The sequence below is a fragment of the Heloderma suspectum genome, chromosome 2 (assembly GCF_057233095.1).
Source record: "Heloderma suspectum isolate Gila_16-S chromosome 2, 16-S_ref, whole genome shotgun sequence".
NCBI lineage: Eukaryota > Metazoa > Chordata > Lepidosauria > Squamata > Helodermatidae > Heloderma > Heloderma suspectum.
In genome coordinates, this window is record NC_139459.1 from 182745248 (window position 1) to 182971206 (window position 225959).

At 46.8% G+C, this 225959-nt stretch overlaps 5 protein-coding genes across 20 annotated transcripts; 2 read left to right on the forward strand and 3 right to left on the reverse strand.

Moving 5' to 3' along the window:
- Window positions 1–1602: 1602 nt before the first annotated feature.
- ARHGAP9 (Rho GTPase activating protein 9) lies at window positions 1603–53163 on the reverse strand. Of its 5 annotated transcripts, XM_084836613.1 has the most exons (19): window positions 53084–53126; window positions 52670–52910; window positions 39915–40310; window positions 36819–37057; window positions 26759–26995; window positions 24042–24227; window positions 23700–23810; window positions 22496–22557; window positions 21290–21371; window positions 20639–20734; window positions 19494–19592; window positions 17412–17538; window positions 17178–17288; window positions 16359–16457; window positions 16140–16217; window positions 15132–15185; window positions 12161–12295; window positions 6214–6319; window positions 1603–4996 (listed from the first exon to the last, which is right to left on the reverse strand). In XM_084836613.1, exons 3-19 carry the CDS (start codon window positions 40243–40245, stop codon window positions 4810–4812), a joined length of 2340 nt encoding a protein of 779 aa, XP_084692739.1. In that variant the 5' UTR covers window positions 40246–40310; window positions 52670–52910; window positions 53084–53126; the 3' UTR covers window positions 1603–4809. The 5 variants fall into 5 exon arrangements, with proteins under 5 accessions (XP_084692739.1, XP_084692738.1, XP_084692740.1 ...); XM_084836612.1 differs by lacking the exons at window positions 52670–52910; window positions 53084–53126 and adding an exon at window positions 49126–49254; XM_084836614.1 differs by lacking the exon at window positions 26759–26995 and having other exon boundaries at window positions 52739–53163.
- An 86-nt stretch (window positions 53164–53249) lies between these two features.
- On the forward strand, window positions 53250–92009 carry MARS1 (methionyl-tRNA synthetase 1). Of its 4 annotated transcripts, XM_084836610.1 has the most exons (22): window positions 53250–53482; window positions 54451–54541; window positions 59547–59646; window positions 60878–61012; window positions 61793–61868; window positions 63154–63326; window positions 75776–75888; window positions 76697–76813; window positions 77838–78041; window positions 79170–79371; window positions 80274–80348; window positions 80705–80875; window positions 81973–82068; window positions 82362–82479; window positions 82692–82905; window positions 83949–84080; window positions 85175–85279; window positions 85577–85760; window positions 86624–86695; window positions 88196–88222; window positions 90027–90095; window positions 91668–92008. In XM_084836610.1, the coding sequence occupies exons 1-22, from the start codon at window positions 53380–53382 to the stop codon at window positions 91794–91796; spliced, it is 2706 nt and encodes a 901-aa protein (XP_084692736.1). In that variant the 5' UTR covers window positions 53250–53379; the 3' UTR covers window positions 91797–92008. The 4 variants fall into 4 exon arrangements, with proteins under 4 accessions (XP_084692736.1, XP_084692737.1, XP_084692734.1 ...); XM_084836611.1 differs by lacking the exon at window positions 88196–88222 and having other exon boundaries at window positions 91668–92009; XM_084836608.1 differs by lacking the exon at window positions 91668–92008 and having other exon boundaries at window positions 90027–90337.
- Window positions 91965–104287, reverse strand: DDIT3 (DNA damage inducible transcript 3). Of its 4 annotated transcripts, XM_084836620.1 has the most exons (4): window positions 104160–104287; window positions 100941–100988; window positions 95868–96032; window positions 91965–92924 (listed from the first exon to the last, which is right to left on the reverse strand). In XM_084836620.1, exons 3-4 carry the CDS (start codon window positions 96006–96008, stop codon window positions 92496–92498), a joined length of 570 nt encoding a protein of 189 aa, XP_084692746.1. In that variant the 5' UTR covers window positions 96009–96032; window positions 100941–100988; window positions 104160–104287; the 3' UTR covers window positions 91965–92495. The 4 variants fall into 4 exon arrangements, with proteins under 4 accessions (XP_084692746.1, XP_084692747.1, XP_084692744.1 ...); XM_084836621.1 differs by lacking the exons at window positions 100941–100988; window positions 104160–104287 and adding an exon at window positions 96277–96399 and having other exon boundaries at window positions 91973–92924; XM_084836618.1 differs by lacking the exon at window positions 104160–104287 and having other exon boundaries at window positions 92496–92924; window positions 100941–101018.
- Window positions 104288–108752: 4465 nt separating this feature from the next.
- On the forward strand, window positions 108753–141997 carry MBD6 (methyl-CpG binding domain protein 6). 2 transcript variants are annotated; one of them, XM_084836606.1, is made up of 13 exons: window positions 108753–109088; window positions 113353–113506; window positions 114730–114866; window positions 114960–115062; window positions 119972–120137; window positions 120669–121922; window positions 125220–125758; window positions 127993–128134; window positions 132178–132359; window positions 134128–134619; window positions 136666–136715; window positions 136868–136943; window positions 140389–141997. In XM_084836606.1, the coding sequence occupies exons 3-13, from the start codon at window positions 114754–114756 to the stop codon at window positions 140461–140463; spliced, it is 3192 nt and encodes a 1063-aa protein (XP_084692732.1). In that variant the 5' UTR covers window positions 108753–109088; window positions 113353–113506; window positions 114730–114753; the 3' UTR covers window positions 140464–141997. The 2 variants fall into 2 exon arrangements, with proteins under 2 accessions (XP_084692732.1, XP_084692731.1); XM_084836605.1 differs by lacking the exon at window positions 140389–141997 and having other exon boundaries at window positions 136868–137215.
- Window positions 141998–147495: 5498 nt separating this feature from the next.
- DCTN2 (dynactin subunit 2) lies at window positions 147496–212723 on the reverse strand. 5 transcript variants are annotated; one of them, XM_084836624.1, is made up of 15 exons: window positions 212605–212723; window positions 208555–208623; window positions 184026–184110; window positions 161078–161174; window positions 159843–159904; window positions 158708–158806; window positions 158130–158290; window positions 155212–155365; window positions 154373–154438; window positions 153053–153091; window positions 151886–151963; window positions 151693–151764; window positions 150685–150787; window positions 150412–150503; window positions 147496–148476 (listed from the first exon to the last, which is right to left on the reverse strand). In XM_084836624.1, exons 1-15 carry the CDS (start codon window positions 212622–212624, stop codon window positions 148390–148392), a joined length of 1284 nt encoding a protein of 427 aa, XP_084692750.1. In that variant the 5' UTR covers window positions 212625–212723; the 3' UTR covers window positions 147496–148389. The 5 variants fall into 5 exon arrangements, with proteins under 5 accessions (XP_084692750.1, XP_084692751.1, XP_084692752.1 ...); XM_084836625.1 differs by lacking the exon at window positions 212605–212723 and adding an exon at window positions 212106–212193; XM_084836626.1 differs by lacking the exon at window positions 184026–184110.
- Window positions 212724–225959: the final 13236 nt, after the last annotated feature.

Sequence of the window (225959 nt, forward strand, 5' to 3'; positions counted from 1 at the left end):
GAAACAGCCCAGCAACTTTTTTTTTTTTAAAGTGCAAAAGCCTTCTGGCTGGGCATTGCAGATGCAAATTTGAGGCACTTAAAAGAGCTTACCCTGCGCATAAACATACAGTTATATATGAACGTATGACGTTATCTTACATCAGGGAAGACCGTTGGTCTATCTAGCCCAGCTTTTCCCGAACGGGTGTCCTCCAGATGTGTTGAACTACAACTCCCAGCATTCCTAACCATTTGCCCTGCTGGCAGAGGCTGATGTGTGTTGAAGTCCACGATATTTGGAGAGCACCCAGTTGGGGAAGGCTGACCTAGCCCAGTCTTGCTTGCTCTGATGGGCAGCGGCTGTCTACCGTCTCTGTCCGAGTTCTGTCCCAAGCTCTGTGAGATCTCCCAAACGAGATGTTCCAAGGATTGGCATTAGTCCTTATATATATTTAAAGCAGGGGTGGGCAACTTGTGGCCCTCCTGATGTTTTGGCCTACAACTCCCATCATCCTTCGCCATTGTCAATGCTGGCTAGGGCTGATGGGACTTGTAGGCCAGTACCACCTGGAGGGCCACAAGTTACCCACTCCTGATTTGAAGCACGTGCTGTACCAGCAAGCTATAAATTCCCTGCTCCTGCCCTCCTGGTTTCTATCCATACTAGTTTCCAAAATAGTTCAGGGACTAGATTTTTCAAGTCCAAAATCACACATCAAGACTGCATGCTTTGCTCGCAGCATAAAAGTGTATACTGATGGGGAGAGGTGTTGGGGTAGTTTTCAAACAAACTCAAAGCAGACTAGACAAAATGAGCACAGTGAGAGCTTTGGAGGTTTCAAGGTGGAGGCAGACAACCGGGGAGAGGGGGTTAGGATCTCAGAAGTGGGAGACGACACTGCCTGTGGGGTGTGCACTCACCCTCCTGTCACCTCTGCTGAACAGGCTTCGGTAGTGTTTCAGAAACCTGTTTGAGCAAAGATGACAGTGAGACAACGACAACAAAGGAGTGAGCACGCGCCAAAGTCAGTCATGCTTCTGCCGAGCCACTTTCGGCTCTCCAGCATCTTTGTCTGTCTCCAGCTGTACATTTCTGGACCGTCGTCTTTTTCTGCAACGTGAGAAAAGGAACTCCCTGACTCAAGGCAGAAAATGCTCCCAGAGGAACATAAGAAGCTACTTTACACCAACCCAGACCTCTAGTCCCTCTAGCTCAGTACTGCCCATACTGACTGGCAGCAGTTCTGCAGGGTTTCAGACAGGAGTCTTTTTTCCAGATCCACCTTGAGATGCTGAGATTGAACCTTCAACCTTCTGAACACAAAGCAGGTGCTGTAGCACAGAAGCAATGGCCTCTACCACTGAGCTAGCACCTTCTCCCCCTCCCATCTCTTTCAGATACTTACCCCAAAGCCCTGCGCCCAAGCACCCTCTTCCGAGCAAAAACTTAAGTTAAACCTAAGAAACCAAAGAATAGACCTTTCATCCGTTTTAGCTCTCGTTTTGTATCTTTCTTTTATATTTTAGCCTGGAAGCCAAACCTATCCCCTCCGGATGATTTTCATCTATGGGAAGGGGAAAGAAAGCATGACTGCAAAGGAAAACAAACAAAAAAATAATTCTAGGCATACCATGGTGACATGTATTTTGATGGTTTGTATATAGTATATATGTGTGCAAGTATTTTTTACCTGTAAATCTCTTTTTTTTTTTTAGAGAAAGAACACCAATAAAATGATAATTAAAAATATTTCCTCAGGGGAAAAAAAGCTGAACTCTTGCTTTAATATCTATTATAAGAGGCTCATGCAGTTGATGTACTCCATCTAGAAGTCATCTAGTCCACTCTTTTAGCAGATAAGATATCCTTGTCCCAAAATATTTTTCCTTTCTCTAAATGTGGGGTTGGAGGGGGGCAACCAGTGGCCCTCGGCCTTAAATCATGCGGGTGGGAGGAGCGCAGAAGAAGAGAAGGAAGGTGGGAGGGAAAAGCCCAAAATGGATGGAGCAACCAGAGGAGGAAGGGAAAGTCCCCTGCAAGCCCTCTGGCAAGAGCAATCTGTTGTTCCTCTGGGGGTGGGGGCGGGGGGAGAAGTGCCAGGAAGGAAGGAAAGTTGGCAGAGAGAAAAGGGGGTGGTTTTTTGTCTCTGATCCTACCCACTGACAGCATGTGGCGTCCTACAGTTTATTCTTGATGGACATAAAATGGTTCCCCACCTCCGGTCTAACATAAGCCCAGTTCTTATAGTGCAGTTTAGGGTTCATGGCCAGATTATTATTTTATGACAACCTGTTGCTTAACTGGAAACTGATTAGATTTCATTTCATCAGTGTTTTTTTCCTATAGGTAGCTTTGTGACTGACACAAGGGCCAGCCAGTTAGCATTGTGCACAGCTATACATGTTGGCCACAAGGGCCAGCCAATCGGCATTTTGCAAATTTGGCTAAATTCTGGTGAAAACCAAATGAAGTGTTCCCCCTGATCCCGATCCAGGTAAAAAGATGGGATGTGTGCATCAAGTGAGCTTCCAGAGTGGGGGTCACTGCTAAAATAATGTACTTCTGTATGTACTCTTCTACTGATTTACCTATGCTTATTCCTGAGTAGATCTGTGGATGGAGAGGGTTCCAGCGAGCTGCTTGAAACACAGTCCTTCCAAGCTAGCTGATGTACTGTACCAGATAGAAAGCTGCAGCTGATTGGAAAGCTGAGAAAAGCTTCCTTTCAGTTGTCTGGCTGGATCCCCACTCATCCCCGTCTATAGATTTACTAAGGAGAAAGCAACCGGTGCTGCTTCCTGATCATGTACAATCAAATTATCTTTGGCTTTCTCTTCGTCTTCATCAGCATTTACATGAGACACAGACAGCACACTAAGAAGCCATGGTGTGTTTTTAAGCGTCGTATGTGAAAACACTTGTCATCTAAAGCCAGGGATGCCCCCATTTGATTGGTTTTTAATCACAGGACTATTTCGCATGCATTGTTTCAAAAACCTATTCTGCTTAGAAGATTCAAGTTTCCAAAGGAATTTTTTTAGGAGGTGGAAATGAGGCAACACAAAAGAATGGAAGGAAGGAAGGATGGATGGGCATGGAATTTCAGGCACACAGTGAAGAGTTAGGAGAACAAATTGTATAATCTTTAACAGTCCCATCTCCTGACTATAAGGGCGCAATCTTTACTTCTGGCAGGGTACCCACACCATTAACAGCTATAGGGCTGGCAGAACTTCAGAATGTTAAAAGTTTGTGTATGGATGAGAGAGACTAGCATCGCTTACATTTTTTACTCTTTATGCAGTTGTTAAAAGGCAAAGAACCCTGCCAGAAAAAAAAAAAATGTCAACTCTCCCTTACCCTGGGAAGCCTATCCCATTCCTTTCCTGTTTTGAAACCTTAACTAGCCATGACCTATTTGAAGCCAAGCTTTTCACTGCAACCAGGAACACTAGGAACTTGCTTCTCCCCTCCACCTAGAGAACAAGTGAGTTTCAGGATCCCAGATCCTGCCCCAGACAATAGAGCAGGAATGGATTATCCGGAAATACTTCTTTTATTGTAGGCTTCCCTTCGGCAACTACTACTTACTGAGAAAGTCAAAACAGGATATAGGAATTGCATACCAGAATCAGCTGTGAATCAAGGGTTCAGAGAGCCACTGCAACGGAACAGATGCTCCATATTTAAACCAGTTTTCAAACCAGTTCTAATGTCATGGCTCTGAACCAAGAAACTCTGGGAACTGTAATTCTTTGAAGGGACTGAGGATCACTAACACAGAACTATTCAGTCAGCGCCCTCATGAAATTATAGTTCCCAGGGTCCTTTGCAGGAAAGCATGGCAATTTCAAACTGGTTTTACTTTTTTCTTTTTCTTATAGATGTGCCCTAAAAGAAAGAGGGCACTCCTAGCATAGGGGTGGGCAACCTTTTTCCTGTTGAGGGTTGCATTCCCTCATGCATAATCTTTCAGGGGGCCACTTGTCGATGCGGCCAAAGCTAGTGGTGGGCGGGGCCAAAGCCAGAAGTGGGTGGGTCACCCCTTTTCTCTTTCTGCCACTACCTGTTTTTCCTTTCCCTTTTCCTTCCCACACAGGGGGCTGTGAGGTGGCTCTTGCCAGAGGTCACACTGATCGCATGCAGAGGGTTTTTGGAATTAGGCTGAGGGCTCCATGAAATCAGGCTGAGGCCCACAGGTTGCCCACCCTTTGTTTTGAAGGATGGCCACTTTGCTATACGGTTTCAAGGCCACAATGATGAGCTGGTTCATTGGTGTAGAAGGGAGTAAAGACAGATCAAAGGAGCATGGCACATTAAGGACACCACGCCACATGGAGAGAACAAAACAGCCACCTCAAGGGGATGGGGAATGGGATGCAGAATGACTGATGGCTGATTGATGGTCTTGGAAGAATAGGCTTACGGGGCAGCTTCTTATTTCTCACAGACTTCTCTTCGCTTGAATCCATACCTAAGCAGTCAGATCAGATTCCGTGGCCCTAGGCCCAAGTGCTGCTGGTTATGTCATTTCTCTTCATTTTGCCTCAGCTATGCTTGAGGAGACTCAGAAAGGCTTCATTTCACTTGTGTGTATGGCAACGTTCGAGAAACCGCTTCACTAGGGTGCACCAGTTTCTACGTTTGACTCAGCCTAAAAATCCTGGAGGATGATCCTACAGAGGCCCAAACCAGCTGTTAAACCGGAGCCTGAGAAGCTGATGCCAAGCTACGCTGGTCCAATAGCAACAGCCAGGTGAATGGTGCACGGAGCTACACAGCTTGCTTGCTTCAGGATAAGATTATCAGGGATCAGCACCAGCAAAGTCACTCAGCACCTGGGGCCACAAAGATGCTAGGAAATTCGGTGAGAAGCAGCTCCACCACCTGGTTCTGGTACACCATGCCCTCCACCAGGCTGGCTACATCGCGTTCGTGTCGCAGCAGAGTTGGTCCAAAGACAATGCCGATGTTCTGTGTCGTCATCCGGTTGACGTCTGAGAGCTCCATCACCCTGAAGGGAGAGAGAGAACGGATGAGGAGAACCACTGCAATGCACAGGCCTCTGTGGCTAAAGCAGACAAATGGAGATATTAAGGGTTTGATTTCTAAAACGAGAAATGGTGGAAGTCATATCCACTGACCTGGAACCTTTTCTCCCTAATTCCATTGTGGCCTTTTTGTAGTTACCCAGGTGCGGGGAAAGCATTTTACACATGTTTTTCCTTCTTTATCTTTACAGATCATCCTAAAGAGTTTTTAAAAATCTGAACCCCAGCATTCCTTCTTTCTACAACTTAGAAAATGCATCTTTCTACATTCTGTCCCCAATAACCTGAATGTGTATTTTTCTTTCTCCTGAAATGTGTCATGCAGTTCTAGCTCCCAACAGTGTCATGTCCAGATTTTCCAAACTAAGTATATACTTGCAAAGTAGGTTTGATAGCAAAACCAAGACAGCTGAAATTCTGCTATGGTGCTTCCGCATTATATCTTTTTCTCTGAAATTGCCACTCTGCCTTTAATTAAAATCTTTCTCCTTGCAGGTTCTACTCATTTTATTCCTTTCTTTTCAATGCAGCTCTAGGATTTGCTCTTTAATTAGTTAGCTTCTGTTCCAAGTACTGTGATGGAGAGCTTTAATTACTAGTTTCCTTTAGTTATTTTTCTCCCCCCCACCATAGTGATTATCTTCTCTTCCTTTGATTTTCTAGAGGCTATTTTGTTATAAAATAAAGGGGGAATAAAAAACAAAATGAAATCAGTAATTAAAACTGCCCTGATTATACTGGGAACAGAAGTTGATTAATTTTAAGGGCCAATTAAGAGGCTGTGCATCACTAATCCCCCAGCTACACTGAACAGGAAGCAATAAAATGGGCAAAACCAGCAAGGACAAGGAAACTACTAGTTAATGTTGCTGGGGATCTTTCCTGGTCAAAACCTATTTGTGAGAAACAGAAAGCTTTTGGCCACAGGGCAGGGCATTGCTAGATAATATAGCACCAAATTAAGTACCATGTGGAGCCTCCATTCTAATTCTGTTTCTAGCTGACTGCAGAAACGTAATGCCTTAGAAGCACTAAAAGACTCTAGTACGGAAGCAACCTTAGTCAGATAAGAACATTGATAGGTAAAGTCTAGTATTAGTAACAACTGCATGTACCAGCACCAGGTAGCAAAGCAAGAACATGGGTAGAGTTGGACTGTACAGGAATCCTGTTCCCTTACTTGCGGAGATGCTTCAGGATGTAATGCAGCGTGTCCCGATTCGGTTGAGGGAGGCTCTGGATCAACCCCACCAGCTTGGATACTCTCTCCTTTGGGTCAGCCAGCTCTGTTAGGGAAAAGCAACAGGTGACTCTCAATTGCGGCGGGGAGAGTTTACGTATCTGCTTATAGGGACATGTCCAGCTCCCAAGGAACAGCATCAGCAGCCACAGGAGACCTAAGGTTCTTATTTCAATCTGGAGTTCAGAGCTCATCTTGTGGAACGAATGGGAACTGTAATCCCAGCAGTGGAATGCAACTGTCTCTAGGGTGACACAGCTCTTGATATAGCCATCTCCTAGGCCCAGGCCCTAGTCTGTGAAGACCAAGGTGCCGGGGCTCAACTGGAAGCAACTATGGTGAATGATTAGTGCTAAGGAAAGCGCGGCAAGCATGTGTTCTAAGCCACTTTTCACCTCCACCCCCAGCTGAAGAGGAAACCATTTGCAGGTAACGTTTGGGGCCTGCTTAACAGGCCTTTCACCCACATTATAATCTTGGCTTCACAACCTCCCTTTGACCCCAGCTACATGTTATGGGAAGATGCATGGCTGCCAGCAACCCATGCTTCCCCAGTAATGTGCAGCTGAGAAAAAAAGCCTCCCATGTGATGTGATGTCATCACATTAGTGTTTTCTTGCTCCTCTTCAGTGGCTGCCACTTGCTGGGGGCAGGGAAACACTATGGCAATTACATCACACTCTGTTCTGCTACTGGGAAGATGCAGAGGAAAATGCCGCAAGATGAATGCTCCTTCTGCCACCAGTCTTTTCTCCCCTGGTGCTTTAAGTGGGCTTTTTGCCTCGGTTAAAATGCGTATTTTAAGTGGCCAGCATTCATTTTTACATATATACATTCATCTTCCACCTTCTTATAAATTTGCAATCATTTTAAAAACAGTTGCAAAGCTGCTTTGAAGACTGGTGCATGCGTGCGTGAAAGAGAGAGATGATCTCAGTCATCAGGGTTGGTCATCAGGCACTAGCCAATAAGAGGACCTTCACAAACAGCTTTTCCATGGTTCAAACTGAACCATGATGAAAAGTTACAGGCACAGTTTTTCAGAGATGCCCTGAGTGAGAAAAAAGTGCAATTGTTTGTACTGATCACTGTGATAGCACTCAAATGCCCCAACTGCTCTTAACATGTTATATCTGTCTTCACCTTAAAATTAGGCAGATCCTCTGCATTCATGTGGTTGGATCCAGATTTAAACTGGATCAACTGCACTTGTGGAAGTGGACTTCCCTGCCCCCTTCTTCCCACAGCAGCCCCTCCAGGCCTCTCAAAATGCTACACGGAGAGTCAGGAGAACCTTCTGAATGGGTGAGCAGAAGGTCCCTTCTTCTCATAGAAGGCAGATCTGGATCCAACCCAAGATCTGCCAATGCCGAAGCCACTTAGCAAGAGAATCTGCTATGTTCTCTTGGAGCAGTGAATGATCTGTGCAGGATAGACAATTATTCTATACACCTGTTTTTGGACCTCATAAAATGGGAGAACAGTGCCTCAAAGGGCGCAAGGAGAAGTCATTCTTTTTCTGCTGGAGATACCAAGGCAAATGAATTCATTTCACATTGCACATGTCCTAGAGATGAGCCACAGTACTGAAGAAAACATTGTGAGGCTTTAACCTCCAGCAGCACCAGACATGCTTCATGGATCACTGCCTTGCTGTGGCGAAGGGGCTTGCGTAACTCAGTGAAGCCATAAGCTATGCTGTGCAGGGCCACCCAAGACGGACAGGTCATGGCAGAGAGTTCTGACAAAATGTGGTCCACTGGAGAAGGAAACGGCAACCCACTCCAGTATTCTTGCCAAGAAAACCCCATGGAACGTATCACAAGGCTAAAAGATATGACGCCGGAAGATGAGCCTCTCAGGTCGGAAGGTGTCCAATATGCTACTGGGGAAAAGCAGAGGGAATTTCCAAGTAGCGCCAGAAAGAGTGAAGCGGCTGGGCCAAACCCGAAAGGACACTCAGCTGTGGATGTGTCTGGTGGTGAAAAGAAAATCTGATGCTGTAAAGAACAATATTGTTTAGGAACCTGGAATGTCAGATCAATGAATCAAGGTAAGCTGGAGGTGGTCAAACATGAGATGGCAAGATTGAACATCGACATCTTGGGAATCAGCGAACTAAAATGGACAGGCATGGGCGAATTTAATTCAGGTGACCATCATATCTACTATTGTGGGCAAGAATCCCTTAGAAGAAATGGAGTAGCACTCATAGTCAACAAAAGGGTGGGAAAAGCAGTATTGGGGTACAATCTTAAAAATGATAGAATGATCTCAGTACGAATCCAAGGCAAACCATTCAACATCACAGTAATTCAAGTCTATGCCCCAACCACTGAGGCCGAAGAAGCTGAGGTTGATCGGTTCTATGAAGACCTACAACACCTTCTAGAACTAACACCAAAAAAAGATGTCCTCTTCATCATAGGGGATTGGAATGCTAAAGTAGGAAGTCAAGAAATCACCGGGATAACAGGCAGGCATGGCCTTGGTGTACAAAATGAAGCAGGACAAAAGCTAATAGAGTTTTGCCAAGAGAACAAGCTGATCATAGCAAACACTCTTTTCCAACAGCACAAGAGGCGACTCTACACATGGACGTCACCAGATGGTCAATATCGAAATCAGATTGATTATGTCCTTTGCAGCCAAAGATGGAGACGCTCCATACAGTCAGTCAAAACAAGACCTGGAGCTGATGGGGCTCAGATCATGAGCTGCTTCTTGCAAAATTTCAGCTTAAATTGAAGAAAGTCGGGAAAACCACTAAACCGTTCAGGTATGACCTAAATCATATCCCTTCTGAATATACAGTGGAGGTGAGGAATAGATTTCAGGGATTAGACCTGATAGACAGAGTGCCTGAGGAACTATGGACGGAGGAGCGTAACATTGTTCAGGAGGCAGCAACGAAATCCGTCCCAAAGAAAAAGAAATGCAAGAAAGCCAAGTGGCTGTCTGATGAGGCTTTACAAGTAGCTCACGAAAGAAGGGAAGCGAAAAGCAAGGGAGAAAGGGGAAGATATACCCAACTGAATGCGGAGTTCCAGAGAATAGCAAGGAGAGACAAGAAGGCCTTCTTAAATGAACAATGCAAAGAAATCGAGGAAAACAACAGAATGGGAAAGACTAGAGATCTCTTCAAGAAAATCGGAGATCTCAAGGGAACGTTTTGTGCAAAGACGGGCATGATAAAGGACAAAGAAGGCAGGGACCTAACAGAAGCAGATGGGATTAAGAAGAGGTGGCAAGAATACACAGAAGAACTACACAGGAAAGATCTGAATGTCCCTGATAGCCATGATAGTGCGGTCACTGAACTTGAGCCGGACATCCTAGAGAGTGAAGTCAAGTGGGCCTTAGGAAGCATTAGTAACAACAAAGCTAGCGGAGATGACAGTATTCCAGCCGAGCTATTTAAAATCCTAAAAGATGATGCTGTTAAAGTGCTGCATTCAATATGCCAACAAATCTGGAACACTCAACAGTGGCCACAAGACTGGAAAAGGTCAGTTTACATTCCAATTCCAAAGAAGGGCAACGCCAAAGAGTGTTCAAACTACCGCACAATTGCGCTCATTTCACATGCCAGCAAGGCGATGCTCAAAATCCTACAAGCTAGGCTTCAGCAGTATGCGAACCGAGAACTACCGGAAGTACAAGCTGGGTTTAGAAGAGGCAGAGGAACTAGAGATCAAATCGCCAACATTCGCTGCATCATGGAGAAAGCAAGAGAATTCCAGAAAAACGTCTATTTCTGCTTCATTGACTACGCTAAAGCCTTTGATTGTGTGGATCACAACAAACTGTGGCAAATTCTTAAAGTGATGGGAGTACCAGACCACCTTACCTGTCTCCTGAGAAACCTGTACGAGGGTCAAGAAGCAACAGTCAGAACCAGAGATGGAACAACCGAGTGGTTCAAAACTGGGAAAGGAGTACGACAAGGCTGCATATTGTCACCCTGCTTATTTAACTTATATGCAGAGTACATCATGAGAAATGCCGGGTTGGATGAATCAGAGGTCGGAATTAAGATTGCTGGGAGAATTATCAACAACCTCCGATATGCAGACGATACCACCCTAATGGCAGAAAGCGAAGAGGATCTCAAGAGCCTCTTGTTGAGGGTGAAAGAGGAGAGTGCAAAAGCTGGTTTGAAACTCAACATTAAAAAAACTAAGATCATGGCATCTGGCCCCATCACTTCCTGGCATATAGAAGGGGAAGAAATGGAAGCAGTGACAGATTTTACTTTCTTGGGCTCCAAGATCACCGCAGACGGTGACTGTAGCCCTGAAATTAAAAGACGCTTGCTCCTTGGGAGGAAAGCTATGGCCAACCTAGACAGCATAGTAAGAAGCAGAGACATCACCTTGCCGACAAAGGTCCGTCTAATCAAAGCTATGGTTTTCCCAGTAGTAATGTATGGCTGTGAGAGCTGGACTATAAGGAAGGCTGAGCGCCGAAGAATTGATGCTTTCGAACTGTGGTGCTGGAGAAGACTCTTACGAGTCCCCTGGACTGCAAGGAGGTCAAATCAGTCCATCCTAAAGGAAATCAACCCTCAATCAATCAAATCAAGAGCAGGTCCGTTCATTCCTCAGATTAGAGAGCAGGCCTCCTGTCTGAAAGCTTTTATACGGATCAGCTCTACAGCCAGCCTGACGAGCCAAATTGGCCCAAAGGCTGGAGGTTTCCCATCCAAGTTTTATTTTATGCAAGCCACTCTGAGAGTCTTTTTGGCTGAAGGGTGGGATAAAATGCTTTAAAGAAATAATTATGATTGATTGATTGATATATACCTTTTTCTTTTCTTTTTTACTATAGTAGACAATGATTAGTTTCAGTTGCATATAGAGCACAGTGCCTAAGTTACATTTTTATCTTGAGTCATAATCATCGTGTGCTGATAGATTCCGGCGAATATGGGCGTTACTAAACAGTTTGTGAAGGCCTTAAAGTTCAAAAGTATAGCTAGGGAGGGGCTGAATTCAGCTGCCATCCTTGAGAGAGAGCTTTGATGATTTCTGCTCAGGAGGGGTGACGCTCAGAGCAGACAGTGTTTCTCTGTTAACTTGTAGCCAATTGAGGAGGATGAGTCATAGCCACAATCTTGAGGTCTGAGGTCAAATCAGTCCATCCTAAAGGAAATCAACCCTGAGTGCTCATTGGAAGGACAGATAATGAAGCTGAAGCTCCAATATTTTGGCCACCTAATGCGAAGAGAAAACTCCCTGGAAAAGACCCTGATGCTGGGAAAGACTGAAGGCAAAAGGAGAAGGGGACGGCAGAGGATGAGATGGCTAGATAGCATCACAGATGCAATGAATATGAACTTGAGCACACTCCGGGAGAGAGCGCAGGACAGGAAGGCCTGGCGTGCTATGGTCCATGGGGTCACGAAGAGTCGGACACGACTGAACGACTGAACAACAACAAGCACCAGACAGGCCGCTTAACAAGATCAGCCTCGGATGGCCTTCTCTCTGTCCCATCAGCCAGGACAGCTAGACTGGTGGGGATGAGGGAGAGGGCCTTTTCTGTGGTGGCCCCCACTCTGTGGAACTCCCTCCCTAGGGAACTCCGCCATGCCCCCTCTTTAATGAGCTTCCGTCGTGCATTAAAAATGTGGTTGTTCAGGCAGGCATTTGGGGTGGGTTAGGGTATTTTAGAAAATGTTTTTATTGTAGAATTTTATTGTTTTAAACTGTTTTATTGTATGCTGTACATCGCCCAGAGTGGCTGGGTGACCAGCCAGATGGGCGATTAATAAATTTAATAAAAAATAAATAAATAAAATAAAACCCTAGCTTGAAATTGAGGTCTGCGTCACCCACTTCAGCAATGCCAAAGCTAAAGGGAACGGAACTGGAAGAGCACTTACTGACAGAAGCTATGAATTCATCAAAAAGGCTGTATGGCACCAGTGGCTCCGGTAACTCCCGGAAGAAAAGCTTGAGGGCTCCTGTTATCACATGTACGTCATCCCATTGAGGGTCAGTCAGGTGCAGCTTCTCCTCTGGGAAGTGAGGAAGAGGCAGAAGAGTCAATGTGGGGGGCAGAGGTCAATTAGGGGGTCACAGCAGTCCCCTGAGCTCAGAACCTATGCCACATAGAACAGAACACATTCCTTGATAGTGGATTAATGACTTGGGTCGTATTTATTTACAAGTAGGACCTAAAACAAAACATCGCCATGTGGAATACTCTTGGTCAGGGTTCTAGTGAGGCAGCCATGCCATCTTCCAGAATATTCCATTCCATTCCTGCTCCCTTCTGGTTTTCCATTTCTGCTACAACAGGCAGGAAAGAGAGAGTATGACAGGACTGGAAAGGAATGGAAGGGGAAAGCTCTAAACACTTCATTTCCTGCTTCATTGGGAATTTTCAAAGTACAGAGTGAATCCCCAGGTTGTGACCTGGTAATCCTCACTGATCCTGTGGGAGGTGCTGTTGCTACATAAATACCAATGGCACACACACACAGACTAGGGGATGTATGAGAACTTCGTTTCTGTTTGCAAATCATGCTAACGTGTCAAATTCGCAATCATGAACAGAAATACTTTTTTTTGAGAAATGTTCTCAAATTCCTGAATTTGCAATCCCGTTCAAAAAATGTGCACTCTGAAATGTGCATTTTCCAAAAAAAACCCAAACCCATGCAGTTTCATGCTTTAGTTAATGGAGGAAAGGGCACGCCTTTGAAAAATATGCACAGAAATGTGCGCTTTTCTCGTTCTAAATGCACACTTCACCCGTTCAAATGAGCTGAAAAACAGGTTGAAAATGAAACTGTGAATGAGGTGGAACAAGCTTCAAAGTGATTTTTGTAGAATTTAGGTAAGCTTGAAAATCCCTGGTTCTCGCATCCCTGATCCAGGCTATGGATGTGTATGACTTTCAGTTCAGTTCAGTTTTTTGTTTTTTTTTAAAGAATTGACCCAAATTCACACATTTCTTCGTATCCAGGATGGAAAGAACTTGAGCTTTAAAAAAAAAAATTGAAATGGAAACTGATGTATTTCTCCATCCCTACTCCAGACACAAGGTGTACAGATGCAAAAGAGGACATGGGGCTCCTGCACCTTTCGTAGTTGGGTAGAGGGGGAATTTCAGCAGGTGTGGCTGGAGTGATGAGCTATTCCTGCTGAGATTCCCTCTGGTGCACAACTCTACAGAAGGTGCAGGAGCCCTGTGTCCTTTTCTGCATCTGGACACCCTAGACACAATTAGGCACTTGTAAGCCCCACTGGTTTCCATGGAAGACATTCAGGCTGGCTGAAGGACCTTTGGAATGAGCAGAAGAAGGGCTGCTCCGCTGGCAGAGAGGAGCTCCACTGTTGGGACCACACTTATGCCTTAGATGAGCCCCCAGTCTGCCCATGGAAATCTCTGCAGGTGGAGATGTACCGCTGAGCAGCCTCGGATCTTCAGGATCCAACGCCCCCTTGTCCCCGATACCCCCCTCCAAAGACCAAGATCTACACTAACCTGCCCATTGGTATCAATGGGAGGAAAATGTGGCAGGGGGGCGGTTTACGCAGAGAACAAAAAGGAAGAAAAAGCCCACCACCTGGCAGGATATAGGAAGTGGTGTTTGCTACGTCACTGATTCTGCCCTCTCACCTAATAGCTTTGCTCTGTCACACACATACTTCACTCCCGTATTGGCTTTAAAGTTCTTAATTGTGGCTGGATTGTGCCCCAAAGGTTCCCTTGATGTCACACAAAGCCTGAGGCTGCTGTGCCCCCAACCACCCCCTGTCCTGCGCACAGAAAGGAGGATCCATGAGGTCCAAGTAATGGTGCAGATGCAGAAGATGTGCTTTAATCTGCCAGTTTTTATGTTTCCCAAGGAAATATGGATTTTTCATGTACTCCTTTGTTCCAGGGCGTCCTGGATACAACCTGAAACCTTACACAACATGGGCCATTTATATTCCAGTTAAATGTCTGTTCCAATTTTCTCCCATCTGAGGACTGAAAAGCTAACTGGCATGGGATTGGTATCTGATTTTTCTTTTTTTTTGTTTTCATAGAATTATACAGTTGGAAAAGACCTCAAAGTTCATCTAGACCAACCCCCCACCAATGCGGGAAATCCACTACTACAGCATCATCAATAGGTGGCTGTGTAGCGTCTGCTTATAAACCTCTAACAAAAGAGACTCCATCACCCTCCGAGGCAGTCTGTTCCACTTCTGAACAGCTCATACCCTCTGGAAGTTTTTCTTAACGTTTAACACGACTGAACGACTCAACAACAACAACCACAACAAATCCTTTTTCTTGAAATTTGAACCGATCAGTTCGAGTCCTTACCCTCTGGAACAACAGAAAACAAATCAGCTCCATTTGTTTTTGTTCTGAACATCCAGCCAGGAATAAGAGTCTTGTATGACTCCAAACACAAGCTGGACCAATCAGAGGAGTAGTGGGCAACTTCCAGGCATCAGGGGGCCACACTGCCCCCACCCACCCACTGGACACCCCTCTGCAGCCACTGAAATTGCTGCCGCTGAAATTGCTATCAGAGGCAAACTCCCTGGCAATTTTGCAGGGAATTTTGCAAGGCTTTGGGAAGTGTGATTCTGCTTCCAACCAAGGGCATGCTCTCCCCACACACCTTGTTTTCTTGCAAAATTGCTTTCTTTTGCCACTGAGGCAAATTTGGCAATGGGGACATGGGGGGGGCAAAAATGTCAATGGGGGGGCCACATGCAGCCCATGTATTGCCCATCCCTGAGTAAGAGGCTATTGCTAGTCTCACTTGCTTTTTGTTTCTTGTTCTGCATGACCAGTGTAGTTACACAGGCCTTGATCTTACAGAGACAATGGCACAGAAACAGTACCTTGGCAACGTTGCTCCGGGAAGACATAGCGCCCATCTGATGTCACTGCCCGCTCTGCAAGGTAACATAATGGTTATTGAGAACACCAAAAGAACAGAGCCTTGTGGCAAAGGAGGAAGACAGCTGTAACATTTTAACGATGGAATGAGCAGGTCCACCCACAAGCGTCATCCTGGTTTTAAAACTTGTCTTGTACATTATAGATAGCAGCAATCAGTCTTGCCCCTCACCTCATGCTTCAGGCCTATAGTTTATATTTTTATTTTATCTTATTTATTATTACAAGTTATATCCTGCCTTTTTTGCTCCTGCAAGGAACCTCCTCTCCATTTGATTCTCACTACAATCCTGCAAGGTAGGTTAGGCTGAGAGTTGGTAACTGGCCTACAGTCACCCAATGAGCTTTATGGCCAAGTGGGGACTAGAACCCAGATCTCCCAAGTCCATGTCCAACACTCTAACCACTACACCACACCACACCACACGGGCTCTCATGTATAAGAACACACACACACACACACACACATATGTGTGTGTGTGTGTGTATAAATTTATACAATATAAATTATACAATTTATAATTTATACATACATTAAAGCAGAATGTGTACATTTATGTTCATCTTTCACCTCTCTCTCTCTCTCTCTCTCTCTTTTACAAAAACAGTTGCAAAATTGCTATGGTGATATGGTGGCAGCGATGTCATGGATGTTAGCCATGGATGTTAGCCAATAGGTGGCTTCCTCCCTGCTCTGGCTGTTCCCCAGTTCAAACTGAACCATGCTGAAAAAAAAGGCAGACCTGGTTTTTTAGACCTCACTTCAGGATCGGGGGGGGGGGGAGTACATTGGTACTGAATGTTGTGAGAGTCCTTCCAAGCTGGCAGTGCTGCCCTTCAAATGCTAAGTATGCTTTCACCGAAAGAAAAGCACCAAGGCGATGGATGAGATTGCTTTGAGGCTGAGCATTCTCCCACATCCCACTCCCTGTACCATTGTAAGTACTCACCACGATCAACTATGAATCTCAGCTTCTGGATAATGGCCAAGTTCCCACTGACCCTGTAGATTCCGTCCACATCCAGACCTAAAAGGGAGGGGAGAGACCCTGCTGTGAATCCCATTAAACCTATGGGATTGGCAAAGCGGGCACAGACGTCTAGATCTGTCTGCAGCCCAGGTTACAGTTTAGGCAGAATGAACTTTGAGCACAGCTAGACACACCAACCTTTCTGTTCCACAGCTTCCACGCACTGCTGGACAAAACGTGGTACAGTGCCCCCTTCCCTTTGGCACAGGGCTTCTAGTCGGCAGCCAAAGACCTGGTCTGGGGATAACATGCACATGTTTCAAAAACCATAAATCCGCAATCTTGCCCAACAAAAATCGGAGCAATCAGTTGCAAAGCACTTCATTTCAGATCATCCCAGCCTCTCTGGTTTGTCCATTGTTGCAATGGAGTTGCCATCTGATCCAAGGACAATGGAAACAAGAGCAAATGTCTAGATATATAGGCTTGATGCCTTAACACCACGTGACCACAGGCAAGAGGATAATCACTCATCAATAGCAAATGCCACACTTTGGAATATGTTAGTGTTCTTTAACTGCCACCTTGGCTATAGTACTCTTTGATGGAAATATCCAATATAAGGTGGAAGCAGAAATATTTTACTTTAAGACTTTAATATTTCTGTGATGTTAGTCACTGTCATATATAGATATGTAAACTTTAAAACTGGTTCTAACATAGCTCTGAGCACTGGGGTGGAGAGTATATAACTTGCCGTGGGCACTACCCACTGGGTGTTCACAACAGTCGCACCAAAATGTACACATCTATTGCAGCAGTCCTGGTCACAATGTTGGGAGCACATTCTGACTTTTCCAGGGTTCCACTGGAAGCATTATGAAAACCAGCCAGAGACCCTAGCCGGACATACAAAATGAGCATATGCGCCATGGGCAATGCCAGCTCTACAATGCCTCCAAAACGCCATCAACTGTACCCGACCTATGATCACACTACAGGGGTTTGGGGAGTCACCTCGGATCAGTCCTTTTTCCTGTAAACTCCGCAGTGGTGGCCGCTTGGCAATGAACCGTCTCAGCTTGCTCTTGACCCGTTTCTTGTAGGCTCTGTCAGGACTAGCAGATGCTAGGAGAGGGAAGGGGAGAAGATGAGAGAAGGAGTTACACTTGCATCAAGACAACCATCCTTTGGGCAACTTTCTAGCATGCTCCCCCTGCTCCCCACTCCCCTGATCTGCTTGGCACATACCTGCCCACGTCTCGCCCTTTGGGAGCCCCAGCTCCTCTTCCTCATCAGCGCTGAGATCCACAAGGTCAGCACTGTTGGACCGGTAGAGCGGATACAGAAGTGGCTCATCTAGAGGGTTCTCTTCATCCTGCAGTGGGGAAGGGCAGTGAGTTAAGCCAGAGGATGAGGGGTGGGAAGGGATGGGCCAAAACAGGCAAATGCTCTTCATTTCCATAACGTATTCTGACTGCAAAATGTGCTTTGGTACAGGGCCCTCGGCTGGGATGGTGTGGGTTTGCCACTGTGATAGATCCCTGACCCACAGTTTTCCTGTTGCTCTTTCGGTATATCCAGCAGTACAAAATTATCCTTGGCACTCGCCTTTAATTCCGGTCCTTGTCATGACCCTGGAGTCCAGTGGGGACCTGGACACGGACACGGAGGTTTAGGAACCAGTGGTGACAAGAGAGGAGGCACCGGGCCCGAGCATCACTGAGGAATCAGAGAGCCTCAAGCCTGAGGTGACGGAGACCCCCCAGTCAGAGCAGCTTGAGCCTGGAACAACAGCTGCAGTCCCCGAGCCTGGCTCCAGCACTGGGCCAGCACACCCATCTCCAAGAGCGTACAGCCCATTAAGCCGGCAGGGGAATGCCAGTGGCATGCCCAGCATGAGAAATGGAGGGGTGGTAGGGCCCAGGCCAGCGGCATGTCCCTTTTAGGCAGGGGTGCAGAACCTCGGGCCTGGGGTCCCAATCCATGCGCCCTTCCCCTGGCCCCACCCCTGGCCCTCCAACAACTAGTCGTTGAGTGGTTTCCCAGTTTTCACAAGTTTTCCCCCTGTTCTAAAAAGTTAAAATGCCTCTCCTAAGGCTTAGTTACTGGCAGGAAGAACCTTAAGATAAAATATGGTGGCGTTATTTTGGCCCCGCCCCTTTTGCCTTTGGCCCCGCCCACCACTGGGATGCGGCCCCCAAGAACTTCTCCCAAATGGAATTTGGTCCTCAGGCTGAAAGAGGTTCGACAGCCCTGCTTTAAGGCTTTCCATATTGCACGAAAGGGTGGAGGCTGTACAGAAGCGTAAAAGGCTTCAGTCTGGTTTCAGACCTTGTCACAGCAAGTTGCTCGCCAAGAGCTGAGCTCCTGCTTCAGACCGGGTCACGGCCCTCTTGCTCAGCCCCACTTTCAGCTTTGCAGCTGACCCTTAAAGTTCTGGGTTTGGATACCAGAACAACACAGAAAGAGCACTGGTGCCTAAGAGGAATTGAGATGCCAGTAGCCTTTCCTGGGTCTCTGTTTGCGTGCATGGGTGCTTCTGGGCAGACAGCTCCTCATGCTACCAAATCAGAACCCTCCAGCAAAGAACAAAAATCTCCAGCTGAGCCACCTCCTGTGCCTCTCGCCTCGTTCCTTTGTAAGCTCCAGCCGTGCTGGAGAGCTCTAAGCCAGGGGGCTGCCCCTTTAATTCTTGCCAATTCTTAGCTGAGGGCTGAGGCTTGAGCAGTCAACAGGTCAGCACCACTGTTTAAGTCAGGGGTGGCCAACCTCTGGTCCATGAGGCCTCCTCATTTGGCCTGAAGCATCCCTTCCTCAGCCCTACCCCAGCAGTTAGGCTTTTTAAAAAGAGAAGGGGAAAAAGAGAGAGTGAGCAAGAAGGGACAGAAAGAACAAGAGAGAGAGGGAAAAAAGGGATAAAAGGGAAAGAGTGAAGTGTGTGTGTGTGTGTGTGTGTGAGAGAGAGAGAAAGAGAGAGAGAGAGAGAGGGTTCTTGCTCCGCCCACTTTGGGCCTCAGCCCCACCCATCACTAGCATGTGACCTCCAGTGAGAATGTGGATCTTGCAGGGAGAACGATGTTCCCCACCCTTACTTAAGAGCTCAGTTGAGCCCTGGATCTTGTGAAAGGCATCTCTGCCATGCATTCCCTGTGTGCCTCACTAAGTCCTGTAGAGGCTGCCACTTGAGCGAGTCCGGCTGGACAGCCCCCTCCAGGTCTTATTCTGTGCCCTGTGTGCTCACAGCCTGACGAGAATCATAAAGTTTCTTCCCACCAGCAATGTTTCAAGGAGGAGGAGAAAATGGGGGTGCGCTTGATGCACCTCACTCACCAGTCTGCGAATGACCCCTTTGATAGCTTGGTACCAGTCTTGGCTGACAGCATCACTATCTGATTGCAAGAGATACTCATTGCCAGTCACAGTGCGGAACTAGGAAGAACAGAAGGAAACAGGAGAGACCTGACTGGGTTAGTCAACAGTTCCATGTAACACAGCATCCTGTTTTTCTGTTAGACATTGGCTGTGCTTATACATAACCCTGGAGAAGATGCTGATGCTAGGGGAAGTGGAAGGCCAAAGGAAGAGGGGCTGACCAAGGGCAAGGTGGATGGATGATATTCTGGAGGCGACTTGACCTTGGGGGAGCTGGGGGTGGCGATGGCCAGCAGGAAGCTCTGGCATGGGCTGGTCCATCAAGCCACGAAGAGTCAGAATTTCACATTGTGAAGAAGCAGTGTGCTGGTGCACACAGACTGTTTGTTCCTGCTTCACTCCTCCTTTCCTGCAAGTGAGCAAGCAAAGCAGGAAAAAAGAGCTTTGCATTACATCTAAACCTGAGATTATGGTTAATGTGTCCAAACAAGCCACGATTTGTAAGTCTTAGTTTGAAGTTGGCTTATGATCCTGGCTTGTTTGGGCACAATTAACCATAAAGCTGGATTCGGACACAACACAAAGCTATCTCTTTCTGGTCTGTTTGCTCGCTCATGTGAAGGAAGGAGCAAAGCAGGAGTAAACAGACTACATGCACTAGCATGCTGCTCATTCACATTGTGGTTTATTAAATCAGGATTCTGGGCTTATGTACAAACATGGCCATTATCTCACAATTCAAGGAGAACATGTGTGGGAAGCCACAGGACAATTATGGAGCTAACATTCACCCTCAAGAATATGGCACCTCAAGCTACTTGACTAGAGTCTAGTGGAAGGGGGCAGAAATTCCCAGCATCCACTTCCCAAGAAAGTCAGTCCAGCTGTTGTGAAACTTCTGCCTCCTTTCCCTACTCAGAGCACACACAATGGCCACTTTAGGTCCCTCCCCATCTTAAGCCCAAAACAGGACCGCTAAAGGAATAGCAAGCCATCCCATAGTGGGGTGCAAAGGGTTCAGTTCCCAACAGTGTGACATTTGACCCCATGTGCCCCCGGTCAAAGTGGGCTGGATTCTGTTCTTTGAGCTCTGACATGCTTACATGGATGACATTCCGCTTGCTGGACAGGTCCCTGGCCCAATCAATGCGGGCCCCACGCAAATCCACACTGCTTTCAGGTCGGGTACCAGACGGAGTCTGCAGGAAGAAAGAGGGAGTTTGGAGGTACCCCACAACTGCACTGTATACCATGTGTCAATACTGCTCTGCTCCAGTGTCCAGTGGGAAAGGACAAGGCTGGCCCCTGGGGCCGTGCGCACTCTGTGCTTCCTTCCTCATTCAGCTACCACAGGGGTAGGGGCTTTTTTCTCTCACATTCCCAATCTGTCAGAGTCCACATGCTGGCACTGGAGAGGGCCAAAGCCTGTGGTGAGCAAGGCCAGAGCCAAAAGTGTATGGGGCCACCTCTTTTTTCTCTCTCTCTTTCCACTATCACTCCGCCCTCTGCTATGCCCTTCTCTCTTTTTTTGCCACACCCTTCTCTCTCTGCCACACACTCTCTCTCTCTTTGTGCCACCCTTTCTCTCTCTCTCTTCCTCCCCACTGAAGAAGCTGCCAGGGAGGGACAGATTGCTTTTGCCCAAGTTCTGAGCAGAAGGGTTTTGAAATTAGGCTGATGGCTGCATGAAACTAGGCCAAGGAACGCATATGGGTTGCCCACTGCTAACCTACCATACTATCCTCTCCACTCACCCATGCAGTTGCCACCTTAGGTTCCTTGTAGAACATGAGGCTGTTCCCAGCCAACACCAGCCATGAAGGTGCCCAGCACTTTCTGAGGGAGGGGAGTAATGAGAGAAGCAGTGTGAGAAGCCATGGAGAGTAATATTGCCAACACACATACTCCGTGCATGTAAAAAAACACTCACACACAACTGTTGAAATACATGCTCCCACACTCAGCCATGCTGCATGGGTAGCATTGATTTGTTGGAATAAGCACTGAAGTGATATGAATTACTCCACCAGAGACAAAACACAAGAGGTGCCCGCAGTGAGCAGCCTCTGAGGGAATGGCACCTGGGGGTGAACGGGAGAGTTTTCTGCCTTTGCAGTTTGCATGTGGAGGACGCTGTGTCGTTTTGCTCTGACGGAGCCATTCCCAGAACCTATTTTATCCCTTCAGGTCGTGCCTCTGTGGATGGATCTAAAATGATAGGCTGGTGGCAGTGAAATACCCAGGGATTAGGGATCAGGTGAGACCCAGTATCCTGCTTCTGTAAACAACCCATAATCCCAAAGACTGAGCCTGAGGGAAGGAGAGTTAATTCCCCTAGATCAGGTGTTGGAAACCTGGTCCCCTTCAAATGCTTTGGACTACAATTCCCAGAATCCCTGACTATTAGCCATGTTGGCTGGAGCTTATGGGCATTGCAGTCCAAAATACTGGGAGGGTACCAGGTTGCTTATCCCTGTCCCAGATCAACCCTACTCTGCTTTTTTGAAGACATTGAGATGCTGTTCAGAGGCATGTTGTACCAATCACATCCATACATTCAGTTGTCATTGTAAGCGTCTGTCATTGTAAGAGTCTATCCATCGTAAGACACACCAGTCTTATTTAGCAATGCCTAAACTCTGCCAGGAGTTTGCTTCCACTCTCCTACCAAGTGTCTCTCCCTTGTGGAGAGAACCCAGGCTCATTGCCATTTTATTGCCCCTGATCTGTGATGCTAGTTGAAAAAGGCCCATTATTCACTAACGGGCTCTCCTAGCCCCTTTGTCCATTCATTGCCAGGACATTGCTTGTCAAAATCCCTTCAGCTGTGAAAAGCTATACAGCTGAAGCTGAGGAACCAGCCAGGTTAGAAGGAGGGCTGGAGGAACAGCCAGGGACGGAGGCCCAGACACCCCTTTTCCATGAGTTCTGCCCTGCCACTGGGACCCAAGCTGGGGTACCTGAGTTTCCGGCCTCCTTCTGCAATCTTGGTTTTGTTCAGCTGTCCAGATTTCTCCACCACCTGCAGTGAAGCAGCAGCATCAGCAAGCAATCTTGGGCAAGTCCTCCATCTTTCCTGATGAGCGCTACACTCCCCACAGTCCTTGCTCTCTACGGACCTTTTACTGGCCACAAACTCTGGATCACCAAGGCAGTGTCCATCCCCACATGGATGGATGTGCCGCCTGGAAAGAGGATGCAGAGCAGCCTTCGCCAACCTGGTGCTCTCCGGATGTCTTAGACTCCAACTCCCACCATTCCCAGCCAGCATGGGACAAGCAGCTAGTGGTAGTTTGGGGAGATTGGAAGGGGTATCAGCTCTTGGACGAGCTGGGGAAGAAAGAGGACGCACCATACAGATTGGGAGGTGGCAGATGCTAGGAATAGGCCAGGAGCATCCTGGGATGCACACCCTCAAAGGAGGGTGCATAAACTCCAGTCCTTGCCCAAGGCATTCAAATGCCTATGGATCTCCCCCCACAACACCCTTCCTCTCCCCAAAGCCAGTGTTCTGCTCCCTGTTAACCTCCTGGTTTCATTCACTCTCCAGCCCCATCATGGGCAGCATGCTGTCCTCTCCATTTTTCTTTGCCCTGCATTTCTTTTCTTTTCCTCCTCAGCCCTCTACCTGGGCAGCCTTCTGGACTTCAATCAAACGAGGCAAGGAGAGCACAGGGAAGTCCCACTCCCAAACTGAGCGAACTGCCTGCTTGGCATGGCAGACCTGGGCGTGGGGTGCTGTGCAGGGGCACAAGAGCTCCTTGCACTAGGTCTTGTCCAGGAATGGAGAATGGAGGGCCCATCATGGGATGGGAGGAGGAGGGATATTATTTACTTAACTGCATTTCTATCCAGCCTTTCCTCCAAGCTCAAGGTGACGTACATGGCTCGCCCCTGCAACCCACCCTTTTATCCTCACAACAACCCTGTGAAGTAGGCAAAGCTGACTGGTCCACAAGGGTACACACTGAGTGGCAGTTTCCCTGGTCCAGGTCCAGCACTCTAACCCGGCTTTCTCCAACCTGGCAGCCTCCAGATGCGTTGGCCTATGACTCCCATCATGCTAGGTGGGCGTGACGGGCATCTCGGTACAACGCGTCTGTCGGCCACCGGGTTGGGGGAGGCTGCTGTAACCATCACGCCTCTCAGTAGGCTGAAACTTACATGCAGCAGGTCAGGGCAGTGTGCGGGGGAACCATTGGCAGGTGCTGAGGCAGAGTATTCCCCTACCCAGGCCTCACAGCTGTGTTGGGAAAGGTTCCTGCGATGACTTCCCTGTAAGGGGAGAGACAGCGAGAGAGGATTTCCCAACCGCTTCGTGTGTGTCCGATGACTTCCCAGACCCCTTGTCCCCCCCAACTCCCCACCCCCACGCACGCCTCCTCCTCCTCATGCTCCGGACGCAGAGCCACAACCTGTCCTCCCAGCAATGCATCCAGCAAATGCCTCTCCTTCTCCCCCAAGGCCCCTGCGATGCCCCCCCACTCTGCTGCCCCCGTGACGCACCTTGGGCACCCGGGTCTCTGGCAGCACCATGGATTTGGTGTAGCCCAGCTTCCTGTCCCTGGTCCTGAGACCCTGACAAGCAGGGTGCTCGCTCCTCACGCCGTCTTCTTCCGCTTTGTCCAAGGGCTCAGCCAGAGCAGGCTCTGCTGGGGCTGAGGGGCCGCGTCCCCCTGGCTGTACCAAGCTCTGACGAAAGAGACACACAGGAATGGAGTGGGGGAACAGAGAAAGGGGAGAAAAAGAGGAGCGTCTATGTAGAGAGCAGGACAAGAGGCAGGCAAGAGGAAGGCTGCCGTTCCTCCCCTCCACCCCCCACAGCTCTTAAGGATTCCCAGAGTCTTAATCCACACCGCCCCCCTGCTCTTTCTTTCAACCCTCGGCTCCCATCGCCAAGGGCCTTGGCAGCCCACAGCTTTCCTGTGGCCTGACCCCTCGCTACTGACACTGCCAATGACACCTTCAGGCACAGGCCCTCCGGGTAGGGGGCACATGGCTGTGGGGAAGGGGGGAGAATGGGCTTGGAGATTAGCTGGCAAGCTTGCTCCTTCCCCTTTGCCAGGACACAGGGTTCATTGGAGTAATTATTGCAGAATTTCCCCAGCACCTGGCCGGCAGCCCAAACATTCAGGTGCCAGGGAGTGATGGGGTTTCGAGGCAGCCTCGGGGAAGGAAGAGAGCAGCTGGTGTCTGTCAGCAAGAACCCTCAGTAGCTGAGTAGCCTCCTCAGTACTGGATTGGGAGGGTGGGAAACCTCAGGAAGTAAACCCATGTTTCTGAGCTGTCTCGCATACTCGCCAAAATGAGGTGCAGGCCTTTCTCCACACACTGATAGGCATGTGTATACATGCCTGCATACACCAGACGGTGTGCATAGCTTTCCCCTCCTTTTACTCTCACAAAAACCCTGCATGGTAGGTTAGGCTGACAGGGAGAGCAACTGGCCCAAGGTCACATACAGTGCCATCCTATACCTATCTCCTCAGAAATAAGCCCCACTGAGTTCAAGGGGGCTTACTTCCAAGTAAGTGGGCATAAGACTGCAGCCTTAAGGCACAGTCCTATGCAGGTTTAGACAGAAAAAAGTCCTACAACTCCCAGAGGAGTGCTGGCTGGGGAATGCTGGGAGTTGTAGGACTTTTGTTCTGCCTAAACATGCCTAGGGTTGTGAGCTTAAAGGCTGAGTAGAGATTTCTGGAAACCAAGGCCAACACTCCAGCCACCGCATTACACTGGCTCTCTGTGAATCCTCTTGCACTCTCAGAAACATGCGCCTGCCATTTCTGAGGCCTGCAAGAAAAGAGCCCAGCTGGCAGCAATGGCCAGTGAAGTGGTGCGCAATGTAAAACCTAGATGCCACTGCAGCTGGGGTGGGGTGTGTGTGGAGGTAATCAGGCCCTTCTGGATCAGGCCAAGTGCCAGCATTCTGTTTCCAACAAACAGCGCCCAACAAGGAGGGACATGGCAAAGGTGCTGTGCCTGCATTGGAGCCAGTGCCTGTTGCTGTATAAGCCACGGCTACCAACTGCCCTGTTGCTCTGTGCCCCCACCCCGCCCCAGGCAGTCAAGCACTGCTGGTAATGTGCATCCTGAAGTTGCATCTGTTCCCAGGAACAGGAAGAAAATAAAAATGTGCACTCAGCAAATTATTTCTGTTTAAATAAGGGGTGCAGAATCTCTTTCATACCGTGGGCCAGACTACATTCTGGAGAAACTCTCAGGGGCTGCATTTCAGAGGTGGGCAAGGCTGGAAGCAAAGGGGGCACGGCCAAACACCAGCACAGTTTAGCTTATAGCTCTTCCTGTCAGTCATGGAGTCTTAGGAGAGGTATCTCAACCTTTTAGAAGGTGGGGGCGGGGGGAGAAAAAAAACATAAAACCGGGAAACCATCAAATGACTGGTGGTTGGGGGAAAGGGGGTGCGGCCAGAGGAGGGGGTATGGCCATCTCATGAATCCTGGGAGGCTTGATGGAAACCATTGGAGGGATGGATTTGGCCCCCGGGCCTGAGGTTCTACACCTGTGGTTTTAATGACCACATTCCCAGGAAGTCTCACCTGCTTTAAAAATGATCATTTCCCACATTACATTCTATATTAACAACATTCACCAGCTCACCCATTCCATACATACCCAATGCTGCATTAGGGATGACAATGTATTCCTTTACTTGTGAAAGTGCTCTGATTCTCTGGCCAATAGACAACCCTGATCTACCTTACTATCCTAGATAGTAACAGCGATCTCATTCTCCGAGCATGGAGCCTTGTGTAGCCAAAGTAGCATCATCCACACACAAGAGGGAGGTATCATCAGGATAGGGGGACCTCAAGGTTTGCAGAAGTATAAGAAAAGCTTTAGGGATAAGAACTGAGAAACGATCCAGTGGGGACTGACCATGTTCAGTGGCTATGGAATGCTGAATGCTGGGGTAGGGCGGAAAAATGGGTGGAGAGGGAGAATGGAATGAAATATAATGGAAAAGTCTGGCTAGAACCCTGAAGCAAAACAATGTACACATTGCAAAATTTATCATTCGTTATCTGCCTCCTCACACCTTCACTTTAATTGACACCAATGAGGGATTACCAGACAGTGATAGGCTTATCTGTTTGCCAGCAACTGCAGGGTAAATGCTTGAAGTGATCAGAGGTAAGGCTCTGCACTAGCCGTTGCACACCCTGATTAGCACAGGTGCACTAAAATGCTGCTAGCCTCACCATCTCTAGGACCCTCCGTGGTGGCTTCCAGGACTTCTCGCCCGTCGCTGGCTTGTAGAAGTAACTGCGCAGGGAACTGGAATCTATGTGATGTTCCCAGGTTTCAAGCACCTGCAGCGGGGGACTGCGAGGGCTGGGAGGCATTGTGGCTGGTTGTTTCATCTCCTCCAGATTGCAATAAATTGGGGGCTTAACCCCAGTGGGATCAGGAGGAGGCAGGTGAGTATCATCCAGCATCTGTCAGCAGAAAACAAGTATGCTTGTTTTTACATAATAAAAAAACAGCCTCCACTCATCCTGGGTATGGAACTTGCAGTAAGGATCTCCATCGGATTTCACAGTGGACCTAGAAAAGAACTTAAAATATCTGAAATTCAAAATAAACATTTCCCAGTTGCCCAGATCATTACTGATGGCCTGACCTAAGGTGGATCACGTCTGCAGCACCAGAACTTTTGTGCGTGTATGTGTGTGTGTGTGTGTGTGTGTATATATATATATATAAATAAAAAGGAGAGAGAGTGTGTCGCCAGCATTCTCCGAACATTGTGCCGCCACCCATCTCATGCCTGATTTCTGTTTGCGATCACTGCTCGCTCTGCATGAACAGGAAACTTGCACAAATTGAGCAGGAATTGAATGGGAGATTCGCACAAGTTTCCTCCATAGAGTAAAGCAGGGTGATTCGGTCTACAGAGGTAATCTCTGCAAATTAAGAAAATTGCACAAATCGAACTGGGAATTGGGAACAAGACGAACATGAGCACGTATCCAACAATTTACGAATATTTTTAGTGGACACGTGCTCACACTCAGTGTTTCAAATAGGGCATGCTTGCACGTTTTGTGAACAAACATGAAATTCTCATACACCCCTAGTCAAGACTAGATCTTCAAGAGGTTCAGGTACTCATTCTACTTGGAATTCTACTTCTACACATGGAAAAGGCAGAGACAATTGTTGTTAAAGATGGGTGGGGAATCTGTGGCCCTCCAGATGTTGGACAACAACTTCCATCAGCCAAGGCCAATGGTCTGGGATGATTGGAGTTGTGGACCCACAACATCTGGAGGGCCAGACTCCCCACCCCTGTAAAAACAAGAACAATAACTTCTCAATAAACAAAGAGATGAGAGGGTGTTTGAGTTAAACAATAACTGCTATTAAATACATTTATTCTTTTAGGGCACAGTCCTAAGCCTGTTTAGACAGAAAAACATCCTACAACTCCCATACTTCCCCCGCAAGCCATGCTGGCTGGGGATTGCGCCCTTAATGGTTTTTGTTAGTGGTCCTGAAACCTATGTGAATAGGGTGGGATATACCTATTTACATGAATAAATAAAGGGCTCCACATTGCTCTTTAGGGAGAAAAGCAGGTCCTGACTCAGGAAAGGTTATAGACCAGTCACAGTTTACATGGCCAGCCTGTTCCTATGATCTAGGCAGGATGGCTGCCCCACCCCGTCGGGAACTGCACTATCACAGCAAGTTAGCTGCACTGCCACAACCCAGCATTTCACTGAGCCAAAGGAGCTTAACTGTAGAAGCCCTGTCCCATCCGCAGGTGTTCCTGGAAGGTAGCACCATGCTGTTATCAAGCTCCCACAGTTACATTTTGCAGAATTTCTGAAATCAATATACATGGCAAAGTTGTATCAACTGACTCACTGATTTTAGATGCAGAACCAGCCCTAACTTGAAGGCTGGGGGCAGGTAAGAAAAGCACATGCACACAGCAAAACATTTAGTCAAATTCACTGAAAATACCCCACCTCTTTCCCAATTTAGGCCTGAATCCAAAAGGCCAACCCAAACGGGTAGGTTTTATGAAGTTGTGAGAGGTGCTCAGGTTTGGACTTTGCCAAGCCTCCAGTGGGAAGGAGTTTCATAGTGGGGGTGGGGCAACCACCGAGAACAGCTGTGCCTGTACAGTTTGGAACCGAGTATCATTACAACCCTCAGTGGATTTTAAAGACCATAACAGGGCGCAGAGGAGGAGGCAGTCTGTATGATAGGCTGGGTTGAAACCAACTAAGACTTGAGAGGTCACAATAGTCAGCACCTTGAGTTGTGTCTGGAAAAGAAGGGGGTAGTGCAGATGTTGGAGCATTGGCATCATGTGCTCTTACAACCTACCCTACTGTGGAGTAAGCAAAGCAAAATAACATTAATATTATTATTATTATTATTATTCCATAATACCAAGAGAGGTATAGACTGAAGGTTGTTGTTGTTGTTGTTGTTCAGTCGTGTCCGACTCTTCGTGACCCCATGGACCATAGCACGCCAGGCCTTCCTGTCCTGCGCTCTCTCCCGGAGCGTGCTCAAGTTCATATTCATTGCATCGGTGATGCTATCTAGCCATCTCATCCTCTGCCGTCCCCTTCTCCTTTTGCCTTCAGTCTTTCCCAGCATCAGGGTCTTTTCCAGGGAGTTTTCTCTTCGCATTAGGTGGCCAAAATATTGGAGCTTCAGCTTCATTATCTGTCCTTCCAATGAGCACTCAGGGTTGATTTCCTTTAGGATGGACTGATTTGACCTCCTTGCAGTCCAGGGGACTCGTAAGAGTCTTCTCCAGCACCACAGTTCGAAAGCATCAATTCTTCGGCGCTCAGCCTTCCTTATAGTCCAGCTCTCACAGCCATACATTACTACTGGGAAAACCATAGCTTTGATTAGACGGACCTTTGTCGGCAAGGTGATGTCTCTGCTTCTTACTATGCTGTCTAGGTTTGCCATAGCTTTCCTCCCAAGGAGCAAGCGTCTTTTAATTTCATGGCTACAGTCACCGTCTGTGGTGATCTTGGAGCCCAAGAAAGTAAAATCTGTCACTGCTTCCATTTCTTCCCCTTCTATATGCCAGGAAGTGATAGGGCCAGATGCCATGATCTTAGTTTTTTTAATGTTGAGTTTCAAACCAGCTTTTGCACTCTCCTCTTTCACCCTCAACAAGAGGCTCTTGAGATCCTCTTCGCTTTCTGCCATTAGGGTGGTATCGTCTGCATATCGGAGGTTGTTGATAATTCTCCCGGCAATCTTAATTCCGACCTCTGATTCATCCAACCCGGCATTTCTCATGATGTACTCTGCATATAAGTTAAATAAGCAGGGTGACAATATGCAGCCTTGTCGTACTCCTTTCCCAATTTTGAACCAATCGGTTGTTCCATGTCTGGTTCTTACTGTTGCTTCTTGACCCTCGTACAGGTTTCTCAGGAGACAGGTAAGGTGGTCTGGTACTCCCATCACTTTAAGAATTTGCCACAGTTTGTTGTGATCCACACAATCAAAGGCTTTAGCGTAGTCAATGAAGCAGAAATAGACGTTTTTCTGGAATTCTCTTGCTTTCTCCATGATGCAGCGAATGTTGGCGATTTGATCTCTAGTTCCTCTGCCTCTTCTAAACCCAGCTTGTACTTCCGGTAGTTCTCGGTTCGCATACTGCTGAAGCCTAGCTTGTAGGATTTTGAGCATCACCTTGCTGGCATGTGAAATGAGTGCAATTGTGCGGTAGTTTGAACACTCTTTGGCGTTGCCCTTCTTTGGAATTGGAATGTAAACTGACCTTTTCCAGTCTTGTGGCCACTGTTGAGTGTTCCAGATTTGTTGGCATATTGAATGCAGCACTTTAACAGCATCATCTTTTAGGATTTTAAATAGCTCGGCTGGAATACTGTCATCTCCGCTAGCTTTGTTGTTACTAATGCTTCCTAAGGCCCACTTGACTTCACTCTCTAGGATGTCCGACTCAAGTTCAGTGACCGCACTATCATGGCTATCAGGGACATTCAGATCTTTCCTGTATAGTTCTTCTGTGTATTCTTGCCACCTCTTCTTAATCTCATCTGCTTCTGTTAGGTCCCTGCCTTCTTTGTCCTTTATCATGCCCGTCTTTGCACAAAACATTCCCTTGAGATCTCCGATTTTCTTGAAGAGATCTCTAGTCTTTCCCATTCTGTTGTTTTCCTCGATTTCTTTGCATTGTTCATTTAAGAAGGCCTTCTTGTCTCTCCTTGCTATTCTCTGGAACTCTGCATTCAGTTGGGTATATCTTCCCCTTTCTCCCTTGCTTTTCGCTTCCCTTCTTTCGTGAGCTACTTGTAAAGCCTCATCAGACAGCCACTTGGCTTTCTTGCATTTCTTTTTCTTTGGGACGGAGAAGGAAAATGGAGAAGGAAATGGCAACCCACTCCAGTATTCTTGCCAAGAAAACCCCATGGAACGTATCACAAGGCTAAAAGACTGAAGGTACGTTTTAATTAAATACAGATGCACACACTGGGTAGAAAAGAGATATTGTGCTCAGTAGGTACAGGTGGAGAATGTAGGCTTGTGGAAACTGTCAGGTGAGCATCTGACTTCAGAGAACTATAAATAATGTCTCTCTGCAATGGGAAGATCAAACCATGTGAATAAGAGTGGGGTGACTGGAAAAGACAAACCAACTCTACTAGGAGTGTAATGGTTTGGACATTCTGGAGAGATCTGGGTTCAAACCTCCATTCTGCTATGGAGCGTGGCCTTGAGTAAGGCCTATTTCTCAACCTAATCAACCTTGCAGGGTCCTTGTGAGGATACAATGGGATAACCCTGTTGTCCCTAACCCTATATGTTGTCACATATATAACCCTATATGTTGTCACATATAGGATATGTGTACATATCCTAAGAGGGCTCTGGCCCTTGCACAGAGTAGATGGGGAGCTGGGAATCAAAGAACGGAGAGGCCAAGGTATTGGCTAGAGTGCTGGACTTCAACCGGGGAGACACAGGGTTGAATCCCCACTAAGGGTGACATTCTCTCTCCAAACATTCTCTCTCCAGTCTACACACAGAGTTATTTCGAGGACAAAATGAGGCCACTCTTCAATTATTAGGTGGGGTGTGTATGTATGTATGTATGTATATGCAAAAATACATAATGACAGAGGGTATTTCTAGCTGTCGCAGAGCTCTGTTTGGAATACCACAGACCAGTGACAAGATGTTGCTCATAGTTACTCACAGCTGTCCTACTGCCCCCTTAACCCAACAGAACACCCCATAGACACACATCAACAACAAACCCCATCCATGGACCATCTCAGGCTCTGCCCGGTTCCACACAGGTTCCATGTTGTTTTCCTAGCCTTGGCCTCTGGTTTGCTTCCCATCAGCTTTTGCTAGTGGAGCTTCTCAATAAAACGCAGGGCCTAGCGTCCGTCAGTAGGCGCGCCCACATTAATTGCTCAAGCTCCAGAGGAAGTTGAAAACTCTTGTGTCATTGCTTGGGGTTGTAAAGATTTCTCCAGCAGTTCAGACGGCCTCCCATTCCTCAAGCACAGTGTCTGTTTCCCCCAACCCAACCTTCTCTCGATCATGTTTTGCCCCCTTAAGTCTACCCAAAGGCTTCAGAAGTTTGCCAAGGTGGAGCCCCCCAGCACCCCGCTTGGTACAGTACTTACTGCTGTCAGTGCCCGGGTCAGCGGAGTAGTCCAGAGGCACACCCTGAGGAGCAGGCCCTCCCACCGGCTTCCCCACATCCTGTGTGGGTGTGAGCATGGCCTCCCACCCCCTTCCAATCAGAGACCGGGCAAAAGGGGAAGTGGTGCAAGGCGTAGAGGCAGATGTTAAGATATGCTGTGAACGACCAGGAGTCTAACATGATCTTAAAAGGAAAAACACATATAAACCACACACACCATCCTTGTTTTATGTCAGCCCACAAGGTGGGCTATGAAGGGGACATGAGATGCATCGGTACCTAAGCAAGGCCACACAACTCAAGCGTAGTGAAAGTTTTCAGTTTAGAGATGTGTCCTTATTTCCAACAAGAGGCAACCCTTCCTTAGAAATTAGTCATTTGTGGACATGCCCTAAGGTTACATGGAGTGCTGTGTAAACTGTTGCTTGACTCTGCAGTTTAGAAGTTTGTTTTATGACAGTCTTCATCCTATGAGCTATGCTCACAGGCCTCCAAAATCATTACATCTAGCTCATCCTCCCTATATGGGTCTTGTTAGGGAAGTTTGGATTACCATCCCCACAGGACGAAAGAACACATGAGGTGGGGGCTTCTAACATACACACACCCCCTTTGAGTCCTTCTTTTACAGTTTCCAGCATGGTAGCTGTGGCCGTGTCTTGCAACAAAAACAACAAAGAGCATTGTGGCAACTCTTAAAGACTAAGGGAACAATCCTACCGGGATAGGCGGTTGCCTCCGAACTCAAAGGCGACTGCCTATCCAATGCAGGGCAGGAGAAGCGTAGAGGGGATCGTCCCTTCTGTGCTTCAGCCGCCCTGCATTTGTGGCTAGACAGCCAATTTCAGCTGTCTAGCTGTGGGAAGGCGGAGGGTGGGAAGCGGCAGCTGGATGACACGGATGAGTCATACTGGATTTCTGACTTCCCCGCCCCAGCACGCCCCCAGGAATGCCCTGTTTTTACCACTCCATGCTCCTCTTCCAAGTGTGGAGCACGGGACCATTCTGCGCTGCCTACGAGGCAGGGTGGGAGGGGGCGGAGGTCAGTTCTCAGGGAACCAACCTCGGAGCACGGGCTCCAACATCGGTTCCCAGGAACTGACCTATCCTATGGCCATCTAGCCGCTGACTAGTGGCCATAGGATTGCGCCCTAAGAAATCTTAATATGGCATAAGCTTTCATAGACAAGAGCCCACTTTATCAGACGCAACAGTCAGTGAACGAAAGCTTATGCCATAACAAGATTTCTTAGTCTTTAAGAGGTGCCACAAGACTCTTTGTTGTTTCTTCTTTTGCAGGTTTCTTTTCATATTTTTCTTACTTTTTAATAAATTAGACAGGGTGTCTGTGTGACACCCTTTAAATGTAAAAAGTAGGAAATACCAAAGCCACATCTCATCACCATCACTACCCTAGAATACCCTGACCATTTAATGAACCATTTTCTTTCTCCTCCGCCCTTTTTTTCTCTTTAGTCAGGAGTTACCACCACTGTCCACCAGGCCACGTGGGGCTTCCAAACTCCGCCTCTAGCCACACCCACATATAAACAGGAATGCACCTGTTTCCATCTATGAAATATTGGGAGGGTATATGTTTGGCGGCCCCCTTTAAATTAAAAAAGGAACAACAAGGCCACTCTTTGCCCTCACAGGAATATCCTCGACATTTAACAACCCTTTCTCTATGTTTCTGCAGGTTGTCCGATTGCCCTCTCTGGAACTGACACAAGACACTGGTACTGTGTTTGCTTGTTTTATACAGGGGGAGAATGCATATCTCCCACAGCAAGTCGATACTGCACTACAGCAAGTAATTTACCCCTAAATCCATTACTTGGAGACAGGATACAATTCTATGGATAGTAGATTACAGCTAGGGAAACCAAGCTCATCTGGAAAGGCCCTATGAGAATGTGCTGTTAGGAGTGTATGACTATATCATAACTTTGCAATGGAAAGCAAGCTAGGAGCCTGTATGGGTTTGCTTACTTTGCTATCACTTAAGAGCTTGTGCACTTAGCTAGTGAGAAGGCCCCAGAAAACAAGACCAACCCACCACCCATCACCTTTAGCCTAGAGACAAAAGAAAACATTCAGCAGTATACATTATACAATCAGTTTGGACTCCAGATAGTAGACAGAGATCAGCTTGTGTCCCCCTCTTATAATATTAGAACCTGGAAGTGAGAAGAAAGGAAGCTATAGAGGAGGAAGCAGAGGAAGATGAGGCTAGTGTTGTTTTGGCACACCTGTGCTCACCAGCACGTGCAAATGCTAGCGTAGACTTTTGCCTCTGATTGCTTCAAGCATTTACCCAACAATGGGTGGCAAACAGTGAGGTGATAAGCTGGCTATCCCCCATGGGGTCATTTAATCTGAATGTGTGAGGAGGCAGATTCCAATTAAATCATGATAAGAAGATACATCAAGCTTATCCATGGCGGAGAGAAACAGAGCCCTTTCAAAGACAATTTGCAATACATTCAGGACAAAGCAACGTGCACAATTAATGGAACTGATTAATGCACAATTAATCGAATTGTTGTTATTAGCTAATTTATTGTGTCATAATACATTTGTGGAAATAATTAGTACAAAATGTAGTGGTGACAGCCAATTGCTTTTTTTTAAAGGATTAGACAAATTCATGGAGGAGAGGTTTCTCAATGGCTATTAACCACGATGATAGCTAAATGAACGTTTCGTGTTCAGAGAGATGGGGTGCTTCCAGGTGAGGCTTTTATTGTGTGATCACCCAGCCTAATTCTCAGAATTTTATGGGGGTCCAGACAACAACGTCTTCTGCCTGTAACCCTCGCATATTTTCTCAGTGCTGCTTTTGTCTTTCTGCTTCCCACAAAATAAATCCGTTAAGAAGGAAAAGACAGAGTAGCTGTGCAACACCTTCTGACTGCTAGCACTAGGAACCCTCCGTCTGGAAGCATGCATGCACAGTATACTTCTGAGTACCAGATACTGGGCTCAGATGACAGGGAAGGGCTGTGAGCTTCATACATGGTTTGTGAACTCCCAGAAGTTTCTGGCTGGATACTATTGAAAACAGAATCCAAAAGGCATGTTATTCCCCATACCTCACACTACACCAGGTGTGGGCAGAAGTTAGATCAGGATCTACTGATAGATCTTGGGGCGATATGCAGTAGATTAGCAGGAGTTTCTGAAAAGCAACAACCAAAAGGCTCCCCTACCCCCACCCCAATGAAGTTGCTGAAATGAAGAAAGCTTGTGGGAGGAGAAAGCAGGAGTGGATTAATGTGTGAAAGAGCTGTGAGGTCAGTTCTAGTCGGGAAAACAAATTCTTGGGCTGAACATGTGCTCAGAGGCACCCTGGTCCTTAATGCTTTTAGGGAACAATCCTATGGGGATAGGCGGCCGCCTCCAAACTCAGAGGCAACCGCCTATTCAATGCAAGGCAGGAGAAACACGGAGGGGATCGTTCCGTCCGCACTTCTCCTGCCCTGCATTTGCGGCTATACAGCTGATTTCGGCTGTCTAGCCACAGGAAGGCAGAGTGGGGGAGGAGGCTGCTGGACGACACGCTGGATGTGTCGTTCTGGCATGTCCACCTTCCCCGCCCCGGAACACCCATTTTGGCTGCTCCATGCTTCTCTTCCAAGTGTGGGGCCGTTCCACGCTGCCCGTGAGGCAGCACGGAAGCGGGGAGAAGGTCAGTTCTCTGGGAACCAACCTTGGAGCCCTCGCTCTGAGGTCGGTTCCTGGAAACCCACATATCCTATGGCCCTCTAGCCGCTGACTAACGGCCATAGAATTGCTCCCTCTGATAGGGTTTACTCTAAAAGGCGGTCGAAAAACCTTTGAAATAAACAAACAAACAAATGTACAGAAGCCCCTCCCCTCCACCCCACCCCAGTTCTGTCATTCTGAATTTGACTCTGGTTGGTGGATCTTTAGGTTTACGTCTATAATAATAAAACAGGATATGTGTCTGTCTGTATGTCCATACATCAGCGCCATAACGCCAAAACCACAATACCTAGACACCTGAAACCTGGCATGCATACCAAGAGTACTGGAGAGGTGTACACCGTGGGGTTATTTTGCTTTTAAAGTGCATTAATTAATGTTAATTAATTTAAATGTGTCCATGTGGTTGAAGCCTGCAGTAACATCTTCAGCCACTAGGAACAGACTTCCTTAACAAGCACATAGCTTTGCCGTCTATACAGTTTGAAGCCACAGGAGATTAGGAGGCCGAGGGACAGAATTACACACCTGACCCCTTTCCCCTACTGTAGGGAATGAAGTGGACAGACCCCTCCTTTAGAGGGTGCTGGGATGCACCATGGCAGGGGAGGTACCTAGAGGTGCTAGCGGCATGCCTTCACTCAGATGGAGAGAGTACAGTGTGTCCAGCTCTGACAGCTAAATACATTTGCTTGAAGACTTTGCTATATCAAATTAGGGGCTATTCTAACTCATGCAAAGCCAGGTCCATTTGCTAGTAAAAGAAATAAAATAGATCCATCAAGCCTGAAGCCTGCCCACCCCTGCACTGCACATATCGAATGACTAAAACGTTCTGAGAAAAGGAAGACAAGTGATCTCACCCCTGGGTAGCTCCCCTTCATCATCGTCAGCTCCTCCTTTGAACTTTGCTTTTGCTTTCTGCCCGTCCTGCCAGTCTGGGAGAAGCCGCTCATGCTATGGCTCCTGCCAAGGGAGAGGTGACGGGATCTCGTCACGGGAAGAAGGAGGCTGTGGCAGGATGGGAACCCCACGTGGAGAGATGGTGGGTGGGATTGTGAATACAGGTCCTCCAGAGAGCACGTCAGCATTTCCAAGTCTGCTAGAAGGACAAATAGCCGGGTCAGCAGTAGCCACGGGATCACCTGGTGAAGGGTGTGCTGTGATGCAGCTGCTCTGGAGCCCGTGACTAGAGGCTCTCTGCACACAGCCGGGGAATGGTGGCCGCTGCTGAATACCCCACCCAACTTCCTCAGGCACAACTCCACCTAAAATGGTGGCATAGACTAGCTAACCCTGTAAACTAGGGGTGTAGAACCTTGGACTGACGGACCAAATCTGGCCCTCCTGGGGTACCTATCTGGCCCCCCAGGGTTCCCCACATGGCCACACCTCTTCCTTCCGCCCCACCCCTTTCCTCCTGCAAATCATTTTGTGGTTTCCCAGCTATTGCATGGTATTTCTGTCAGGAATGAATCTGAACATGTGGAGATGTCTGGCAGCTCAGATTCGGAATCAGAATGGGAACAGCAAGAACAGAGGGAGTTCCTTGGAGGAAAAAAGGCGGGATATAAACGCAGTAAATAAATGAATAGTGAGCCCTGATACGGTGAGGCTTTCTTCCCAAGACCTTGACACACAGATGGCCCAGCCTGAACGGTTCCTCTATTCCTCCACCGTAGGAACTCAAGTTTCGTAGGAGGAGGAGGGTGAGGGGCATGACTTGAGGGATGCTAGGATCCATCACAGAGTGAAGTGGGAAACGTTAGGGGCAGGGCTCATGTACTCCACCAGGTTGGCCACTCGTGGAAGCCAACGTAGGGGGGAGCCACCCGAAGGGAGGGGCATCCATGCAAAGCAAGTCTGGCAGAGAAGGTCATGCCCAGACTGCTGGCAACTTCTCTTACTTCTACGTTGTCTCCTCTATTGATATTCATAAATGTGTGGATTATCTGGTTCTCTGCAGTCTGAGAGTTTCCTAGAATCTGCATTTGTAAAGAAGCTAGTCCTTAACTAATAAAGTAGAGTTAGCCTGAAGCCTTGTTTCTTGGGGTGTGTTGCTTGCGAAGGAGGAGGACAAAGGAACAGTGACATTTTCCCCATTCTCAAAGGCTGAAATGTCTCTCCTAAGGCTTAGAGACTGGCAGGAAGAGCTCTATGCTGAAATAGGCTGGTATTTTGGTCCCACCCCTTTGCCTTTGGCCCCGCCCACCACTGGGACACAGTCCTTTTTCCAAAATTGAACTTGGCCCTTGGGCTGAAAGAGATTCAGCCCTGCTCTAAACAGGGGTCACTCTATGTATCCCATGAACCTGCTGCTCTCTGTGGCTACCAGATCAGCAGTCCTGGCTACAAAGGTTCCTTATGAAATTGCATAGTATCTTAGGGAAACATACACTGCTGTGGCTGGGACACTGGTGTCCATGTGGAGCAACTGAATAGCCAGGGAGAGGCTGAGTAAGCCCAATGTGTCCCACTGGCCACCTATTGGAGGACAGAGCCCTATATAGCCATAGAGAAGTTAGCAGTCTTTCAGCTGGGACTTAAACTGGGAGCCTCCTGGGCTGCTCATTGTTGCCACTTGTGGTGGTCCACTTGAGGCGGCGGAGACGAGGAGTGTTCTCCTCTCAGGTCCCGGCATGGCTCCACCCCACCTCCTCCTGGCATCTCATTGGTTCCTTATGACCTGAACTGGTTATAAATGCTTCTGGGTCAGGCCTGGATCTTTGCTGGGGCAACAATCAGATTCTGGCCTTGCTCGTGTGCCATGCTACTCTGTGCTGCAGCTCATCTGCTCCCCACACCATCTGCCAGCTTCCCCATCCTCTTGCCTGCCCTTCTACTTGTTCTTGCCTGCACCCACCTACATGAACTGTCCATACACTAAGGCAGGGGTGGAGAACCACTTTCAACTGAAGGGACAAATTCAATTTCAGAGAAGTTCTTGGGGGCTGCGTTCCAGTGGTGGGTGGAGCCAAAGGCAAAAGTGTTCGGGCCAAAATGTAAAAAATGCCACCATACTGTAGTTTCAAGCTCCCACTGCTAGTAACTAAGCCTTAGGAGAGGCATGTCAATCTTTTAAAATGGGGAAAATTCTGCACAAAAGCTGGGAAGCCATCCAGCTATCAGTGGTCCAGGGAAAGGGATGTGGCCATCTGGGGAACCCAAGAGGGCCAGATTTGGCTCCTGGGCCTGAGGTTCCCCACCCCTGCTTTAAGGTTTGCCTCGCACAGAGGCCCTTCTCCATGTCTGTTGTCCCTTCAGCACCAGGTGAAAACGTACTTATTCTCCTGGGCCTTTCAGATGTGTGTTCTAAACTCTGCTTTTATCTGGTCTTGTTGCTGTAAGAGTTTGTTAATTTGTTTTGTTTTTAATCCTGTTAATGATCGTTTGGATTTTATATTGGGAACTGCTCTGAGAATTTTTGCATCGAAGAGCCAGACATTGGGGCTGTTCACACAATGTGTTAACCCACACTTGGAGGTTGAGTGTGGTTGTTTGGAACCATGGGTTGTTTGTTGAACCGTAGGTTAGCATGATGCCTGAACGCAGCCAGGGTGGCTTGTTAACCATGCAGTGTGGCTTATTTTCTCAAACAAGCCACCTTGAGAACCCATGGTTTGTTGTTGGGTTGTTCCGGGTGGTTAACAAGCCACATTGCATGGTTAACAAGCCACCCTGGCTGCATTCAGACAACACGCTAACCCACAGTTCAACAAACAACCCACAGCTCAAAACAACCCACACTCAACCACTGAGTGTAGGTTAGTGTAAATCCCTGTTCCACCCCATTTCAGGCAGCCTTCTTGTGATGCCCTCTATTCCTCACCTACTGAATGCCCAGGCCCCAGCCCTGTCTACATGGGTTTGCTGATTCTGAGGGCAGTCCTACTACCTTGGGCACCCACCCCATTCCCCTGTTTGGCCCTTTGCTAGCTGTTCCCCCCTGAAAAACTCACCATCCTGCTCTGTACTGGTGCCAGGATGCAACGCAGTATTTTGCCGTGGGGCTGCCCTTGTGCCAGAGGGCACTTCAACCACGTATGTGGAAGGCACAAAGATGGGTCGCTTCTGCTTGGGCTGCCCAAGCTGTCGCACCTGCCACCAGTCCTCATTGGCCTTGTGCATAAGCTGGAAGATTTCACCTTCTGCAATGCTCACTCGCCTCCCATCCTCAGACTTATACTGGTAGTTGTAGAGGGCCTGTAGCTTCACCACGCCTGGGGAATCCAGAGATGCCTCACCCTGGGGGCTGCTGAGCCCTTCCAGCAACCGCCGGCCTGACAGCATCTCATCAAGATGGGATCAGGAAAGGATTAGGAACCCCAATGCCAGAGAGAGCACCGAGCTACCACCTGTACAGGGAACACAACGGGGCACAACGTTCAGATGCTGAACACACAAACCTCAAGATACCTCTTAGGGCAGAGAAGCCAACCCTCTTAGATACGTCTACTGTAATCAGCTGGTTGAGCCCAAGTGTATTATTCATGCTATTATATTTATGATATTGTTGATCATTGAACACAGGGGTGTCGAGTCTCTTTCAGACAGAGGGCCAAATTCCATTTTGGAGACGCAATCAGGGACCACATTCCAGTAGTGGGTGGGGATGAAAGCAAAAGGGGTGGGGGCAAACCCCCCAAAATACCAACATATTTTAGCTTAAAGCTCTTACTGCCAGCAACGAAGCCCCAGGAGAGGCACTTCAGCCTTTTAGCATGTGGGAGGACACTGCACAAAGGCCAGGAAAGCACCAAACAATTGGTGGTTGGGGGAAAGGGGGTGGGGCCAGGTGAAGGGGCATGGCTATCTGGGCAACCCCAGAGCTCAGGATTTGGGCCTCCCAGGCCTGAGGTCTTGCAGCTCTGATTTGATATATGAAATCCCAAGGTAATACGGATTTCTGTCATCTTATTCTATATAAAACAGGCAGTGTGCAAAAAGAAAAGGAATTATCCTCTGTAGTCCATCCAAGAGCTCCAAAACAGTCACTGCCCTTTGGCAGTAACTTAGACAGTAGCCGGCAATTGTGATCTGGTTTTGCTGGAAAAAGCAGGATATGAACTCCTCCTAGCAGCTGTTGGACCTCTAGCTGATAAGCCCGGCTGATTTTCTCATTGCTACAAAGCCATTTGTATCCGGTAGCAATAAATTCCATAGAATAATTATGCTTTGAATAGGAGTCCTTTCTCTCTTTCTTTTGGAATGCTGGTTCTAGTTAGTCCTCTTGACTCTATCACGAAACATGTTTTCATTTATTACATTTGTAGCCCATTCTTCCTCCCAGGAGCTCATGATCTTCTCCCCTCCTCCACCCATTTTATTCGCAATAGATGAGTGAAATAGGTTAGGCTGAAAGATAGTGATCAGCCCTACATCACCCTGTGAGCTTCGTAGCTGAATGGGTATTTGAACTCAGGTTTTTCTAACCCAGCATTTCTCAGACTTATGGGCTAGGACCCAACACAGGGTCTCAACCCACTTTCAGGTGGGTTTCACTACATTCATGCTGGAATGCTGGGATGTGTAGGAGTTTTGTCTGTTTAAACATGTGTAGGATTGCACCCTTAATTAGCTTTATAGGGGTACAGCACTATAACCCTATAATGCTGTAATACTTTTTATTTAAAGTAGCATTATAGGGGTATAGCTAATTTTAATAGAAGTATAATGCTGTTGTGTTTTTTTAATCATTTAAAAAATACTATTATGGTCCCCATTAATCACTTTGCTAAAATGGCAATCGCTGGAAAGTCTTCCCACTGCCATATCATTTTAAATATATATATATTGCATTATAGGGGTATAGCGCTCTAACACTCTTTCATTTAAGTGGCATTTTGCTATCTTAATATTATTTTTAATAGCAAGCAAAGTTACTTAAAAGATTGATAAAAATAAATAAACAGGTGACAAAAACGGTGCCTGCTGCAAAAGGGTATAATGAATATGCGCTGAGCTCCAATAGGTTCAGCTGCCTAAAAGTCATTATCCATGTTAAAAGACAGAAGAGCAGGGCTAAGGGCAGTGGTGTGGATGGAACATACTGAAATGTCCACATAGACAATGCACAATATCCCCCAATAATGCGGAAAGTCAACTGCAATTTCACATGTAGCTACAGTGGAAGAGCAATGATTTATTAGTGCTAGGAGCCATAGCAGCCTGGCTTTCAGGATCTTTCCACCTGTGCAGGAAACCCTAGTCCATAGGCAGAAATACTACTCAGAGGCCTGGTTCGCATGTAACGCTGGCAATCCCAGGAATTGGGTAATGAGCGGAGCGTGGGACCCGTGCACAAGCCATTTCCAATTTCAGTTTCCAACCCACGAGCATGCACTCCGCTTGTTACCACAATTCTTGGGTTAAGCAACCAAGGAATTGCCAGTATTACTTGAGAACTGGGTCACAGAGAAAGAACTGGGGCAAGGGAAAGATAGTAGTGCAACAATGAGGAAAATGAGCATCCCATCTTTGTCCTCAGCTGCAAAGGGGCTCCAACTAACTAACTGCCTTCTCAGACATGCCACTACATGCACCCCATGGCTGGGGTTCTGTAACTCCATCAGGAGCCAGCAAGGGGTCAGAGTATGCATGGCTTTCAGCAGCTTTCCTCAACCACTGGTGTCCTCCAGATAGGTTGGACTACAACCCCCACCATCCTCAGCCAGCATGGCCATTGGCAATGGGAGCTGTAGTCCAATCCATCTGGAAGGCACCAGGCTGGGGAAAGCTGGCTTTCAGAAAGCCTGTCAGATTGAGGAAGTGATCAGATGTTATTGTTTTTTCCCCCCAGAAGTGCGGCCCTTGGCCTCTCCAGCCGCCTGGCCCTGGAAAAGCCAAAGTCACAAGAAGCATCCACATAGCTGTTGCAACAGGAAGCAACACTGCTATTGCAGCTCATTGCAGAGAGTGAACACACAGCCATAAAGAGTGGAAAGTGTTCCCAGTGGAATTTGCTCCTCTCGAACAGAACCGGCTCAGGGAGACCGTTTCTAGAAACTCTCAGACAAACAAAACCAACCTGCCTTCGCTCAGCCCCCTGGGACTCCCCAACATTCTTCTTGTCAGCATCTCTCACAGAGTGCTGGAAGCGACGTAACCCCATCCAGCCAGTCATCGAGCAGCCTTCCATGGTTCATCCTACTTATATAACATCTTGTAGACTGGGGGTTGGCTAACTTCTGTATTTTTGAGGGCCACTCTATGCTCCAGCTTCCCATTCTCTATTCCAGGGGCCAGAATGCTCCACCCCACTTGTGAACTCTCAGGCGTTATAATAAAGGTGGCATTATTTGAGAGTGCGCCTTCTCAGCCTGCCTAGTCACTGAGGCCACTGGATGATGCACTCCTGGTGGTTCCATGTAGGCCTGAAAGTCTTTTTAGGGTCCACTCGGTGTAGAGCTTTTAGTGCATTGTAGTGTATTCCTTCTCTATGGAATTCCCTGCCAGTTGTTGTCAGGCTGGTGCCAACGTTGCTTTGTTTTTGGCATCTGCTGACATTTTTATTTGAACAAGCCTTTCCGGAATGACCAGTCACAGTTTTATTGTATAACCTGATTTTAAATGTTTTTATTCTTTTGTAGTTTGATTCTTTTTGGCTTTATTGTTCATCGCTTGGGAACAATATAGAGCAATTTATAAATTCTGTAAATAAAGTAGGGGAAAGGGTTTCACAATTATCGAGCACATGTACTCAGATGGTATGTGGGAGGGGGGTGGAGAAGCTGAGGAACGAGAGTGCTTCCTGAAAGGTTTCCTGGAGAGGCTGATCACCACTGTAGGTGTTTGCTTTTTGCAGGGCTGGTATCAGCACCTAGCATCTGTGTCCAGCTGCCAGGGCCCCAGTGGTCTGGCATGGCCTATTACTGACTTTTTTCCTGGCCTGGCACTCTGAGCAGCACCCAATGGCTGGTTCTAACTGCCATTTTAATTTCTCACCACGTCCCCAATGTAGTGTCACTCTGGGGCACTGTGGGAATTTGAAATAGTGGTTCCCCCCAGCCCACCAACACTGCTCCAAGTATCGCTGCCACTTGGCACTGCTCCTAGGTACGCCTGCCCTCCAACAGAGGAGGGGGCCCCACCAGAGGACACTTTGCCCAGGGCCCCCTTGTACCTGAAGCCGCTTCTGTTCGCAGCTGGGGTTTTGTTTTAGTTTTGCTGTTCCCAAATGTGCACAAGATAATAATGCTAAAAAATGAATAAGAAATGTACACTAAGACGTGTTGCTTCTGTTTCTTACAAGTTAGACCTTTCCCCTCCACACACACCTTGATTAAAATTGGATAAAGCCCGTGTGGAGTTGGATAAAGATTATTTGGTAGCCCACAGACCACCAGATAGCCATCTCTGATTTAGACCACAAAATGTCAAATGCCAAGAGCAGTTGCTCTGTACAACAAATAAGCCTAGGCTGATTCAAGCTTGTGATCCAGACTCCTATCCCCTCCCCTCCTGTTCCCATTTCAGGATAGAAGGAAAAGATAAGAGAACAGCCTTCAAATATGCAACAGCCTTCATTGTTACATCAGCCACTGCCATGTCTTAGACATCATTGTTGTCCTTTTCCTCAGCTGCCCTGCCCTAAAGCTGGGGTGGGGTGCATTTGGGGGTTTGGGCGGAGAAACCTCCAAAACCCAAAAGAAAACCAAATATATAATTTCCAAGGCCACTGGTGCATGAATCTTACTGCAGGAATCACTGCAGTAAGATGCATAAGTAATCAGTGTCACAGGACTCTAAAAATCATGTAATTTCAGTGCACAATCCACAACTATAAGTTGCAATGTATAACAATAAAATGCCAGTACATAATCAAGTCACAATGTCCTCAGTATACAAACAGAAAACTTACACTTATCACTGAGAGCCTCCATTCAGCCACATTATGTGGGGCTCTTTTAGTGCTTGACATGAGAGTTGAATGAAAGTGCATCTTATTTCTTTGGTAAAATCCAAAGCTGCAACCTCCACTGTGTCCAAATATATCAAGGTGGAAGCAACGTCTCATAAGAAGTCTATGACCTAGTTCATGGTGGCAAAGCATAGGTTAATTAACCCACAATTTGCAGGACGTGCACAACATGCGAGCCACGTTTGGTTTGAATAAACAACCTACGAATGCCCCATTTACAGGTTGTTAGTATGACAACCCAGAGTTAACTCAACAACAAATTGTGGGTTAAGTCTGGGTTGTTTAACCCCTAAACAACCCAGAGTGTCCAGTTTCAGGCATCATACTGACAACCAATGAACGGGGCATTTGTAGGTTGTGTATTCAAAGTGGAAGCGGCTCACAAGCTCCACACATCCCCACAAATCATGCATAAATTAACCCATGATTTGTCACCATGATGTGCAAATCGCCACGGCCTCCCTTCCTCCACTATTGTGCTGAGGGTGCTGCAGTTTGGCAGGCCCAGCCTTTTAAAACTGGGATGGGCAATATATGCAGTCCCCATTTCTCCCAAATTTCCAAGGAATTGCTGCTAAATTTTGGCAGCAGCAATGAGAAAAAAGCAGGAAAGTTTAAATGGTGGCTCTTTCATGTCTCACCTTAGGGCATCCAATATTCTGCATGCACACACCCAGCCCGCAGCATGTGGTTACTTCTGACAGAAGTAGGAATGGACCCTTGTACAGAGCCCTGGGCCAGAGTAGGCTGCTGGATATTTTAACCCGAGGCTCACATTAGAGCAGGGGTCCCCAGCTCCCGGGCCGCGGACCAGTACTGGTCCGTGGCCTGTTGGGAACTGGTCCGTGGGGGGCGATCCGTCCCTCCCCCCCGGAATCCTCACTGGCCCTGGCTGGCTCCACTCCGTGGCGAGTCCACAGAGCTGCTGGCCGGCTCCAGTCGCTGGTGGACTTCCGGCCACTGGGACGCAAATGGCATCCGAGTAGCGGACGCCATTTGAGTCCCTGTTCTTCAAGTAATAGTGGGCACCATTTGCATCTGTGTTCTTTGCAGTAATGGGCTACGTAAAGATTTACGTAGCCTATTACTCGAAGAACAGGGATGCAAATGGCATCGGCTATGCCAGCCGCCATTTGTGTCTGCAGTCCGGGCGGAGCTACCCACCCCCACCCCCTGAAATCCCCCCAGGACAGACCCAGACCAGCCGCCACCAGGTAGGTTCCATCCCGGGAGGATTTCAGGGGGTGGCAGGGGGGTAGTCCACGAAACTGGTCCCTGGTGCCAAAAAAGTTGGGGACTGCTGCATTAGAGGACTAGATCTGCTGGGATGTGCCGAGTTTAGCCCTATAGTAGCACACTGAGCACAAAGTTATCATGAACAGGAGAGGCATCACTTGTGTCAGACTGGCTCCTGTGCAGACACCAAGAGCAGGTCCGTTCATTCCTCAGATTAGAGAGCAGGCCTCCTGTCTGAAAGCTTTTATACGGATCAGCAATACAGCCAGCCTGACGAGCCAAATTGGCCCAAAGGCTGGAGGTTTCCCATCCAAGTTTTATTTTATGCAAGCCACTCTGAGAGTCTTTTTGGCTGAAGGGTGGGATAAAATGCTTTAAAGAAATAATTATGATTGATTGATTGATATATACCTTTTTCTTTTCTTTTTTACTATAGTAGACAATGATTAGTTTTAGTTGCATATAGAGCACAGTGCCTAAGTTACATTTTTATCTTGAGTCATAATCATCGTGTGCTGATAGATTCCGGCGAATATGGGCGTTACTAAACAGTTTGTGAAGGCCTTAAAGTTCAAAAGTATAGCTAGGGAGGGGCTGAATTCAGCTGCCATCCTTGAGAGAGAGCTTTGATGATTTCTGCTCAGGAGGGGTGACGCTCGGAGCAGACAGTGTTTCTCTGTTAACTTGTAGCCAATTGAGGAGGATGAGTCATAGCCACAATCTTGAGAGACAAGTAGCTATGCCTTCCAAGATGGAGTCTGGGTTTCAAAATGGAACCTAAGATAGTTGGGCTAAGCAGGCTAATAAGCAGGGCGTGCTCCAGGTTTGGGGAGGCCCTCATACATCGGTGGATCCATGGCTGTAAGTTTACCTGGCAACAATGGCAGGCTGCTATATGCCACCATTTTAAATTTCCCACAATGCCCCAGAGCAATACTACATTGAGGGCACTGTGGGAAATGGCAGCTCATAGATCCAGCCACCCAGCATGAGTGGGGCGTGTGTGAGTGGAGAGTCAAGGGAACCACATCAACATTGGTGGGCCCTGGGCCACAGATTAGGAGCCCTGCCCCCCAGCCTACGAACTCTCTCTTCACAAGGAAACTGATTAAGAACACCTAATTACTTTGAATGAATTCAAATCTCCAGGGCCAGACGAACTGATTCCTAGAGTAAAAGGAACTGGCAGAAGAACTCTCAGAACCACTGTCTATTATCTTTGAGAAATCATGGAGGACGGGGGAAGTGCCAGATGACTGGAGGAGGGCTAATGTTGTCCCTGTCTTCAAAAAGGGCAAAAAGGAGGAACCTGGGAACTACAGACCAGTCAGTCTGGCATCAATCCCTGGGAGAATACTAGAGCAGATTATAAAGCAATCCATCTGTAAGCACCTTGAAAACAATGCAGTGATTACTCAAAGCCAACACGGATTTGTCAAGAACAAATCCTGCCAGACGAATCTCATCTCATTTTTTGATCAGGAAACCCCACCTGTGGACTGTGGGAATGCTGTGGACATAATATACCTTGATTTCAGCAAAGCTTTCGACAAAGTGCCCCATGATATCCTGATTAGCAAACTAGCTCAAAGTGGGCTAGATGAAACAACCATCAAGTGGATCCACAGTTGGCTACAGGATTGGACTCAAAGAGTGCTTATCAATGGGACCTTCTCAAACTGGGGAGAGGTAACGAGTGGGGTACCGCAGGGCTCAGTCCTGGGCCCAGTGCTCTTCGACATTTTTATTAATGACTTGGATGAGAAGGTGCAGGGAATGCTGATCAAATTTGCAGATGACACAATATGGGGTGGGATAGCTAATACTTTGGAAGACAGAAACAAAATTCAAAGTGATCTTGATAGGTTGGAGTGCTGAGCAGAAAACAACAGAATGAAATTTAATAGGGATAAATGCCAAGCTCTGCACCTAGGAGAAAGAAACCAAATGTACAGTTACAAGATGGGCGATACTTGGCTCAACAATACTACAAGTGAGAAGGATCTTGGAATTGTTGTCGATCACAAGCTGAATATGAGCCAACAATGTGATGTGGCTGAAAAAAAGGCAAATGCTCTTTTGGGCTGCATTCATAGAAGCATCGCTTCCAAATCCCGGGAAGTACTAGTTCCCCTCTACTCAGCACTGGTTAGGCCTCATCTGGAGTACTGTGTCCAGTTCTGGGCACCACACTTCAAGAAGGATGCAGACAAACTGGAGAGGGTTCAGAGGAGGGCAACAAAGATGATCAGGGGACTGGAAACAAAGACTTATGAGGAGAGACTGAAAGAACTGGGCATGTTTAGCCTTGAGAAGAGAAGACTGAGGGGAGATAGGATAGTGCTCTTCAAGTACTTGAAAGGCTGCCACAGAGAAAAAGGCCAGGATCTCTTCTCAATCATCCCAGAGTGCAGGACACGGAATAATGGGCTCAAGTTACAGGAAGCCAGATTCTGGCTGAACATCAGGAAAAACTTCCTTTTAGAGCAATACAACAATGGAACCAATTACCTAGGGAGGTGGTGGGCTCTCCCACACTGGAGGCATTCAAGATGAGGCTGGACAGCCACCTGTCAGGGATGCTTTGACTTAGATTCCTGCATTGAACAGGGGGTTGGACTCGATGGTCTTATAGGCCCCTTCCAACCCTACTATTCTATGATTCTATGTCATAAAAGTCTGCCCCAGTGAAACTTCCTGCTGTTTGGGGAAGTGGGGAATGTGAAAGAATATTCAGTTGGGGCTAAGAGAGAGCACAGGATCCCACCCAGACAGTCCCATCTCTTCTGCATTTCTTCCTAGACTGAAGGGTCCATTTCATAGATCCTGGCTTTCAGTCACCTTTCCACCAACCCTGCCTGTGAAACCCCATTCTGTACCCAGAGATGAGGACAGAAATTGAACCCAGGAATCTCCCCTGCCAATCCCCCGAAGGGAACCTCAAGATCATGGCGCCAGATCACGCTGACTCACAACCACCGCAGAAAGGGGACAGCTGTAAGAGTTATGTTTACCTGAGCCCACATCACAGCGAGCGATGCCGCTCCTGGAGCAGCTGTCTGTTTTGCTTCCCGATCCGCTCTATTGTCCTTCTTTCCGTCTCCCATGAAGGTGGGGGGGAAAGATGAAGCATTTCACTTGTTTAAATGAATTCGGTGCATGGAGCACAAAGCACAGGTATCACACATCCGCTTTCACGGAGGTTAATGGTTTCCTGTAGGCTGCAGCTTGAGCTACTTTGTTCACACGCCCCACAATGCAGGAAGGAGCCACTGTCTCTGACCCACATCCCCACTGTGTAAACATATATGGATTTTTCAAAAAAATTAATTTATTGTAGGTGCATATATAAAGATATCCCTACAGCAAGTGAGATCCCATTGAAATCAGTGGGACAAGGGTTGCCATCCCATGCATGCTTACTTAGCAGTAAGCCCCACTGGAGTCTGCAGGGGGTACTTCTGAGTAAACATGCTTAGGATTGCTGCACAGTTGCAGTCCTATGCATGCTGACTTGGGAGCACACCCCACTGAACTCAGACTTACTTCAGAGTGAATATGCTTAGGATCAGGCTGATCACAGACAATTCTAAACGCTGGTTTGTAAATCACACAGCTCAGCAGTTTCCACCTTGGCATTAATACAGAATACAGCAGGGGTGGGGAACCTCAGGCGTGGGAGCCAAAACTGGCACTCTCGGGGTCCTAATCTAGCCTTCTGCAGGTTCCACAGACAGTGACATCCCATCCCCCTGCGCCCCCTTTTCCCTAACCACCAATTGTTTGGTGGTTTCCTGTCTTTGGTGCAGCTTTCCCCTCACCCTAAAAGGTTGAAATGCCTCTCCTAACACTCACTTACAGGTAGTAAGAGCTTTAAGTCACAACTTGATGGCATTTTTGTATTTTGTAAGGTAGTAAGAGCTTTAAGTCACAGCTTGATGGCATTTTTGTATTTTGGCCCCACCTCTTTAGCTCTTGGCCCCACCCCCTTTGCCTTTGGCCCTGCTCAGCACTGGAACACAGCCCCCCCCCCCCCCCCGAGAGCTTCTCTGACATTGAATTCAGCCCTGGGGCTAAATATAGCCTCTATGAAAGGCCATCTATAACAATGTTTATTCCCTTGCATCCTTCCCCCGCCCCTCCAACACCTAAAACTCCCTTCTTGAGAAATCTGGACTGGATGCAGTATGGCTACTATCACCTATTATTATTTCCCAACTTTCTATAAAATATATTTAAAAAAAAGAAATTGAAAAATGTTACTTTTCAAGGAAGATAACTCTATACAGGCTCAGAGGAATTCACAGCTTACACTAATTTATTTGAAAAGTGACTCCCTGTATGAATACTGTCCCCGTAGAATACTCTCTACATATGCTCAGACACACCGTATCCTTGCTCATTAAAAGAAAAAAGAAGCTGGATTCATTATGATCAATAAACTGCCTAAGGGTGCAATGCTATGGAGGCTGATGACTAGCCAATGCAGGGCAGCTAGAGCATGGAGGCAACCCTGCATTTTTGGCTAGGTAGGTGATTTTACCTGTCTAGCCGGGGAGCTCCAGAGCAGGGTGGGGGAGGCCACATAGCATGGTCCCCTCCCTGTCCCCAGGACCACCCCCTTTTCCCCATCTCCACCCTCCGTTTCCGAGTGTGGAGACATAGCCAGTGCGGAGAGAACTGGCCAGCTACAAGGGGGCAGGGAGCGTTGTTTTGGGCTCCGAGGTCGGGGCCCTGGTTCTGACGTTGGAGCCCAGAAACCAAAAAACCCTATTTCCCCCAGACACTGTCTAGGTGACATAGGATTACTCCCTAGGGACACAATTCTATGCATGTTTAGACAGAAGAAAGTCCTACAACTCCCAGCATTCTGCAGTCGGAATGGCTGACTAGGGAATACTCAGGTGCAGGACTTTTTTTCAGTATAACATGCATAGGATTACACCCTAAAGTGACAAGACCTAGAATGCATACTTATGATCTTACACTAACACGATAAAATAATATAAAAATGAGAGGAGTGGCTAGGGGAAAGAAAACTGGAGAACTGCACATGTCATTCACTTCACAAAATTTGCAGGCACCCTGCAAATGCTCTGAGACACTATGCCCTTTATCACCCAAAGAGGGGCAGTTTGTACATGCTCAAGGACATCAGCTAAAATGTTTAAAAACAAGAGTTCGAAAAAGAGAGACCTATATGGACGTCTAAAGCACTTGGTTATCTGTATCATCTTAGTAAGAAGAATTTGTTTACCAAATACAAACTGCTAATGTGTGGTAAAATGGCCATCTGTGTGGGGTCATAATGTGCATCTTGTATCATGGCAATTCTTCACCCCAGCAACCTTGATTAAAAAACAAGAATTCCTCACGGCCCTGACTTCCACCTAGAATCCTCCATATACAGTGCAGGAGTGAAAGAAATACTTAGAGATCATCATAAGCATGTAAATCAAACAGGGCAGGGATACATGCTCTGTGTTATTGCAGTATCTTGAAACAGTGGTGCCTTCTCCTCCAAAAACATTCTCCCGCTCACTTGGATGAAGCTGCTCCTTCATTGGCTGTGGGAACAGAATTTCTGTTTTGTGTGTTCTTTAAAAAGAAAAAGAAAAGGTCATCCAGCATTTGGCGAAGAAGGCAGGCCACAGAGAAGCTGGCATTCAGCATGTGAGTTTTGTTTATAGTTTTGAAAAATGAGCATTTTGGAAACTCCTCTCAATCCAAGCAATGCCAGATTTTGTCATCTTATTCTATATAAAATATGAAGTGTGCAAAAACTAGGACTTTCCGCCTTTCGACAACTCACAGGCAGTTCCGAAATAGTCAGTTCCACTTGTTATTATGGAATTGTCAAATGTGCCCAGGGCCCCAAAAGATTGCCTCCCCTGGTTTAAATACTGTGGGTTGATTCCAGATGTTGTCATGCTTACAGTAGACCCATGGAAATCCTTGGGACTTAAGTCAGTGGTGCAGCTAGGTAATTTAAAACCCTGAACTTGATAGTCTTGAGTGGGAGGGGGCTTAGATGGCCGATGTTCCTCTTAACATTTAACTCGTTGGCTAGCCCTATAGTAACCTATGGCTGCGAGAGCTAGACCGTAAGGAAGGCTGAGCGAAGGAAGGTAGATACTTTTGAACTGTGGTGCCGGAGGAAAATTCTGAGAGTGCCTTGGACTGCAAGAAGATCAAACCAGTCCATACTCCAGGAAAGAAAGCCAGACTGCTCACTTGAGGGAATGATATTAAAGGCAAACTGAAGTACTTTGGCCACATCATGAGAAGACAGGATGCCCTGGAGAAGGTGCTGATGCTAGGGAAAGTGGAGGGCAAAAGCGGCCGACCAAGGGCAAGGTGGATGGATGATATTCTGGAGGTGACGGGCTCGACCTTGGGGGAGCTGGGGGTGGCGGCGGCCGATAGGAAGCTCTGGCGTGCGCTGGTCCATGAGGTCACGAAGAGTCGGAAGCGACTGACCGAGTAAACAACACCAACAAAGCCCTAATGAAGAAAATATATACCCTGAGCATGTGCCGTTTCCCATTTTAAACTCACTTAAACTCACATCATGACGACAAGAACACAGCGGAGTTTGCCAGCCCGCGCAGGTGCCGCCGACCTTACCATTTCCTGCTGCTCTCTGGGTGGTCATTTGAGTGGGGGGGAGCGGGCTAGAGGGCCCCGGACTTTGGCCCCAAGGTCCAGCCCTGGCTGCCCCACCGATTTAAGTTAGTCTGGACCCAGCCCGGTCGGTCGCTTCGGACAGTGGAGGCCGGTGGCTCCGATCCCGGTGGGGCTGTGCGTCCATGCTGGGTTTCAGTCAGAACCAGCCAGAACGCTGAAGGCGCTGAACCTTATCCCCCAACCCGCTTCAGCGCCTTGGAGAGCTGCCTTAGAGCTCCGGCTGGTTCTGACTGGAGCCCAGAACGGGATCGCAGCCCCGCCGAGATCGGAGCCGCCAGCCTCCGCCGGCTTTGGAGGCTTTCAGGAATAATTTAAATAACTTCTCCCTGCCCGTCCCCTCCCCTCCCGGTTTTTTTTTCTTCGTCACAACTTCCCGTTTCGTGCGCCGTGCATGCCGGGATTTGTAGTCCAACGTGGGGGGAGCGCCGCGCGCATGTGCAGGCCCCCGAGTGGGCGTGCGAGGGAGGGGCCGGCCGGCTTCCCGGCGGACGTGGGGCGGGAGGCGACGGCCGATCTTGGCGAGCGGGGCCCGGGCTGGTTGCATCAGCGGAACGTGGTGGGAAGCGAGCGGAGGACGAGGCATGAAGCTGTCCCTCAGCAAAGGCAGCCCCGGCGGGCTGAAGGTGCTGGCGGCCGCCCACGCCGCCGGCGCCCCCGTGGAGCTGCGGTGGCTCCCGCAAGATGGTGAGTGCCTGAGAGGGCAAGGACGAGTGGAGTGTCAGCGGGTCCTGCCGCCCTTTATCCCTGGAGGGACCCCAGTTTTGTCCTTTGAAAGATCCCTTCCCTGCCTTTTTCGCCTCCCAGGTGGCTGGCGTGAGAATTTTGCGATATAACACTAGAAACAAGCTAAACGTGGAAGCAAAAAACCCCATCAGCGCAACAGCAGAATTAAAGAGGTTTTCCAGTGTAGGGTCTCTCCCCACCCACCCCACAATCTATCCCCTGGCTTTCTGCACGCATATCTCTTTGCATTCCTTTTTTAAGGACTCCGCACTTCGCTGTCTTGCAATTTCAGCGTTGCTAAACCTGGGTTAGTGAAGGAGTTCTGCTATCTTCTGGTGATGCTGCTTACATATGGCAGGTGGAGTGGGCTGGAAATTGGAGAATCCTAACCCACTAGAATCAGGGTGTGGTGGTTCTTCTGGATTAAGTGAATTTGATATTAAAAGGTGTGATCCTCCATATTGTATTGCCTGTATATCAGACGGCCTTTTATTTATTTATTTGCCAGGGGACCCCCCCCCCCATTCCCTGTGAGAGTTATTCATTTTTTCTGCCAGGTCTTCTGTGTTTGAACAGTTGCATGGCAAATAGAAATTTGACAGATGATGCTTTCCCCATTGTCTAGCGATAGGGAAAGCTTTGCCTGCTGAATTTTGGCTTTCTGTGCGGCTTCCAAAAACACAGGAGCTCTTCCAGAAAAAAGTTGGCAATCTTTGCAAGGAAGGGAAAAGGATTTTCAGGCTGTAGGACCCTCAGGATGCTCTATAATCTCTCCCCAGCACATGCAAACATGCCCAATCCATGGGTTGCTCCCTATCATTGTCTCCCTGATTAGAGTAGTGTTCAAAGGTTGTGTTGTATTGAATAGTACGGTTCTCTTTTGTGTGTGTGGAATAAACTCCTAATTTGTCTGTGTTCTTCCTTGACAGCTCATGTGGTCCCATTCCTCACCCGCCCACAGCTGCCAGCTCTGCAGTTGGAAAAAGGGTCCTTCCTCTTCTCCACAAATACAATTTGTCAGTAAGTATGGGGTACTGGGCACTCGGTATGTGTTCCCAAAGTCATGTTATTTGAACTGTATGTATGTTGTGTCCAACACCAAGCGCAAAAAGTGGTAGTAAGAACAGGAACAGCTGCCTGGAGCCTTGAGTTAAAAGAAACAAAAACTTGTGGATTCTGAGAATCCAGAGAACTTGACATTTCTGTGTTGATAATCATTTGTGTGAGTCAGCGGTGGGCAACTTGTGACCCTCCAGATGTTTTGGCCTACAACTCCCATCATCCCTCACCATTGGCTATGCTGACTACTCATGAAGCTGTTCCTCAGGGAATTATAGGCCAAAATATCTGGAGGGCCACAAGAATGATTTGTTAATTGAGCAACAGCCAGCTTCAGGACTCACACTTTCTATCTGAGGCTTCTGAACATGGATGTGTTCTTCTGGGTTGAAATACATACACTGATTTTTAATCCAAACAGCTGCTGTACCCCTAATACCTTCATTGGGATCACCTAAATGTTGAAAAGTAGCTGGCTAGATTTCAAGTTTTACAAAACTTTTCTTCAAGCTAGATATTAAAAAATAAGTGGGTTGGTGGGAGAAGAGGAAAAAGACGTTGCTGGTAAATTACATGGTAGGAGCCCTGTCTGCAGTAAGCAAAAATTTTAAGGGTGTGATTCAGAAAGCTATTTACAGACTAATTAAGAATTAGGAGTGAGCAGTGAGGTGGCCAAGTTTGTTTATGACACCAAATTATTTAGGTTGGTTAAAACAAAAAGGGACTGCGAAGAGCTCCAAAAGGATCTCTCCAAACTGGGAGAATGGGCACCAAAATAGCAAATGCGGTTCAGTGTAAGCAAGTGTAAAGTGATGCACTTTGGGGCGAGGTATCCCAATTTCACGTATGTGCTGATGGGATCTGAGCTAGCAGTGACTGACCAAGAAAGAGATCTGAGCTTTGTGCTGGATGGCTCGATGAAAATGTCAATACAGTATGCAGCCGCTGTAAAAAAGGCAAACTCCGTGTTAGGCATAATTAAGAAGGGAATTGAGAATAAAACTGCCAATATCATACTGCCCTCATACAAATCTGTGGTGCGACCACACTTGGAATACTGTGTACAGTTCTGGTCACTGCACCCAAAAAAAGAATATCGTAGAGTTGGAAAACATGCAGAAAAGGGCAACTAAAATGAACAAGGGGCTCGAGCATCTCCCCTATGAGGGAAGGTTACAACATTTGGGACTGTTCAGCTTGGAAAAGAGGCAAATGAGGGGCAACATGATAGAGGTGTACAAAACTTTTGCCTGGTGTGGAGAACATGGAAAGGGAGACGTTTTTCTCCCTCTCTCATAATACTAGAGCCTGGGGTCATCCCATGAAGCCGATGCTTGGAGCTTCAGGACAGATAAAAGGAAGGACTTCTTGACATACTGCATAGTTAAACTATGGAATTCACTACCAGAAGATGTAGTGATGGCCACCAATTTGGATGGCTTTAAAAGGGGATTGGACAAATTCCTGTAGCAGAAGGTTATCAATAGCTACTCGTCCTGATGGCTATCTGCTACCTCCAGTATCAGAGGCAGTATGCCTATGTACACCAGTTCCTGGGGAACATGGGTGGGAGGGTACTGTTGCACTCATGTCCTGCTTGTAGGTTTCCCACAGGCAGCTTGGTTGGCCACTCTGTGAACAGAATGCTGGACTAGATGGACCTTGGACTGATCCAGCAGGGCTCTTATTATTTTCTTAAAAGTCTGTTATCCTGCAGGATTCCTGTCAATGAGAGCTGGGCCTTCCACTTTCAGGAATAGAGGTACTGGCTTCGTTGCCATGTTGTGCCTCAGTGCAACGCTTTTTTCCATAGGAATTTGCTTACATGGGTGAAAGTAAAAGCGGGCACAATTGGGCTGGATGCTAAAGCTCCTCCCTGCCTGCGGTGACCCCAGGCATTGAGAATCAAGCTTGTTTCTAGCTGCCTAGCACCATTGTGTGTTCTGTTTCTTGGTCATGCTAAAGTGTGATGGAATATTGGGAGTAGGATGGGGGTGTCTCCTTCCATCTCCACTCTTCAGAAGGGGAGGAGGGACCCTGGGGCATGAGGAGCAATGTCTTTGTGATTGGGCCACTCTATATCAGGAACATTATTATTGTTACACATTTCTAAACTGCTCTTAAACCAGATGTAAAACAATGGATTCCAGTGTGGCATGCAATACATAAAGATGCATAATTATGAATACAATACTATAAAAACAAGAAAAATAACCATCATATGCAGAACGGTGGGAGAGCAGGATGAAATACTGGGAACCAACCTTCATAATTTGAAGGTTATTGTACCACCAGGCATTGTACGTAAATCAAAATAAAGACACAAGCCCAGCCCTCAGTTAATATAAAACAAGTGTAACTATTTTCTGCTATGTAACTATTTTCTTATCTACTTACTACACTTATATGCCACCATTCTGCCAACGTATTCAAGGTTGTTTAACAATTTTAAAATAGTGGCTCACAGTCTATTAGGTGTGCTACAAAAGGAAGAGGAAAATAAGTAGAGTTCTGGTACCAGTTCTTACATGATGTTACAATGAGCAGGTGGAATGGCTCCTAAAGGAGACCCTTCTGGGAGGTGAGGGGCCAAATGGCTGTGGGTTCCATCCAAACTTATGGAATCAGCGGGCCTTGCTGTGTCACCTCTCCCTCAGATGCAGTCGGGTTGAATGATCATATCTGAAACGTAAAGCAGAGGCTCTGATTTTTGGAATTTCAGTAGGGTGTTGTCTGTGTTTGTTGAACTTGAATTCTGAGGATATGACGTTTATCCATTGGGGAAAAAGCAAAAGCTTTGAAAAGGGGTGGGCAAGTTGTGGCCCTCCAGATGTTTTGGCCTTAAACTCCAATCAGTCCTCATCGTTGGCTATGCTGGCCAAATAATGTCTGCCTGTGCTAGGTTCTATAGTGTGTGTGTGTGTGACTGATACAGTAAGACATGAATTAAAATAATTTGTCTTAGCACTATGTCAGTCCCTTGGCACTAGAAACAGACACACGCTTCACCCCCGAAAGAGATCCCTGCAACATGGAGGCCCTCCCTCCATGCACCCTTCCCACATCATGATGATGGGCATCTTAGTAGTACAGCAAGCTGAGTCAGAGCCTTATCAAAGGGAGCCTGTGAATGTCATCACACAACACAAAGCAGTCACCATGCCCTCCCTGCATCCCACAAACAATCCCATCTCTCTCCCCCATCGCATGAACAACTACAAACATGTGCCTAGAATTTGGGTCGGAGGGGGGGGCACATGGGCAAGGTAACTTCAGTGGCTCTTCCTAAGCTACAAGAGGTTGGGGTGAGAACTCTCTCTCACAGCCTCCCACCTTCTAGGGTGCTCTGTGTAAAGTGAGAATGGCAGCATTGCTGGAGCATTGAATCCTTGGTTGGTCATGGGGACCTGGCAATTGCCCAGCCTTGCCACCGTCTGGAGCCTAGCCAGCCATGAGCGCAACTGTGACATCAGCATGTGCAATTGTGCATTTCAGCAGAGCAGGTTTAAAAAACAAAAAACAGTGATCGGAGGAGAAGTCTAAGAAGGAGATGGGAATCCAATTTCATACATGTATCCAATGGGACCATCCAGTATTAGCCACATTATGTTTCCTGCCCTTTTGCCAAGGAGGAAACTTGCAACAATCCTGTGTGAAAAGTTAGGCTGGGAGATGACCGGCTCCATGAGCTTGAAGGTTAGATCAGATTTTGGATCCAGGTCTCCTGCATTCTAATTGCTACACCGCACTGGCTCAGTAGCGGCCTTGGTGTATGCCAACATAAATCACAGATGTAAGATGCACATCTAATACGGGAGTGCTAAAGCAGACCATGAGAAACAAGCAATGCAAAGCATCTTGCACCAAAAGTAAGAATACATGCAAGGCAGTCATCAGCGATGTGGGTTTTCTGGAAAATCGTGAGCTGGAAAATTTTCCAGTGCAAATTAGGCTAATTTACATAGGGTCATTTGCATCGTAAAATTTTCACTTTGCATTGGAAAATCGCTAGAAAGTGATTTAATTTAGCATGCGTTCTAAATACAAGTAAAATAAACAATAAAACTAAAAATGTATCCATGTTAATGTTTTTGTCCTAATACACCACAAGTATTTGGCCTGAAATATTTGAGGGGGGAAATTAAAGCACACCCAGTGTGACTTAAATGCTGTATTATGTAGACATTTTTATTGGAATACTGGTAAAATTTTAAAGACAAATAGCATGCACTTTCCTTACATTGTTTAATTGTAAGAAAGAAACAAAGGTACTGAAAATTGTTGACACCCTAATTCAGCCTTCCCCATCCTGGTGCCCTCCAGATGTTTTAGATTACAACTTCCAGCATTCTTCAGTCAGTATAGCTGGCTGGAGATGCTGGGGGTTGTCCAAAACATCTGTGGGGCACCAGGTTGGGCAAGGCTGCACTAATTAATTTTAGCAACCTAAAGAACTGTGCATGTTATGCTGACAACCACTCATCTATTTCAATAGAGTTTGACTCTCTTCCGCTGAGGTTGTTGGGCACCTTCAGTTTAACTATGACTGCTTATTAGTTCCATTTCACACTAAGACATATATGTATTTCAATATATGTATTGTCTCACATACGTGCTGGGGATAATTGCCCAAAAAACATTAATTACTGCTTTGAAACAGCCAAGCTTGCTTAATACTGTATGTGCAATTGCCACCCATTCATTTTTACTGAAGAATTTACGAAATGGAAAATTTCCCACAGGAAAATAAAGCACTGGGAAATTTTCCAGACTTCCACATCGCTGGCAGTCATGCTTAGAATTCTGGGATGGAAGGTGCCACCGCTGGTCTCTTGGCACACTTCAAGAGGGCCCCTTCTAACAGAGCAAAAGCTCTTCTATATCTTTATTTCCCAGCTGTCTTTTAGACGCATGTGAAGTGTGTGTGTGTGAAAGTGCTCAGCTTCGTCCTCTGTTTGTCTTCTAGGTACTTTTTCCGTTTATCTGGAAAAGAAATGAGTGATTTTGGCCAGGAGCAGGATGATTTTTCCAATCAGTTGTTTGAGTGGGATGCAACTGAGCTGGAGGTGGGTAAAATGGCAGGATGTGTCTTGTGTGTGTGTGTTGGGGGGCATATCTGGGTGGCCACCATTGTTCATGGAGGGGAGATGGCATTGAGCAGGGGATGAAAGGACTGCTTTGTGTTGTGTGGTTATACACACCAGGGGCTAGGGAAGCTGTGGCTCTCCAGATGATGATTAACTCCAATTCCCATCAGCCCCGACCAACCTGGCTAATGAGGGATGATGGATTTTGTAGTTCAGGTTTCCTACACCTGACATACAGAGACTCTTTTTAAAAGAGGCTCTGACTTAGTTTATTGTACTGCCAAAATGCTCAGTTGTGATGATAGGGTGCGTGAAGGGCTTCTGTTTTGCAGGGACCCCTGTGAGGGCTGCAGTCTGTCTCTTTATGTTTCCTGTCCATGAAGGACAGGCCACCTAGTGTGGAGGAATAGGTTCTCCCCACAAACACCCAGCAGGTTACCCCAGTGCAGCACTTCCCCCATTGGTGTGAACGACAGCCTTTCACTTACAGGAAAGAAGATAAAGGGGTCTGCTTGAGGATGCCGTTGAGCTGGAGGCCAAAATTGCCTAGCGCCCCCAGTGTCTGGTGTGTGTGGTTGTCCCTCTTGCATCCTACAAAACTCAAGAAACCCCCCATTTCTTTTCTTAGCTCTGCCCTAACTTCCATTTCTTCATTATACTCCTCACAAGTGTGATGGAGATGGAACACAGGGTGTGTGCGTGTGTGTGTGTGCGTGTGCGTGCGCGTGTGTGTGCGTCTAGCTTCAGCAAGGTGGCTGCCTCATGTGTCTTCAGACCATGCCCGGGTTGGTCCATGTTGGGGATGGAGGGCTTGTATATTTATTGTGAGAGCTGCTGGAGGGCTCAGTGTGTCTGTTCAGCATATCTGGAACTAAAGGGGTGCCCTTCAGGAACTCCAGTGTGTGTGTGTGTTGAGATCAGCTATTGAGAATCAAGCCTGCTTCTGTTTGCCCACCCTTGCCATCACCTCTTCATAGCTCCATTCTGCCACCTGTTTCTTGGTCACTGTGGAGTGTGGGGTATGTTGGGGACTGGCTTTTATATGTAGAGATATGCAGTGCTACCAATACCCACCATTCTTTTCTCAGTAAAACAAGATACAAGTTCTAATCCTAGGAGACAGCAATCTAAATGTTGAGCAAGGGTAAAAGACAACAAAGGGAGAAAAAAGATAAACTAACATGCCTCTGTTCTTTGGCGTTGTTCTTAGCCTGCTTTGTCTGCAGCCTTGTATCTTCATGTGGTGCAAGGAAAGAAGGGAGAGGAGGTTTTGGGGGTCATCTGGAAACCACTGAACTACATTGACCAGACCCTTACCAAAAAGGGCACTCCTTACCTTACTGGGGTAAGTAAGTAAACCTCTGTGTAGCAGATTGGGCAATACTGGTTCACATCCCAGCTAAGGTTTGGCCAAGTAGGATGGACATCAAGTAATCATGAATCCTTGGTCTTTGGCAAAATTGGTTTCAAAACCAGGCCTGACCATTCACAACATCTTGTTTTATGAGGATCTTGTCCCAAGGAAGATGAGGGAGAGAACTATAATTGCTTACAAATTCCATTTGGGCCTCACCTCTGATTTCTGAGACTTTAGGGAGCTTTGCGTGTGCATCTTTATAATCTTAATGACTAGAAACTTGTTCTTTAAAAAACATTAATGAAAGCTGAAATTCTGTGGATGCTGAATTTTGTAGCCAGCATAATTCTTGTGCCTGAACAGTCTAATGACAGAATAAACACAGCCCCAGGTATAGGGTATCCTGTTTTGGGCAGGGATTGGGCTGGAGTGTTTGTTCTTTTTGTCTGTTTAATTGGGTTTCTCAGAGACCGTTCTTAAAAAGAAGCTATCATCGTACATAAAACTTATTTCAAAATACATGCATTAAATTTACAATGTGGTGTATACGATATAATAAACAGAAGTTGCCACTGCTGTGCTCACTTCTCCTCCTGTCACTGTTAATCCTGGAGGAGAGAGTTTTAGATTAATATTACATTTCTTTCAGTGAAAGAGTGTATTTTGTTATAACTTTTTGAGAAGTGCCTTGCAACTGTAGGATAAAGATTCAAGCTGCCTCTCCCATTCACACATGCTGAGCCCACTTTCCCTGACCTTTTAATCCAGGATGCTGAGTCCGCTGCTGATGTTGTCTTGTGGGGATCGCTGTTCCCTCTGTTAAGGGATGAATCCTTCTTGTCAGGTGAGAGGTGCTGCCAAAGACTTTAGGGTATTGTTTTGTGGCAATGCTTTAATACAACAGATGGCGACTCTTATTTGCCAATTGGATGCTGGTTCGGATGAACCTCTCTTTGTGGTTCTGGCTCCCCACCCCAACCGCTTTCACTTACATTTGTGGGGAAACCCTTTCTCTCACATTCTCCCTGCTCTCAGTAACGGAGGCACAAGGGTGATTGCCTAGAACAGGCGTGGGCAACTTGTGGCCCTCCAGCTGTTTTGCCCTACAGCTCCATCAGTCCTCATGTTTGGCTGTGTTGCCTAGGGCTGGTGGGAGTTGTAGGCCAAAACAGCTGGAGGGGCCACAAGCTGCCCACTCCTGGCCTAGAACAATATTCCTTTTTCCCACCCACCCCAGTCAACCTCCTTTTCTGCATCAAGCCATCTTCTGAGGAACGCTTGTGTCTTGTAGAGGATTCTGGGGCACCATCAGCTCACATGAAGCACTGGTCAGGCCTATTCAGCCTCGTTGTTGCTTCTGAGAGTACACCGTAGGAGACACCTAACATACTCCTGTGGCTGCACATTGCAGGGGAAGGTTAGTAGTGGCAGGCACGCTCCTTATTTTAGGGAAAGATTGTCTGCCATTATTGATCTTATTGAGGACCCCCCTGATAAGTTTCCAAAGAGTCCAGGAAACCACAGTTTGGGAACCACAGGGGTAAATATATACTTACTGGGTGTTTTGAGGCTATTTTGATTCTTGTGTAGGTTTGAATACCAATGGCATAGAAACTATTCAGGATTTTTGTATTATTAGTATTACATTTGTGTCCCACCTTTTTTCCTCTTGCAAAGAGCCCAAGGCAGCTTACATGGTCCTCCTCCGCTCCATTTGGTCCCTGATGAGGTAGGTCAGGCTGAGAGTCAGTGACAGGCCCAAAGGCACCTAGTGAGCTTCATGGCCGAGTGGGGACTAGAACCCAGATCTCCCGAGTCCCAGTACTCTAACCACTACACGACACTGGCTCTAACTACTTCATCTCCCTAGAATGATTTCTGCAGTGCCTGCCTTGGTCAGAGTAGGTCTCCTGCTGGCTGGGCTATTCTTCCAACTAGTTTGAGCCAGCAGCAGGGGGCATTGGTAAATCCTGGCAGGTCGGTTTACTGGTTCTTGTCTTGCAGGCATGATTGAATTCTGTTAGTGAATGTGACCTTACAATGTTCCTGTTTGGGCTGAGCATAGCATCTTTTAACTATGTGAGGTTTTTTCCCCTTTGGAAATGAATGCCAGTCTTCTTATTTTAAAGATGAGTTGAAAGCCCTGAGAAGATGGTTCCAGAACATGAACCTGAAGGAGCACTGCAAGAAGGCTGTTGAATCTATATGGACACCCAAAGGATTGCTGGAACTTAAGGCATATCTGCAGAAACATCCTGCTCCCAACCTGGCCTTTGAGAAGCCAGCAACTAATGAGCCAAAGGTATTGTTGCTGCTGCTGCTGTGTGAACCGGGCCTCAGGCTCTCAATCAGTGCTAAAACTGTTTTTGATCTGTATGACTTTGGACTTCAGGTGGGGGAAGTACACGACTGAATGCTTATCCATTTACAGACGTTTCCGGCACATACAAAACTAGCTGTCAAGGAGAAGGCTAGGCTAGAACTCTTCCCCCAGTATCTAATTTACATGCAAGAAATGTGTTCTATAGAGGAGTGTTCAACCTTGCCACTTTCCCCCTCCAACAGGCTGATATACAGTTCAAGCACAATGTTGCCACCTCATCTGCTGTTAATGTGAAATATTAATGAAGACAATATTGGGCGCCTATGTCTGTGTTTTAGAGGAAGTGCTTAATTCCTGTGTTAATAGATCTGAAGTATATATACATTACACTGATGCTTGTTTGAACATTGCTTAAGCTTGTATTCGCTTCCCCTCCCTTTGCTTCTGAAGCAATATACTGCTTTTCGTAAAGAAGCAAAGCAGTTGAAAATGGGTTAAGATCATGGATTTGGTGTTTGCACTGTAAGAGTGTTCTGGTTCATGAACTGGGCCTCAATATACTTGCAACTCCCCATGATTAATTACAAAAAATTAATCTTGGCTCGAGAGCATTTCCATTTGGAAATACAAGGCTGTAACGTACCGATGAGAAGTGAGATCTTATGGAAGTTAAGAAAAAGGCCAGAGATAACATTGTTCTTGTCAAATGTACATTTCTGTCAGGAACTCTTCCGCCCAACCCCCATCCAACCTTTTGTATTTTGAGTGGCAGTAACTGTCTGCATGCCTGACATTTATATGAATTTGATGATGTGGACAGTGTCCATGAAAGCTTAAGTCAGAATAAATTCATTAGTGTTTAAGGTGCCACAAGACCCTTTGTTATTTTTGCTGCAACAGACTAACACGGCGATCCCTATTTATAGCTTTGATTTTATCCCATACCTTCAGCACATCTGTGTAAATGGTAAAGTACTCTGATATCGGACCACTCACTTTGTTTAAAGGAATCTTACTTTGTTTCACTCTTTTAAAAGCAGTCAGAATTCAGAGCAATGTTTAGTTACACTCCTCTTGGATGTGATAACAAAGTAAAACTTCTGCCGCACAGATTTTAAGAGACAAGCTTGGCACAGGTACACAGCTCGCTCTTCTATTTTTTGCATTGAGGTGTAGAATTCTGCACAAGATTTGGGACTTGGAATATGCTCTTCTCCTACTGCCACTCTGCTGCTTGCAAAATATGCAAATACTTAGGGGTATTGGTTTTCTTATATTGTATTAGGTTTTAAAATGTATAAGAACGTATGAAGAGCCCTGTTGGATGATGCAAAAGTCTAGTCTAGCGTTCTGTTCTCAACAGTTGTCAGTCAACAAGCAGGACATATCGTCTTGCTCACATTCCCCTTCATATAGAGATAATGCCATAGCCATCATGACCAGTAGCCATTGATAGCTTCATCCCCCATGAATTTGTCTAATCCCCTTTTAAAGCCATCCACGTTGGTGGCCATCTCTACATCTTGTGGTAGCAAATTCCATAGTTCTATCTGTCCTGAACCTCCCGTCATTCAACTTCATTGGTTGATCCCAGGTTCTAGTATTATGCATAATTTTATACACCTCTCTCACATCCTCCCTCCCTTCCTTACTTCTAAGTTTAAGAAGCCCAAACATTGGAACCTTTCCTCGTAGGGGAATTGTTCCAACTTCTTGATCATTTTCATTGGGACCTTCTGCATGCAGAGCAGGGGCTCTACCACTAAGCTTTGTTGTTGTTCAGTCGTTAAGTCATGTCCAACTCTTCATGACCCCATGGACCATAGCACGCCAGGCCTTCCTGTCCTCCGCTCTCTCCCGGAGCGTGCTCAAGTCCATATTCATTGCATCGGTGATGCTATCTAGCCATCTCATCCTCTGCCATCCCCTTCTCCTTTTGCCTTCAATCTTTCCCAGCATCAGGGTCTTTTCCAGGGAGTTTTCTCTTCGCATTAGGTGGCCAAAATATTGGAGCTTCAGCTTCATTATCTGTCCTTCCAATGAGCAGTCAGGGTTGATTTCCTTTAGGATGGACTGATTGGACCTCCTTGCAGTCCAGGGGACTCGTAAGAGTCTTCTCTAGTTCGAAGGTATCAATTCTTCGGCGCTCAGCCATCCTTATAGATGGCTCTCACAGCCATATGTTGCTACTGGGAAAACCATAGCTTTGATTATATGAATCTTTGTCAGCAAGGTGATGTCTCTGCTTCTTACTATGCTGTCTAGGTTTGCCATAGCTTTCCTCCCAAGGAGCAAGGGTCTTTTAATTTCATGGCTACAGTCACAGTCCAAGAAAGTAAAATCTGTTACTGCTTCCATTTCTCCCCTTCTATATGCCAGGAAGTGATGGGGCCAGATGCCATGATCTTAGGTTTTTTAATGTTCAGTTTCAAACCAGCTTTTGTACTCTCCACTTTCACCCTCAACAAGAGGCTCTTGAGATCCTCTTCGCTTTCTGCCATTAGGGTGGTATCATCTGCTTATCTGAGGTTGTTGATAATTCTCCTGGCAATCTTAATTCCAACCTGTGATTCATCCAACCCGGCGTTTCCCATGATGTACTCTGCATATAAATTACATAAGCAGGGCAACAATGTACAGCCTTGTCGTACTCCTTTCCCAATTTTGAACCAATTGGTTGTTCCATGTCCGGTTTTTACTGTTGCGTCTTGTCCCTCGTACAAGTTTCTCAGGATACAGGTAAGGTGGTCTGGTACTCCCGTCTCTTTAAGAATTTGCCACAGTTTGTTGTGATCCACACAATCAAAGGCTTTAGCGTAGTCAATGAAGCAGAAATAGATGTTTTTCTGGAATTCTCTTGCTTTCTCCATGATCCAGCGAATGTTGGTGATTTGATCTCTAGTTCCTCTGCCTCTTCTAAACCCAGCTTGTACTTCTGGTAGTTCTCGGTTCACATGCTGCTGAAGCTTAGTTTGTAGGATTTTGAGCATAGCCTTGCTGGCATGTGAAATGAGCACAATTGTACGGTAGTTTGAACACTCTTTGGCATTGCCCTTCTTTGGAACTGGAATGTAAACTGACCTTTTCCAGTCTTGTGGCCAGTGCTGAGTGTTCCAAATGTGTTGGCATATTGAGTGCAGCACTTTAACAGCATCATCTTTTAGGATTTTAAATAGCTCAGCTGGAAGACTGTCATCTCCGCAAACTTTGTTGTTAGTAATGCTTCCTAAGGCCCACTTGACTTCACTCTCGAGGATGTCCGGCTGAAGTTCAGTGACCGCACTATCATGGCTATCAGGGACATTCAGATCTTTCCTGTATAGTTCTGTGTATTCTTTCCACCTCTTCTTAATCTCATCTGCTTCTGTTAGGTCCCTGCCTTCTTTGTCCTTTATCATGCCTGTCTTTGCACAAAACGTTCCCTTGGTATCTCCGATTTTCTTGAAAAGATCTCTAGTCAGTCCCATTCTGTTGTTTTCCTCGATTTCTTTGCATTGTTCATTTAAGAAGGCCTTCTTGTCTCTCCTTGCTATTCTCTGGAACTCTGCAATCAGATGGATATATCTTCCCCTTTCTCCCTTGCTTTTCACTTCCCTTCTTTCCTCAGCTACTTGTAAAGCCTCATCAGACAGCCACTTTGCTTTCTTGCATTTCTTTTTCTTTGGGATGGATTGAGTTGCTGCCTCCTGAACAATGTTACGGACCTCCGTCCATAGTTCCTCAGGCACTCTGTCTATCAGGGCTAATCCCTGAAATCTATTCCTCACCTCCACTGTATAGTCATAAGGGATATGATTTAGGTCATACCTGAACGGTTTAGTGGTTTTCCCGACGTTCTTCAATTTAAGCCGAAATTTTGCAAGAAGCAGCTCATGATCTGAGCCACAGTCAGCTCCAGGTCTTGTTTTTACTGACTGTATAGAGCTTCTCCATCTTTGGCTGCAAAGGACATAATCTGATTTCGATATTGACCATCTGGTGATGTCCATGTGTAGAGTCGCCTCTTGTGCTGTTGGAAAAGAGTGTTTGCTATGATCAGCATGTTCTCTTGGCAAAAGTCTATTAGCCTTTGTCCTGCTTCATTTTGTACACCAAGGCCATGCTTGCCTGTTATCCCGGTGATTTCTTGACTTCCTACTTTAGCATTCCAATCCCCTATGGTGAACTAACACTTTTTTTGGTGTTAGTTCTAGAAGGTGTTGTAGGTCTTCATACAACTGATCAACCTCAGCTTCTTCAGCCTCAGTGGTTGGGGCATAGACTTGAATTACTGTGATGCTGAATGGTTTGTCTTGGATTTGTACTGAGATCATTCCATCATTTTTGAGATTTTACCCCAGTACTGCTTTTCCCACCCTTTTGTTGGCTGTGAGTGCTACTCCATTTCTTCTAAGGGATTCTTGCCCACAGTAGTAGATATAATGGTCGCCTGAATTAAATTCGCCCATGCCTGTCCATTTTAGTTCGCTGATTCCCAAGGTGTCGATGTTCAATCTTGCCATCTCATGTTTGACCACCTCCAGCTTACTTTGATTCATTGATCTTACATTCCAGGTTCCTAAACAATATTGTTCTTTACAGCATCGGACTCTCTTTTCACCACCAGACACATCCACAGCTGAGTGTCCTTTCAGCTTTGGCCCAGCCGCATCACTCTTTCTGGCGCTACTTGGAAATTCCCTCTGCTCTTCCCCAGTAGTATATTGGACACCTCCCGACCTGAGAGGCTCATCTTCTGGCGTCATATCTTTTAGCCTTGTGATACGTTCCATGGGGTTTTCTTGTCAAGAATACTGGAGTGGGTTGCCATTTCCTTCTCCAGTGGACCACATTTTGTCAGAACTCTCCACCATGACCTGTCCGTCTTGGGTGGCCCTGCACGGCATAGCTTATGGCTTCACTGAGTTACGCAAGCCCCTTCGCCACAACAAGGCAGTGATCCATGAAGGGGACCACTAAGCTACAGCCCCTCATATGTACAAGTAGAAAGGGGTACAAAAGCACTGAAACTCCACTTCTTCAACAGTGCTGTTTTTTCTAAAGATTTCATCCATGTTGGGTGGGAGGAGCCCCTCATTTGCATGCAGAAGGTCCCAGGTTCGATCCCCGGCATCTCCAGGTAGGGCTGGGAAGAACTGCCTAAAACTCTGGAGAGCTGCTGCCAGTCAGTGTCAACAATACTGGGGTAGATGGACTCGAGAATCTCAGTCTGAGATTCTTGAGTCTTCAGGCTAGTTCTTAGATCTTGCAAACAGCAGATGAGGTGGCAAACCTTCAGATTGAAAAAGGAGGGCTCTTGATGAAATGCAATGCTTTTTCCCATGCAAAAGAGTCCACTGCTCATAGAAACCTAGTGTATGACAGAGGAGGACATGCCAGAACCTTTCCCCCTGTGTTTTCACTGTGCAGGGATCTCTCTTACATAAAAGAGGATTTGGTTGAGTGCAGTGCCCTCCTCGCCCTGCCCCGGCAGCCTGAAATGGTATTGTTGCAGAACCCAGAGTCAGAGAGACCACGGAGTGAAGGAAAAAGAGATTCTTTATTTAACGCGCGGGCTTAAGGCTGGAATCGTTTCCAAAGAGCCAGAAGCCCCGATTTACATTAGCACATTGGTTTTATAGACATTGTGACACATATGAAACGGCTCCTCCTCCCCCTCCCGCATGGGGTTGCAATCCTTAACATTTCTTCTCTTAGCACTATTGTTTATAATACAAGAACTGGGTTATAGGGTAGCCATGATAAGGAGAGAACAGAAGAGAACAGCAGAGAACAAGATATACAACTGTATGACCTTTGACAAGATAAGGAATTCCTGTGTCTCGTCAGCTTACAACAATATATTCAAGGGAGAAAGAGCTCAGCAAGAACATGAAGCATGAGACTGCATGAGGCTACTTAGTCTGACCCCTGATATGGCTGCTACATTCCCCCCTTAAATGCATAATTTCATTACAATTATAGCATTTTTGATAACCATACAAAGCTTTTTGTGACATACATATTACTTAGCCTCTTGTTGGGCTATTAGAGCATAGAGGGCAGCAGTTTTATTAGCTGAGACATAAAACAGATTGGTTAAACAGCGCATAAGACAAGGAACGCAGAGACATAACAGAACTTTTATGAACAATACTGGTAGAATTAGGATGAACAATGCTTTCAAGCTAGCTAAGATCTGGAAGCCAAGGGGTTAACTAATTGAGCTAATTGTTTTGTTTTATTGTTTTGTAAGCTACTATATTGTGCAGCTTGTTGATTTGTTTATTTACAGCATTGCCATTATCAGTTAAGTTAAAACAACAGAGCTTTTGGTGTGTCTCACAACTTAAATGATGAAGAAGGAAGAGGTAATCTATACCAGCTCTATTTTCTAGAACTGCACCTCTTAGATCACGCAGCTTTTTATTTAACAATGACAATGCTTGTGAGGTGGCATTTATGCTTTTGGCTAAGCTGCAAGCTAACGGGTTGATTTCCAGACCATCAGCCACGGCTAAACCTGGAACCTTAACCAGTGACATTGCTAAGGCCAATTTTTCTGAGTCAAAATATAACTGCACATGACTATTACAATTTTTAGTTAGTTGGAGTGCTCGAGGCTGCCGTTGACGGATTTTCTCGGGCTACAGGGGAAGAATTGGCACCAGTTTAATTGGCGGCTGAGGCAACATGGGTGGTTATCAGACAAGTTGGCAGGAATCAATGACCAAGTGCGGGAATTACATGTCTAAAACTATCCATGAGGCAAAAGTATGTGGGCATCATTAAAAGATATGTTTTGAATTTTATTACAGTGGAAGGGGGCCAGGGATAGCTTTATATTTTCTGGAAAATTTTTGACAATTAAGCATTCGTGCACACGTAGCATTTGTTTCAGCAATGATGGGGGTGCGTAGAGTGAACTCTGTAGGGGGTAGGATCTTTGCAACCACGCCCCAATTAGCATTTTGGGAATAAGTTAAACTTACACCATAAACTCTTAACATGGTATCTTTTTGAATTTTCCCAGGATGTCTACAGACAGGTATTAGACAAGAGCTAATAAGCCTGTTTGCAGGTATACCTCTTGGCAAACAAAAATGTTTTACTCTTGTGATGTTAGCCAGGTGAAGCCAGTAATTATCAGCAAATCACTGGGACAAACTTCTTTTTCCAAGGGCAGACCCCCCTTTTTGCACCTTATTAAGGAAACACAATGCAACACTACTAACACTACAACACGCATGTTTGATCTTCTTTGGGATCTGACCGTACGCTGGGCAGCTATTCACCTGGCAAGCTGCAGTAGGGTCTAGTCCCCTTCTTCAATTCTCCAGTTGCAGGTCTGACCATACGCAGGGGGACAGTTTCCCGGTGTGTCCACAGTAAGGTCTAGCCTGAGTCTTCTTACTGCTTTTTCAGAATGATTTTTAAAGGATTTTCAGGATTTCTGTTTACAGTCTACTCTCCCCCTCTCGCTCTCTTAACTCGTGTCCAATGTATCTAGGGTTTAACTCTAGCTGCTTTCATAGCTGCGGGGGTGGAAAGTATGACAGTTCTGAGTTCTTTCCATCTGGGAGTCAAAGGGTTATTTTTCCCTCTTTAACTCATACTTTAACTCTTGGTTGGAAAGGATGAACTTCTGTGATGGGAATGGCTTATTTTTTTAAGACAAAGCGACGCTGGGCTTGAAGACCTTTGCTCAGTGTTTGGACTTCTTGTTGCTTGCTTTTGATGCTGCTCCAGTGTCAATCATGAAGTCAATGTCACGGCCCCTCACAGTCAATGTCACGGCCCCTCTCAAGCTGTCTCCCTCTTCGCCCATTCTGGCCCCTTTGGTTTTCTCTTTTGTGTATTTGATGTATTTTATTTGGGCATTCATGCCACTAATGTCCATCTTGTCCATACTGGGCACACTGGTTCTTTTTTTAAGAATCTTCTGCCTCTGCTGGGTCTTCTTCTTTTTTCTTTCGTTTACGTCTTCTTGGGCCTCTGGGTCGAGGGGGGTGTACTGGCGATAGGCATTTGAAAGACGCTCCAAGTACGCTCTGGGGCCTCGGTGGCACCTTGCAGCACTTTAGACACTTTGGTCATATTAATTGACTTCTTCATACCTGCTTTCATGGCTTTTAACAGCAGGGTTTGATACTGGGTGAGGCGCTCTAGCCCAACTTGTGTTTTGGGATTCCAGCAGGGGGGGGTTACTTACAAGGAGACTTTATTGGGTAACTTACAGCACACAGGCGTACTTAATGGCTGGATCAGACAGCTTCTCTGAACCACGAGCTATTGGGCTAAATGGGTTTTTATACTATACATGTTACCCATGAGGCAGCACAACACTAGCAAGCATTTTCAGCATAGGCTAGAAGTGCTTGGTTCTCAGGCACAGCTTCCTGTAAACAACTTCGCTTCCCAAAGTGCTTGATAACACTTTTTATTTATTAGTATGGGAAGACAAATTTTTTCTCTTTCTTTTGCTTTCTTTTTCTTTGCTGATCTGCCTGTATTGCAGATCATGTTTCAAACTTTTTATATAAAACTTTCTGCTCCATGCACCAGCCTTGTCTCTTTATTTGTCTTTTTCAAGTTAAACTTACTCACTTAAACCTTTCTGCCTTACACTAGTCCCAATGACACACATTTGGGATAGGCTCTTCTTCTCCTTCTAGTTACATTTTCTTCATCTTAAAGAACTATTACATTATTGTGGCTACTTTACCCCAGGTAATAAGCTCCAGGCACAATCAGCTGCTTTTAATTTACCCTGGGGGCAACTATGGCCACGCTTCTTTTTTATAAATGTTTTTTCTTTGCCTCTTGCCTTTTCTTTCTTCTTTTTTTCTCTCTTCTCTGTCTGCTACTTTCTCTATTCCTTCTTTTTTACTTGCTTTTGTCTTTTCTCTTCGTTATCCATTGGGAACCACACTTAGTATTATTTGGAGTTGCAACTAACACTAATCTGCAAATATCACATATATTTTATGATATCTAAGAAATCATAAAATATATACAACAAACTTTTTCTGCAATTTAACACAATGAATGGAAAACACTTCTTGCATGGTAAGGCATGATGGAGCAGATCCAGCAATCATACTGCTCTTCTGGCTGAAAGCTCAGGGCTCATTAAAATCAAGGGACGGGCATACCCACACACGCAGAGTTCTAGGTCACCATTTTTGCATCGGCAACTCTATGCTGCATGAATTCTGGCAAAAGGAAATCTAAAAGTTATAAATCAAACTTAGCCTGCTGTACACTGAGCTGACTACAAACATAGACACATGGTCCACAGCGATGAGAGTTCAAGTTTATCAAAAGCTTCACAGCACTGTCCATGGCAAGTTTGTGACAATTTAAAATTTTAGTTCATGTGCAGAGTGTCTCTAAAAAGCCCAGACATTGATGGAGGCAAACAGAGAAGGCTCTGGGCAATGAAGATGCGATGTTTCCAGCAAAGGCTCTCCACTTTTGCATGAGTTTAAAAAGGGAAAGTGTGGCCCTACACCCCTTCTGACAGACAAGGGCCTTTAACTTTTTAGCAAGGCTTCTGTTTAAACAGAGCGGCACAGCTCAGCTCTCTAGCCATGATGCTTTAACTTGGGCAACTCCTCTGTAAATTTTATTTTACTTCTGTCAGGTTCTCTCACAGACATTTTAAAAAACTTACTCTTTTTTTTTTTTCTTCTAACCTGGTACACGAAAGCACTGAAACACTGAGTGCCGAAACTCAGGACGCTGGGGGGTGATGGGCATCGCCTTATACTTGCATTTTTCAGGCAGCCATTAATCTTCGTGGAGGCGGTGGGGTGATTTGCAGGACTTCAAAGGCAAGCTTCTCAGTTTGTTTGTATTTGTAAATCCCAAGCTTAAAACAGGACACGATGAGGTACAGGGCAGCCAAATTCTTGCTTTGGCACGGGCAACAAATAACTCGGTTCAGCTTTCTTCGCTGGGGTCTCAAACAGGAAAACAGTCTTAATTTAAAGTTGTAACATCACTGACAGCGTCAGCCAGCCAGCTACACAGATCTCATTGTTTTTTAAGACAGTTGCTCCAATATCTTCTTTTCTTCTCAATCAGGTTGGGTCTCCCAGCTTACACAGTTTATTGCAGCTTCCAGGAGCATGGCAGTAGCGTGATTTTGGCTTGGCCAGGAACATGCTGTCTGGTTTCTCGGTCTCTTTAGCACACACACTTAGGCAGTGTAACACTGGACACTCAAATCAGTGAGATTTCTTCATTGCAGGGAATCCCACGGCAAAAGCTTAATGGTTACGCTCTTCAGAAATCATATAGCCGATGGTCAGTAGCTACAGGCTCTATGCAATTCTAACACAGTTCAAAGCTAAACACGGTTACCTTGACAGAGATCTTCAACGTGGTCTTTCCGCTTCATTCTGCTTTGGGACAGTCTTATGGCACACTTTTCACTCGAAGAGGGGTCTAGCCTGTGCTCTGGGGGCTGATTCTTCACCTTTATTTTCTATTTTGCCTTCATCTTCTGGGTCTTCATTTTCAGTTTCCATTTCTTAGGGATTTTATCTCAATTAGGCGAGGTGATGATGTTGCACAACTCAGAACGTTGTGGGCAATTTTCCTGCCCCCCCTCTCTCGGCGCGCTAGGCTAACAGCTACTTCTTCGGCCTTACACTCTCACGCTCCCACGCTTTGTTAAAAGCCAGACTGTCCTGCAACATTTTTCTAATTAACAGCCTCAGATCTTGTTTTTTTTCCTCTCAGCTCGACCTTGAGCTTTTTGCTGTTTTCTCTTTCTATTCTGAATCTTTTTAAAAAAACCTTTTTCCTTCTTTGTTTGACATACATCTCAAGGGGGTGCAAGGTTTGCTTCCCCCACCACCCATAGCCTCCCTCCTAAATTGAAGACAGACACAATTAGGGAATGGGAATTGGTCAGTGAGTAAGGGGTCTCACTGGCCGACACAAGAGGATTTTTCACACCACGCACTTTGCTACTGGCCTGGGCACCCGGACGGTCAACGGTATGCTTCAGAAACCGCAGTAGCCACTCACACAATCATCAATCTCTCCACTACATCCATATGTCCCTGCCACCCACTTTTCCCACTTTTTACCAGAGCGGAAAACGGCTTCCCCAGCTTCCTCAGCTTCCTACTGAGTACTGGCGTGCTAGGTACTGGCGCCCACTCGGGGGTGTGATCAGGCCCCCCTTCTACCCGCAAGGAGTAGGTTCTTTTGTATACGTATACCACCAACACTGACCTTCTTCATAAGGCGGGGCCCTCTTTTTTTCTGCCCAGTGGCCTTTCTCCCTAAAGGCGGGGCCCTCTTTTTCCCATATACTTGCCTTTCTCCTGAAGGCTTCCAATGTGGGTTTCAACTCAATTGCAGCTGCGATACAGGCAGGGCTCAAGTTCCTTCCTCCGCTTCCCAAGGTTCTCTTGCTGCTCGCTGCCGTTTGGGCGATCCCAGTGCAGGCTTTCTCCCATTCACTCGACAAAAAGGTCGGTGGCGCCAAGAAAGGGAGGCATGCGCCGAGCTCGTCTTCCCGGTGCGGCGATCAAGAGCAGGCAACTGCCACCTGTCTGGCTCAGAGCCTGCCACATCCGAGTCACGGCACCATTTATGTTGCAGAACCCAGAGTCAGAGAGACCACGGAGTGAAGGAAAAAGAGATTCTTTATTTAACGCGCGGGCTTAAGGCTGGAATCGTTTCCAAAGAGCCAGAAGCCCCGATTTACATTAGCACATTGGTTTTATAGACATTGTGACACATATGAAACGGCTCCTCCTCCCCCTCCCGCATGGGGTTGCAATCCTTAACATTTCTTCTCTTAGCACTATTGTTTATAATACAAGAACTGGGTTATAGGGTAGCCATGATAAGGAGAGAACAGAAGAGAACAGCAGAGAACAAGATATACAACTGTATGACCTTTGACAAGATAAGGAATTCCTGTGTCTCGTCAGCTTACAACAATATATTCAAGGGAGAAAGAGCTCAGCAAGAACATGAAGCATGAGACTGCATGAGGCTACTTAGTCTGACCCCTGATATGGCTGCTACAGTATAGCTGAGAAATCTGGTTCCCATCTCATCTCCTGTTTTGTGAGAACTAGGCTGAAGTCACTGGCTGATTTGAGTACCAAATTCAACTTGGAAATGAGATCTGGAAGAATGGCAGACCTGCACTAGGCTAAGGAAGATGCCTCCTTTTTAGGGCATGTTTAGCCTGTACCACTAAAGCACTACATGGGGAGGGAAGATACCCCAAGAGGAGGGGTAACAGCTGTCTTGGTGGATTTCTACCACTGTTGCTGTCTTGGACTTTGCCACCTTTTGCGTCAGCGTAGAGGTTGTCACAGTCCCCGTGTGGCTTGTGGGTATCAGGTGCCTAACACCTGGAACAAACCTCTTATCCTGCAGCGGCTTTACAGGCTCCTTTTTGTCCCTCTTGGTAGGAAGAGGAATCTGCTCACCGGCATCTGTCAGAAGAGCAGGTCTCAGCCATTGCAGAAGTCTGGGCCAGAGGGCCCACCAGCCTGCCCAAACCTTGGAAGCCACAGCAGCCTATGTAAGTCCTTTACAGGGCTGAGATGCCCTTGTGTAAATAACATGCCAAAGAAGATTCCAAAACAAAGTGAAGTATTCTATTTCTGTTCCATCTCTTAGAATCCCAAACCATGGAAGGTGATACCTGTCTGTGTTTGTATTCTGCGGTAGTTACTGTAGGCTTCTCCGCTGTTAAAGAAAGAAGCATCTGCTTTCCTTTAGCATGGCTCTGTTGAAAAGAGTCCAAGTTCGTCTTGAACTTCAGCAAATTCTAAATTCTGCACTTAGAACAAATTATGCAAACCATCAACACCGTCAATGTTGTTAAGGCTTAGGCAGTAACCCCTAACAACACAACAGCATGTTGAGTCCCGAAACTCCCATCCTCTGTATTTGTGGTGATGGGGAACCTGCGCCTCTCCCAGATGTTGTTGGACTACAACTCCCATCATCCCTGACCATTGGCTGTGCTGGCTGGGGCTGATGGGTGCTGGAGTTCAACAACATCTGGAGGATCCCATGTTCCCCACCTCTGATCTATATTGAGCCTTCCATGAAGATATTAATTTTTCATGGCATTTCTACACAACCCTGAGGCCAGTTCTCAAATGCTTTCTAGTGTGGGGCGTCTGGGTGCCTGACATTGCAGAAGACTAATATGCTGAACATAAGGAGCTTTTTTGCTGCCGGTTTTCCAGGGGCTCCTTTCTTCCTCCAGATACTATATCATGAGCTTGCATCCATTTGGGGTGCAGCGCAGCCTTTTTCCTCCTCCTGTTCCATGTCATTCTACCAAAGCGCGGTTCTCTTCATGTTTCTCTTCTTCCCAGATTGCCTGTGGAAGACATGAAGAATGTCCTGATCACTAGCGCCCTGCCCTATGTGAACAATGTGCCTCATCTTGGGAACATCATTGGCTGTGTCCTCAGTGCTGATACCTTTGCCAGGTAAGGTGATAGTCTCTCTCCTTCCTGCTAATCATATGCAGGGTGATCACTTGAAAAGGAGAGATGGGTTAATGAGAGGCTGAGGACTTAATCTGTTTTTTCAGCATTAAAAGTAGTGGCTGTATCTACTCTACCAGAGCTGCCTCTCTTCCTGCTAACATCAGAGTGGTTAGGAGTATGAGTGGGTCCTCTGGTTTCTTTGTTCCTTATTTATTTACTACATTTATATCCCGCCTTTTTTCCTCCGAAAGGAACTCAAGGCGGCATACATAATCCTCGTCTCCATTTTATCCTCACAACAACCCTGTGAGGTAGGTTGGACTGGGAGTCTGTGACTGGTCCAAAGTCACCCAGTGAGCTTCCATGGCTGAGTGGGGACTAGAACCTGGATCTCCCGACTCCGAGTCTAACACACTAGCCTGTCAGTCTGAATGTTAGTATGTCAGTCTGAATGTTTAAAAATTGGATTCAGTTTTATAACTTGCATTTGCAAAATCCAGTATGAATATTTTGATATATCTGTACCCATCCTGCCTATATCAAGCATCGGCAAGTCCTAGGCTGCAGTCCTAAACACACCTACTAGGGCATAAGATCCATTGTGCTCAGTGGGACTTACTTCCAAGTAAATGTGGATAGAATCATAAAATCAGAGTTGAGTGGGGCCTTGTGGGCCCTTTAGTCCAGTCCTCCACCTTGATGTAGGAAGCAGGATTGCACTGTTAATCTAAGCCGGTCATCATATGGAGCTGCCTTATGCTGGGCCAGACTGCTGGTCTCTGTAGCCTCGCCATCTGCTCTGGCCGGCAGTGGCTCTCCAAGATCTGATACTCAGGCCTTTCCTAGCCCTGCTCCCTGAGAGTGCGTTTTTCACTGAAACCAGATCTGGGACCTGCTGCCTGCAAAGCATGTGTTCAACTACAGAGCGACAGCCCATTTGCTGTAGAGGCATCACACGAAGCTCTGGACTGTACTGGTAGTGATAAACCTCCTGACTTGCAGTTGGTTGCCATTTCCCATCCAGGTACTGTCGCCTGCGTAACTGGAACACTCTGTACTTATGTGGTACTGATGAGTATGGCACCGCCACAGAGACAAAGGCCATGGAGGAAGGGCTGACCCCAAAGCAGATCTGTGATAAGTACTACACTGTCCATGCCCAGATTTACCAATGGTTCAAAATCTCCTTTGACTACTTTGGCCGCACCACCACGCCCCAACAGACCACGTAAGTACCACCAGCAGAAAGCGCAGTAACCTGGGGAGGAGAAGCAGAAATGGCTTCTGTAGCCCTATTTTTTTCTCTCTCTCTCCCTTGCACTCACTGTGGGTGAGTGGTTCCCAGGTCTGGGAATCTGGGGAATTACTAGCTCTGGATGAGGTTGCACTCCCCCTAAAAGAACAGGTTTGCATTTTGGGGGTGCTCCCGGAACCCTCACTGTCCTTGGAGGCCCAAGTGACCTCTGTGGTTAGGAGTGCCTAGTATGTATGTGTGTATATATGTATGTATTTATTACGTTTATATCCCGCCTTTTTTTCCTCCGTAAGGAACCCAAGGTGGTGTACATAATCCTCTTCCTCTCCATTTTATCCTCACAACACCAACCCTGCGAAGTAGATTGGGCTGCAAGCTTAGGCTGGTATGCCAACTGCACCCGTTCCTGGACAGGGATAGCCTAGCCACCGTGGTCCACACATTGGCAACCTTGAGACTGGATTATTGGCATGCACTCAATGTGGGGCTGCCCTTAAGGTTGGTTCAGAAGCCACAGCTAGTGCAGAATGCAGCGGCTAAGTGACTGACTGGGGTCCCGTACTGCACACATTTTAGACCTGTGCTAAAGGATCTACATCTCTGCCAGTCTGCTACCAAGCTGGCTTTAAAGTGTTCGTAGTGTACAATCAAATAAGGTTCCCCACCCCTGTGCTACAAGGTTAAATAATGCACAGTCAGATCAGTGTGACCTGCTCTGCACCATAGAGAGGCGCATAGCTGACTTATAGCCAGTGGACAATAGAGCCATGGAGGTCCCACCACAGACCATTGATAATGTTGGGCCTGTGTCTGCATGTGATATGGACCATGATAAGTACAGCATGGGTCATCTTAGACAGTATTGTTCCCTGTTTTAGAGGTGCGGTGTGCTTTGCCAGCTGTCTCACTGTTTTCGGGAAGCATCAGCAGAAAGTGCAGTTGACAAGCTGGCGTTCTTTGGGCCCAGACGAGCACTGGGCTGCTCTCAGCAGGCATTCCTGGGCTGGTTTTCAAACTTTCCTTGATGCAATTTTGGTGTGTATGTTTGTGGTGAGTTGAGGATGCTCTCTCCCCTTACACCTCCTCTCATTCACACCTCAGGATAGCCCAGGGCATCTTCCAGCGGTTGCTGGAGCACAACTACCTGCTGACACAGACAGTGGATCAGCTGAAATGCGAGAAGTGTGTGCGGTTCCTGGCCGACCGCTTTGTGGAAGGTACCTGCCCCTTCTGCAACTATGAAGAGGCCCGTGGGGACCAGTGCGACAAATGTGGCAAACTGATCAATGCCACTGAACTGAAGGTACTGCTGCCCGGACAGTCATGGAAACTTGCAGATTGCAAGCAAGCGGAACTAACTCTCATAGCTGGGGACACCGGCACATTACAAGCAAGGGGAACGCCAAATCTTCACATTCACCATGAGCAGAATCAATTATGCAACTACCGTAAGATCAAATTGATTTATTGTGAGATCTAATGATTTATCACACCCTGGGCCCAGACTCCTTTCAGCATCTGTTTGAGACATTGGCACCCCTTCTGTACTAACTGTGAAACGTGGCTAAGCTGGAAGGAGTATTGCTGTGGTTTGTCAGACCAAGCTCCATCTTGTTCAGTATTCTGCTTCTAATGGTGGCCAGCCAAATACTTCTTGAAAGGCCATAAGCAGGACATAAAGATGAGGCCCATCTTCTACTAGCACCTGGTATACAGAGGTATGCTGCCTCTGAATATGGTGATTCTGTTTCTCTATTGTGACTAGTAAAGGAAGCATCTTAGATTTGTGATATTGGCATACAATAAATTGTGGCAGGGATGTAAATAATTGAGGACTGTGCAGAGGATAAGGATTTATAGCAGCCAGAGGGTTTTTTTTTTTTAACAAGTCCCACCCAGATTCTTTCTATGCGCTAAGATTTTTTTGGACTGCACAAGGTCTGCATTCAAGGTTCCAAAGTTCTATGTAGGAACTGCACAAGTCCCATCTGTAGGTCACTGCATGGAACAGTCCTACACAGATGTACATTTCTTTCTGCTCACATAGTGAGCACACACTGGGAAGCATGACTTCCCAGCACACTTTAATTTGTGCATATTTCATTCATGCATATGGGATTCCTGCCATTTCCTACATGGTATTTGCTTTCTAGGCTTGAACCAAGTGCATCCTGACCTCTTTTTTTCTTCTTGCCCTTCTGGCAGAAACCAGTATGTAAAGTCTGCCAAGAGACTCCTGTGGTGAAATCCTCCCAACACCTCTTCCTGGACCTACCCAAGGTGAGTCTCTCTAGTCTTACTAGAGTCTTTTTAGAGGGAGTGGTTCCTGGGGAGGACAATCCAATGCACATGTGACATACTATTTGTTTAGCATTATTGTCAGTTGTTGTGAGTGCTAGATCTTGCCACAGCAGGATCCATCGTTGGATTTTGCAAATGCAAGTTATAAAATCGAATCCAATTTTTAAACATTCAGATTGATGTGCTAACAAGGAACAGAGAAACCAGAGGACCCACTCATATCCCTAACCACTCTAATGTTACCAGGTAGAGAGGCAGCTCTGGTAGAGATAGAGTATATACAGTGAATAGAGTAGATTCACTGTCTCTGACCTCTTCCTCCCCCTTCCCACCAGCTAGAAGACAGCCTGGAGAAATGGCTGGCCCTGTCCCAATCCACTGGGGACTGGACCCCCAACTCAAGATACATTGCTCGCTCCTGGATCCGCGATGGTCTCAAGCCACGTTGTATCACTCGTGACCTGAAGTGGGGCACACCGGTCCCATTGGATGGCTTCCGTGACAAGGTGAGCAATGGGGTGGAGGCCCTGGGGACTCAGTGTCTAAGGCTTAGTGCTGAATTATTGCACGATGTTGCTGGGGGTTCTTTCCTCCCCTGTGGTGCAAGGTTGCTCCTTTTGGATGGCCCCACAGGAAAGACACGGCTTTTCCTGCGAGATGGACTAGCGCAGGTGTACGGAACCTCTTTCAGCCCGAGGGCCGAATTCAGTTTTGGAGAAGCGCTTGGGGGCCACATTCCAGTGGTGGGCAGGACCAAAGGCAAAAGGGGTGAGGCTAAAAATACCAGCATATTGTAGCTTAAAGCTCTAATTACCAGTAACAGCCTTAGGAGAGGCATGTCAGCCTTTTAAAATGGGGTGGTTGGCAGGAAAAGGGTGGGGCCCGAGGGAAGGGGGTGTGGCCCTGTGGGGTAGCTGCCAGATTTGGGCCTTGGGCCTTGGGCCTGAGGCTTCCCACCCCTGGATTAGGAGATGGGGGTTCAGGGACCCTACAGGCATGACAGCTGGAGGAAATGGGGGCATTGTAAACAGGACCCTGGAAACAGTTTGTGCTGTCTCCTAAAACTTCTATAATAGCCATCTTGGTGGTATTATTCATTAATTTTATATAGCATTTTTCAGTGAACAGAATGCTTTAGAATTCCTATCTCATTTATTTATACTTTTGACTTCAACAAAGTAATGCATTTTTATAACCCAAGACTTGTACCCTGGCTTAATTCTTAACTGAGCCTTGGAAAGCTATGGTATAAACCCAACTCTTAACACAGGAATGTGAAGTATTAATTCTTACTTTGTGCATGAGCAGAAAGAATGAAGAATTATGTGAAGAATTTCAATTGGTCTTTCCAGGCTTGGCCTTGGGGGAAGAGCTTGAGCTGTGGCCAGTTTCGTTCTAGATAAGTGCCAGTGGTATGATCTTCCATCCATGAATATAAAGTTTGAAAAAGTGTGTGTGAGCAGTGATGCCAGGTGTTTAAGCAAAATGTTGTGCAGGAAATGTAGCAGTGGATGGGTGTGTAACAAAGGCTGGCCATTCCAATCTGTACAAGCACTTCTTGCCGATCTTCTATGAGTCGTCCCCTCTGTTTCTCTCTTTATAGGTGTTCTATGTCTGGTTTGATGCTCCCATTGGCTACCTGTCCATCACAGCCAATTACACTGACCAATGGGAGAAATGGTGGAAGAACCCAGAGCAGGTGACAGACTTGTTAATCTTGGGCACTTGCCACTGAAGGGTTGTCCCCTTCACATTGGGAGTGCCATGTAGGCACCAGAGAGTCTCCCCCCGCCCCATGTGTTAGAACACATATGATTATCCCATCCTTGGGGCATGTATACCTCTCGTTATTATGAGGTATAATAAAGAAAAGTAACCCCGACCAGTGCTGTTACAATCATCAGCCATTTGGGGCAGCTCAGGGTAGGGGCTGTGAGGAGGAACAGGAAGTATGCTTTAATGTGCTGTAAACCATCTCCCATTTCTCCTCAGGTTCAGCTTTATAACTTCATGGCCAAGGACAATGTTCCTTTCCACAGTGTTGTGTTTCCCTGTTCATTGCTGGGGACCGGTGACAATTATACCCTGGTCAATCATCTTATTGCGACAGGTACTGCTAAGGGAGTAGGGTGTCACCCTCTTTCATTTCTGGTCCAAAGAAGCTAGACTGGAGGGAGGCTGGCTGGCTGGCTGAGGAAAGTTTCGTATCAAGACCTAACCAGTTCAGGTCACCTCTCTTGTTGCATGGGAACCCTGGTGGGTCTTTTGTGGTGGAGTTGAAAGACTTGTGCACATCTCTAAAGCCACCCATTATCTCTGCAGAATACCTGAACTATGAGGATGGCAAATTTTCCAAGAGCCGCGGTGTGGGGGTCTTTGGGGATATGGCCAAGGACACAGGCATTCCTGCAGACATCTGGCGCTTCTACCTGCTCTACTTGCGGCCAGAAAGCCAAGACAGTGCCTTCTCTTGGAGCGATCTCATGATTAAGAACAATTCAGAGCTGCTCAACACCCTTGGCAATTTTATCAATAGGTAATGGGGGGGGGGGGGGGCGTTGGAAACAGTCATGTTGTGTGAACCTGGCCAGTGGGGATTATTGGAGGGTTAAACAACCTTTGCATCATCCTACAACAGACCATGAGTTATGCAAGGGTTGTTCAGCCCTCAGATAACCCTGCCGGCCAGGTTCACGTGACTGCATCATCAGGGTAACATAAAAGATCAGGTGTGAGGCCCAGCTCAGTTGTTTTAAATGATCTGTCTATTCAGTAGCCATGAGTGTATTGTACAAACATTGGGTCATGACAATCTATTTCTATTTATTTACTTATTTAAAATATTTCTTGGCTGCCTTTCAGGGCAAAAGCCCTCCCAAGGCAGCTCACAGCAATAAAATACATAAAAACAGTTAAAATATTAAAAGCGATGAAAACATAAAACAATAACAATAAAAGCCAACAATAAAGCCAGCAACAATGTTAATGGCATTAACAGCAACAATAGCAGTCATATCAAGAGAAGGCCAAGGTAAAATAATTTTCAAAGCCTTCTTAAAAGTCTGCAGTGACAGAGCATGGCAGACCTCCGATGGCAGCTTGTTCCAAAAGTGTGGGGCCACTGCAGAGAAGGCCCTCTTGCGTGTGATCACCCACTTGACTGCTCTCACAGGTGGGCAAATGAGAAGGGTCTCTCTTTCTGATCTTAAAGTGCGGGCAGACTGATATGGGTGAAGGCCATATCAAATAACTTGGTCCCAAACCGTTAAAGCTTTAAAGGTCAAAGCCAGCACTTTGAATTGGGCTCGGAAACACACTGATAACCACTGGAGCTGGTGCAGTATAGGCATTACGTGATTTAATCGCCTCGCCCCACCAATACTCGGGTGGCCACATTCTGCACAAGCTGGAGTTTCAGAACCGTCTTCAAAGGCAGCCCGACGTATAGAGCATTACAGTTGTCCAGCCTGGACTAAAGCAGTGCAGCCATCCAAAAATTATAATGCATCTGGCTTTCTGTACCAAAACGTCAGAGTTCAACATGGACTTCCTTGTCTTGTCTTCTCTTCCCTGTCTCAGAGCTGGGTCCTTTGTGTGCAAGTTCTTTGGGGGACACGTCCCCACTATGGAGCTGAGCCAGGATGACAAGCGCCTGCTGGCTCACATCACTCTGGAGCTGCATCAATACAACCAGTTGTTGGAGAAGGTCAAGTACGTCCCTGGAACCTAGCACATGCCAGTAGCCCTAGGACCCTTGTGGCTTAGTCAAATCTCTGGCTTTAGTCGGAATCTGTACTGGTGGACTGCAGAGGCAGCAGCAGTGGGTGGGCCAAGGAGAACTGAAGTCCCCCTTCATCTGTTTCTCCTCCCTTCCTGGGGGATCCCTGAGCCACAGATCATCCCCAGATTGGCCCTGAACATGTAAAGTTGCTTTTTTAAAAAAAGAGGAGCATCTGAGTATGTCCAGACATCCTTTCCATTATCCCTGAGTAGGGGTGTCAGAGAAATCCACAACAGAACCAAATGAGTTCAGATTTTTATGAATCTGACCTGTGGATTCTTCAGTGGACCGGTTTTCCCGTCAGGCAGACTTGCAGACCATCTTTTTAACTTCTGGAATGTTGTGCAAATTTTGTCATAGAAAAATATGCAAAAATATTTTTAAAACAGCCAAAAATGTGCATTTTCCCCGTAGGCTAAAGTGTGAAAATGTGCATTTGGGAGGAATTTGTGCATTTTTGAATGTGCAAATTGGCACAAATTTGGAAACTAACAGCCCCCCCCCCCCATTCTGTCAGTGGGTGGATGACAAAACAAAAGGTGCCTGACAACCTGTGAAACACAGACAGAATGGATTTTCCACAATCTGTACATCCCTAAACCCTGAATAAACACATGTGGAACAAACTTTCTCTTCCAGGCAGTCTTGATCCCATACATGCTGTGTTGAGAAACAGTTCTGGATGCAAAACTCACTTGTGTCAGATTTAGATTAAATTACAAAAAAGGTAGGCTATGTCAGCTTTGCAAATAACTCAACAGATATTACTAGCCTACAAAATCTTACTAGTCTGCCTGCCTGCCTGCATCTGTTAGTCTTTCAAAAGAAAAAGAAAGAAAACCCCAGTTGCTGATGTACAAAAACTCCTGCATGGTTGCTAAAGGTGATCCTTACTCCAGGTGAGTGGTTATTTTACAATCCTGGGCTTTGGCTCTTTCCAGCAACTAGGGTGAAGAGGAAGCTGCCATTTTCTCCTCTAGCTTGGTTTTGTGGCTCCTACCACTTGGCTGTTCTTCTCTTGCAGGATCCGTGATGCCCTGCGCTGTATCCTGAATATCGCTCGCCATGGCAATCAGTACCTCCAGGTCAATGAGCCCTGGAAACACATCAAGGGCAGTGATGCAGACAAGTATGTCTTGGCTTCAGGAAAGATGCTATTTGTGGTGGCGCACTCTAGGCAGAACCAAGCAGCATTCCCTCTTATAATTTGGGATGTGCCCTGCTTGGCTCAGGTCCTGCTGTTGGGGAAAAAACCTGTCTTCGTTCCTAGGCCCATTGCTTCTCTCCCTTTGCTCCACTGAGCTGAACTCACTAGCCGTGCTTTACTTTGGGATGTCAGTTTTGGCTCTGGGATATAAGCTGCCCCCTCTTCTTCTTTGCTGTGCTCCTTCCTCCCCAGAAAGATAAACTTCTCTTATCTCCCTAGGAAGTGGGCAGGCACAGTGATAGGGGTGGCTGTCAACATTGCATCCCTCTTGTCCGTCATCCTGCAGCCATACATGCCCAGCGTGAGTGCTGCTATCCAAGAGCAGTTGTGTGTTCCTGCTGACTACAATGTGGTGACCAATGACTTTGTCTGCACTTTGCCTGCCGGACATCGGATTGGCACGGTAGGTGCTGTGGGGTGGAGGCTGTACAGCTTGTGCCGGAACTTTGGCAACATCTTCCTTAAGCTAAGATGGAGGGGCAGTTCTCCTAAATGTCAGATAAGAGGGCAAACCCATTTCTTGACGTTTCTGCTTCAGCTGCAGGCAGAGCACTTGTGTAACAGAACGCTCCTCCATAGAAATTGTGAGCGTGTCAGGGAGGGAAAGTCTCTGATCACTGAGTTAGGACCTAACAGGAATATAATTATACGCTCTGTTGCAAGGCAGAATCATGTGTTCAGTCACTACCCCCAACCCGAACCAACAGTCTTCTAGACCATGATGGGGAGCAAGTGGAGAAAATACTCCAGTGAGCCAAGCCATGTGCTACAAAAGAAGATTTAAAAAAAAATACTCCATCATGCCTATCTGACTTGAATTTGTGGGGGCACCTTTCCTTCCTGATCTTCAGTACGGTCATCAGTCAGACCTTGAGCATGAGCTATATCCTTCAGTCTTTCCAAAAGAAATCTCATTGGCGCCCAATAGCTTGCTCCTAATTGTGATAGATTGTGTAAAGGGATTGTGTTGGCAAAGGCTTGATGGCGTGGTAGACAGTAATGGTAGCGACAGGTGAGGATGGAGGCCTATGTCCTGCCTTGTTGCCCGCCTGCCCGCCCTTGCTGGTTGCCTACCTCTACCAGATACTGCCCATGAAGTTTCAAGCTTTTGCCTCCAACCATAAGGGCTAGAAACCTGAAGACATTTCTAAGAATGCACAGTGCTCTCATGGTAATGCACGCAGAATGCACACAGCCCTGTATGCATAGAACAAGTTCACAGAGTACCCCATGGATGGTTCACATGACTCCTTAATTTTGTGCCAGGTGACCCCTCTGTTCCAGAAGCTGGAGACTGAACAAATTGAAAACTTGCGGAAGCGCTTTGGTGGTGGCCAGGTAAGGAGGGTTGGCTGAGCTGATGCACGTAGGATCTCTTGGGAGAGTCTCAAGCAGTGGGTGGAGCCAGTGTTTAATCTCTACACAACATGCTCCTGGCCCCTTCCTACATGCGTCCCCCCCCCCCCCCGCAATCCCAGGGCTCCTTAAAATAGTTGTATCTAAAATAGATACAAAGAGGGAACAATCATTTTAGGAGCTCAGAGGTAACTGAATGAATAGACTCTGCGGGTGGAGAAAGGGACTAAAAAGCCGAAGCTACTTAAAGCTACAGCACTCAAGAATCACTTGGTGAAGGACTGCACAAATGTGGCCATATTCCCCACACCGTCTCCACAGCATAAGTCTCTTCCCTGATTGCTGTGCTGTAAGACATCCCTCAAACACACAGAGTTCTACCTACCTCTGGCGATAGTAACTGGGAAGCTACCATAGTAGCTCTTTTGCTTGCAAGCCAGGAATGAAAATGCATCATGTGTTTTGCCGGTATCCTGTACCTGTCCATTCTGTACACTTCACCATTGCGCTCTCTCTCAACACAGTAATTCCCAAACTGTGTACCAGAGTTTAGGGCATATGAACAGAGAGAACTGTTCATATGCCATGAGAAAGTAATTAATTTCATGTCTAAAATGTACTTCTGGGAGCTCCAAGGACCCACCTACAGAGGAGGCTGCCACTGCGTCTCTGCCTGATCTGAGTCTCTAGCCCTGCTCTGGCATACCTCTGTCCAATTGGCATCTGACGGGGCAGGCAGTTCTACAGAGCCTCTGCATCAGGTGAGATTGGATCACTACATTACTCCAGATGCAGAGACACAGCAGAATTGCTTGCCCTTACCTCAGAGAAAGCTGCCCGTTGCATCTCTGCATGATTGGGGCTTGCCTCCTTCCAATCAGGAGACATGCTCAGAATAGCAAATTGCACAGAAGCAGACCAGTGAGTTTCTCTGAAGATGAGTAACTCTCTTCTTACCCTTTCACAGTCTAAAGAAATGTGTTTGGGGGAGGCAAATGTTAATCCCTGCCCCCATTTAATCCAGACAAAGTGTTTTAGTTTTCATAAATTGGGGGGCGAACTGTTCCAGCTCTGCTTCCAGTTCTCCTCCTCCTCCTTCCCGTAATACCTTTGCACAAACGGTTTAGTTCCCAGGCTAGCCATCTGTCCAGTTTCCTCAGCAGCCAGATAAGTTGATGCTACTTGCACCTCGCCTCTGCTACAGGGCAATAAGAGTCTCCGCTGTTGGGCAGTACAGAAATGAAATAAATAAATTAAAAGTAAATATATATGCCTGTTGACTGGATGCAGATGGATCCTACACCCTAGCATTAGCAAGCAACTCTTGCCTCCTGCTTGATGTTCCTTGGGGGATTTTGGTTTATAGCACTCTAGGTTGCTTGCAAAAATCGTTCCTCTGCTGTAGCACCTAATGGCTTCTCTCTCTCCTGCCTCTGTCTGCTCTTTGTGGTTCTTGTCTCGCTCCCTTCTGTCTTTTTCCAGCTTGAAGACTTCCCATTGAAGCCAAAGGTAAAACTTGCTGTCCCTGTAATACTCCCAACTTATTCACGGGTATTCTTTGGGTGCTGGGCGGGCTGTGGGGCTATTGCTTGCTCGGGAGACCTCCACAGCCCTTATCTTGTTCAAGCTGCAATTTAAACTAACCTAGGTTCTTCTATGAAATATTTCTGTCTGCGGTTTATTAACTGTGATAACTGTCTCTTTGGCCAGTGTGCCACAAGTCGAATCCAAAGTATGACTGCACCACGCAGGGGGTAGTACAGCATGTGCACAGCTCTCATTCCCTACCTGGTGCCTTGATAGTATGGTACACCTCTGGTCCAGTGAGCAATGGAGCAGTGCTGTGGAAACAGCAGAGCGCAAGTCTGTATTGTTAGAGCTGCAAGCACCCCTGCCTCTGTTCAGTTGTGTACTGGGCCACTGCACTCTGCAGTACTCGCTCTGTAAGTCAGCCATCTTGTTTGCTCCTGTCACATGGATTGACTGTCTCCTATCATGCCTGCCTGTGAGCTTTCCAGAGATATCTGACGGGCCACTCTTAACTATCTGATACAGCCCTTCCCAACCTGGTGCCCTCCAGATACGTTGGACTTACAACTCCCATCATCTATTGGCTATGGTGGCTGGGGACAATGAGAGTTGGGATGACATCTGGAGAGCCCCAGGTTGAGGTGGGCTGATCATAGTCCATTAAATGGAACTTCGGTCTGATTCAGCATGCCTCTCATGAACAGTACCGGGTACTTCCTGCATGGGTTACTGTGTTCCAAGTACTTTCTCCACCTTTTATACCCCTTGTTCTCCGATACATTCCTCACTTTCTTAAGGATGGTAAGTTCAGTCAAGTGACTGGAGGGGTATCCCAAAGATAGGTGTCATAATTCCTTCAAACTGTCATCAAGGGATGAGTGCCACACAGCCCTCAACTTCTTATTCAGATTAGGGTCTTCCATAAGGAGAGCAAGAGTAGTGTAAATACATCAGGAAGAAGCCTCGAAGCTACAGTCTTGCGCCTTTGCTTTGCCTGTCGCTTCTACCCCTCTCATCACTGCATCCCCATCTGTTGTTCCGTTGCATTTAAAAGCTTGGAAGCACTGGTGGACAAAAGCCATCCTTGCCTAGTTGTTCTAACTTTGGAGGCAAAAAGGCGTGATTTCTAACCCTGCCTGCTTCAGTATTACATGCATTCCTATACGTTGCCACTAGTCCTGTCCCACTGCAGCCTTTTGTTGGTTATACTCTGGAAACTACCTCGAGCAATAGTCATCCTTCTGTAAAGACTTACTTGTTCACTCTGGCCCTCCCTGGATTATGTTTTTATCAGACAGTTCTGGGTTGTAGCTGGAACTGTGTTGTAGGTTTTGTCCTATGCTGGTGTTTTTATGAATGTTTGTTGTTTTATACTGTATTGGTTTTTATTATATGCATTTTATTAGTGTAAGCCACCTTGGGTGGGCTCCTGTCTTGAAAGCCACCCTAGAAATATTTTAAATAAAGTTAAAAAAAAAAAAAAAGATGGACAAAGGAACTGGGAGAAGTGGATGGCGATCTACCCCAATGGTGTCTTTATGACCAAGATTATATCCTGCAGATGTATGCCCTTTCTTCCCCCTAGAATTAAAGCGATTAGGATTTATGAAACTATAGCAACTCTAGCTATACAACCTGGTGGTAACTTTTTCCTCTCCTCCTAGTAGAGGTTTAGCTACATGCAAGGTCTATACTAGCTTTGGTTACTTCTCATCATCTGGATGCTAAACAGATGAAGTTTGTTTTGCTGCCACTCATTTATTTTTAATTTTCTCCCTTCAAGCAAAAAGCAGCTGCACCTGGTAAAGAGGCAGTGGGAGCAAAGGAGCTTCAGGAAGAAGTAGCCAAACAGGTGAGGCTGCAGTCTGAACTTTATTGGGATGAACGAATCAGCCCAACTGTGTGGAATAACTGCTCAGATGTCTCTAAGGTAGGGATGGAGGAGGTGTGGCCAGCCAGGTGTTGTTGGACTGCCAGTCCCCTCAGCCCTAGCCAGCAGAGCCAATGGCGATGAAGGATGGGAGCTGTGGTCCAGCCACATTCCAAGGGCCACACCTTCCCCCTCCCTGCTCTTAAGGTGAAGTGTCTCTGGCTAAGCTAGCTGCTGTAGCCTCACAGACTATTCAGTCTAGCTCATTCATCTAAAAAGTTTAGGTAGTGAACTGCTCCTAGGGCCCCCAGTATACTGAATGGCTGCCACTGCACTTCATCTCTGAGCTCACAAGGAGCAATCGAGAAAAAAACCCTAGTTTCTAACAAAGCCAGTGTGGTGTAGTGGCTAGAGTGTTAGACTGGGAGTCGGGAAATCCGGGTTCTAGTCCCCACTCGGCCATGGAAGCTCACTGGCTGACTTTGGGCCCGTCACAGACTCTCAGCCCAACCACCCTCACAGGGTTGTTGTTGTGGGGATAAAATGGAGAGGAGGGTTATGTACACCACCTTGGGCTCCTTGAGGAGGAAAAAGGGTGGGATATAAGTGTAATAAATATAAACACAGAAAAACAAAATGATGGGCAAGCATTTGCTGAAGGCTTTGAGGCTAAAAAGGATCTGATGGGCATTTTATTTACAGCCTATTCCAATAAAGCAGGGGTGGGCAATACATGGCCTGCCAGCAGCCCCTTGAATTGGGGGGAGGGAGAAGGTGTCTGTACTGCTACAGAATGCCTGAAGGGTCAAAATTAGCTTGCAATTAGCAAGCAAGCTAATTTTGACCACTTGGGTGCTACTGATGCCATTTTAAACGTGTGGGGTGAAAATGGGCCCTGGACCTTCCGTAGTTGCCCATCCCTGTAATAATGGATCCTGTTCTACAGTTCCACTATATTTTCTCAGTGGAGCAAGTACCAAACTTAGGTAGCACTAGCTGAAACAACATTTCCTACTGTTCTTCAGCCCAGGCTTGTTCATAATGTAAATCTAGCTTCCCTTTTGTAAACCCTATAATAGTTATGGACTTGTAACTATTCAGGCAGAAACTGTCCTCAGCAGAATGTCTGCAGGTCTCTGATCAAGTTCCATTAGGAACAACCTCCTGCACAAACAGGGCAATGTGGTGTCCATGTGGGGCACGCAGCCAAGGTCCCAACAGCGCCTGAAAGGTAGCTGACCACAGCTATGAAGGCAGACCAAGTGTTGGGCTGAAGTAAGGTGGACGAGATGGAAAGGAATAAGGGGAAAGCTACCTTCACAAGATGGAAGGGAAGGAAGCATCGTGTGCTGCTGAGGTGGGCAGTGCAGCTAAAATGACAGTAGGTGGTGGCAGGGTGAACAAGGCAACACCATGGCTGCAGGTCTCAGCTTTTGTAATTTCATTTGGAGAAAAAACAAATTGCACCTCCACACCGCCTCCTTATAAACTTTTAAGCTAGTGGCCCTCCCTGTACCTGGCTACCATATTCTAAATCCCCAGTTCTCTGTCTAGGATAACTTGGTGCAGCAGCTGAAGGCCCAGCACGCTGAGCAGAAGCAGATTGATGCTGCAGTCTCAAAGCTGGTGGAGCTCCAGAAGCAGCTCAGCTTGGCTGAGGGAAAAGGAAAGAAGAGAAAGTGAGCATCTCCTTTCAGAGAGACTCGGACTCCTCTAGTGGCAGCAGCTACCATCTGGACTTCAGTGATGGGAGAGAGTTCACTTTCTCTCCTGTTTTCACTCCACTGTACTATTCTGACTGGGCCCCTCTTCCTATTTTGTAATTACGAGTAATTTAGAATCCTTTGAAATGCTGAGGTAAACGGTGCAAAATAAATATTTTATTTGCGTAAGTGTAGAGGTGTAAGTATAAAAGCTATTGTTGTATGCAGACCTACATCCATGAAACCCTTTTCTCTCCTCCCCCTTCCCCCAGGGCAGTGGCTAATTAAGAGTAGTTCAGGCAGCTGGCAAAGGCAGAGCCAGCAGGTGTGCGTGCCCAAAGGAGGTGTTTCTCTGGGCAGAGGGTCCAGCCTCATAACCTGGAACAGTCTGGCTGCATGACTGCCTGTCATGGTTCAGTTCTCCAAAGCAAGCTTGCTGAGCCATAAGCCGTTTGAGTCCAATGTAAGGCAGTGTTCCAGAGTTAGGCCGGGGTTGCTCCACAGACTGCTTGACAGGCATGGATACCATGCACCCCACTGCATCGAGAAGGGCATGCCCCCCTTCCTTTTACCATGCTGTCTAAAGTCAGAGATGCTCAGGTTGGGAACAAGTCTCTTTCTGTTTGGTCCCCAGCAAGTAGTCACCAGTTCAGTACGGACAGGAAGTGCCGCAGAGCCATTAAGTCTTTAGGCTCACCATACGCTGGATGAGTGCTGCTCTTGTAGCTTCCACCTCAGCACTCAACCGCTCTATTTCCTGCTGGAGGTGCTCGTTATGGGCCATCAGCTCAGCCACTCGGCGCTCGTTCTGCTGCTCCCGCTCTCTGCCACACTGCCTCTTCCCTCCCTGGGGCTGCCCACTCCGCTTCCTCTTCCGGCCAGTAGATACCCCCTCCTCCTCGTCTGTACCAGTCTGGGCAGGGGAGCTGTGGCTTGAGTCAGACTCAGGAGGTCCTGCAGGCTCCTCACCTAGCAGTTCCAGGAGCTCATCTGTGAGATCAGGGCCCAACTCACAGCTTCCAGCTGCCACATCCCCGCTGGGCTCCAAGGGATCCGAAGCCTCCAGATTCCACAGGAGAGCAGTACTGTCAACGTCATCAAACTCCTTCTATAAGGGAATAGAGCAAGGGTGAACGGCTGCATACTGTCTCCCTTTGCCTCCTAGAGCCACTGTGCCTCATGTTTTAAGGCTTGGACTGTGGATTCACGCCCATGCTCAACTACTGAGCTCACTAGGTGACTGCTAGTCACTGTTTGAATCCACAGTCCAAGCCTTAAAAGTTGAGTCACCAAACTTCACAAGTTTGTTAAGGTCTGATGTGGGGGGACCCCTCTAACCCACTACTGAGTTCCTTGGAGGAAGAGTATGGGATACAAATGGGATTAGATGTAATATGTAGAGTAATGTAACTAAGTATGCACATGTTTGCTTGCTCTGCGTCAGTTTTGTGTCGAGAAAGCAGCTTCCTAGACTGTAACAGAAACCACAGTCCACAACTGAGTATATAGAAAGAGGCAGGTACTCTAATACCTATTCCTCAGTCCCTATGCACACTCCCCATCTGCTTAATGTGCACATCAAAATGGAAAGGATAGTGAAGGGCAGAGCATGAAAAATGAGGTTTGATAGGCAACAGGTCCTGTGGGGCAGATGTATAAAGCCATGCTGCTATTTCAATTCCCCACTCTCTCACTCACTGGAATTCCCACCTCTCTTCATGACAGGATTTGTTGCCACATTTCTCTGTCATCATGGATAGAATGAGAGCTATGCACAGGTTAAGGATGTCAAAATTCTGTATTGCATAAGTGTAGTACAGATGTTTCTAGACTCTGATCACATATGGAGACAATTTCTCAAGGATAAACATGCAGAAAGATGCTTGGGCCCCAGCATTTCTCTGTATTATTGAGACAACCATTGCATTTTCAAGAGGAGAATTGAGTACAAGGTTCCTTGCGTGAGTGGTGATGCCCTCCCCCTTTGATTTATTGAAAGAACTCAGTGACCTGGTTCACATGTAATGGCAATTGTTGGCAATTTGTGGGCTACTGAACCCACATCTAGCAGGAGCAAGTGAATTCACTGCCCCAGTGAGCTCCTTGGTTCTGCTTTCAATTTGCCTATGTTTGTAGGTTGTTAGTGTGCTAGCTGAACCTGGACACTCTGGGTTGTTTAGGGGTTAAACAACCTAGAGTTAACCCAACAACAAATTGTGAGTTAACTCTAGAATGTTTAACCTCCAAACAACTCAAGAGTGTCCGGGTTCAGTCATCACACAACCCACGAACAGGGTGATTGTAGGTTGTTAATTTAAAGCAGAAATGAGGAGTACGTTGGAGGCAGCTTGCTTGCTCCCACTAGACTTCAGCAATGTGTGGATTGATTTACCCAAGATTGCAGTTACGTGCTTGTTTGGTGCTGTGTTTCATCTGGTTAAAACCTCACACAATTAAAAAATAAAAGTAAATCAACAGATGTAGGTTCACATCCCTGTCTGACCTTTTCTGTTCAGAGGTCTAACCATGTTCACATTTAACACGGTTGATAGAATTTTAAAATTAAATGCCTTTCAAATTTAGTTATAATGGAAATATTTTGAGAATCGCTGGAGGCAGAAGGACCCAAATTATTGGCTGACAAAGCAACACTGTAAACAAACAGTGACATCTAGCTTTTTGAAGTTCACTGCTGCCTTAAATTCCGCCAGTTGACATGGAGGCCTTTATATTAAACACATCTCTCTAAGCAGTGCAACAGATCCAAATCACTGTTCTGCGTAATGCTCCTTATGCAACAAAGACATTTTTTTCGAGCAGTTTAATGGATTCAAACTAAGCTGGAGAACTTATAAACAGGGAAGTAGATGAGCACCACTAGCAAGCTGGTCTGGCTTTAAATGGGACATCATGCATAAGCAAGCTACTCCCACCTCCCAAAGCCAAAAAATTTATTTAAAGAAGTAGAAGGATGCATTATACGTGCTTGCCAAAGAAACCTAAGGTGGTACCTCTGCCTTTAAATGAAACAGGAAACAAAGTACATCAGGATCTACACTAACTAGTCAAGACCTTTACATTAACTAAAAGGAATCATGCATGGTTTCCATGCTGGAAAATTATTGATGGTTTTCTGGAAGACTGTAAATACTTGGAAGTTCACCATGTTAATTTTACATGGTGTACTTTAAATATCTATTTTTTTTCATAATCAGTAATAACTAAGCTGAAACACTTGATTAACAGTGCGATCTATGCATGTCTACTCAGAATTAAGTCCTACCAAGTTCAACAGGACTTACTCCCAGGTAAGTGTGTAGGATTATAGCCTTAGAATGCAATCCTATACACACTTACCTGGGATTAACTCCCACTCAACTCAGTAGGACTTACCTCTGAGTAGATATGCATAGGATTAGGAAACAAAACAAAAAATAATCAAAGCACAATTCATGTAGTTTAGGTGCTATATTCAAAGCTTTATTTGGATGTTGTTTTTACTGGAAGATTTGTAAATATTTTAAGTCATAACAACTCAGTAGCATATATTTCCCTTACATTGTTTAAACTTCAAGGGGAGAAAAATCAAGGCACTGAAAGCTTAACATACACATTTTAATATTCCCAAATAATTGTGTATATCATCATATCACTGGGGTGGGGGAGGACTACACCTGAACAATTGTCTAGTGTTTTAACGTGCTTCATCCCTTGTGCAAACAATGAAAAGGACTGGAAATCTGCAGCAAGCAAGAACAAACTGTGGATGCTCCATTTATGATTATATTATAGTTTAGGGGGAGGCAACTTGATGTGCTCCAGATTTTTGGACCACAATTCTCACAACCCCTGACCACTGGCCATACTGGCTGGGGCTGATGGGAGTTGTAGTTCAAAACAGCTGGAGGGCGCCAAGTTGCCTATAGCCAACCCATGGAAGAATTACAAAATGGAATGGGGTTGGGAGGGGAGACCCATTCCCCCCAGGGTGTAGTACCCCAGAGACCCAGGATATCGAGGCAGCTAAGATTGCTCCCTGCAGCTAACTCACCTGTTCCTGTCCTGCCGCAGGGGGGTCTGTCCTGTTGGTTACATCCAAGGAGAGCACCTCCTGCAGGTCCGCATACCAGGCCTCCAGTTCCCAGCTGGGCACCGGGGTGCCCATAGAAAAGGGCAGTGATTCTGCCATCATGGTTCAAGTAAGGCCAAGCTGTTTCTGGAAGAAAAAAGGTTGAGGACGTTATCAAAAGACTGGGTAACATCTGTGTGTATCACCACTTATCCAAGATTGCACTAGGGGGATGGGGGAGTGGCTGCAGAGCCCCGCCTTCCACTGAGCCAACCGTGGCCAGTGGCAAAACAAGGATTTTCATGACAAGGAGCCCCCTTACCAAGAGCAGCATAGACCTGCAAATCTGTCCATCTTCACACCTAGGAAAACTATAAAGAGCCATATGTACCTAGCGCAGCCTTCCTCAACATAGTGACCCCTGCTGGATGAACTGCTTGGCATAGCCAATGGTTGGGGTGATGGGAGCTGTAGTCCAGAACATCTGGAGGGCACCAGGTTGGAGAAGGCTGACCTAGGGCATGAAAAGTCCTCTCATGAATGAGGGTTCTCCTTCTAACCACTCTCCCAAATGGACACCTGTAAAGGAGAGAGACTATTCCCAACATATCTGATTGGCACTTTCTGCTTCCAACTGAACACAGCCATCTGGGTGACAACAGCAGGAAAACAGGGCTAGCACTATAGAGATGCAAGAGTAGAACGTCTCTCCCTGCCTGTCTGCATCATGTTCTGCCATCGAAAGAGCAGCTTTCCAATGGGAACAGGAAGTAACAGTCAATTGATTGGGAAGATTAGGCCACCTTCCTGGTCAGTGCAGAACAGGACAACCTAGTTGATTCTGCACTGACTAGGAAGTTGGTCTTACCACTCTGGGAAAGGTCCAAGAAAAAAAGACGACTCCTCTTTGGAGAGGCCCACCAACCTCTCACTGAGAGCCACCACAGCACACCGAATGGACGCAACTGCTTGAAGCCACCTCCCTCTTGCCCCAGAGACGTCGCCAGAAAGTAAGCTCAGAGCCACTCCAAGATGCATTGATGATGCCAGCAATGGGCAGGAGAACAAAAGTGGGTCACTACTGGGTCAGCTACGTTTGATTCAGGCAATTCAGACCATTTTATTATGAAGCTGAAACAGGTCGGCAAGGGCAGGGGTGGACAGAAGGTAGATCTCCAGATGTTTTGGACTTCGACACTCAGCATGATGGCGGGGGCTTCTGGGAGTGGATGTCCTCTGGGTATCTACCTTCTGCCCACTCCTGAGCTAAGGTATCACCAACATAGAATCAATGTTGCTATTAAGCACTTTGTATAGGCACTGCAGTAACGTTAAGTAGCCCAACCATCTTAAATCCCATCACGGATCTCTCCTGACAACCCTTGAATTCTTCGCAGCCATTTCAGAGCAAGAAATGCAGGTGCTGACACAGGAGTACACTCTTGGTATGTGCTGTGCACCCATGCAGTTCATAGCAAGTTCTAGCATACAATTATGCTAAGGCTAGAATCACCACCAATCCCCACCTTCCTGTGCCCCTGAAGAGTTCCACAATCACATATTATTTTTCTGAATCAAAGCTAGACCAGGAAAGTGGCATTTCCACCATGTAGCTGGGCTACTCTGGGCTCATCTCACATTTAAGGCCTTCTCTGGTGGCACAGCCTCTGTTGCACAAGGAGGCAAGCTGGGGTTTTCCAGGCTTTAGAAGCACCTGGCAGACATTAACTTAGAGGCCTTTGCACTGGAAATCCTCCCTACTAGAAATAAGAGGTGAGTCATCGTCACAAGACGGGCTGGAGGGTGCCAGCCAGGCATTCCTACAGCCTCAAAACAGTTTGCATTTTTTCCTTTCTCTGCGGCCTTGGGGCAGGCTGGGACCCGCCTAGAGTCAAAAGTGTTCCCATTCACTTGCATGACACTCTGGCTTGCTAATGAGGTGTGGCTGCCACCACACAGGCGCTCCCTAGAACTAGGCATGGCTAATGTGCTGAGCAGTGGAAAGCCATGCAGGCTATGATGCAGTATGGTCACTGCGTGGTTGAGTCAGATGATGCACAGCTGCACATATTTATAGAGGTAAAGTTACAGGCTGCATCCAGACTTAATCACACTTAGAGCAGACCCACTGCAATCAATGGGGCTTAAGCTAGTCAGGACTAAGTCCCAATGATTGCAAGGAGCCTAGTCTAGGCTTGACTAAGTCTGGATCCAATGCTATGTCTGCACCAGCCACTTTTCCCCAGGTTATGTTCTGGAAGGTACCAGGAGGCAGCAAGCAGGGACCGTTCATTCCTCCTCTGCTAGGGTCCCATTTCACAGACTTAGTACAGGAAAGCTCGTACCCTCCCTTCCCACTGTATCTTGGGTGGCGTTGCAAGGAACATTGCCCCTTTACAGCTGGCATATCCAACTACAAGCCAGCTTATTTGTGAGTCAGCTGTTGCCAAGCTGACGGTTTGCGCCAGCACACTTGTCACTCATTCCTGGGGTGCGTGCAGATGTATTGCAAACAGTGCCAGCTCCAGGAAGAGCTCATCCTCTTTCTTATCATTGCTCGACAGGGAGAGAGCCAGGGAGCAAAGAGGCCGTAGCATCTGCTGCTGCTCCTCCTCCTCACCACCTCCGTTGCCTGGGCAACACGCAGGTGAGCAAGCAGGTTCCAATGGTGAAAATGAGGAGCAAGTCCAGGGAGCTGTTGTCAGTGGGCCCCTGGCAGGTGCCCAGTCATGCCTACCACTGACCCCAGCCCCAACTGCAAACACACAGGAAGCCATAGAGAAACAAGCCTCAGGGCTGTGGCTGGAAAGCACCTGAGCCTTGCTGAAGCCATGCAGGCCTGGGTTTAGTGAATGCCTGGATGGAAGACAGCCCAAGAACCTTATGTACGTCACCATGAATTCCATCATGGGAGAAAGGCGTATAAATGCATGTAACACAGAAAGCGAATTCACAAGCTGCAATGGTGCAGATATGACAAACTGTTGTTTAGCAGGTATTTGGTTATGGGGCACCTATCCGCCCTCAGAAATTGAAAGGCTGGGTACGATCAAGGTGGAATATTGATCTATGGATTCAGATGTCACATCAAAAACATAACAGATAATAAATATGGATTTCATTGTTTTGCAAAGACGTCTGGTGATCTAACTGAAAAGGAGATAATTGCACAAACCTTGTCACTGTGAACTGCATTAATATTTTTTTAAATGTTTTTAATATCTTAAAACTTCTATTGGCTGCCTTCTTGTTTTGATTCTGATCTAATTGTCGCTTTAGGTTTTTATGATTGTAACCCGCCCCTAGGGCACTTGTCAGTTGGATGATATATAAATGTAATGAAGACACAATCCTATGCATATTTAGACAGAAAAAAGTCCTAAAGCCCCCAGCATTCCCAAGCCAGCCATATTGGCTGGGGAATGCTGCGAGCTGTAGGACTTGTTTGTCTAACTATGCATAAGATTATGCCCTAAGTAAATAAAGCCCCCCAACTACAAACCAGAGCCCCAAACCACCTTTCTATTCAAAGGTGGTAAGAATTGTTGTATTGTTGCTCCAACAGGCTCAAAAGAATGCTGGTTTCTGTCCCTTTCACCTTCTTGTTTAAGCCTGATTCTTGTACTGATCAACATCCCTACTCCATCTGTTATATTAGCAATAGCAGATATTCAGAATTCCAAGCAAACACTCTGGCCAGATCTGACCAACCCATAATTGATTCATCGTCATATTCTTGCATTGCTTATGCAGGCTATGTGCTCGCTTTGATTACAAAGAGCTATGATAGTAGTTTTCAAGCTGTGTTCCAAGGAACTATGGGGTCTCTCAATGAAAACCTCTTTAAGGTTAGTCTGGGGCCTGCTAGTCGGAAGCCCGCTAGTACCAAACTTCTCCCTGCAATGGAAGACTACAGAAGTACGCTTGGTGTTTTCTAGGCCATACACTCAGTTCAAGATTACGAACAGGACTGGCCATTAGCCCACACAAGTTGGAGATATGCTTAAGGTCATGACCCCCAAATTCTCTACGACAGCCACCCTCAACCTGGTGCCTTCCAGATGTGTTGGACTACAACTCGCAACCCTTTGGGTGATGGGGATTATAGTCCAACACACCTGGAGGGAAGACTGCTCTACAATGTGTTGGGTGTTCCACATCAGACAAGTTAGTGCACAAGCCCCACACTTGCACCATCTTTAGACTTGCTACATGATTTAGATGTGCTGAAGGCTTTTAATTATGAAAACTGCATCATCTCAATACTGGCTCCCTAAGGTGTTTTTTTTTTTTATACTGACATACTTGATGATGCTCCTTCTTAATTTGTTTTTACTATTAATTTTATTGCTTATATTGCAAACTGCCGTTGGAAATGTTTTAATTTTGAAAGGTAGAATATAAATGAATAAGGTAAATAAAATAAAGCAAACGTTTAAGTCACCCTTTCCACTAAAAAGCAGTTCTACGTATGGTAAACTCAGGGTGGTCAAAGTTGCATTCAAACAAACAAAGGCCAGTCAATGCAAAATGTTCCTGCAGCAGTTATACAGAAACAAGCAACTTTGCTGGTGTTCTTCACCCATCCCACATACTTCCTCTTCCCCCTACTCCAATCATATTCAGCACAGGTAGTCAAGGCTTTTCCAGTGCATTCCTTGCTTGACTAAACAACAACAGCAGCAGTTTGCTTTAACCCAGCAGCAAGCAGACATAGTGCTTGCCACAGAAATGGGTGAGCTGTGCAGCCCAATCCTATGCATGGTTAATCAGAAGTTAAATCTCACCAAGTTCAACAGGCCTTACTTCCAAGTAGGCATAGAACTTCAGCCCTTAATGCCCCAAATTCAACATGTCTGATGGTTGGTACAGATTTTTATCGTATCCACTCTGTGTGGTTTGTATCTTGTACGGCACCTTGAGGGGGTTCCACCTTTAAAGGTGATCTAAAAATAACTGTAAATAAAATAAATTGGTACAACCATATATTCTGCCTCTAAGAAGCCGCAAATCTCACTCTTAAGTAGCCCAAGTCTCCTTTTTTTGGCTTCTTACCTGTTTTCAAGTGTGATGGTGTATTAGGATACGATTTTTCATTCGAAGCTGCAGGAATAAGAAGAGACAGTTATTATTTGTACACTAATGACACTGCATAATGTCCCGATTTGGTTCGCTACACTTAGGCCAGAGGTAGCCAAGGGAGATACGCCCAAGCAGCGCTCATCACTTTACGCCATGCAGCAGACTGAAATAAGACTGCAGTGGCACAGCCACTACCCCCCTTCCACCTTTGAGTTTGTTCACGTAAGTTTCCATCAGCTCTTAATAATGCCTTTTGCTTTTAGCCTCCTCCACTCCCATACCCAAACTACATTTGGGAGCGCTGCTTATGTGGATGGAAAAGAATAATCCCCCTCTTCCAAGCCCATGGGCAAGGGCAAAATACATTCACAAAGCAATATGACTTCTATTAGTCCCTTTCTATGAAGTAGCCTGCTTGAGGATCTCTGTGGCGTTTGGGTGCTCTAGAATAACAGAAAATGGTAAAACAAGAGACTGCTCAAGCAAAGGTAACACAAGGCATCCCCCTTTGTGACATGGTCATTCTCAACTGCAGCTGATGCTATAAAGTACTATCCTCAGGCCCTTTTCAACCCCCCCCCCCCCCAAGTCAGGACAAATTATTTTTAATTATTGTACATTTTATCACTCCCTATGTGATAAATTATTTCTATTTTACAGATGGGAGAACCGAGATGGGAAAAAATATGTTACTGTATTTGCATCCCACCCTTCCGTTAAGGAGCTTAAGTGCAGCATACAATTATTCTCATTTTAACCTTGCAAGGTAGGTTTCACTACAGTCGTGACTGGCCATGCTGTGAGATTCATGGCCGAGTGGAGGTTTGCACCCAAGCCCAAGTCGAACGCTCTGGCACACTACTCAAGAGCTTTTCTGAACCAGGATTTGAACCTTAGGCTTTTAAAAGTCTGCACCTTAGGGAGAAACTGCAATTTTGACAAACTGCGAAGGACCTGGAGCTAAGCTGTTCAAGGAAATTTTGTACCCCCATCACACCACTCTTCTGCATGAGTTTCCCAGACAGATCACTGGACACCCTGCAGTGCCCCAAGTTGAAGATCAAAGCGGCAAGACTGTGATGAACCCCACAGGAATGCAGCATGCGCAGGGGACGCACCATAGGTTTTCATCAGCCCCGAGTGATGCAACAAACCAGCAGAGTTGGGGATCCAGGAACTGTTATGCAGCCTAGCAGGTGGGTTGGGGGAGGAAGGCCTCCCCAAGGAGCCATGTGAACAGGCATTCCAAGTCATCAGAATGCCCCAGCAGAAGGCTTTGCAGTTCTTCCAGGGCTCACACAAGTTAGCAATTGGGGCGCCTTTTCTTGCCTCTTTCAAGGCAGCTCTAGTTCTCAATAAGGCTGGCAAAGGCTTTGTTGCAAAGGGAACAAAATAGCTTGCTGCAAGAAGGGTTGGATTCTTCATGTCACTCAGCAGGAACCAACACTTGTATACAGCTGTGGGAAAGGATGTCGCCTCAGAGCTGGCAGAGGGCCCACAGTTCCAAGCTATTTTAGCACACAACGCAAGGCCAAGAAGCTTTGCCCTCTCCACACTGGAAGCCAAGCTACCCAGGGAAGTCAGAGGGCCCTTGTCCACCACAGAACACAGCCACTCCCCTTCAGTTCCCCCCTACCTCCCACCCCTCGACTCGGCACATGACTCTGAAACTTACTATCGCTAGCAAAAAAGGGGAAGGGGAAGAATAGAACTGTTACTATTTATGTATTTTCTTTATTCAATTTATGAGCTGCCCTATAGTCGAAGCTCTCCTGTGGGTCTTCAGCACATACTTATTTTAAGAGATGTTCCCATGTCCACTGGATTCATTGCTATAAATGCAAACCTCTCTCTCTTACTCACTTGATTTTTTGTTTAGTAAACATGTTACTTAAAGGGAACATCGAGTAAAGATGGCCCCTTTATGTAACATAAAGGTTATATACATTTGATGCCACATGCATTTGAATGGACAAAAACATCCTGCAACCTACAGCCCTCTCCTTTGGGGGAAAGGGGAGGGATAGTTAGGCAAGCAAGCCCATCCACTGAGCTTTGCTCTCTCAGGCATGGAAAGCAGTCTCAACAGCAATGCGGACAGGTTCACAGTGAAATCCTAATACGCGTCTACTCAGAAGCAAGCCCCACTGAGTTCAATGGGATTTACTCTCAGATTAAGAATGCAGCTCTATTTGCTTACTTGGAGCGCAAGCCCCTATTGCAGTCAGAGGAATTTGCTTTTGCGCAAAGATCGGGTTACAAATCCAAAAAGACCCTCCCCGCAGGCCTGCTTTAACCCCTAATCCCGAAAGTTTAGGATGGAGGGGCAGGACGGAGGAAGGCCCACAGCCAAGTCCTTTCTCCTGAATTCAACAAGCAGCAGGGGAGTCTGAAGCAACAACAACCCTGACACTCTCCATAACATTCCATGTATATGATGGTGGGCTCTGGTCCACCAAAATGTATGCAAGGATCAATTTGTCTTTGATTTTACATTTGTCTTTATTATCTTTAAGGTGCGGGAGGCTCTACATGGTGTTTTTTTTCTTGTGAGGTTTTCCGTTTTATCCGCTGTCCAATCCAGCCCCATTAGCGCCTCCACTGTCACACACCCCAACGGACTCAGGCGTCTGAGCCCCCCCCCCCGCTTCTATTAGGGGCAGGGGACCCAGGCGTCCGAGGCCCCCCCCCGCTTCTATTAGGGGCAGGGGACCCAGGCGTCCGAGGCCCCCCCCCGCTTCTATTAGGGGCAGGGGACCCAGGCGTCCGAGGCCCCCCCCCGCTTCTATTAGGGGCAGGGGACCCAGGCGTCCGAGGCCCCCCCCCGCTTCTATTAGGGGCAGGGGACCCAGGCGTCCGAGGCCCCCCCCCGCTTCTATTAGGGGCAGGGGACCCAGGCGTCCGAGGCCCCCCCCCGCTTCTATTAGGGGCAGGGGACCCAGGCGTCCGAGGCCCCCCCCCGCTTCTATTAGGGGCAGGGGACCCAGGCGTCCGAGGCCCCCCCCCGCTTCTATTAGGGGCAGGGGACCCAGGCGTCCGAGGCCCCCCCCCGCTTCTATTAGGGGCAGGGGACCCAGGCGTCCGAGGCCCCCCCCCGCTTCTATTAGGGGCAGGGGACCCAGGCGTCCGAGGCCCCCCCCCGCTTCTATTAGGGGCAGGGGACCCAGGCGCCCCCCGCCCCCAGCTTCGCACCTTCCTGCGCGGCCCCTTCTCGCCCGCGATCCTCTCCCCCAGTTGCTGGCTTCGGCTCATCCTCCTCTCGCTGCTCATCCTCTCCTTCACTGGGCTACTGCCGGCTCCCAAATGCCAACTCCCTCCTCCGGCCCGCGCGCCCGGGATAGCCCTTTAAGCGCGCCCCCGCATGACGCAACGCTTGCGCCATCTCTGACCAATGGCCGCCGCCGGGCCCTCCCATTGGAGGAGAGGAGAGCGCCGCCGCCGCCCAATGGCCGTCGTCGCCCGCTCGCCGCGCCCCGCCTGTCCATGCGCGGGTGACGCAGCTCCGCCGTGGAGCTGGATACTGCCGCGTCGCACCCGGAAGTGACTCCTCCCGAATCTCCCCCCGCCCTTCGGGGTCACGAGTCTGTAAGTGGGTGAGTCATGCGGGGAGGATGATGCAATGCCCTGGCAACCGCTGACGACGACCACGGCGACGGCGGCGGCCGAGGCCGAGGCTCGGCCCCTCCAGGCCCCCTTTCCAGGGCTAGCCTGGCTTCCTTTTCCCTCCCTTCGCCTGTCCCAACGAGCCCGTGGCCAGAGCGTCCCCTCAGTAGGGGCGAGGCCGGACTACGTCGGGCGGCCCTCGGAGCGGTTTTGTAACGTCACGCCCCGCCCACCGGGCCGGTTAAAGGGCCAAGGCCTCCCTGGGGAAAGCGCGCGGGCGCCTCTTCCCCACGACGCTGTTAGCTGCCCCGCGCCCTGTGGGGAGGGCGGGCCGTATAAGACAGGAGCCCAGCAAATAGTAGAGCGCCTGCCAGTTAATGGCAGGGGGTTTAAGTGACTAAAACTGCATACGCTTGCATGTGAATAAAATGATAGTCCAGAATGGGGAAAAAAACCCGATTCTTTATTAGTTTTCACAATTTACATGATAAAGCACCAAAGACAGCAGTGCTGGTTCAGGAGGGAGGGCGGCGCAAAATCCACAGTTGGCCAATACCGAAATTCCACAGAAACGTGCAAGAATTTTGCACCATCTAGCCCTGATAAAGAGCTCTGGAGAACTTGAAAGCTTGCACGTTTTTGCAGAATTTTAGGTGGTCCTAATAAAAGTATTACCCAATTGTGGATTTTGCATTTACGTAATGTCCCTCATGGGTCAGAGTGGGCACTATTCCCTCTTATGTGAGAGAGGAAGGATGCCTCTTAAGTACTTTTGTAAGTGCTTTTATTTTAAAAATCATGCTGTTTTGTAAAAACTAGTAACACACTGCTCCCTGATTAAATGGGTCCCTTTTTAATTAATCAAAATATCTAGCCAATTAAGATTGAACATTGCAACTTGAAACACAAAATCTCTTGGACAGGAGGGATTAGGAAGTAGTCTCTAAGCAAGGAGAGAGTGCAGCCCAGTCCTAACAATGTTTAGTCAGGAGGATGTCCCACTGATTTCAGTAGTGATTGCTTCCACATAATGTGTTTAGAATTTCATATGACAAATTGCCAAAATGACAGAATTTAAGTGCCCCATTCTGGTGCCTCCCAAAGCAAAGAGAATGGGTTGGGATGAGGAGGACCTCCAAAATTGGGCCTGGCATGAGAATTGAGGCTAGTTTTCAAACTGGCTACCTTCAATGAACCTTTTGAACATCTGCTTGCCCGCCAAGGAACAGCCATGTCTCCACGGTGGAATTCCTGTGTATTGTGGAAGATTCTGGGGAACATTCTAGGATGCACATTCGGTTTGTGGGAAGTGATAGCTCTGTGCAAACGTAGAGTGGACTGTCAAATGTGCCAAACTTTCTCCTGCAACATTGATTGCAGAGAACAATCAGTAGTGGGTGGGCAAGCTGTCTTTGAGGGAACCTTGAGGACCCTGCTTAAGCTTCTAAGAAATCCCATTGTTCCCTGAAATACAGTTTGGCAACCACTACTCTATATAATTTAAACATTGCAGAGATTTGGGCCTGGAAGTGTAGCGTTCAAATAAGGATTTATTCTGTGACCTCGGCTATGCTGCTATCAGCCACAGTTACAGATTTATAAAGTAGGAATACTTAATGACATGCACCAAAGAGATTGGGAGATTGGAAAATCCCTATGCACATTAAATGGTAAACAAAAATGATAATAAAAATGTTATTGATAAATGATAATTAAAAAATGATTAAAAAAATACCATGTTATAGATGGTGTTTTAGCATCTGGGATGTTTTGAGGCTGCAACCCCACCTTGGTTCCCAGCACCAATGTTCTCCTACCTAGAACTCCACCAAGTGTCACATCTTTTGACATGAAGTGCCATTCACCAATATGTTTTTTTTTTCATGGTTAGGATCACTGGCCTACTCAGATGCAAGCTTGCTGTAGTGTTCCATCCCACAGAGTTCTCTTAAATAAGAGTTTTAAAACTCAAGTTCAGAACTACTTTTGGTCATCGCATGCCGTTATTTGTGCCCCTGAAGTGAGACATTATCCTGCTTAGGATCACACTGGAAATTCATGGCAGAACAGGGAACTGGGCTTAAGGGTGACTCACAGAAGTGAGAAGGCCACACAGAAGTGATTCCTGCTATATTGCCAAGTAAGATATTACTGGCTTCTGTCCCATCCTCCGTAACTACAATCATCCATTTACCATGCTTGCTGTTATGCCAGTGCCCACACAACGCCCTACTTATCAATTTCTGCCAATTTTCATTCCCTGTGACTACCTACTTCTAACCCCAGTGTCTGCTACCTATTTTCACATCTTTTCCTGGTGTCCTGTTGCAACTTTCATAAGCAGCGTAAGTAGATTTCATTGTCAGTGTTATGTTTAATGCCCAGTTCTGGTCTTGCCCACAATTAAATATGTACCAGCCTTCCAGTGCCCCTACCTGCACCACCCAGGTTCCTGGACTGTTAATGAGTTCCTTACATTTCTAAAAAGCTAAATCATAAACATGTTTTCATAAATACTACTACACACAACTCAATGGTCCCGCTGAATTCACTGCCACAAGCCATTATTTATTATTCGTTTTGGATATTTATAAACCACCCTTCATCAAATGATATCAGGGCAGTGAATAGTAAATATGTAATACATAAAATAACAGGAGGCAGTAACGAAACATAACACAGACTGAGGGTGCAATGTCTAGACAGAAATAAGTCCTACAACTCCCAGCATCCCCCAGCAGCCATACTGTCTGGGAGATGCTGAGATGTAGACTTTTTTTTTTGTCTAAACATGTATATGATTGCACCCTGACTTGGCTAAAATGACTTGACTAAAATGCCGGGGGGGGGGGGGGCTTTTAGTGTTGACCTGGCACTGAAATGATGGCAAGATTGACACCAGCCACATTGTGAAGGGTATTTCACAAACAGGGTGCTATAACAGAGAAGGCTCTTTCTGTAGTTGTCAGAGTAGAGGGCACCTTGAAAAGAGCCCCCCCCCCCTGCAGGTATAGGGAGAGGCATTCCTTCAGGTATTTGGCTCCCCAGCCAAATGATGACAATTATTGGTTTAGAAGGTTCTTACAAAGGAACGGTGGTGGGCTATCAGCAGTTATTGGCCGCAACAGCTAAATAGAACCAGCTGCATTCAGAGGCTGTACTTATCTCAGCCTTCCTCAACCTAGTGCCCTCCAGATGTGTTGGATTCATTCCAACACATCTGGAGGGCACCAGGTTGGGGAAGGCTGGCGTATCTAAACATCAGATGCTGAAGACAAGCAACAGGGGAGGGCTATGCAGCCTCTTTGTATGCTCCCCAGAATCATCTGGTTTCCTGTTATTTGAAACAGGATGCTGGATTGGATGGACCTTTGCTCTGATCCAGCAATCCAGTTCTTACATTACTTAACAAGAACTGCTTTGCTGGACCACCAAACCAAAGGTCCATGCAAGTTCAGCGCTCACTTTGTGACAGTGGTGGGTCAGATGCCTCCTGGACGCCAACAATCTAAGCACGGAGGCAATAGCTTCCCCCTCTCATCCCACAGTTGTTCAAACAAGAGCACTTTAACACTGCAAGCGGTAGGCTGCAACCGTATACACACCTGCCTGGAAGCAAGGCCCATTGGACACAATGGTGCTATATCTGAGTAGATGTGCATCGGGCTGCAGTTAGAATTTATTCTTCCTTGGAAGTTTCTGCCATTCTTTCCATTGGGGCAGGGGCAACCTTGGGTTCCCCTCTCTCTCCTAGGAAATCCCTAGAGCAGCTGTCTGTTGCGGTCTCTACTTTCATACAGAGCGAGCGAGCGAGCTTGTGTAAGAAAGAGAAGGGGGGAAGGAGCGCGTGGGTGTGTGCCCGTGGACCAGTCACAGTGGCCCTCTGCTCGGTACAATGCTAGGAGAAAGCGATCCTTTGTGGTTTATGCCTCTAAGACAGTCAGACACACGCCCCCCTTCGTTTGCAGCCCCCAGCGCCTCGGAGGATCGGACAGGGCAGTTTGTTTCCTCGCATCGTCAGAGCAAGAGGGCAGGGCAAGGCAGGCCGCGTAGAACAAGCTATAGGGATTCCTGCCGCGCCGCTCCAGCCTCCGCACCAGGACTTCGGAACAACCCAGAGGGCCCGGGCCGGGTTTTGCCGCGAGCCCCGTGCGCAAAGCGCAGCTCCTGCGCCCCGAGCGCACAGCGGAGGAGGACGGGAACGGAATTCCCAGGGCTGTTCCCCCCCACCCCAACCTCCACCCTCACCCCGGCCCCCAGTGCGCATGCCAGGGAGGAAGCTCCCTTGCTCTACCCCCTCCTCTTCCTGGCACTGAGTCCAGGGGGGGAGGGAGTGAGTGAGACAGGCACTGGGGGGGTGGGGGTGGAGAGGACCAGCGATCCCCTGCACCCTGACCCCCTGCCCACGCGCCCGCCCGGCACCCACCGCAGGTGGGGCACCAGCCGGAGCCCCGGGAGGGGCGGGAGGACGAGTTGGAGCCTGCAGCTGCTGCTGGGGAGGGGGCACCATGAACCAAGGTGAGTGCCAGCGGGGGCCCTGGGCACCCTCTCCGGCCGGACTGGGTGGCGCGCTTGACACAGGCGAGGCAGTTGCGAGCGCCAAGAGTCGAGCCGATCTCCCCCTTCGCCTTCTCTTGACAGTTCAAACTTCTGCTGGAGTTATGGAAGCTTTCAATTTCGGGGGGGGGGGGGCGGGGGAGGAGAAGGAAGATTTGGCGGCCACCTCTTAGGTAGTTCTTCTGTACTGAAGGGGAGAAGCTTGGAATGAATCGTGGCCCGGGGCTTAAACAGCCCCCCCCCCCAATCCAGGCGCACGAACTGCTAAGGGGGAAAAGTGCTGGAGCGTTTGACTGCCTTGTATGGCCTCCCTTGACTGGGGAGTCCAGACCCCTCTCCCACAAATTCAGCTGCTGCTGCGGTGGGAACCAAGAGTTGGGCCAACTCTGCAAGGACTCAGGCCGTCCAGAGCCCAAGTGCAGGAGAGGGGTGGTATCAGAAGCATGCCCCTATACTTTGAATCCCCCACCCTTTTCAGGCCCCCAAACAGCAGGTGGCAAATGCTTTTAGGTAGGAGGGTGACATGTCATAAACTGTAATTCCCCGCAGCTCCCTGTAAGGGGTTTACACATCAACAGGAACCTTGTCTCTGTGTTTCCCATACTTATGTTGAAGAATTTCAGTCCTTGTTGTGTGTGGAGAGTGAGGAGGAGGACTGGCATCCAGTCCTGTTCCTCCCGCTCTACCGTCTTCTGTGCAGAGCTGAAATGGGATTCAGAGAAATTAAGGCCACAAAAAAGCAGAGTGGTGATTAGGAGCTTTTACTACAGCTCGAATAAGAGGTGAAGAGAGTCTCTCATGGTCACGGAGGCATGTCTGAGGCAGAGCACATACCTCTCTTCTCCCAGAGTTCTCTGCTCCAGGTCACACAACTGCCTCTGTCCCCAGGTCAACATGGACGGGGGTGGGGGTGGAATTGTGTAGTATTTTGGCCCTGTTTTATTCCTTGAGAATTAGTATATCAGGTGGGGGAAACTCCGGGCAACCAGGGCAGGAGGAATACCTGAATGAATGGGACACCTGGATGACAGGTGGTTCTAGCTGAAGTTGACTGGGATGGATCCAAACAGTAACTAATAAAATATATTACTTAAAATATATAATAAAATATTATATAACTTACCCATGTCTAGCTTGTGCTGTGACATTTCTCGCAGTAACCGGCGGGCTGGGCTTACCAGAGTACAGGCTGGATATGTACAATAGTGCCAGAAAAGAGCTACGTTTTAGTCTCCCCTATTGCCAATTTGTATCATGGCTTGGGCAAATCCTGATCCTTCCGAATTATGCATTTGTTGAAAACAGTAAAAAAAACTTCTGGCAACACCTTGCAGAGCATAACCAACAAGCTGGCCTTGTGCTGAAAGGTAATCAGAGTGTGGCCACACATATGAGAGAGGCCTAACCGTTTCCTCATGTGCATAGGATCACAGTAACTGAAAATACTTACCCATATTGGACAGTCCAGACCACATAGCTAACTGCCATTATACTGTGAAGCCTACAGAGCAGCCAGGGCTACAAGGGGCAAGAGAGTGTTTTCCCACTCTCCTGCCACCTTATACCATGGTCCTTACATGATTTCCACATGTTCTGCCTGCAGTACAGTCACATATTATGGAAGCCAACCAGAACAGCCCAAGCCTTACTCTAGGCACTTTCATCTGGGTAGCTGGGTTGTCCTTTCCCCACAGTTACACCAACAACAAGCTCTCCTGCCTACCCGGGTTCGGTTTCACCCTCTGCAGCACCTAGCACAACAGGCTACCATAATTCTAGCAGTTAAAGAGGAAGGATTTTTATCCTTCCAGTTTTCTTGTTTCCTTCACAGGGGTTTGAAGTTTTAAAAAAATATAGTTCCTAGATTCTCAGGAGAAGGAAAGTAAACATCACAGTGCAGATTGAAAGCAAGGAGGGATGTTTTACTTCTCCCGCTGTTTCATTACAGCTTTCTGATAAGATTCCCCATCCAGCTGCAACCAAGGCTTGAGAGGATGAGTACAATAGCCCTTCCTCAATTGCCTAGTCTGAGGTGGGAGACCTGCTTTTTATAGTGCCCTAGCCCCACCAACATCTGGCTCCACCAGTGAAGGAGTGGAGCCAATCTTTGGTATGTTAGTGTCCCTATTAACCCTTTCTGGATTTCTGAGTTATGCATGTGTAGCTGTGATGGAGCTCTGTGTGGGGTTTGGGGTTGCCACTGTTTTAACTGACACCTGCTCCTATGCCTTTAACAGCCTCTTAATCTGCAGAATTAGTGAGTGATGATGCTTATCTCCATGATAAAGTTCCCTTGTTGATTTCTGCATATCAAGCTGTGGTTAAAGGCACACTACTACTACTTCTTCTTCTTGTGAACCATTGTTGTTTTTCACTGGCCAGTTGGCAACCTTAATGGTGATTGCCATTTGCCATCAGGTTTTTATGACTGCAATGGGGTTGCATATGATCTGTTGTACAAGCTGCCCTCTAATCCAGGGCTGGCTTGATGGGCATAGGTGTCCAAGCCAGTACTCTAGGCTTCTAAGTAACTATTTTCCTGATCAGCTGGGGTGAGTAAGAACTGCCTCCAGGTAACCACCCAGAGAAGCTTTACAAAAGTAGGTAAAGTATAGGCCAACAGGTTTGTGTGGGCAGATAGGCCAGTATCCCACAGACGTTTTGCGGGCTACTAAGTCTTGTGAACCTGTTTGTAAAGCTGCCATCCTCGCCATCCTCTCTTAGTTTTTTGTTACTCATACTCCCTGAGCTTTTCGTTCTTGAGCACCAGTCAGCACCAGCATGCCTATACAGAAACTTCTCCCACTCCAACCTTTAGTACCAGTTTAGAAATATGGGATAAATCCCACATGCACACTCCAAAAGGAAGGTTTGGTGTGACATGAGAGAACCCTGTGCTAACGTTATACCTTTGTTTGCAGGGGTGGACAGAAAGTAGAATTGCAGCTGTTTTGGACTTCAACTCCCAGCATTCCTGACCATTGGCGATGCTGGCAGGAGCTTCTGGAAATTGGTCCAAAACATCTGGAGATCTCCATTCTGTTCATCCCTAGGCCCTAGGGTTGCAACTGCTTTATGGATAAAGGGCTCCCCTGTACATTTAACAGCTATATGAGAGTTGAAGAATAAACTGGAAAATCTTCTTGGCATAGAGATGCAGTCATGGCAAAAAATTCACCGTTGATTTTCTGCCACTCATTGCAGAAGATCTTGTCGGTAAAGGGAGGGGTCTTCCAGATTAATTGGCGTGACTTCTGGGTTTTAAACCCCCCCCCCCCCAATCCCTTCACTCTGGGAATTTTCACTTGGTCTACTTCTGCAAGCAGAATATGGTGGTAAGAGTTCGGACCCACAACCTCTACACTGCATGTCGTAGGTCACATTTAGTATTGCTCTCCTACTGAAATACATCCCTGCAAGTAGAAAACTAGCATAGCAGGGAGCAAGCTGGATTAAAACCTTTCTACCAAATTTGCTATTTTTTTTTTTTACTTGCAAGGAGATATAGGGGAACACTGGAAATGATATTGCCCCATCTGCAGTGTTTATAGCCTATTCTATCACCTAAGAATTCTACCACCTCATTCTGCTGACTGTGTAGACCAGGCCATTGATTTGAGAGGGATGGAGAAAGGGTGGGGTGAAATGTGGATCAGTATCTCCAGCCCACCCAGATAGCTTTGGCTGTTGGGTGATATAGAAATGTAATAAATGAAATGAGATGAAAATGAAATGCTTGCCAGCTTAGTTTCCCCCTTCACACTCATTTATCCAACCTCACAATCAGGGTGGCACAATCAGGAGTGTGCACATTTCCCCACAGTTTTCGGGGGAAGGTCTGTGTGTCTGTGGGGATCTGAGTGAAGTTTGGGGGGATCCGAGTCCTCCCTCCTTATTTGGGGACCAAAACTGGGGGTTGCCTGTTTTGCTCCAGGGTGATCAGTGAGGCATGCAAGGAGGGATGTGATTTTGTGCATGCATTTTACATGTCAACCTTTGCTTGACTTCCTTCTGCAACACAAAATAATGTGTGCCTCATTTCAAGGCAACAAGAAGTTTTGCTGACCTGGGGAAGGAGCAGTAGTGCCCTTGAGTATTGTCCTAGCACTCGCAGAAATCTTTGGCCCAGATGGTTCCTATCGGGGGAGGCTGGGTGGAGAATCGACTTATCTCTTTCCCTCTTCTCCACTCGGGGCCACAGCATAACGTCCTCCTTCCGTTCCAGGTGTAGGCTAGTGTGGCTGGCAGAGTGGGCGTGAGCTCGCTGGACTGGGCACCACCTGGACCCCTGAAAGAAAGACACTGCCAGACGATGAGTGCCCCAAGGGAGCGTGCCCACCCTTAACACCGCCTGCCGCGAGGTTTGCAGCCATGAGCAGGTAGGCAGAGCCCTCAGCAGACCAGAGCTGGGATTAAAGGATCAGCCAGCTCTTTGCCATTTCACAGCTCCCTCCTGATAGAGTTTAGTAGGTCAGAGCTGTCCAGTGAGTGTGGGGAGGAGGGGGGCACTGGGGGCTTGGGCAATACAGTCTGTCTCCTTGATGATTTCGCTTCAAACAACTTTTGCAGTCCTGGGCCCCGCACATACTACTGATGCCTCCCTTCTTGCTGTGCCACTCTGTTTCTTCCCCTCCCCACATCTCCCACCATCCCTGGCCTGTTTGTCCCCTCTGTTTTGTTGCTGCTCAATGGTCCCTCTTCCTTTCCCCATCCTAAAGTCTGATTGCCATGTTGAACAGAATCACATGGCAGAGTCCTTCTGGGACTGTTGGTTGCCACTTCAGGTTGCCACTGGTAGTGGGGGAAATCACATGTTTTTATTTTCGAATGCTTCCCTATCATTATTTTTAAAATCTCTCTCTGCAAAGAAAACTGCAGCCTTCCCCTCCCCTGCAATTTGAAGTGGTACAGTCCCAGAAGGACTGTGTTGCGATTCTGCTGGTTGTGTAGCTTGGCTTTAAGCCATTCTCTTCCTAGCTCATCTAATAATAACCCTCAACTGTGGCACGGAGCCTCTCACTATCCTAGATTTGATCTCACCTTTCCAGGCTGGCAAAGAGTCAGCATCTAGCTGCTGGTTTTGCCAGAGTGCCCACCTGGGGGTGATAGGAGGCTCGGGAGTGTCCCTGTTCTTCTGTTGCAACCAAAACAACAAAGAGTCTTGGGGGCACCTTAAAGTTGAACAAATTTGTTCTGGCTTAAGCTTTCGTGGATTATAGCCTGCTTCCTCAAGTGAACAGTGTCCACGAAAGCTTACGTCAAAATAAATTTGTTCATCTTTAAGGTGCCCCAAGACTCTGACATTTTTGAGGGTGGCTAATGCTGAAATCTTATCACGTGTCTTGTTTGCGTAGGTAGCTGAAGCCCTAAGACCCACAGCTCCTTAATACTGTCTGGCCTGTCCCCTTTGGCCTGTACGGTTAGGCCACCTTTTTCCCAACTTAGATTTGACTTGAGATCATGTGACTATGGTTATAGTTCCCCCCCCCCTTCTCCACCTGCCCCACTATCTGGTGGAATCCCCCCACTCCGCGTTCCAGCTCCAGGTGCCATCCAGCCATTGTTGTGCCTGCCACCTCAGTGACCATCTGGGTTCTTTCAGGTGCCCAAGCGCTGAGGGAGCACAATGAATGGCGGCGATGATTGCTCTGGTGTGGATCGAGGTGGGCGCCCAGCAGTCACACCTGTGCCTGTGGGCTGGCAGCGCAGAGTGGAGGAGGGCAGAGTGCGCTATATCAGGTAAGCCGAGCCCCAGCTGTGGTGTAGGGCTGTGCGTCCCCCTTCCCTCTCCCCTGGCACTAGTCCTAACGTTCCCTCCTTCCTTTCTCTTAGTCCTAGCGGCACAAGCCTGGCTTCGTTGGAGCAGACACGTGCGTACCTGCTGGCGGACGGCACTTGCAAGTGTGGCCTGGAGTGTCCCCTCAATGTGCACAAGGTACGAGAGGGCCTCATTTGGGTTTGGTGTTGACAGGGGCTCAAGGCTAGGGGTTTTGCAGAATTTTCAAGCAAGAAGAATCCCTGTAACTAGAGGAGAACAAAGGTAAATACAGGGCTGGCGTCGAGGGTTGGCATGGTCGGGCATCTGCCAAGGGGGCCACACCTCCGCAGGGGCCCCGCTGACAAGAGCCCCCTGGACCTGCTCCTCCTCTTTACCTTTGCAACCTGCTTGTTTATCTGCCTCTTGCCCTGACTCAGACAACCGGGGTGGTGAGAAGGAGGAGCTGGAGATGCCCCTGCCTGCTGCTCCCTGGCTCTCTGCCTGTTAAGCCAGCGAGTGGTAGCAAGGATGAGTCAGAGGCTGAGGGGCAAGAGCAGCCGGGGGCAATGGCGGTGAGAAGGCGGACTCACTGAGGGAGGGGGCCCATGGAGGGTGTCTTGCCCGAGGGCCCCCCAAAACATGGAGACGGCACTAGGGAGATAGCAGGAACATGGGAAGGTGCCTTATAGTGAGCTGGACCGTTGCTCATCTAGCTCCATATTGCCTCCGGTGACAGGAAGCAGCTTCCAAGGTTCAGGCAGGAGTCTTTCCCAGCCCTACCTGGAAATGCCGGGGATCGAGCTTGGGACCTTCTGGGTGCACAGCATGTTCTCGACCACTGAGCCACGGCCCTTTCCTCTAGTAGCTGAGCCCAGTTCCAGAGGGTGGCAAAGTCAGGCAGACTCCCCAAGACTTGCAAAGTGCCCACCGCTCCAACACCACCATTTTCTCTTTCCACGGAGCACCCAAGGCCGCCAGGGGAGTTACACTGCGGGTGTACCTCTCGGGTGCAGGGGCTCAGTGCCCAGCTTTGGGAGATGTTTTGGGTGCCGGGGCTCAGTCCACAGCTGTCAGTGTTAGTCCACATTTTTTGGGTGCCAGAGATGTTTGGGTGCTGGGGCTCAGTGCCCAGCTTTGGGAGATTTTTTCACTGTGGGTGCACCCTCTTGGGTGCTGGTGCTCCAGACCAACAGTTTTGGGAGCTTGCCCCATAAATAGCCAAGGATATTTAGCCCTGGAAGCTAGATGCAGAAGAGGACTGTGTCAATCGCTTACTTAGGAAAATTGCCAGAAAGAAGAGAGATGATAACAAGGGCTGGCTGGAATCAACGGGTTGAAGTTATGAGTACAGTTTTGGCATATGGCAGCCTGTGAGCCAAATCCAGATCCTCGAGGAATGCTGCTTGGCTCATTCAGCTACCTGAAAGAGAGACATTTGCAAGCAGGATACTTGTCAACTGATGTACCCCTGGCCCAGGCCCAAGTCCGGCTCCAGGAGGGATGTTGGGTGCCTTTCAGAGGTGAAAGGGGTGTGTATGGAGGGAGCCATGATCAAGAGGGATTGACGGCCTTCTCCTTCGCAGGGCAGCAGTGGAGTCCTTGGTCTGCTACTCCATGTCCTCCTTGCACAGTGGCCCTCTGGCCAAACTGGCTGCTGACCGTGGAGATAGAGGGCTAGACATTAGGACAAATGTCCTGACTGCATGAGCAGTTCAATGATAAGTTCCCATTGCCACATTCTAGAGCGTCCTTCCTTCAAAATTTTCAGGGAAAGGCTAGTTAGGCATGTGGTTGGGGATAATTTAGATACTGGCAGGACTATGTGGATGCTGTGAAGTTGTACCAGATGTGACCCTGACCCAGATGTGACCGTGGCTGCAGCATTCTGCGTCCTGAGAATCTCAGCCTTCCTTCCCCCACCCCACCCCCTCAGCATGTTTCTAGCCCTCATGGTGACAAAGATGTGCCCGAAAGTATGAGGCCAACATCTGGTGGGCTCTCAGAAGCCAGTTAAACCATTTTAAATTATTGTAGCTTTTAAATTATTTTAGGATACAATCCTAAACCCACTTCCCTGGGAGTAAGTCCCATTGAACTCAATGGGGCTTACTTCTGAGAAGACAGGTATAGGATTGCACTGTTTGTGTTTTTTTTCTTTGGTCCGACTGTATATGTTTTTATTGTGTTATGCCGTCCTGAGAGCTTTGGCTATAGGGTGGCTCATAAATGGAATGAATTATTATTATTAATAATATTTCTAGTTGTCTGAGGGCAGGGATTCAATACGCAGTGTAACACCTTGCAGCTCCTCCTCATGACTAGAAAACCAGAATGTAATATGCAAAATAGTTTAGAATTGTAAGACTAAATTATGCAAAATAAGCAGAGGATAAGGTTGCAGAGGATATATGCAATGCAGGGTTTTCTGTCATAGGGTCAAGAGATGGACTGAGAATGATTTGGAAGGGTCATTCCAGCTCTGTGATTCTAGGGCTAGAATAAGACCCGGCCCTCTACAGTTCTGCCAAATTCTGCCCTTTAATTTGAAGAACAGCATGTTAGATCCATGAACGAGGTAATCATTCACCTCACCGGCCTCTGGTAGCTATTTTGGAAAGGAACGGGATGTGCGTGTGTGTGTTGGGCTTGGATGGGGTCAGAGCGTGTCATTCGTCGGTAGTAGAAGCTGGCAGCGTATCCAGAACTCCCTTCTGCCAGCAGTGCATTCCTAGCCCTGTGCAGAGCATTGGCTTTTGATCTCTCAACCTTTCAGGAACTCCATTCCATGGCAGCTGTCTTACCAAGGAACCCCTGCACGTTGCGGAGGATTCTGAGGGAAGGAGGGATATTTCTGGGTGCACACTCACTTTGCACAGAGTGCCAGCCAGGTGTGCAAACTTGTGTGCCCTGAAAGTAGGTCCTAGGACAGCCTTCCCCAACTTGGTGCCCCCCAGGCATGTTGGACTGCAACTCCCAGCATTCCAGGGTTCCCTAGAGCAGGGGTGGGCAGAAAGTAGATCTCCAGACATTTTGGACTTCAGCTCCCAGCATTCCTAACCATGGGCCATGCTGGCAGGGGCTCTCGGAGCTGAAGTTGAAAACATCTGGAGATCTTCTGTCTGCCTACCTGTGCCCTAAAAAACAACAGCCTGATTCAGAGGAGGAGCTTTTCAGTGGCTTCTTTTGGCTCTTGGATGTCATTTCTGGCCACCTCCGCCTCCATGGCTGGGGAGCACCCACCTGCCACACAGGGGGAAAGTATAACTGGAGGTCTGTGTATTCGATGCTCCAGCGAACGTGCCACACAAGCATGGAAATGGGTGTGAGACTTCAGCATCTTGAGAATTTCTTTTCTTTTTTTTTTTAAGAGCAAGTTCCTAGTCCTTATTGATACAAAGATAAACTCGAGGGCAGTATTTAGAGAAAAGTGGCAAATCACGACTTCAAGTTGTGTGTAGAGGGTGTTGCAGTGTTTTGTATAGCTGATTGCACCTCTTCCGAAAGCAAAGAAAGAGAATTAATCATGGAAATTGTATGCAGTTCTGTTTGACTTGCACAGTTTATTTGGGTTGCAGGATTCAGCTTCTGCTAGTGCACAATTAGGTTAGCAGGGCTGGGGCTTGCTGCACAAGTTTGTATCAGTTTGTATCTTGCTGGGAGCATCTCCAGGAAAAGCCCTCTATTCTTGTTCCTACCTCTGACGTTGCCTTTATGTAGAGAAGAATTAGTGGAAGGAATCTGCACCAATGTGCATTATGTGGTTATTAAGATGACAGTCACAATTAGTGTGGTGTTGCAGTTAGCAAGCTAGATTTGGGCTGGGGAGACTTGGGTTCAAATACCACCCTCATCCAGGAAGCTCACTGGGTAATCTTGGGTCAGTCAGAATCTCAGCCTAACCTCCCTCACAGGGTTGTTGTGTGGATAAAATGGAGGGGGAGAAACTGTGTATTCTTCCCTGTGAGCTTCTTGGAGGAAGGCTGGGGTTAAAATGTAATTAATTAATTAATTAATTAATTAATTAATAAGAGAAGTCCTCATCGTCTTTGGCCCAGCATAACCTTACAAGAGAATGCTTTCTCCCATTATGTTGGAGATCCATCACGGACTCACTATTTCACGACAGCATCTCTGCCATTATATTTAACCAGCACGGCTGTTGCCAGTATCTGCCCTCCCTCTGCCCCCCGCCCGCCCCAATATGGAGCTCCTGCACACTGAGGACTCACTGAATTCTATACCCAAGCACCTTTCACAAATGTGGTTAGAGGCTGGCCTTTGGGGCTCAGTGTGAAGCTGAAAAAGTGTGGGGAAATGTCATTGATTTAGATAAAACCTATGGAGCTGACTGTGTTTTTTGTTTTGTTTTTTGCTTTTAGAACTCACCCTGACTCAATGGGATGGTGCAGGCCGTACAGTTAAATACGGGTGCAGACCTAACTGGCCCACCTCTGGTCCCAATCTGGCCCTCCGGGGTTCCCCAGAAGACAATGCCTACTTCCCCTGTCCCTACACCCCTTCCCCCCAGTCACTGATCGTTGGTGGTTTCCGGGCTTTTGCTCATTTTCCCACCCATTCTGTAAGGTTGAAATGCCTCTCTTAAGGCTTAATTACTGGAAGTCGGAGCTTGAAGCGTCAATGTGCTGCTATTTTGGCCTCTCCCCCTTTGCATTCAGCCCCTCCCACTATTGGAATGCAGCCCCTGAAAGCTTCTCCGAAATGCAGTTTGGCCCTTGGGCACGCCTGCTCTAAAGAAATACATAAGACAGTGGCAGTTTGGGAAGCCTCCTGGAGAGGTTACCCTTTGGGCTGCGATCCTGTGCACACTTCAGTGGGGGTCAATCCCACTGAAATCAGTGGGACTCCCTCCTGAGAAAACGTGTAGGATCGGTCTGCCCATCGATGCAGAGGATTAGTGTGGGGGATGTGGCAATGGGCCTCCATGGCAGATGCTCAGCCACAGCGCTGGTTTTACTCTGGGCCAAGGGAGGGCTCGACACCCACTGCTCTCTCCTTCATCGCCTTAGTTCTCCAAGTCTGGGGAAAGCGAGCCCTCGGTTTTTAATTCTCTCCCTGTTACGGTTAGGTTTTCAACTTCGACCCGGCAGCGATGGTGACGGGGAGCGAAGGCACCAAGGCAGACGAGGACATGACCAAGCTGTGCAACCACCGGCGGAAAATCGTGGCGATGGCCACGCTCTACCGCAGCATGGAGAGTCACGGACCGCTAAGCCTGCCACATCTGGGGCCAGGTAACTGTGTTCTCCTCTGCAAGGGGGGGCATGTTTCCGTTGTCTATGCATACACACACCCTGCTGCTCTTTTGTAGCACCAGGAGCCTGGCTTTGCTCAGCCAGCCCGTTGTGTCCCTCCGCGAGTAACGGTTCTGGGTTTCCTTCCCTTGCAGACAGAAGGCACACCTAATTCAGTGACACTTACAGAAACACAGGGTGTGTGATCCTTCTCCATGCACACACTAAATTTAATCTTTTCAGTTAGAAGAATGAAGTGTACCTCAAAACTGGGGCGGGGGGGCAGAAATGTGCTTCAGATTTCAGAAATCGAGGCAACGCCAATGGAACTGTTGAACCACTATCCCTGAGGAGAAACGTGTGCGCCAAACATGTAGGAAGTCACTGTGGTCTTAAATATTCCTTTTTTTCCCTCCCTTGGTGGCTTTTATCTTCTTTATCCTCCCCCCCCCAATCAGTCAGTTTGCTTCAGAACTGTGCTCTTTGTCCTTCTTTGGGAGTGACTGCCTTTGCCTCGAACTTGCCTTCCAGGGGGCGGGCTGGCTCAGCCGTCTCACCCAACCACGCCAGGACCCAGCGGTCGCCCACAACAGACCCTTCCCAGCAAAGCATCTGCCAACTTGGCCAAGGGCCCGGAACTCTACTTGCAGTGCCCCTCCGATCGCTACGGCAACGCCTGGCCCAGCCAGGCCTCCTCCTTTCCCCACCATCACAACGCTCTCTTTGGGGACGTCTTCCCAGGCCGCCCACCTGCCACCACCAACGGCAACACCCGCCCAGCCTTCCCCGCTGAACTGAATGCTGCCGGGGGTTCCTTCCTGCCTGGCAAGGCCCTCCCGGACGCACCACCCCGGCCCTACCCTTCCAGCGGTCTTCTCTTCCCCCCGCCCGATGAGGTGGTGCCTGGTCCGGAGGGTGGCCCCTGGAGCAGTCGCCCCGTGCCCCTGGGCTCTCAGACTAGTGCGGCTGGTTCACCGGCCCCCACCAGCCTCTCCTCTGTTTCATCACCGGCAGGCAGCGCGGCCCCCTCCCCGCAGCGCTCTCGGCACTCCTCGGCTTCCTCGGAGCAGGGCCTCTCTGGACACCGCCCAGCTCCCAAACCCTCCGGCTTGGACGCAGCGCCTCTGGCCAACGCCTTAACCAACCAAAGCAGCAATAACCTGCCCTCAGTGCCCTTAGGAGTTGCCCCGGAAGGCAAAGGACCGCCCGGCCTGCTGCTCCTCCATCCCCAGGGCCCAGGCTCTTTCCCAGCCAGCAGTTTGTTGAGCGCAGCCGCCAAGGCCCAGCTGGCCAACAGGGGGCGTCCCGACGAGCTGGCTGCCAGCACTTTACCCAGCCGCCTGCTGCTGTCCGTGGTGGGGGGGCGGGCCCCTCGCCGCCAGCGCCGCTCCCCTACTGTCCTGCGCCTGCTCAAGGACTCCCACTCAGGGCAGGCCGGGGCCGCCCATCCTGAGGAGACGCCGGCCCGCCACACCCGGCCTCGGGACCAGCCGCCCACGGGAGAGGCCAAGAACGGAGCCCTGAGCTCAGCAGCCCCGGTGCCGCCGCTGTCGTCCCTGCTCAGCTTGCTCGCCCCTCCTGTGAGCTCGCCGACCCCCGGCCTCCCACCACTGCCCCAAAGCCCTGCTGGCGACAGCCCAAACCCTTTGCCCTCCTTCCAGGACTTCAACAGCCAGCTCCTCAGTCTCTTCGGGCAGCTGGCCTCGGCGTCTTCCGAACAGTTCTCAGGGAGCCCCCCGCAGCCAAAACCTCCTGTCTCCCCACTCGGATCCCACGGCCCCCCAGGTATGTGCGTGTGTATGCATGGAGGTGCCCTTCCTGGGGGCAAGCCCCTCTTCCAAGGACTGGGAGGAGTCGTTGAGTGAGGCTTGTCCACTGGCGGACAAAGCCATCTCCCCCTCTTCAGTGAGGTAGGAAGTGGTCGGCCACTGGGCTCCTTCATCCCCTGGCCTTGAAAATGAAGGCCTCCATACAGCTCCGTAAGACAGGGGTCCTAATACTGTGCCCGCAAGTGCCGCTGTGCTTGCGAGGCCTGGCTGGGGTGGCCACCAAGCTATTTCCTCCCTCTGCAAGTAAATGGAACCATTTCCCCATTCACTTGCATAGGGGAGGGGAAGGCCCGCCTGCTGAAAAACAGCTGAATTGAGGGACGAAGCCCACCCCCCAAGGTCCTTTGGGGTAACTAGGTCCTTGATGGGGGGTGACAGCCCCCCCGCAGCCATTTTTTGGTAGGGGGGCTTTCCCTTTCCCTATTAAAACCAATGAACGAATTGCTCCATTGGCTTTAATAGGGAAGGCAGAGAGAGAGAGGAGCCAGGGAGGGAGGGAGGATCTGGAGAGAAAGAGAGAGAAGTAAAGAGGAGCGGCGGGGGGAGAGAGGAGCCAGAGAGAGAAGCCAGAGTGAGTAGCACATAGACAGGATGTGCGTGTGCTCGCGCTCTCTCTCTCTCTTAGACAAGGGGGGTGCTCCCAACATTTTCTGTGATTGACCCTCCATCCCCACACAGCAACTAATTTGTGGTGGTGCCCAGAGCACTTTCAAAAGGCCAAATGTGCCCACAGTCCCAAAAAAGCTTGGAGCCAGTTTCTTCTAGCTGGTGCCTAGAACAGCATTCCCTAACTTGCACGCCCTCCAGATGTGTTGGACTACTATTGCCATAAACCCCTGGCTGGGGGATTATGGGAGTTGCTGACCAACAGAACTGGAGGGCACCAGATTGTGGGGAAGTGTGGCCCAGAATAAAATCATGCTGGCGCCTAAATTTTGTGAAAGGTTTGCATCCCTGGATATGGGATAGTAATACTGATCACGAAGGTGGTTTTCCCAGGGTGAGGTTCATCCATTTCCAGGTGTGTGGGGAAACGTGACTGCTTAAATTTGTGGTTCACTTGAGCAGGGTCCGCTGCTCAGCAGAGCACCATTTGGTACCACCCACCCCCTCCATTTTTAAAGAGCGAGTCATGATCAGCAAGGCAAAACCTTTTGTGGGAGCGGGGGGCATACTGATTTCTAGAGCTTCCCTCTGGCCCTACTACCCTTCTTCAAAGAAATAGCTGTAAAATAATATGAAAGGAAAATGAAAGAAACCCATGAGCATGTACAGATAGTCTTTCCCTCACCACCAAACCAGTGATGCCTGCTTCCACACACCTAGAATTCTGCTGTCTCCTGAGTTGAATTTTACAATGTAAGCTCCTCAGGGCAAGGATCTGTCCTCTTGTATTCTGTGAAGGACCAACCACATTGATGACATAATAATAATACTGATGGATCTGGACTTCCTTCCATGGCAGAAAACAGGGGTCTCATGTAGGCATAGGCCCCAGAACCTCTCTTTTTTAAAAAATGCAAGCATTTGTCCTGCATCACTGTTCTGGAAACACGGTCCAAAAATGGTGGTAATCATCCCACCCCACCCTGAACCATTGATAAAGCTTGCATTAGTATTCTCTACTGGCCGCTTCATCGCTGATGCCTCCACATTTTGAGCGCGTGCCTTTGGGCCAAACTACACATAAGGTTAAATGCATCAATGCAAAAATCTGTAAAACTTAAAAAAATAAACTCTAAAGAGTGCACCCAGGACCCACTCCCCCGATCAGGACAGTGGGGAGGGTGGATCTAGTCCTTTCCTCCATTGTCACCAATAGGATTCTCCTCCCTGGGGCTGAGAGTGGCTTTGGCGAGGGAAGGGGTGTTTTTCTCTAGGGCCACAGTTGGGGCAGAAACACACACACACACACACACACACACACACACACACACACATCCTGCACTCTGCATACATCCATACCAGTCCTGTTTAGGGGCCCACTGTGCCGCTATTTGGAGTAAGAAAAAAGATTCACGGCATTTTCACAAGGATTAGGAGCCTCTGCGCACACCCCTGGTGATGTGTTGGACCCCGACTCCCATCAGCCCCACCCAGCAGTCAGGGATGATGGGAGTTGTAGTCCCAACAATAGCTGGAGCGCTGCAGATTTCCCACTCCTGGTTCAGTATCATGCGTAGTTTGGTTCTCTCTCTCATCACAGGTAAAAGATACCGTGGGATGTTACAAAGGAAGCAAGGCAGGGCAGAGGACGTAATTCACACCTTGTGTGCTGCTAATAGCAGGGGATTTTTCTGTAATAACCGCCATTGGCCTCTGCATCAGGGCAGATCCTTCCCCGCGCAAGGAATGCTCTTGCCTGGCCAGGCTAAGAATGGGTCAGGGCTTTCCCCATGGCTTTGTGGCAGGTGTGGGATCAAGGTGAGCTGGATTTAGGGTAACCAGGCACAAAGGAGGGCAGCACCCCTGCACCTGTAACGGTTGTGCAGAACAGGTTTTTAGAGCAGGGACAGGCAACTTGTGGCCCTACAACACCCATAGTTCCTGGCCAGTGGCTATGCTGGCAGGGGCTGATGCGAGTTGTAGTCCAAAACATCTGGAGGCACCAGGTTGCCCACTTCTGCAGTCCAGGGTCACAGAAGACTTCACTGGCCACTGAATTTTAAGTGCTGGGCCTGCTGCTTCCCACCTAGGCTTGCTATCATTTGGGGGGCAGGGGACAAAACAGCTGCATCACAGAAATCAAACCGCTGCAGCTTTCCCCATCATTGTGTCCTGGGAAAAATTGCCCTTGAGGAATCTTACTTGGCACGTATGCCTAAAGGTTACAGGAGCCCTGCCACACAAAAAATGTGGTGACATCGCCAGCAAGCGTAAGGCTGTAACCCTGTGTACGCTCACAAGGGAAGACTTCCTCTTTGAACTCGGCGGGACACGCTTCTACGTGTACATGGGTGAGGATCAGGCTAGAAAGGGCTGAAGCCAGGGGTGGCCAACTTGCAGCCTTCCAGGTGCTTTGGCCTACATCTCCCATCATCCTTCTCCATTGGCTATGCTGGCGAGGACTGGTGGGAGTTGTAGGCCAAAACATCGGGAGGGCCCAACCCCAGCCTAGTCTCTAGCATGCAGGTTCCTGTGCCAGCCCTACTGGAAGAGGGCTGGCGTGGAGCAGTGCATTCCGGGAAAGTGCACTTGAGGTGGCTGTGTCGCCTTTCCTCACTGCCTTGTCTGTGCCCTTGTTCTCTTGCAGGTGCCGCTTCTGCTTCACCTCTGACTCCCAAAGCCCCTCCAGCACCCAGCCCCGTTGCTGCCAGCGCGATGGAGGGCGGGGCCCTGGGCTGCCCGCTGCCCTCGGGCACCGACCCTTTCCCCTTCCTGGCGCAGGAACAGGTGCTGCCGTTTGGGAACGCGCTACCTCCTGGGCTGCTCCCGCTGGGCTCCTTCCCCTTCTCGCTGACCCTGGGCCCAGAGACGCCACTTCCCCCGCTGAGCCTGCAGGGGGAGGCAGAGGGGCAGCCCTTGCTGCCCCTGGTGCTGCCCAGCCTGGATTTGCTGCAGCAACAGAGCGGACTCCTGGCATCCCTGCTGGCGCTGCCAGAGACCACATGCGATGGGGAGAGGGAAGGAGCGGCCACCGAGCCCCTACTGGAGCCATTCGCCGGCCTCCCCGAAGCTCTGCAGCCCCTGCTCTTCCCAGCACTTTCCACCCCTCCGGCTGTCCTAGCTTTAAACTCAGCACTGCTGGCGACCAGCCTGGGCCCTTCCGACGCTGGGCCGGGCCCCACGCAGGTAAGCAAGCCGCGTGCAAGGTGAGCCGAGGTTTCCGTTCCTCCTGGAAAGCCTTGAGGAAGGGATGAGAAGTTGCACCCGCGCAGCTTCTCCCCTGGCTGGGACAGTGAGAGGTGGGCTTGGGGGAGCGGGGGGCAGGCTGCATCTGGGCAATGCCAGTCAGCCTCCAAAGGAACTCTGTGTGATTTGGTCACAGATAGGCAGCTAATTTAGGGGGGAAATGACAGTTGCAAGTAGCAGAGGGCTTCCAGACCACAGCCTGCAGTTACTGGGAAACGAGTGGTTTATTGGTTTAATATAGTAATAGTGTATGATTTTATATAGTGCTGCTTTACCGAGTATCAACAGCAACAGCAAAACCACCCCAAAGAGCTGACACAATTTCTAACTGGGTTGCCCATGAGGTCCAAGATAAAAGTCAAGACCAGCAGTTCAGTCTCTTAATATTTAATTTTCCCATATTGATACATCCATTGCACTGTTAGTTATAAGTAATAATTGATTACAACAGGGGGAAAGCAGCCTAGTGCCCTCCAGTTGTTTTTGACTACAACTCCCATAATCCCTGACCATTGGCCATGCTGGCTGGGATTTACAGGAGTTGTAGCCCAAAGCACCTGGTGGGCAACAGGTTGCCTGTCCTGGGTTATGATACAGAGTTGGTAAAAAGCCCCTGGGCCAAATCCCACCCTGATCATGAACTTACTGGAAGGTATTAGGCAAGCTATTGCTTCTTAACTTCAGCCCCTCCGTCTTGCAAAGAGCATAATAATACTGGCATACCTTGCAGGACTGTTGTAAGGATTATTGAGACGACGTGAAGTGCTTTGAATATACGGAATGTTCTATGTAGATGCTTATTATTGCTATTGCTATTATTATTTTCCTTGTTCCATTACAGCAGAAGTAATTGGGTTTTTGTAATTCTGATTGTTTGTTGCAATTATATGCTGCTTTTCTGTCTAAGTGCCAGAAGCAGTTCACAGCTTAAAATACTAAAACAAAACGAAGCACAAAAACGTTCCAAACAATCAAAAGTTAGAGTTGTCTCAGACTGTTGGCGGTCTCCTTAGGAGCCAATGACATGAGCTGCCTGGTCAGCTGGGATTCTCCACTTCTGCCTCCTTCCTCAAGGTGCACGCAGGCCTTCAAGTATCCCCTGGGAAGGTTAGGGAGGGGCCACCCCGAGAGTTCTCCCCGGCTAGTGGCATGAGCCCTTAGATGTGGCCTTTCCTCCTCCTCCTCACAGAGCCATCCATGATGGAAGATCCACGAGTTCCAAAGCCCCGGCTGGGCTTATGCTGGCAAGGTGGACACCGAGGGGGGTGGCGGAATAGGGAAAATCAGTGCAACAGCTCCAAGGCATGTTGGGGAAGCGGGAGGGCTTTGGAGCCTGTGGATCCCTCCCCAGAGCTGCCTGCAGTATGCACCACCTTTTGTTGCGACTGATGGCAGAGTGGCAAGGGCAGTGGAAGTTTCCACACCTGCAGCCAGGAAACTTGCGAGGGTGGGCCTCCTGTGCCCGCGGACCTCCCGTTTTAAGGAGATCCACTCCATCCTATGGCCCTGGAGCTGCCCTCCCAGGGACCTCCCAGGGATTGCTCCCTCGATAACTAAACTATTTATTTGGCAGCCAGCAAAATGCCCATCATAATGGCGGCTTGGGGCGGGGGTGAGTGATTCAATACTGCAAAGACCATGGCAGGATTCAGTGCCTCTCTGCACACAGAGCCCCTGCTGGTGAGGGCCAGGCCATCCAGGGTGTGGAAAGCAGGTTCTGCCCCCAGCGCAACAGTACCCCCAAATGCAGCACTTTGACATGTCCAAATAGGAGCCGGTGTCGGCCTTTCACTTCGGTGCAAGGGATCCAAAGACATTCTCTTGGTAATACGACTGGGCTGGAGACTAAGTATGTATCTTATTCCTGGCACCCCTAGCCACTAAGAATCAAGCCTGTGTCTATTTGTGTAGCCCTATCATGGTTTTTGTTTCTCGGTCACCCTGGAGCATGATGGCATGGTGGCAACAAAGTTTTGGATAACCGATAGGTCACTATTTGACGGGTCAGATGCCCTGTCATGTTGCATCTTGATAAGGCAAACACCACCAGCTTTTAGGATAGAAGCCTTATGTGGGATAGACCATGGCAGTCTTTATCCACAGCAGCAAGATTTTAGTTTTTGTCCCGGTGTCTTTGCTCCCGCCTTACCCTTCTTTTTTCCTTTCTGCCTCAGACTGGCCTGGCAAGCACTCCTGCGGCACCTACCTCCACTGGCACGACATCAACGACTACTGAGGGCGCCCCCAGCGCCTCAGGGCGGCTGAACTCCCTGATGCCCCAGCTTGTCAACCCACTGCTGAGTACCACACTTCTGGGTGAGTTAAATCCCTTCTATAGCAGGGGTAGGAACCCCTGGCCTGGGGGCCGAAAGCGGCCCTCCAGGATTTCCCAGTTAGCCGCACCTCCTTTGCCCTGGCTGCTCATCATTTGTAGTTTTCCAGCTTTTGAATGGGGCATCCCCCCCCCCGCCCTTCTGAAAAGTTGAAATGCCTCCCTTAAGGCTTAGTTACTAGCAGGAAGAGGTTTGAGCTAAAATATGCTGGTGGTTTTGGCTCCACCCCCTTTGGCTTAGGCCCCGCCCACCACTGGAATGTGGCCCCCGAGAGCTTCTCAGAATGGCATTTGGCCCTCTGGCTAAAAGCGATTCCCCAGCTCTGTTCTATAGTGCCAGCTCCTGGGAGGAAGATGAGATAAAGCAGCCTTCCCAGCCTGGTGCCATCCAGATGGCCATGCTGGCTGGGAGTTATGGGAGTTGCAGTCCAACACATCTGGAGAGCACCAGGTTGGGAAAGGCTGAGAGAAAGGCACAAGCGGGACTCCTGGAGCAGGGGAGCAGAAGTCATTCCTACATATAAGCACATTTGATAACGTGGAACTCAAGATTGAATGGAGCCTGGGAGTGGTTATCTCACAACAGAAAGAAGCTGTCCCAGCTTAAGTGTTTTGTACTATCAATTTCACAAGGATGAAACTTTTGAAAAGCAAATAGCCAATGTTTTAAGGAAGCATGATGTAGTAGTAATGGGGGACTTCAATTTCCCCGATATTTGTTGGGAGACAAATTCTGCAAAACATGGCCCCTCCAGGAAATTCCTGACTTGTGTGGCGGATAACTTCCTCCTACAGAAAGTAGAGGAAGGAACTAGAGGATCGGCTATCCTTGACTTGATCCTAACCAACAGAGATGACTTAGTGGATAAAGTAGCAGTTACAGGAACTCTGGGGGAGAGCGACCATGTTGTACTTGAGTTCTTGGTTCTAAGGGAAGCAAAAGCCAAGTGTAGTCAAACGCGTACCCTGGATTTTAGGAAAGCTGATTTTAATAAACTCAGAACAATGATCAGTAAGGTCCCATGGCAAGCGACGCTAACGAGAAAAGGAGTCCAAGATGGGTGGGAACTTTTAAAAAAGGAAATTCTCAAAGCACAATCACAAACAATTCCAACAAGAAGAAAAGGTGGAAGACAACAGAAGAAGCCAATGTGGCTTCACAAAAAGCTTAGGGATGACCTGAAAACAAAAAAGGACACACATAGGAAGTGGAAAGAAGGCCAAGTAACAAAGGAAGAGTACAGGCAGGTAGCACAGAATTGCAGGGATGGCGTCAGGAAGGCTAAAGCGGAGAACGAGCTGAGGTTAGCGAGGGATGCTAAAAACAACAAAAAGGCTTTCTTCAGCTACGTGCGTTGTAAAAGGCAGAGGAAATAAATGGTTGTTTTAAATAAGGATGGCAAAATGATAACAGATGACAAAGAAAAGGCAGAGGTGCTCAATTCCTCCTTTGGCTCAGTTTTCTCCCAAAAGAGGGTCTATGACCCCCCTGGCAAAGGTGAAGTACAGGCTGAAGGGGCAGGATTGCAGCTTGAGATCGACAGGCATATGGTCAAGGAACACCTCATTACTTTGAATGAGTTCAAATCTCCAGGGCCAGATGAACTGCATCCTAGAGTCATAAAGGAACTGGCAGAAGAACTCTCAGAACTGCTGTCTATTCTCTTTGAGAAATCATGGAGGACGGGGGAAGTGCCAGATGACTGGAGGAGGGCTAACGTTGTCCCTATCTTCAAAAAGGGTAAAAAGGAGGAACCTGGGAACTACAGACCAGTCAGTCTGACATCAATCCCTGGGAAAATTATGGAGCAGATCATAAAGCAATCCATCTGGAAGCACCTTGACAACAATGCCGTGGTTACTCGAAGCCAACATGGATTTGTCAAAAACATGTCCTGCCAGACAAATCTGATCTCATTTTTTGATCAAGTCACCTCCCTTGTAGACCGTGGGAATGCTGTAGACATCATATACCTCGACTTCAGCAAAGCTTTCGACAAAGTGCCCCATGATATCCTGATGAGCAAACTAGCTCGAAGTGGGCTAGATGAAACAACGATCCGGTGGATCCACAGTTGGCTACAGAATCGGACTCAAAGAGTGCTTATCAATGGGACCTTCTCAAGCTGGAGAGAGGTAACGAGTGGGGTACCGCAGGGCTCAGTCCTGGGCCCAGTGCTCTTCAACATTTTTATTAATGACTTGGAGAAGGAGGTGCAGGGAATGCTGATCAAATTTGCAGATGACACAAAATTGGGAGGGATAGCTAATACTTTGGAAGACAGAAACAAAATTCAAAGTGATCTGGATAGACTGGAGTGCTGGGCAGAAAACAACAGAATGGCATTTAATAGGGACAAATGCCAAGTTCTGCACCTAGGAAAAAGAAACCAAATGCACAGTTACAAGATGGGGGATACGTGGCTCAACCACACTACGAGCAAGAAGGATCTTGGAATTGTTGTCGATCACAAGCTGAATATGAGCCAACAATGTGATGTGGCTGCAAAAAAGGCAAATGCTATTTTGGGCTGCATTCATAGAAGCATCGCTTCCAAATCCCGGGAAGTACTAGTTCCCCTCTACTCAGCACTGGTTAGGCCTCATCTGGAGTACTGTGTCCAGTTCTGGGCACCACACTTTAAGAAGGATGCAGACAAACTGGAGAAGGTTCAAAGGAGGGCAACAAAGATGATCAGGGGACTGGAAACAAAGCCCTATGAAGAGAGACTGAAAGAACTGGGCATGTTTAGCCTTGAGAAGAGAAGACTGAGGGGAGATATGATAGCACTCTTCAAGTACTTGAAAGGTTGTCACAGAGAAGAAGGCCAGGATCTCTTCTTGATCATCCCAGAGGGCAGGACACGGAATAATGGGCTCAAGTTACAGGAAGCCAGATTCTGGCTGAACATCAGGAAAAACTTCGTGACTGTTAGAGCAATACGACAATGGAACCAATTCCCTAGGGAGGTGGTGGGCTCTCGCACACTGGAGGCATTCAAGACGAGGATGGACAGCCACCTGTCAGGGATGCTCTGACTTGGATTCCTGCACTGAGCAGGGGGTGGACTCAATGGCCTTGTAGGCCCCTTCCAACCCTACTATTCTATGATTCTATGATTCACCAGGCTGATTTAGTATTAAGGACCCTAGTTGGGAATGAATCACATCCCCTCCTTTGCAGTCTATTCCTTTGCGTTCTGCATAGTAATGTATCAAAAGAGGTGCCCCAAAGTGATCAGAAAACAAGGGAACCAATCGACAACAAAAACTGGTGCATGGAGACCCAAGGTCACCCAGTGAGTTGATCAAGGTGGAAAACACACAACTGATTTGGGCTTCTGATTACTTGCTCCCTCGCTTTTGATGGAAATACTATTTTTCTTCTCTCGCCTTTTAGTCTCTGGCTCCTCAAGGTCCCACTAACCTACTTGAAGACTGCACTAAAGGGCCACCGTGTTGCTCCTCCCTAGCCCTTTCCATACAGGTCCCCCTTCTCCCATCATGCATGTTGAATGTGCGGAGGGGGATCGTGCCTGCACGGGCTCCAGCCTCTGTGTCACAGGCCTAAATTCTTCCATGCAGTTTGAGAACAGCTCTATGCACGTCGAAGCCCTTTTCACACTTCCTCTGAATGTGCAAAAGTTGGAAGGCAGGGGGAGGCCAGCAGGCACAATCTTGCTTCCTCTCTAGACGTTCAGTGTACACATGAACATAGGAAGCTGCCTTACACTGAGTCAGACCCTGGGTCCATCTAGCCCCAAATCAGTTGACCGGCAGCAACGGCTCTCCAGGGTTTCAGGCAGCAGTTTTTCCAGCCCTACCTGGAGACACTGGGGATTGAACATGGAGCTTCTGCATGAAAAACAGGTGCACTCCCTCTAAGCCACGGCCCCTCCCAGCGGGGTGGGGTGGAGGAACATAAGGAAAGGGCCTGCTGTTACTGTGATTGGGATGAGGTGCGTCAGAACACCGCTGGGGAGGGCTGCCTGTCAGAGCTAACGTTCGTGCTGTCTCCCCCATCCAGGTGACCTCTCGGCGCTGAACGCTGCCTCCGGCCCCTCCCTGATTGGAAGCCCCCTGCTCCAAGCCCAGCAGCCACTTCTGCCACCCAGCCTGCAAGGGCCTCTTGGCCTCCAGCTCTTCCAAGGCCAGCTTCCCCTGCTAGCGGGCTCCAACCCCTTGGCCTGCCTCCTCCAGAGCTTGCAAGTAAGTGGGGAGTCAGAGACTGCTTGTGGTGGATGGGCAGTGTTAAAATGGCTGGACAGAAGGAAGATCACCAGTGTTTTGGACTTCAACTCCCAGAAGCCCTTGCCAGCATGGCCAGTGGTCAGGAATGCTGGGAGCTGAAGTCCAAATCATATGGAGATCTATTTTCTGCCTACCACTGTGTTAAAACACATAAGGTAAAATCCAACACGGACTAACTTAGAGTAGATCCATTCAAATTAATGGGACCTACATTAGTCATGACTGACTTAAATCCTATTCATTTCAGTGAGTCTACTCTAAGTAGGACTTATGTTGGATTTTACCATTCACACCAAATTGAGCACTTGAAATAAAAATGCATATTTTTACTCACTAATGTATTTGTATACTGCAGCCTTCCCCAACCTGGTGTTCTCCAGATGTTTTGGGCCACAACTCTCAGCATTCCTGACCATTGGCCACGCTGGCGGGGGTGATGGGAGCTGGATTCCAAGTAATCTGGAGGGCACCAGGTTGGGGAAGGGTGATATACTGCTTTTGGGGGAAGGGTGGTATACCGCTTTTCCGTGCCGATTGTGCTTGAAGCAGTTCACACTGAAAGCGTGACAAACAATGCATCGTTATCCATAATATCCATATAAGAGAATTCAAAACAGTTCCTTAGTAACAAATATATATAAAATAAAACAACCACTGATAACACGATTACCAGTAGGAACAAAATGAAACGTTGCTACCAAAACAGCAGACTGAGCCCCTTTATAGCGCTTCAGAGGGTGATGGGGCCAGCCCTGCATTCCAGTCTTAGCAGGAACAGGGTGAAACACCCTCTGGCCTAGTTGGTCAGTGGCTGGGAGCAAAGCAGCAACAGAGTGAGTCCTTTTGCAGCACTGCAGTCAGTCCAAGGCATTTGCAGGAACAGGATGAAACACCTTCTGGCCTAGGCAGTCTAAACCAGAGTGGGTGGACGCACAGAAACATACTGCATTAATGTAATATGCTTTGCTATACTTGGGGGCTATTTTGGAATAGGTGTGCTGGCTGGAGATGATGGGAGCTGTAGTTCAACCCATCTGGAGGGCACCAGGTGGGGAAGGCTGGAATAGGGGATACGCTGGCAAGGGTAGGATTGTTGCTACGACCATTTATAGAGCAGGATCCAGATTTAGGTGTGTGTAACAGGGCTGGTGGAAGCATACTTCCTCACCTTCTCCTCCCCATGGCAGCCCCTGAAAGTGCTATGCAGTGGGTCAAGGCACCCTGCTGAACAGGGTGAGCTGTAGTGCAGCGGGAAGGGTGGATCTCCAAAAATCAGGCAGCGGCACATTCCAGCCATGGAAGGCAGATCCTGGATCCACCCCATTACATTTTGTTTCCCATCCTTCCTTTGGGCTGCTCGTGGAGGTGTACGTGCTACCCTCCTAGGGTAGCACCCTCCAAACTCTGCAAGAGTGAGCAATTAATCCACGGTCACCCAGTGAGCATCATTTATGGGTGAGGCTAAAGTACATGTTATTGACAATAGCCCAGCAGCTGTTTTAGAAGGAAAAGCTGCTTTCGAGAGTGGGTGGGGAGATAAAATGGTGGGGATCACCCCCACCCAGAGACAGGCAACGAGATGAACTGTTGCATTTTTAAGTCAGTGTTCACTGACTTAACAGACGTGAATTTCAAGACTATTTTGGAGAAGCAACCTTTGAATGCCAGAGAAGGGTCTAACTTAAGCGGATGGGCTTTCTTCCCCCCACCCCTCTCTCTTTGCCAGCTGAGCCCTGGCTTTGGTGCCCCGGAGAAGCCCATGCTCCCAAGCGAAGCTCCAGCCCCAGCCTTGTCCAGCATGCCCCCCGTGACAGAGGCCGAGCCAGGACCCAGCGCTGCGTTGCCCCCTTGCATGGACACTGCCCCCACAAGTGCCTTAGAGCCGCTCAGAGCCCTTGAACCCGCCCGGCAAGGACAGCAGGAGATCCCGTCGGGACAGGAGGCCAGCAGCCCCCGCTCCCCCCTCAAGCGGCCCCGGAGAAGCACGGAAGAGCTGAATGGGGAGTCTGGCGGCGGCAGCCTCCCACGGGGGCCTGGGCGGGGCGGCAAGACTGGGCGGCGGGGCGGCAGCCGAGGCCGGGGCAGGCGGCACTTCAACGGGCAGCTCCCTGACCTGGGTGCAGGGCACACCTCCCACCCTGCCTGGCGCTGCAATGGGGAGATGGTGGCTGGCAGCGCTGAAAGCCAAGCAAGTCCGTTCGCTGTTCAAGAGATAAAGGTAGGCCGGGTGCCAGGACAAGGAAGGGAGGCTGGGCAGTGGGTTCCTCTCAACTGACTGGTGGGAGCCCACTTTGCAAGGGTCCCCTTCACATTCAGAAGCCGTTTCCAACTCCACCATGCAATGGTCAGTTTTGAAGTGCAGGCGCTCATTACCACAGTCCCCATAGCCACACAACCCAAGGAGAGTCCAAAAACACAGAGAGCTGTGTTGATCCACTTCTGTGTGTATTGTATATGTATTTTGTCAGTCTTTTGTAAAGCTAATGGCTCTCACCCATTCAGGACTGAGCCACCCCCAAATCCTTTGCATTGCAGCAGCTATAGCTCTCAACAATATATTGTTGCTGGGAAAATGCATCCCCTGCCCTGCACCAGCTACTGTGAGGATCACAGCTAAGCTCAGAGGGAAACCAGAAGCTTTAGGGGGTGAGAGATGATCCCTGCTAATCAGAAAGTCCTGACACTTTGATCCCATGAACCCTGGTTGCACCGCCGCCAACATGTTCTTCTTGAAAACATCCCTGGAGTATCTGGGAGCCTCAGTTGAACCCCAGCTGCTGGACTAGATGGACCTTTGGCCTTATCCACCAAGGCGGTTGTTAGGTTTATATGTTCTTCAGCGTGATGGACATCTCTGCTCTGAGCCCGGTGCCTGTATTTCTGATCTGAGTCCTGTGCCTGTTCCAAACTGGTCTGCGATAGTGCTGAATACCTACTAGAGAGCTGCCCGGGCCCCTTCTAGATCAACTGCTCATTGTCACTTGCTTTCCCCCATCTCACATTTTACATGGGCTGGTCTCAGTCTGTTGTTGGTTGAACTAAAATTCCAGTAGCCCACTGGTGTAGATACCACCAGAGGTAATCTACACCAGTAGAAAGCAAGGGGGTGTACTCAGGATCTCAACATCCTGGCTTAAGAATATATCAGGAGTGCCTAGACCAGCATGCATTGGAAGATGCCCAGCAAAGAGCAAGAGGTAGAATAGGGGCCAGCTGGTTGTCTTCTGCCCAGACGTTTTCTGTCTACCTACCTACATACTAGTTTTCCCAGTAGTAAGGTATGGCTGTGAGAGCTGGACTATAAGGAAGGCTGAGTGCCGAAGAATTGATGCTTTCGAACTGTGGTGCTGGAGAAGACTCTTACGAGTTCCCTGGACTGCAAGGAGGTCAAATCAGTCAATCCTAAAGGAAATCAACCCTGAGTGCTCATTGGAAGGACAGATACTGAAGCTGAAGCTCAAATATTTTGGCCACCTAATGAGAAGAGAAAACTCCCTGGAAAAGACCCTGATGCTGGGAAAGACTGAAGGCAAAAGGAGAAGGGGACGGCAGAGGATGAGATGGCTAGATAGCATCACGGATGCAATGAATATGAACTTGAGCACGCTCCGGGAGAGAGCGCAGGACAGGAAGGCCTGGCGTGCTATGGTCCATGGGGTCACGAAGAGTCGGACACGACTGAACAACAACAACCTACATACTGTTTTGTCACTCCTCTTGGACAAAGAGCCAGAGAATTCCATAGCACATCGGCTTCATTTTCCCGGATTGTCCCTTCTTTAGATGACTTTTCTTTAAAAATGAAGGACTATTCTATAACTTACTGAGAAAGAAGTGGTGGAATTCTGGACTGTTCAGACTGCCGGAAGGGGCATGGGTGTTGCTGTTTAAAATACCCACAATAATAACAACAAACCTGCATGTAGAAAACTGGCATATGAGGGAGCCCTGCAGGAAGAAACTGGCATATGAAGGATAGCTATCTTCCTGATGTGTTATTAAACATGGAGAACTTTTTAAATGGGGAAGGAAATATGAGCTTCTCTATAGACACGCACACATCTCTCTGTGCAAGCTGAAATCACACAGTCAAGGAAAGCTTTACCACTCGATTTTGCTTAAGGTGTAAACTCATCCTTGTAAAACAGTCCTGAAGAGTCTGGGGGTTGGAAGACAGGCAGATTGGGTGGAGGGGGGAAATTAATGGTTCCAGGGGACCTCTGGTAAGGAGGAGCTGCTCATCTTCCAACCATCTTTCTTGCAGGGCCCTCCTGGAAGGCGACCATCTCGACGTGGCCGGAGGAGGAAAAGCAGGTGAGCGGCCTGTGCCCCCAAGGCTGGGTCTGGCAGAACCTAAAGCAAGGCTGGGGACACTGCAGAGGTTGCTTGCCACTGGAAGCGTTTTGATTCCATCCCTCCTAGTAGCTTCCCTCCTCTTCTCATTAATCCATCCTTGGTTTCTGCAGTGGTGCCCGGCCTGGTGCCCGACCTGAGACGACACGGATCCGGGGGCCCAGTGGAGACCCAGGGCCCAGCCTGTTGGTAAGTGCTGCCCACCTCACTGCCACCTCCTTCCAGGTGGGGAAGACCGCCCCGTCTTGTAAGGAGGTATTTGCTACCTCCCCACAATGCATCTGGACACACACTGACCCTCATATGGCAGGGCAAGGTTGGACCAGGCAGCGACTTCCCCAAGCATCCTCACCATATCTGTAGGTTGCAGAGGCTCGGGCTTGTCCAGCCATTTCTGAGAAAAGGGAGGCTGAGAGAGCAACCCAAGGCAGAACTGTATGCAGTTTGGCATCCAGGTCAGAGCACAGGTGAACAATTTTACCCAGAGAACATTTCTTGAAGCTGTTTCCACAAGGGTAGCCATGTTAGTCCATTGCAGCAAAAAAGAGAGAGCCTTGTGGCACCTTAAAGAGTAACAAATTCGTCCTGGCATAAGCTTTCACGGACACTGCCCGCAGAAGCTCATGCCAGAATACATTTATTAATCTTTAAGGTGCCACAAGACTCTTTGTTGTTTTAGGTCACAGAAGCCCACTGAGGCTTCCTCCAAACCATTCTCTGGGCCTCAGAACATAAAAAGCATTTCCCCATACCAAAGAAAAGCCCCACTGGATGACACTGAGCGGTTGCAACAGTAGCAGAGAAGCCAGCTCGCAGAGCCGCCATCACTGCTCCATAGCAGGCCATAACAGGGACTGTAGCTGGGTTTGGCTACACTAGACCCGAGTCCTCCTTAGCTGCCATGCCTGCTGCTTCATTGCCCCAAGTGGCATCTCGAGTTACTGTCTTTTCCTCCAAACACCACAGCCAGCTGCTGTCATTGAAAAGCAGAGGCATCAGTACACAGCACAGATCTGATTATGCTACCAGTGGAAAGCGAGGGGCCTCTGGCTTCCGTTGCGTTCATCAGGTTTTCTTAAAGTGTCGTTTTTGTTGAAAGAAACAAATGTCTCCACGTTTTGAAGATGAGCAAGCCAACGTGGAAAAGGGGGAATGCTAAAGATGAAGGCTGAATATAGGTTAGAGGGGCCTTTGGTGGCTTCACTGTGTACTACTTCATGGCCACATGCCCCTGCCCTATCAAAACCAGCTCAAGGCTCACTGAATTTATTTTAAATGTTTCTATCCAACCTTTTCCATGTGCTCAAAGCAGCTTACAACATGATTGCTTTTAAAACTTTTACATCAAAGCGATGTCTTTTTTTAAAGTTATATACCAATAATTAGAGCGGTACAAGCAGGAAAGCTATCAGACAGTGTAGCTCCCAAGCCATATGATCTCCATCCATCTATCCAAAGGCCTTTAAAAATAAACAGGCCTGACATAAGTGGGAGGAAGAGCGCACACGTCCTAAGGAAGGTCATTGCGTAACAGAGCAACCTCAGAGAAGGTCCTGTGACCCCAGCAGACCCTGGACAAATGCTGAGATCGCTTTGGTTCACTGGGCATCCTGCTTGGAAGCATGAAGGGAGGGGGCAGTACAGTGCAGGAGGAGCTGGCAGGAGGCTGGCTGAAGCGGATGAGGTCGTCGAGGGCAATGCCAAGGGAGGATGAAGCCATGGTGCTGGGACCATGGAGGCAGAGGGTAAAGGCTTTTCCTGTCTGTTGTCAAGAGTGGCAGTTACTGGGGGGGAGGGCGGAGGCTATGGCCAACTCATTGCTCTGTTGACAGCATGTGGGAGTGGCTTGCCTGTGCCCCTGACCCCGCGAGAGGTGGGCCGGATGGCATGCGTCTCCCAGGCCCTGCTCCTTGCAGATGTTCTCACTTCCCAGACTGAGGGCCCTTGACGATGACCTCAACAGCCTGGCTGGGTGGGGTTGGAGCAATGGAGGCTGGTGGCTCTGATGTCAGTGGGCTGGTAAATCCGCTCCGGGTTTCAGTCAGAACACTTTGGATAGCTCCTTTAGAATCCTGACTGGCTCTGGCTGAAACCCAGAGCGGATTTACCGCCCCACTGACATCGGAGCCACCAGCCTCCACTGGGTTGGAGCGTTTGCGAAGGCGGGGGGGGGGGGTTGATCATCTTTCAGCTCGAGGGCCAAATTCCATCGCACAGAAGCTCTCGGGTCCACAGTCTAGTGGTGGGCAAGGTCATAGGCAAAAGAGGTGGGGCTGAAGGCTATAGGAGCGGAGCCAAAAACAAAACCCCATCATCTTGTAACCTAAAGCTCTTGCCGTCAGTAACTCAGCCTTCAGAGAGATCTTTCATCCTCTTAGAATGGGGAAAAAAACTGTGCAGAAGCCAGGAAACCAGCAAACGGTTGGCTGTTGTAGGAAAGGGGCAGGGGCAGGGCCACTTGGGGGAAAGCATTGTTAAATGCCCCACCCAGCCCCGTCCCTCGACAGCAGTCGGGCTTTTTGAAAGCTTCCATTGGCACCAGCGGAAGCTTTTTAAAAAGCCTGAGTGCTGTCTGAGGGATGATTTTCAGGGGGGGTGGTCACGGCTGGGAGTGGAAAGGTTAGCCTTTTCCTCCCAGCATACTGCGACCCCCCTGAAAATCCCCTCTCCTGTGGGGAAATTAGGCTTTTAAAAAGCTTCCAATGGTGCCAATGGAAGCTTTTTTCAAAGCCTTATTACTGTGCAGGGGAGGTAACTGGGGAGAGGACAAAGGGGGCGGGAACAGAGAAAAAAGGCTGGGGAAGGCTGTTCTAAGTACTTGGCATGGGCTGTGACTTGCGTTGCATCGTGGTGACGTCTAGAGGAGTTGTTGTATTTTAGTATGATGCGGGCCACCTGGGGCAGGGTAGCCCTGAAAGGCAACATACAGATGTGGACATAAACTAATAAAATACATGTGCTGCCACCACAACCTTCCCTTTGCAAGGCGGGAGAGGAATAGGAAATAACACGAGGCAAGTGGGAAGGGTATGTAGGTTCAGCACGGAACCTGCTGCACCCGTCTTTCTCTCCCAGCCACTCCCCACACCCCCTTTCCCTCCACCCTGGACATAATTGGGCCTATTTATGACTGGAGCACCCCCTGCATCGGTCTAGATCAGGGATGGGGAACATGGGGCCCTCCAGCTGTGGTTGGACTACAACTCCCATCATCCATCACCATTGGCTAAGCTAGCTAGGGCTGATGGGAGTTGCAGGCCAACAATTGGTGGGCCACACCACACTCTCCCACTCTGGTCTGGATGCAGCCCCCGTCTCTGAGCTCCCCCTATGGAAGGTTTTAGGAAGGATCAGTACTGGTCACCGACTTGGGTAGGTTGAACTGATTCGGTGTAGTTGGTGCAAGATCGCAGTTTGGCATTAGCCAAACCGCAATCTCACCTCGGCATTAGCCAAACCGCAATCTCACCTCCGCCCGACCAAATCAGTTCAACCTCTCCGTATCACTGACCAATACAGATGGCGGTGGAAGCCCTTGAGGCCAAGGTCTGAAAAAGGAGTGAAACGCTCCCCACCTTGCGAGCGGAGTGTCAACCCTTAATTTTCCTCCACCCCCCTTCTCTCCTCTTTGTAGGTTGACTACGCTGTTGCTCGGAGGCCGCGGCCCGGCCGACCCGTGAAAAACAGGAGGAGGAAACTGCCCACATAGCGTCGCCTGAACTGAGGGGGGCCTCCGACATTGTCTGCTACTAAGCCAACAGAGCTTAGGACATCCCCGGCTTCTGTCTGGCCCCCGGCCCACAACCACCTTTCATCTCTGGTGCCCAACCCCTGGGCATGGGTTGGGGGGAGGGGGGAGGAAGATACCAGCAAGAGGATTTGTTGCTGCTGCTGGGCTCTTGGCGCCTTGGCCACGAATGTGTTGTGGCTGCACCAGTTGCCTTGGTCCTCACTCTCTCCCATGAGGGGCCTCTGAAAGCACAAGGTGCAGCTCCGGTCTCTGCGTCCGGGGGGGAGGCGGGGGGGAGAGGCTGAGGGGGCAAACTGGGCGGGGGTGGCGCCAGAGCTGGACATGCCCATAGCACTTCTTGAAGCCATTTTTGCGATGCTCTGAAGGGGAGTTCCTTGCAGCAGTGCAGTAGGCCTCCCCTGCTTCCCCCCGCCTTGGCGAGACACCCCACCCCCCGGTTGGGTCTCAGAACCTCAGCAGGAGTAGCAAGGGCTGTGTGCTCCAGGAAGGGACGCCGTTGCCCTTTCACTTCCACCTTACCTCAGACCTGCGTGCGCTGCGGCACCCGGGTGAGAACCGGCTCAGGGTTTTAGTACAAGAACTCAGTCTTCTCTTTCTCTCGCTTTGCCTCGCCAAACACACATGCACACAAGCTTCTGGTCCCAGTGCTCAAGGTACAAAGCAATAAGGAAAATAAGCCACATCCGTTTGGGGAGGATTCGCTCCCATCAGTAGCTCAGCAACTGCTCACTCCCTATGCAGCCACTATGCCTCCATTTTGTACACTACTGCAAGAGAGTAGCGGGGAGGCAGAAGCCAGGGTCGGGAGGTTGGGGTCTGCTCTCGTCTTTGGCTCACAGGGCCCTGAGACTGCCAGGGCCTCAAGTGGACGCCCCGCCCCAACTCTTCACTCACACAAAGCAGCTCTCGGCTACATATTCATCTGGTTTTCCCTCCCAAATTCTCAAACGAACACTCAGGTCCTAGTGCTGGGGAGAAGCTTATGGGACGAGAGGAGGATGTGCTCAAAATAGAATTGGCCCAGCTTTGCCAGAGCAAACTGCCTTCATCTGCCTCCCTCCCCACCCTCAAAACACATCACACAAACACACACACTCACACTACAATCCTCATCTCTGAACGACCAAAATGCTCCACCCCACCCCCCAACGCCTGTTTGCGACTCAACGCATTATGCAAAAGCACTGTGTAGATACTGTACAGGTTGCGCTGTCTCCCCCCCCCCCCCTGTGCACTTCAACCAACCAACCAACTTCGGCCTTCATTTTGTATAAAGAAAAAAAAGGAATGGGGAAAAAAACTATTTTCCTTCTTTGAGCTTAAATTTTGTTTTGTAAAAAAAATTTACACAATTGTGAATTGTAGCTTTTCTATGGGAGCGACTTAATTTAACAGATGAAAATATTTTGAAGCTTAGATTGAAGTTACTGTTTCTTTATTTGTTTATTTTTTGGGGGTGTGTGTTTTGTATCAAGTATTAAAATATGTATTTAAAAGAAAGCCTGATGTGAATGTTCTTTCGTTAGCTCAGCTCATAGCTCTGGTAGGTGGGCAGTGTTCTGCCTCTGTTTTTAAGAAGGTAAGATTGAGATGCGGAGAAGGCTAAAAACATCCTAAGATCATAAGAGATCAAAGGCCTGTCTAGCCCAGCATTCTGTTCCCACAGTGGCCAACCAGATGCCTATGAGTAGCCCACAAGTAGGACACGGGTGCAGTAGCACCTTCCGCTTGGTGATCCCCGCCAACCGGTGTTCAGTCCTCAGTATGCCTTCAATACTGGAGGTAATATATAGCCATCATGTCTAGTAGCCATTGATAGCCTTATACTCCATGAATTTGTCTAATCCCATTGTAGTTGGTGGCCATCTCTACATCTTGCAGTAGTGAATTCCATTAAACATGCATTGAGTGAAGAAATACTCATTTGACCTGAATCTCCCACCGTTTAGCATTATTGGATGATTCTGGATTCTAGTATTATGAGAGACCCACTTCCTCTACAGAGTAAGTTTATACACTTCTATCATGCCCCCCTCACTCACCTTTTTTCTAAGCTAAAGAGCCCCAGATGTGGTAACCTTTCCTTATATGGAAGTTGCTCAAGCTCCTTGGTCATTTCAGTTGCCATTTTCTGCTTTTCCACCTCTGCAATATCCTTTCTGAGGTGTGACCAGAACTTTGCAGTCATCCAAGTGTGGTCACACCATAGGTTTGTGTAAAGGTATTTATATTGGCAGTTTTATTTTCAATTCTTTCTGATCCCAAGCATGGAATTCACCCTTTTCACAGCTGTTGCACACTGGGGTGACATTTTCATTATGCTATCCACCAGAACTACACAATCCCTTTATTGGTAAATCACTGCTCAGCATATATGTAAAGTTGGGGGGGGGGTGCCCCAGTATGCATCACTTTACACTTGCTTACACTGAACTGCATTTGACATTTTGATGGCCATTTCCCCAATTTGGAGGGATCCTTTTGGAGCTGTTCACTGTCCCTTTTGGTTCTAACCACCCAAAATATTTTGGTGTCATCAGCAAATTTGGCCACTTACACTGCTTGCTCTTAACTCCAGATCATTTATGAACAAGCTAAAAGCATTGGTCTCAATACAGGTAATTGGAGGGTCCCAGTGCTTACATCCCTCCGTTGCAAGAACTGACCATTTATTCCTACTCTCTGCTTTTTCTTTAAAAATTTACTGATTTATAACAGAGCCTCTCCTCTTATCTGATGACTTCTAGATTTGCTCAGGAGTTTCATGAGGGCCTTTGTCAAAAGCCTTTTGAAAGTCCAAGTAAAGAATATCTGCCAGATCACCCCTATCCACATGCTTGCTGACTAAATTGTTAGGTGTGACTAGGGATGGCGGAGAATTTCTCCACGAATCTCGGGGAGGCCGAATGCCAACGCATTCGGCCCCCCGAAATTGGCGGTGAAATTCTCCACCCCCCCGGGATGGGACTTAACCTCCTGCGAATATCCCTCTCGGCGGCGGGTCCCGGCGGCAGTTAGGCGGGGGCGGCAGCCGGTCTTCCGACCAGCTGCCACCGCCGCCATTACAAAGTAAATGTTAAACACACACACACACACAGATAGGCAACGTAATGATTTACGTAGCCTATCACAGCTAGATTTCCAAAGTCAGCCGTGATAGGCTACATAAATCGTTACGTAGCCTATCACGGGTGACTTTGGGGGGGGGGAACACGTACGCAAATGGCGGCGCCCATGGGCACCGCCATTTGCGTTCCTTATTTGGGCCCGGGTAGTCTACGTAAAGATTTACGTAGACTACAGCGAAAATAAGGGCAACGCTATTTGCGTTGACCTTATTTTCACCATAGTCTACATAAATCTTTACGTAGACTACCCGGGCCCAAATAAGGAACGCAAATGGCGGCGCCCATGGGCGCCGCCATTTGCGTACGCGCTTTTTTTTTTTTTTCCAAGTCACCCGTGATCGGCTACGTAACGATTTACGTAGCCTATCATGGCTGACTTTGGAAATCTAGCCGTGATAGGCTACGTAAATCGTTACATAGCCTATCACGTGTGTGTGTGTGTGTGTGTGTTTTAACATTTACTTTTTTATTTCGCGGCTGGGGAGACGGGGCGCTTCTCCCTGGCCTGAATTTCGGCCGGGCGAGGCGGGGCGCTTCCCCCCCCGGCCTGAACTTCCGGGGGAGAACCGAAGCGCCTCCCCCCCACCGCGAAGCAAGCTGCGGGACCAGGTAAGGGACTTTCGTCCATCCCTAGGTGTGACAGGGCTTACCTTTGCAGAAGCCATGTTGATTCTTCTTGAGCAGGGGTGAGCAACTTGTGGTCCTCCAGATGTTTTGGCCCACAACTCCCCTCAGCCCTAGCCAGCATCACCAATGGTGAGGGATAATGGGATTTGTAGGCCAAACCATCTAGAGGTTCAAAAGCTCATCCCCATTATTGAGCAAGAGTTGTCCTATATGCTTGATAATTGATGGAAAGCATTGTTAAAAGATAAAACAATGCTTTCCACCAATTTATATTGAACAGATGTTTAGCTAACCAGCTTGTAATTTCCTGGATACCTTTTTAAAATTTAGCATGACATTGGCCATTCTCCAGGCCTCTAGTATACAGGCTCATCTTAGGGACATGTTATATACTTGTTAGAAGATCAGCAATTTCATATATGAGTTTTTAAAGAACTCTCAGATACCATTTGGAGCTGGTGCAATAAGATCTAGAACTTCATCTCTTGTTATGACTATGTCTCAGTTCCTCAGACACCCTTCCTGAAAATATTGAAGCCCTACTTCTTCTGCAGTAAAGACAGATACAAATATTCAGCTTCTCTGCAATTTCCTTATCTTCCCTTAGTAACCATTTTAATCCCCTTGTCATCCACCAGCCCAACTGCATCCCTAGCTTGTTTCCTGCTTCCGAATGTTTTATTATTGGGATTAATATTATTAGCATTATGCTCTGCTTGCATTTCTTTTGTACAAGTTAGTGCTCCTTGTTGTTCTCATTTGGGCAAGACATCCATTCTCTGAACAACCCAAAGATCCAGGTTTGCACATCAGGGAGAACAACCCAGGGACAAAGCGTCCCTGGGCTGTTTAGCGCAGTAGAACTGGGCAAGCGGTCAGGAGCCAGCACACTCGCTCGCTCCCAAACTACCCACAGCGTGTTAACTGTGGACTGTTTGCTGCATGCAAATGGAGTTGTTTTCTCTTTTGAAGGAAGGATGTTAGACTTCCCTGGCAATGTTCCACTTACATACAGTTTAAATTTGATCACACTATGGTCGCAGTTTTCAGTCAGATCAACAACTCACACTTTGCACTAGATCCTGAGCATCACTTAGGATTCAGTCCAGGGTTGCCTCCCTTCTGGTCAGTTCTATGACCAACTTTTCTAGAGCACAGACTTTGAGGAGATCTAGAAACTCTATCTCCTTGTCATGACAGGAACCTGCATTTAGCCATTCTACAGGAGAATGCAGTCACCTATTACAACTACTCCCATTTGGATGCCACCTTGATTTGATTTTCCATCTGGGGGACAATAGCATATCCCCAGTAGTAAGTTACGTTTGGGAACTGGTATTGTCACCCACAACAATTCTGTGGTGGAGTCTGCATTTTTTGAGGTTTCTAGTTTGTTTGACACTATGCCCTCTTTGACACTGTCTCCACCTCAGCGCTATCTACCAGGCTATCTAGATGATGTGATATCCACAACTTTCGCACCAGGCAGGCAATTAACCATATGGTCTACATACCCATCTGTCTGTTTCTAATGATTGAATCCCACACAACCACGAGCTTCCCCCCTCCAACCCCGGCAAGGCATATCCTTGGTGCGAGAGGAGACATTTTATCCCCCAACAAATGGGCTCCTTGTAACAGGTAATTTCCTTCTTCCTCAGAATGATGCCCTCCTTCTCTGTGACAGCATAGGAGTTCTCACCCTGGGAGTGGGACACCACTAGCACCCTCCCCCCCAAATATCGCATCCACCAACTTCTCTGCCTCTCAGTTTCTCCAGGTCAGCTGCCTGGAGCACACTGCACTGACCACACACACGCCATTTCAAAATTGAATTAGCTATACGAAAGTATGGGATTCTGCAATTTTTTATAAGCTAGTTCAATGGCAACATTTGGGTTTCCCGGGTACCAGTTGCAGCTCAGCATCCCAGCAGGTACTCCACACTACATGGCAATTTTATTTGCTGGAGGTAGACCAGGATTTCCCACCAGAAGTCCATAAAGTGCAAATGAGAAGCAATCACTATTTGGAAGTGGTTTTAAGATTTTGCTTTTGCACAGGTGAGTTTGGGATTATTAATTTTACTGTATTTTTGTTGTTGTATGTATCGCTTTTCTTATGATATGTTGGGAGTTGTCCCGATGGCTTCTCAGAGGCCAAGAGTGCGATGATAGCTGAGAGAGCCTAGGCCGGTCCCCCCTCTGTTCTCCTTCCGCCAGCAGGCAAAGATGTTTTTATTCAAGCAGGCCTTTGGCACATAAGCTGGTCTGGTGCTGAAGGGGTTTGTTTGGTTGTGTGGTGTCTATTTCTTTTCTTGTTGTGTTTTTAATTAAAAAGGTGTTTTAATCTGTATTGGATGATTGTTAGCTACCTTGAGCACCATTTTTGATGGAAAGGCAAAGTATAAATTAAAAATAAACACATACCTTCAAATGCAAAAATAAACAAATCAAATGCTCATGTACATGCTCCAGGCAGCCACAGTCCAGTCAGTGCTTCCAGGTACATGTACGTGAGTTTTTAAGACTGTACATCGGTTCTTCACTTTTACAAGCCTCCTGAGGCAAAAAACAGAGTAACACCAGTGTACCTATACTAAATACAACTGCAGCACCATGGAGGGCTATTGTAATTGTTCCCAGATGAGCAGCAGCAAAGAGACCCCTCCACTCCATATGTGCTGCCTGCAAGGCTGTGAACTTGTGTCAACTGTTAGGGAACCTAGTAGGAGTTCACTGCAGGCTGGGTGCCATTTGCCTGAAGCTGGGCAGCCATCTGCCAGGGATGCTCTGACTTGGATTCCTGCATTGAGCAGGGCGTTGGACTCAATGGTCTTGTAGGCCCCTTCCAACCCTATTATTCTATGATTCTATAAGAGGGAGAGTGGAGGAGCCTGTGCAGGCTCCCCAAGGGTGAAATGGGACAAGAACATAAGCAGAGCACCTCCTCCAAGGATGGCAAGGGCCTTTATGGTGGTGGCCCCGCAGTAGTGGAATGCTCTCCCCAGTGAGGCCCATCTACATTGTCATCTTTTCAGTGCCAGGTTTAGACTTTCCTCTATTCCCAGGCATTTGGTGGCATATGCTGGGGTCTGTAATGCATCAATTAAAGTGTTTACAGTCATTTCTAATATTTTAGTTGTTTTATGGGGTTGTGGATAATTGTTTTTAGCTGGTTAAAATTTTGCATGGTTTAATTTTGCTGTAAGTCGCCTTGAGTCTTTTTTGAGAAAGGTGTCTAAGAATTATTTATTTATTACATTTCTATACCACCCAATAGCCGAAGCTCTCTGGGTTGTTCACAATTATATTATTATTATTATTATTATTATTATTATTATTAAATAATCAATAACACTACTGCTAACAACAACAACAACATCAACAACAACAACAACAACAACAGAGCCCTCCTGGATCAGACCAAAGGCCTACCTAGTCCAGCTTCTGTTTCCCACAGCGGCCAAGCAAGTGACTCAATGGGAAGCCCAAAGTGGAACATAAATGCAACCATTCTCTGCTGCCAATATTCCCCAGCAGTTGGCATTCAGGGCATACTGCCTCTGATCCGGAAGTAGCCATTATGACTAGCTGCCACATGAAAGGACTGATTAGGACTGAAGTGTGGAATCTGGAAGCTACAGTAAGGCAAGCCAAGCACACAGCCATCTTCACATCAAGAGAGCTGGTACAGAGCAGTAAGCATAAGTGTTTAATGACAGTAAATAATTATACAACAATATGATCCCCCTCCATGCCAGGTTGAGGGGTTGAGACACCTTTCCAAACAAAAGGCTCCTTGTTCTGGGCCAAACAGTGAGTGCACCTTGCCAGGTAGATATGCAAAGGATGGCTCCCTCTCTAGCACAGCCCCTCCCTCCAACTTGGAACGCAGCACTGCCCACTGCAGTCGTCATCACAAGGACAGTGAAACGTTGGAAGGGGGCACATCTGCCCTTTAACAGGGACAGCTAAGCACTCAGTCCACTGGCCCTCATGAAGGCTGAACACCCGCTAAGAGCACACAAGAAAAGGTACAGAGGTAGGGAAGGGACGGAGCGGTTAGTGCGTGTTTGGATGGCAGGAAAACATTTGTGCCCTGCCTTAGTAGACTGAATTTAGGGGATTCACTTGGCAAGCTTCTGCACCCGTGCGTCGATGTTGGCAAAATTGTCTTCAACAGCAGCAAGGTTCTCCTTCATGGTCTTCTGAACCTAGGGGAGAGAGTGTGGGTTGTAGTCAGTCACATGTGTGGGGTGGGGTGGGGAGGAATGACAGAGTAAACTCACCTGACTGACGGAGGGGAAATTTTCACAAGGGAAAATACACCATACCAAGTTAAAACAAAGAACCACCCAACACAGCCTGTTGGCTACTAACTAGAACTGCACAAACGCTTCAAGGAGGTTCTCTAATGGAGCATGGTGGTGATATTGACTGGTCAGAGGAGCACTGAAGCTCTGAGCCGAGATAATCCATACTCTGCATCAAGAAGAAGTGTATTCTCTGGCCTGCATAAATTGAGCCAATTTCTCTCACCTGTCACCATTTCTTCTACATTTGTTAACTGTTTTCATATAACTTACTCTAGTTTTAATAATTTGCAAAAAGGACATCAACAGGGCACTGAACCCTGTCCCTGGCTTCAGGAGTCAGCACCATGAGGCCTTTGCCAATGGCCCGAGGCCTCAGGAGGGGTCACAGCCCCATCTCCCCTGCCATTCCCTTATTGTGTGGCAGGCATGTACCAGCAGCAGCAGCAAAAAAAAGCCAATCTAGCCAGTGAGGGCTGCTGTCTCTAACCACCATTTCATTTCCCTCACAATGTCTCATATTGAGCGTTGGCTGCTTCACAGTAAGGCGGGGAAGGGAGGCAAGTGGAGATGCCACCCCTGCCCAGAAAGGGAGCTTTCCTGCCTCAGCTGCTGGGAAGGGTTCCACCACCAGTGGGGGCCCCACCAAGGGCCCAACCCACAGGAAGTGCAAAAGGCCTCACCAAATCTGGCACCAGCCCAGTCTGGAAATGACATTCACCCAGCTCCTTGGCTTCTGAGATTTCAGCAGGAATATCCTATGAGCCTTCAGGTATATCTCACTTGTAAGGGCTAGAAACTTCCGTTTCTGTCTTTAATGAAAGCTGATACTCTCAGGCAGTTTAATGCCATGCCCAATAACACACTCTACATTGGGGAGGGGTGGGGAGATTTGTGGCCCTCCAGATGTTTTGGCCTACAACTTCCATGATCCCTCAGTACTGGACGTGCTGGCTAGGGCTGAGGGGAATTATAGGCATAACATCTGGAGGACCACAAGTTGCCCAAATCCTGCTCTACACTTTTTCTATGCTCCCACAAAATCACAGCAGAGCCAGGGGTATACCCATTTTGAAAAGAAAAGCTGCATGTTTGGCTACTATATCAGCCACCTATATACATTAAAGCCGATCTTAGTAGATGGCATCACAATGTCCTTGTAGCAATAAATTGCAAAGCTCGATTATGCAGATGGGTCACATACTCCTTTGTTTTGAATTGGCTGTCTATCAGGGAGGTAGTACACTCTATGGCAGCAACCACGTTATTTCTGAGTCTGCCAGATAACTTGATTGCAGGTCTGGGAAGGGGAGGGGAGGGATTTGCTGGTGGGGGTGTGCATAACCTTTAAAAAAATTGTTTTAATTTACAAACTAATTTCCTTCTTAATTTACAAACAAATTAGCTCGGGAGTCCCCTGAGTATGCAGCAATTACTACCTTGTGTTTGGGTGGCCCCACTTCACTGCCAAACCATACAAGACCACCCAAGTTTGGTATCAGTTAGAAGGAATGGTGATAAACAGGGCACTGCAAATCAACCTAAAAAATGCAAACAGAGTGGTTCTGCTTCCGTATCCCAAGCATGCCAAAAAGCAGCCCTGCCTTCCTCCTGGCAAGAAATGGCATAATTTTGAGCAAACGCATCAGATTTCAGGCTCCCCCCGCCCGCTAGTTTCTAGAGCTCATGGTTGCAGGAAAAACAGTTGCATCCAGCAGCTACAGCCTGTTCCCAGCCACTGTGGAGCTGTGTGCTCTGCCTGCAAGTAGCTACAGCCATGCCAGCCAGCTTGTACAGGTCCTAGTGCTTGTGTTAAGTGTCAGTGCCGAGGCCCACCTGTGTCAGCAGGGCAGCGTTGTCCTTCAGAGAATTAGAAACCATCTGTTGGGTAGTGTCCAAATGGGTCAGGAGCTGCCCAAACTGCATGGCTGCAACAGACAAGAGCCAAAGTCAGGGGTGGAGGCAGAGGTGGAGGAAAGACGGTTCAGCATCAGTTTGTTCACCGGGGCAAAGGGAAGCCCAAACATCAAGGTATCCCCAAGATCAAATCTGCCCCTGCCTGTTTCACAGGCAAGCCTCGTTCTGATCCAGAGGCGCCCAGGGGCTCACCTTGCTCATGCAGCTGCCGCACAGTGACCAGGCGCTGCACCACCTCAGGGAGGGCGCTGGCCAAAGGGCTCCAGCGCTGCACCATCTCATGGAGTTGATGCACCTGTGGGGGGGGAAGTGGATGGTTCTGAGCAAAGATAGACATCAAGTAGGGACTGGGTCTTGCCTGGTAGGCCGATCATCTCTCCACCCCGGTAACATGTGCGTTCACGCTCACACACAAGCGGAATCAAGTTGGGCCCTAGAATTTCACGACTTGGCTAGTGATAGCTAAGGACAGTCAACACAGGCCCAGTGCACAAATTGTATATGTTCACCCCTAGATGACGGCAGCACCACGTAGTGACTTGTCTGTGTTAATGAACCAGCACAGAACTAAAACCACAGTCAAAACATTCTCGTCACCTGATGTTGCCTCAAACGCAATGCTCTTCAATGCAGTTCAGTTCACACAATCAGCTGCCAGCCATTAAGTGTTGAGTGATAAATTATGCCCATGTGCTTGTGAAATAGCCCTAAGAATGTAGCAAGCCAGCCTCAAATGTCACCCCCTTTTTTCTTCCTGAGGATTCTCGGGCACAGAAAAGCTGCTGTGTCCCAATGAGGACCTTTGGGACTTCCTGAAGGGCACTGATCCTATTGTCTTGCTCAGAACATCAACAACGGAGAAACATCTACTTTGTTTTCTGTCCTAGAGTTGACAAAACCCCTTATGAATCCAGGAAAGCAATGCCCCTTTGCCACCAGGATCAGGAATCACACTGACCCAAGGCGCTTCAGGCATCCATCCCACCAGAATTTTGCTACTCCAAGTTGCTACAGTCACACCCTGGCTTTGGTTTAGCTGCTGCTGTGTCATTAAGGAGGAGCAGGGGCATCTCTGTATATCTACATCAGCAACCATAGGCCAGTGCTGCCATGACTTGGGTCCACAGGTACAAATACATATATGAATATACAAAGTGAGTTTAGCATGCGCCCAGTTACAGAGAAGCAAAGGAATCTGACCTTGCTTTGGGTGTCAGCATCCTCCACTGCGGACTTGTGCTTGGCGATCTCATTCACCTTTCCCAAGACGCTCTAGGGATGAAGAACTTGCTGTTAAGAGCTGGGTCCTGCCAGAACTTCCAAAATCCCTGCCCCTTTCCCAAGCACAGTCCAAATGCTACAGCTGATAAGAACCCTTAGAGTCAAGACCTACCTGTAGTCTTGCCTCCACCTGGTCCAGGGAGGCCACGTCTAAGGAGCTGACTTTGGCCTGTAAGATCTCCACGGTTTCCTATGGACAGGATGTGAGATGGGACATGCATATTAGAATAAATACCAAATGCCTACAAGTAACACAAGTTTGGTTGGCTAGTGCAAATCGATATGTGGAATTTAATCCCTGCTCTGATTTTGACCTCTCCTGCCTTTGTCTGCCTTGACTTACACTTCCATGCAGCTTCCATGATATCAATGCAGCTTAGCCAATGGTAAGTCAACAGCTAGCTGTCAAGTGATATGAAAGGTTTGATTCTTATTTTGACCTCACAACAGTCCTGTTAGGGAGGCAACAACTGTTCTAGGCTTACTGACTGGGGAACTAGGCTAAGAAATAATGGCTTGTCCAAGGCCATCCAGTGAGTTTACAGCTATTTGAACTCAAGTGTCCCACAGACCTAAGTCCAACACTCTATTCTGGACTAAATTGGCTCAACATGCAGAAATGATTTTTTTAATGCAAAAGTCTCAACGTTTCTAAAAACTGGAACTATGTTTGCAATATTACAGGACTACTGAGTGATCAAAAAAGAAAGATTAGGGCCCAAGTGAAAAATAAATTGGGCTTAGAATCAGACTCCTGAACTGCACTGCAGACTTCTCTGAAAATGAAATACTAACACAGCCACCGATAGCAACATAACTATGTCAATCGCTAGAGCAGCGTGCGGAACCTCCAACCTGTGGGGCACCCCAATCCAGCCCATGGAGCCTCTTTGGGGTCCTCTGGGGGTGGAGCTTGGGCACCAAGCCCTGCCCCCTGGAGAAATCCCCTCAGATGGCATCCCCTGCTCTTCTCCCCGATCACAGCAGGGTTTCCCCTGCTGGTGCACATCAGCTGCCTCAGTTGTGGGAGAAACCCCACTGTCATAGTGAAATCCTGGCTTAGAATCTTGTCCCCCAGATGTTTCAATGCACTTCCTCATTTCCACCTCATGTGTTTTACACAGACACACATCATACAGCACCTAATGTGGTCTCGCAGCACACACAGAAGAAACTAACACATGCCCTCATGCCCAATTCTTAAAAGCAGACATCCTCTCTAATTCCCTCCCAATCCCTAAAGGCATAGAATATTTACAAGATCCAGTCAATGCCTTACCATAAGACTGGCTCCCTGCAGTCCAACAGACAGAGGATTCTAGGCAGAGAAAGAATGCATCATCATCATCAAGTATAGTGCCAGGCAGCCTTTGGCAAGGATGTCATAAGGCAAGTCTGCACGGCAATGTAACGTCACTCTATCGTGCACTACAATAGACATGAGGCTAGGGATGTATGAGAATTTAGTTTATGTTTGCAAATCATGCAAATGTGTTCTGTTTGCAATCCCGAAAGCAAACTCAAGCAGGAGAACATGTTTTCCGAAAAGGTTCACAAACTCCCGGATATGTGTTTGTGCTCAAAAAATGTGCATTTTCAAAAGTGTGCATTTTCATGCTTTGCTTTATGAGGGAAGAGTCTGCATTTTTGCTGTGCTTTTAAAGAATGCAAATTTTCCCTGTTCAAAATGCGCACTTTTTGCTGTTTGAGCAAAATGAAAAAAGAGCACAAAAAATGCGGGAAATGAGGACAGATGAGCTTCAAATAGATGTTCAGATAATCTGGGCGATTGTGAACATCGCTTGTTCGCCCATCCCTACATGTGGCATCAGCACCTTAGCATGGTACTGCCTCCAGTCCACTGAGGTGGAGGAAGAGAGGGAAGTAGGACTGAGACCCAACTCTGTGTCACAGCCTGAACCACAGGCCCCTCTGCTCTTGCCCAGGAGTGCCACAAACTCAACTGGCTGTACTTCTCAAATGCGTGCCACAGGTTGGCCATGTACAATTCAACACATTACAGCCGGAAGCCTCAAAGTTCCAGCGCTCTGGTCCTGCAACCATCCCCAGGCATTACACCTTCTGAACAATTTTCCAGCACTCTCTTAAGACCAAACTAGATGCAATCCTAAACACATGATTAGAAGAACATTGGGGTTTTATTTTACTTACTTATTTAATAGCAGGCACAAGGGAGGCCATTTTTAATGGTACTTCCACATTCAGGGAAAGGAGATTTGTGAAAATTGGGGGGAAGGGCACGCTGCTACAAGCCCTGGAAAAGAGCTCCCATTAGCAGGAATGGGAGCTTTTTGTTTTAAAGGTTAATAGCAGCATTGTGGCAGGGGGAGGGATCGTGGCTCAGGAGGACAGGGTTAAACCTCCCCTCCATCCAAACTGCAGTCCAGATGAAAATCACCTCCCCAGGGCCTATTCATTTTTCACTAAGAGGAAAGAAATCCTCTTCCCTCAGCAGCAGCTAATGAATGAGGCAATGGCTTCATCATCACCACCAACTGCTATGACAACTGTTACCACTGCCCCACTCACTGCCATCTTCATCATGTATCCAGCACTTCCACTGCCCCACCTGTCTCACCTGTACATCCTGCTCACAGCGAATTGTAGCTTCCAGCTCAGCCAACCGTTTCTCCAGTTCCACGATCTAGACAGACCAAGATTAGCATCATTCTGATTGGCAAAGTCCATGCCTCCCAGAGATTAGCAATCCTTCAGGGTTGAGTGCACTTGCTTCATGGAACTGACCACAGGAGGGGTCAGACATAGCTCCTGTTTGCAGATGCAAAGGCCAAGCTGATGTACATGCCAAATCCCATAGACATTAGGGAGGCTCAGGAGTGCCAGGCCTGCAGCATCCACCTCACTCCCTTAGGCCAGGGTAATATTTTAGCAGCAGTCACAGAGGATATTTCACCTATGATTTCAGCCTGATTTGCCATTTCCCTTGTGCACATATGTACCTGCGAGTCAAGCGTTCGTGGAGCCGTCAATCTTGCCCAACCCTTTATGATTCAGGTGTCCTGCCCTCTTTCTTTAATTTTATTTTTTAAACTGGCAAACGTATGTTCACATTCATCCTTTACCTTATTACAATCATTTTAAAAAACTTGTGAACACTTATAAATATGGTTTATAATTGTAAAACTACACTGCAGATTAGGGTGTTGGTGATGTCACAAGTACTGACCAATCAGTGGTGTCCACAGCAGGCTTTTCCACATTCAACACTGCATGAGCCTGCAGAATATATTTTTTTCAGAGTTCGTCCCTGGGATGAGAAAGTCATCTTTGGATTGAATACAACAAGGGCACTTCTAAACCAGCCCCACCATTCTACAAATGTCCAACTCATCACCTTAAGGTATTTCCTTGTAATCTCTAGAGAGGTTTCAGAGAGCAAACATGTCCCATTCTTACCTTGGCAGCCTGAGAGAATTTGTCCTGCTCAGGCCGAGAGTGCAGTTCATAAGTCACTGTATTTCCTGGGCCAGCTGGGGCTTTCGCAGGGCTCTTCCCACCTGCAGGAATGGCTTTAGTGGTCCTGGCTGCTTCCAGTTGCATGAGCAAGCGCCTAAGTTGAAGAGGCCACAAATGATGGGTTAGGGTCTCAAATGACTACACTCGTTGTAATGGCTACTACTTGCTGTTCTGGATTTCAAATCACAGATTGGAATAATATGGAGGGGGAGGAGAGACAAGCATGGATGTATTTATTTACAGTATTTATAGGTGGCGCTGTAACAAAGTTCTGTCTCCCCTTTGCACTGGGATGATATGATTAGCTTGGTCATTTATGCTTGTAGCCAGTGATGTGTAGTGAAAACTGTTCCACTTTTAGAAATACACTTGAATACAAAAAAAGTCAAATGAGCAACTGGAATGGGTACAATACCAGTCAAAACTAAAATCCAGGTTGTAATTCACTTTTTTCCAGGTGACTATCCCTAGAAAGCACATATATTTATGCACACAGCTCTTCAGGTATGCTAAAATGAGTATGTTAACAATTTTCACTGCCTACATTATTTCTTAAAATCTAAGTAACGTAAGAGAAGCGCGTGCTATTGAGTTGACTTGCCTTAAAATATTTACAAGTATTCCAATAAACATTTCCAAGTAAATCTTTTAATTTGTTCCAATGTAACATTCAAACCACATTAAGTGCACTTTATTGATTTCCCCTCCTAATCAAATATTTCAGTGCAACTACTTTTGACTATGGGGAAAAAACATCAGCTATTTATACAGCATGTAAAATTAATGAGACATAATTTCTTACTCAACAAGTCAGACAAACATGCTAAAATCAGATCGCCATCTATTTAAGGCAGTGGAAAATTTTCCAGACAATTTCCCCGATTCAGTTTCTTTCTTGAAAACTCAAATTGCTACTTGTAGCACACAGTGGTATGCATTATGCCAGTTTATCTGTGCAGATAATCTAGCCCAGGGGTGGGCAACATGAGCCCCATGTGTCTAGCCCCTTAAAGTGAAGGCTGGACTTGATAACTTCATGGTCCCTTTCAGTTCTGATCAAAATCTAGGCCAGCCTTCCCTAACCTGGTGCCCCCCAGATGTTTTGGACTTGTTGTTGTTCAGTCGTTCAGTCGTGTCCGACTCTTCGTGACCCCATGGACCATAGCACGCCAGGCCTTCCTGTCCTGCGCTCTCTCCCGGAGTGTGCTCAAGTTCATATTCATTGCATCGGTGATGCTATCTAGCCATCTCATCCTCTGCCGTCCCCTTCTCCTTTTGCCTTCAGTCTTTCCCAGCATCAGGGTCTTTTCCAGGGAGTTTTCTCTTCGCATTAGGTGGCCAAAATATTTGAGCTTCAGCTTCAGTATCTGTCCTTCCAATGAGCACTCAGGGTTGATTTCCTTTAGGATGGACTGATTGGACCTCCTTGCGGTCCAGGGGACTCGTAAGAGTCTTCTCCAGCACCTCATTTCGAAAGCATCAATTCTTTGGTGCTCAGCCTTCCTTATAGTCCAGCTCTCACAGCCATACGTTACTACTGGGAAAACCATAGCTCTGATTAGACGGACCTTTGTCGGCAAGGTGATGTCTCTGCTTCTTACTATGCTGTCTAGGTTTGCCATAGCTTTCCTCCCAAGGAGCAAGCGTCTTTTAATTTCAGGGCTACAGTCACCGTCTGCGGTGATTTTGGAGCCCAAGAAAGTAAAATCTGTCATAGCTTCCATTTCTTCCCCTTCTATATGCCAGGAAGTGATGGGGCCAGATGCCATGATCTTCGTTGTTTTAATTTGAGTTTCAAACCAGCTTTTGCACTCTCCTCTTTCACCCTCAACAAGAGGCTCTTTAGATCCTCTTCGCTTTCTGCCATTAGGGTGGTATCATCTGCATATCGGAGGTTGTTGATAATTCTCCCGGCAATCTTAATTCCGACCTGTGATTCATCCAACCTGGTGTTTCTCATGATGTACTCCGCATATAAGTTAAATAAGCAGGGTGACAATATGCAGCCTTGTCGTACTCCTTTCCCAATTTTGAACCATTCGGTTGTTCTGTGTCTGGTTCTTACTGTTTCTTCTTGACCCTCGTACAGGTTTCTCAGGAGACAGGTAAGGTGGTCTGGTACTCCCATCTCTTTAAGAATTTGCCACAGTTTGTTGTGATCCACACAATCAAAGGCTTTAGCGTAGTCAATGAAGCAGAAATAGATGTTTTTCTGGAATTCTCTTGCTTTCTCCATGATGCAGCGAACGTTGGCGATTTGATCTCTAGTTCCTCTGCCTCTTCGAAACCCAGCTTGTACTTCCGGTAGTTCTCGGTTCGCATACTGCTGAAGCCTAGCTTGTAGGATTTTGAGCATCACCTTGCTGGCATGTGAAATGAGCGCAATTGTGCAGTAGTTTGAACACTCTTTGGCATTGCCCTTCTTTGGAATTGGAATGTAAACTGACCTTTTCCAGTCTTGCGGCCACTGTTGAGTGTTCCAAATTTGTTGGCATATTGAGTGCAGCAGTCCAACACATCTGGAAGGCACCACGTTGAAGTCAGCTGATATAAGCACTCCTGCTAAGTGCAGACAACCCCCCCACCACACCCCAGAGAGAGAGAGAGAGAGAGGGAAGGAGGGAGAGAGGTGTATCTGGCATCAAGCTTGTCTGGAAGTCTACACTCTCCACCTTCCAAGACCTTGCCCCTAATCTGAGGTGCAAAGAGCCTGGCTGCAGTGACCAGGGGTGAGGGACACACTCAGAGGCACTCTTATGAAGACTTCACCTATCTTTCAAGGCTAAGCCTTGGCACTGAAAGCAGTGTCTGGGACTAAGCCCTGGCTCACCTGAAGTGCCTACTCCATCATGACTTACTTGGCCAGAGCACCATCGGGATCTGTCAAGTTGATGGCCGCATCTGGCCCCAGCAGTTTCTCCAGGTGGGTGGAGACCAGTTGCTGCTTCAGGCCGGCCACCTGCTTCGCAAGCGCAACTGGGGTCAGTTTCTCCTCAGCCGTGGACTCCTTCACGGTGGTCTGTGGGAGGAGGAATAGGACCATTAAAACCCCAGATTCATTTGGCACAAGTGTATCTGATCCCTTTGCACCAATACTAACCCCAGTTTTAAAGCGGGTAGGCTTAAGGCATCTGATGAAGCACTTCATTTTACATCCAGTCCCTAGCAATGGAACAAAGACTGGGCCCGGACCAAAAAGCTGTGTGGGTCCAAATCATAGGGTCCACAGTGGAGTTGCAAGGTGACAGAGACTTCCTTCATCTGTCCCAGCAGTAGGCATTCCAGTGCCCTCCAGATATTTTGGTTTACAACTCCCATTATCCCTGGCCACTGCCCATGCTGGCTAGGGCTGATGGGAGTTGTACACCAACACATCTGGAGGGCACCAGGTTGCCTGCCTGAATCTATTTTAAAACCTGCATGGGGAGACTCTTACCTTGATCTTCTCCACTTCAGCAGTCAGCTCCTGAACTTCATGCAGCAGACGCTGGTATTTCTGCTGGGGAGTCTCTTTCACACCCAGTCCTTCCCCTAACTGAAGAGAAAAGACAGATTCCCTAGTCAAGAGCAATGTTAGAATTCTGGAAGCTCCTACTGCAGCTGGCATAAGTCTATTTCACACCAGCTTCTGGGGCAAAGCTGCCTTTAGAGCAGCCTCCCCCAACCTGGCACCCTCCCGATGTTTTGGACTACAACTCCCATCAGCACTGACCCTTGTCCGGGGTTGATGGGAGGCTGTAGTCCAAAACATCTGGAGGGTACAGGGTTGGAGAAAGCTGCTCTAGAGAGAAGTTTTCAAGAGGGAAATTCTTTCTCCCCTCACTGTTACAGACTTTCTTTTCAACTGGGTCACTCTCGATCTTTTCTCTAAGAGAATTATTTTCTCCATATGCACAGGGTAGATGGCTGCATTAACAGTTACAGTTTCATGGTTGCCATGTGTGTGAGCAAACTGGATGGATCTGAATACAAATATAATTAATTGCAAGCAGGTGTATTCCCCCACCCCACCCCGAAGGACTTAGGGGGAAAAAACTCACTGATGCTGGCAATCAGGGAAGAATTTCCTCCTGGTTCAGACTGGCCAATGATCCTATTTGTTTGTTTTTAAAGTTCCCCTGCAATGCATGGACCATGCTGTGGTCTGGACTGAGGCATGCTGTGGTCTGGATTGCCTATGCCAGTGGTGGCCAACCTTTTTAAAAGTGTGCAACAAGTTAAGCATAAAGTAGGAGAACAGAATCACTCTAGTGCACACTTCAACGCAGCCACAGCATTCCACCACCATGTCTAAGGATTGTTCTGCCTTTAGACTGCTGAGGCTCATAACCATGAGTAACACAGCATGGGAGGGACAGGTAAGAGCTATGCCATAATCGCAGCTCTAGTTCAAGAATGCCAGAAATCCCTGCTCCCTGTGCCACTTGTGGAGCCAGTCCCATCAGCCGGCCTAGGCCAAATCTGTGGAGGGTTTGAGGGGTGGGTGAGCTTGCCTCATGGACTACACAGCAGAGCTGGACTGCAAGGCTGCCCCTTTCAATCTGATCAGCCCAAGCAAGTTAGCTACTTACAATTTCATAGTCTCCAGACTCGTAGCCAGTTCTTTTTGATTTGCCAATACAATCAGAGAAGTCTAGAAAGACATAAAAAGGAGAAAAGAAATGTTGCATTTTGGGACCCAATGAACTCCAGTTTCATATATTTTTCCATAGGTTAAGCGACAGGATTTGCTGTTGCAGAACAGTGTTCTTTTCTCATGAGCTCATGTTTGCAGAATGAACCTTTCTATCATCTTCTCATATATTCACACCAGGGCTGGGAGGCCTGGCTGCACAATCGCCCATGTGCCCTAAAGATGTTGGCATCCATAGCCTGTAAGGGCCAGTATTCAAATTGTAAAAGAGGCCATGTGGCTTGCTCTAGTTCAGAAAGACCACAAGAATCATCATTAAAGGGCACCCTAACATGCAGGATTCACAATGTAGCTGACAGAGAAACACTGAAATCATGTGAGGGCTAAACTACAGGTACGTTAATTACATAGCATGCAGCCGATCCTCACAACTTTTTTTACTTCTGTGCACAGGGCTGCAATCTGGATCAGGACCACTGCATGCAGGTAGGGGAGGTTCAAACCTTTGCACCAAGTCACTTCCCATCCTAAATTTGCCCCCCACACACATGGAGGGGGTTAAAAAAAGAAGAGAAAACTCCATTGGCACCAATGGAGTTTTCTTTCTGCCTCGACGTGCTTACTCTAAGCTAAAACAATCTGCGATGATCCGCTGCACACTATGTATTTAACATACCCTGTAGCTTAGCCCTGAGTTGTACTTTCACACACATTTGTAGGCAATGACATATATGAATGACAGACACCAACAAAAGCAATAAGATATACACAATACGCAGCATGTACCTAACCACTCATAAAAGCACAATACAATAAATAAAACAACTGTATTATTGTAATGTACAGTAATATAGCATCAGGTTATCTTTTAATGATGATTCTTGTTGAGGATGGTTTTGATCATTCCTCCCATCCCGCCCTTCTTTTTTTTTGCTGCATTCTCAAGTTCAGGGCAGAATCTGGATCTATGGTTCTGCTCTGCCCTAGACATATTCTAAGCAAGGGTCTGTGGCAGCCTTCCCCCAACTTGGTGCCTTCCAGAGGATTTGGACTTCAACTCCCTTCAGCCCCAGCCAGCACGGCCAATGATCAGGAATGCTAGGAGTTGTGGTCCAAAACCCCTGGAGGGCACGAGGTTAGGCGAGATGGGTCTACAGAAACAGATATACTTACCTAGTCCTTTGGTGCCCACTCTCTTGTCCTTAAATTTGTCATAGGCTGCATTGGGATTGACTATGATATGTTCCACACTGGTGCTAGTCAGCTCCTCCTGTGCAGAGAGGGAGACAAATATCAGAGAACCTGGCCTCGTTTTCCTCTTCTTCCCCCACCAGTCCTCCCAGTGTTGCCCGGCAGTTTCCAAGAAGTCATCACAAGGGCCCAGCAGAACTGAGACACTCCACCAGCAATTCTGACAGTTCTTGGCAGCCCTGGCATAGGGAAGGATCCAATGGCACACTACTGTTAACGTTGCGCTAACAGAAAACGATCGCTTGCGCAACCTCATTAGCACTTCCTAGTGTGACAGCTTTCCTGGGAAACCTGTTGCGCTAACAAGCACCGTTGACATTGCACAAGTGACTCCCACTGGGGCAACGTCAGCAGTGCTGGTGGCAGTGCACTGTCAGAGACTTTCCCATAAACGTTGCAGTGCTATTACCATTTTTAGCCTATGAAAGTTAACAATGGTGCTGATATGAACAGCACAAAGCAGTTGGGCACACTGGACATAGCTGCTGTCAAAAATGAACTTTCTCCACCTAGGTCGGATTTAAATGAGTCAGCTGGGGGGGGGGGTTTCCCCCTGGACCACATGACTTGCCTCACTTGCTTGAGTCCCTTGAAGCAAACTGCTCTTGGCATGCTGCTCCTGGATTCATTGCTGCCCTACTCTGTATACCACAGTGGCCTGCTATGCCTGTTATATAGGCTGATCTATGTCAGGCCTGATATTCAAAGGATTTGGTCTTCAGACCAGAGGTGTGTGGGGGAGGAGGTTGGACTGGATGTGGTCTCTAGTCCCTTGAGGACCTACATTCACAAGTCTAAACAGGGATGGTCACATGGACAGGCTTTAGCAGAGAGCATGAGTGACCTACAAATGTGGAAGAAAACCCCGCAATTAAGCTTAATACATTCAAATGTTGATACTGGCACAAGTTTAAGTGTCTGCATCTTCAAAGCACATGCCTTGGCCTCCAAATGCTGACCAGAAGACTACCAGGAAAACCAAGATTAATACTGCTGTTTAACTTTGGCTACACTCATACAGTTATTTAATAAACTCTGCTCCTACTCCTGAATTTTCCGAAAGATGAGTTAAAGGATGGAAGGAAGAGTCCCCTTTAGGGCAGTGGGAAAGGCAGTACTTCTGGATCCTGAACTGTTTGTTCAGGTGAATGTATCAGAGCAGGGCTTGCTCTACTTCTTAGCAGGGTAAAGCAAAGGACTACGAACACATGTATGAACGCATAAGTACTATTTAAAAATAAAGAAAAAGCCTGATGTACAAGAGGTGAGGAAAGCCTGTGGGCTCACATACCTCCTTGGCATGGGAAACAAATCACCAATGCAGCATTCAAATTCTTGGCATGTATGTCTGTAACTAGAGATGTGAAGGCCTGGGAAAAAAACTAGAAAGGGGAGTGTGTGTTTCTAAGGATTTTTGAAAAATTGGGGTCAGACTGTTTCCCCTCAAAATTTCCAGTTTCCCCCCAGTTTTCTTCCAAGCCTTCACATCTCTACCTGCAACACACATTGCAAAGCCTGGTTCACACTGTGGGTGAAAAACCTGCTGGGACCACCCTTAGAAGGCAACATTTGTCTTCACAATCAAGGACCCCTAGTGTGCTAAATCTAGTACTGACAGCAGAGAGAAAAAACCACAGCCCACCCCCACCGGGAAGCATCACCGCCTTGCAAGCTAGAACATCTGTATGAAACCAGAGCACTCAACGATATACTTGTATCAGCTCAAAATGATGGAAGCAAGCATGTTTACATGGAAGACTGAGTTCTTTATGATAAGAAAAAACAAAGCAGTTGTTACATGGCCAGGCATATATTCGCCTGATAACACTGCATATTCTTTAAAACCACTGAGTGGGAAGGATTAAAAATTCCAGCTGGCTGAGCTGAGGGAGATGAAAGGGAGGGCAGGGCTGTTCCGCCAGCCCAGCTGAAGACCTCCGCCATGAAGGTTCCTCCTCCCTCAACTATTACCATCAGCAGCTATTCCAGCAGGCTGTATGGAGGGAGGTGAGAGAGGGAAGTGGGGACATTCCACCAGCCCTGTATTTTTCCTCTTCCCTCCCCATTCCTTTTTCCTTGTGTACCATGAGGTCTTGTTTAATTGATCATGTGTAAGCTGCTCAGGGAGCCTTTTTGGCTGAGGAGCAGCATAAAAATACAGAAATAAAAAAAAACAAGAATTACGTAACAGGACTAACAAGCCATCTGATCTTGCGCGAGGGATTGCTATAGCCCCCACCCCTTTCAAAGCAGAGGGGAAAAAATCAAAAAGGGAGAGGGGGAGATTCAGATTGTGACAAAGTATCTTTCAGTCTCCAACAAATACTAATCAAAGTAGCATCCCCCACCCCTGCACGTTTTCCTTCCTTTAGGGGAGCATGGAAGAGCCAATTACAGCAATCACAGTATGGGAACTGCGAAATTGGTTCAGATGGGGAGTAATTATATTGTGTGAGTGTGTGTGGCAGAGGCAGGGTGCAGGGAGAGATGGGACAAATGCTGAATAATTCACCACAGGATTTGCATTAGCTGTAATCATTCCAGGAGAAAAAGTGACGTGCACGTTCCAGAAGCATGTGAGATGATGAGGGCATCCATTTCCAGAATATTCAGAGCCTTACCCAGGCAGCTGCAAACATAGGTTATAGCAGCCTTCTCCAATGTGGAGCCCTCTAGATATCTCGGACTGCAACTCCCAGCAACCCCCAGCCAGCATGACCACTAGGGATGATGGAATCTGTAGCCCAACACATCTGGAGGGCACCACGCTGAGGAAGACTGGGTTACAGGGGATCAGATTGGTTCCATCTATCAGAAGAATTTAAGAATAGCCTGTGCCCGGCCACAGCCTCTCCCAAACAGGGACTTTTGGAAAGGAGCAAGACATAAAAAATACACAGCAGAAACACGAGGTGGAGCTAGGCTGACATGGTGGTTTTACTACCGCTCTGCCAGTCAATACAGGCAAAGGTTTCCTGCAGTGTGCGCAATTTAAGTGAGAGGTTGCCTCGAAATTCAAGAGGGTTTCTTTCTTGGCAAAGGCACACGGCTGTTAATGTAGGGCCTGACAGAACCAGAGAGCTACCCGAACTACAGGCAGCTCGAGGACAAGAGCTTGTGGCCCGCTTGGCATCAGTGGGTTCAAGGAAGCCAAGCTTCATGGATCCTCGCTGTCTCCAATATCCAGCACCTTGCTCCAAGAGGGGGGCAGTGAGGGAAGAGAGAAGGCCAGCCCCGCATGACAACGCCTGCCCTGCTAAGGGGTGGCAGGCAGCCATAAATCAATGAGGCATCTCTCAATTGTTGTAGCTGGGCGCATTCATTAACCGGGCACGGCAAGCTGTTGATAATGAGACACACCTTTGTGCCATATCCAACACTAGGCCTCACCAGCAGCCCCCCACACCGACTGAGGTGGCGATCAGCACAGACAGACACCCTCTGGCATGGCTGCTCTCGTCATCTGGCCAATTAGAAGTCAGAACACAGCTCCTTGCCCCAGCGCTCTTTCCCAGCTCCCTCACTGGAAAAAAGAGGGTCTCTTCCAGTGTTGGCTCCAGGTTTTGGAGGCAAGACGGCCTCAATGAGTCTTCCTTCTCAGTGCTATTGTCACCAACTGCTATTGTTACTTATCTCCCCCCCCCCCCAATCATTGCTACCATTGGCTTGCTTAACAGGCAGAGAGCCAGGGAGCAAGTACTGTTCCTTCTCACTAACACCACTCTCTAGACCACAGCAAGAGGTGGGTGAACAAGCAAGTGGCAAGGGTGAAGAGGAGAAACTCCAGGCGGGTCTTGTCAGTGAGCCTCTGCTGGAGTGCGGGTCCTCGACAGGTGCCCAACCATGCCTACACTTGACACTGGCCCTGGTCCCTTCTTACTCTAGGACAGCGTTGCTCAGCGTTGGGAGTCAGAAAGCTTTGCCATTTACCACAGGCAGCCCTCTCTTCTCGCACTAAGTGCTAGAGAGAGACGGGCACTCTGCCAGCACTCTGGAAGCAGCATGGTGGCTGTAATGGGCTCTGATGGGAAATCTATAGCTGCATCAAGGCCGGGCTCATTTTGAAGAACTATTACAGGAGCCTCAAATTCCTGCTCCCATCTCCCTTTGCTTCCTCCTATTAAAGTCGCTGGAAGAGGCTGTTCTCAAAACAATGGCAAAAAATAGCTGCATCAGATTAAAGCAGCTATGAAATCATGGCATGAGGAGGTAATTGTGAGAAGCAACAACAAGAAGAAAAAGTAAGCGCCTCAAGGCAGGTGAAATCTGCATGGCAGATTTTTGAAGGTTAAAGAAAGGACATCTGAGATCATTACATCCTAGGATTCCTCACTCCCCAAATTGTATGATGTTGAAAATCTCCATTCAAAGCAACGCCAAGATGAAGCCTGAGAAGACTTTATCAGATCACTTGGGACTCCACTGTATACCCTTGCAAACTGCTGAACTATCATCTGTATTTCTCATCACAAGAAGCTATTTTTGTTATCTCCAAATCTGACAGAAAACTGTTTTAAAATAGTAATTCAGTGGAAAATCCACAAATGGTATTAAACATTTAATGGAAAATTATGGTACTGTAATGATGCCAGAGGTGACTTTTCCTCTTATGGTAGTTAGATGCATGAAATCACAAAAATATAATATGGTATCCATACCAACCAATGAACTGTGTTACCTAGGTACAGATTACTCCTGAATCCCTTAATGTATCTATTGAATTATATACAAGATAAACTCTCAAAATAATAATATGAACTCATTTTATATTTATTGGTGGCAGCAAAACTGCATATACTAAATATTGGAAATTACATACCGAACTTACCAAAAAAAAAAAGATTAATGAATGTCTGGGAGCCAAATTAGTAACATTAACAATATCTAAAAGGTCACCAATTAAATTATGGACTGCAAATGAGCTGTGGAGATCAGTGATTTGTTATATAATGCTAGAATATCAAATGGATAAGAGGATTGCTACAAGGGATGAATCTAATATTAAACCAATAGTTTAATACTTATTATACTCTAGGTATATTTTGCTATATTATTTACGTGGACATGTACAAATAACATACTTGCTGTTGATCTTTAGTGTATGTTAATTTGTTTTTTCTTCTTTATTAAATCTCTACTTAAAAGAAAATACTCAACAATCCCAGCAACAATGCCAATTGAATGTTGGGTTGGTACCAGTTATGCAGAAATGTGGATTATCTTTGCCAGTGCCGTCTCTATGTTTTTGTAGGTCCTTGGGCCAGACACCCTCAATGGGCCTTCCTTCTCACAGTCATTGTCACCTGCTCCTCTCGCTCTTCCTCCTCTTCCTTATCATTGCTACCACCTGTTTGCCTGACAGGCAGAGAGCCAGCACACAGGGAGGCACTGGCATCTACTGCTCTTCCTTCTCACCACCACTTTTGTCTGGATCAGAATGAAAGGCAGATGAACAAGCAGATTGCAAGGGTGAAGAAGAGGAGCAGTCCAGGGAGCTCTTGTCAGTGGGCTTGGATGCGGGCTTTCAGCAGGAGCCCTACTCTTGATGCCAGCCCTGATCCTTGCATTGCATCTGCCACACCATTATAAACAATGTCCATGTCAGCCTTAAAGACAATGGCTTGCCTGGTGGCAGGCACTCTCACTCCCAGCTTGCAGGCTAAATGGATCAAAGGAAAAGAAGGATGCCTCCAATGAAGAGACACAAGAAAAGCAAAAGATTCCCCCACCCAAGAAACAGGGGCCTATACCACTAGTTCAGCGAAGCACAGAGCTCAGCTGGAGCACATTTACTGGGCAAAGGCAATGCTGTCTATGCCTCTTTTGGAAGGCTCAGTTCCTATATCAAGAATCAAGGTGCTACAGCAACAGGCATTACGAATCTCTTTAAATGCCTATGTATTAAACAATGCACATTCCTTTCTTCTGCTCAGGACGCACTCCTCCAGGTTTTTGGCAAGGTACTTCAAACTAAAGCCAGCTTTCTTTTGGCCTGTCTTCTAGACTTTGACGCAGCTTTCACTATGTGTCCCAAGTTAAACATTTGTGTGAAGGTAACATTAACACCTATACTACAGCCACAGTTCCACTTACCTCAAGGGAGTAGTATTTAGTGGAAACAAGACTGTTAACATTAATTAAAAAAGAACATTTGGGGGGTTTAGTTCTGTTTTTTTGGGAAGCTATCACAAACAGTGGATTTCAATATGAATTCACAGAACTGGTCTGGGCAAGCTCACATATGAACTCAAGGCTGAGATGTTTGCAAAGGGTATATGTGTGTGTCTTGAATTTGTTTGTGAGTATTGATAACTAAACCTCCACAGAGCCTTCACCTGCATGCAAAAGGTTACAGACAAGTTGTTAAGGCATGGAGTTCTGTTTCTGTGCTAATGCCTAAACTAGTAATTTTACAGCTGTGAGGTTGGACACACCAATGTGCTACTTAAAATAAATGAATTAACAGCTCTTGCAAGCCCACCCACAGAGGAAGATGCTTGCTCCTTCTCTGCAAGACGTATTACTCCGACTTTGCCTCCTTCCATCCAGAAGTACATGGTGTGGGCTCCTTGGACAGCAAGTAATGTTTGGTGCACCTCCCACCCCAATTCTCCTTTCAGAAAATCTTAATTTTGGAACTACAACAAGTAATGTAAATTGCATCCTCTATACCTGGAATAGGCAACTTGGTGCTCTCCAGATGTTTGGGACTGCAACTCATAAAAACCCTGAGCACTGGCTGGGGCTTATGGGAGGTGTAATCCAAAACATCTGGGGGGCACCAGGTTGCCTACCCCTGCTCTATACTAATAATGAACTCATTCTCTGACTGTAGAACCTAACGCAGCCAAAACGGCACTATCTATACACAAAAGGGAGGTGTCAGCAGGCTTAGAGGAAGCCTAAGGTTTGCAAAAGAAGGGAAAAAAATATTTAGAAAACAAACTAGGGGCAGGTGACCCCAAAACTGGGCATGCTCAGTTGTCACAGAATGCTGGCTGACTCTGGTAGGCTCTGGATGCCTCTGCCAGGTACAATTCTGGTAGGCTCTGGATGCCTTCCTGCTCTGGATGCCTCTGTCAGGTGAAGTGGGGTGGGTGGCTACCAAGGAGAGGGCCTTCTTGGTGGTAGCACACTGGAAGTGGAATGCCCTGGCCAGAAAGGCTTGCTTGCCACATTCTTTATGGGCTTTTCAGCACTAGATGAAAGCTTTTTTGTCTCTCCTGAGTCTTTTAAAAACCTGTGATGTTACTATTTTACACCACTGCTTATGTATTGTGAATTTTTTCCATCTCTGCTGGAAATGTTTAATACTGTTTTATGATACTGTATTTCAACTTTACTTTATTACACAGCATTTTAATTGTATTTCATTATTTTATGTTTGTAAGCCACTCAAAGAACAGTATTATTGGATAGCCCTGTATAAAAATACAACAAATAAATCTTTATGTCCCAAAACATTCAGTTTGGGTTGACTTTGATAAATTGGCTTTGTTCATACACTTAGAGCCTCATGTGGCGCAGAGTGGTAGGTGGCAGTATTGCAACCGAAACTCTCCCCACGACCTGAGTTCGATCCCAGCGGAAGCCGGGTCTCGGGTAGGGGTGCACGAAACCCACTTACCTGGTCTCGCAGCTTTTCGCGGTGGGGGGGAGGTGCTTCGCTGCTCTCCCCCCGAAGTTCAGGCCGGGGGGGGAGGCTTCCCGCCTCGCCCGGCCGAAATTCAGGCCGGGGGGGAGGCTTCCTGCCTCGCCTGGCCGAAATTCAGGCCGGGGAGGAGGCGCCTCGCCTCGCCCGGCCGCGAAATTAAAAGTTAAAAAAAAAAAAAACGCCCCCGTGATAAGCTACATGACGATTAACGTAGCCTATCACGGCTAGATCTGCAAAGTCAGCCGTGATAGGCTACGTAAATCGTCACGTAGCCTATCACGGGTGACTTTAAAAAAAAAAAAGTGCGTACGCAAATGGCGGCCCCCATAGGGAGCCGCCATTCGCGTTCCTTATTTGGTCACTATTTTTGCCATAGTCTACGTAATCTTTACGTAGACTAGAGCAACCAAATAAGGAACGGGAATGGCGGCTCCCTATGGGGGCCGCCATTATCCGTACGCGCTTTTTTTTTTAAGTCACCCGTGATAGGCTACGTGACGATTTACGTAGCCTATCACGGCTGACTTTGCAAATCTAGCCGTGATAGGCTACGTTAATCGTCACGTAGCCTATCACGGGGGCGTTTTTTTTTTTTTAGTTTTATTGGAATGGTGGTGGCGGCAGCCGGTCGAAAGATCGGCTGCCGCCCCTGCCCCTGACGAAGACCCGACGAACCACCGCTGGGACCCGCCGCCGGGAGGGACATTCGGCAAAGGTAATTCCCGTCGGGGGGGGGTGCGGGGGGCGGGGGGGCAGAGAATTTCTCCCCGAAACTTGTTCGGGGGGCCAAACACGTTGGCGCTCAGCCCCCCGAAGTTTCGGGGAGAAATTCTCCGCTAACCCTAGTCTTGGGTAGCCGGCTCAGGTCGACTCAGCCCTCCATCCTTCCGAGGTCGGTAAAATGAGTACCCAGCTTGCTGGGGGAAAGGTAGTCATGACTGGGGAAGGCAATGGCAAACCACCCCGCTATAGTCTGCCGTGAAAATGCCAGAGAAAGTAGCATCCCTCTAGGAGTCAGCAATGACTCGGTGCTTGCACAGGAGGAACCTTTCCTTTTTTTCATACACTTATCTGACTCATCTCCATATTGAGGGATCAGAATGGAATCCCTCCCTAGGTCAGACCAGCTTGCAACCTTGATTATTTATTTATCTGTCTTCTCTATAGAGGGGAAGGGGAGAAGGTAGGTCTGGATCTACTGGTAGATCTCTGGTAGATTTGCAGTAGATTGGCAAGAATTTCTGACTCCCAATTGTTTAACAATAGCAGTAACAAAATGACTCCCCACCCCTCACTCCAATTATACTGCTGAACTGAAGAAAACTCAGGGCAGAGTAGCAGGAGTGTATTTTTCTGTAGAAGGACTGCAAGCTCCACTGCGTTCTGGTACTCAAAACAAAATCTTGGGCTCAGCATTCTTTAATTCTACGTGTACGTCTTTTGTACCAGGCTCCGGTTGGTGGATCTCAGGGTTCTAGTTACATAGGGGAGGCCAGAAGGTAGATCTCCAGATGTTTGGGGCTTCAACTCCCAGCATTCCTGACCACTGGGCATGCCAGCAGGAGCTTCTGGGAGTTGAAGTCCCAAATATCTGGAGATCTACCTTCTGCCCTTCCCTATGCTAAAAAAGAAAATAGATCCCACAAGCCTGAAGACTGTGCACCCTTGCTCTATGGCAGCCTTCCCCAACCCCATGCCTCTAGATGGCTAAACTACAATTCCCATCAGTCTCAGCCAGCATGGCTAATGGTCAGGGATGATGGGAAATGCAGTTCAAAACATCTGGAGGGTGCTAGGTTGGGAAAGGCAGCTCTACGGTACAACTCTACAGTACAGGCTCTCTTGCTCAAGTAACTGGACGCTCTCTACCCTGGTGCAAGGCCACCTTGCTAGCTCTTGCTAGCAAGGGAGCCAGTGTGGTGTAGTGGCTAGAGTGTTGGACTGGGAGCCGGGAGATCCCGGTTCTAGTCCCCACTCAGCCATGGGAGCTCACTGGGTGACTTTGGGCCAGTCACAGACTCTCAACCCAACCTACCTCACAGGATTGTTGTGAGGATAAAATGGAGAGGAGGAGGATAATGTAAGCCACCTTGGGTTCCTTGCAAGAGGAAAAACGGCGGGATATAAATGAAATAAATAAATACTATGATCTCACTTATACGGACTACAATATGCATGGGGGCCATTATGTGTAGGAGTCCTACTTTGGCATCACAGGAATGGATTTTACGACCATGCAGTCTTTTTCAATCCGATGACTTTTCCTCATGCAGACACATTTGGAGCATTGCACACTGTTGTGGTCACCCCATCTCAAATCTTATTTATTGCGATGGAGCTAGATATATGGAATTAGCAGAAATGGCTAAATGGAATCTCCATGTTCAAAGGTGACCAAAGAGCCATTCCTAGGTGTCAACAGCGGTGGCTTCATGTCTTGCTTGTGGGCTTCATGTCACTCTTGGGCCACTCTTGGAAACAGAATGCTGGAATAAATAGGCCTCTGGTCTGATTCACCACAAGGCTCTTCTTCTGTTTGGGGGAGCAGGCGGGGGGCATTTGCTGAAAGGGAATTCTGCTCTGAAATGCTAAGACCAAAATGGCATTGCATTCCAGTCATTTGCCAGCAGTTAACTCAAAATGGCATCCTGCATTCTACCTGTATCAGATTTTGCCTTGTATCAGAGTGCTATTATCAGAGTTTGACCTGAGCTGGCTCAGGCAGAGCATGCTGGCAGATTTTGGATGCCATGAAAAGGTCATTGAATTTATCAGTAGATTTTTATTTTTTACTGTGATGGTAGGGAGGGGAGACATTCGAATTTTCTGCCTCAGGCAACAAAATGTATTTGGCCAGTCCATGAGAAGTTTACAGTCACGTAACCTTTCTTTTTCCCACCCCTCCAGGGTGGAAAGATTTGGCAAAGACAAGATGTTAGAAGCTACTATTCCCAACACAAATACCGAAGCAGACGGAAGGCGAGGCTTCTTACCAGCTCCTTGCGTTTCCACCAGAGATGGAAAAAGGCAAAGGGGAAAAAAGTTAAGGGGCAGGAGGAGGGAGAGAGGGAGGGGAAGGGAAGGGAAGGGAAGAAAAGACAAAAATTGTATTAGAAGGTTGTCACATGCACTACACAGCAAAAGTTCAAACATATTTGCTACACAAGAAAACCCACCTTCTGCCAAGTTTGACCACCTTTTTTAAAAACAAAAAAAATTTCAGCACCTTTGGTGGGACCTCTGGGAAGGCCACAGCAAAGGGGGTTTCTTGAGAAGGAGATAATGAAGTTAAGATTGAGTGGTTACTGGGTTAAAATGACAGCAGGAAGATATAAGGTTAAGCTGCAGTACTTGCATACATGGAAAAATGGGGTGGCGGGAGCCACAGGTAAGGTGGCCAGCATGTTAGCTATGGCAAAGAGCCCAATCCTCCTCCTCCTCACCTGGCACTCAGGCTAGAGAGAGACATGTTCTCAAGGCTTCCTAAATGTTGCCCATTTCGAGACTGCTGTGCAGTGGGGTGGGTTAAATAATTAAAAGGCAAACGTGTTTTTGCTGCAGATTCAGATGGTGCCCGCTAAATCAAACGCAAAAGGCCCAAGATTTCTCAAGAAGGCATCTGATGGTAATTATGGAAAGCAGGTGTGGGAGGAAGAGATCTAGTGGAAGAACACACTCCCTTCTCTTGAGCTTGGGAAAATGAGCCACCCGTTTGTAAGCTGAAAAGTAACTATGGCTCTGGTGGAAAAAAGCAAACACCAAACGAGGTAAAGAAACTGCAGGGGTATACTTTAATTGCTTCTTTCTCTCTGCCCACTGATATAGCTGAGGCTGAGACGAGATGGAGAAGGAATGATGCCTGCTCCATTCCCATTGAAGTTAAACAGGACTAAAGCTGCAGATACCTCAGGGTTGCATTAATTCTGTCTGCTTTCTGATCTGTTTCCACCAAGAGGAAACATACCTTTGGAGGAAGCTGTGCCGGCATCCCCTGCATTGTTTTCTTTAACTTACAATGCCTTTTTACAACGGAAAGATAGCTCAGGGTGCAGCTCTTCAAACATGAATGCACTGCATTGGGAGAACTTCAGAGGAGCTATAAAGGCCTTGAAACAGATGGAATAAAGACTCTCAAGAGGCAAACTCTAGAGCAGCCTTCTCCAACCTGGTGTCCTGCAGATGTTTTGGACTATATCTCCCAGCATTCCTGACTACTGGCCATGCTGGGCTGGGGTTGATGGGAGTTGAAGTCCAAAACATCTGGAGGGCACCAGTTGTAACTTGCTCCTGGGGCAAAATAAGCCTCTGGCCAGCTAAGTCTCAGTCTCTCCCAACCAACAAGGTCAACAAAGCACTCAATGTATTACAACTTTGAGTCAAACCCCAGCTGAGACAATGGACTGCTGGGCACTCAGGAGCAAGCCAATGGCCTCCTTCTGCCTCCCTAGGACACAGGAAGCTGCGACTGTTGCTACTTCAACAAACTGGCCTGGGGGATTAGCCAGGAATGCCAGCAATGTTTTTCTAACACCCCTGAAAGAGAGTCATTTCTCCTTTTAGAGTGTTAATCCTCCTAGATGCCTGACTAGCAAATGACTAGCAGGGGGTAGAGAGAGTTGGCTAATTCTTTAGGGAACTGGGAGCCCCAAGCTGCTTTAGCTACAAACCAGACAATCTCAAGCCTTCCAAGGAGCACTGCATGGCCTCAAATACCCAGAGGACAGGAAAACATCTTAGGGTGCGTGCAGACAAGATATAAAAAGAGAGCTCAAAGCACATGTTGCAGCAACGTGAGCCTCGTCTGATATGGATGTGTCAGCGTAGCATACCAGTGTTCGATGACCTGGTATATTATCTTGCTCTCCCCCAGCCCCCCTGCGGCTGGCTGCAACACTGCTGCCACCTCTTCCTCCTCATCTTGTTGGAGAACAAAGTGCCCTGAAGACAGTGGCTTGAGACAGGTTGAGCCTCTTCCATCTCAAGCACTCACTGCGGGGCAGTCCCCTTCTTTCCAGCAGCAGGCAAGCAAGTGGGTAAAGGAAGTGCCCCAAAACAGTCGGAAGGGGTACATGCGCCCCCTCTCTCAGGCAGCCATCTGTGGGGCTTTCTCCTTTTGTTCTTCAAAAGGAGAAAGGAGGAGGAAAAGCAGCTAGAGGGAAAGAGCAAGGCAATATACTAGTGTTCAAGTAGTATTCTATGATTCTAAGTCACTGGTATGCCACAGTCAGATGTATACATCAAAAGAGGCTCACAGCAGTGCGAATGCACCCGGAGCTCTCTGTTCGTATTTTTACACACCTTTCCGTCTGTGATCCTCCTTCTCTAGCTTCACCTAAAATACACTGAAGTCCTATTGAAATCAGTGGAACACCCTTAAGGACGTGGCCTCACCAATTTTAAAGGGCATCCAATTTTCCCTGTTCATGGGTAATGTTGGGCATTCTTTGGTGCTTCATTTGGTACCAAACAGTTTTTGTTTCATAGAGAATCCCCTTGGCCTCAGCCCAAGCAGATAATGTGACCAAGATCACAGCATTCTTATGCTACCCGGAGAGCATCTACACCAGTATCCAGGATGCCTGGAACTCTGGCCTAGATCTCCTTGGCTCTGTCCTTCCAATATAGGTCAGCCCACTGCAAAGCATTCAATGCAGCTGCAGTCAGAGCCTGCGTGAGGCTTTCTCACCTCTGGCAAGCCAAGAGGCAGCTAAACAGGGGCCATGTGACCAAGCAAGGAGTTGTCTCTGGCAAAGATGCATATGCAAAGGAAACAAAGAAGAGGCTAGCACCTACCGCCTGGGCCATGAAGTGGGTATGAAAGGAGCCATGCTTGTCAGCGGGACACTCACCTGACAAGCAAAGTGGGCACAATTGTGCTAAACTTAAAGCACTTTCGCTCCCACTGATTTCACAGTGAGAGAGATTTTAAGTCTACACTTCCCTGCTGAAATCAATGAGATCTTAGAAAAATGCTTAACTTCATCCAAATCATGCTCAGTTCTTGTTTTTAAAGCCCTAACAAAAGCAGTAACAGGGCAATTAAGAGATTGAGAAGTCCCCATTTTTATTTTGCTTCTGCCATGAATACCTCCCAAAGCTGGAGGACAAACTGAAATAGGAAGTAAGGGTTCTAAGAAAGGATGGGCTGTGTTTTCTATCTTCATCACATCCCTTCTCCCTTCTACTCTCTCTTGGCTTCCTCCTCAAAGCACTCACAAATCTCCCATGATACATTTGTGTGCAGCAACCCTACCAAAAAGCAGGGCTGAGAAAAAGTTTTTCAAAATTCTAGCACCAAACTATTTCGGAGCCAGCCCTTGCACAGGGCTTGGAAACATTCATAGAATCACAGAATGAATGTCAGATTTCTAAACATCAGCATCAAATTATCAGATACCCAGATTTTTTCCAGCCCAGATGAGATAACAGGGACATAAGGGGACCATAAAGGCAGCTTACGGATCAGCCAGCTGGGAAAGACTGCTGGGAAGAGCAGTGTTCCAATCAGATCTTTTCCTCCCCCACTCCTTAAAAGGATTTGTTCTTACACAGCCAGGGCAGGCTGTTATACTTTCAACAGGCTTGACAGCTGGAGCTGCAGTTCTGAGGTTAAGAAACCCAGTCAATTTGCTACCCCGATTCTCTTCTGCTTCCTTGTTCATTATCCGTTCTGATTCTAACCTATACCCTATGTGAAGAATCTGTCCTACACAAATAACAGAGGTGATTTGTTTTTGTTTATCCTAATACAGGTCTGGGAAACTTCAGGAGGTCCAGGGGCCATTTTTGCCCCCCATACTCCCCTGCATGGGCCACACACACACACACACACACAGAACAGGTGCCCAAAACAGGTGGGGGGAGGGGGAATAATAAATAAAATCAAAATGGCACCTGGAGTGGCTACAGAGCACCAAATGGGTCAAAATTAGCAGCTAATATTTTACATTTTACAGAACGTTGGGTAACAGAATGAATAACCCCTACACAACCATAACTTGATGATCTGACGCAGATGTAAAGATGGTTCCCTGCAAACTAGTACTTGCAGCTGGTGAGACAGCTACATTTGTGAAAGCAGGCACCCCCCCCCCTCTCCTTGCCAGCACAAATTTCCCCTTCAATTCACAGCTTGAACCATGGTTTAGCAAAGCCTCTCCCAACTTGGCTAGGCTGGCTGGTGAAAATGGAGATTGTAACCCAACACATCTGGAGACCACCAGGCTGGGGGAAGGGTAGTTTAGCATTACCTTGATGCCAATGCTAACCAGGGCTTGCAAACCTGCTTCAAGCCTTTGTTTCAAACTCTAGGTAAGATGGAAACCCTACATAGCATGACATCATTGGAGATGTAATGATAAATCATAGTTAAAGCTGATAATGGAAGGGAGAGGGGAATCTGCATTGGAGAGGGGAGGGAGGTGTGTTCCTGACGCTGGTTCCCAATGTGCAAAACATGGTTTTCAGGCAGCCAGCATTACAGCTGCACTGGACCCATTTGGTCGTCATCTCTTACTGTTGTGTCCATCTATAGTATCTGACAGTAAAGCAGTCTTCCCCAACTTGGTGCCCTCCAGATATTTTGGACTACATCTCCCACCAGACCAAACCTACATAGCCAAGAGTCAAGGATGATGGGAGTTGTAGTCCAGCACATCTGGAGGGCACCAGATATGGGAAGGCTGCAGTAAAGGCATATAAGCATAAAGCCAGAGTTTCCCAAACTGTGTCTATGACACATGCACCCCTGATGGGGGGGAGGACTGAAGAATGAAGGGAAAGGCAGCCATTGTGATGTAAGAATAGGAGGAAAGGGCATGAACAGATCCACAGACTGTGGGCAGAAGGTACTACAAGGGAGAGTCCTGTTCTTCCCACACAGTGCCATGCCTTCCCCTTGAGAGGCTAAAATCCAGATCCAAGCCATTTGGAGAAGTCATATTTTGAAAACAGACCAAAGAACTATCTTCAAAAACAGCCAGGACTTTTTCTTAGTGACCTGAAATACCTGCCTCTGAAATGCTCCTGGTGATGTTTATAAATACCAAACATCACTGTTAATAAAACCTGGATGTAAATCCAGTTTATAAGTCAGAGTAAAACATAAAGTGGGAAATCAGTATCTCAACTGCGCGTTAATCTGATGAGGCTCTTAACATCTAGGGCACAGGGAGGCAGCCTTTTGGGCCTGTGGGCACATTTGAAACTTTGAGAAACTGTCCTAGGCACAACCATAAAATGTCTGCCATGGGTAGGCATAGCTAGTCACAAAGGACAAACAACTTGCCCAGAGGCATTCATGGGAAATTAAGGAGGCAGCAGCTAGGGGCTCTCACTTTGCATTGAAGCAATCCTAGTTGCCAGTAAGACAATATAAAAATATTTTTCAAATAAAAATTGGGAGAAGTAGGGTGTCTTGGCTGGCATCAAAGAGGGTGTCTGGGGGCACATGGGTGCCCGGTGGCACCACATTGCCTACCCCTGATCTACGGTTCTTCCTATGTTACATGTTGCAGACCCAGGATCACTATTCCCATTTCACCATACAACTAAACTGATCTGTCAAGCATGAGATTCTTAAGGGGAGAGACGATTCCCAGATCCAATTTTTTAAAATGCAACGTACCAGAGGTCAAGACTAGCCCCAAAGGACCCCCTCCTGACTTGGAAGTCCTGACCCTAATATGAGATTTGGGAGAGGATGGCAGTCGGCTGTTACTGTAGAGGAACCTCTATGGCACCTTTCCCCAGCACGGTGCTCCCCAGATGTTTTGGACATCAACCCCCATCTGCCCCAACCAGCATGGCCAATGGCTAGGAAAGCTGGGAACTGCAGTCCAAAACATCTGAAGAGCACCAGGTTGGGGAAGGCTGCACTAAGGCCATGTTCAGAGGCATTCTAACATATCCCACATTCTAGAGAACTAAGCACTGGCATTCCAATGCAGATTCTCAGCCAGGCCCAAATCATATGATGCCTGATATAATACATTTTATTCTGGAACCTGTCTGCTCCCCTTGTAGTTTGTGCCACTTAATGCAAGCTACCTATATTCCCCAGAATCTGCCACAGTAACCATTTTATCTGCAGGAGTGCAAAAATCGGGCCTATTAATGCAGTTATTACGCTTTTTCTTTCCCCTTTAAATTAGCACCCTTATGAAGCTCCCTGCTTTTTCTTTCCTTTCTTTTTCTTTCTTTCTATTTTTTAAGCCTACAATCCTGAATTTGTTGCTTTCCTTTGTTCTGTGCAATGGCCAGATGAAAAGATAACAGTGCCACAAATCACACACACAGTATATATCAAAACCATCCCCTGATTAACCACTTCTAAATTTCCCCCCGTTGTCATAAGTATTACAAGCAGATATTATTTTAAATGAATTGAAGAGAAAGGTGTAGATTTACCCACATGCAAACACAAAAATGCTAGAAGCATGCAGAAGAAGAAATATAGAAGCATTTTTAATGGTCTTACTTGTGCAAACTAGTGTCCAGGCAAGGTGGTGTGAAGGGTGAGGGGGGAAGAGCATTAGGAAAACTCAGATAAGTTCAAGTGTGCAACAATTCAATACAAACACAGTTAAAACAGTTATTAGGCAAAGTCCCAAAATCCTAATGCATCTTCAGAGAAAATGCAAAGAAAAAAAGCCTGCATAACTAGTAGCGGAGGTAAAGAAATGCTGTTGTTAATAGAGCGGGATCAAAGGTCCTGGGAGCCTTCGTGAAGACACAACCTTAAAATATTAACATTAAAACACCCACAAATGTCTTTGAGGCACTGGTGGTACCCTCACTAGAGCAACTTATAGCCCCAACTATAATGCACAGTGACACTATCACATAATGCTATATGGGCAAGAGTTTAATTTGGAAAGTAGGAGTGAATAAATCAAAGTTCAACAACTGGTATCCTCCACCTATCATTTGAAGTGATACTGTCCCTTTTAACCACCTCAGAATTCTACAACCTCATTCTCCTGCATCTGTCGGCCAGGCCGAATTGTGAGTGGCAAGGGTCCCACACCCCATTATACCTGTTTTTTCCAGGTAACAATTCTCTTTACTTCTTGTTTGGCCCAAAGGCCTGGTTCGTACATACATGTGCATCATCACTTGCTCTCTCTTCATTTGATGACTCCCCTGTCAACTGTGTGGACTCCACTGAAAAGCATTGTTTGAAGTGACATCAGGCAATATAAAAACTGTCTCTAATATTCAATTTGCAATGTTGCTTTCACGCGAGGAAGTCATTATTCAGTGTTACAACTGGCCATCAAGTGATGAACATAAGGTGCGAAATCTCCTGAAAGTGGACAGTAAGGAGTGCAGGGAGCTCCCATGCAGAAAAGCTTTTATTTTCTAGCAAGCTTATGTTGGCATCTAATCCAACAGGCACTGCGTGCTAATTCTGCAGCCTGGAGCTCCCAGTTGCAATGCCCAAATCATAGCAGGAAGGGATAGAAGTGCTTCAACATCCTTAATTCAAGCTGCCATCTGAAGATGTCAGTTACAGCTATAGCTGCAGCTCAATTTATACCCAGCCAGGCAGAACTACCTGGTTGTTTTCCAGTTATATGCAAGCTGCCATTTGGGGCACAGAGAATGGTCTCATCTGAGGCAGGGGTGGAGAGAAAGTAGATCTCCAGATGTTTGGAACTTCAACACCCAGAATTCCTGACCATTAGCCATGCTGGCAAGGGCTTCTGGGAATTGAAGTCCTATATTTATCTATTTTACTTATTTAAAATATTTTTGGGCACTTTTCAGGGCAAAAGTTCTCCCAAGGCGGCTTACAGCAATAACACACACAGAACCATTAAGATATCAAAAGCAGTAGAAACATAAACACAATAAAAAAGCTATAAAAACAGCAGTAAAAAAGCAATAAAACCAACAATAAAAACAGCAACAGCAGCAGCAGCAGCCGCAACAGCAGCAATCATATCAGGAGAGGGCCAAGGTAAAATAATATGTTTTCAAGGACTTCTTAAAAGCCTTCAATGATGGAGTATGGCGGACCTCCAATGGCAACTTATTCCAAAGGTGTGGGGCCACTGCAGAGAAGGCCCTCTCATGTGTAGTCACCCACCTTACTGCTCTCACAGGTGGGAAGATGAGAAGGGCCTCTCTTGCTGATCTGAAAGTGTGGGCAGGCTGATATGGGTGAAGGTGGTCCTTCAAGTAATTTGGTCCCAAACCATTTAAAGCTTTAATGGTCAAAACCACTTTAAATTATGTGCTGGTTTTGCAGCAGGGGCAGCAAGGGAGGCAGTGAATGAGGCAGCAGGGGAGGCAGCAGGGAGTTAGGTTTCTGGGAACCGAGCTCAGAGCCCTGGCTCCAAGCTTGGTTCCCAGAAACTGAAAGATCCTATGGCTTTCTAGACGCTGTCTAATGGCTATAGGATTGCGCCCTAAGTCAGCTTTGGACTCATAACGTGAAAGGTGTTTTTCTATTTATAGGCTGACTCATAAAGAAGTTCTCAGGGTGGCTCACAATGAAAAATAAATTCTACAACAACAAAATCAAGGATAAAAGTACAAACACAGCATTAAAGCACAAGTCACGGGGAGTAAAAACAGCTTAAAGCGAAGAGAGGTTGAAAGCTTTGGGAAAACAAAAAGGGTCTTCGCCTGGCACAGAAATTACAATGAAGTAGGTGCCAGGGAAGCTGCTCTCTCTGGGAAAGGCATTCCAGAGCTGGGTGCCACCATGGAAGAGACCCTCTCTTCTATAGCCACCCACCACACCTTACTCAACAGAGGCACTCAGAGAAAGGTCTCTGAAGAAGATCTGAATGTCTGGATAGGTACTTGTGGAGAGAGACAATTCTGATCTTTGTTCAGAAGCTGCTCTTTCTCTGTATTTCAGAAGTCCAAAACATCTGTAGGGGACCAGGTTGGGGAAGGCTGTCTTAAAGCAACAAAGTGCATTTAGATCTGTAAAGAGTGCTAAAAAAATAAGTACTGCTTATTTTTCCATTTTCCCAAAATTTCACCAAAAAAAAGCCACAGAAAAAAGCCTTTTTCCCCTGGCCTCAAAATTTCCAGAAATTTTACATCTCTAAACTGGAAGCTCAAAAGTACGGTTTTAAACACTCGTGATTTTTAAGGACCAAGTTATACTTTCGGTAGTTCCAACTGGTAAAGTTTTCCTGCTACTGTACCACTTCAGGCTGCAGATGTGGGGGAAGGTTTGAATGCTTAAAAGCTACCTTACCAAAACCCATCACTTCATGTGGATGACTAGGATATCAGGGAGCAGACTAGCATGAAGCCTCCCATCCCTCCTCGACAAACTAGTTTTCTACACAGGATTCCCCCCTGCCCTTGGGGAGACATTCAAACACACACATCCACATACACACACACACAAGGCCTGCATCCTGAAACGGTGCAGTCCAAGAAAAACTTTATCACTAGATTATGTTGCACATATAAACTGGTCCACATATCTGATTTCAGAAAATTCTGATTGGGATTTTCACACTGGAGGATAACCTATTTCAGAATAAATGCAACATGGCTATCAACTGAGGAGGGACTACAGATGTGAAGGCCCAGAAAAAACTGGAAAATTGGGGAACGACACTGCCCCCCCGACGTCTTTTGGTTTTTTCCAAAAAAATAAACAAAATTGAACAAAAATGCATAAATTGATTATGAAATATTTTCTTTACAATTATGAATAAAATGTTTATGGCAAGGTGTTCATACATTGTTACCCTGGGAATGATAAGAAGACTTTTATGAGAAGATTAGAGATGTAAAATTTCTGGAAATCTTGAAGCCATGGGGAATTTTTTTTAATACTCTCTGTAAGATTCCCAGCATATTTATTTATCCCATTCTTTATTAAAACTATGGATCTAATGTATCTTTTACTGATAGACATCTAGGGATGCTCCAGGTCATGCTCAGTTTCCCAACATGTGACATATCATAAGTCACTCTATTATCATATCATGATATGTGAAGAGGCATGAGTCTATGGAACTCACTGCTATGGTTTTTAATAAAGTTCTTAATTAGACCTCACCATTACGGAATGACACTTCTGCTATAAAACCTTTAACTGCTGCTTCTAAAATAAACCCTCTCTACCTAAAAAAAAAACTCAGTAGCGTGGTTCCTATGGTGTAGACATGAGATTAACACCACCACTACAGTCCACCCTTCAAAATGAACAAAAATTAAGATGCTTCTTATAGGAATGAATTACAAAAGGGAATAAAATGTCAGTCTACAAATACCAGGTTGAGATTGCTTGAAGGTTCTTAAAGGTGATTTAAATTGAGGCAGTGTAAGCCACTGAGTTAATACCTGATTTTAACAGCCAAGAAACAGGGCCAATATACATCACTGATTTTTATCCACCCTGAGCTCTGGATCTGAGCTCCAGAATGGAAGGAAATGTGACATGGAAATGATTCTCACATATTAAAGAGCATCTGATTTTTAAATTACTCAAGCCTGTTATTAATTGGGCTTCATCTGTCCTCAAGATGATACCATAAGTCTCAGGATGGCCAGTTTCTACCATCTCCCTCTCTCTTTTAAATTGCCTTATAAAATTAATTTTCCTGGCTGCGTGATCTGATTGAATGAATCTCTACTGCTGTAAGGAGTTGAAGGGGGATAATTAACTTTTAATTGAGAAGCCTGACTTCACATGATGATCCTTTTCTAGAATGAGCTGCTTTCTTTGAGAAATACAGGCATCCAGCTAATGGGAAGCAAACTGTATTACTGAAAGAGATGGCCTAATGTTTGGAATGGAAACACTTGCTGAGGTTTTAAGTGACCACCCCTGCTCTCCTAACATCCCCCTCCCATACCTTTGAAAGGTTTAGGGCCTCTGTATCCTCAATGTTTCCTACCTGGATTATGGAAACTGCCCTCCTTTCTTACACTTCTGCCACGCCTTGTGCCCATCTACACAATCAGTATTTCGTTCGATCTCCTGCCTTCCATCTCTGTATTGTAACTGCATGTCCTGTCTACATATTTTCAAGTAGACTTGTGTCTGAAAGTATCTTCAATCAAGACCAATGGATATTTCTTTCCTGGGGCTAACAGCAACTTGGGCAGGGGGATTTTAGTCAGGACTCCAGCAGGCAAGGAAAAAAGTGCAACTTCAAGTGAGACATTTAGTACCACATGAGAAGTCAATGTGTTCAGTGTGCTATAGGGCAGGGATAGGCAGAAGGCAGAACTCCAGATGTTTTGGACTTCAACTCCCAGACGCCCCTGTTAGCATGGCTAGGTCAGGAATGCTGGGAGTTTAAGTCCAAAACATCTGGAGTTCTACCTTCTGCCCACCCCTGCTATAGGGATGTGTCTGCCTTTTGCCCCTCACACTATTCTGTTTTTGTGGGTGGCTCAAGCCAAAGAGGGATGAGCAGGCCTTACTCTAGACCAGGGGGTGGGCAATACTTTTTCTCCCAGAGGCCTCATGTTTTGGTGAGTCAGGACCGCAGGCCCATGGGCATGGCCAGAACAGGCACTGTGTGGGGCCTCGGATGTTGGTGGGCACAGTCAGGGCCAGTGTCCTTCTCACACACAGACACACACAGCCTTCCCCCATTCATTCATTCATTCATTCATTCATTCTCTCTCTCTCTCTCTCACACACACACACACACACACACGGAGTTACACACGTTCATGGGGAGGACTGGCAGAGGCAGCATTTTCTATCCAGCAAAGCTTTTCTTTTCAGGTACTGCTGCCCTTTACGTAATGACACTGTTCATCAAAATGGCTCAGAGAAGCCAAACTGTATATCAGGGACAAGCGCAGCCAGGCCTCTTTGCACAAGCAAACGTGACACAGGAATGTATCAGTACAAACATGTGGGAATCTGCCCCCAAGATCTAAGTTACCAAAGCATGTGGAATGTTTTGATAAGGACTGGGTTATCAGAAAGAAGAGGGGAATTGAAGAGCCAGAAGAGTATCCCCTTTCCAGCACTCTGACATTGCGCATGCAACCTCTGCTTATCAACCATAAAGGGCAGGTGTAAGACTTGCATCACCACAAGGGCTCCTGAGAGAGTCACACACAGTGAACAGTGGAGGGAAGCATAGTAAAGAGATTGCACTGTGAAACAGGAAGCCCATAGTTCAAATCTTGCCTCTGTCATGGTGGCTTTAGGCAGGCCACTCCCTCTCAGCCTTAGTCTCCTGCCTGCAATATGGAGACAATAATACTTGCCTCTTGCTTCTTTCTAGATGGACTATGAACCATTATGCTCTTCAGTCCTTTGAAGGCATAGGATCCTTCTTCCCTCCCTCTTGATCTACAGAAAAAACACACATCACTCTCCAACTTTCATTTCCTTGATTGGCCAGTGTAGTCCAGGGAATCAAGTATTAGAATTTGAACCAGGATCAACTCAGCCACAGACTTATTGGCTGGATTCAGATATAGCAACAAATCATCATTTCTCATGACAAGAGCGCAGCAGCTGGTTGCTTCCACACTAGCCCTGTTCACTGGAATTACCATATTGTTTTCACTCAGTTTTCCAGACAACACTGTTGTCAAGTCATTGCAGTCCAGTGTTTTCTACATTGTCCTCCCATGTTTTTTCATACCTGATTTGTGGCAATTTGTTTCCCAATAAAAAGGACTCAATTGCATAATCCATCCTGTTCAGAATGGAGAGGCAAAGCACTACTGGGTCTTTTCAGTGCTGTTGTGCTTTTAATTAAAAGTTTCCTGTTTGCAGGTCTTGCCCATTTTATTGCTTCCTGTTGTTCACGACCAGGGGATTGGTGATGAATAGTCTCTTAATTGCCCCTTGAATAGCTTCATTGCCCCAGTGTCTGTTTCTGTACCAATGGGAAACACTTTCACAATAAAGCAAGAACAAATAATGAAGGAAATTAATTAAAGCCTCTCCCCTCCTCATGAGAACAGAAACTGACACTGGGGGCAACTGAAGAGAGACTATACTCCTGTTCAGGCATTATGCCTAAACAGGGAATACCAATGCATGTAGGAGTGGACGGGAGCATGTGTTCTGGCCCTGCTCCCAACATCCCTTCCCTCTCCATCCCCGATCTGCCTGTACTGAGCAGGAAGGTCTGAAGGGAGCTTCTTTGCACATTTGTTTGAATGTGCATAGGACCATCTGCACAGTTTGGGAACCTGAGAAAGCATGATTTCAGATCACACAGTGGCTCCTATGCATGTTCAAGCAAATCCAAGCAGAAGCCCCTTCAGATCTTCCTGCTCAATGTGGGAAGGTTGGGGGAGGAGTGGGCAGGGATTAGGATGTTGGAGGCAGGGCCAGAGTACCCCCCCCATACACACACACACTTTTCTCTGCTCAGGCATAACGTGTGAACAGGGCTTATGTAAGGCGCAATTAAAAGGCTATTCATCACTAATCCCCCAGCTGCAATCAACAGGAAGCAATAAAGTGATCAGGACCTACAAACAGGAAGCTTTTAATTGACTTTGGAAAGGACCATTGCCAACTGGGACTTACTTCTGAGTAAACATATCATATAAGGTGCTGGGAGGAACATCCTTTTTAATTCCATTTTCAGCCAACTGTGGACAAGCAATGCTTCAGCAGCACCAAAGTGCTCTAATGTGGGAGCAACTACAGTGTGAAAAGTTATTACCTTTTCAACCTCCATTCCCACTCCATAAAATGTTAACAATGCTGATTTAACTCAGAATGTTGTGAAGTTAAAATGACACCCCCTAGAAATTGCATGGGCTATAAATCTATCAACGCATAGGTCCACCATCAATGTTCCTCAGCACCAAAAACAGGGCTGAATTAATTCAAGCAGAAGGAGAGCATTCTGATGTCACCATCCAAATGACCCAGCTATGAAAAAAAAAAGTCCAGGATAAGGCACCAAACATTTCCCCTCTTGTGACACTGCCACTGCAAACTGCAGAGCAACTGGACGCACTGGTCATTTCCCCTATGAAGTCTCATTTTTCATTGACAGTACAACAGTTCACTTGATATATTTTGATCTCCAGAGTGCACTGAATCAGTACATTTCATGCTAGCCCCAAGATACAAACAATGTCGCCATCTTGCTACCAAAGACTTATAAGCATCACTGGGTAATAAGCCAAGCAAGTGGGTGTGCCAAGCCCCATCTCAGATCAGTAGTTTCTGAGAATGTTATCTATTCCACATTAAGGACTGATTTGAACGTTGTATTATTTGGAAGAATATCTGTGGAATAATGTGTGCCAACATTTTTGCATTTTTATTTTTTTAAAAATCCTTCCACAGATATTCTCCCATGGAGAAAAGAATGTGAAATTCAAATATCTGTGGTGGGAAAATTTGTGTCAAAACGCAAACATTCTGTATTCAGACCTAAAAAAATTTCACAATTGATACTCTTCTCTAGAGGAAAAAGCAGACAAAAATACAATTACACAGCACAATCCTATACTCAGAAATAAACCTGATGGAGTTCAGTGGGAGTAACACCCAGGTAAGTGTGTATAGGACTACAGTCCTAAGAAGGTTGCTTGTTGCCTTTTAGTTCTCCGCAACCCTTTATGTGGCCCAGCAGAATACTAATGTAATGTGTGGTTCTTAAATGCCTCATAGTTTAGGTTCCCATGAAGGATGGGGAGTGAGGGTTTCAGCTCTGGAACTGATGCAAACCTATGATCCATCTGCAAGCAGGCTGTGCAACAATCACACTTTGTACAGTTACAACTGTCATATTCATTTTTCTAGCCCTCACGACTTCAGAAATAGCTTTCTAAAACTTCTAACAGGAACCAAAGCTGAGAGTATTCATACATCTGCATAGAATCTGAAGAAATAGATACTACCAAACATCTAACTTAGAAATTCAAGTATAAAGCCCAGTGACTGACATTAAATGATAAATACCTACATGGTACCATTTCCCCCCGCCCATCACCTTGTTCACATTCATCTCTTCTTGGACATGTCAGGCCATTCCTCCCACTACTGTCTCTCCACTGTTGAATTTTAGATTGTAAGCTCCTTGGGGCAAGGATCTCTTTTCTATGACTATACTGTAAAATGCCATGAACACCAATGGTATTTCTAAATGTAAACGAATTAATATAAAGATGAAGGTGGGAGAATAGCCAAGTATGAAGGGCACAGGGCTGGAAATTGAGGCATGAGATAAATGCCATTGTTGATTTTAATTGTTTATTGTTGGCTTTTATTGTGTTTATTGTGTTTACATTTTTATCACTTTTAATATTTTAATTGTTTTTTATGTATTTTATTGTTGTAAGCCGCCTTGGGAGGGCTTCTGCTCTGAAAGATTGGCCAAGAAATAGTATGAACATGTGTGTGTGTGTGTGTGTGTATATATATAAATAAAATAAATGCAGAGAAGGGGGGGAATACATCAGGGACAGGTGTATACAGAATGGTGGACTTTTCATGACTATTTACAAAGCTACCTTAATAATAAAACTAAAATTCTCTTTCAGGATGTGTCACAATAGCACAATACAGAAGTTTTTTAAAGCTTTTGCTTCAACAAATAGCTTACCAAGTACTGTCCAGTGCCTATCAAAAAGTCTTCTTCTCACTACTAAGAACATAAGAAGAGCCCTGCTGGATCAGACACACAGTGACCAACCAGCTGTTGACCAGAAACCCACAAGCAGGACATGAGCGCAACAGCACCCTCCCACCCATGTTCCCCAGCAACTGGTGTACATAAGCTCACTGCTTCTGATACTGGAGGTAGCACATAGCCATCAGGACTAGTAGCCATTGATAGCCTTTTCCTCCAGGCATTTGTCTTAACCCCCTTATAAAGCCATCCAAATTAGCAGCCATTGCAACATCCTGTGGTAGTGAATTCCATAGTTTAACTACGCACTGTGTGAAGAAGTCCTTCCTTTTATCTGCCCTGAATCTCCCACCAATCAGCTTCATGGGATGACCCCGGGTTCTAGTATTTTGAGAGATGGGGAAAAATGCCTCCCTAACCACATTCTCCACTCCATGCATAATTCTGTAGACCTCTATCATGTCTCCCCTCACCCTCCTTTTTTCCAAGCTAAACAATCCCAGCTGTTGTAACCTTCCCTCATAGGGGAGATGCTCCAGCCCCTCGATCATTTTACATGCCCTTTTCTGCACTATTTCCAGATCTACAATATCTTTTTTTTAGGTTTGGTGACCAGAACTGTACACAGTATTCCAAGTGCGGCCGCACCATAGATTTGTATAGGGGCAGTATGATATTGGCAGTTTTAATCTCAATTTCTTTTCTAATTATGCTTGACATGGAGTTTGCCTTTTTTTACAGTGGCCACACACTGGGTTGACATCTTCATTGAGCTGCCCACCACAATCCCAAGATCTCTTTCCTGGTTGGTCACCACTAGTTCAGATCCCATCAGACTATACCTGAAGTTGGGATTCTTTGCCCCAACATGCATCATTTTATACTTCCTTACACTGAACCACATTTGCCATTTAGATGCCCATTTTCACAGTTTGGAGAGATCCTTTTGGAGCCCTTCACAATCCCTTTTTGTTTTGCCCACCCCAAATAATTTGGTGTCATCAGCAAACTTGGCCACTTCACTGCTCACTCGTACTTCCAGATCATTATTGCACAGGTTGAAACGCATTGGTCCTAATACAGATCCCTGTGGGACCCCACTATTTACTTCCCTCCATTGGGAGAATTTACCATTTAATCCTACTCTCTGCTTTCTGTTCTTTAACCAGTTACTGATCCTCTTATTCCAAGACTGCTAAGTTTGCTCAGGAGTCTTTGGTGAGGGACTTTGTCAAAAGCCTTTGGGAAGCCCAAGTAAACAATGTCTACTGGATCACCGTCTACATGTTTATTACTTTGCGGAAGCCATGTTGATTCTTTTTCAGCAGGGTTTGTCCTTCTATATGCTTACTAATTTTTCTTTAATAATGCCTTCAACCAATTTACCCAGAACAGATGTTAAGCTAACGGGCCTGTAATTTCCCAGATCCCCCCTGGACCCCTTTTTGAAAATTGGTGTTACACTGGCCATCTTCCAGTCCTCTGGTATAGAGGACACATTGCATATTTTGGTTAGAAGATCAGCAATTTCATATTTGAGTTCTTTGAGAACTCTAGGATGGATACCATCTGGGCCCGGTGATTTATTTGCTTTCAATTTATCAATTAGATTGAGAACGTCATCTTTTGTCACCACTATTTGCCTCAGCTCCTCAGACTCCCTTCCTGAAAACATCAGCTCAGGCACAGGTATCTGTGCTATATCTCCTGCAGGGAAGACAGATGAAAAGAATTCATTTAGCTTCTCTGCAATCTCCTTGGCCTCTTTCAGTACTCCTTTAACTCTATTGTCATCCAACGGTCCAACTGCCTCCCTAGCTGGTTTTCTGCTTCTGATATATGTAAATAATTCATTATTGTTGGCCTACTCAACCCTGCACCCTGGCTGAAAAAAAGTTGATGCTCTACCGGCCTGTTTCCCTGCATAAGTTATTCAGCAGTGATTCCTGGGACAACAAAAAAGACTTTACACACCTCCCCCAAGCACTGACCTACTTTCATAGAGAGAGCGAATCATTTCTATGATGAAATCTTCATGCCATCTCCAGTCAAAAGAGGTTGTGCACTCCCAATTTTTCATCTGGACATCTTTAATAGCAGCCTCTTTCAATCCATGGCAATAAAGAGCACCACTTCTCTCTTTCTGTCTCTACTGCGATCTTCCTCCTCTCCCATTGCAGAAATCTGATATTTTTGAGCATTTAGAAAGCATTTAAGCCCAAAGATGGAATCCAGAGTGTCGTGCTCCCTCATTTATTTTTGTGGCAGATACTGACAGGTTAAAACGGTAATGCCAATTAAAGTCAGATAGGCAACCCAATCTGCTAGCACTGCTTTATTCACCATGGAGAAAGCAGAGCCTTGAACCACAGCTGTGTTCATCTACGCTAGGCAACCAGGGCAACCTGACCCATATGAAGGCCTAAAATCCCCTTGATGTCACCTGTTACAGGACCAAAGGTTGCAGAGAGGTTGCACCCCCTCCTTCCCATTAAGACCACCAGCAAAGGGGAAGATCAGCCAGGCCTGAATTGGACAGAAACTCTGGCATTCTCAAGATCTGCCTTCACCGACCCAGTGCCTTCCAGACAGCACAGCCAAGCCAGGTTGGAGAAAGCTGCTCTCCATCCTTTGCCTTTTCCCTTCACACTCCCCTTCCCTTGTGAATCTAACTCTGTCTGGCATGTATCACTGGAGCTGCGGATTCATATGAGTGAGTGCTCCTTCATACAAAGGAATTCCCTGTACCTAGCACCTCAGGGAGCAGGGTAGGCCAGAATCCTTCACCCTAGTATCTAGCTTTCTATGTTCATGGAATATCAAAATGACAGAAAAATAGTCTCATACGCCCACATCTGTGACCTAAAGTGTTACGGTCCAGGCACAGGTTTCCTGCTCCATCTGCTCTTTGCGACGGCTAAGTTAGCAACAGCCGGGTCTTCCCAAACAATGTATAAAGCGATGGTGGGAAGGAGAGGTCTAATTTTCAGAGGAAAGGAGGCAGTGCAGGTAAGGGGAACTGAACCTTCTCCCTGCTTATGTCTTATCTACCAATCCCTCAATTTCTTTTCAGCTCAGCTCCGATACTGGAAGTGAGCTCAGCTGGGAGAGAAGCTTTTGGGAAGGGAGAGGCTGTGGCAGTAGGGCAACGTGAGTACCCTCCAGAAGTTTGGGACTACAACTCCCACACTCCCTGACCACTGGTCATGCTGGCTGGGGCTGATGGGAGTTGACATCCAAGACACCTGAAGGGCACCAGGTCAGCTACCTTGGCCTATGGGCAGAAGTAATCTCAGAGAGGATTCAACTCCTCCCCAACTGTACACCCTTTTTGCTTTAAAAATTTGCCCTCGACCTCACCTTTGCGTGACTAGAGAGGATCCATGTTCAAACAAATAGGTCCAATGCTGTAGCCTCTAGTATGGTGCCGAGAACCAAGCCTTAGATCAGCCTTCCCCAACCTGGCGTTCTCCAGGTGAGTTGGGACTGCAACTCCCATAATCCCCAGCCAGCACAGCCACTGGCCACTGGGAATTATGGAAGTTGCAGTCTCAACACATCTGGAAGGTGCCAGATTGGGGAAGGCTGCCTTAGACTGTAAGCCTGAGGACACCTGTGCCTTTGTTTGGATCTGCATGCTATACCCAGTTACTGCAAATTTTCTAAATGATGATCATGCTATAAAAGTACAAGGGGAATGCTGTGTGCCCGCACTAGGCAGTCAAGGGCTGCGGGTTTCAAGATGACACATGGGGAGCCATCTTGCAGACCACCTCTTTGCAATGAGCCTTCTACAGATGCTCCTGATATGCCAACACAGTGCTGAAGCAAACAGACAAGGTGTCTGCTGAAAATGTGAGCCTTCCCCCCGCCCCACACAAACCCTTCAATTACCTATACGTTCTATTCTGCCACTATACTCCTCCTGGTCAAATGCCTTTCATATTCCATAGATTCCAGTTCAATACTGGATTTAAAATAGAGTGTGGTTTTCATTAGCGCAAAGCACATCATGTCATGCAATTAAATAAAGAGCACCTTTTCTTAAATGGTTATGTAAGTCATTCACCCTGAACATGGAATTTTAATTTCACTTGGCACAAGATTCTGGGAGGTTTCTGACACAGAATACCAGGCGTTCCAACCATATAAGAAAAGGGCTAAAATGTTATTTATTTGAAATGGCTACCCATCCAATGTTTAGGCACTCAGGCGCAGGGGATATTTCCAAGAATATATAACAGAGCTGGTGCCTCAGCCATTCACCTCAGTGTGCCCTTAGCTAGTATTACCAAGGTGATGTTTTATTCAACCCACCTCCCCTCTTTCCTCACAGCCAGTTACCATGAGACTAAATGTGCCTCACACAATCCCCCTAAGGATTGCCGCATACATAGAAGGAACACACAGCCTCTGTGCAACCCACAGCAAAGCATTTAAGAGCAGTCATAAATGCACCATGTTGCAAGAGGGTAGGGGGAAGGTTGTTTCACAGGGAGATGGGAGGAATAACACAAATCATGACCACTGGGAGTTCAATTTCTATTTACCCTAAGAGAGAGTACGAGGTGGAACAGAAACCCCGGAGCCAAACATTTGCTGCAAAATGCAGGAAGCAAATTGTATCCAACACTCAAATATGAGCAGCTTTCCAACCTGAAACAGCATGCACATTGTTTACAGTTGCGTTCATAGTTAAACATTTTCCACAGACTGCAACAAAAGCAACAACAAAGGAAAGACATCATGTCAGAGGCACATAACATTATGAATGATATGAAGAGAGAGAGAAACATTTTCTGCCTCCTTCACAATGCTAGAACTCAGGGTCCCATTGTGGGATCAGGACAAAAGAAAGCTCTTTGCACAATGTTGTTGCTGCTTTAATTTATGTGAGCATTTAGAAGTTTCATTTTTTGCTGTTGAACAGCACCCATGCAAGACATAATTAACAGATGGAATTCACAGCAGCCACAGGATATGGTAATGGCCATCACCTTAAAACGGCTTTAAAAAGGATTAGAGAAATTAAGAGGGGGCAGGAGGAACAGTCCATTAAGAGATATTAGGCATAATGGAACCTCCATGTTCAGTGACAGTATACTACTGAATACCAGATGTTAGGGCATCAGGTTGATGCCTTCATGTCCTTCTTTTATGCTTTCCAGGAACATATGGCCAGCCATTGTTGGAAACAGTGATCTGATTTGCACATCATGCTAAACTGCTCCATCGTGGGTTGTTTAAAACAGCGACAGAGCCACCTGGCAAGACCGACAAAAAACGCTGGTGGACATTCCTCACAATCTTTCTAGTGCTGCTGCCATCCACCTTCCTCTGCTGCTGTTGGTGTCTGCCCCTTCACCAATACTGCATTGACCAAAACATGTTTGGTTCTTAAAAACGGCAGAAATGGGTTCGGGGACTGGTTTGTTTGGTTTTTCCTTTGGTCCTGCACAAGTGCACACATTCCAGGACCACAGCAAGGCATATTTTCTTATTTTATTCACATGCTTCATTGGTTGTTAAACTGGCAAAACAAAAATAAGCTCTACATACTCCCACAGTAATTACACCTGCAACAAAAACTCCCGTCTCAGTCAGCCACCCCTTTCGGAGTTTGCTGTCAAGGCAAGTGCTGAAGTGGACAGGGAATTTGACATGCAGCATTTCTAGATGGACAGAGCACATGTTGACGAGCATGGAGTACTGCTGTCACACCGGTACAACTTAAGAATGTGAACTGTGATCCTGCTAATATGCGAACTTCTGGAGGACCCAAGGAAAAAGAAAAGATCCAGTCTGTGCAAATTTGAACAACCCCAAAAATAATGAAAAAACCTATCCCATTTGCACAAATTTAAAGGACACCGAATTTTTTTAAAAAATACTGATCCCACGGGCAAGTTTGAAGGAAGGATCGAAAAAATGGGTTGCAAATGTTAAAATTGCTCAGAAAACGGGTAGTGATTGGAAGGGGGGATTCCCTCCATAGGGAATACAAGGCTCCGAGATTTTGTGCTTTTCAATTTGTCAATTTGACAGCTATGCAGTGACTGGATGGTGGGGGGAGCTCTTGGACGTCAGGAATACCAGGATCCAAGAGGGGTTCTGCTTCAAAGGCAGCTGGGATATACACTGGGAGCAGGTAGGAGGACTGAGAAAAAAGCCACGCCAAGCCACCATGTGTCCTATCATCTGCCTGGAGTAACGTGGGTTGTTCAGGAAACAACCAACTCATGGTGGCTTATTCTCAGGGTGACTTAGTATGACATGCAAACTTGCCCACTATGTTAGGCTAGAATGTAGTCACTAGCTGAATATGAACCTAGGAGCGAGTCCATCTGCTCTAACGTTGTCTACTGCTACTCTGACTGACAATAACTGTGTTTGCATGTCACAGTAAACCATGGTTTATTGTGATGGGAAAAAGCCTGGACAAATGTTGCATTTGCATACTCCCGCCTCTCCTCCTCTGGCACAGCTGCGAGGATGAAATTGGAAGCTACTGTTCCTGTTCTGATTAACTGCAATTTAGCGTTATGTTCACACCCTACAGCAGAGCTTTCCAAACTGTGTGCCACGACACATTAGTATGTCGGCAGCAGTGTGTAGGTGTGTCACGCGAAATGCAGAAAATTGTGCGGAAGGGCACCGCGGACCTCCCTTACTCATGTTTGCTTCCCTTGGCCCCTCCCCCGGAACTTCCTAAAGCAGTTAATGTTAAAGCAGCTAAGGCTTAGCTGCTTTAACATTAGCTGCTTTAGGATCACGTGGCGTCTTGACGCAGGACGCACGTGATTGGCGGTGTTGGAGCGGTACAGCGAGGAGTGTGGTAGCGCTGGCTGCACGAGGAGTGTGGAGAATTCGAAGTTAGCGGCGCAATTAGTCAAGCGATTTGCAATCAGCTCGGGCGAGAGGCTTCCCCGCATCCTCAGTGCGGCTGCAGGGCAGCAGGGCAGAACAACGGCCTGCTGGACGCCCCCAGAGCAGAGAGGGCTGCACCGGGCAGGCGAGGAGCATCAAGCCTGCACTCCCGGAAAGGTAGAGACGCGGGGCAAAGAGAGGGGAAGGGAGGCACTGCCCTGGGAGCAGAGCTCGGCCAACGCTGGCACGGAGAAGTGGCAGCGGCCACCATCCCTGTGTGGTTTCGGGTGTGCCCTTCGCGGACTTCTCCACCGCGCTGCCAGGCCAGAGTAACACGCAGGTGGAAATGCCGCCTGGGACTGCACGGAGCGGGCCGTCTGCCATCTTGGCCAGTCGGAACAGAGCTCAGTTGATTTCTGCCATTTACTTTTATTTTTACTCTGCTGTTATTGTGGATTAACCACCCACTGGCAGCGTACCACCGGAGAGTGCTGGAACTGGGCTCTGGACATAGGCATTGCAAATATTTACAGCAGTATAACCTTGTAGTGAGACATATATATTTACACCATTTTTGTTGGACTTTTGCTTCTCTACTTCATGTCTTTTTGCAACTGAGCTCCTACCTGGACCTATGTGTCCTAATATGTATTGTAAATACTTTAGTTAATTTTGTTTATTTTTCACATTTTCTCCTGGTCCTGATTCCTATCTTTATCTCACTTTATCACTGTGGGAGTGGAGCGCAGGTGCTGTTATTTTCATAAGAAAAAACAGAGAAAGATAAGCGCTAAAAACAGTCCTGTTATTTTCATATTTAGTTAATGCTAAAACCTAGAAATAGGTTTATGTTAAATATCTTAACAGTGGTAGATAAAATTTGTGCTCTGAGAGACAAAATAGCAATTTGGAAAAGGAAAGTGAAAGAAGGAAATTTTGAAATGTTTTCCAAAACTGCTGAGTGCCAGCTAAAATGTGGTATCAGCTCGCTAATTGTTGGCCATTTAACATTGCTTGGAGAGAAAGTTCATCATTACTTCCCAAATGCTGAAATCCAAGACTGTGATTGGATCAGAAATCCATTTCTTTCAACTGCAATGAGGAACTTTTCATTTACTGAAGAAGAATTAGCTGACGTAAAAAATGATCGAAATCTGTTAATGATGCATGAACAGGGTGACTTGGACAGCTTTTGGATTCGTATTTCAAAAATGCATCCAAACATAGCTAAAAAAGCGTTAAAAATTCTTCTGCAGTTTTGTACTACATACATTTGTGAAGTATCCTTTTCAACGATGGCAAACTTAAAGACACTGAAACATGGAAGCTTAAAAATGCTTGATGACGAAATGCGAGTGTCTTTATCTAATATTCCACCAAATATTGAAAAGCTGTGTTCATCCCATCAACCTCATATATCCCATTAAAATGGTAAGTAGTTATTGGTGTTATTCAACTTTTTTAAATTCTTGCACATATTTACATACCATTACTCATAAATGACAACAATGTATGTTATTACCTTACAAATCATATATTTTTAAAAATATAAATGAAAGGTTTTCATGAGATATGTTGTATCCCCATACATTTCGTTATTACAATTTATGTATGTGTCCACATCTCTTATAACAGGTTAGTTTAACCTCCGGTTTGCTAGTAAAACTGAATTACTGTGTCACAAAATGATGCATGTCTAAAAAGTGTGTCACCAACATGAAAAGTTTGGAAAGCTCTGCCCCAAAAAGGTAAAGGTGTCCCCAACCAGTCGTGTCCGACTCTAGGGTGTGATGCTCATCTCCATTTCTAAGCCGAAGAGCCAGCACTGTCCGAAGATGCTTCTGAGGTCATGTGGCCGGCGTGACTGAACACCGAGGTGCATGGAACGCTGTTACCTTTCCCACCGAAGCGGTACCTATTTATCTACTTGCAATTTCTTGCTTTCGAACTGCTAGGTTAGCAGAAGCTGGGACTGAAGACGGGAGCTCACTCCATCACACAGCACTCGGGTCTCAAACTGCTGTCCTGCCGACCTTCCAGTCTGCAGTTCAGCGTCTTACAGTGTCGTTAATTTTGATTTTGACTATGGTATATTGAAACAAGCCACCTTCGTAACCATGGTTTGAAGTTGGCTTGTTGCAAACAAACCACAGGGAAGATTAACCATAGTTTTATCAGGTTCGGACACAACAAACTGCAGTTAATCAAAAACAGTAGTTTCTGAATTCATCCTTGTGGCTGTGCCAGAGAGGTGAGGGGGGAAGCACATGAGTCTAAACCAGGGGTTGTTGGCCTTCCAGATGTTTCAGCATACAACTGCCATCAGCCTTAGCCAGCATAGCTAATGGTGAAGGATTCTGGGAGTTGTGGGCCAAACATCTGGATGGCCACAAGTTGCCCACCCCTGGTCTAAGGCTTGCCTAGGTCTGTTCCGATTATGATAAACCGTGGTTTACTGTGTCATCTGAACACAGGAAGAAACAGGTCTTACACAGCACTACTACCAAAGAACCTTTAACTGGAGTTGCCAAGAACAGAACTTGAGACCATGTAAAACCAGGGTGGAGAACTTGTGTTCTTCCAGATGTTACTGGACTCTAAATTCCATGAGCCCCAGTCAGCACGGCCAATGGTCAGGGATGATGGAAGTTGTAGTCCAACAACATCTGGATGGCTGTATGTTCCCCACTCATGATGTAGACCATGCACTCTACCACTGCGGTATGGATCCTATTCCAAAAGACCACACAGGATACAAAGGTTAGCAAAGAAAATACTAAGGACCACCAGTTCGCCAAGCTTTGCATTTTTAGCCTGCATCAGCAGCATTTCTCCAGATAAACACAATGTATCATTTTTCACCCACATTTTTAAAATCCCATCCTTCCTCTAAGAAGCTAAGGGAGCAATCCTATGTGGAGAGGCAGCCACCTATCCAATGCATGGTGGGCAGAGCACGGAGCAGATCTCCTCTTCCACACTCCAGCTGCCCTGCATTCATGGCTAGACAGCTGATTTCGGCTGTCTAGTCGCAGGACGTCGGAGCACGGGGTGGGTAGACCAGATGACATATAGGAGGCGTCATACCAGCAGTTACACACTCCTTGCCCCTCCCCTGGGACTGCCCCCTTTGCCCTGCTCCAAGCTGCTCTTATGAGCGCAGAGCCTAGGGACAATCCTATGAGGTGGTGGAGGAAGGGGCGGGGAGGCAGTTCCTGGAAACCAACCAATCCTATGGCCGTCTAGCCACTGACTGGTGGCCATAAGATTGCGCCCTTAGAGTGGCAGAATTAGGGTTATTCCATTTTATCCAGCAAGGTTCACATTCTAAACAGGGCCCCAAAGGATGGCAGATGATCCTCTCAGCACTGAGTCGCCCTGACTTACTGTGGATGTGGCCAACCACATTCAAAATTATGACACCTTGTCTGAGCCTATGGCCACAACCATTGGGGATATAGAAGCAATGATGGGGAAAGTACTTTTAAAAAGCCCTGCACCTATTGTCTCTCAGACCACAGCAAGCCAGTCATGTGCATCCACAATCATACCCAGAAGTCAGCTTTTGGCACATCAGTATAAACACAGTGTGTTTGTTTTTGAGTGTGTGCCGCAGTATGTCAGAAGCCAACTCCTGCACATGACAGTGGACTTATGTGGCTGACTTGCTACAGACTGGAAGTCAACCTGTTCAGGCTTTGCAAGTGACTACTACATACCCAGACGGTTGCATGAATAGGGCTGCGCAGAAATTAGACACAGACAGAACCCAGTCCCTTGAACCTAAGCATCCCTTTTAAAGACCCTTCCTGAGACCCTAGCCAACAGTTTCTCAAGCGCTACGGAAGGACCATGTCCCAGCCCTTGGGCTGCTTCCTACTGATTCCCTGGGCCTAAGGTGCCCTTCACATGTAGCCACAGCTGTGTGGGAGCCACTTTTCCATGATGTGACCCCACACAGCTGGAGGCTGCATGGGAATCATGTAACCCCATAAGTGGGGCCGATCACACAGACCTTTCCCATTCAACTGGGCACCCTCCACAGGAAGGTGTTGCTATCCTAGTGGGACAGGCCCATACAATCAGCTCTGCCCCTTGGGCTGTGTCACTCACACACAGTCCCCAAGCCGCGTGGAGTCACGTAGTAGAAAAGTGGCTCCCATATGGCCATGTATGAAGGGCTCCTCAGCAAAGGTGATTATGGAAAGTTTCACCTGACAATTGGCCCACCCTGACCTTGCCCAACTTAATTCTAAATGCCAGAGGCTGCTGGTTAGCTTGTGAGGGGACCCGATCTGAAGAATGATTTGTATAGGCACACGCTGGCAAGGGATCACAATTTTATCCAACTCTTCTCAAGAGCAGACAGCTTGGTGAGAAAGAAAATGGAACAGCATTTCCATTAGTTCAAGTTGCTACTGAATGTATTGTGAGTAACAATGAGTCTTCTTTCTACTTACTACAAGGCTATTATATTTATGAATTTGTGATAACTAGACTGCAATCTAAAATTCACTTTCTGTAGGGCAACAATTTGAAAACGTTCTACCTTAGGGGAACCTATTCTGCATCAACTTGCTGTGGAGGAACCCCTACATATCTGCCATGGAACACTTGTGCTCTGCAGAGCCGCTTTCCCCAATCTGGTGCCCTCCAGATGTTTTGCACTACAACTCCCAGCATTCCTGACTAGCCATGCTGTCTGGGGCGATGGGAGTTGTAGTCCAAAACATCTGGCAGACACCAGTTTGGGGAAGGCTGTTGTAGAGACTGCAAGCATGAGTTCCACTTTCTACAGACTCATTATATTTATGAATATGTGCTTAATACCTAGAGGGCAATCTTAAATTCATTTTCTCTAGAGGAGCAATTTTCAGACTTTCTACCTTAGGGGAACCTAGTCTACATCAACTTGGCCGTGGACTAGTCCCTACATATCTGCCATGGAACCCCTGCGTGCTGTAGAGACTTCTGAGACATGTTGTAGTGTGCATAGTCAGTTCATATAGGGCTCTGATCAGGCCTGTTGGGCTTCACCACATTCCTGCAGCAACTGACAGTAAAGGTGGGCAGAATGTAGATCTCCAGATGTTTTGGACTTCAATTCCCAGAAGCCCTTGCCAGCATGGCCAATGGTCAGGAATGCAGGGGAGATATACTTTCTGCCTTAGCACACACCCAACCCTTTTGCAACTCCAGGTTGCAGGGGGAGATCAACAGCGGCAGGGCAAATGCCTATCAGAGAAACTTAACCCTTCGAAGACAGTTTGAAAACCGCTGTTCTTGCATACTTCTATTAACGTCAAAAGTACTGGTCTCAAATTGTAAAGCACAAGAATTCAGAACAGGGGGAATTCCATGCTGCATTATGAGCCAAGTTCTGATCCCTCCAATTTGGGCCAGGCTCATAACGTGCCTGCTGCCACCAGCCCATAAGTCCTTCCCCAGGCTCCCAAGTAAATTCACAATACACTTTTGAAAAGAGGGAGGGGGGAACTAGCAGCAAGGAGGGCTCACTAGATAGAGAGACCTTATCGGCCTCATCTTTCACTGGCTTGGATGCTCCGGAGAATCCACAAGCAGCAGCATTTCCTACTAGAATACATGGTATTTGTAGCTTCCTATGTCTCCAGATCAACGATGAACTTAATCTGGAGACATAGGAAACTACAACTCCCATGCAATCCAGCAGGAAGTTCTGGGGCCTCTCCTGTCTCTAGAGAGCCACCTCTGCTGCCAGTTCCAACTGGCTCAACGGAAGGAGGCCTTGCACTCGTATCTCCCTGACCCAGCCAGATAACTGGAAAAGGAAGGGGACAGCAGAGCAAGGTTCAAGAGCTTGGAGAAGGAGGATTGGGAGGGGAGGCATTCAAACTCCACTGCACTCCCAATGTCATGATCCGAAGTGCAACTAGGTCCAAATTCCCATTTGGGTCTTGGGAAAAGAGCTATTTTCTTTTTATGGAGTGGGGGGCAGAATAGTTCAGTTTGCCAAGCCCAAATCAAGCTCAAGGGTGTCCATCCACCACAAGTCTAAAGTAAGCAGGTTGTGAACTGCAATCCTGAGCATACCTACTTGGACATAAGTGACACTGAAATCAACAGGACCGAGCTCACATGGTTAGGATCAGACTGCTAACATTATAATATTTAAATTCCAAGTGACAAACAAGCTACTCGATAAGGGCTTTTTTCTGTCTAAGCATGCATAGCACTGTACCCTAACTGACCTAAGGTCACCCTGTGAGCTTATTCTAATCTTTACAGTACTAGTAGCAAGATGTCAGAGCAAGATATGGATGCTTTTTTTCTCAGATCAATCTTCCATGTTTAGGTTCTTCACAACAGCTCCTTTTAGCTCCTCTGCATTTAGAGGAAATTATGAATGGAATTATGAAACAGAACACTGGGAAGTAACTCAGTCCAGATGGATTCCCAATTCAGTGGTATAAAACATTCTTCGGTTTTTTAGCTCCAAAGTTGTACTGCCTCTATAACCATATTTCTGAGGGGGGCTCCCTTCTTCATTGTTAAATGACGCTTATATTATCGTGATTCCTAAGCCTGGCAAGATCATACCTATTGTGCTAACTATCGACCTATATCATTAATTAATGGAGATATCAAAATATTAACAGCAATCTTGGCTGATATATTGCAACATGTGATGGCCGTATTGGTTAGACCAGACCAGGTGGGATTTATTGAAAATAGACAGGGGGCTGACACTCTTAGATTAGTTCTTGATCTAATTGCTTTAAACTCTGAAAGAACTGACCAGGTGGCCATCATTTCCTTGGATGCAGAAAAGGCCTTTAACAAAATTCACTGGAAATTTATTTTTACTACATTGACTAATTTTGGTTTTCCTATAGAATTTTTGAAATGGGTTAAAATTTTATACTCAGCTCCAAGACTGAGAGTAATGACTAACAGTTTATTGTCAGCTTCTTTTTTTTATTTGGGAGGGGCACTAGACAAGGTTGTCCACTTTCCCCATTGATATTCAACTTACGCTTGGAACCCCTGGTTGTGTGCTATTAGACAAAATAGTAGTATTCATGGATTTGTCCATTTTGGCTTAGAATTTAAAATTAGCCTTTATGCTGATGACCTTTTGCTGTTTCTCTCAAAATTCTAGTCATCAGTTCCAGCTTTGATGAAACTGATTAATACTTCTGGTGAATTGTCTGGCTATTCAATTAATTGGTATAATGCCAATTGGAGACAGGGTATACTCTAGCGTATTAGCCAATTGGCGATTTCAACGGTGCCCAGAATCTATTACTTATTTGGGAATAATTATCTCTAGAAATGTATCTCAAATGATTAGGTTAAATTTAAATAAGTTGATCAATGATATTTCTATAGATATAGACAGATGGGCATCTTTAAAGTTGAGTTTATCGGGTAAGGTTAATACACTTAAGATGAATACTATACCTCGAATTATTTATGTTATACGTGGGATCCCCATATAGCAAATATTTCCAAAAACTTAATGCTTTGTTTCGTAAATTTTAAGGGGGCTCCTTCCCACCAAGAATAACTTTGAAAAGGATGCAACTTCCAATTAATGAAGGTCAGTTTGGTTTTCCGGATCTTGCTACATACCATTGGGCTTATTTGCTGACCTGTATTAAATTTGGTCTTTTCTACTCAGATTTAATTTTCCAACTTGGTCAGTGTTGGAATCTTCTTGTCTGGAGCCTCTCTCTAAATGGATGGCATTAGGTTCTCGGCATATTAAGGCAGTTAGAGCTCCTCTCACAATTTTGGCAGTTATAGATGTGTGGCATATAACGTCACATCAATTACAGTTTGACCCATTTTCCCATGCTAAGGTCGCAATCCTATTCCCTGAGAACCAACCTCCACCCCCTCCCATGCTGCCTCATAGGCAGTGAGGAATGGCTCCGCGCTCGGAAGAGGAACACAGAGCAGCAAAAACAGGGTGTTCCTGGGGGTGTATCGGGGCAGGGAAGTCGGAAATGCCAGTACAATACATCCTATGTGTCGTCCAGTGGCCGCTTCCCGCACTCTGAGGTCCCACGGCTAGACAGCCAAAATTGGCTCCGAGTTCGGAGGTGGACTCCTATCTCGATAGGATTGCACCCTAAATCGACTTTATGGGGAAATTCAGATTTAAGAATTGGAAAGAAAATGTTTTTGTGGCAGACCTGGACAGATAAAATGATTTTTACTCTGGATCAATTATTGGGTGTTGATGATGATTTTTTGTTATTTTCAGCTTTGCGGGATAAATTTGATTTGACTGCTACAGTGGAATGGCAGTATTTGCAACTGAAACATTTGTCAGTATCTAGATTCGGTCCTGCTGCTTTTACTGCCTCAGAGTCTCCTTTGCTATTGGAAACACTTATTGAAGCTGACCAGATATATTGACCCACAATTCATGTTTACAAATTGTTGTTGTTGTTGTTCAGTCGTGTCCGACTCTTCGTGACCCCATGGACCATAGCACGCCAGGCCTTCCTGTCTTCTGCTCTCTCCCGGAGTGTGCTCAAGTTGATATTCATTGCATCGGTGATGCTATCTAGCCATCTCATCCTCTGCCGTCCCCTTCTCCTTTTGCCTTCAATCATGTTTACAAATACTTATTATCAATTAATAAATATGATACATATGGTCTACAGCAGGAATGGAACAGGGAATTGGAATGTCCTATTTGGTCTAATCAATGGACCGCCGTTTTGGCATCTGTATCGGATATCTCTGTGGATCTTCAGTTACGCCTTATTCAGCAAACATTTTTGTTTCGTGTCTATTGGACACCACAACGTCTCTTTAATAAAGGTTTGTCAAACTCGGCTAATTGTTGGAGGTGTAATGCAGTTACTACTTCTCTTATTCATATGTTTTGGAAATGCCCAATAGTTGCCTCCTTTGGGGAGGAAGTTATTATATGGATAAATTTTGTATACGAAAACTCCTTAATATTTACTGATGTAAACATTCCCTTAAATTACTTACCTGCTTTTTGGAATGTAACACATGGTCAGCATAAATGGATCTTTCGCGCCCTTTCAGTTGCTAAAAGACTGATACTATGATACTGCTAGGATAAAAGCTCACTGCCTATGATGAAGTGGACTGAAGACTTAACAATGCTAGCAACATTTGAAAGAGTGGTATATGAACGTAACTTGAAAACTGACTTATATTTGGATATCTGGTCTGCTTTTACTGAAGTTTATGTGCAACCTATTCTTTCTTTTTTTCTCCTTAGAATATTTTAATATTTGAAACTGAGGATTTTAAAATATGTTGTTATATTTTTAATTTTTTTAGTTTTGTTATGTTTTTTGGTTTTTTTGTTTTGCTAAAACTCACAATAAATAATTGATTATAAACAATAGTAGCAAACATTACTACTTGCATAAAACCAGAGAAAAAGAAGTGAACTAATATTACACAAAGAGTAGGACGTATAGTAGTATTGACAAAACTGACAAATGCTTGAGTATGGGGAGGAAGAGAGTTTCCGGATAATTCTGTAGAAATAAAATATGGTAACGATTTATTGAGGTACAAAAAGTACAATTATAATTCCATTTGCAATGCTTTCTTTCATTTACAGAGAGCAATGCTATGATACGGGAGAGGGAGAATCCACAGCAGAGGAACTGCTGCTTCCAAAGGCCTGCTGGCCTCGTACTGTCCAGGACAGAATGGGGCAGTGGGACTGGAGGAAAAATAAATATGCCAGTTCCCGGACTGGCAAATTTTTCCCTCCCTTGTCAGGGACATGTCAGGAGAATGAGAGGGCTTTGGGTCCTGTGGGTTCAGAGCTTCCCTCAATCTTCCCACCATTCACCCCTGGACATGCCCCCCCTACACACTGCAGACCTCCTTCTCTGCAGGTGGAGAGGGAAGATCTACAATACCCTAGGGCCTCTGGCATGCCCTCCCAAGGACAACAGGATTGTGCCTTTACTGTATTTCATTTTAGACTTGGGAAGTGGGGCTTTAGGTATGCTAATGCCTTTAAGAAAATTAATCAAAAAGTGATATAGCTATTTATTATGGAGGAGCTGTAATTTCCATTTTATCAGGATGAGGGCAATCTTGGTATTTAGAGGCCGTATTTCTCAAATTTATATTTGTTATACCCTCTTGGGCATTGTAACCTACCACAAGTCTTTGGATTTTCATTCTGTCCTATCCCAAAAGAATAAATAGAAACCTAGGCAAGATTATTTCAGATCCTAAAGTTGGGGGGGGGGGGCTATTGAACACAAAAGCACAGAGGGGTGAGTGTTGTACTGACCCCTCCCCACTCTGTTCTTGGCAAGTTTAGATCAAAGAAGGGAATCAGTTATGTAACACCACCATTCAGTCTGTATGACAAACTTCTTAATGCCAAATGGGTGAGTGGGAGGTATTTTCTTTACTAAGGGAACCTTAGAGCGGAACTACATGTTGCAGAGGAAAAGTGCCAGGAGGGGAACGAATAAGGCTTAGATCCAGTGGTGTCATTCCACCAGTGGAAGGGAAACTGCCATGGAACAGATGTTCCCTCATCCCCTGCAGCCCCCCGTGCAGCCCCCAAATCTGTTCTGGAGGGTTGGGGGACCTTCCAGAGCAGACGTGGGGAGATGCACGAGGGGCTGTAGTGGGGAGGAAAGGACAGAGAAGTCCCGTCATGTGAGTGGACTTCCACTGGTGCAACACTGCATCTAAGCCTAACCACCCACATGTCAGCCACTGTGTCAGCTGATACACACACATTCCTTGGCACCTTGGTGGCAACCACAGGATTGGGAAAGCCACACTCACTGCCAAATCTGTAATTCTGTCCTCACCTGTGTGCTTTTCCATTGGATTCTACAGCACTACACCAAATCTGTACCTACTCCTCAACTCTGAAATCCAGAAGCATTCACACACACACACACACACTCTCTCTCTCTCTCTCTCTCTCTTTTTAAATGCAAGCTAAGATTGGTTCCCCCCAGGCTTTTCTCAAGGCAACCAGATTTCCTGCGGCTTCATATTATCCATAGCGTAACTACAGCAGCTACAATTTGATTGTGTTCAAAAGGCTCGATCACATACTGGGAACAAAAACTGACACCTTTTGCCCAGCAATGATAGATTCAGATCACAGTTCAAACTCTTATAAAGCTCATTATATGACTGAGGCACCCGTTTGCCACTCATCTGATCACCTGGCTTGAGTGGTAATTATCCCTGGAGAGTGAGGAAGCAGAAACTTCCACTCTGTCCCCCTGCCAATGCAGTGCTTATCTACCAGCTGGAAAGAGCATCACTGTGCTCTCCCAATGCTGTGCCCTGGCCTCCTGAAACCAGTGGAGGCAGCGGGCACAGGCCTGAGTTGCTCTTTCCAGCCAGCAGCAACAATGCTGCAGCAGCAGCATCCTAGCCTTCTCTGCTGATTTTCCTGGCCCTAACCACAGGAAAGACTGATTTCAGAGTGGAGGCAACTGGAGGAGAAACAGGAAAAGGAGGGTGGGGGGCAGAAGGTGAGTTATGGCACTGGCAAGAGAGGAGCACATGAAAATAGGTAGGAAGGAACAGATCTAGGCAAACAGCAAGGTGATCAAGCAACCTTTCAGTAACTATTTGCACATCAGCATAATGACATGCCAAAAAAAGAGGAACTATATATTTTTAAAACTGTATTTTTAATCCATCCAATAACAAGAGTGCTTTGGGCAGATTACCTAACGTGAATAAAAATAAAACAAAAAAACATTTCCTCCCCTGCCCCCTTTTTTAAGTTATTTAAAATTTCTCACATTTTCAAAAAGTTAGAAGCGGCAAAGATATGGCAGAGCTGTAAATGAAATGAAAGCTTTACACACAATGGTGTGCATAGATGGTATGGGCAATGATAGCAAGAGTCCCACACCACCGCTGGTTAACCATAGGAACTACTGGAAACCTTTTCACTACAGAAGGGTTTTGGGCTTCACAGAAGTTGTTTGTTGTTTTACCGCTGGAGGAAACTCCAAGAGATCCAGGCATTACCAGAAAACTCATGTTCAAGGAAAGCGTACAGTGCAATCCTATACATGTCTACTCAGTCAGAAGTAAATCCTACTGAGATCAATTGGGACTTACTCCCAGCTGTTTAGGAATGCAGACTTCAGGCAGTACTGGGCTAGCATACATTTTGCACAAGTATGATCTGCCTTAATCGATAAGCACATTTTTTTCCCCTCAACATGAAATGTGCATTGGGGGCAAACCAGGGAAACAGTACTAGGCCTGTGCACGTAGATGTGTGGCCAGATTTAAAGACATTCCAATCCGGAATCAAATGTTGAAATCCTACATCACTCATATCCATCCCCCTCTCACCTGTAAGCATTCCCATATCAAGATGGGCACAGAAAGGAAGATGGTGTCTCCCCGACTCTCGTGTACTCCATAGCGTGCTGCTCCTTGCATTTTTCCTACAGAATGAAGTATTACCTTCCTCCTCTGGGCTAGGCCCCCACCATCCTAAATTTCTCTACAAAAGGAACCAAACCAATGTTTCCCTGTCCTGCACTAAAGGAACAATCATAATTTTCTGTATTGCTGCGGAAGTTCAAGCAGCACCTTGCCAGACACAAAAGGGACACTACTAAAGTCCCCTATAATTGATCTATAATGATCTCACCAAATTTAGTAGGAGCCCTATTCAGTGGAGCAGGGATGGAGGGGAATGGTGGATGTTTTGAGATGTCAGCTTTAATTTTTTAAAAATCCAGCCATAGCTTTACAAGCTCCAGTGCTGCACAGGGTTGAAAAGATCCCTCACATTCCTAGGCAAAGCACCGGATTTCTAGGCAACCTGGGATTTCGCCAGCCCTGCAGTGGAGTATTTGCTGTATAGGTAAGTGTAGACTTGTACAGCTCCATGTGGTGATGAATCAGTTAATAATGAATTTATCATGGGCAGGACTGTCAGTAAAGTCCGGTGCCTGTTCATCTACCCTCTTGGGAATTTGATACTGGTGCCTATGGGCTATGTGTTATACCCAATGTTATTCTAACTTAAGTTCCATTCATTTCAATGGGTCTACTCCAAGTTTTACAACCCTATGAATTTAAATATTTTCTCAGCTCTGGGCAGAGCCCTGGCTCCTAAAATGTGATAATGGCTCCTGGGATCCAAAATATCTTCTAGCTCCGAACACGAGAGTACAATTATTTTTAGCAATACATGTCTGAAAACAGACTAGCTTGCTCAGTTTGCAAAACTTAATCTCATTCCCAGCTGTGCTGTTCGGTACAAAAGTCCAGAGCCAGACTGTCATGATTCAAGGTTAATTTCTCATTCCTAATTCCAGATTCCAAACTGACGCTAATATACAGACTACGGTGGCACAAATCTTATGCCACTCTCTCCCAACCACCTAATCTTTTTTTCTAGCATCTCCTGAAATCCCTTCCCCAAAACCAGAACGATTAACTGTTACATCTAATTACTCACCCATTGTATTAACACTTTACTTCAGCAAGGGTCCCATAACCAAAGCCAATCAACGCCTACACAGCAAGGGGGGGGGGGTGAGACGGGTTGACCAAGAACTTCAAGGGCACTTGGAGAAGGCCTTATACTCCAAAGATAAAAATATCCCTCTTCTTGTAGAAATTATTTTTTAAAAAACACTTTTTTAAAAAATCACACACATACAAAGTTTGTGCCTTTTGTCAAAGGCAAACAGAAACAAGAACAAGTTCAAATATTTCCAATTCCAATCAAGTCCTCCATTAATTCTTTAATATCTAATCTCAATTTAGAGGAATGTTATTAAGAGACAGCATGAGCCCTCCTTGGAATATTTATATAGCTTAGAATTATCTCGTGGGATCAACCTAGGGAGAAAGGATAGCAGCCAGGGTGGGCAGTTGTTGACAAAGTTCAGTATTTTTCAAGAGTCTGCTGCAAGGTTTTCAGGGTTTTTTTTTTCAGATTAAGAATGACCGGGAAATCCAGATCCTTTTAGCAAAGATTTAGGCTATCAAATTCTATCAAAGCTTCTCCACCCCATACACCAGGACTGGGAAATCTGTGGCTTTGCAGATGTTGTTGGACTTCAACTCCCATCAACCCTAGCCAACAAAGCCATTAGTAAGGGATGATGGAAGATGCAGCCCAACAACATCTAGAGGGCCACACGTTCCCCTTCCCTGCCATACCTCTTTTCACCTGACCATATCCACCACAGCATTAAGTAACAATTCAGTCAAACTTTTCAAAATGGTCTGAGGGCTTGGCGCACCCACTTAACCTAATCAGAACACTACTGAAAAAGCAACTGAGTTTCACAGAATATTACCGCATCAAACTCTGCTTGATCATCTTCAGGAAGATCACTTGTTTCATAGACATCAGGTTCGTTCCTGGCCTAGAAAACACAAAAGGTATTCCAGTGAGGCCAGTCACAGAATCAGAGGGTGGAAGAGACCCAAAGGTGATCTACAGCAACAATGACATGCCCTCCAGCAGGAAGCTCCATAAATTAATCCTCAGGTGGATTTACTCTCACCATCCATACAGCATGCTACAACCAAAGAGCAGAAGTAAACAAGGTACGCCATGCTAAAGGTACCATCACATAGGATTAATTCGAATGGCTTGAAGTAATGCATGCAGCCACAAGCTTTAGGGTAGCCTTCCTCATCCTGGCACCCTCCAGATGCTTTGGACTACAGCTCCCAGAATTCCTGACCACTGACCATGCTGGCTGGGACTAATGGGGGTTGACATCCAAGAATAACCAAGTTCACAAAAGTTACAGGCCCAACTGGAACTTTTAAATAAGCTTTGTTAACTGTTTATGTTTAATCTACATGATTCAGGCTAGGCCAGAAGATATCTGATTATACATATATTTGTTTACTTTCATTTTTCTTCTCTTTTTTATTTTTCTTTAAATTCTCTTTTTCCAAAATAGATACGATATGCTGTATTTAAATATATTGTTTGAGTGTGTATTGTGCACACTCATTTATATATCTAGTATAAAATATATCACTGATTGTTGTAAGGTTGCTTTCAAGCTTTATCATTAAATAACATTATAATTTCATATTTTTTTAATCACTATTATCATTATTATCATCACCGTTACTATAAGATTACTCGGTAAGATTTTTGGTTGATTGAATTGTTAAGTTAAAATATAATAGTAATAATAAAGCTTAAGGGCAAAATATGGTTACTGGGAATGAATTGTAGGCCTGCTTTCTTGTTGTAAGATTGAAGAAATGATATTGAAATGTAAGGTTGATTATTAAATTGTAATATTGCTAGTGATATAGGTATAGTTTTTAAAATAGAACAGCATCTGAAGCCCATGGGTACTGGAGTTTAAATTTAACCCTTTAAAAGAGGGGAGGGAAGAAAAGAGACCTTTTTTTTTTTCCCCCTTTCTTTTTGTTATTGTTGTGTCCTCATAAGAATATTGCATTATTGGGAAACTGTAGTTATTGATCAGGTTGTTGGTATTGTTTATTTCATTTATAAAGACAAAATAAATAAAAAATATTTTTAAAAAAGTTACAGGCCCACAAACAATTTTACTAGCACCCATCTGCCCTTATGTACCTATTCAACATTTATGGCTTACGACAGTAGCTTTCAAATTCTCTACCTTACACTCAGTTCATGTGTGAAACTGGCTAGGTCTGCTTGAACTGAGTGTGGGACCAAAGCAAATGAAAGCATTTTCCTGCTGTGTCTCTTTGCTGGGGAAGACTGAGAGTGGCGGTCAAGTTGTCATTCCAGAAATCTTGTCTGCCATTACCGATCTAATCACTGAGGAACCGCATTAGCTTGCAATGAACTCCAGGATCATCTAAACAAGCTTCTATGCCTGTTCTTCTGGAGGCAATTCTAATTCTCCAGAGGCAATGAGGCAAGTGGTTATTTACAAGACTGCTATAGTATAGGGGATAGTGAAAAGCCCTCAGCAACAAAAATATATCAGGCATACAGGCCCTGATCACAATTTTTATTTATGTATTTATGACATTTCTATACCACCCAACAGCCAAAGCTCTTACTACAGCTACAGAAGCAAATTTGGGCGAGGGGGTAATGTTTGGAAGGAGCACATTGCTCTTTTCATGGATCTCACATTATGGCACTGCCCTTTCTGATTCCAATTTCTGGATTTCAACACAAACTTCATCAAAGGTTTGGGGAAAGATCCTACCCCTTGGAAAGAAAAAGTGAAATCCCTGATCAGCCAAAGTACATCTCGATGAGGGGAATACAAAAGCATTCTCACCACTGGGTGAACGATAAACCATGCATAAGTAACATTATCCTACATTCTGCCCGGGCTGACATCTCTTACTGAATGTCAGGGCATCAGCAGAAAGCAGTACTGCAATCAGGCAGCTGCCCAGTCTACTAACTCTAGTTTGCACATAGCTGATGCTCCTTCATTGGCAAAAATGATGCCCAAATGCTAACAACTTGGTCACAAGCCTACAGAAATGATATCGAGACAAATATTTTTACAAAGGAAGGAACAGGAAATATTGTACTTAGGGACAGGTGGACAGCGCTGTGCTTCATGAGGGTAAGAGACCATGTACCCTGAATGCAATTAGAGAACTACAATATCTTGAACTGAACAGGAACACACAAAAAGTCACCCAGTTCTATCCCATTCAAACTTTAGGAGCTGCTAGAACATTAAGGGTTCTATCCAATGTTAGTCTAACTTAAGCCTCATTTGTTTCAATAGGTTTAGTCTAAGTAGGACTAACACTGGATGCAACCCTAAGTGCCCCTGCACCTCTACGTCACCCCTTATCATTCTTCAGTTTAATGCCTGGAACAGTTGAAGCCACCTTATGAAGCCATCAGATTATTTATCCATCTGGCTTAGTAGTGTTTACGCTGCCTGGGTGTTGGCTCTCTAGAGTGTCAGGCTTCAGAAGTCTTTTGTGTCACTGCTACCTGTTCTTTTTAACCTGCAGTGCTGGAGACTGAACCTGGGACCTTCCGTGTTAAAAGGAAGCGCTCTACCACTGAGCTAATGCCCCCTGCAAATGCCAAGAGACCACAGCAGCAGGACAAGGCATACAACTGTTTCCACCGTAGTTGGAAAAGTCAGATCCCCCAAGTATCTAACAAAACGTATCCAAAATGTATCTAAAACCCATAGCTGGGGTCTGTGTCATTTATGTACACCATTGCCTATTCCTGAACAACTGGCAGAAGGCTTCTAAGCATGGCTCTCCCTTTCTGCTTTCTTACCAATTCGTTGGTTAATGTTTGCTGGGCAGCTAGGGTGGAAATCAAGTACAGCTCCTTTTCACCCTCTCTCATGCTTAAGACATTGGAACAAAAATTGCCCTTCAGTCTTCTGTGTTTCAAAAGCTGCAGATTTGTCCCTTTGTGAATTCATTCAAAGGGAGAATACAACTTCCACATTTCAGCCTTGAGCTCTGGTCACCAGACTTGTGTTTGGAGAAAGCCTGTCTTAGGATTGGCACCATTTACTGTTGTCAGGTAGATAGTGTGAACCTGGAATTGCTCTTTATAGGCATCTCTTAACGGTCATGCTGTCCATTCAACTATCCCTTCCACCCACTTAAGAGATGTGAAGGACTGGAAAAACAAAACAACAATAGGAAAATGGGGGCAGGGGAGGGGAAAAAAATCTAGGAAGGCATTTTCTTCTCATCCTCTACATCTCTACACTCAGTAAGGCGACATCCAGCTTTCTTCTCCGTCTGACCTACCTCCCAGCGCAACCCTAACCATTTCCCCACCTCAGCTCCCACCACCGCCCATTCCCTTGCACCCACACGTGTGCACAACCTGTGAAGATAACTCAACTACAATCAAACTATACAGGACGACTCATACCTCTAAGGGAGTTTCCACCCCTCCAGGAGGTAACCAGTAACCCACACTTGGCTTCCACGCTCTTTCTGCAGGAGATGTGTTGCACTTCCTCACCACTGAGGGGCAAGGCACTCTGCACATCCTCAGGGGCGCTCTTTTCTTTATTATGACCTCCCGTATTTCTGAGGTTGTCAGCTTCAGAAAAACTTGACGTCTTGAGGGACTAGGCTCCCTTTAAGCCCTACTACCCTCAGCCAGGACCCTTCTCCCTCCACCTCTCTTTCCAGAGCCACTACAAAGCCCCACTGACCTCCCATCTAGTTCCTTTGCTCCCCACCTTCCAACCATCCCCTTCGTCCCCAGACAGCCATCCCTCCAGCAGCCCCATATATCAACATCTGACCCCACCCTTCCTCCTCCTCCTCCTCCTCCTCCTCCGTCTTATAGCGGGCCCCTCCTCACCACCGGGCCCCTCCCGCTCCTTTCTCCACACAAAGGCGCCTTCCGCCCGCGCACTCACAATGCCGGGCAGGTCCGCATACTTGGGGTCGGCCATAGCCAGGTGCAGTGATGGGCTAAATCCGCCTAGGCCGAGCGAGGGGAAGACGAGCCAAGGTATCGCGAGAACCGGCAAAAGGGAGGGCAAGGGCGGAACGAGAGACGTTTTGTTTGGCCGCGCGATGCCTTCTGGGAGTTGTAGTCGCTAAGGTGGGGATGGAGACGGCGCTTTTGTTACTAGGCGAAGGAAAATGAATGTGGCTCTTACTGTTATTAGTCTCAGCATAAACTGGCGGTTGATCAGAGAAGCCGAGGATACCTTTCCGAAGCCATATCGATGTTGACTTTAATTTTGTTTTCGTTTCAGTTTTAAGTGGTGTCCAAGAAACTTCCCAGTGAATTGAGAAAAGCAAAAGGATTAGATGGGAATGCCTGCTCTTATTAATAATAATTTCTTGTTCGTAGTTTTTCTTTTGTGCAGTGAGGCGTGGCGTTACAGTCCGTATCAATTAGCAACCTAGACCTGTTTACTCAGAAGTAAATCCCAGTGAGTCTAATGGGATTTGCTTCCTAATAAGTAGGTTTAGGATTGGATTGTTATCCTCAAAACAACCGTTTGAAGTAGGTGAATAATATTCCCAATCAAATGGGCCTGCAACAAAATGTTGTGCCCCAGAAAGTTCCTGTTCGAGGTTCCAACCAGCTGCCCATACCCTAAGAATATAAGAAGAGCCGCTCTGGATCAGACTGAAGGCCTATCTAGTCCAGGGTTGTGTTCACACAGTGGTCAACCAGATCCCCAGTGGGAAGCTCACAATCAGGACATGAATGCAACAGCACCCTCCCACTCATGTTCCCCAGTAACTGGTATTCAGAGGCATATTGTCTCCAATATTGGAGATCATATATAGCCATTGTGACTAGTAGGGATTGATACCCTTATCCTCCATGAATTTGTCTAATCCTTTTCCAAGTTGGTGACCATTGCTACATCTTGCGATAGCAAATTCCGTAGTTTAGCAGTACCCTCTTACAGAATACTCCATCCCATTCCCTCTCTCCAGTTTTCCTTTTCTCTCTCAACCGTCAGTCAACATTCCATGGCTACTGAACATGCTCAGTGCTTATTAGGATATTGGGTAGGATTTTCTCCAAAAGGTTTTTGAGGATGGTACTTTTGCAAAACTTGGGTTTTCCCCCAAACCTGTTGGTACCCCCCTGTTGTGTATGGGTGCTGCCATTTGGCTACATAAGGATCCACACTTAGAGAATGAGTTTGCTATTTACTACAGAGAATCTCTGTTGTCCAGAAGCTCGTCCTGCCTTCCAGTCAATAGGGCTGAATGATATAAGACTCTCCGAGCCTTTATATTAATGATTTTAATGTTGAGCCCTTCACATTCAGGAATATGCTTTTTTTCTTTTCCTTGGGTACAATCCAAACAAAATTAGGCCCACCACAGCCATAACAGAATAATGAGATTTTGCTTAATATGCTTGAATGCCATAAATGTCAATGGGACTTAAGCATGCCTGAATTTCTCCAGATTGTGCCCATGCGTGTTATCTACCCTGTGTTCGTTGTATAGGATCGCTATAAATACATCTAAATATATATATGTGCACACCCAAATACATGTATTTGGAAATAAGTTCCATTGATTCCAGTGGATCTCATTTTCATGTAAGACCCTGATCGGCAACTCATTTTCAGCAGGGCCTGAAGGGCCAGCAACATTGGTTTCATCCACAGATTCTTTCCCTTAGGAGCAAAGAAACAGGTAAAGAGCTCTATATCCCCTTCTTTCCCAGTCTGAACAGCAACAGAGGCTTCCTGCCCTCAGTATTTTTTTTCCATTTGAAGTATTTTATTTAAGAAATACAAGGTAACAATTATATAACAACAAAAACAAACACACGCAGGCTATTTTACATTATTTATCACAGATCTTATATTTTAGAATTGTTGTCCATGAACACACTCTTGTTGTATACATTTTAAGCTCTGTTGCAGACACAAAATAATCACTTTTCAATTATTAGCCTTATTGGTTATTATGACCTTCCAAAAATAGGACTATGCACTCGGTGGATGCTGGTCTGCAGACCCTGCATTAATGTATGTCATGAAGGGGAACCATGTTTCAAAGAACGAGTCCTGCTTGATCCCTCTGATCAGTCGGTTATATTCTGTTAGTTTCTGCCCTCAGTATTCAACTCAGCTGCTCCCTGTAAGATGTAAGCAAAGTGCTCTTAGAAAGTGGCTAACAGCATGGTCTTATACATGTCTATTCAAAAGTAAGTCCCACTGAGCTCAACAGAGCTTACTCTTGGGTAAGTGGTTATAGGATTGCATTTTAAGAGACATAATAAGGGACGGTGTTCTTGCAACAGGGGAATATGGTGATAAGAGAGCTTCAGCTATTGGGTGGTATAGAAATGACATAAATAAAATAAGTCCATTATTATGTCACTCATTATTCCTCTTACCCTCAACAGGACTGGAGGACAGGTTGGTGAGTGTAATGTGTAAAGCAACACTCATTTAAAATTTCTTGCCTGCCTATGTCCTTCAGAGTTCTGGCTTGTTGATATACAAGAAATAATGCAAAACCTATCCTTTTAAGATGACTTATTACAGCAGTGTACAGTGGTTGCATTTTTTATGTATGTGTATTCATTCTTTCCCCTTCATGGATCACTGCCTTGTTGTGGCGAAGGGGCTTGCGTAACTCAGTGAAGCCATAAGCTATGCCGTGCAGGGCCACCCAAGACGGACAGGTCATGGCAGAGAGTTCTGACAAAATGTGGTCCACTGAAGAAGGAAATGGCAACCCACTCCAGTATTCTTGCCAAGAAAACCCCATGGAACGTATCACAAGGCTAAAAGATATGACGCCGGAAGATGAGCCCCTCAGGTCGGAAGGTGTCCAATATGCTACTGGGGAAGAGCAGAGGGTATTTCCAAGTAGCGCCAGAAAGAGTGAAGCGGCTGGGCCAAACCCGAAAGGACACTCAGCTGTGGATGTGTCTGGTGGTGAAAAGAAAATCCGATGCTGTAAAGAACAATATTGTTTAGGAACCCGGAATGTCAGATCAATGAATCAAGGTAAGCTGGAGGTGGTCAAACATGAGATGGCAAGATTGAACATTGACATCTTGGGAATCAGCGAACTAAAATGGACAGGCGTGGGCGAATTTAATTCAGGTGACCATCATATCTACTATTGTGGGCAAGAATCCCTTAGAAGAAATGGAGTAGCACTCATAGTCAACAAAAGGGTGGGAAAAGCAGTACTGGGGTACAATCTTAAAAATGATAGAATGATCTCAGTACAAATCCAAGGCAAAACATTCAACATCACAGTAATTCAAGTCTATGCCCCAACCACTGAGGCCGAAGAAGCTGAGGTTGATCGGTTCTATGAAGACCTACAACACCTTGTAGAACTAACACCAAAAAAAGATGTCCTCTTCATCATAGGGGATTGGAATGCTAAAGTAGGAAGTCAAGAAATCACCAGGATAACAGGCAGGCATGGCCTTGGTGTACAAAATGAAGCAGGACAAAAGCTAATAGAGTTTTGCCAAGAGAACATGCTGATCATAGCAAACACTCTTTTCCAACAGCACAAGAGGCGACTCTACACATGGACGTCACCAGATGGTCAATATCGAAATCTGATAGCCATGATAGTGCGGTCACTGAACTTGAGCCAGACATCCTCGAGAGTGAAGTCAAGTGGGCCTTAGGAAGCATTAGTAACAACAAAGCTAGCGGAGATGACAGTATTCCAGCCGAGCTATTTAAAATCCTAAAAGATGATGCTGTTAAAGTGCTGCATTCAATATGCCAACAAATCTGGAACACTGAACAGTGGCCACAAGACTGGAAAAGGTCAGTTTACATTCCAATTCCAAAGAAGGGCAACGCCAAAGAGTGTTCAAACTACCGCACCATTGCGCTCATTTCACATGCCAGCAAGGTGATGCTCAAAATCCTACAAGCTAGGCTTCAGCAGTATGCGAACCGAGAACTACCGGAAGTACAAGCTGGGTTTAGAAGAGGCAGAGGAACTAGAGATCAAATCGCCAACATTCGCTGCATCATGGAGAAAGCAAGAGAATTCCAGAAAAACGTCTATTTCTGCTTCATTGACTATGCTAAAGCCTTTGATTGTGTGGATCACAACAAACTGTGGCAAATTCTTAAAGTGATGGGAGTACCAGACCACCTTACCTGTCTCCTGAGAAACCTGTACGAGGGTCAAGAAGCAACAGTCAGAACCAGACATGGAACAACCGATTGGTTCAAAACTGGGAAAGGAGTACGACAAGGCTGCATACTGTCACCCTGCTTATTTAACTTATATGCAGAGTACATCATGAGAAATGCCGGGTTGGATGAATCAGAGGTCGGAATTAAGATTGCTGGGAGAATTATCAACAACCTCCGATATGCAGACGATACCACCCTAATGGCAGAAAACGAAGAGGATCTAAAGAGCCTCTTGTTGAGGGTGAAAGAGGAGAGTGCAAAAGCTGGTTTGAAACTCAACGTTAAAAAAACTAAGATCATGGCATCTGGCCCCATCACTTCCTGGCATACAGAAGGGGAAGAAATGGAAGCAGTGATTTTACTTTCTTGGGCTCCAAGATCACCGCAGACGGTGACTGTAGCCATGAAATTAAAAGATGCTTGCTTCTTGGGAGGAAAGCTATGGCCAACCTAGACAGCATAGTAAGAAGCAGAGACATCACCTTGCCGACAAAGGTCCGTCTAATCAAAGCTATGGTTTTCCCAGTAGTAATGTATGGCTGTGAGAGCTGGACTATAAGGAAGGCTGAGCGCCGAAGAATTGATGCTTTCGAACTGTGGTGCTGGAGAAGACTCTTACGAGTCCCCTGGACTGCAAGGAGGTCCAATCAGTCCATCCTAAAGGAAATCAACCCTGAGTGCTCATTGGAAGGACAGATAATGAAGCTGAAGCTCCAATATTTTGGCCACCTAATGCGAAGAGAAAACTCCCTGGAAAAGACCCTGATGCTGGGAAAGACTGAAGGCCAAAGGAGAAGGGGACGGCAGAGGATGAGATGGCTAGATAGCATCACGGATGCAATGAATATGAACTTGAGCATGCTCCGGGAGAGAGCGCAGGACAGGAAGGCCTGGCGTGCTATGGTCCATGGGGTCATGAAGAGTCGGACACGACTGAACGACTGAACAACAACATTCATTCTTCACCTTATACAAACATATTTTGAATGTCTTTATTGTAAATCTAATAAGTACATTGGGTACATTTGTTGTAAATCCAAATAATTTTAAAAATAAATGTGTTTGCTCTAGCGTCAACAACATATGGAGAAAAATAAGTTAAAACTGAATAAAATGAATTAAGCATGCCAGATAATTAAAACAAAGCTTGAAGTTATATACATTTCAGAATATGCTGCATAAAAGATTGAGGCTGCAATCCTATACACACTTATCTGGAACTAAAGGAGTAGACGTGGAATGTTTTCCTTTACAGTGCAATCCTATGCATTATTCTGGAATGTGCAGAGACTCTAATTATTTTAACTCCACTTTAAATCCTTACATTAAAAAAAATTACAAAGAATAAGAAATGTATTCTTAATTATAACAAAGAATGTTGTGCCATCTTAGACTGCAATCCACATTCTAGGGCACGCCGCTGAATGCAGTAAGTTTTACTTCTGAGTAAATATGCATTGGATTGCACTGTTAATGTACGTAATGTTATTTTATTCATTACATTTATAACCCACATTTCTTCCAAGGAGGTCAAGGTAGCATATATAGTCCTGCCCCTGCCCCATTTATCTCAAAAACAACTCTGTGAGGAAGGTTAGCCTAAGAGATAATGGGCTGGTTCACACAACATGCCAGGCTCACTGTGAGTTCTTTAACCCACAATGAGCTGCAGCACATGCCAGGTGCATCTGGCTGCCATTATGAATATGCATTGATGGGGGTTGTGGCATGTCATCTGAACCTGGCCACTGTGGGTTATTTGAGGGTTAAACAACTGTGGGTTATTTGAGAGTTAAACAACCCTAGCATAACCCTGCTACAAACCTCACGTCACCCTACCACAAACTATGGGTTGTCGTGGGTTAAATAAGCCCAGCGTGTCTTGTGAACCAGCTCACTGCCTGGCCCAAGTGGGGATTTTAACCTGAGTGGAGATTTGAACCTATATAAAACATGCTGTATCCTTCCCCAACCTGGTGCTCACCATATGTACTGGGCTACCACTCCCATGCTAGCTGTGGGTGATGGGAGTGGTAGTCCAGCACATATGGAGTATGCCATAAGAACTGTCTCATTGGATCAGATCAAGGACCATTTAATCCAGCACTCTGTTTTCCTCAATGCAGCCAGCCCAATGCCTCACAAGCAGGGCACGGACCTAACCTCCTTTATCCCAGCCACTCCTTCTTAAAGCTTCATTCGGCTCAACTCATCTGAAAGAAAGAAAATGAAAACCCTTTGCAAATCATTGCAGCCTCTATGCTCTTCTCTTGCTTAGGGCCTGCTGCAAAAGAAGCAACTGCATTTGTGGTATCTTTCTATTCCTTCACATGTGAGCTTCCATCTGATTCCTGCTGTTTTTGCTTTGTCTGCCCAAATAGCTCCCAGTTTCCTGGAAGAGTAAGCAGTGGTGATGATTAAAAGGTTTTACTGTATGTATATCTTTCAGGCTGGGGCATTACTCAGAGGCTTAGAGAAGGCAGACATTCTCAGGGTGTGTGTGTGTGTGTTATATAGTCAGTTCCAACCATAATATTGCAGCACCCAATAGAAGGCTGGACTGTATACAGTAAACAGTTGTGTATCTGATATCCATGAAAGACTCAACATGCTCTAGATTGGAAGGTGGGGTGGAAGTAAGTAGGTGATGATCTACTGCTTGTTCTCTGGGTGACTTGCAGTCGATCAGCAAGGCTTTCTGACTTTCGTTTGTTTGACTGCTGTTACTAATGCAATTGTCAGTGTCTGTATTTCATTTCCTTCTGACCTCCTTCCTTCTGTTTACAATTCTTACCCTCCCACAACACCAGCACCACAATATGTACTGTATATAAACCTCAAACTCTTCGAAATACTTCATGCATCTGATGAAGTGTTCTGTAGGCCACAAAAGCTTATGCCAGAATAAATGTGTTAGTCTTTAAGGTGCCATAAGGCTCTTTGTTGGTTTTGCTGCAATAGACTAATATGGCTCCCTTCTGGAAATAATTACAAGCCTGTCTCTCTGGGTGCTGAAAGTACTCAAAGGGGCGGGGGGGAGACAGGACACACCAGGAATGGATTTGTGCATGAAAAGGCTGAGAGCTCAGTTCTGGCAAACTAATTTCTGGGCTTAGCATGTGCTCAGAGGTACCCTTAACCCTTCTTTCATTCTAAGTGTATGTCTGCATCGCTGAGCCACTATGCCAGCCTTTCCCAACATGGAGCCCTCCAGATATTTTGGACTTCAACTCCCATCAGCCCCAGACAGCATGACTAATGATCTGGAATTCTAGGAGTTATAGTCCAAACCATCTGAAGGATAGCAGACTGGGGAAGGCTGCACTATGCAAACACCTGGCTCCAGCTAGTGAAACCAGGAGATCTATTAAAAAGAAAAAAAGCAAATTAGATCCTACATGCTTGAAATCTGCATACCCCTGCTTTTCAATCATGGACCAGCTTGAGTTTAAAGAAACCTTGTGTTGGCTTGCAATCTCTGTGGATCCTTGACATGATTTACACTGCATTGGCTTTTCAGGCATGAATTGAATTTGAATGTGATAAACTGGTTGTCGTATGTATCGGCCTGTCACGAGCACAAATTGCTGGCACATGCCTGCAATGAACTGCATGATTTTCTTGAACAGCTCACAGAAGTCGGCCGAAGATGCAATGCAATACACACAGTCTAACCCTCCATTCTAAGGAGAAAGGGATTCGGCATGGATTAAACTGGAACATACTTTGTGTGAGCAGGTAGCCCTCAGTCCCACAAGGACATCACCACTGTGTGGTTAAGGCTGCTTCCAGACGAGGCTTTTATGGTGCCATCGTCCTGTATCATTCCCAGACTTTTATGAGAGTTCAAATTTATTTATTTATTTATTTATTTATTATTAAATTTATTAATCGCCCATCTGGCTGGTCACCCAGCCACTCTGGGCGATGTACAACATACAATAAAAACAGTTCAAAACAATAAAATTCTACAATAAAAACATTTTCTAAAATACCCTAACCCACCCCAAATGACAACATCTTCAACTTGTAACCCCCCCATGTTTTCCCCACCACTTCTCCTGCCTTCTTCCTTCCTGCAGAAAATTCTTTAAGCAAGAAACGATGGAATAGCTGCACAATGGCTTCACTTTGGCAGCACAAGGAGCCCTCGGTTTGGAAGGATCATAACGAAATGTGTTAAAAATCACCGATGTAAATGGCGGAACCTTTTCAAAACAGGGTTGTCAGCTAGACTAGCCCATTTTAAATGAGCATAGCCACCTTCCTTATATCCTGCCAACTTAAAACAACTCTAAGCCTCACAGTGCAATCCCACCTCCCAGAACTCTTGGCTGCTGGACAAGCAGCAGCCCTGGCAGTGATGGGAGAAGCGAGGAGGCAGGAGCAGCACCAGCCTCCTACCCAGTCTCCTTCTTGCTGCTGATGCCTGCCCATCACCTGCTCAGCAGCTTCTTTGGCAGTCTGCTCCGTATTACTCCTTCTCCTCGCCTGACTAGCGGGTTGGTGAAATCACTGCTGGACAGGCAACACCCCTCTAGGACCCATCCTCCCCGGTTCCCTGCCCAGAGGAAGGAGCCAGATGGCAATGGTGGTAAGGTCAGGCAGATGGCGGTGGCAGCTGCTACTGCTCTTTTCACCATCTAGCCTACTTGCCTCCAGACTTCTCCCTTTTGTTGTCAAATAAGGGGAGGGGAAAGTAGCTGCAGCTGCTGCCAATACCAGCCAGGAGCAGAGCTGATAAACCTGCTCCTCATAATTTGAATGGGCCCGCTTAGGGAATCCTACCTGCCCCCACACCCATTTTGAAGCCCAGGTTGGCTTTAAACAGATGTGATATAGATGCACACACAAGCACAAAAAACACCAATCAGCCCTGAGAAAGGGACTCCTTTAGAACCATCATAATTATACTGGGGCGGGAAGGGGAAGAATGTTGTAGGCTAACCCTATCTCTGAGCAGAGGGCTAAAGAGGCTGGCGGATGCTTCCAGACAGAGGGCTCCCAGCACTCCCAATCCAAAGGCATTGTGCAGCGATTCCGTCTTTCTCTCCTTAAGGAATTATTTGTGATAAGAAAAAAGATGGAAGAAACAATGGGGAAACATGGGAGGGTTACAAGCAGAATGTGCCAACGACTGGACCCCATTGGGAGGAAATTTTTTGTGTGAAAAGATTTGTGTGCAAGCTCCCATTCTGCCACTGGAAACAAATTCCTGGGCTGAACATATGCTCAGAGGCGCCTTGTTCCACAAGTCTGTGTCCACCTACTTGAGCCTCTATTTTGCACCTGGCTCCGGTTGGTGGATCTTGGATTTCTAGTGAAAATCAAAGTAGATCTGGTGAGCCTAAAGTCTCTCCACCCCTCTTGTTAGGGACATTGTGTGTACTGTCACGACCTCATCCCATGTTGCAACAGTACAATCTTTAACCAGCCATTTTTCCAGTTCTGGAGGAGGAGCCATTCACAGTCGCCACAGGGTATGCTCACCAAACACTTCCAGGTTAAGCAACGGCCAAAGACTTCCTCTCCAAAGTGGTAGTTGTCAGGGCTGATGTTCTGGGAAGCTCAGTAACTATCTACAGTCAGGACCAGAAATATTGGAACAAGGATAGCTGTTTTGGCAGTTGGCCTCTGTACACCACCACATTGAAGTTGAAAGGAAACACACCCAGATGGGAGCGAAGTCAGGACTTTCAGCTGTAACTCAAGGGGTTTGACAAAAGTGGGGCACTAACCATTCAGGAAGTACAGCCAGTGGCAAACAAACACACCCATCGCTGGGGGGTCATAAGTAATGGAACCAACCAACATCATTTCAAACTTAAGGATCGCCTTTAATACCTGGATGAAAATCCTTTGCACTCAATGACTGCCTGAAGTCTGGGACCCATGGACATGACCAAATGCTGAGTTTCCTCCCTCGAGATGCTTTGCCAGGCCTTTACTGCAGGCAGCTGCCTTCAGCTGCTGCTTGTTTGTGGGTCTTTCTGCCTTCAGTCTTGTCTTCAGTAAGTGAAAAGCATGCTCTATTGGGTTGAGATCAGGTGACTGACTTGGCCATTGAAGAACACCCCACTTCTTTGCCTTGAGAAACTCTTGGGTAGCTTTTGCTCTATGTTTTGGGTCATTATCCATCTTCAATATGAAGTGGCGTCCTATCAGTTTGGCAGCATTCAGCTGGATCTGAGCAGAAAGTATAGCCCTAGACACTTCAGAATTCATCCTGCTGCTTTGATCAGCAGTCAGGTCATCAATAAACACCAGTGACCCAGTTCCATTGGCAGCCATACATGCCCATGCCATAACACTGCCTCCACCATGTTTGACAGATGATGTGGTATGCTTTGGATCATGAGCTGTTCCTTTCCTTCTCCATACTTTTCTCTTCCCATCATTCTGGTACAAGGTAATCTTGGTCTCATTAGTCCAAAGGATCTTATTTCAGAACTGGGCAGGCTTTTTTAGGTGTTTGCTGGCAAAGGCTAATCTGGCCTTTCTGTTCTTGAGCGTTACCAGTGGTTTGCACCTTGTTATGAAGCCTCTGTATTTACATTCATACAGCCATCTCTTGACTGTAGATGTTGACAATGACATGCCTACCTCCACAAGAGCATTCTTGACCTGGCTAGATGTTGTGAAAGGGTTCCTCTTCACCATGAGCAGAATTCTGTGGTCATCCACTTTAGTTGTCTTCCGTGGTCTTCCAGGCCTGTTGCTATTGCTGAGCTTGCCAGTTAATTCCTTCTTTTTCAGGATGTTCCAGACTGTTGTGTTGGCCACTCCCACTGTTTTTGCTATCTCTCTGATGGGTTTATTTTGTTTTTTCAGCCTAAGGATGGCCTCCTTCACTCGCAGGGACACCTCTTTGGACCTCATGTTGGGAGTTCCAGTGAACAGCTACCAAATGCAAATGTAACACTCAGAACCACCTCCAGGCCCTTTATCTGCTTGATTGGTCATGGGGCACCCAGGAAACAGGCCACTCCTGGCCATGCAGCTGCTTGTCAGCCATTCATTCCACCACTTATGAGCCACCAACGATGGGTGTGTGTGCATGCCACTGGCTGTACTTCCTGAATGCGTAGTGCCCCACTTTTGTCAAATCCCTTGAATCAGGACCCCTTGAAGTCCTGACTTCGCTCCCATCTGGGTGTGTTTCCTTTCAACTTCAATGTGGTGGTGTACAGAGGCCAACCGCCAATACAATTATCCTTGTTCCAATATTTCTGGCCCTGACTCTATATGATAAGGTGAGAATCTGAAACAAAGCAGGGAGCCAGTGGGGACATGATACAGTTAAATTTGGGGGATGGTTTTGATGTTAAGCAATTTGAGGGGTGGTTTGTCCCCTTCAATGGGGTTTGCTTCAGTTACCAATATTGTGGCAGATAATTTTGATTTTTTGGTTTAGGATTATCGTCTCTCACAGATTGGGGGCAGCAGGTACCATTGATAATGATCAAGCATTGGTAAATAACTTAATTATCTGCAAATTCAAAATGGCCTACTATGAGAACTTCACTTGGGTTAATAGATTTTACTTTCCAGGCTGTACAGATGGAATAGCTGTTCCATTGTCAGTCATGTGATATCCAGGATATAAAGTGATATAAAGGCTGGGAGAAACCTTGCAGCAAATAAGTCTACGAAGTTACTTGACCTCAATCATTTGTATATTCTTGCCTGTCCTAACAGAACAGACTAAGTTATTTATGCCTTAAAAAAAAACAAAACACAACTCTTTCCCAACTTACTTGGTTCTTATTCCTAACAGTTGTATGTGAGTCCTCTAAAAAATCTGGCAGATTAAAAATTGTATTAATCACTGGATGCGCTTGTGAAAAGAAGGTACTCATACATAAACCATGTCATGAGAATGTAAGAAAGGCCCTGCCAGATCAGATCAAAGGCCTGTCTAGTCCAATATCCTGTTTCCTAGAGTGACCTGCCAGATGCCTCTTGGGAAACCCATAAACAGTCTCCCTCTCCCATTGTTGGCTTCCAGAGGCTGGTATTCAGGGGTATACTGCCTCTGAACATGGAGGTTTCATATAACCATCATGACTGGTAGCAACTGATAGCTTTATTCTCTAAGAATTTATCTAATCCCTTTTTAAAGCCATCCAGGCTGGTGGCCATCACTACATCTTGTGGCAGCAAATTCTATAAATTAATTACAGCTTGTGTGAACTACTTTCTTGTGACTCTGCTCAATTTCCTGCTAATCAGTTTCTTTGGATGACCCCGACGTCTAGAATTATGAGCAACAAAGACTGATCTCCTTCCACTTTCTTCACACCATATTTTATAAACCTGTATCACATCCATCCATATTCACTTTTTTTCCTAATTCACTTTCCACGCTCCAAATATTGTAGCCTTTATTCATGGGGAGCGTGCTCCAGCTCCCTGATCATGTTGATTGCCCTTTTCACACCTTTTCTCGCTCTACAACAGGAGTGTTGATCCTTAGGTTCGCTGGCCAAATCTGGCCCAACTGGGGTCCCAATCTGACCCTCCAGGGTTCCCCAAATAGCCATGCCCCCTTTCCCTGGCCCCACTGCTGACAGTTTCCCAGCTTTTGCACAGATTTTTCTCATTTCGAAAGGTTGAAATGTCTCTACATAAAATAAAATAATAAAATAAAAATAAATAAAATATACATAAGAACATAAGAAGAGCTATGCTGGATCACACCAAGGGTCCATCTAGTCCAGCATTCTGTTCACACAGTAGCCAACCAAGCTGCCCATGGGAAACCTACAAGTAGGACACAAGTACAACAGCACCCTCCCGCCCATGTTCCCCAGCAACTGATGTACATAGGCAAACTGCCTCTGATACTAGAGGTAGCATATAACCATCAGGACCAGTAGCCATTGATAGCCTTATCCTCCATGAATGTGTTCAATCCCCATTTAAAGCCATCCAAATTGGTGGACATCACTACATCTTGTGGAAGTGAATTCCATAGTTTAACTATGAACTCTGTGAAGCCCTTCCTTTTATCTGTCCTGAATCTCCCATCAATCAGCTTCATAGGATGACCTTTAGTATTATGAAAACAGGAGAAAAATGACTCCCTATCCACTTTC

Bases quoted from the DNA above. Each gene is read 5' to 3' on its own strand.
- ARHGAP9 (XM_084836613.1), bottom strand. From the start codon at position 40,245: ATGCTGTCAGGCCGGCGGTTGCTGGAAGGGCTCAGCAGCCCCCAGGGT. The intron at 26,996-36,818 runs GTGAGATCACTT...TTCTGCTGACAG, and splicing joins TGAAGGGGAGCTACCCAGGG to ATGCTGGATGATACTCACCT. The intron at 16,458-17,177 runs GTGACTCCCCAA...TGTTATCCCCAG, and splicing joins GGAAAAAGGACTGATCCGAG to ACCAGGTCTTTGGCTGCCGA.
- MARS1 (XM_084836608.1), top strand. From the start codon at position 53,380: ATGAAGCTGTCCCTCAGCAAAGGCAGCCCCGGCGGGCTGAAGGTGCTG. The intron at 54,542-59,546 runs GTAAGTATGGGG...TTTGTCTTCTAG, and splicing joins TCCACAAATACAATTTGTCA to GTACTTTTTCCGTTTATCTG. The intron at 82,069-82,361 runs GTGACAGACTTG...ATTTCTCCTCAG, and splicing joins GGTGGAAGAACCCAGAGCAG to GTTCAGCTTTATAACTTCAT.
- DDIT3 (XM_084836620.1), bottom strand. From the start codon at position 96,008: ATGATGGCAGAATCACTGCCCTTTTCTATGGGCACCCCGGTGCCCAGC. The intron at 92,925-95,867 runs GTGAGTTAGCTG...ATTCCCTTATAG, and splicing joins CTGCGGCAGGACAGGAACAG to AAGGAGTTTGATGACGTTGA.
- MBD6 (XM_084836605.1), top strand. From the start codon at position 114,754: ATGAATGGCGGCGATGATTGCTCTGGTGTGGATCGAGGTGGGCGCCCA. The intron at 114,867-114,959 runs GTAAGCCGAGCC...CCTTTCTCTTAG, and splicing joins GGCAGAGTGCGCTATATCAG to TCCTAGCGGCACAAGCCTGG. The intron at 120,138-120,668 runs GTAACTGTGTTC...CTTGCCTTCCAG, and splicing joins CCTGCCACATCTGGGGCCAG to GGGGCGGGCTGGCTCAGCCG.
- DCTN2 (XM_084836622.1), bottom strand. From the start codon at position 161,411: ATGAGGTTGCGCAAGCGATCGTTTTCTGTTAGCGCAACGTTAACAGTA. The intron at 158,807-159,842 runs GTAAGTAGCTAA...TTTTCTCTTCAG, and splicing joins AGTCTGGAGACTATGAAATT to TTAGGGGAAGGACTGGGTGT. The intron at 158,291-158,707 runs GTAAGAGTCTCC...CTCCTCCCACAG, and splicing joins CTGAAGTGGAGAAGATCAAG to ACCACCGTGAAGGAGTCCAC.